Raw genomic sequence first — 288358 nt, 5'->3', positions numbered from 1 at the left:
TATGGAATACAACTAAAATACAAACAGGAAAGGATAACAATAACTTATTAGCTTCCACTAGATGGAGCCTATGCCTTAATTGTTTCCTTCCCAATCCAGACAATAATACTGTATGGGGAAAATGCTTAAACTTCCCCAAAACTGGAGACTAAAAGTGTCAAGCGGAGACTACAGCACATATTTCAGCATGCGTTCTTCCATTGGCATCCCCAAACACTTCACATTCCCAGCCAGTGGCAGGGCACAGTACTTACCACACAGGCGGCAGATGACATGTGGAGACACTTACAGGGGGGGTTAAGGGCAGGCAGCACTGCAGTTTTTAAAAGGTTTGGTCATTTTCTGCACCAAAATCTGACTTCAGGTTTATCACTGCTCTGGCTGCATTTTCAGAACCCCCTTCTCTGGGCAAAACCATTTTGCTGCACCATCTTAGAAGTGCAAGCTACGTTAGACCCTCTCCCAATAAATGGAAGAGTCTGTGTTGCCTTGCCTGCCCATGACAGAAGCACAAACTGCTTTCCCTTTCTGCGGCAGCTGGAGCAGCAGCACCGTCTCTGGAGCAGCCTCCTCTCACATAATCATCTTTACTCGCCCGGCTCCTATCTCTGGAAATCTCAGCACCGGCAGTCTGCACATCCAGGGACGGGAGGGGGGTTTCACAAGCGAAGAGGACGAAAGGCTAAAGGGTGGGCGCGAGGGGAAACGAGGAATCTTGAGTGCAGCGAAGGGTGAAGCTCTAAATGTGATGGGATGTGGGCGGAGCGCAGCAGACAGCTCACTTTCTGCCAGATTTCTGCAGGGTCCTAGTGATACTGCTCAGGAATGGATGTGGGCATTTGGGAGGGAAATCAATGAACTGGTTTCAATTACTGTTTCTGGTGCTTGTTACAGCTGAACCTGGGACGTGTCAGACAAAGAAGCCTTATTTTTATCATGACCTTCAAGGAGGCACATCTGTCTTATAATTTATTATATTCAGCGAATTGCTTTTCTATGTATGTGTGTGTAAGGATATTTTAAAGTCAGCAAGGAGTTCGGCCTCGTGCTTTTATACAGGTCATGGAACTCCGAGGTTATGTCTAATATCATCTCATTACCAACAAGGGGTACTTTTATTTATTATAATACACATGTTTTAGTGAGTCATGTGACAATAATGACATCACTACTCACCGTTTATAAACTGATGACATCACTAGTCACCGTTTATAAGGATATCATTTACAAGATATTCATCGTTTTTGTGTATTGTGTATAGGGATGCACCAAATCCAGCATTCGGTTTGGATTCGGCCTTTTTCAGCAGGATTCAGCAAATCCTTCTGCCGGCTGAACCGAACCCGGCGGGGAGGGAAATCACATGACTTTTTGTCACAAAACAAAGTAAAAAATGTTTCCCCTTCCCAGACATAATTTGCATATGCAAATTAGGATTCAGATTCAGTTCAGTATTCGGCCAAATCTTTTGTGAAGGATTCAGCCGAATCCGAAATAGTGGATTCGGTGCATCCCTAATTATATAGTGAATAAAGTACCCCCTAAAATATAAGGATATTATAAGTTACTGAGGAGTTCCATGACCATATAAAAACATGAGGCCGAAGCGCGAGTGTTTTTATACTGGTCATGGAACTCCGAGGTAACTTCTAATATCCTTATATTTTGCAACTGGGGGTACTTTATTTATTATAATACACACATTTCAGTGAGTCATGTGACAGAAATTACATCAGAACTAACCGTTTATAACTGATGACATCAGAACTTACCATTTATAAAGATATATAATTTACAAGATATTCATGGCTTTTGTGTATTATATATATATATATATATATATATATATATATATATATATATATATATATATATATATATATATATATATATAGATAGATATATATATATATATATATATATATATATATATATATATATATAGATATATATATATATATATATTATACAAAAGCCATGAATATCCTGTACATGATATGTTTATAAACGGCTCTTAGTGATCAGTTATAAACGTGATGTCATTTTTGTCACACAACTCACTAAAACTTGTGTATTATAATAAATAAAGTACCCCTTGTTGAAAATTAGAGGATATTAGAAGTAACCTCGGAGTTCCATGACCAGTATAAAAACATAAAAACACTCGGTCTTTGGCCTTGTGCTGTCACTGCTTTTATATGGTCATGGAACTTCTCGGTGACATATAATATCTTTGTATTTTACGATAGGGGTACTTCATTCAATAGATATATATATATATATAATTTTAACCCATTGCTGACAAAATTAAAAGTATCAATATTTGCAGATAACCCAATGCAGAGTCAGTTGTACCGGTACATGACAAATTATGTGGTTGTAATTAATCTGACTTAGTTCCTTAAGCATGCTGCTTATGTATCACCTATAATAGGCCTGGTGAGTGACAACTCCCAGTATAACAAGAATTCCAAAAGACTCTTACTCAGGTGGGGCATAGCCAAAGTGGTGAGAGAACAGTATTGTATCTGAACTGTAAATGTGCTGTGCAAGATGCAAAACAGAATTTACTAGGCACTGTTGGTTTCATTGTGAACAATATATTCAATGAACATCCAAATAAAGAGCATGAGATACTTCCTTTGTATGAATATTGAAGTAACCACGGTTTCACTGCAGGGAAGAGGAGAGTATATGAATCTCTATCCCTTTGGGCCCTGAACTAGGTGTATATCGCTGGGGGGATTGTTAACACTACACTATTTCTCTTGGTGGAGGACAAGGCTGCTCTTCCAAGCTACACACTCCTTCAGTGAGCTAGCCTATCCGTAATTAATTCTCATTCACTGATTCATTATGGTTACACCTAACCTTAGGGATCTGAATTTCTTCAATACTGATTTTTCTCTTTCGTTCAGGCTCTCTGGCACTTCCACCTGGTAACCAGGCGGTTTCCAAAAAGGAAGAACTGTGGGGTTTGTGCTTATCTGTGTCAAAACTGCCTGCCAGGTTTTCCACATTAAGAAATCCGGACAAGACTTTCCTTGATAAATGCTGCAATTGGTCAATTGCCACATCATTCACTCCTCTCTGTGACGTCAAGTGGAAAAAGGATCCATGCTGATCTGAAACATGTTGTGATCAATAAAAAAAACTTTTGCAGCAGAGTCTGTGGATTGTGTGCTCCATCCTATACCTTACCATTGAAGTATTTCACTCAAGTTCTAAGGCGTTCAGTGGATCCAAACCTGTTCTTGTCACAAAAGCACTTAGTATAGGAAAAAGTAAGCCCCCAATGCATTGCTCTATCTTTAAGACCAAGACCGCAATTCATGTGCAATGCATACTGTTTTGTATTGGCACATGCGCAGAACATTCCTTGTGAGCGCACCACTGGGGGATGCCAAGGAGACACCCATGTGCCATCCACAGCCTGCAAAAGCACTGCAGAATTCAGGCAACACTGTATTCATGATTAAAGTCCTCTGTACTCTATTTAGCAGCCAGATAACTAAGTGCTAAGTGAAGGGCAGGGTACAAACTGCTCTGCACTTCATAAATAAAGGTGGCCATAGATGAAAAGATCTGCTCGTTTGGCGACATTGCCAAACGACGTGATCTTTCCCCGATATGCCACTAACGGGCATGGCTATATCGTGGGTAATCTGAACGTTTGGCCCTATGGCCGAACGATCAGATTACAATGAGAGCGCAATGGGCTCCGGCGGGATCGGAAGGGGCAAAACCAAACCTGTCCGATCGACCAAACGACTGATCTCCGCTGGCCGAAAAATGCGGGGACTCTCCACACACAGGTCCGAAAATCATACGAATCCTCGAATCGTACGATAGGATCTTTGCGTCTATGGCCACCTTAAGGCTTCTGTTATCCTCTTTGATGGGGTAAGATGGGAGGGTTTCATTAAAAGTAAGCAACTCCTTGATAAACATCTTGATAAACTTGATAAACATTGTATTTGCTTTTTGGTTCCCAAGAGGATTAAACTATTGTGGTTCCATGCATATAGAATATATTTTGTTCAGTACAAGCAAATTATTACCTGTAATAAGTGATGGGCGAAAAATTTGCGAAAGGCATTGAAGTCAATGGCCGTAAATGTATGAAGTCAATGGCCGTAAATGTATATTTGTGCGACTATTCTGACGTGCACCCAAGTTTTTTTCTTTGGTGGAATTTTTGCTAGCGAAATTTTTGCAAATTTATTCGCCGGCAGCGAAATGTGGAATTTGTGTCTGGCAAATCACTACCTATAATAATTCTAATGTAGTCCATGTGTAATCTTCAGTATCTAGGTAAAAGTAAATGTAAACTACATCAATGGGTAGAGGTGCATATACAAAATGTCTGCATGTGGAAAATGGACCCCAGTCTCTCAAAACACTATAGCACAATTGTGGGTGTAGAGCAATTCACAAAAAAACTTTAGGGGTGATGATAGGTTAAAATAATACTATGTGGATACATGAGTTAGCTACTTTATTGACCTATAGACTTAACATAGGTATTGTTTTGGCAAAAATGTTTGGGATAAAATAGCGTTGGCTATACATTCATTTTTACAAATTGTCTGTCTAGGTCTGTATTTTAATTATCATCTGGGTATATAATTTATGTTACTATTTTGGATATCTTTTCTCTTATTTTCTAAGTAATTAAATGCGTAAAAGTGCCATTGACAAGAAAGTATTTTATACTAAAACTCCATTATTTTTAAAAGGTTAGATGAAAAGGTTAAGACAAAATGATTTTTCTGTTTTGCCCTTTTTTGTTGGTTGAAGCATAAGTGATGACTTCAATTAGTAAATAATTCCACCAGTATCCAAGTGACCTTTTAAGTTATCAGGTGAAAACTATTCATTTGTTTATTGGTATTCCCCTGATTGATTGCCAACTTGTGTCTGAAACAATTCTTGGAATATTCATTGGTCCTACAAAAGAACAGGTTCATTTAAGAATACTTGTTTTAATTATTTCAGTACATTTTGACAATATTTTTAAACTTGTTCTTGGGAACAATCACAAAGCTCGAGTCATGTGGATATCCACTTAGGTAGCACAGGGATAGCACAGGGGGATCAATCAGCAAAACAACCCAATTTGTCACATTTGCTTGTCCTCTTTTATGAACAGTATGAAAAATGCCCTGCTGCTAGGTCTTCAGGATGGGTTTGACAACCATGTAAACAAATGAACAAAACTACTAATGATCTGCAGTTTTCCCAACACAGGTCTGTAGCAAGAAATAGACAATTGGTTATATTATAGCCATAATGTATATTTGTTATATAGATCATATCCATAATACATTTTGTCAGTACACTGGAAATGCTTGAGAAAGGACACGATGTTGGAGTCAATATGATGCAAATTATTTATTTATTGTTTCCTAGCTTTTTATAAAGCACACTTGCTTCCAACAGACAAAGCAAGTGGTTACAATAGATCTTCAACATATACTGTATCATACATATATAAACGTAATGCTGTATTGGGCAACAAAAATAAATCATTGCTGCTAATAAACCGCTAAGCAATACTTTTTCAATCTGAAATTGTAGCAGGTAGGCAATTCACTAATGAGCCTATATCTCTCTGCCTGTGCACACTCTACATTTGCTTTTGACTTACTAGTACACTGCAGCAGCAGGAATCTGTATGACTCGCTTGTTTACAAGGAATTCAGAAGTGTGATAGAGACAGGAGATTGTATTGGTCTTTGTGTAAATATAATTTTGCTCCTCCTCTAGGGAATTTGCACATTTATAAAAACACAAACAACTGCAAATTATTCCCTGGGGTGTATGGCCTTATGTCTCACAGTTAGAATTAAGATATTAAAGGGATTCATGATTTTTATGATGTAGTTTTTATTTCTAAATTACACTATTTACACTGCAATTAATTCACTCTACAATATCAAATTTAATTCCTGAACCAGCAAGTGTAATTTTTTTAGTTGTAATATTGGTGTGGAGGCAGCCATTTCAGGTGATTTTGCCTGGTCATGTGCTTTCAGAAAGAGTCAGCACTTTAGGATGGAACTGCTTTCTGGCAGGCTGTGGTTTCTCCTATTCAATGTAACTGAAGCTCCCGCAGTGGGACCTGGATTTTACTATTGAGTGTTGTTCTTAGATTTACCAGGCAGCTGTTATCTTGTGTTAGGGAGCTGCTATCTCGTTACCTTCCCATTGGTCTGTTGTTAGGCTGCTGGGGGGGAAGGAAGGGGGTGATATCACTCCAACTTGCAGTACAGCAGTAAAGAATGACTGAAGTTTATCAGAGCATAAGACACATGACTGGGGGCAGTTGGGACACTGACACTATGTCTAGCCCCATGTCAGATTTTAAAATTAAATATAAAACAGATTTCAGTGCAGAATTCTGCTGAAGCACACTATTAACTGTTTTTTTTTTTAAAAAAAAACATTTTTCCTATGACAGTATCCCTTTAAAGGAACAGTAACACCAACAAATTTAAGTGTTTTAAAGTACTGAAAATATAATGTGGTGTTGCCCTGCATGGCACAAGTGGCGTGTTTGCTTCAGAGCCTCTACTATAGTTTATATAAACAAACTGCTTTGTAGCCATGGGGGCAACTGAAAAAGGAGAAAAGGCACAGGATACACAGCTGATATTGGATAAGCTGTGTAGGATACAATTAGAATCTTCAGAACTTATCTACCATGTATCCTGTGCTTGAATGGCTAGCCCCATGGCTACACAGTAACTTGTTTATATACTGTAAACTTTAGTAGTGCTTCTGAAGCAAACACTCCAGTGTAAAGGTGGCCATACACGGATAGATCCGCTCGTTTGGCGATGTCGCCAAACGAGCGGATCTCCCTCCGATATGCCCACCTTGAGGTGGGCAATATCGGACTGATCCGATCGTGGGCCCTAGGGCCCAACGATCGGATCCTTCACGTTCGCAAATGGGCGGTCGGATCGCGGGACCGCATCAACGAACAGATGCGGCCGCGATCCGACGGGATTTTTAACCCCATCCAATCGAGATCTGGCCGACTTTCGGGCCAGATCTCGATCGGGGAAGCCCGTCGGGGGCCCCCATACACGGGCCAATAAGCTGCCGACTCGGTCTGTCGGCAGCTTTTATCGGCCCGTGTATGGCCACCTTAACACTGCATTATATTGACTATGAAGATTTTCATTCATCCAGGTCAAGGTATATCTAGTATAGGTAAATCTAAAACAACTGGACTTGCTGAGTAATCAATGAAGATGTTTCACTACTCATCTGAGCAGCTTCTTCAGTTGAACTGACTGATATCCTATCCTAATCCTATCACAGTAATTACACAGCACCTCTGTAAATTTCAGATGTCACCTCTTTGAAGAGTTACAATGTGCCATTGTGATTGGATTAGTGGAAGAGTTTATATGCCGAGAACTTCCCATACCAGTCAGTTGAACTGAATAAGGTGCTCGGATGAGTAGTGAAACGTCTTCAATGATTACTCAACAAATCCAGTTGTATTAGATTTACCTATACTAAATATACTGCATTATATTGTCATTCCTTTAAAGCGTTACATTTTCACTTGGGGAGAACAGTCAAATGTCTCACCTTATTGACCATGGTATGGATCAGGGGTTCCTTAGGGCATCAGTACATTAATTAGCTACTCCCTCATCCAGAAGTTGGTGCACATATGGTAAGAATAGAGTTAAGTAAGCCTACAAATATATTCATTTATGCAAGCCTCACTGGACTCTGAAGTCTGCAGGAATGAGTAATCCTGGATAGAAATGAGCAAACTGTTTCCTGGTACAGTTTTGCTACAAAATGTGCAGTTTCAACAGGGGCAATTTGTTTAGCAAATCCGTACTAGGATTTCACCATGTGGTCTGTTTCGCACAGTTTGTTTGCACTGGGAGAAACACAGACATCATTATTATCTGTTTAATATCATGCCTTCCAGACAAAAAGAATGGAGCCCTCCATATCTAAGTAGCTGTCCTGGCACTATATTTGGAAGAAGTTCACAACACAGGAGCATTTTTTTCTATGAAGAACAGCTGTAGCATATGTTAAAATTGCATCTCTTAAAAGGTAAGGCACTATATATACTGTATATGCTATTGCAGAGTTACAACATTAAGTGCAATGTAATTTCAAATTCCCATTAACTCCAGTGTATTTTTAGTGAAATTTTGCAGTTTTGCAAATTTTACCGGCAAAACATGCCAGTTTGGCTCATTACTAGTCCAGGGTATTAGCCCTCTTGGTTAAGCTGATTTGCAACCTGCTGCTTTGTTTATTTACTGTATATAGATGTTTATGCTATCAGATCACCTTTAATGAAAGAAAGACAAGGAATGCAGTTACCAGTAGCAATTTCTTTTAAATGGTCTATTGTAAATTAAAAGATGAAAGCAATGAGCGGATTGGTAGCTTCACTTGGGCAATTTAAGACCTTTGTTTTTATAAAGCATCCCTTTAGTTTAACTGGGGCAGATCTTTGCATGCCCTATACCTCAGGGGAATTATGAGATGGTTTGCAGCAGGCACAGTTATGTTGGAATTCTGAAAAAGAATTGTGGTTAAAAAAACATAATGGACTGCATGATTTAATATTTTGCACTTGTTTAGTAAGTGAGTCCTGATCATTTTGAAATTCTTAAAGTAGGTAACCCTGCCTTCTGCTTTTATCAGGGATCCTGTTGGAACTGGGAGGGGGGCCAACGGAGGGGGGCCAATAGGGACTTAACAGCATGGGGGTTTAGTTCTCCTTTAAGTGCCACCTGAGCAAAGTAACTTTCAGTCCATATTGTCCATAGGGAGCAATTCTCTTCATATTTTTATGATGTGTCAATGCTGAAAGTTTTTCCTTGGTGGATATCCACCAAATTTTATTTGGATTCATAAAATAAAATATACGGATTTAGAAGATTTAAATATTTTGAAGTTTTGGAATGGGAGTACTTAAAACGTTTTATCTTGTTTGCAATAAAATAGCCCAATCAGTTTGTGGAATTATTGAAAAAATACCACTTTTACCCAATTATTCATTTCCTGTAACAAGAAATATGTTGTCAACTGGCAAACAAACCTTGCTGTAGTCCTTGAAGTTAAGAAACATGCATTACATCAATGAAAGTAATGGGATTTTAAGCAAGGTCACCTTTGCAAAACAAACTATTCAATGTGTAAATACAAACACAAAGCAATGATTTTCTCAAACCAAATTAACTGTAATAAAAATATTTTTATAGAACTTTACTGATATTTTTGATTAAAGCCTTCTAGATCCATGATAATTAGCCTGAAAAGATCATCATAGCATAAATTTCATTCAAGATTCTCTACTTAGCCAAGGTATGTTAAAAAACACAAGCTCAAGGTCAGTGAATGCATTCTATTTTTGCTATAAGGACACATATAGCATAAGAGAACCCCCCCATCCCAATCTTGTAGGCAATAATGAACAATATATGCGTCAGCTTTCACTCTGGGCTAAAAAATATAAACATTAAAAATTGCACTGTAATTGAAAGTCTCCATATTTGCTACTGACCCGGTCTATGTTTCCTGTCCTAGTTGTCCCTGCAAAGGTGGGGGTAGCCAATCACAGCCATGCAGTCACACAAGCAAAGACAGGTTACATGTTTATATCTGGTATGCCTAGCTGCTGATTGATTCCTATCTTACAATGCAGTGTGCTGAGTGCCACCAGCTTCACTGCACAGCCTGGGAAATGGAGGCAGCAAGACGTTTAACAGATGAGAGGAACTAGTAGGATATGTGGAGAAAATTTCAATAAATTTGGATCATGTAAACATTAAATTAACCCAATAGGATTGTTTTGCCATCAAAATGAATTCATGCAGTTTAGTTGCCGTTTTAGCACTACAGAGATACATTAATGAACTAATAAAAAAACTTTTAAATGTATTATAAGGGAGAAGTCCTTCCCTAATTTCAGAGTTTATGGACTATGGGTTTTTGTATCATGGATCACAAAACAACGTTGCCCAAATCTATTCTACAAATGTCAGAAATAATAACAACCTGATCTTAATTAATCTGACTTAATTAACGTAAATAATAATGTATAGTAGTATAAATAAAGTCCAGAAGATGTTTACACATTAGGGGTACATAACAGCAATAACAGTTAAGATTAATCCCTACTAATTCCTCAGTCACTGACAAGGTGAGCTCCACATCTTGACAGATATTAAAGCCATAAACACAGTTGCCAAACCCCCAGAATTTTTAAATAGGAGTTTAACATGAAATTAATTTTAATTATGCTGTAGACAGTACTGGTCTTTATTTTGTATTATTTAAACCTTTTGATGCAGTTTGTGAGAGTGTCTGAACAGAAAGATAATCATCCAGGATCCTCTTGCTTTTTTTAAATGTATTTTTGGTGTAGTGCACCTGTCATCCTTCTAATCTTATAAATGTTGAAAAAATGGAATGTGTGAAAGTTAAGAGTTGAGCACCAGATGTCTTGCGGATTTGTATAAGTTTGTATGCTTATGTATGGTGCTACTGTTCTCGGAGTGTTGTGCCCATGCCCAACTAATTTTCCATTTCATCTTGATAATTGGTTCAGAGCACTAACATAGGAATCATTTTACCACATGGTTTCTTAAATGATATTACACTGCTTGCAGCTGCTTGTGGTTTGCTGAAGGGTGCTCCAGGGACAACACCTCTTAAATTGTATGTTAATAAACAGAGAAGGGAAATTAGTGAATCTGTCCCATTTCGCTTCACCGAGAAACTCCGGAAAAAATTCACCAAATGACGAAAAATTCAAGAAACGCATTCAAGTCAAATGGCGACCGAATCATTTTGACGAGCTACAATTTTTTTGTTGTAGCGAATTTTCCCCGCATTGAATTTCCGCTGCAGTTTCACAAAAAAATTAGCCATCTTCGAAATCTGGAAATTCGCCACAAATCCATGCCTGGCGAATAAATTCGCCCATCACTAAAAAGTGAGGTCATTTACAAGTGTTGGAGAATCAGACCATAAATACCAAAAGTGATCAGGCACTTCCTTGTGGTAAAATAAATTTGCCCGACCACAGCTATACATATAATTGCTCAATTCCAGTTCCTCCACAAAAAGATTAAAAACTGGAACTACAGTATCTGGAATAAATGCACATTTAGACACAAGTGTGACCTCTTTATACTAACAAGTTGCTGTGAAATCCGTTCATAATACCCTGAAATTAATAGCAATGATTTCTTGAAAGTTTCTTTACTCTGTATGAAAATAAGTTACTGTGCTGTACTTACTTTACATATGACAATTAGAGACTGTAATGATTGATAGCTCAGTCTTACTTAGAAGATTAATCTTTATTCAGATTAAGGAAAGCAAAAAAGAAAAACAGCATTCAAACTGTAAATTTTGTACCTGATCTACAATAAATTACCTGTCAAAAAGTAATTTGCCAATTTATATGCGCAGAGAGATTTATCCTGTTTAAAATGATTACCATAAAGCGCGGCCTTTAAACAGCACTGTCAGCTTATAGCAAAAAAATGAATCAGCATACTAAGGTTTTGGTTTTCATAAAGTACTACATTAAATGGTATACCAATGCTTTGTACAGTGGAGAATAGTTTGCCATCCAAATGATGCATAGCATAATGATAGTGTATATTGTCGTTTGCTTCAACTAATTAGATACTCTGGATATCCGCGTTCTATATCTATAAAATTAGCTATTTTCAAGAAACACAACAAATATATTATTAAAATATATATTAATAAATTATCAAGTATAAAATGTATAAAGTGACTGAAGTTTATAGTTGTTGGGGTCAGGGTTCAGTCTATCTGCTAAGGTCTCATAACAATAGTTCTATAGTCTTCTGTCGCAAGAATTGCAAGTGCTATTCTGAAGTCTTAACAAAATACCCATCGTTTCATATAAATAAATCCTTTTCACGGAAAATATACTTTATTCAAAATATGAGCCATCGGCCATCCCACAATGCATGGTGCTCATACACAGACCAGTGGCAGATATACATGCTAGGTTATATTAGTGTAATGCTATTTTGGGTTATATTAGGCCAAAAGAAGTACCGTCCAGCTATAGCAATAGATTATAGTTTACATTGGACTCTAACACTACAGACGGGGCCTTGACTAAGTGGAAGTCATGGAGGAATGGTTTAGTTGAACTACAACTCATATGGGCTACTGTGCATAAAAGAAAAAGAAATGATGCCAGGATGTTCTTGCAGCAAACTGTCCAAGACAAAAGATCCACAGGTTTAATACTCACCATACACAGAGGCAAAGTAATAGAGATGTTAAATCAATATGCCAGGACAGTTCAGGCAGAGACAGCACAAAGTGGCACTATGTGCATGGAGTCAGGGTAGTTTAAGGTACACCTCTATGATGGAATGCGCAGGAGTGGTCTGGATCCCATTCAGTGGAATAATCAGGGAGAATAAATCTAAAGCCTGATTCTCAATCCAACTGGGGTTCCTTCACTATAGGCAAAACTCAGAGCCTAGGGGAGAGCTACTCCCTACTACAATCCTTGTAGTAGCAGAAGACTCCTCGTGCTATTTAATCTCTCTATCTTTTAGTGATGTGCGGGTCAGGTTTTTCCCGACCCGTCCAAAGCCTGCCCTCCCTTCACCCGCCCGCACCCGCCTACAGGCTTCCTTTTATAGACCTGCGCCGACCCGCCGATGACATCACAAAAGGGTCGGGTGAGCAGGCGCAGCATCTATAAAAGAAGAAGCCAGCAGTGCAAGGTCCACCCGCGAAAAGGAGTGCAAGTTCAGCCCAAACCCGCCCGACCCTTCGGTCCCACGGGTATCTTTGTCTGTACTTTGTTATTTCACCAAGGTAGATGCTTATATGTAGAAGCAAGTTTACATCTGTTGTTCATATGTGTATTTTGATTTGCTGTTATCTGTTTCAGTTTCACAAAATAAGAAAGTTAGACTCTTACAAGTAAATATTAGAAGAAAGCAACTTAGTTTATTGAAGATTCTAGCTATTTCTCGGCTGTCTGTCTAGTGGCACACACAGTACAGTGCCATGAGTTCAGTACAGTATAACTGAATATGAGCAAGGAGTATAAATGATTATGAATATTAGCAAGGATTTTTGGAAAGCACTGCTTACATTAATTGCACATCTCTCAGTTGTACCCAGACAAGCAATGTCATCACCTTAACACTGAGAAGCCCCTTCTTAAATGACAGCACCATACTGTACTGTATTTCTTTAGCTGAAGCAAATTGCCCAGCCAGGACAAGAGAATGTGTAGAGTGATAATCATACCTCCCAACTGTCCCGTTTTTTGCAGGACAGTCCCGACTTTGACAGCTCAGTACAGATTGTTATTGAAATGTCCAGACTTTCTTATTGATTTCCTGTACTGAACAGCCAGAAAAAGAAGTTTCTGAAACTGCATTGACTTTGTGCAGAGAGCCCAGAATATGCGGCAGGTACACTTCGATACATTTCTAACAATTTAAGATAAGCAAAGAAACAATTTAAGATAAGCAGGTATCTTGGGGAAACTGTGACTTGCAGCTTAAAGGGCAATTCACCTTCATTAGCAAAACTGTAATACATTAAAAACCACAGAAATGTGTTCAAACTTTGATAACCTGCCAACTTTTGTAAAATGAACATGATAATTAGGGGATGTGGCCACAAAAATGTGTGTGGTCATAAAATGCTTACCACATCTTGTTCCAGTTGTCTAGGTACAACTCTGAAAACTTTAGCTTCAACAAATGAGTATCATTATATTAGATTACCACAAGTATCCCAGTCACTGGATTTTTGAATCAGCAGAATCAAACACAACAAAAGACTTTTAACTGTAGAAACTGATGTGAATTTACTTGATACTGCACATTCAACATTATTGTCTTTATATCATATGTGTATATACAGTATAATATATTTCAAGGCAATATAATACCTCTAGGAATCCAAGATATGTCTGAATTAATATTTTAGATGTTTCATCATAAAAAGGTTATTTTTAAAAGGATTACAGATAACTGCATAACCTTTCACAATATGGTAGTGTTTTATGACAGTCCTTAAACCCTACTTTCAGTATGCCATTAAATTATAAAATGAAAAAATATTTTCCTTTTAGTTGCCTGCTTTACAATCATGGCAGTATCAATGGTGAACACCTGAGCCCTGAAATGAAATATGTCATTATTATGAAACGCTTCTCAACTTTATAGAAGTGTTCACGGAAAATGATTATTCAGGAACTGACCTTTAACGATATACCATAATGCATTAGGAAGGTGAAAGCTGTGACTTGTACAAGGTTATTTACTCAGCTGGTTAATGCATAGATCAGTCAGCCCTTGCCTACTGTTTATCTCTCTTGCATTCAAGTTATAGAAAAATATACGCTATTTATAATTAATGTTAAGCTTGCATTTCTTTTACTATAAATAGATAGTAACAGTAATGCAAGAGGGAATATCTTTTGGTAAGCCTTGAGCATTTCATCTCTTGTATCTAAATTCATACAAACAGCTTAGCGATGTGATATTGCTTGCCTCATCCACAGCACAGTTTGCCTGAGAACACTAGAGGGCAAATTTACTAAAGGACGAAATGACTAACGCTGGAGAAAATTCGCCAGCATGACGTCATTTTGGTAGTTCGCCTATTTACTAATGGGCGTTGGCGTAACTTTGCTAGCGAAATACACTGACGCTGGCGCTCATTCACATTCAATCGCCAGGCAAAGTTGCGCTCTGGCAAAGGGATGTAACCATGTAAATTCACTAAGATGCGGATTTTACAGAACGTTACCTCTTGCGCCAGACTTGCCTTCTCCACCACAGACCAGGCGAAGTGCAATAGAGTGGATAGGACTTTCTCAAAATGTAGTTGAAAATTTTTCTAAGTCCCAAAAAACGTCTTTTCCTTTTTTCAGGGTGATAGGCTGCAAAAGAGCATAATTTTTTTTTGGGGTAACCGGCTTCCCCCCTACATTTCCTAACATATGGCAAATAAAATATACAGTACACTGGACTCATGTGTAGGGCATTATAACAACTCTATTTTCTTTTATTAAGGTTCCCTGGGCTTGTGTAGTGTAATGTATTTGCTGTAACATATACGTCTATTCAACTTTAACTTCCCGCCATATGCAAATTAGCCAACGGTAGCGCAACTTTGCTCTGCTTGCCAAATTAACGCTAGTGCAACTTCGCCAGCGTTCGGTGCCCTGGACACAACTTCGCATGTTAGTGAATTAGTGTTGTCTGAGCGAATTTTCGCCTGGCGAAGTGTTGCACTGCCTGTGAAGCCGTCGCTGTCGAATTTTCACTGCTTAGTAAATTTGCCCCTAGGGATGCAGTTGCTTTGAAGGTTAGATAAACAATAATGATCTTTGGTAGCTCTCTGATGCAGAATAAAGTAAAATTCATCAAAATAATGTGCGGTTGTGGGATGTCCAGAAACCTGAAACATGGTACCATTTCCCAGGATGTCCTGTTTAAACCAATATTTCTGTGTATTTTAAATGGACTGATTTTCCTTTGTACAGTTATGTCGTCTAAAAGCCAGAAACAACACTTGCAAAAGGTCCAGAAATGCTGCCATGCCATTTTCAAGTGCCCCATGCTAACAATATTTTTGATTGAAAAAAATATGCTTTGACTTTGTAGTAATACAAATGTACAACGTGTACTTCATGCTACAGTAAATGAGCAATGTTTCTAGTTATGTCCAAGGGGAAATATTGTAATTTAAATATGGATTAGGCTGGCACTTTGAATAACATGTAATAGGGTTCATAGCCCAAAGCATGGAAAACAACCCAGATCATTATTCCTCCTCCACCAAACTTTACCGTTGCATAATGCATTCACTCATGCATTGTCCTTATGGTATCTGCCAAACTCCAGATTCATTAGACAGACTGCCAGGTGGTGAAATGTAATTTATCAACCCAAATAATGCATTTCTGCTGCTCCAAAATCCAAAGGACTTTTACATAACTCCAGAAGCAAAACATTTTGAAAACAATAGTAGATATATTTTAGTTATCAGGAATAAATAGTTTTTCTGTTACAGACTGAAATTGTTACAGTCAACAATTTTCTTACAATTATTTCAGCACATTGTTTTGTTTTGACTAAAACATTTGTCTAAATGTAACTAAATCTAGTTAAACCCGGGAATGGGAATATCATCATTTGCATGGAAATTAGGAGTGTACTGAATTCAAGATTCAGTTTCAGTTTCAGATTCAGATTTGGTTCTGCAAAAATTACTAAAAAAAAAAAATGTTTTGTTCACAATTGATGATAATACATTTCTCTCAATAGCAATAAAAATCAAGAATTACTTTTTAGTTTTTATAAACCTCACCCTAAATCTTATATTTACCAACAATATATGGTTTTTAGCATTTTACACATTACATATTGTATTGTAATTGTAATACCTGCGAGGAGGCTGGGATGGCCATCTCCTTCCTGCGACGCAGCCCCGCATCTTCTTCTGTACGCTTCTTCCTTTGAAGACACACATGTGGCTCCTGCCCGTCCTTGTATATTCATAGTGCTGCCTCTGATGTCATGGTTGGTGGGAAATGCAAACATTTACAGGGTCTGCGACCAATTACTCACTGGCCCAACGTAAGTCTATTCCTGATAGTTCCTGGGTGGGCTTCTTGTCTGTTCCACTGTTCCTTGACCCTTGCCTGTCCTTGACCATGACTGCCTGAACTGATCATTGATTGTTATTGACCACTCATCCAGGTCCTGGCACTGTACTATGCTAACCAATTGGTTTTGACCCCAGTCTGTTTCTCCTGATTACGCTCCTGGTTCCTGATCCTGTACTGATTGTTTGGTTTTGACCCGTCCTGTTTCACGATTACAATTGCTCTTTCTACGTTCCTCCAGAACTCTCTACCTTGGTCCTCTAATTTATAGTCCTGGCAGCATCTGAGTAATGAAGGGCTCCTCCTGACGTGAAAGGTGGCTGTTATAAGCATGAACCATTGGTTCTGGGTTTTGGGATCCTGGTCGTAACACATGTGACACATTTCTTTTTGTGTTATGTTAAATTATCCTTTTTTGTTGGACTTTATGCTAAAATTTTTTTTTTTTTTATACTTATAGTTGCACTACTTTTTAATCTATGTATTTAAAGCTCTAACACCCCAAATTACAATGTTTGAATGTTTACTACTTTGTTATTAAAACATTGCTGTTAATAATTTCAAATCTTCACCTTTAGTATGTATTTTTTTTTTAATTCAAGCTGCAAAAGAAGTATAGTTAGGACCCACTCCTGCCTTCACTTAATTAATTCACTTCATTTCTAAAAAAGATGATAACATAACTGCTCTGAATTCCATTTTGAGACAGAATAATTGAAGAAATGATAACCTATTACTTGGAAGTAAAAAGTCAGGATGATTCACCATAAATTCATTGAGATTTCCATTTGAGCCAATCATATAAAAGGGCATGAAAACAATTCTCAGTGAAGATGATCCTTGGCTATAACAGGTATTAATTTTGAAGGTTAGAAAAATGCATTAAAATAACCCAAAAAAATACTAATTGTAATGAACAATATTACTTATGGTGGTGATATAAATTTATAGATGTATGTGTTGAACAAAAATAAATATATATTATTATATATAATTTATTTTTGTTCAACATTCTTTTCATTTTGAATTTTTGTAACTTTCTTTATTGTCATGATGATACAATGTATACATATAGTGACACAACTTTTTGTAGCACATGAGTACTAATCTTTTCACCCTATTCTGTGTAACTTGAACCAATTCACTTGTGTGAGTTAGGTATACGTAGAGGTAGTGATTTCACAGATTGGGCAGGGCTTCACAGTCTTTAAATTCTACTGCTCATTTTAAATTATACATTGATTAAGTAACACATCTTGATAAAGGTTGTAGAACACAACCGAAACGTCGGTGTATAACCGATTTAAATGCTTTTTGTATTCTAAATAAATCCTTTGGAGTAAAGAAGATACGGTGTGCGTGCTACTCTCTGGTCCTGTACAATGTTCAACTACAGCACAGCACCCGACATTTACTTAACAACAGATAGCGTGTGCGGATTTTGGAGTCTTTTATATATATATATATATATAATATATATAAAGTAACATAGTACCGCACTCAACAGGAATACAGAAAAAAATTAAGATTTATTGAAAAAAAACTGACGTTTTGAAACACCAACTGTGCTCTTTCTCAAGGATATCTATGTTCAAACTCATTGCCTGTTGTTAGGTCTAACTTATGTTAGTATCTGGGTGTGCGTATTATCTGATTGATTCTGGTTTTGAACCTGCCTGCCTATCTGACTATCCTGAAACCCTTGCCTGCCTGACCATTCTGAAGTCCGCTGATCCTGACCTAAGCCTGACAATTCTGATCTCTCCTGGTTTTTGACCCTTGCCTGCCCGACTACTCTTTTGAACTCAGGCTGTACTCGGCCTGATTGGCTTTGCTTGAATCCCAGCAGTACCCACCACTGCCTGTCTGACCCTAATTGAACTCTGCCCGCACCGACCCCAGCCTGCCTGACTATGCTTTGTCAACTCCTTGAATTGTACCTTCCATCTAAAACCTTGCTAACGACCTTGCCCCTTTGCTCGTCCAGAACCTTTGCTTGGCTCCTCTCTTTTTAAGACCTGATCTTAAAAAGGTCTTCCGGTCAGCCAAAATAGAACGTTAACTTCTGGTCTCTCCCTTATATTACTCTCCCCTTGAGGAATTCCTCTTACCGAAACGTGCCACCTGGTGACCAATTAGAACAAACAATATTCACATAACCAATGATATTGCTCATTAACTACATGCTAACTAAAGTACATAACAAGCCTCATTTTCAAAGCCAAATGCAACATGCAAAGTGCAAAAAAACTGCAATTGGCAGTGATCTTACTGGCAAGTCTGAGGCTAATGTAGTGCTCATTGGCAGTTTTTACAGTAATCTTACTGGCAGTCTCGGGTTAATGGTATTCTCATTAATAATTTCAGCAGTGATCTAACTGGCAAGTCTGAAGTTAATAGAGTGCTTATTGACCACTTCTGCAATAATCTTACTGGCATGATATGCAGGTGTCACAGTGGGGCTCATTTATTAACGCAGCGCAGCACTAAAAAGAGCGCAGTGGCCTGACATTTGCCCAGCGCATGCGAGTATTTAATAATGTAGCGCACGATACCTTAACAGTGCGATTTGTGCGCTAATGTAGACACAGACAGGTGCGACGTGTGAAACTGCGTATCAGCTGTCGCAGTGCTTATAATAAATTGTGCGCACAGGAAGATACCGCAAAGGTAAGGATTAGTTGTGCTCATGTATGAATGCGCTGCTTTAATTAGTTGCGTCACATATTGCGCATATTGCGTTCACTTAGACGCATCTGCATTTGTTTCTGTGCTAATATTTGTTTGGTTGCAAAGGTGTTTAGCCTACCTGATACCCTTAAAGGAACCTTGGTCAATATAAACATGTTGGGTGGAAGGCGTGGTTAATATGCACTTTACAGGGGTTGTTCATCTTTGAGTAAACTAACATCCCCACCAACAGCAGCACCATTGTATTTGCCAGAACCCGGTTTAGCAGTGTGGCTCTGCACACATATATAAAATTCTCTTTTAAGCAACATGAAATGCAAAAATGTGAATATACTAGTGCAGCTGGGCAGGAATGCGCATTTTGAAGAGCGTTACTATTACGCCACGAAGAGGCAGTCGTAAAAATTGTGGTGCTGTTGCCTGGTTGCAGTTTTGCACATATACAGACGCAAATCTGCGACGGCCGCAGTTCAAGCGCATTGTAGCCACGCCCACAGCCACGCCCCTAACAACCACGGCATCGTTTGCGACATAAATGCCCAAATCTTTTGCGCAATGCGCATAAACAAAACCATCGCAAAAGCTCTGTGTTATGCGCAATATCACGCAAATATATTAGCGATCACGCTCGTGATGGCGCAGACAATCTTTTGCGTCCACTTATGCGCTGCTTTAATAAATGAGCCCCAGTGTGTTCTGGAATACTTAGGGCCACAATGTGTCATAAAATTGGTTCTGTTACAGAAAGAAAGGATCTGGGAGGTAGGAGGGTTGTTAACAGCAGGCTCTGTAGCAATCCCATGAGAATCAGCAGGGAAATCAGCTGTGATGGCCATTTCCCCACATTGTAAAGATAATTTCAATACAACTGTGATGGAGATTTATTGTGCATTCTACTGTCAGGGTAAAGCAGTTATTCAACCAGCAATGCAAAACGCAAAAACTGCATTATATGTTAGCAGAGGCGTGCAATTATTTTAATGCTACTTTATATCTAAGGAACAAATTGAAAATATATTCATATGAAGAGTTGAGTGAAGTTGACTACACTCTAGTCTATAGTACACTTCCATAATGGGTGTATTACATTCTATATTCCACATATGTATGTCTCCAAAAGCTTCATTCTTAGTTTTCCTGTCATCAAAGAGTCAAACCATGTCTGACATCTAAAAGTTGGATCTGTATCATCCTAGTTACAAATGGAATACAGAACTCCACCTGGGAATGTATGGTAATTTACGATTTTAGCAAAAGGATTGACAGTACTCAGGGCCTGTGTGGATTTGAGAATTAAATAAGTATAAAATAGGATAACAAAACTAAGTTTAAATTCAGACTTAGTTTTGTTATCCGATTTCATTCTTATTTAATTCTCAAATCCACACAGGGAGTACTGTCAATCCTTCAGTTAGAGACCTAATGGAATACAGTCAATCATATTACAATATCTTTTGTTTGAGTGGGCAACCATTTAAGTGTAGGCAAAGAATTAAAAATAACACTGTCAGTCTGTTTTTTTTGTTCTTCTTTTTAAGTATTTGACTTCTTATGCTGCCTCTTTTCAGCTTGAAATTGAAAATGGTACTGGGTTGTTGAGAGCCACTGACCCCAGTAGCTAAAAAAAGATTGCTCTTTGAGGCCAGGGTCACCAGCCAGGCCCCTGATTGGCTGCCCATGTTAAAGGGGTTGTTCACCTTCCAAACACTTTTTACAATTCAGTTGTTTTTTCCCCATAAATAAAGACTTTTTTCAATTACTCTCCATTATTTTATTTTTTTACTGTTTTGCCAAAATCTAAGTTTAAAAGTTGAATGTCTCTGTCTCTGTCTGACAGCTCAATAATTTTAATGCAGACTCTTAACTGTTACAATTTTGCAACATTTAGTTGATACATTTCTCAGCAGCATCTCTGGGGTATTCGCAACTATTGTATCAATTCTAACGGCTGCCTGTAATGAAACGTATCAACTAAATGTTTCAATTCAGAACCATTTACAGGGTCGGCGACCCCCCCACACCTACCAGAGCTGCTTCAAAAGGTGAAAAATTACACTTTACACTTTAATATTAGAATAACGGTCACAAATAGAAAATTGAAAGTCATTGGAAAAAGACGTTATTTCTGGTGATCTACTGTATCTGAAAACAACTAGTTGTTTGAAGGTGAACAAGGAGAAGGATAGTGGTATGGGAGGCAATGCCAACATGACACGGCATGCAGGGGGCTTGTGAATGTCAAATGGGTTTTCTTTATAGAGGGCCCTTGGTGTTTCCGCCCTGGTGGCCCCCCAATGCCCCAGTCCAGTGCTGTGTGAGGATACAATGCAATAGGTATTGATACTGTGCATTATGTATCCATTGGTTTATACCCTCTCCTGTTCATCGTCTTTCAAACCATTACCTGTAAACTGCATCCTAGAAACCAGATGTTGCTGAAACATTTGAACAAAAAGCTATACCAATTGTACTATATGTTGTCTCAGAGTATCTCTGTGTGCATCATATTAAATGTTATTTTAAAGGGGAACTGCCCCTTTAGTACATGTTTATGTACTTATTCTAAGGACTCCTTTTCTGAAAACATTAACACAACCCTTTCTAAAAGACACTTGGCTTCATGTCATTTTATTATCTGTATGATGATTTATTACATAGTACCAGCAAGTTACTCAGTACGTTGCAACAACATTATTAAAAGCAGAATACTTACAATAGACTTAATGGTGACTATTGGGGGAGTGTAATATGTTTCATAAGCGAAAAAAATAAAATCAGAAACACCTTTGTGAATGTCAGCGACCATGTTTGCACTATTTTTGACTGATTAAAGACCTCAATGACTTCCTCGCAAAGTGTGCCACCAAATTGCTTTTGCGAACGTTGGCAGTGTATGTAATAAAATTTTTCAATCGCAAGCGTTTTTTGCGACAAAATATTTAACAAAACTCCAGAGCAGGTGTTAAAGATTTGCAACGCACAATTAAGATTTGCAATGCAATAAAAGTCTAACGAAGAATATTACATTGCAAAACAGGTAAAATCTTTTTTGCTCTTTGCGAATTTTATTACATTTCCCCCTATGTCTTCAATCTTTCCTGCTGCATTTGGCTTAGTACGGAGGAATCAAGGTTTGGGCGGTATTCCAACTTCGCTTAAAAACCTTTATTGAAGTGAGAGGCAAAAGCAACTTTTCATGCCACACAGCGTTCTTTATCAAGCTATAATCTTCAGTATCAACAACTTCCTTTTAGGGAATGAATTTACTGTGATTATAAGTAGGATCACTTGCAGCAAATGTAATAGCTACTATGCCTTAAATTGTTCCTATATGGTTAATGCGAGGTGATTGATGCATATTTGGGCAGCACTCCAACTTTGCTGTTAGAGACTTTATTGAAAAAAGGGGCAACTGCAACATTTCAATTCACACAGGGCTCTTTATCAAGCTATATTATATATTATTTCAAAGCATGCTTGATAATAATAATAAGCAACACACTTACAGCAAATGAAATGGACACTCTGTCTTAAATTTTAATATATGGTTTAATACAGGGTACTGATGTAGATTTGGGCAGCAACCAAACTTTATAAACAAGCTTCTGTTTAAATCAGGGCAAACAAAGTTATCAAACTGAATTCCTCCATTACAAAAACTCCCTTGTAAGGATTTGATAAAGAGTCTGACCCCCCCCCTTCCACAAATTGCTTGAAAGGTAGCTGTTATTTCAATAAAGGCTTTTATACTCAATGCTGCTAAATATATATGTATGCATAGTGCAGGGGAATACCTTTGCTTCCATACACTTATAATATCTGTCTATACAGGCTTAAAGGAACAGTAACACCAAAAAATGAAAGTGTTTTAAAGTAATGAAAATATCATGTAGTGTTGCCCTGCAATGGTAAAGCTGATCTGTTTGCTTCAGAAACACTACTATAGTTCATACAAACAAGCTGCTGTTTAGCAATGGTGGAAATTGAATAAAGGCTATATGGCACAGGATAAATAATGGATAATAGATAACACCATTATGTTCTACAGAGCTTATCTGCTATCTGCTGTGTAACCTGAGACTTTTCCTTTGAATGGCTGCCCCCATTGCTACACAGCAGTTTATTATATAAATAATAGTAGTAGTTTTACCAGTGCAGGGCAACACTGCATTATATTTTTACTACTTTAAAAACACTTTAATTTTTGATGTTACTGTTCCTTTCACGGCTCATAATGGCTCTTATCAGACAGTCACTCCAACAGTAGTTGTAGGGCTATAGGAGAAGGTAAAGAAGTTATGGCAGTCATCTGAGAGGCAATGGCAGAGAGAAGAGGTATTAACAACTTCATAGAACCTAAGGTGGAAAAGAACCGCTTTCACCACTTGAGGGGGAATGTATTTAAAAATCAAGTGTCATTTATAATGGCACTTTTGTGAATATTTAGCGCTGCTTGCAATGTAAAATATTAAATCACTCATTAAACATTTGGTCTTAAAAAACTGCTGTGCAATTGCAAAATGTTATTGCATACACTGTGCATGTTAAGAAATGCCATTTGTTAGCAAACATTGCAAGGTAGTCCTTCACACCTGTTAAAAGGACGCAAACATGGTCGCTAACATTCGCAAATGTTTTTAGCACTAACAAAACTAGCATATTACATTCCTCCATTATTATTCACTTATATACAAGGTCTTAAACAAGGTCTTAGAAAGAGACAAAAAAAAATGTTCCTGGTGTGCACCTATTTACCCTGGATTATAGATATACTGTATATATATTGTGGACACTAGATTTGCGATACACTGTACTGCTCAACTTATTGACCCCATACCATGCTTTCAAGAAATTCCACTTCAGCTGCGTCGGCTCCACAACTTAAATACATTGGGTGGAGCAGGATCAAAAATTAAATATGCTGGAATTAACACATGCATAGACTTACCCAAACATTACTGATGACTCCACTTCAACAAGGTTTCTTGGGAGAACCCATATTGAAGAAGTACTATGAGGCAGCTGCCTGCCCCACTCTACCGGATCTTCTTCATCTATCAGACGATTCAGGTTTTTACTCAATTTTATTGAGTTTGTCCCCAATCCAATTACATTGTGATTTTTAATAATAAATAAGGTCACATTGTGCATTCTAGTTTGGTCTGAGTTTTTTATTTTAAAATATCAGAAAAAAAACGGATTTTGATAAATAACCTCCATAATCATTGATCGTGTGCTGCCACTAAGAAGGGGTGGTGACAACTTTTTGACTTAGCTATGCTTGGAAGTGAATTGGATTTACATAATCAATGCTGTTCCCCCAAGGGGAAAAAATTAATATCAGTAGTTTTTTTTAATATTAATACAAACTCAAAATCAGCAACATTATTCTAGTCTGGACACTCGGAATACACAGAAAAGATAAAAACAGCTGCAGTAATGCATGCATATATTTAATATATTTACAATGGCATGTGTGGTTTGATTAACAATATCTCATAGCTTTTTTTTATAACAGATAGTGCTTTATATTTACTACAAAGAGATTTATTGCAAAAAGTTGGCTTTAAACAATACAAAGAAAATAAAAATGAACAAAGATAAATTAAGCAATGTATTTGGGTCATTGTTTCACAGTGTGAAATATTTAAAGTGTTATGCAAACTGAACTCATGTTTGCCACTGCTAAATTGCTCTGTCAATGGATGTTTTCTTTATATTTCTGTCCAAGTGAAACGTGGCTTATTTTGGACAGATTCAGCACCAGTGTGTTTAGGTAATATTAAAAGTCTGCTACAGTTCTTGTCACCTATAGCAAGTACCATTCACTTGTCATCACTTTAAAAGGCAATGTCTCTGGTTTGCTAACTGAGTAAAATATATCCAATTTTTTTTTTTAAAGCAGACAGCGAAAAAATAAGCAATAAGAGGAGGACTCTCTTGTATACAGTAATCTTCTTAATATTTGATAATGTATCACACAGAATGTTACTGATTAAATTAAGGGATATTGGCCTAGCCCTAGAACATAGTATTTGTACCTGTATAGAGAACTGGCTGAAGGATAGATTAGAAAGAGTGGTGGTGAATGGAACACTTTACAAGTGGAGTACTGCATGGGTATATCCTTAGTCCTTTACTTTTTAATTTGTATATTAATGACCTTGGGGTTGGCATTATTAGAACTGTCTCAGTTTTCTGCTGAAAAAGCATGTGTTTCTCGCTAGATGCTACCACTTTGCAGAGTGAGTTGATTAAATTGGAGAAATGGGCAGCAAACTGGAAAATGAGGTTCAGTGTTGATAAATGCAAGGTTATGCACTTGATTAAAAATATAGACAGATATTATAAGTGTGACACCACTCAGTCCTTCCTGCTTTATTTTCCAAATCAGGAATTGCTGCACCTATTAACACAGGGAAATCCGCCAGGTGGTACACCATAGCTCCCTCTGCGGCCTTCATAAGGGTAGGACTATACGGACGATTTTGGAGCGATCCGACGCGCTGCGCAAAAAATGCAAGCATCAAATCTGATGCGATAGAAATAAGGTAAGTGAATGCATTGTCGGATGAAGTTGCAGCGTTGATCCGATGCGACACGTCTGTCGGATGCAGACACAACGCACAGCATCTGCATCCGACAGTTGTGTCGCGTCGGATCAACAATGTGCCACCATCCAACATTTGTATATGTTACCTTATTTCAGTCGCATCCGACTTGCCGCCTGCGTTTTTGCGCAGCACGTTGGATCGTGCCGAAAACGCACACGTGTCACTCATATGATGAACACCAGAAATTATGTCAGGCAGACAAATACAACAGTATTTGGCACATTCGTCCATTTTTTAAAATCAGACACAGAGTTGAGTTGAATGTGGTGCAGTTACATCCAATTCAATGCCTGCATTGTGCTGAAATTGCTTTTTTCACTGTAGCAGGTTAAGTGAATGCACCCTAATATTTTGAGGGCCTCATTGATTGAGAAGGATTGGTAACGTTCGACTCTAGACAGTTTTGCTAAAAGGAATTGAAGATTTACACTATAAAGAAATACTGTCAAAGCTGGGCATGTCTTCTCTGGAAAATAGGTGCTTGAGAGGGGACATGATTAGGGTACATTAGAGGATATTATAGACAGATAACGGGATTTTTTTTCACATAAAAACAAACAAAAAGACCATCCTTTAGAATTGAGGAACTGAACTTTTACTTGAGACAACGAAAATGGTTCTTCATGGTAAGATGAAGGGGCACGCCCCCGAAACGTTACATTTGACGTAATAAACGTGCAGGGGTCATCCCCGCTACACTTGCTATCGTGTGTCTGGTATCTTTTACGGATCTTCATGGTAAAGGCAGAGAGGCTATGGAATACCCTGCTGGTCAAGGTCTGACTGGGCTGGCGGAACACCGGGAAAAAACGCGGTGGAGCCTGGCTCTTTTGGTCCCCGACCGGCCAGACCCACTCCCTGCATTTTCTTCTTACCTCCCAAACCCCGACAAAAGGTATGCACGCATGGGGGGGAGGTGGTTTCCCGACAGATTGAACTTTGCAGGTGGGGGGCCTGGGGAGACAGTGTGGGGGGCACCTGAGGCTGTAGCCTGGTGATGTTTTGATGACTGATTGTTTGTAGAAGTAGAACTTGATGGATCTTGTTTTTCAACCAAAATTAACTATGTAACTGTGTTTGAACAAAATTAGGATTGTTAAGGAGTAGTGATGGGCGAATTTGCGCCATTTCGCTTCGCCGAAAAAATCGCGAATTTCGTGCCAGCGTCTTGTTTTTGATGCCGGCGCCCGTTTTTTTGCCGCCGGCGTCCGTTTTTTCGAAAAAAATAAATTTTGACGCCGGTGAATTTTTGCCGCGAATTTTCGCTATTAAGGAGTGATGTGATAAGGCTGCTCATTGTGAGAGATAACCGTTTGCAACATGATTGGTAGCAACTAAGAGTTTACTGTGTTGACATTAAGGGATGTATTTACTATGCTGTGTAAAATGAAATTCGATGGAAAAACAGTGTAAAAAGCTGTGTAAATAAATGGTGAATGGGTGAAGGTGTGGGTTATTTTACTCCATACAAATGCCAGATTTGCCTCCTTTACTTTACACTGATTCAGACCTTTCTAAGTAAGTTCCACTGGAAGTTGCTCATAAAAAAAATTGCTACATTTTTATCCATTTTTTTACATGGCAAAATGTGGTGAATTATTCCCCCATTTATTTACACCATACAATAAATCTGTCCCTAGAATCAACAGGAAGGTCAAGTCGCTAAGGCTAATGAAAGAAGAATCATGGGGGTGTTCAAAAGCTTACTTGGTTGGAGATGGAATTTGATGAATAATTTAGTGAGAATGTTTACTGTAGTGATTTTTTGGACTTTTTATGGAGATAGGATATCAACTAAAAGGTAAGCCAGTAAGGAAGACGACGAAGTAGCCTGTGTGGCAAATAATTAAGGTATAGACTAATTTGGTAATAATTCTGAGTAAAGATGGCCCTAGATGCACCAATAATACTGAACAAAACAAATTTTTATATGAAATTTGGGGGTGTATGGAAATCAGCACAAGACTTGGATATCGGTCGGCTCGTGAATCAGACTGGTTGAAAAAGTTTGATCAGGTGCCTTTGAAGGCACCCAAACATCGGCCATTGTTAGTGCTGAATCGCCAGATACAATTAGAATTCTATTGTTCTTCTATTCAGCTCTACATATGTGTATTGAAATGAACAATCTTTCCTGAAAATATCTTTTCCAGGAAAGATCATCATTGTAACTTCTATGGCCACCTTCAAGGAGAAGTAAAAAAAACAAATAAAGTTGTATATATATTGGCCACAAAGTGTAGAGCTACTTACAAGAATCATGCCTCTATTTGTCTTTCCTTTCAGCTGTATTCAAAGATCGAAGTAAAAAATGTAATTCAGAACAAAACCGACTCTATCAGGACTCGCACATGTGCAGAAGAAATTCTGCAAGCCCTGCGCATGAGAACAAGATCGCACGAGGATCTTGTGGCTTCCCTGTGAAGCGATGACATGGCGGTAACGTGATGCAGCCGGTTCGTCATTGCTGACCTATCTGCATTCCTGTTTCCCCATTGCATGGTAACAAAGGGAAGCTTTGAAGCTCCTGAGGAGCAGAGCTCACGTAAATCAAGCCAGCATTTGGGTCTGTCTGACTGAGATCTGTAGTAATACATTATTAATAATGGAAAAGACGCAATTTATTTTAACTAGATACTACGTCCTGTATTTCTTTTTGCAACATCAGTCAGACAATGCACGCATGTACGTTTACATCAACGGACCACGAAGGAGGCGTATGCGCAGTAGCGAGGAAGCGCAGGGCGGAAGCGACACAGCAACTTGAAAATGGCTGTGCCAAACTTTAAACTACGGCGAAACTTTGGAACGCTGGTGCACAAAACCAGTATTGATATTGCAGTTTTTAATGCAGTGTTTCAGGAGGGGGCCTGATGGCAAACACGAAGTAGGTTTCATTTTTTAAGTTTCCTTCGCCTTTAAGATAGGGAGAAGGGAAAGATGTGAAGAATGGATGTGAGTTTATGTTTTTAACACAGTCTGATGGGTTTAGGGTGGGATAAATGGGAGTAGGGCATGAGTAAGAAAGGATCAGGAAAATAAATGTGCAAATCAGTTATTTAAACAATTAGCAAATTATCAAAATATGTATATTAAGCACCAGAAGTTGGAATGTATGTATGATGTCATCATAAAGATATTGGGTGCAGCCTTTTAGACAGAGTTTAGAGTCAAGTAATAGCTAATTAAAAGTTCATTATGCATCATGTTAGTCCTGTCCAGATTTTAAAGTTTTGTCCAAATAGATGATTTACTATACTTTACATGACTGATGTCAAATTATTGATGTGACTGTCATACAAGGAAGTCTGTTATTTTGTTGTTCAACAGAAAATACCCTGGTTAAATAAAGTACTGCAGCATGATGAGATTCACTGAATCAAAGTCAATTTGACACAGACATTTGCTCAAGCATCAATCTGCAAATCATCTCAAATCGGATTTTAAAAAATTAGCTTATCTCTATGAAAATTCTGTTCGCTGGAAGCCATTCTTTTACATTCATAGAGAAATACTTGCTTATTTATGCAACTGTTATTTGTACATTAATTCTTAGTTTTTTTGTAACTAATAATGAAATACAGATTGATTTAGGGGCCAATTCATTAACTTAGAGTGAAGGATTCGAAGTAAAAAAACTTCGAATTTCGAAGTGTTTTTTTGGCTACTTCGACCATCGAATGGGCTACTTCGACCTTCGACTACGACTTCGACTTCGAATCGAATGATTCGAACTAAAAATTGTTTGACTATTCGACCATTCGATAGTCGAAGTACTGTCTCTTTAAGAAAAAACTTCGACCCCCTAGTTCGCCACCTAAAAGCTACCGAACCCAATGTTAGCCTATGGAGAAGGTCCCCATAGGCTTGGCTAAGTTTTTTTGGTCGAAGGATAATCCTTCGTTGGTACGATCGCAGTATTTGCGCAAAATCCTTCGACTTCGATATTCTAAGTCAAAGGATTTTCCTTCCCAGTCGAATATCGAGGGTTAATCAACCCTCGATATTCGACCCTTGAGGAATTGCCCCTTAAACTTGATAAATATTGCTTTTTACACTTTAGCATTATGTTTTTGAAAACAACTTCAGAGCAATAAGAAATAAGAATCACACATCATTAATGGTGTTTCCTGCCTCTTACATTTTTTAAGGACTATTTAAAACTATTTGATAGTTTATCATGTGCTTGAAAGTCATTAATCTAATCACCACAAAGAGGCAAACACTCTGCCCTCCTATATTCTAAAATCAATAAATGTCATTTGGGAGGTATTCGGTCATTATTCATATTAACATATTGTGATATGTGTTATTGATTTTTTAAGTTCTCAGGTTGGCTAATTTGCTAGGGATAGTGATCATCTTTGCTGACATTTGCACTAAAAACTCCACTACAAAATATAAACAGATGACCTATTACTTATTTTTGTGTAAATAAACTCACTTTAGTGGACACAACTGAATAAAAAAACAGTACCTACATTTTATCATAGGCATTAAAAAATCAGTCTTTGGTCGCAAATCAATCTGAAAGGCTGTACGCAAATGATAGACCGGCTGTGTTTGTAAATAAACTCCATGAGGGCTCATGTATGCCTACAAGTGCTGCTGCAGTACCTGCAATTCCCTGCCATCAGTTGCACCTAATACTACTTTCATTAAAGTTACTTGTGTCAAAATGTACTCCTTGCATTTCTGTATAGTTGCACTCACCACCGCTCAATCCTTTCTGCTTCCAGCTCCGAATTATTTCATTGCTGCTCCTTTTTAACAGGCAGTAGCTCCAGGGTTCTCTTCACACCCGGTATCAATAGGTGCAGCACACTTGCATCTAAAGAACTGGGCACAGATGTCACACACAAAGTGAAATGACCCCTTCTTTCAGACTTCCGCGTACGATTTGCAATGAAATTGGTGCTCAGGGGTGGTCATTTTAGTGAATCAGGGGCAGTTGTGGTAGTTGCAGTGAGTTTGTGCCAATCGCTCCCTTGCAGCAACAATCATGCTGGAATTCTAGGGGGGAAAGCTGCAGTGTGGTAAAAAAAAAGTGGTGTTACTGTGGGCTCATGCCTCCCCAGGAAACAAATCTACTGGGGGGCCCGGCGCAAATATTCTCTCCTTCACAGGCTACCGCCAGGCCCTCCACACTTTTACAGTGCTGCTATTTAAAGGCACGGAGGGGGTGCTGGCAGCAGCAACAACAACTGGCCAGGCCCCCAACAAAAAATCTTTGAAGGGGCCGGGCACAAACTTGCAACTTCCCTGGCTCTGCCCGGCTCTCCCTGCTCTCGTCACCCACTTAAGTGCACATACGCCTACGCAGGGAGCAGCTTCCGCAGCTCTCCCCATCCACTTAAGCATGTTCCCTCCTTCCATCGCAGGCAACGGGTGCATGAATTCGCAGAAAGTAGCTATAGAGGAAGCTGACTCCCCCTGTTGTCCAAAATGGCAATTGTACTTGAAATTACACTTGCTTATTGCACTAAAGCCGGCCATAAATGCAAAGATCCAATCGTTCGAATCCTCGAACGATCGGACTTCCCCATCTCCCGACCTGCCACTAACGATTCAGATCAAATAAAGTAGTCAAAGAACAGATCAGCCGATGTTCTGCCCCTGACAGCAATCATACGAAAGTTATGTCTGACAAAGCTGGGGACAGTCTCCCACTGAAAATCGTACTATCGGCAATACATGTAGAGATATTATCGGTAGCCGACAGAAATCTTTTAACCTGTCCAATCGACCAACCGACCGATCTCCGTGGGACGAAAAATGGCGGGACTCTCCACACACGGTCCGAAAATCATACGAATCCTTGATTCGTATGATCAGATCTTTGCGTCTATGGCCAGCTTTAGCGATGCAGGGCCGGGACTAGGGGTAGGCAGAGTAGGCGCCTACCCAGGGAGCAATCATGAGGGGGGCATTTTTAATGGGATTTTGTTTTTTGTTTTTTTAAACCCTGGTTTGCTTGGCCCTTAATAGTTTTTCAATGTTATAAACTGCCTGTTCCAACTCCCTCTTGCCCGTGCTTCATACTGCGGGCAGAAGCACTCCCCCTCTTGGCTGCTGCCTGCAAAGGTACATATTTGTGGCCAATATCTTGGCTGCTGCTTGCACAGGTAAACAGATGATTAGGGGCAATATGATGGAGTTTAGCTGCTGCTGGCACAGGTACATATTTGGGGGATATATAATGGATTTTTGGCTGCTGCTGGCACAAGTACATATTTGGGGGAAATATGACGGATTGGCTGCTGCTTGCTCAGGTATATGAGGCAATATGGTGGCTGCTGGCACAGTTACACAGATGTTTGGGGCAATTTGATAGATGTTTGGCTCCTGTTGGCACAGGTACAAATTGTGGGCAATATGATGGATTTTGGCTGCCGCTGGGATAGGTACAGATTGGGGGTAAAAATATGATGGATGTTTTGGCATATGCTGGCACAGGTACAAATTGGGAGCTTGGGGGCAATCTGAGAGATTGACTGCCGTTGGTATAGGTACAAATGGGGGCAAAATGATATGTGCTGGCACAGGTACAGGGGACAATATGAATGGTAAGGTGGGAAATGCTAATGCAGGACTGGGGGGGGTGGATACTGATTGCAGGCATAGGGTGCCAAAATACCTTGGCCCAGTTCTGTACTGAGGTACATGATCCATATTGTTTTTGCTTGGATAAGCAAAGTAATTAAATATTCTCTGAATAAAGATGATAGTTCTGAACCTCCTTTACTAACAATGCAAGTTGCTAAATGTAAAAAAATCTATAAAATTCTCTAAACTGAATAGTACATAAACAAAACTTGGTCCTGCTTGTAAAAGTTGAGCAAACTCCATCCATGGGGCAAATTCACTAAAGTGCGAAGCGCCTAACGCTAGCGCAAATTCACCAGCGTGACGTCATTTCGTTACTTCGCGATTTACTAACGGATGCTGGCGTAAATTCGCTAGCGAAGTGGACCTACTCTAGCGCTACTTCACACCCTTACGCCAGGCGAAGTTGCACTATGATGAAGGGACGTAACTACGTTAATTCACTAACTTGCGCATTTTACTGAACGTTACCTCTTGCACCAGACTTGCCTTCGCCACCTTAGACCAGGCGAAGTGCAATAGAGTAGATAGGAATTGCTTCAAAAAAAGTTGACATTTTTTCAAAGTCCCAAAAAACGCTGTTGTCTTTTCCTTTTTTAAGGGTGATAGGCTGAAAAAGATCGTACATTTTTTTGGAGTACCCTCTTTCCCCCCCTACATTTCCTAACATATGGCACCTAAACTATACAGTGGGCACATGTATAGGGCAAAATAACAACTCTATTTTATTTTATGAAGCTTTCGCAGGCTTGTGTAGTGTAATGTATTTGCTGCTACATATACGTCCATTGTACTTTAACTTGGTGCCGTATGCAGATTAGGCATCACTAGCGTAACTGCGCTTTCCTTGACGAATTAACGATAGCGCAACTTCGCTACCTTTCGCCTCCCTGAGCGAAACTTCGGATTTTAGTGAATTAGCGGCGCCCTGGCGAAGTGTGGCGAAGTCTGCACTAGCACAACTCCGCAGGTTAGTGAATTTGCCCCCATATCTTTATGTGGGCATTTTAGATGTGGGCCATTGATATTTTTTCTTACAAGCTCTCTATTTGCACACAAAGAAATCGGGTCTCAGTGGGAAACTCTGACATTATGCCTGGTCAATGGCAAGTGTGAAAGTACAATGTCCCTTTGCACTTTATAGTGCTGTACACTTATGCAGTCAGGAGCATGCCTAACATCACACAAAGCATGCGGGTTTTTATTTTTTTCTTGAGATTTCAGTGTCCAAAAAGATGTTAAATCATCCCTACTAAAAATTTAGAAAAAGAAATCTATGTTTTTGCTTTGTAATTGGTCATTATCAAACACTGCATAATTGCAATAATAATATAACAAATAAACAAGTGTAAGGGTAGGACTACATGGACACTTTCAGCGTGATCCGACGTGCTGCGACAAAAACAAGGTAGGAGATAGAAATGTCGGATGAATTTGCAGCGGATCACGCTGAAAACGTCCATGTAGTCCTACCCTTACAGTATGAAACAGTGGAAATAGATAACTTGGGTGCACCAAATAAACATGAGGGATTTTAAGAAGCTTTCTATAAGAAATTCTTAGTAAATCACTATACAGGATAAAAAAAAATTCTATAATTATAAAAAAAAATGCTATAATTCTGACAGATCCCTGTTAACATCCCTTCATAAAATTTCACACAATTTGAGCCATAGCAAATTAACCATTAATAATTGCTGCTCTCTAGAATCATGTTTGCTGTTTTTAATGAGGCATCTAGAAAGTCTTAATAATCTTATGTTTAATATTTGTGTCATGCAATTTTTTCAATTATAAATCATTGGCAAAAATGTTACAGTGAATGACCCCCAAATCTCTGTAGGTTCCTGGAAAATATGGCAACAAAAACAGTTTGGCTACATGTGATGCAGGATACTCTGAAAATAAATTCTTTATGCCCAGTGCGAGAATGCTGCAAGATAATTAAAATGATTGTGGAACCTTGGAGAGAAATGGAAAGGAGGGTTACACTGGGTCAGGGATTCCTTTTTTAAATGTTAATGTTTTCCTCTCAAAGCTATTCCCTGGTTACACCATTCACTGCTTGGTGGATTCTTTGTCCCATTGTTTTGCCAAGGTTTTTCCATCCAAGACTGTTTAATATTTTACATAGTGATATAGTTTGTAAAACTTCACATTTTATGTAAATTCCTATTTATATCTGACAAATGAATAAAATGACAGATTCGATTCCATAAGGCTAATGTTGGTGTTCTCTCTAGAAAAAAGATGCTTTTGAGGGGACATGATTACTCTTTATAAGTACATTAGAGAGCATTATAGACAGTTGCACAAGATCTTTTTCCCATAAAATGGATCACAGCACCAAAGGCCTTTAGACTAGAGCAGTGCTGTTCAATTTCTGTGATAACAAGGGCCAGAATTTTTCTGGTCTACATGGTGAAGAGCTGGTAATGGAAGCCAGTGTTGACCACTCCCCATTTTTAAACCACACCCACTTTAAACCACACCCATGTTACCACAAAACCATGTCCACTTTAATGGTGGTGCTCACTGCAGGGATATCAGTCATCACTTTAAATCCATATGTGTCTCCCTCCCCTGTGGATAACACCGTACACCTCCCCAAGCACATGATTAAACATCTTAGGAGCCCCTAACATTAATTTTCAAATTCTAACAAACCCCCAGAACAAACTCTATCAGGTTATCGTCCCACAGGTGGGGGCACATTTACTATGGGTCGAATATCGAAAGTCAAATCCTTCGGCTTTGAATATCGAAGTCGAAGGATTTATGGCAATTCGTTCGATCGAACGATCGAAGGAAAAATTGTTCGATCGAACGATTAAATCCTCAGAATCAAATGATTCGAAGGATTTTAATCCATCGATTGAACGATTTTTCTTCGATCAGAAATTGCTAGGAAAGCCTATGGGGACCTTCCCCATAGGCTAACATTGGTGCTCGGTAGGTTTTAGGTGGTGAAGTAGGTGGTCGAAGTTTTTTTTAAAGAGACAGTACTTCGACTATCAAATGGTCGAATAGTCAATCGATTTTTAGTTTGAATAGTTCGACGTTTAATACTTCGAAGGTCGAAGTAGCCAATTCGATGGTCGAAGTAGCCAAAAAAATACTTCGAAATTTGAAGTATTTTTTATTCTAATCATTCACTCGAGCTTAGTAAATGTGCCCCATAGTGTAGGGCAGGCAGAGTATGGCACACACAGGGAGCATAGGGCAGGCAGAGTATGGCACATACAGGGGCATAGTAAAAAGGCAGAATACAGCAGGAGACAGGGAAACCTATCACGACCACTCTAAGATGAAAAGTTCATACTGTGCTACATACAGCAGTTTGTATGAGATGTGAACAGGGGAGTGTGTGCATGAGGTGTGAACAGTCCAGGGCTTTACAGGTGTGAACAATGCAGAGGGTATTACAGGTGTAAAGAATGCAAAATCTTACCGTCTGAAGGTGTGAACAATGCTGGAGCCTATTAATTAGCCTGTTTACTACAGCGCATGGATGCACATCTCTCTCCTCTCTTACTCTAACTGGAGCAAGCAACCGAGCAGGAGAGTGGGCAGGCTAAGGCGCAATGTTTTCCGAAGGTTAGGCAACCCCTGTGAAAGGGTCGTTCGACCCCCAAAGGAGTCGCGACCCACAGGTTGAGAACCGCTGATGTAAAACAAAAGATTCTTGCATGCCTCATGCTACACCTATACGGGGGAATGTAATAAAAGTTGCAAAGAGAAAACCAATTCGCACTAATAAGAATAAAAATCCACATCTCGCAATGTAATATTGTTCCTTAAATTGTTATTGAATTGCGAATATTAATTACGCATTGCGAATTTTAATTGCGCACTGCTTGAAGGTGTCATAATCTTTTGGAGCAAACATAACGACTTTTTCAGTAAGAAGTTTTATTACATTTACTGCGCATTGATGCAAACTATAAGATTCGCAAACAGTCTTCCACTTGGAAGTGGTCGCTAAACAGTTTCTGGGTTTGCAAAACCTATATTAAATTCACACAAAGCAAAATTTGTTCGCTCAAGGGCATAACTTTTTGCATTGTGAATAGTTTTTCCCTTGCCGACATTTATTACATTCCCCTAATAGTTCTGCCTTAAGATAAAAAAGACTAGATTTGAGCTATAACATAAGGAATTTTGGGCAGAGAGTGACTATCCAAATTCTTCAGCAAAGATCACTGCAATATATTGGAAAATGGTTTGTAAAGAGCAGCCAAGATAGCTTAAGGTATGTTGAGATAAACTGAAGCAAAAATAATGCCCCCGTTTGGTTTTAAGGCAAAGCTGTGTACACTAGGGGCCTATTTATCATGTTGTGTAAAACAATTAATACATACATCCCAACGGTCCTGTTTTCCTGCAGGACAGTCCCGATTTTGACAGCTCAGCCTGCAGTCCTGGGTTTCTTACTGAAATGTCCCGAGTTTGTCTTTGATACAAAGATACAATGTTTCTGAAACTTTATTTAAAAAAGAGGCTTTTAAGCAGAGAGCCCAGAACAATGTGCAGCTGTTATTCGATAAATTTAAGATAAGCAAAGAAACAATTGTAATAATTTAATTTAAGCAAGTCTTACTTACAGCTTAAAGGGCAATTACAGCAAAACTGTTATAACACATAAAACATTGCCCTAAAACTTTTAGAAATGTGTTCATGTGTGTTCGTAACCTGCCAAATTTTCTAAAATGATAATTAGGGTGTGTGGTCATAAAATTGGCATGACCAAAAATGTAATCTTTTTGTTCCTCTTTGTCGGGAGGTATGTAAATGCCAAAAAAAGTGGAAAAGCTGTGTAAAATAAATGGTTGTATGAGCAGTGATGCTGTGCAGACCTGGCTCACATTTGGTTTTACAATGTGTCTCACAGGTGTTCAGTTGGGTTGATTACAGGGTTCTATGCAGGACACCAAGTTCTTCTGCTGCATTTCCATTGCCTTTAACCACTCCTGACATTGCACATTGTTACATTTGTTATCATCCATTAAAAAACTCTCTCTATGAATAGTTTTTCCAGATACAGTTCGGTATTCTAAACCGAGTACATGTTAGTTTAAACGGAGTATTTGGATAGTTGTAATGAAGATGTAAATGTAGGTTATAATAATTATGACACACACGGTACTTGTGGCATTGACTGCACATACAGCCCCACTTCTGCCAACATGCCAAGTGCAGAGAATGGTTATTAGGGAGATGTGTCATAGATCTGGTATCCCCTACATTCCAAGATCACTACCACATATTCTTGCAACAGAGAATAAAGAAGACTTAATGCATATAGCCACCCTGAGGATTCTTTTTTTTAACAAAAGACAGTAGCACTTAGATTTAAGCATTAATAATACAACATATCAGTATCATGTGTACAAAAGTACAACATGTCTCAAGAACTGGAAATATAAAGTGATATTCTGGGTTACTATTTCATGTTGTTGGAGTGGTTCCCATTCTATGCAATATTCTTAATGCATTTTAGCTACCAGCAGTCTCAACTCATTCTCTTCTGAGAATGAGATAAAGGTGCCCCTTTAGAAGTAGGTGACACAGAGTAATTTGTCCATGTGAATCCTCCTTGGTTGCATCATGTAGGAATTGGATTTAGTATGTAATGAAGGGATTGCTCACAGCAAAAATACCTGCTACACTGCTCTTGCAATGCTGCTCATTATATCTTCTCTCCCCAACTTCCGAAAGCACCCCTAACATCTATCTATCTATCTATCTATCTATCTATCTATCTATCTATCTATCTATCTATCTATCTATCTATAAATCTATAATCTATCATCTATCTAGATATTTATCTATCTATCTATCTATCTATCTATCTATCTATCTATAATCTATCTATCTATCTATCTATAATCTATCTATCTATAATCTATCTAACTATAATCTATCTATCTATCTATCTATCTATCTATCTATCTATCATCTATCTATCAATCTATCAACTAATATAACCAATGTCTATAAAACCCAAGGAGGAAATTCTCATTATATAACAATCACTTTCTTCTGAAAAGCCTTGTATCTGAAGGCCAGCTCTCAACATGACTGTAATTACTGGTTTGGGATTTTTTTTGTAACTTTGGCTTTCTACTGTACAATCATTCGGAGAATAATGTATTGATTCAAATACTCAGGAGTGAGATCAAAGTGTACCGACATTTTTCACTTTTAATAAATACCATAACCTTTCCGTAAGGCATGCAAAATTATAGTAATTGGTACCTGACCTTTCTGGATGATTGTTATGTATTGTTGCATCGGAGAGCTTTGCATTTATTGTTGGAGCCAATTTTACTTCTTCTGTGCCAAGTACTGAGCTTTTTTGGACACACACAGATTATATTGCCATTAACTCTGCATCTAAATGAACATCAACAACGCTGTTATACTGATTTGACAGTGTGATTACAAGAGGCGGCATTGAATAGTGGTTTGAGGTGTCAAATACTAATTGCAGAGACAGCCTTGGCAATATCTGCAAGATATTTGCTATTCCCTATAGGGATCTTTCCACGGAATCCAAACACAGATATAACTGAAATCATGTATACTATCACTAATACTGTATTTCCTTTACACATTCATGTGACTAGAGTTTTATGTACTTGGGTAAAGTTTGATGCAAACAGAAATGTTTGCAGTTCACATTGGGTGCATGCCTCCTCCTGTCTAATATACATATATTTTTACTGTATGAAGTGTGGTGAATATTGCAATGTAAACAGGTGTGTCTGGCTGTATTGCTGCTCTAGTTCCACAATTATCAGCCTACAAAGTGTGGGTAAAAGACCTTGATACCATATGAGCAAGAACCTTCCATTCCAACAAACTGCTTTTTATGGATTGCAACCAACGATCTCTGCACTAGATAACTGCAAGATGGTGTTATTTTCCCCTCTGGAGCATCATCAGCACTGACAAGATTGATTTGGGGAAATAAAAAAAAAATTGTAAATTAGCCTCTTACTTTGCAAATGCTTGCATAATATTTAGGATAATAACATCCAATGACCCAATGATGCGATTGTCAGGAGATTTGAGTATAAGAGAGGTAAAAACCTTAAGTAAAAGCTGACAAATCAAGTAATTATCAAATCCCTCATTTTTAAAGAGATACTGTCACAGGACAGTATCAGTTAATAGGGCCGCTACAGCAGAATTCTGCACTGAAAGTTTTTCAAAAGAGCGAACAGATTTTTTTATATTTAAATTTGGAAATGTTGGCATGGGGCTAGACATATTGCTAGTTTCCCAGGTGCCCTCAGGTAATGTGACTTGTGCTTTGATAAACTTCAGTCATTCTTTACTGCTGCACTGCAAGTTGGAGTGATATCACCCTCTCCATTCCCTCCCCATTCCCTCCCCAGCAGCAAAAAATTAGAAGTTAACCAGATAGCATCTACCTGACACCTCTGCTGTTCGATTTATTTGCATGGCTAAAGGTGCAAGTGGCAGTGGTAGACATGAGAATAGCACAACCTAGGTTGTGGTTAAATGCAATGAGAAGGGGAGAAACAATTGCTTTCTGAAGTGCTGACTCCATCTCAAATCTCATAATCAGGCACAATGCACTGAGATGGCTTCCTCCACACTGATATAGCTAAAAAAAAAAAAAAAAAATTGTTGGTTCAAGAATAACATTTTAAATGGTAAAGTGAATTATTTGCAATGTAAACAGTGTAATTTAGAAATAAAAAGTAAACCATAAAAATAATGACAGAATCCCTTTAAGTAAACTGAAACCAGAAATTTTAAATGTTTTGTATGTAATAGTTTGATAGAGGGAACATCATTTTCACATGCACAGACATTAAAGAGTTTTAATACAGTACATGCCAAATAATTGATTCCCAGTCCACATACTGTATGTTTTGTTTATATTCCAGATACTCCTGCAAGCTCGACTCGAAAATTGTTTTGCTCCTGATCCATAGCTGGAAATGTAAGTGATATCACATGCATTGCAACTGAGTGCTATCTTTAATTTCCCTTGTAAGCTTACTTTCAATTACAGGCTTAATCAGTTATTCTACGCAAGTCAAACTTCTGTGAGTCTGAGCTGGCTCATGCAGTGTGTCCGTCATTTGGACTCTTCATGTGCCTCTAGGCCAGTGGTAGGTGCCTAGGAGATACAGAGCAACTGGACATCCATCCATCTTGCAGGTCATTTAGAGTTTGATTTGGGGTGAACCCTTTTTTAATGTCCTAGAAATTCTTAAACTATGATTCAATGACTGATACAGTAATGTTTGATGGGCCTCAAAGTGGGGCTTGAATTAAATAATCCCAATAACCATTGTTTTAAACACTAACACAGTTGGGTATGGGACGTGCTATCCAGAATGCTTAGGACATTTTCTAGATAAGGGATCTTTTCATAACTCGAGTCATACTTTAAGGGGGTTATTTATCAAAATCCAAATTTATCTCACTATTTTTGGAAACCCACTCTGACCAAATCGGCACAGACTTTCCCCCCCTATTATCATTACATTTTCCTGAAAAATTCTTGTGCGGGCAAAACTTGACTTTTTCACATCTGACGCCCAAATTCGGCAACTTTTTCCGAAGTTGATGCCCAAATACCGCAACTCTTTCAGATTTGATGCCCGAATACAGCAACTTTTTCAGAAACCCAGCGCAAATCAGAATAACTTTGGGACATCTGCCATCGACTTCTACATGAACTTGGTAGTTCTGAATTGAAGTACTTTTTTATTCAGACTTTTAACACCATCAAGGTTTAATAAATCACAAAATATTTGAGAGTTCTTTTTACAATAAAATGGTGGTTTTCCCTTTTAAAAGTCCAACCAGAAAAAAAATCGGACTTTGATAAATAACCCCCTTAGTCTACTAAAAAATTATTATAAAGAAACCCCCAAGCTTTCTGGATAACGCTTGAGATAAGGGATGCCATAGCTTTACTGTGAATCCCAACCATATTGTATTATACACCCATATGTAAATAAAAAGGCACTCAGATTTTAAATTAAAAAAATATTTTTATTAAAAATGTATATATAAATGTTGATTTAGTAAAGACATGACACACAATCTGATCCCTTTTAAGCATACAAGGTTGCCTTCTATGCCAAGAAAGAGCAAAATGAAATAAAACTCATAAATTATTAACAATAAACCTCAAGCAGATTTGTGTAGTAATTATTATGAAAGAATATCCCGAGCACCGAGAAAATGGAAGAGAGTGGGCACCACTCACATAAATCCCTTGGGAGATGGATGTTTTGACCATCTGCATGGGCTTTTCATTTTAACAGGGTGGAGCGCACTATACTGAGCAAAAGGAAGGGAACAGGAGTTAGTTGCAGCAATAACTTTTCTGTGCAGATGTTATTCACACATATTTGTATGAAACCTAATTTAGTTTTGATTTTGTGATTTTAATATATGATTCAAGGTTACATTTTATTTCACTTCTCCCATCTTCTGCCTACAGTGTATATAATATTATACAATCTCCCAAGAGATTCATGTGAGAGGGGTGATGCAGCACATGTTCTCCATCAGCCTTGATTTCTTTTCAACTGGTTGGGTAGTTTTTACAGATTTTTGTGTTGTACTTATATATACTGTATGCTTATCAAACATTTGAAAATTATTGTTTATGGCTCATTGCAGTACAATTAAAGGAAAACTATACCCCCAAAATGAACACTTAAGCAACAGATAGTTCATATCATATTAAGTGGCATATATCAAGATTAAGAATCTTACCAAACTGGAATATATATTAAGTAAATATTGCCCTTTTACATCTCTTGCCTTGAGCCACCATTTTGTGATGGTCTGTGTGCTGTCTCAGAGATCACCTGACCAGAAATACTACAACTCTAACTGTAACAGGAAGAAGTGTGGAAGCAAAAGACACAACTCTGTCTGTTAATTGGCTCATGTGACCTAACATGTATGGTTTGTTGGTATGTTTGTGAGTACAGTGAATCCTACGATCCCAGGGGGCGGCCCTTATTTTTTAAAATGGCAATTTTCTATTTATGATTACCCAATGGCACATACTACTAGAAAAGTATATTATTATGAAAATGGTTTATTTACATGAAGCAGGATTTTACATATGAGCTGTTTTATGCAATATCTTTTTATAGAGAAATACATTGTTTGGGGGGTATAGTTTTCATTCATGCTTATATGCATATTAACACGCTTTCAAGGATTTTTTTTATAATGATTCTTTTTAAAAACAGTATTCTAAAAAAAAATCCTGATGTTATCCAAATACATGTAAAGTTATGAATTAATGAAACATTTAATAATAATTTAGAAATACAAATGATGGCAGAAACCATATATAAAAAGAAGCCCTTATTGTAATTCTGCATTATTTTTACTCATCGTATGTGGATTTAAAAATCTCTCTGCAGAAATATCGTTATTAGCAATAATCACAAGAATTCAAGAACCCGTCATCCTATTCAATCAGCTGTTAGGACATGCACGCCAGCTGAAAATTCATAACAAAGCTTCCTAAAAAAGGCCAAACAAGGTTTTATTATTACTAAATAAATTATTAAAAGTACTTTCAAACATGGCCTTTTTTTTAACAGATTCTGTATATACTGCATATTAACATTAATATTTTATATATACTACATATAGTACAAGGTTTCATAGGTGCAGGTCTGTATCTAATTTACAGGAAAAGGCTAATGCAACACAGAGAGCAGATTTTGGGGCAAAAAAAAAATACACTTCAGAATTTCTCCAAAATTTGTTCTGTGAGTCAAGAAAAACACCTGCATGCCATTGGCCTTAGAAGGAATTCAAGACTACATCTGCAAGGTCTCAAATTATGATGCAATCAGATTCAATGGGCATGGTACCATTTTACTAACTTTTCACCAAAGTTCAATGAGTTCAATGCCCAAATATACAGTAGGTTCTACTCCTGAGTGTTCCTGGGTGTGCTATAATTCTTTGTCGACTGATTCCTAGTTCATGACTTTCTTTCTTTGACTCCAGACTTCACTACTCGCTGCTTGCCCTGATCATTTCCTGGATATGATTACAAACTTGCTTAACCCTTCAGATACTGTGAATTGGACTTTATGTTGACAGCTTCCTCCTTGCTCCTGACTCCAACCTTACTAAAGCCGTTAGGCCCTGACATACAGTATGTAAAAAAATAAAAAGTGTCTTTGTAACAAGTCAATGATTAGTAATAAAATATAGTGCATGCAGGCCAAAAATCTAACATTCATAACATTGTATATCCTTGGGGAAACAAGCTATTGACAAATGAGAAGGAATTTTACAGTGATATACAGAAACAATAAAACAACTTATGTGTTTTGCCTTAAAATGTTGTGGCAAAAAGAAGCTTGCTGGAGTTATGATTTGAAGACACTAAAGCCATTACAAGTACATTGTTTATTAATGGAGGTTTTTTGTTATCTAAAATGGTTTCTCTCACACCATTCTTTTTATTCAAGTAGTATGTTCTATGGTGTTGTGCATACATAGTTACATAGTTAAATTGGGTTGAAAAAAGACAAAGCCAATCAAGTTCAACCCCTCCAAATGAAAACCCAGCATCCATACACACACCCCTCCCTACCTTCACATAAATTCTATATACCCATATCTTAACTAACTATAGAATTTAGTATCACAATAGCCTTTGATATTATGTCTGTCCAAAAAATCATCCAAATCATTCTTAAAGGCATTAACAGAATCAGCCATCACAACATCACCCGGCAGTGCATTCCACAACCTCACTGTCCTGACTGTGAAGAACCCTCTACGTTGCTTCAAATGAAAGTTCTTTTCTTCTAGTCTAAAGGGGTGGCCTCTGGTACGGTGATCCACTTTATGGGTAAAAAGATCCCCTGCCATTTGTCTATAATGTCCTCTAATGTACTTGTAAAGTGTAATCATGTCCCCTCGCAAGCGCCTTTTTTCCAGAGAAAACAACCCCAACCTTGACAGTCTCCCCTCATAATTTAAGTCTTCCGTCCCTCTAACCAGTTTAGTTGCACATCTCTGCACTCTCTCCAGCTCATTTATATCCCTCTTAAGGACTGGAGTCCAAAACTGCACTGCATACTCCAGATGAGGCCTCACCAGCTACCTACAGTATAAAGAGGCATAATTATCATAGTCATTCCTTGAGTATATGTCCTTTTTTATGCAAGACAGAACTTTATTTGCTTTAGTGGACACTGCCCGGAATTAGACAACTTGTTATCTATAAAAACCCCTAGATCCTTCTCGGTTAAGGAAACTTCCAAAACATTGCCATTAAGGGACAGATTTATCAAAGGTCGAGGTGAATTTTTGAATGAAAAAAATTCGAATTTTGAGCTATTTTTTGTGTACTTCAACTAGGGAATAGTCCAAATTTGATTTGAATTTGAAAAAAATGCAAAAATTCGAATATCCAAATTTATCATATACTGTCTCTTTAAAAATTATACTTCGACCATTCGCCATTTAAAACCTGCCTAATTGCTGTTTTAGTCTATGCTGGACCCCCATAGAACCTTTTTGGAGTCAATTGGTGGACTTTGAAAATTCATAGTTTTTTTTTGGAAAAACTTCAAATCAAATTCAAACTAATGCGCTATTCCTTTGATTCGTGCAATTCGAATTTGGCCGAATATGGACCTATTCAATCGAAAATTGACCCATTCGACCCAAAAAATACTTAATTTCGGTTGGTCTTTTTGAATTCGAATTTCAACGTTTTTTCAATTTGAAATTCGACCCTTGATAAATATGCCTCTAAGACTATAACCTTGCATTTATCAACATTGAACCTCGTTTTCCAGTTTGCTGCCCAGTTTTTCAATTTAGACAAATCACTCTGCAAAGTGGCAACATCCTGCATGGAACCTATAGTTCTGCACAATTTAGTATCATCTGCAAAAATAGAAACAGTACTTTCGATGCCCACCTCCAGGTCATTAATAAACAAGTTGAAAAGCAAGGGACCTAGTACAGAGCCCTGCGGTACTCCACTAACAACACTGGTCCAATTAGAAAATGTTCCATTTACCACCACTCTTTGTAGTCTATCTTTTAGCCAGTTCTCTATCCAGGTACAAATACTATGTTCCAGGCCAACATTCCTTGTTTTAACCAGTAACCTTCGTTTATTATGTTTATTTTGTATCTGCTTTATGACCAAATAATGTGTTCTAGTTTGTATTTATGGTGATCTGGTTAATATCTTAGTAGAGTAAGGAAGTACTTAAATAATGTTTGCAGGTACAATTTCCACTAGAAACAGCAGATGGGCCATGGGGTCAGGCCACGGGGTCTGCTGTATGGTAGTCCCCCTCACAAGCAAGTTAAATTTGCCACCCCCGTCAGCCACACATAAGCAAGTAGCGGCCAGGCGAGTGGCCAATGCGGAAGGAGGGTTTCTGCATTCGGTGATGGTGCACAACCCCCCCCCCGGAGATTCTTTTTGCAGGGAGGTCTGAACAGTCATAAAAAGGAAAGATTTATTTGTTTTTTAATAGTAATGTAACTCAGACCTGCTTTTCCAAGACCACACCGTCTATCCATGTGTACTCACACCTTGCTGATGTGCAGCAGAAAGATTTTAAGTGCAAAGTCTGTTTATATTGATAAACAGTATTTGTGAATAAAAGAATATAACAGTGTAAAAAAAAACAAAAGAAGAGTGCTGTAATTCTCAATAGCCAGTGTTGGTCGCTTTAATTTTAAATGTATGCTGCCCCTGTACAAGCTTGGGACCAAGATTTGTAGACTAAACAATATATATGTACAAATAAGTGCCATATACAAGATATAGAGGCAGAATTATTATAAATCGAACTGGGGCTGTCCAGAAGGATTTCAGGCAGTATAATCTATTTCACAGTTAATCAAAACTTTCCTGACCATTGGGAACAGAAAAGTTTCTACTGAATTGACACATTTATCAATGCTGATGCCAGTCAGAATAAGTGTGACTGCTTTAGGCTGTTAAACATCCCTCTGCTCTATGGGGGGATAGCAGCAGTAAGCACTATCATTTATGTCGATTCTTGCTCAGAAATGCAAATCGCATGCAGGGAGAATGGATTCAGAAAATTATTTTCACTCCAGTGTGTAAAAGAAATCGTTAAATTGTACAATGTCAGTAATTTTCCAAGAAGATAAATCAGCCCACAGTTTGTGATATATAAATAGATATCAACCAGTCAGGTATAACATTTATAAAACAGCTGGCAAGGATTAACAGTGATGAAACAACCCAGGTAAATACAAGATTGTGGAAGACAAATACAAGTAAATACAAGACTGTGGAAAGACAGTATCAAAATCCAAACTTTTCTCACTATTTTCTGTTAAGGGACACCATTAAAGCTAGTCGGCTGCCACTTCATACTGTCCTTTATGTCAGCCCTGGTCTTTCACAATCTGGAACCCAAAGACCCTACGAAAAAAAAAAGTCTGCTACTTCAAGTGATTTTTTTTTCATTGGGCACTGTTTTGTTCACAAGACTAATTGCAAATGCCAAAAGAAGGTATTAGCATAGATGGTAAGTATTTTCATGTGCAAGCAAAACAATAAGATCACTACCTTGACCATTAACTTAAATAATAACAAATGTGTTATAATCATGCGACTTATCTATTATTATGCCTCATTATTTTTACATCCCTGTCTTCAAGTGATTTCAGTTATCCCTTTGTAATGGTGGACAAAACCCCTCCACCACTCCAACGAGAGACATACTGTTAATGAGTTATGTCTTTTGACCAAAACAGCCTCCTTCACCACCTGTACATTAAGGGGCCGATTCACAAAGGGTCGAATATCGAAGGTTAATTAACCCTCGATATTCGACTGGGAATTAAAATCCTTCGACTTCGAATATCGAAGTCGAAGGATTTTAGCGCAAATAATGCGATCGAACGATCGAAGGATTATTCCTTTGATCAAACGATAAAATCCTTCGAATTGAACGATTCGAAGGATTTTAATCCAACGATCGAAGGAATATCCTTCGATCAAAAAAATTTAGGAAAGCCTATGGGGACCTTCCCCATAGGCTAACATTGAGTTCGGTAGCTTTTAGATGGCGAACTAGGGGGTCGAAGTTTTTTCTTAAAGAGACAGTACTTCGACTATCGAATGGTCGAATAGTCGAATGATTTTTTGTTCGAATAGTTCGTTTCGAAGTCGTAGTCGACGGTCGTAGTAGCCCATTCGATGGTTGAAGTAGCCCAAAAAACACTTCGAAATTCAAAGTTTTTTTACTTCGAATCCTTCACTCGAAGTTAGTGAATCGGCCCCTAAATATTATGCAATATGGTATCCACGCAAAGATCCATGGAAAGAATATATAGACAACAAGAGCAAAATTAAAAACATGGCCTATTCTCTTTTAGCTCCAAAGACACTTTCAGGTATAAATATCTCTATATCCATATAACTATCCTGAACGTAAATGTGCCAGCAATGAATTTGTTAATGAACAATACTAATTTGTAGTAGTTAGTTTATGTTTTGTGTTAAACAGTGTACATCAAGTCTTAGACAATAGATATTATTGGTAAATACACACAGACCTAATTTGAATCGTGGGTGTCTAATATGAAAGTACATGCTTTATGATAATGGTATACATGACTTTTGTTGTTTATGTACATACCCGATCGAAAATAAAACTGGAATAAACAAAAAAAAAGAGGACATTATTAAAAGGGAAAAATTAAAAGACCTTTAAATAAAGTTTTACTTCAAAACAAAAGAAGTAGCAGATAATGACACATGCCATGCTCTGATCATGGACAAACTGGCAATCTAATTTTATAATATTTTCAGAAGAGGTTTATTCAGCTTTCCTTTCCATCTTATCTTGCACATATTAGTATTTTCTGTAACAACACGTTTTCCTTTAATATTTATATGTAAAGAAGACTGAGCATATCAAACTTTGAAATGGGCTTTGATTAATAAAATAGCAGTAAAGATCTGACCATTTTCAGTCCACAATAAAGTCATCAAAGACACAACATATCCAGTTGGAATTGGATACTTCATAGTCTTCTGATATTTGATCTGCTCTTTCGATGCAAAACATCTGAAGGTATATGTATTCCATTGTATTTCTTTTCTGGCTAAAGTATATGTTTACACAAAGGTAATGTCAGGTATAACCATAGAAGAGTGATGGACAGGTAGAAGCCTATGACTGGAATAACATGGGAAATACATAAAGCCTCTTGATAAAATTTGAAAGCCTTGTTAGCATGAATATAGGTGATTTAATGATGAAAAGAAAAGGTTCAAACAGCACATACCATGCAAAGTACAATCAAGGGGCAAGTTTTTATACAAGCCAGAAGTCTATGGGGCCGGCAGGAGGCAATGGAGAATGAATCCAAATAGCAGGCCAAGGGTCAAACTAGGAATTCTGAAAACAAATAACACAGGAAACCAGGAACACAAGAAGGGGAAAGATCACAAACATGATACAGAATTCAGCAGGATTTGGAGGCAGGCTTATATAGCCTAGCAATTGGACAACTGCCTGCAGCTGCAACTAATTCAGTTGCTGCTGAGTAAAGGCAGACACAACACAGCAGGCAGAGGGGAGGGAACATAAAAGAAGTTATAACAAAGCACCCCAAAGCCTCATGTAGCTCAGGCTGCCAATGAATAGACATGTCAGTAGAAAGTCCCTGTTAATAGTCCTGACAGGTAAACTCTTCAAACTGTTCATCATAACCAGCTGTCTGATGAAATATCATGTGAAGTGATAACAGATGCTGGGGACATTCATTACATGGCTGCAAAAGAAGTTTAAACTGAACTCCATTCCTTACTGTGTACTGTGATGCTGTGCCATGAAAATCCTAAGCATAGCCAAAAATAAAGTCAAACTGCATTTTTTATATCACTGTGCAGGAAATATGTCATTTCTGATTGTTGAAATCTCTTTGTCTATTAACAGCAAACTTTCATTAAAACACAAAAAATAGTTGGAAGAAGTCCTTCATCAAAGACTAATATTTTTCGAAGAATGGAAGGTAGACTTTAAAATCTAAAAACTACTAAACACTAAAAAAAACTACTTTTCAAAATATTAATGTAAATTAAAAGTTGACTATAGGTCATGTTAATCATTTTTCACTGATAGGTCTGCTTTTGTAAATAATTGTTACTTGAAGTTCCTAAACCTGACAGTTTTATCAACCTGACTGTCAGTTAGAGTTTTTAATGCTAACGGATTACTGCTGCACAAATATGGCAGCTTTTTCTAGCGGAACATAGGAGATTAAATGGGTAATGTAAAATCATCAGTCAAATACTTTTATGGCATGATTATAAATAGCATGCAAAAGCAATCTTATGATAGATGTTAAAAAAATGTAAATTCTGGTGTCAGTATTTTTTTAGAGGACACAATTATGCCTAGCAGAATGCCTAAAAGCCCAAAACGTTGCTTAAGGGCACTAGGCCCAAATGCTTCACAAATTAACAATCTTGCTGATTGAAGCTTGTGTTGTGATCTTGTCATTTAGATTTGGTGTAATTAAAGCAGCAGGGCCAGTGGCTGACAGTTTTATCCCTGATGCAGGAGACTCCTGGTCAAGTGGTTAGAATTCATAATTCAGTAGATCTGAGCTGGAGAAATAAAACTCAAAATAGTGATTTCAAGGTTAGGGAAAATCAAAAATCACCACATTTCTTGTAAAATCAAGAGGAAAGGCAATTAGCTGGCAGTCACTAGTTTTATAAGGTCTTTTGCTATCGTTGGGGCCTTTTTTTTTTTACAGTGTTAGATGCTGAATTAATATTTGTTCCACCCAACCTGAAATGGTTTGTTATGAATTTATAATTATAATGACATAAAGATCTCATGTAATATTGTATTTAGATTTTATTACCGGACAGTGGATGTCACAAAGGGACAAAATGCTCTGCAATGGCCGTTGCTTAAAGGAAAACTATACCCCCCAAACAATGTAGGTCTCTATTAAAAGATACTGAGTAAAACAGCTCATGTGTAAAACCCTGCTTCATGTAAATGAACCATTATCATAATAATATACTTTTTTAGTAGTATGTGCCATTGGGTAATCATAAATAGAAAATTGCCATTTTAAAAAATAAGGGCCGCCCCCTGAGATTGTAAGATTCACTGTGGACACATACAAACCACATGTAAGGTCACATGAGCCAATTAACAGACAGAGTTCTGCCTTTTGCTTCCTCACTTCTTCCTGTTTCAGTTAGAGTTGTAGTATTTCTGGTCAGGTGATCTCTGAGGCAGCACAGATAGAGTCACGAAATGGTGGTTCAAGGCAAGAGATGTAAAAGGGCAATATTTATGTAAATATATATTCCAGTTTGGTAAGATTCTTTAATATGTCATTCAATTTGATATAAACTATCTGTTGCTTAAGTTTTCCTTTAAACCCAAAACAGTGACAGTGAGGGAAGAAACATCCTGACCCTCCCCCCCAAAATGTTCAGAATCTACCATTCCCACAGGAACGCAGATAAAGAAGGTTAACATCTAACAGTAAACAAATCATAAGGCAGGAAAATACATTATCTTGGTGTTTATGAACAGACAGAATAATTCTTATTATAATAAGTGAATATAGCCATGCAGAATCTTTAGATTATTATGAACAAAACTGAGTACTTTACAACAGCTTAAAATGCCCGGGAGAACAAATATGCATTTTACAATGGCATTTGGTACACTGTAAAAACTCGGTGAGCTGTTGGATATGCTGTTAATTATCAGCAACCAATTTATTTGTAATATAAATTATCTGGCAGATGGCGGTGCTTTTTAATATGCATGTTTTAATTTTCATATTTTAAATATATTTTCCATGACAGCAGTGTTATACTATGCCGTGAGACTGAATTACATATCAGCAGGAACGGTTAAAGAATTATAATATAATAAGAATGGACATTTTTAGTTCAGTACAATTTATCTGTCATTGAAATATTAATGTTTCTTGTCCAATAGGGTTTCATATTTCCATGTTAATTGACATGGGCTGAAGCTTAACGTTATGTAAGTGATATGATGTTATTATAAAGGTTCAATAATATCACATGGGTAGAATTCTGTAATATGTAATGGCTTTCGCTGATCCATTCAGAATAGCAAAATGGATAAATGATACCACTCGGTCATTAGAATGAAAATGGTTGTCCAGAAACCTAATACAGGAAATAGAAAGTGCTACACATCAAGCGCAAAATCCCTGCAATAATTAATGGTGCTGCATAAATACAAATCTCCATACATGCATGAGTAGCCCAAGCAATCAGAGATATGAGAATGTTCATTTTATCTATTATTACTCTCTGAACTGATAAGCCTTCATGTGAATCATAGCATGGGAAAGTAGGCAGCCTCTGCATTTTTCATACTTTCCACAAGTATGTTTGTCAGATGAAGAGGATATTGAAAAAAGAGACAATAAGTCCAAGTTGTGCCTGGATTTGTACAGTTCTAGTACTATACACACTTTTAATTAACCCTGTTACCCGCTGGTATACTGCTACACCCTTTTTCCCATTCATTTGAACGGAAAGGAAACACACACTACAATATTATCCCTCTTTAACTTCATTACAAGGATCGGGACTACTTTGTTTGTAAGATTCTTGTTTCTCATCTATAGACAATAATACAAGAGCGGTTTGGGTACCGTTCAGTAACATTGGAACAACTCATCTCCCTCATTTCAAGGAGCAAGATATGCTATGAACAAATGGTTCTAACATGGTTTTTAAATTGGTGTCCTCCTAGATTTGTAGACTTCATAGCTAGAAGATTGTATGTCAACGTGTTTTACAAAAATAACACTGGTAAAACTGGTGTGTTTGATTCAGAAACATGAATATAATTTATATAAACAAGCTGATGTATAGCCACAGGCCAGCCATTCAAATCTGTAAAAGGAAAAAAAGGATACAGAGCAGATAACAGATAAGATCAGTAGTATACAATGGAATTCTCCAGAATGTAGCTGTTATATACTGTGCATCCTGTGCTTGAATGGCTGCCCCCCGTGGCTACACAGCAGCTTGTTTATTTAAAGTGTAGTTGTTTTTCTGCAGCAAAAACATTAGTTTTACCAATGGAGGGCAACAGTACATTATATTGTCATTCCTTTAAAACACTTTACATTTTTGGTGTTACTGTTCCTCTAAGTTTGTCAACCATGTCAGTGAATAAATATAATATCAACTATACTATGTTAATATGTCTGCCAACATAGTGAGAGAGAATACATTTGCTATTACTCTGCCCTAATCAATATTGTATTTGAAAGGTTTCACTTCATGTAACAGTAAATGAAAATACATCATTAAATATAAACAAACAGCTTCTACAATGGATCTAACTGACTTAACTTTTAAGTGGAATTGTATTTTGATAATTCAGTTACCAGTTATTTACACTCACTTTCTACTGACCACTCACTTTGATTCACTCTGCCAGCTGCGGCTGGAGGGAAACGTTATCTAAAGGTAATTTATGAAGGCAGTGTAATATTAAACACATATTTGATCACACATAAAAATTTTGCCTGTTTGGACGTGGCATTAATATGATACCCAATGGGAAGATTGTTCTCAGTTCCTCCATGAACTGAAAGATCACTTACAAAATTAACTTAAAGAGATATTGACACCAGAAATTAAACCTGTCGTAACATTGCCTTTGAATGTTCATATTTTTGCCATAAAAGTATTTTCCTAAAGTTGTTACATTATTTATTGGATCCTCCATGTTCCTTTATGAGGGGGCTTCCATATTTGTGCAGCAGTAATACTGAAGAACTCAAATCCGAAAAACTCGCAGTTTTCTGTGACAAATCCGAAAAATTTGTGTGATTCAATTTTTTTGCAGTTTTATCTAGTTTTGTTCCCGCACAAGAAATTTTCGGGAAAATGTATTGATAAATAAGGGGAAAAAAATCTGTGTGGATTTGGTCGGAGTAGTTTTCAGAAAATTCTTTATTTTCGGATTTTGGTAAATAATCCCCTAAATGTACACCTGATAAATTCCCCTACATTAGGGAGAACACACTTTATTTTAATATAAATAAATAGGACTTTTAGTAGATTTTCATCATTTCAAATAGTTCATATATTTCCAGCTGTAGATTTCTACATTTCCAACGGGAAACAATACTTGTAAATTTCTGAGATTCAATCAATTCTGTTTAATGGCATCGACTGTAAAGAAAGGCCTCTGCTAAATGAGAATCAAGGTTTCTTAGGGGCAAATCAAATGTCGAATTGTCTTTACTGGAAACATTTTACACTTTTTCTGATGGTCAGATATTTCCCTGCTCCCCCTGCTTCCTACAGTTTTGCTGTCAAAACCCATACTGTGTATCAAAAACGCTAAAGTCTGCTCCCATTTCTATCAGTTTGGAAATGTTTTTCACACTCTGGATAATTTATTATAATACAAAAAAATTATAAATGCAGGAACAGCTCCTGCCAACTCAAATTTGTTTCATTGGTGTGAAAAGGATTAATAATTTTAAATCTCTTGAGATGGAACATAATATAGGCCATGAATTAGTGGCAAATTGCCTACATTAGGAATTATCAAGAATCATCTGAGAAAAACAAATATCTTTGGTGACACTACATTACCCCAGTCCACGTCAGTTGTTTAGCAATCTGCTTCCCACCTTAGCTCTAGTTTATGCTCAACCACTATCTGCTTTACTCCTTAGCTCTAGTTTATTTTGAGCATCTTAATTAAATTATACCATGTCAGTGTCTTTCTGAATGGCCCCTTCCCCATATTTCTGTCTCAGTTTATGCATATTTATATTTCACCACAGCTTAATTGTAATCAGCTTGAAAAATTAACTGAAATGTTCTAAAGATTTTCTGTGATTACGGTCTTCATTAGACAATTACTCAACTTAAGAAAATGCTAAAATTAAGTAAGCTTTATCAGAAAGGTCTATAAAAATACACCAATCATTTATTTCCTTCTACTGTGCATACATGGGCTTCTGTATTAGATTTCCTGTTTTCAGCTTAAACCTCCAGGGCTAGGGCTTGAACATGCTCAGTTTGCTCCTCTCTCCCTCCCTCCCTCCCTCCCTCCCCCTCCCTTCTCCTTCCTCCCTGCTGTAATCTGAACCCAGAGCTATGAGTGAGCAGGGAAAGACTCAGGCAGGATGTGATGTCACACCAAGATAATATGGCATTGGCTATCACAAACAAACAGAGAGAGCTTCTAGAGCTGTTTTCTCAGGTATGGTAAAGCATTCTGCAGAATAAATATAGTCTTATAGCTTGCACTATTGTAACTGATCTATTGGCAATAAACTGCTTAGGTAGTTGTCTTTCTTCTTTAAGACAATTATCCGCAAGCCTTTTCCCTATCAAAATTATTACCCTGTAACTTTTGGACTTTTCAACAACTTTACTATTGTGGTTTTTGTAAAAGACTTCTGATTAGATATATCACGGCATTCATCAATCAGGTGTTATTATTTAAACAAATATAATATGTTCTGGGTTGTTAGATAAGATTTGTCACTTAGAGTTCTAAAAACTTGCTTAAATGTGTGTCGCAATACCTGTACTGCAGTCAACACTCCAGTCGATATGAGGGTGATAATGACCTACCCCAGATTTCCAGCTGCTCACCCTGGATCACTTGCCATGCTCTTGAATGGTAAACATCTTGGCTCAGCTGGCACCCATGACTCCTGCTTATTAGTGATGGGCGAATTTCTCCCGTCTCGCTTCGCAGAAAATTTTGCGAATTTCCCACAAAATTCGCGAAACAGCGAAAAATTCACGTTAAATCTCAAAGTTCACAAAACAATCATGAAATTCAAAGTTTTCACAAAAAATCGTGAAATTCAAAGTTTTCACAAAAAAATCGTGAAATTTGAACGGTTTCACCAAAAAAAACCTAAAATTCAAAGGTTTTCATAAAAAAATTGTAAAATTCGAAGATTTTCACGAAAAAATCGTGAAAATCGGAAATTGACACAGGCAAATTTTCACTGGTGAACTTTCGCAGGAGAATCGCAAATTTATTCGCCAGGGGCGAAATGCGGAAATTTGCAACAAATTCGTGCCAGGCGAATTAATACGCCAATCACTACTGCTTATGTTTTCCTATCCCTAGTTCTGGCTTAAATAAACTCATTTCCTTTACTATGTTATTCATATCCTTCAAATTTAAGCCTTGTTATAATATAAACACTACCCTGAAAACGCAAAGGTTTAAGCATCATTGCAAAATTTGTAGCCATGCTTTGCAGTGAAGAAGATTCCTACATAATGTGCAAATACAGTATGTATGGTATGAAAATAAATGTATGGTATGAACATAAACTTGTTGTTCATTTCTTGATGTGTTTTTCCCAGTTTAATAAACAGCACCTGTCCTACAGATAAAAAAATACCTCTAGTGCTGTGTGGCTAATTGCTTATCTCACATGGAAACTGTCTGGTTTCTATTTAGACATTCAAGGCACATCTGAACTAATCACTATTCAGCCCCACAGCATGTGGATTTTATAGGTGTTTGGATTTAAAGGAATTAGGTAAGAGGCTTACTCCTTTAAAAGTCAACCTGTCAAAGCAATTTGCAACATGTACGTATTTGGCATTGATTATCAATAAGCGATCCAGCATGTGTAATTTATCGTAAGCTGACCTCTCCTCCTTTTAATTGCTAACATATTAAAATATTAACCTTTTTTTTGCATCCTGCCATAATTACATCTATCTCTACTTTAAAAAGAGCTTCTCCTTAAGCCAAAGTCTTTAAGTACTCTTTAAAGTGAAACAAATTAAATATCAAATCCCCTGAATACTGTATCTGTGCCTGGCTTTATTCTGTTCCTTATCCTTTTGTTAATGTACACCTCCTACAAACTACAATGGCACTTGCTTTTAAGTAACTTCCAATTTACTGCAGCTTCTATTCTTTTGTTAGAGAGAAAACTGCAACCATTTTACCATATTAAAGCTTCCTTGGGATGAATATGCCTAGTATTCAAATGCTGGGCTAGGGTAAAGCTCTGCATGAGTTGCTAGTTTTTTTTTATATGAAAACTGTGAATCATCAACAAAATGCCTTTTTTAATGTAATTCAGACTTTCTGTATGTTTACCTACTGATGGACAAAGCAGGGCCTGGAATTGCAGATAACAAACAAATAGACGCTTTCAATTACAACACTATTGCACAGGCACATAATATGCAGCATGGAATACAGTATATACTGTACAGTTACATACATATTTGTTAATTATAAAAGATACTTTTTTACTAATGGATCAAAGGGTATACCCTACATATGACTTTTTACAATACCCAAAATCTTCTAGTTTCAGCATGCACGTTCATAGCTGTAATGTATACTTAGAATGTTCTTGTATTGCAGCCTTTGCAATTTACAATGATTCTATAATATCATTGTATTAGTCTTGCACATCATATACAGTATACTTGTGATGAACCAAGATGCAAGTTGTGATTGCATAGGAGGATTGAGAACAAGGCACCCATTGTGTGCATTTTATTTATATAGCATCAAAGATGTACATGGTGCTTTAAAAACACAACCAGGGTTATAGTGGTTATCAATAAGAAAGTGTAAATAAATATGCACTAGTAGATTTGGGATGGGGTCCCTGCCCTGAAGAGCTTACAATCTATTAGGAAGAGGAGACAGACAATATGGGGAGGGGAACAAATACATTGATTAAGGGTTTTTGCTGCAGAGGAAAACTAGTGAAGTGCTTGCTGTACACATTCAACTGTAAAAAGAGATGAAAAAGCAACACAAGCATGAAAAAAAAAAAGTTCCTGGGTTATTAAAAGTTCTTGTTATTGGTGATTTGGTAGCCCCTATTTGGACTGTTAGTCTACAGGAAGCTTTGTTTGGCAGTTAATCTGATTTTATGCACCTAAAACTTGCCTCCAAGGCTGGAATTCAAAAATAAGCTCCTGCTTTGAGGCCCCTGTGAGCAACATCCAAGGGGTTTGTGAGTACACTTGTAAGGTTTTTTTTTAGGAGTCTTGAAGTGTGACATGTTCTTTGTCCCTAATTACAATGTCCATGTCAATATTAACAATATATGCAGGCTACGTAAAGGTGTTGAATTTATTTGAATTAGTAATATTGGTGACTATTCCCCCCTGCCTTTGAAAAAACTTTAAAAATTATTTTTGCATGACCAATATTTCCTATGGATGATCATTCTAATGAATCATAATCAACATTTTCTTTGACTTATCAGCTCAATGTGGTAATTGATTTTTAACCATAAGTTATTGGTATTTGTCATCTCAGCACTAATGAATGCTTTCCTATGAAAAAGCCCACAGTAAAAGAGGAAAAATGCCTTTGTAAATAGTAGGGAAAATGTCCCAAAAAACTTGCCAATATAAACTTCAACAGGATTGTTCCTGTGAGTACTGTTGGTCTCTGTATTCCTAACACTTTCAATCAGCTCCACACCAAGAATAGAAAATGAACATAACACATGGCTGGCATTACTCCACTTGTGTTTCCTTTATCTTAATTTATGCAGCATATAGACAATAAAAACCATCTTTAAATTAATTATTTTACATTAACAAAGAGATTAACAATTCATTTCAAATGCTGGTCTCCTGAGAAATTAGACATAGTATTAAAAAATATTCAGTTTCTTTTGTCTGTAACCTCTTATTAAGATTTCTGATTTGCTACATAAATACTAATAACAAAAGAAGTTTATTAAGGTTCCATTCCATATTAAGCCAAAGTGAATAAACTTTTTTGTGGATTTGCGTGCTTAGGTGGTGCGGATGTAATCTTTTATTTGCTGAAGAGAAATCTCAAGAAAGAATTCACATGTATATGTCCAGGGCCCTATTTTTGAGATTTTGCTCCCAGTGGCGTAACTACTAAGCTTCGGGCCTGCCAGCAGAAAAAACTTCCGAGGGGCCCAACACTCTCCACAACCCCTTACCCTGTCCCGGCCTGCTTTCCAGCCCGCTCACTAGTAAGCAAGCCTACCTTGCACCCTCACTGCCTGCCAGGAAAGAACAGGTAAAGAGGAAGCAGACATATAGTTAAAATGTAAACAGTCCATCTAGTTAAAAAAATACACCCAGTGCAAATACAGTATACAGTATACACATTTCCACCTACCTAAACAGATCTATCAATACACATAATATCTGTACACATACCTGTACATACTATCTGTAGATCCCTAAACCATCTAATTTTGTCACTAGTAACAATATGTACCAAGACAACTGGGTCATGCCCAGTCCCACCCAATCATTTGTCTACCTGGTCAACCACATGCCTCACCCTTGCACCAAGGAGATAAGAAACAGTTTGGTTGTATAATCCAAATGCCAGATTAGTCCATCTGCTTTCCTAATGATTAAATCCCTTATGACCTCAATCTGTCTAGGCCTAGGTAGTATGTTGAACAAAATGAATGGCCCTATGAAGAGTCAAGCTTGTGAACCTTTTTTGAGCAGTAGCTTACATTTTCAAGCATTAGTTGATATTTGGCTACCCAATTAATTTAAGATTGGACAAAGTTGCCAATTAAAATATCTACAAATCAATTTTTTCTGTATAACCCTTATATTATTGTATATCTCTGTTGTATATTCAGAGCTCTGCAGATCATCACCAGCTTTCAGATGCTCGATTTTTACATTCTAATATTTTGTTTTTTGTACTTAATAAATACCAGACATTCAAGTTTTTGAAAATGTAATTACAATTTGTGAGTTTTTGTGCCTAAAAATTTTGAATCATAGCAAACATTTGAATTTAAACCTTGATAAATCACCCCCTTAATCTTTACATGGAGTTAAGCCTTTAAGGTCAAGTTCAGTTGCACACCTAGAAGAAAATAATTACTAAAAACTGAAGTTTATCTGTGAATTATGAGTATGTATTATGTATATATAAGGTGTCTTATGGTAATGGAAAAATATTCACAATGCGAAAAGTTATGCCTTTGTGCCAACAAAGTGAATTTAATATAGCTTTTGCGAACCTGAAAACTGTCTAGCGATCTCTTCAGTGGAAGAAAGAATTTTATAGTTTGTGCTAGTGAGCAGTGAATGCAATAAAAGTTCTTACTGAAGAAGTTGTTATGTTTGCTCCAATAGATTACGATACCTTCAAGCACTTCTTAAAAGTGGGCAATGCGCAATTAAAAGTTTAAGGAATATTATATTGTGAAATGCGGATTATTTGTGCAAATTGTTTTTTGCGACTTTCATTACATTTTCCCATTAGTGTCTATAAGGCTACATATATTCATAAGCAGACTATAAAGCTCTAATAAATTTGTAATGCCTAGGCAGAAGAATAAATGGTTGCAAGTACACAACAACCTAGGTAATATTAAATTCATACCCAGGATTGTTATGTAATTTAAAAGCTAAATCAGTGTCAAGCAGTTGTCTAAGTAACTTGCATTTTTAATAATGCTTTTCTATAAATACTTCACATCTTTCCTCATATGAACTCTCTATTGTTATTGTATTGTCAAATTTTAATGTCTTAATAACCAAGCTCTCAAATCTAAAAGGATTATCACCATAGAAACTGCCTTATTCAAGCTCTGCATACACTTCTACTATAAAGTCTTTCTTAAGTTGCCTACCATATTTTCCATACTACATTTCATTTTTTTTAACTATAGTTGGGTGAAAGTTGGGGAAAGAATAGGCAATATGAATTGCTGCATGTCTGCTAACTGCAAACTTTATGATTAGTCCACAATTCTGTAAAGAAAGTCTTTGCCTAATGATTCAATGTCCGTTTAAAGTGCCACATGTTGTATTGTCTACACCCACTGGCTACCATGGTCTTCAAGGTTTGGGCCTTGTATAAACACGAGAAGAAAATATATCTTCACCTACAGCTCACAACAAATTGAAATTGCTTGTTTTGTCCTTCAGTTCATACACAAAACAATTGCACGTTTTGTGTATGAATTGAAGGACTTGTCTTTACTATAAAAATACACAATGCAAATAAAGAATTAATAGATGTGCAGGGCCTATTAACCTTGATGCATAGCTTCAATAGTGGTTTGCATAGTAAGTTTATTTTATTAGTATGAACAGAGAGAAAGCCAGATTGAGAAATCACACGTGGTTCAACAGGAACACGTGCTTAGAGAATTACAGGTAAGTAATTTCCAGACTTTCTTGGTTATAAACCTTTTCATTATGTCTATAATAGTAATCATCATCAGGATATGATAACTATGTATAAATATATAAAGGGATCATATAATAATCTCTCTAATGCTTTATTTACCAGTAGGTCTTTAAAAGCTGACACAAGGTCACCCATTCCGATAAAAAGAAAGGAGGTTCCGTCTATGTATGACTGCTTCCTGAAACAGAGGTTGATCCAGGGACTAGTCCGATTGCCATTTTTAGAGTCAGGAAGGAATTTCCCCCTCTGAAGCAATTGGCGGGGCTTCAAATAGTTTTTTTTTTTTTGCCTCCCTGTGAGAAAAGTGTTTAGCAATAAACTCCTTATGCCAAATAACACAGGGGCATGCAGTCAAACTGAACATGTTTCCAATCCATCTTAAAGGTCCAGCTTAAAGAAAAAATATTATGCATTATTCACATCACATAGTCCTGGGTCCATGCAGGTAGTTTTCTGATTCTCTCAGTACGCCTTATAGGTTCACTTTCTTAAGGCCCATTGCATATTTCAGGTATTACAGTGGGACAAAAAACACCCACTTGCAACTATGTGACATCATAGCCATCTACTGAGGACAGTTCATGTCTAATCCTGTCGTAATGTTGAAGATCAGGACTGATCTTTATAGCAGTAAGAGCAGTCTCATAAGTCTCATCAGCTATTGGTAATGTATAAAATATATGCTGTCCCTCTGCTCCCAGGCAGTGAATAAGTAAAGCACACTTTCTAGCAGCAGAAATCTCCCCTTGGTCAGCAGCAATAATGTTATTTTCAAAAATACGGAGTATAACAGTGCTTTATTAGCAGATGCATGCATACATTACACAACAGTAACTTCCAACTCTATCACTCTTAAGCAGTATTGATAGTACTATACATACACAGTATAACTCATGTGCACAGTGACACCTGCAGGCCATTGGTATAAATACCACAGTGGCTTTTCTTCTCTCTCTCTCACAGAACAGGGCAGAGAGCAGCCTTAATTGAGTCATACCTTTTAACTCCAGGTGAGGCTAATCACCCCTCACTGCTGATCACACCCTTATTTTCACAGCCCTCTGTGCTGCCTCATTCTGGGAGGGATATATTTTCCATATATGATGTTTCCAACCATGCTACACTATGTATAATAATAATAATATTATTGTCATTTATCTTAGTGACCAATACTGAAATCATAGGCACATGGGTATTCCAGTTGTAGCATGCACATTGCAAGCCATACAGTAGAAGTAATGGACCTTACAATGTACAAAGTCAGCATTTCCAATATCAAAGCAGACAGTTTGGTGACTGTGGAACTTTTGTAGAACCCTAAGCTTTATTAAACACCACCAATCACCCTAAGAAGAAAAACATACCCAATCCATAAGTAGGTTCTATCCATATATTTATTTATTTTATTTTCCAGTATATGCTTTCCAAAGGCTTTTGCTTCAGAGGGAGTCATATTAATCTGTGTATTTGCTTTTATACATATTAGTGGAAAGAGCCATGAATATTTTCATACGGTAACCTCATCAACAGATGCTATTTAAAAGTGTCCTCCGATGGCCAGATTAGCATAACAATAGTTATGGTCTACATGCATTTATCAGGTTATATTTTCCGAATAAGGAATCTTTTAAGTCAACGCTAAAATCAAATTGTGCCTAATAAAAGAATGCATAAATTCAAGCAACTTTCAAATATTTTTAATATTTAGTAAACATTTTCAGTGCTTTTAAAGATATTTGTTAAAACACATTGCTATTGAAAGCAGCATTTGCTTAACTCCTAGTTGTGGTTGCAAAAGTCTTAGTTGCAGAGAAAAGAGAAGATGGCTGCCGTGAACTCCACTGGAGAGGACCTAGAAGGAGGGGTAAGTAACAGGTTAGGGCCATTTGCCGGCGGTGGGGGAGGTTAGGCCTGGGGGAGGAGGGACAGGTGCCTAAGCAGGGGAGGGATCTTTGCGCCTAGGGGTTGAATTCTCCTTTAAAGTACTAAGGGGCAGATTTATTAAAGTTCAAATTGAGAATTGTGAATTATCCAAACTCAATTCGAGTTTTAATTCGAATTTCGAGATTTATCATACGCCGGCCCTTTAAGAACTTAAATTCGACTATTCGCCGCCTAAAACCTGCTGAGTTCATGTATAAGTCAATGGGAGACATCCAGGGACCAATATGGACATGTTAGTAGCCTCCCTGACATTAAAGTTTTTTGCAGAGAAAAAACTTGAATTGAGTTTAGAAGAATTCAAATTAAATTTTTAGAGATCCAATTTTTTTTATAAATAACCCCCCAGTGGAATTTCGAGTATATTCAAATGTAATAAAATTTTTTAAAAAACTCACATGAATTTGAAATTCAACCTTTAAGAAATGTGCCTCCCCATGTCGGCTCTAAAAAGCTTTTATAATTGTTGTCCCACTAGCTACCTGTAGCCTGTGTAAAAAATTTTAAATGGACAATGCAATGAAAGTTACACTTGCAATGAAGCATGCTGGGTATGCAGCAGGTATTGATTCAGTACATGGAACAGGCAAATTTCCAGGACTGGCTCATGTTTCAGGTTTGAGGGCAAGTCAGAATGTTGAAGGAATTTCATGACTGGGGGGGGGGTAATTCAAATAATAAACTTGAAACATTGGGACAGATTTATTAAAGAGTGAACTGGGAGAATTCGAAAGCATTCCCACAAATTCAATCTATTCTTTAACTTAAGAACACTTTCTGTCAGCAAAATTATCCTGAAGTCAGGCAAGTATTAACAAATTGATATATCTATCAAAGCTGATAGATGTGCCAATTTGTCCGAATGTGCTTGCCTGCTTTGAAAAGTCAAACACATTCATTCTGTATGGATGTCAATATAGAGCTGCACTCAGCATCAGCTCATTCTAACATCCACCAAAATCATTAATAGCTGATGCAACTCAGGGATTAATAGTTAAAGGGGAACTATTGCGAAAATGAATATACATATATATATATATATATATATATATATATATATATATATATATATATATATATATATATATATAATATATATATTGTACGATTCGACATACTGAAATAAGAAACTTTCTAAATACAATCAACTAAAATTTCTGTAGCGTTTCTAAAATAATCAAGTTTATGTTCACTATGCTCTCAACATCTGTTTCTCTAGACTCTGTCTTCATGCAGGAGTTGGGTGTCAGATATTCATTTACAGTTAGATCCAATATATCTTATAGGGGGACTCCTTTTGCCTAGAAGATGTAGAGCTAATGTAGAGAGAATACAGCTCACTCACATTCCACATTGAAAGGGGGGTTGACAGGGAACTAGTTGGAATACCATGGGCCAAGGCAAACTAAATTTAAAATCTGCCAGGGAATCTGGGAGTTCCACACGGGCCAATTCATCCTTAATATTTTCATTAATGCCTCTCTGGAAATGAAATCTTTGTGCTGACTCATTCCAGTTAGTACCTGTAATGATTCTGCGGAATTCTGCTGCATATTCTGCTACAGATTTCTTGCCCTGATGCAGATGCAGGAGGGCTGCCTCTGCAGTAGCGCTCCTACTGGGGTCGTCAATACTAGCCCCATGGCCTGCAGAAAATCAGATTTGCTAGAATGGGATCTTGACGTTCTAAATAAGGAGAGGCCAAAGCCTCCTCTCCCAGAAGAGACACAATAAAGCCAACCTTGCTCTTGTCGATATCGAGACTGGAACTGAAAGTGCATGTGACATTGGTTTAGAAACCCTCGATATTTGCGCCTGTCCCCCAAAAATCTTTCTGGAAGGGGATATCATGTAGGTGAATGAACTGGATCTGGCGGCTGCCCTTGAAACTGAAGTAATTGGTTCTGCAGGGTAATAACTTGGTTTTGCAGGTCCTGTACACGACCTTGCAAGGTATGAATTACCTGGGCCTGATTCTGAATTGTCTGTGACATTGTTGCTATCTGTGCTGTAGCAGCAGCCTCTACACTGGAGGCATCCATCTTGGGAGGTGTAGTTGCGCAGTTATTCTGTAATGCTGGAGAAGTTTAACAGAGGACCCCGTTGACCAGTGTAGAATGAATAACAGTTATATAGACGAACACAAACAACTACAGTATATAGAGAGGATAAGGTTATTGAGGCTTACATATAGATCAGGTTCCAAACCAGAAGTCACCGGGGTTAACAGGAACGGGAGCTGTAGATTTATAATCCAGTGGAACAGGCAAGAAGATAAAGCCAGTACTCAAGGGGTTAACAGGAGTCAGATATGCAGAACTGTAATCCAAGGAAACAGGCAAGGAGATCCAGCCAGGCAGGAGTCAAGGAGTTAACAGGAGCCAGAGATGCAGAGTTGTAATCCAAGGGAACAGGCAAGGAAATCCAGCCAGGAGTCAAGGAGTTAACAGGAGCCAGAGGTGCAGAAACAGCGATCAGTGCGATCTGAGGGGAGGGGGCCTTAAGAAAGGAAACCTGAGCCAGCAGTGGGAAGGAGAAACCAAGGCAGAAGAGGGAGGAACTGCAGGAAGACAGTCTGGAGCACAGGAGGCAGGACCGGAACAGAAGAGGATCTTCAATTACTGCGCAACTTCCCCGGTGCACAAGGTAAATTTATACCCTGCTGGGGGAGGGGGCATGGCCAAAAAGCAGACCCTGTGGATGTGGCCAAAATGGACCCTGGGCCCCAGGTCATTACACCCAATTTATGCTCTGAAGGGCAGCCCTCAAGGTACTAAAATTAGCTTTTCTGAAATTCATGGTTTTTCTTACCCCAAGTGTATTTTTGTTTTTTGCACCAGACATTAAATGATGTAACATTATGGTCACTATTACCCAGGGGTTCAATGACTTGCACATTTGCTATAAGTTCTGGGTCATTTGAGATCACTAGATCCAGAATATAATTTCTTCTGGTTGGCTCCTCAACAACCTGTGCCATAAAATTGTCATGCAACAAGTTTATAAACTTGTTCATATTAACTGATCTGGCAGTATTGTTGCTCCAGTCTAGTTGCTCCAGTCAATATCTGGGTAATTAAAATCCCCCATTATCATTACTTTACCCAAACTAGCAGCCTTTTCTATTTGCTTCAGGAGCTTAACCTCCTCCTCCTCACTTACATTAGGGGGTCTATAGCATACACCTACAATTAATTTGCTGGACTCTTTACAATTGGTGAAGAACTCCACCCATAAGACTTGTGCACCCTCATTTTCTAACATAACCACATCCTTTATAATGTCCAAAGTAGAAATAATATGATGCCACAAACCATGTATAAGGTTGTTAATAGCTCAATCAGACAGTGATATGGATGTGTAGTATATTCCCCCTTTATTATTGAGTTACATTTACTGCAATTCAGGCATGGAAAGGTCTAATTTTTTTGGTTTAGCTAGGACCTAGGACCTGGTGTTGCTGTTATGTTTAGATCTGTTTATTCTCATACAAAAGAGGGAAAAAATATTGCAAACTCTCTGGTAAGGGCTGAACAAAACAGATCTGAACATAACAGCAACACCAGGTTTCTAGCTACACCAAAAAATGGGACCTTCCCATGCCTGAATTGCAGTAAATGTAACTCAACAATAAAGGGGGAATATATCACACATCCATACCAAGGACATAAGATTCCTATTACACAGTATAATACCTGCCATTCTGATCACGTAATATATGGTCTAAATTGCCCTTGTGGCAAATTGTATGTGGGACAAACGACACGAGCAGTCAAAGTTAGGATTGGAGAGCATAAGAGGTCTATTGGTTCTTTTGATCCTAACAATAAAAAGACACACACATCTGTTGGCAGACATTTTTCTAATGATAAACACAGTGCAATAAGCCTAAAATGGATGGCCTTACATAAGGTGAACATGCCTACCAGAGGGGGTGATAAAAAAAAACTTTCTTTTACAGCAAGAAGCCAAATGGATAGAATTACTAAACACAATAGAACCAAAAGGAATGAATGAAGATTTGAGCTGGAAATGCTTTTTATAATTTATGTTATGCATCTTGAGATTATTTTATACTAATTGTAACATTTTCTTACAGACAGATACTACCATCTGGTTACTTTGTTACAAATAAATGAACAATTACGTTTGGACTGCAAACAACCAGATGGTAGGATACATTTTCCTAACATTGATACATTGTTTAAAAAGTATATGTTCAAGTATGGTCAGCTGTGGGATAGACTGAAATATAGTATCCAGTTTCTAACTGTAATGTAATACACATACCTGGCCTGAAGATGGAGTTGGTATATAATTGTTTGATCAAATGATTGGTGTGGGAAGGGATTGTTGGCCTTAAAAAGCCTAGGACACTCAGTATGTTGTTAACTGCACCAGAGGAAGGACCCAAGTGGTCAACATGTAGTGCAATGCAGCTTGAATAAATTAATTAACTATTTCAGCACATCAGCTCTCCAGTGAATACTAATTTTCTACATGATATCAATTCCTTTATATAAGTTTTTAAACCCTGCCTAACAAACAGACATCCTTTTCTATTGCCTCTGTCCCTCCGTATAAACGCTGATATTCACTGACCAGTCATGCTACTCATTCAGCCACACCAATCACATCATATTTTCCCTCCAGCTCTCCCATTTTACCAGTCAAAAAAATCTCCTCCATCCTTCTAGTCATCTTCTCCCCAAAAACAGCTGCACCATCATCATTGAGGTGCGGCCCATCCTTAGCAAAGAGCCTGTAGTCCATTGAGAAATCAGCCAAGTTCTCCAAAAACCCAAAACCCTCCTCCCTACACCTCTCTCTCTCTCTCTCTCTCTCTCTCTCTCTCTCTCTCTCTCTCTCTCTCTCTCTCTCTCTCTCTCTCTCTCTCTCTCAGCCACCCATTAATCTCCCTAATCTCTTGCTGTCTCCTTAGTGTTGCTCATGGCACAGATAATTTACCTTGGAAGTCCTCGCCCTCAACTTTACACCTAGTTTTTTAAAATTGTTCTTGAGGACTTCACCACCTCCTCTAACTTTGTCATTGGTACCTTTGTGTACAAAGACTGCAGGATCTTCCCCAGCCCCTCCCAATAATCTGTCCACTTGTTCCACCACATGCCGAACCCTGCATTTGTTTTTGCATGGGTTCAATATTCTGTTTTGAAAGAATCTGTTCCTGTTAGATGGAGTTGACCATGCTGATGTATCTAGCATAAAAAGCATGAGGAAAAATGTAATAGCTTTGTGTGACATGTTTAAATAAAGACAGAAATGGAAAGGGAAAAAATGTGATATATTTGAAAGATTGCACGCAATTACCTTAACCCAATGATTTGCCTGTATCATCCTTCAAAAGATAAAAGAAAAAAATAACATGACAACATTGTCAGTATTATATCCTCGTACATCTCTCTGAATATTAATAACAGTTCCATACACATAAGCTCAGAGGAATCCTATTCATCAATAAAGAAAGACAAGGCCATCGATTGAACTGAAAATAATTGTGGTTTCATCCTTACGTGCACAAACAACTTTTACTTTGAGAACAGTGAATATGTGAAATTCTCTCTATCTAATGAGGTTGGACACTAGGTTTTCATGAAAGAACTGTATACATTTGTCAAAAATTACAAAACACAAGGACAGTGGCATTACTGCCTATACGGCATTGTTCATCCATGGATTATGTTTATCTCTCATGAGCAGGGCCCCATTTACTTTCTGTTCTGGCGAGTAGTCGTGTGTGTAGCCTGGTAGGTTTCATAAATATCCCCTTCTATTGTACAGTTTTGCAGACTATGTTGGCATTTCATATAAATAACAATAATAAGAAAAAAAGCAGCACTATTATCTATGCATTTTTTTCCTGTCATGAGATTCTGGCTTAGTCTTACCCAAGACCCCTTGTGGTCTTATATCATAGGCCTGAGGATTTCTTCTTCATACAAGAGAATGTTAGGGGGAAAATAAATACAGCATAATCATGTTGACGTAACCTCAAAAAATTTGACTTTGTTTGTGTTTGGAAAGGGAGATGAACATCAGGTTCTGGAGGGGATTTAATATGATATATGACAGCAGCTGGTCTGAACTGTTGGTACTTGTGGTTCTTATAGGAGAAACAAACCCTTAAAAAAAACCCTACCCTACATAGACAACCCCTCCCCCCCAGCCTAGCTGCCCCCCGGGCAAATGCCCCTAACTCTTTACTTACCCGTCAGTGCAGATTCTGTCCAGTGGACTTCACAGGCGCCATCTTCAGCCGCTTCGGAGTGAGACCGGTGAAGCAGCAATTTTCGTGAGTTTTGACACATGGTGTCACGGCCGGCACCCAATACCAGAACAAATGCCAAGGACCCTGGTCTCGGCTCGGCTTCACCAGTAGTGTGACCACCTCTGGGCTTTGGGAGGAGCCTTCAGCTTAATTGGCTGCCACCTGGACTTAACAAGGGGTACAAGGCGAGGTGTTCTGGCTGGCAAAGGAGCATGACCGGATAGCAAGAGTCTTTGGGCAGAAGGTCAAGGACAAGGCGTCTGGTGGAAACGGAAAAGACCGGATCAGGACAGGCAGATAACAGAATCGTCAGGCAGGCAAGGGTCAAACCGGGTAGTCAATCAACGGGTTAACCAGGAAGAGTTGTCGTAGGCAGGCAAGGGTCAGGATACAGAATGCAGAGTAGTCAAGAACAGGCAGGGTCAAACACGGATAATCAGTCAGGATAGCAAATTCAGGAACAGGTAGCACAAAGCTCAGGAAACCACAGGATATGATCCTATAACGGGCACTGGCTACAGGTCTGAATGGGCCTTAAATAGGGTCCCAATTTGCGCCAAAATGTGGGCAATTTCACGCCATTGCGCGCTGGCGCAATCACGCCCTAGGGATCCAAGATGGTGCCGGCAAGGGGAGAACAGGAGCGGCGCAGCGGGCGTCCATGCCGAGGATGCGGCGTGGACCCTTCTGCCCACTAGACCACCACGTTAGGTTTCTTACATATGGTCAGTTGTCGCGAAACAGAAGTTTGCTTCAACTGCGCATGCGCCAATTCGCCAGTCTCATTTAGAAGATTACCGAAGGGAAGAAGATGGCGCAGATGAACTCCACTGGACAAAATCTGCATGGAGGGAGTAAGTAAAGAGTTAGGGGCATTTGCCTGGGGGGGTAGGGTTTTTTTAATTAAGGATTTGTTTCTCCTTTATGGGCATAAAGTATATGGAATGAAACCCGTGGCTTTGTTGATGCTATAAATGTGTTGTGCACTAAGAATGTTGAGGTATGTAAAATTAAATTATGGCATAAATGTATAGAATTGTAGAAAAATAATAGATTAAAATTAAAATATCCTAAAATGAAATAGTGAATTGGGTTCCAGTGTGATACAGTATCTACTGTACATTTGTACCAACCTAATTTAGCAAGTATGCATACATATACAGTATATATGTTATAAGCTTAACTAGCGTATTTGTTGCAACATTACCTAAATATTACTAAATATTTTTGTTCATCTAAGCCTGTGTGTTAAGCACCTACAGTATATGGAGTGAGTATATTTCTCATATGTAACTAGAATTTGTGTGGTTGTACTGTACAATACAGCTATGACTACATTATAATTATGAATCTGGTATCTTCTATCACTTCATTCTGTTGGTTATTGTACAAAAGATCAAATAAGGCAGAAGCAAAAAAAACAGATGCATCAAAAACCATGTGTGACACAGATGTTGGCATGGATTATCCGGTAGTCTGAACTGAACTGACATTTACAGAGTTGAAGGTCGGTTTGAGCCTGTGTCTGTTTTTTCCCTCATATCCAACATCACTGAAATCTGATTGGTAAGGCTTTAATATTTATATTTATAAGAACTATTTTATTTGATAGTATGTGCAGCTATTATTAAAGAGTGATTAGTAGAAGAATGTTCCTCTGATGTAAGAAGGACATGTCCCAGTATATCTACTTATATTTTAATAATATGCAAATGATACCCATCTGTCTGTTGATTTATCTTCTAACTGATAATAAGTATTTAACTAGTGTACATTTTGGATACAACCTGGAGGACCCAAATACCTTTTTTCCTTAAAGAAATGTTCAGTGCAAATAGAAGAAAACTTGAGGGTCTCAGTTCTAAACTGTGCCTTAGGGTAACGAAAGCAACGAAAACATCTTGAAATTGCCGAAACCCCCGACACAACCAAATATCAATGGGACTGTTCCCATTGACTTTTAGCAACCTCGACAGGTTTGAGATGCCGTGTTTTTATATTCAGGCTTTTTAGCCCTCTGGGTTTAATAAATTCCAGAAAATTCATTTAAAAGCCTATTATAACACAAAAAAGGGAATTTCGGGTATTCGGAGCTTAGTAAATAACCCCCTAGGTGGTGTGATGGTTACCAGCTCCTGATTAGCACTTTATTCCAGGCTAAACTAAGGACTGTAGGCTAAGGTGATCTTGTAGAAATTCATTACATACATCAATTAAGGTTTATTAGGTAGTTGAAACAGACCAGGAAATAGGCAGTACTTTAGTCTGCAATCACCCTTTATTGGTGTTATATCACAACATGTTTTGGGAGCTAGTCCCTTTTTCAAGTGATACCGAAAAAACACTTAGAAACACTTTAAATAACCTGAAGACCACAGCCCCCCTTCCCCTGATTTAGAGTTTTTCTTAAAAACGTTTCACCACTCATCCGAGTGGCTTCTTCAGTTCAACTAGAGTGGTAGGGAATTCCCTGACATTTAAACCCTTGAGGGTAGTAAAGTCACAGACATCCAATCACAATGGTTCCATTGAACGTCTGTAAGGTGTTGGCTGAAACTCACAGATATGTGAAAGTGTGATACATATTTTCATTGAGGCAGATGTTAATCTTTCAATGTACATGACTGGAAGTGTGAATTGTTGTTGAAGGATGTCAAATTTGTATTGTATATTGATGACACACAGTGTTGCAAGCCCCCTCCTCTGTTCAGGGATGGTTTTGCCACTTTGGCCTAAATGGCCTCTTTCACACTTTTTTCAAACCATTTGTCCTCTCTTTCCAAAATGTGTACATTGTTGTCCTTTGGCCCTTTTCCTTGAGATGTAAATAGACTGCTAAGTCTAGTTCTGAGGAGAAAACCCTTCTATGTTGGGAAATTCTCTTACAGAGTGGTTGCTTTGTCTCCCCAATGTATAGATTGGAGCACTCCTCACTAAACTGGACAGCATAGACCACATTGCTCTTCATGTGCTTTGATGTTTGGTCTTTAGGGTGCACCAACTTCTGTCTTAGGGTGTTGCTGGGTTTGAAATACACAGGAATGTGATGTTTCTTGAACATTCTCCTAAGTTTTTCCGATATTCCAGCCACATATAGGATGACTATGTTGCTACGCCTGCTAGGCTCTTCTCCTCTGTTACTTGGTTTGGTCTTTTTGCTTGGCTTAGATTTTGTTTTGATAAAGGCCCAATCTGGGCAACCACAAATTTTCAGAGCTCCTTTCAGATTTTGGTATTCTTTCTTTTTTGCTTCTGCACTGATTGCCACAGTTTCAGCCGATGGTGTAAAGTTCTTATAACCCACAGTTTATTTTCCAGAGGGTGATGAGAATCAAACAACAAATGGTGATCAGCGTGAGTGGGTTTCCTGTATACTTTAATAACTAGGTTTCATCCCTCCTTAATAACTATTTCACAGTCCAAAAATGCCAGTTTGCCATCTTTAATCTTCCCTAGTGAACCTGATGTTTTTGTCCATCGAGTTTATATGTTGAGTGAAAGCTGGAACCTCATGTGCTTTAATTTTGACCCAGATGTCGTCCACATATCTGAACCAATGACTCGGTGCTGTTTCCTTGAAGGTATTCAGGGCTTTCTTTTCTACTTCTTCCATGTTCACAGCCATGTTTTTGTCTATGCTTGAAATAAGTGGTATTAAGGCATAGGTCCAGTAAGGAGCAAACTTGTTCTTGGCTCAGGGAATCCTGCATATGGACCTTTGATTCATTAGCTTCAAAGACTAAGTAGACTGGATTAACTTTAATTCACACTTCCTAATGCTGGTCTCCATTCTTTACATTGCCTGCTTCTAACTACACGCAGCAGTGAAACAGCCTTAAGTAAACCCACAAAGTCTGACTCCAAGATATCTGTGTGGAATAAATTACTATATTCACACTTAAGTACATAGAAAAATGCAATGTTACCACCAACACCAACAATAGGACTTTCAATATCAGTAAGGATATAGTTTATGTCCACTGAGGAATCTAATTTCTGCTACCCCAAGGTTTATATAGTTTATAGTTATTGCAATATTAAACAAAAACAAACAAAACTTAGCTAAAAGTAGATCCCTTGGGCCTCGTGCAAAGTTGTGCACCAGATGCATCTGCATTTGTGAACACCATTGAATTATAATTGCAAAACGTCTCTTGACAAATGATTAATACACTGTAAAGTAAAAAAAAAAAAACGGTACCACAAGAAGTGAAGTCAATGTATGCAAACTGACTTGACTCAAGAATAAAACCCTTGCCTTACCAGTGTATGTGGTAGTGAAGACATTAAGATGGAGTCTGAGCTTGTTTCTGTGATTGATGTTGCATCTGATCAGTATACAGCATGCATTCTTCTCAGGAGGCTTTCTATGATGGCTTTGATATCGATGATACCCTTGTTTATTACATGGAAACTATACATTGCAGTGGATTTAGTGGTCCATCTGGGGCTATAACATTGAGAGATGCAATATTTGTATTCTGCTGCTGGAAGCGTGCCCAGGTAGAATAGATAGATTTAAATATCTCCCTATTTTTTTGGGGTCTTACATTATAAATACTTCTATTAAATTAATTTGTTCAGCAGTGTTGGTTTTGTCATGTTAGACTTTACCAATTTAAGTTATTATAAATAAAATGAATTAAATAAAGGGGACTTATAGTAGTTTTTAAACTCCAATCTTCATGTAGGCAATTATAAATAATATATGGCGACTGGTTAAAGGAGAACTAAATACTAAGGGGGTTATTTATCAAAGGCTGAATTTCGAAGTTATGTGATTTTTTTTAACTCTAACAAATTCGAATGTACTAAAAACTGGAATGGGAGGTTATTTATGAAAAAATGTCTAACATTCAATCGAATAGGAACGACCTGAAAATATAAACTTTATATGGAACTGTTATAAGAAAATGGGCAGTCTAATATATAATGCACTCCTGCACTGGGGACACGTGAGGATCTATATAACTCACTAGTAGATATTACTCTGACTGTCTTTCTAACACAGTCCTTTAAGTATCACAGACCCAATCACTCCGGAAGTGCTTAATGAACACACAGTTCAGTTCAATATCCCTTTCTCAAGAGCTCTTATACCCCATGTAGCGCTACCTTTTACCAAAAGCACCTCTCCCTTTGGACACAGCAACTTCCACATGCCAGGTGCACAAACAAGACCTGTCCTCACACAGGGGCCCCACACTTGTAGCCCTGCCATTGCTCTCCCTTGGGTGGCTCAATCACCTGGGTGCTCTCAGAGGCAGTCACACTGGAGATTACAGGCAGTTCTGCATCAGGCTCCACAGTAGCACCTTTCACCTCCTGAGTTTCTAGCAGTTTGGCAGGGAACTCACTGTACTTCTAGAGTGGCAGAACTTTTATCTAGATCTGCACAGCACGAAACAACAGCCAGTTTGTCTTCTCGACAGCCTCACACACACTGATTCTGGCTGAATGCTGCAGCAGGGGTACTTTAATAGCCTGTTAGGACTCAACCTGGTGGTCTTATGGGCTGGCGGGGACACCTGTCACAGTGATCCTCTTCCTCTGGTGATGTGTTCTCCTATGGCATGCGTAGCATGCACTTTTGGATTTTACTCGCTGTGCATATGATATCATCACGTTTTGGTGTGAAAGTTTAAATATTTAAAGGGACCCCGAGCCAAAAATCATTACCGTTGTTAGGTCTATTCTGATTCTGAGTTCCTGGGTGCACTTATCTGTCTGTTATACTCTGGTTTTTGATCCCTGCCTGCTTGACTATTCTTGAACTCTGCCTGTACCGACCTGGCCTGGCTGATCTTGCTTGAACTGTACCTGTACCAACCCCAGGCCGTCTGACCTTGCTTCAACTCTGCCTGATCTGACCCTTGCCTTCCTGACCTCGCTATCTGCTTGGTGTTGGTGTCATCTTCCTTCCTAGATACTTGGTATGTTCAGAACACTTGCTTTGCTCCTCTCATTTGAAGACCTGGCGGCATCTGTGTAGCCGAGGGCTCCTCCCAAAGCCAAAGGCGGTTGCTAAAGACAGAAGATTGAGCTGTGACCAGTAGCCTAGCACTTGTTCTGAATTTAGGGAGCCGTTCGTGACATAATTTCTCTCTGGCAACCCCTTGCATTTGGCTCAAAATCCAGGCTCAATCCAGGATCATTGAGCCTCCTCTTTTTCCCCAGACATCCTCTGGGGCTTCTAGCAAATAGGTCACTTTCCTGCCTGTAATGGGGCTCAGTGATGTCACAGGAAAAAAAAGGGGGGAAGCATGTCTAGTCCACTGCAGTTATATTGTGACATTTATATACTTTGTGTATATTTTGAGTCAGTCACTAAACTCAGAAAGTGACAGCAGTACAGAGCTTGTGCAGTAAATCAGCAGAAAAAAGATGGGGAGCTACTGGGGCATCTTTGGAGACACAGATCTTTACTGCTAAAGGGCTATGGTTGCCTTGGGCTGGTACAGAAGCCCAAAACATAATGTACAACATTTTAAGCCTACTTATTTAGTTAAGCTTTAGTTCTCCTTTAAATTTGGTATAAAAAACCATTGTTATATTAACTGTTGTCTGCTTGCCTACCAGATGAAGATTGGCTGTCACCCTAGAGTGCAAAGTTGTTTTTTTTCAGTTGGAGTTTGAACTGCAGTGTGTTCACAAAGCATATATTAACTCAGCACAGAGGAAAACATTTTTACAGTTTACATGCTTTCCTCCATCAAAGCCATTTACTATACACATAGGAGAGTGTCTGGGGCTGGGGCATTTAATAAAATTGCTGATTAGCACTAGATCGGCAGTTAGATTTGATCATTTAGTAGAAACTAGTGATGGGCGAAATCATTGAAAATTCGTCGAAATGCATTGAAGTCTATAGGTGACAAATTTTGTTTGACACGCAACAATATTTCAAGTCCAAAAATATATTCCAAAACATTCTTTCAAAGTTAAAAAAATTATTTTTTATTTAGCATAAACATTAAAAAGTAGACATACAGACCAATTGATGTTTCGATTGTTGTTTGCCACGCAACAATATTTGTCAGTCATGGTTTTACGGCAAAAAAACAAATGAGAAGAAGAGCAGCAGAGGGAAAAAATGCTATTGACTTGCAAATTTTCACCATTTCTGGTATTTTTTCACAATTTCACAGAGCGCAGTGGGACCGATTTGCTCATCACTAGTTGCTTTTAGTTACTAGACTAGAAAAAAGTCATTATTTCTAAATAAACCTACTGTATATAATAAACAATAAACAGTAATTGAAATAACAGAGAAACTATAATTTAAAAATGAATCTGCTTTTGTGCCTGTTAACATCACCATTCATTAAGAGCATCTCCCTTTAAGCATTCACATCTTTACTAAGACTTTTGCTTGCTTGCTACAGGTTAAATTATTGCAGAGGTTGAAAAGTCACCAGAAATTTCATTTGACAACTGATTTTAGAAATTTATAGTGCATTAAAACAGTGTTAATAAAATAATTATGTCAGATCCTAAAAAGAATAAATCAGAGGAAAATAGCCTTTATCGTGTGAATAATTAAATGCTTTGATATTTACAGTCCACTCACGCATGTTGGATGCTTTAAATCTTTAATGCAAGAATTGAACATTAGCATAGTTTTGCATTTTAACAGCCATCAACGATAGAACAAAAAGGAAGAACAGAAGCCTAAATAATTTGATGACTTTTTCCAAGGCAATAGAAATGTTTTTCAAGGTTTATTGGGCAACATTCCTCCTTTTGCATCTTATGGTGTAAAGTAAGGTATTGCAAATATAATGTCCCTTTTACGAACATTTGTATTTTTTTCTTCTCCATGAATCACATTTTTTAGCTTAATTCTGCACTTTGCCACATGCAAATTTTTTCGCGAAACTGAGTCAGAAAAATTTGCAGCAAAAAATTTTGCTGCTACAAAAAAGTCACCATAAAAAAGCGCATTGACTTGCATTTGGACAAAAAAGCCCCCGAGACAAAAAATTCTCACCATAAGAAAAAACGCCCATGTTGACTTTAATGTATTTGGAATGAGAAAAAATTGTTGCACACTTAGAAAATTGTTGAACGCATAAACATTTTTTGAGTGCCCATTGACGTCAATGCATTTTGCAAATTTTTTTGCTGGGACAGATTTGCTCATCACTAAAGCCCACTGCACAATATGCTCTGGCAGACCCTGAACAACAATATATCTCTGTGAGACAATATACAAGCTAATTGATCTTGAAAAAATGTATGCCACTGCTACCTTAGATAATTGATTTCCTGTTAAGCGTACATAAAAAAGAATGTTATTGTTCAGAGAGTCTATTTACAAAAGAACCCATCACTAAAAATGCAAAACAGCAAGCAGCTTTCATACTACAATACAGTTTGTTTTGTGTAGCATATTATTTTGGGAAACAAACATTAAAGGGCTTCATGCACACAGTTTGTTATGTCATTATTCAGAGTGCCTCTGGTTTTTCCTGCCTGCAAGAAAATAACATCGATACAGGCCTTAGCGTAGAATTGTAATTGTATTTAGATGAGCCTGCAGACAAAGTATATTTTAGGAATATTCTGTGATCTCATATTTCGGAATAATAAAAACAGTTAGAAGGATAATCTAAAGGAGCTGTTTGTGGTCAGTGTTCTGCTTTATTTTATTTTATTTTATGGAGAGCCTGCTTCTTCAACGGCCCTTCTTACATATTCTGCTGGCCACAGACTGCAAACATGCAGTCGTTCGAGATTAATATTCCTATTATTTTTGGATTATGTGTTGATTGTCCTGACATTTTTGTACCATGCCAGTCGTTTCGATTTATATCAGCTACTAATAAGATCTCTGCATGTATTGCCTATCTGACAATATCAATAGGTGACTGTCACTACTATGACTTTTGTACGATTGCTGTCTGTAGATTAATGGCCAGAACATTGTCTGATTTGTTATTTTTTCTACTTATTTTAATCTGAATGGTTAATGGTAGATTGTCAGACTGATATGAACCAGCTTTTGTCGCACAAAGAATAAAATCTACACGTGCATATTGCTAGCTTTACTTGAACACTAAACAACGGTGTCTATTATTCCATTCTGCATGTTGCATCACCATCCTAAGCCTACAACACAGAATTAGAACCATAATTTGTATATGCAAATGAGCTAAATCACAGTAGGGAAAGAAAAGGCACCTTCCATTATTCAGTGGTCTAAAGTCACGTGATTGTAAGGATTCACTTTAGTCAGACACTTGGAATTAGGCAAAATTTGAAAAAAAAATTATTGAATTTGGCTGAATCCTACACTTCTTCTGGAATACAATGCATCCCTACTGAAGGAAATACTTGTCAATATACAAATATCAAACATTGGATAGAAAGTAATGAGACGCCCTTTGGTAAAACTTTAGATGTTTTTGGAACACTGTCATAAATGTCCCGACCATTCATTAAGAAAGAAAAGAAGAAAAAGGGAGAATTGTTTTCATACTTCCCATAATTCTCCTTTCCTGGTCACTCTCCATATCAGCATTACACCCAGGGTAGGCCCCTCCCATCCCTGCCCCTAGACCAGAAAGTCCCTCCCTCTCCAAAACTCTTAAAGGTACTCCCCAGACTCACATCCATTGTCTAATACCAAGTTAGTCTACAAGGGTGGAGAATGCTGATATGGAGAGTGACCAGGAAAGGAGAATTACACCTGGATTTACCAAGCCATCAAAACTTTGGGTGCGAAAAAACACCAAAAACTATGTGTCCGCTCCTCAAGTAATGCAAAAAAGTTTTAATTTAATTTAAGATACAAAAGCAAGGTGAGCCCCTGCTGCAAATGCATGATTGCTGGAAACCGAGAATCTAGAGAATAATGTCTAATGAAGGTTCTAACTGAAGACCAGGAAGCTACATCGCAAATCTGTGAAGTTGGAACCTCCGCTAATGCTGCCCAGGATGCAGCAATTACCCTCGACGAGTGAGAGCTCAAGCCTTCTGGAGCTAGCTTGCCCTGAGACTGGTATGCTTTGGAAATACATAGACAAATCCATCTACTGATGGTCGAAGATGAAGCCGCCTGTAACTTGTGACAGCCTGCGGGGACTATGAACAGTCTATCTGATTTCCTGAAGGAACTTGTAACTTCCAAATAATGGACTAGACACCATACTGGATCAATTTTGCGCATCTCTTCTTCTTCTGCATTATCTGATTTGAATAAAGGGAGTGTGACTTTCTTTTTGAGATGAAAAGAGGATACCCACCTTGGGTAAAAAAGATTTATCTGGTCTCAATACGACTTTATCATGCGCCTGTAATTCTCCTACTCTTGAGGCGGAAGCTATAGCCACCAGGAAAAGAGTCCTGAGAGTTAGCAACCAAAAGGAAATAACCTCCAACGGTTCAAACGGATCCAAGGTCAAAGCTTTCAGCACTAAAGGAAGACTCCAAACCACTGATGCCCTTCTTTCTGGCGGACGCAATTTGAGGGCAGCCATGAAAAATCTTTTAATCATTGGATCCTCGGCCCAAGATCTATTAGTCAATGCCGAGATGGCAGATACATGGACCTTAAGAGTCCTGTACTGAAGGCCTTTCTCCAAACCCTCCTGCAGGAAGCCCAAAATCTGAGATAACGAAATCTCTTCTGACTCTTCTTTTTGTTGCTTCTATCTCAGAAATCTTTCCCAAATTCTGTAATAAGTCAAAGAAGTAGAGGGTTTTCTGGACCTTAAAAGAGTCTAAACTACCGCTTCTGAAAAACCTAAAGCCTCCAATCTCTTGCGCTCAATCTCTATGCCTGAAGAGACAAAGCCCCTGGGTTTGGATGTAGGACCAGCCTCTGATTTAACAGATCCTTCCTCCTGGGGAGAGGCCATGGTGGCACGATTGCCAGTCTTAGTAGGAGTGGATACCATGGTCTGCGCGGCCATTTTGGGGCAATCAAGAGCAATTCGGCCTTGTCCTGAATAACATTCTGAAGTGTCTGAAAAATGAGTGGAAATAGAGGAAATGCATACATCAGATGAAAAGTCCAATCCTGCAGGAGTGCATCCACTGCCTGTGCTCTTGGACAAAACCTCCTGGAAAAGAAGATCGGACATTGGGTGTTGCTGCTCGAAGCCATCAGATCAATGTCTGGTAGTGCCCATCTTTCCACCAGCATCTGAAACACCTCCTGATGCAAAGACCACCCGTGAATCGACAGTATGTTTCGACTGAGGAAATCAACCTTCTGGTTCTCTATTCCCGGAAGATAGGCTGCTATCAAAAGAACTACATTTTTCTCTGCCCAAGAAATAATCGACTGAACCTCCTGAAGCAAGGATCTGCTCCTGGTTCCCCCCTGCTTCTTGACATATGCCATTGCCGAAGTGTTGTCTATTAGCATTCTGACCGAGGAGCCCTGAAGAACTTGGGCAAACGAAAATAGGGCATTCTTTGCTGCTCTGATCTCCAGTATGTTGGAAGGAACACTCCTCTGCTGGAAGGCCCACTTCGTGACTGGAATGGTTGCTGCCATGGAACCTAAAAGAGACATAAGCCCCTGAGCCGAGACTTGAGACTTTTCCAATATGAAGGTTGTCTGGGAAATTAAGGCTTGAGCCTTTTGATAAGGAAGCAACACTGTCCCCCCTAGGGTGTTGAAAATCCCTCCCAGGTACAGTAGTGATTGAGAGGGGGTAAGTTGGCTCTTCTTCCAGTTTATCAACCAGCCGTGAGCCTGCAAACACTTCAATACTCGCTTCCGATGCATTATGAGAGTCTCCCTGCATCTTGCTGACAACAGGATGTCGTCCAAGTAATGCCATATGGATATCCCCTCTAATCTTAGAGCTGCTACCAAGGTTACCCGTACCTTGGAAAACACCCTTGGGGTAGTTGACAGACCAAATGGCAGGCAATGGAACTGGAAAGAGAAAATGAAATCAACGCTGATGAGCCTCTATGACTGAAATGTGGAGGTATGCATCCTGAAGGTCTATCGAGAGGAGCCAATTTTCTGGCAGTACTGCTGCAATTATGGAAAAGATGGATTCCATTTTGAATTTTTGTGACTTCAGAAATTTGTTGACCTCCCGAGGTCTCTACTAGGAACAGGACTGAATAAATTCCTTTGTTTAACTCTCTCGGCAGAACTGGTACTACTGCTCTTACATCTACCAGCCACTGTACATATTGATCCAAGACTCTTCTCTATTCTCTTGAAGAAAAGTATGGTGACACTACAAAAATGTCTTCTGCTGGAACTGAAGTAAACTCCAAACAATAACCTCTTGTCAGAATGTTCAAAACCCATTGGTCTGAAATGGGTTTTGAACCCATTGGTGCTATTTTTCTTATGTATATAAATACTTTTTACTTATTCTACACATTTTTTTATTTTATTTATTTAAGTATTTATTTATTTATTTATTTATTTGTTGTCAAATTGATAGGAATTTGCTCCAAAAGGAATTAAGGTGGATGTATGAATTGAATACACTCTGGCCTAATGGTTTGAACGATGACAGTAAATTTGGAGTTTTTTTATAGACTGCTAAATGATTAATAGATCAAAATTGGCAAGTATAACGACATAAGAACTGATAAGAATTAACCACTCGTGTTGTAACAAATAAATAAATAAATACTTAAATAAATAAAATAAAAAAATGTATAGAATAAGTAAAAAGTCTGTATATACATAAGAAAAATAGCACCAATTTAAAGTATTATACGAAAAAGCAGCATCAGTGGGGTTAAAGAATTGGTTTAACCCTTTTGTGTTAAATTTCACCACAAGATGGGCTATAAGAGGCGAGCAAAGATGACATCACTAAGCCCTGACGAAGCCGCTCAAGGTGAAACGCGCGTTGGCCATGTGGAGGAAAAGAACGCTCTCACAAATGTGCATTCCTATCATTATTAACATACATGAGGAATGAGAGTCGGGATCCTTTGATTCTACAATCAGCTCTTTAAGTGCCAGCCAGGATGGATCTGCTAGCGATGAAGCCGCCAAAGAAACTACACTGATACGGTGGTAAAGTATATCTGACTCGCGGCTGAATGGCAGGCAACTTGATATTATCTGCAATTATATGAGCCGGTTGCGCTATTAAATGTCCAGAACTTTAGCGATTTTGCAATACGAAGGTTCAGCTCTTCATGACTTACAATTTGAAGCAGCCTTAATACCTTCCTATACTTTGCAACATTGCATCGTACCAGTGGCAACTAAGTGGAAACGAGTTGCATACATTGTTACAGAGGGATCTTTGTGCAACAAATTAAGCGGTGCACTGTGACTTTGCTAAAGAATCGTTCAGAAATTGGATAATAATCATTTACAAATATGGAATGCCTAACAGGATGATGTGCTCACTTTTCCTCCTTAATGCCTCATCAATTTTATTCTAATCAATGAGAAAGCTGCTATAATTAATTTTTAAAAAAATTGGTGCTCCACGTCCAGACTCCCTCCCAATTGTACCATTATAGATACCCCAACGCCTTATGACTATGTTATTCTTTACATTGTATGCTAACAGTATGTCCTTCCCCCCGTATCTCTGATCTTCCACCCCCCCCTTTTTTTTTTTTCTCCCCCTTTATTTTTTCTGCACTGTATAATGTTTGTTATCAGTTGTATTGTTTATGACAATTACTAACAGGATACCGTGTGCCACGGATAGCCTAATTTATGCGTAATTGAACTCAATAAAACTTGTCAGTTTAAAAAAAAAAAAAAAATTGGTGCTAACTTGAAATGGACTACAGTATATACACATGAATTTTGGTGAATTAATTATATATTGAGGAATTAATATTGTATAGTATTTATCACTTTTTTGTATGATGTAATTAAAAAACCTCAATTAATTGAATTTATTGTACTCCAATGATTAATTAATTATTAAATTGATTACACGAAGTGATCTACTGTGTGCGAAAAATAAGATCTTTAAATCGTTATCCCTATTTAATTGCATACATCTTATGCACCGCCATACAAGGCTTTATTAAACTTCAAATTTCAAAATTAATAGTGTGCGCTGCCAATATACATGTAACATACAGTTATTTGTTTACCTGCCTTTGTGATTTAGATGCCTCAAATGTTTTGTGCATTTTTTATGTTGTTTTTCCACCCCTGTGTTTGTAATTTGGTTTAAAAAAAAAAACAGGCAAATCGGCAGTTAAGATACCTGCAGAGCAACATGCTACATATTTTTGTCTGGATTTAATGCTGGGTTTAATCTGGATCTTATGTTTACACAGTTGAGCAAGCCCTATGACTGTTTAAAATGAAAACAGCTACATCTTCTATTCTCTAATGCACTTGAGCAACCAGTATTACCATATTTTATTTATAGACCCCAGGATATTTGTGCAGAAAAAGGCAACATTCTAAAGTAAGCATGTAAGAGAAATGTTAGTTTTAAGCAATGCAATTCAAACAAATCAGACTCAAAAATTCAATTTTGGTGTGAAAGAAGACATATAAAAGTCTACATATTACATTCCTGTTGTTGGTTTGTGATGGATTTTCTTGTAATAAAAAGCTGATTAAAGGACATTAATTGGGAACAAATAATTGTATTGCTAATCCATAGTACACAAAAAAAACTCTGGAGTTAATGAACTTTTATATTAGAGGAATCAATCGATAGAAATCACTTGTCGGATATTTTACTTATATGCAAACATCAGACTACTTGACTCACTAGGAAAACATAAAACTCCTTAGGTAGTTCATATAAATGTATAAGTAAAATAAAATACAGTGATAATATAAAATATTGTGCTACCTTCATTAACCATGGTGAAATTTCAGCCAATTCTTACAGTATATTGTTATAATGGGATCACAGATTGTGGGTATGTATTTTTACATGAGTAGAAGTACTATGCAGTTATCTATTCTTGTCTAAATCATCTCATTTCGATATATTTAGATATATTGCAATGTACTGCATTACCATAATCCAATTCTTTATCAGATCTGCTATCAATTTTCTTTTGAAAGTTTAGGTCACATGAAAGGAGGGTCATTGTGTCTTGCCATAAATATCAACACATGCAAATAAAATTACTTTATCTTCCTCATATTTGTGTAGAGCAAATATTGGACTTGTTTTTTTTGCAACCTATATGGAGGTGTCCACCTTATTATTTTCCTACTTCATTCTGATCTGAGCCTTGCTACTATTTTCATATTTCTGCCAGCTCTACTTTGAACTGTTTCACATGTTGTTCTTTGTATCTCTTGGCATTGATCCTCACCATTCAACATTTCCTGGATTAGATCTTTTCCTTGCACTAAGGGAGGCATTAGAGAAAAGGCTGGAGGCATCTGCATTTCATCCCCTACTTTGACTTTTTTAAGGGTAAAGATCTTTTTGTTAAAAATCTTAAATGTCTGCCATATTTTTTACATCTGTTCTCCACCATGCCCAAAGGTATGGCCAAAACTCATTTATGCTTGTTTGAGTTGCTTCAAATTGTAAGACTTTTTGTCCTGCACAACAGTATGACGTTTAACAATTCACAATCCCTGGACCCCAGGGAATGTGCACTGATCAATCTCCTTTTTTGTATGTTTGTAGTAAATTCAGCCAGATCAGTGCCACCTATAGTACCTTACTTTCTCAGAATTTGAAACAAGGATTAAGGATGGTTCTTCCCATTTTCCACCTACAAGACAAAAGAGAGGGAGAGAGAGAGAATCACCCATCAGAATTGTAGCTGGTGGAAATGATGATCTAGTGACTGTGACTATGCTATCCTGTTCTTAAACTCTTACTTTAAGCAATTCTAACCTCAACCAAAAAGGCCCTAGCAACTTCTAGACACAATGGACAGTAACTTTATGTGGGCTAATTTGTAATACCCTATGCAATATATGCATTAGTAAATACATTTAAAAATTAATAAAATAAATATATAAATAAAATATGCATGGTCATAAATACATTTAAAATACATATATTTGTAAATATTAACAAGTAATCGGTTTCTGATATATAGCTAAGACAACGTTTCTGTGCTAAATAAATTCATATTAGTAAAATCCTTATCACCGTTAAGTAGAAAATGACAACAAATTCAAATTAGCATGTGTTTTAATGTGTATTAAGATGAATTGATGTCTAATTGCCATCAATGTGCAGTAGTTACACATACAGTAGTTAATTTGAGTTGAAAGAAAACAAAAGTCCCTCCAGTTTAACCCCTCCAAATGACCACCAAAAAACAGACATTTCTATACACTAACATAAATAACTATGTACAGTATATCAATGTCTAGACTAACTGTAAATACTAAGGTCACTATATGTATGATCCACAAAAAAATGGGGATTCAGGCACTCAAATATACTACAAAGGTCACCAAAGAATAGAGTTAAAAACAAAAAGGCAGACAGTGTAGGCAATAGAGAGGTTATTTAAAAAAAATATTTTTAAACTTTATTATTTGATGACCTTTCTGGTTTTTTGAGTGCCTGAATTCCCATTTTTTGTGAATCATACATATGGTTGGTTTGAACCCTTTGCTGAGGGTTTAGGTTGGTGCATGTAGACCATTTCATATACAAGGTGAGATATAGTCTACATTGTTTATACTGTAATTGTACTTTGGTGTATCTATATTTTTTTCCTAGGTTCACTATAGCCTTAAATATTACACTTTAAGAAGTCATCCAAGCTAGAGACCTGCAAGGGTCCGCCACCCTTTTATTTCCCTATCTGGACCCACTATTGGATCCTACCCACAAGGTCTTAACTTACCTTTGGACTTGGGGGGCCTGCAAAGTTGGAAGTGATGTCACAGTGGATCGGAAGTGATGTACCCAAGCAGGGGCGGGCCTACCTCCTGTGCTCTGTTCTTCCATGTCATCCCATCAGTCATCATTATTTGGAAATATTGCTTGAACAAATTCTGTTTAATGTAAGAGAAAAACCAAACAAGCATGAAATCAGTTTTCTTAATCTTAAAACTGAAAGCATTACTGCTTGTCGCTTAATTTTCCATTTCATTTATTTTTTCCACTTTTTATTTATGTATTTTTTTCTGCAAATAGTTATTTCAAATTTTATAGCCTCTTTTGTAACTGTTCCCTGAGGTATTCTTACTGCAAATAAAAGGCAGAGCTCAGCTTTTAACCTGTTTTTATTATTTCTCATAATATCAGTATGTGCTAATACTCTGCAGCAGGTATTTGCACAATATCATGCATACACTAATGATGCCACCACTTAAGTTATATTCTATTGAAATGTTGTGCTGTCGTAATATACTAGTATATATTTATATAAAAACAGGGAAATGGATATCTAAAAGACACTGATATGAGACAGCGCTGCTATAAAATGCACTATAGGCTTCTATGTGCACAAGGTTTAGTTTAGTTAGTTAGTTAGTCCTTCTGAAGTACTAATATAAAATGTATTTAACACCATTTGGGAATACTAGGGATCAAGTATTGAGTCGAAGGATTTTTTAAAGAGACAGTACTTTGATTATTGAATGGTCGAATGATTTTTACTTTGAATCGTTCAAATCATTCGATTCGATCGAATTCGATAGAATTTGACCAATTCGATGGTCGAAGTACCCATAAAATTACTTCGAAATTCGAATATTTTTGGATTCAAACTATTCACTCGAGTAAATCTGCCCCCTAGTATTTCTGAATAGGGATGGGCAAATTTGACCTGTTTTGTTTTGCCAAAAATTCACCGCCGGCTAAATGTCGAAGACGCCCATTAAAGTATACGGGCGTCAAAAAAAATTTGTCGTGCGGCAATTTTTTTTTGACGCACGACGCCATACAAGTCTATGGGCGTCAATTTTGCGGCGAAACAAGGCGAAAAAATTTGCCCATCCCTATTTCTGAACCAATCTGAAAAGAAACATATCAAATCTATGTGTACATTTTTCACAAGTAGATTATTTGATGAAGAACTGCTAAACTGAACTAGAAGAAAGGAAGAACAGATATTAAATATAATGTATCAAGTTCTCGGGGAGAAATGATTTAAATGCCAGTAATAGCAGAAAATCTAAATGCCCTATATACAACACATATACATGTACTTGCTTGATCTGCACTTTCCCAAACTCATCATAGAAAAAAAAACCCATAGTAGTTTTAATTAAAATCCATTTGTTTTTGTGTTATCATTAACATGTTTTACAGTTCCATTGAACACAATAGACTATGCGGGGGTGTTTTTAGACAACTTAAAAAATAAATCTCTACAGACTCCAAAGCAAACAATAAAAAGCATTATGCCTCTGAAAGTTTTACACATAGAGGGTATGTCGGTTGATATGATGTATTTCCATATTTAGGTCCTTTGATTTTCTTAGGGAACAGTTCCTGAATAATATGGTGTAAAGAGAGAGGATGTGTTATGGTAAACAAAACAATCTCTTTTTTAAGATCCCAGACCCTATATGTGCATAATATAATAATAATATAATGGTGGATGATTGGACCGTCCAGTGTCAACACAAAGTAAACAGCAGATAACTCGGGAAGCAATGAAGTAGTGGGGGAGAAGCAGAGATAGTCATTGCATATTGATTTTTTAAATATTTATAAAAAACAATTATTATTTCTCTTCCAAGCCCAACAGGCTATGAATATAATCCAAGTATACTTTGTACATGTTGAGCACTACAGCTCTTGACATTATCAGTAAAAACAGTTATATAGTAAAATGCTTGGGGGCTGATTATAATCATTCAGTGTTTTTTCTACTCAGCGGTAATATTGCTTACCACTGTGTAAAATATACAGATCCTTTAAGACATGAAGGGCCAGTAATATCAGTCAATGAAAATTTGTGATTGTTTAATTAGTATCTACATGTAAACTATTTATTGCCAATGCTTGTCTTATTTTTTAAAGGAGAGGCTCCTTTCTAATGTCCTATAGAGAGAAATGAAGGACATCTGACTCATAGTGCATACCAGTATGAACTGGTATTTTTTTGCCCCTTTTCAGCTTTAATGGCCTTTTCCATGTATATTATAGTTTCAGAAGCCAACATACAATTTATTACCAGAGCAGTGTAACAGAACATTATATGTAAATGCATATAAAAGCCTTTCATTTTTTTGGCATTACAGGTCTGTTATGAGCTATGGCAGATTGGACTTTCCCATCTCCCGACCTGCCACTAACCATTCCGATCAAATAAAGCACAAAAGAACAGATCAGCCGATGTTCTGCCCCTGACAGCAATCGTATGAAAGTTATGTCTGACAAAGCTGGTGAAAGTCTCCCTCTGAAAATCATATGATCGGCAATACATGCAGAGATATTACACGCAGCCGACAGAAATCTTTTAACCTGTCCGATCAACCAAACAACCGATCTCCGCCGGACAAAAAATGACGGGACTCCACACACAAAAAATGACGGGACTCCACACACACGTTCCGAAAATCGTACGAATCCTCAATTCGTACGATCAGATCTTTGCATCTATGGCCAGCTTTAGCTGTTAACCTCTTAGGGTAGGGGCACACTGGGCGTTTCAGGGAGTTTTAGTCGCCTGCCGACTAATCTCTTCCTTTTTGCGGGGAAGTTTCCGCGTGAGGCAACTTCGGGCGACTTCGGAAAATGAAGTGCCTCGTGTGGTTTAGAGCAGGTGATTTTTAATTATAGCCAGCACAAGACAGAGGGAAGGCGTACGGGGAGATTGGTCGCCGCAAAGACGAGGCAATTAGTCGCCAGGCGACTAAATCTCCCCATATCGCCCAGTGTGCCCCTACCCTTAGTTGGTAGCAAATTGCATTGGGGGGGCACATGTTATGTCCCATATGGCCCCTCTTTAAGTTACTGATTGGTTACTGACTGTAATCCAGCAAAATAGGAAGTAGTTTTCTGGATTTTACATTGGACCTCCAGTCACTCCAGCCTTTATAGAACCGAGAACTGCAGAAGAAATGTGGAATGTAACAGGTGCCAGAAGTTGCTCAACTCTATGCAACACAGATGTGCAGCAGTTCTCAGAAAAACTGCTTATATAACTAAATATTAGTTCAGTGTTTCAAAGGTGAAAATACAGTGAATCTATGGGGCAAATTCACTAACTGGCGAAAATTCGCCAGCGATGGCTTCGCGCACATCACAACACTTTGCCAAGCGTAAATTAGCCTGGACAACGCTAATTCATGAAGATCCAAAGTTGTGCACAGGGTACCAAACGCTGGCGAAATTACGCCAGCAAAATTACGCTCAGCAGTTCGACGTTACGCTAGCATTGACTAATTAGCATACGGCGTGCAGTTAAAGGACAATGGCCGTATATGCTGCAGCAAATACATTACACTACACAAGGCCAGGGAAACTTAATAAAATGATATAAATTTGTTATAATGCCCTACAAATGTGCCCACAGTATAGTTTAGGTGTCAAATGTTATGAAATGTAGGGGGGAAGGAGGGTACCCCAAAAAAAAAATTACGATATTTTTCAGTCTATCACTGAAATAGGAGAAAACGCCAGTGTTAGAAAAATTAGAAAATATTTCAACTTTTTTTGAGGAACTCCTATCTACTCTATTGGACTTCGCCTGGTCTGAGGTGGTGAAGGCAAGTCTGGCGATAGAGGTAACAGTCAGTAAAATGAAAAACGTAGTGAATTTGCGTATTAACGCCTGGTGTTAGAGTGCAAAGTTGCGCCACAGTCTATCTCCTTGGTGAAATTACGCCAGCGAATTTACCATTTACCATTCGTGAATGACGTCATGCTGGCGAATTTTCCCCCTTTGAGTTTGTAAAAAAGAATGCAGAGATTAAGCCTAATATTCCCTTTTCGTCACGTTCTGTAAAGGAATAACATAAATTTGATACATTTTTCATCATGTTTTGATTTGGAATAGAATGTGCAGTGTTCCCATTGCATTTGCATGTATGGAAACAAAAGCTATTATATGGATTTTAAGATTTATTCACTTCACACACTGCTAGTGTTCTGAAAACAATGGTACAGTATGTGATAGTTTGTTAAAAGGCTTTCCTGGCTCTCAAAAAAGTGTTAATAAACATGATAAAATTGCATCTGCTGGTAATCCATTAGGATTTCTTCTTTTTTTTTTTGTTTTGATTTAACCTTAATTTAATTAAAGATTAGTAAGGAGAGAAACATAAAAGAGCACTAAAAGTAAATGAAAAGGGCAAGAGAGAATTTATGATCATTAAACAATATTAATGATAACTCTAGAAGAAATAACAACAAGGTCAGTGCAGGATATTAATGTTTTTCCTGCCAGCCAAGTTTCGGATTTGCATAAATCTCTGCCCCTAAGAATGTAAATATTTCCGATGTGCATTAATGCATTTAATTTGCTGCTGTGTGATCTCATTTCTGGTCTTTGTTCTCTGGGTAGTTTCTAGAACAGCGCAGGGCAAGATACCTTGAACTAAATAAAGGATTAACTCACAGCTAAGCAAAATCTTATTATAGCCATTCCTGCCCATCTCTTCTTAACGCTTATGCCAAGGAAAAAGGAATCTGCATTCCATAGTTTGCTCCCCTGACCCTGTTGTAATACAATTGATTTTATAGAAGCTTATCTAACATTAGTTCTACAACTTCTAAATGAGGTTAGAGCACCGCTGCAGCATAACACATTTACAGTTGAATCTGTTTCATTAGCCACATTTACAGTATGTCACTTTATCACCATAACTATCGTCTAAAGGTCAAGATGCCCTGGTGCTACTCATGCCTATACAGTAAATCTTTTTATAATGCCATCATTAGACTCTTCTAAAATATAAATCCATGGAAGCATTTGCCTCGTGTGTACATTATATCGGATCTAGTACTTTATGCAGCCTTTTCCGATTGCAGGTTCTTAAAGGAGAACTAAACCCTAAAAATAAATATGGCCAAAAATGCTTCACTTATTACACCAGCCTAAAGTTCCAGCTTGTCAATAGCAGCAATGATCCAGGACTTTAAACCTGTCACAAGGGGTCACCATCTTGGAAAGTGTCTGTGACACTCACATGCTCAGTGGGCTCTGAGCAGCTGTTGAGAAGATAAGATTAGGGGTCGTCACAAATTATCAAGCAGAAAATGAGGTTGGCCTGTAATATAAGATGATACTACAAGGCTGATTATTAAATTCTGATGCTAATTGCACTGGTTTCTGTGCTGCCGTGTTGTAATTATCTGTATTAATTACTAATCAGCCATTTATTTTCTATGTGTACTGTGCATTGTGAGTGGGTCCCTAAGCTCAGTAAGTGACAGCAGCACAGAGCATGTGCAGTGAATCAGCAGAAAAGAAGATGGGGAGCTACTGGGGCATCTTTGAAGACACAGATCTTTACTGCTAAAGGGCTGTGGTTGCCTTAGGCTGGTACAGAAGTCCAAAACATAATGTACAACATTTCTAGCCTACTTCTTTAGTTAGGCTTTACTTCTCCTTTAAGAGAAGAATGCACAGGGACCAGTTTATCATCAGTTTGTAATTTACACCCAGTAATAACAAAAAGTATGACCCCCTTTTATATTTAACCATTTTCTTTGTGCGGTGGACAGAAAATAATTGTTTAAAGGAGAAGGAAAGTTAAAAAAAATAACCTCCCTCTTTCTCTTTGCCATAATCCCCCCCCCCTCCTGAAATGTCATATTGAAAATTGCAATGGCATTATCGTTTTTGTGCACTTTCCTGCTGAAATTTTCCTATAGTGGAATCTTTCAGCCATTTTCAAAATGATTAGGGATGGGCGAATTTGAGCCGTTTCGCCAAAAATTTGCCGCCAGCGAATTGTCGCTGGCGGCCATTAAAGTCTATTGGCGTCAAAAAATTTGTCGCACAGTGAATTTATTTTGACGCGCATCTTTTTTTTTTGAGGCACACTGCCATACAAGTCAATGGGCGTCATTTCCACGACTAAACAAGGCGAAAAAATTCGCACATCCCTAAAAACGATGCGTCACTTCCTCCCTGAGCTTTGTCTCTAGTGCGCATGCACCTCTTCCATGACCCTGTGTTGTAGCCAAACAAGCGTGCATATGTCTCTGCAAAGTGAGCATTGGTGTCGCATCTGACAAAAGTGCACATACTTTGAATACGCTGTAATTCAACAGACCGACCCAAGCGCTTGCTGCTAATGGTAAATTAAAACCCCAGCGAGCGGAGGAGCTTTAAAACTTCTCTTTGTTACTCTGCAATTAGGAAAATCAATCTGATTGGTGGGGGAGTAGATGCAGGCGGGGACAGAGAGGTCAGGGATGACGAATGGGTAGATCACGTGTCCCGAACGTCATCTCTTCTCGGGGAAGACTGGAAATCATAGTGCTCATGCGCAGGGCTCTCTCAGACGAATTGCGCATACATGTGCCCTGAGTAGAAAGATTTATAGACTGCAGCATGGACATCCGTTTCTGTGCAGCTTGCCACTTATTTCAAAAATGATTAAAGCGTAAGAATGAATAAAAAACGGATTGAAGAAATGCCTTCTGGTATGTATATATACATTTTATGGCCAACAATTGAAGCTTTATTTTATTTTTGACTTTCCTTCTCTGTACTTTCTCCCCACAAACCATTTGCTCTGCCACTGGGAAGTAAGGGTTTAGTAGGCGATAAGTGCTGCTACCACCCCATTACAAAAAAATTCATGGTTGCTAAATAGCAAAAACATCAAAGTATCAGGAATCCTTTATGATCTCCTAGTTCAGTGTTTGATGAATCTGCCCCACTGTCTCAGCACCTCGACATTATACTTAAAGAGATACGGACACCAGAAGTTACAATTTTTACATCCATCCTAACATTGTCTCTGCGTGCCATTCATAATTTTGTCATAAAAATATTTTCACAAAGCTTTTACATTACCTTTCTTACCCCCATGTTCCTCTATGAGGAGGCTGCCATATTTGTGCAGCAGGAGTCCGTTAGCATTAGAAACTCAAGGTTGGCAAATCAGTCAGGTTTAGGAACTTCAAGTAACAATTACTTACAGTGAAAATGATCAACACGACCTACAAGAAGCAGTTAATGTGCATTAATATTTTGAATAGCAGTTTTTTGTGTCAGTGTCACTTTAATGTAAATGTGGGTGCTATAGTGCAATAAACACTAAGGGGGCCATTTACTTCGAGTGAAGGAATAGAGGAAAAATAGTTCGAATTTCGAATAGTTGATATGGCTACTTCGACCTTTGACTACGACCTTCGAATCGAACGATTCGATCTACAAATCGTTCGACTATTCAACCATTCGATAATCGAAGTACTGTCTCTTTAAAAATTTCTTCGACCCCCTAGTTCGCCACCTAAAACCCACCGAGGCCAATGTTAGCCTATGGGGAAGGTCCCCATAGGCTTCCTAACAATTTCCTGATCGAAGGAATATCCTTCGATCGATGGATTAAAATCCTTCGAATCGTTCGATCGAACTATTATTCCTTCAATCGTTCGATCGTAGGAATAGTGCAAAATCTTCGACGGTTGAATATCGAGGGTTAGTTAACCCTCGATATTCGACCCTAGGTAAATGTACCCCTAAGGGCCTTATTTATCAAAGTCCGAATTTATCGGACTATTTGAACCAAAAAAGATTTTTTCCAGAAAAGCCAACATTTTCAGATTTTTGCCCAAAAAGCCCAAAATAGTCGCATTTCCAGGCTAATTCCATAGCAGACCACAGACCATATATATATATATATATATATATATATATATATATATATATATATATATATATATATATACACACACACACACACACACACACACACACTTTCTATATATATTATTCATTCTGTGTTGAAAAACTTCATGACATGTATTTATGTATTTCACGTTGCATGTTATTCCACTGTAACAAAACCATAAAGTTTCATCCAAGGTTTGATTGTTGAAACACAAATGGCAAAAAAAATAAATAAATGGCACTTATGAATAAAATATCGCCTCAATGCTTTCATTTCCTGCACAAACAAAAAGATGCTTGTTGTCGCCGCAATCTTCTTATGCTTGTAAGCCTTTAAACTATAATGAAAATCTATTGCTGTTCCAGTGTTTCATGCTGGGTTTTCAGGCAGAAGTCCATATATATCTATTGTATATTTAATATAACATTAACAGTTCTTAATTATACAAAAAAGCCATGATTCAAGAGGTATAATTTTGTAACCGTTTACAAAAATGGCATTTTCATTTTTTGATTTCTAAATAAATAATTTTTGTAATGCACAAAAAAAACCCCCAGCACTCAGAACGATTTGTATAATGTGCTTCAACTCAACATGCGATGCTGTTAGCCACTTCACTAATAAAGCAGTTTTCTTGCAGCATTATGCAGAGTAATTAAATGCTTTAAAGTGTACAGAGCTGGTTAGGTTATGTGAGAAATTGTACAGAAATGTCAGCTTGCTCATTTATTGTAACAAGCTCTCTGTGCTCTAATTGCAAGCTTGACATATTTCCCTTTAAAAAGAAAGGGAAGAAATCCATTTTCAGTAGCACTTGAGCTTGGTTGCCTACTATCCGCATAATATGTTAAACATTTCTCTTTCTTAAAGTAAAGTTAAGATTATATGAAGTAGCACTGGAGCAGAGACAACATGTGTACTGAGATAGATAGAAATAAGAATAGATCAATAGCTAAAGAGATGATCGACAGAGAGAAGGATAGATAATAGAGATAGATCAATAGATAGATGATAGGTTAATAAATGAGAGATAAATAGACAATAGAGTGATAGATGATAGAGATCAATGGGTAGAGATAGATATAAATCATATAGAGACAGATGATAGTGATAGATAGATAAATGAGAAATATTTCATAGTTAGATAGATAGATTGATAGAGAAAGTTTAATATACCAAACCTACAGCAATAACCAGAGTCAGAATCGGAAACATCCCATAGAATTGAGCTTATTACATGGTATATATAGATACATAATGAATTCACTCATAATTAGTAGCTGGAACATCCAGAGCCTGAATGCTTCAGCTTTTGGATCACAAGTAAATGATCCATGTCATTGACATACAGTTACTCCTGGAAACATGGGCCTGGGTAGAGTATGAATCTTTGGTACCCATTGGCTACATGGGGTGTGTGGTCCCTGTCCAGAAGAATAAAAGCACCAAACAGTGCAGCTGTTTAGGAGGTGTATTAGTCTAGTACAAGGAAGAGCTGCAAGAGCATATTACAGCAATAAAGACAGTCATATCTGGATAAAAATAAGCAGCACATTACTAACTTGGGCAGATTTCCCCTACTGTTCGCCATAGAGAAGAGGACACTCTCATACTGGGCACACTTACAGAACAGCAGCCCCATGACCTACCACCATAAAGCCTGACTGAATGAAACCCAGGGCACCCTGAAATGATTCATCAGTACCCTGCCCACCAACTGACAAAAGTAACACAAACAATACACAAATCTAAAGAGTGAAATGTCTGTTATTGGAGAAAAGAAATATCAAACTCCCAGAAAATTTCCATCTACCAAATCATTGGGGAGGGAATAGTCTGGCCCCATATCTGGAAAGGCTACAGAACCCCAAAGACAGAGAGATCCTAAATATTTGCAGACAGAGTGCCCACAACTTTGAGATTGAACTGGGAAGGAACAGACAGACCTACAATACCAGGGAGAGCAGACTGGCAGCAATGTGATCAGGAGGCAGTGGAGGACGAGGCTCACTTTCTGCTACAGTGCTCCAAATACTCAGCACTAACAGACACCTACTTCCAGAGATTCTCCTGTCACATCACAGACACTTGTGGGAACTCCGCAACCTACTGTGAGAAGAGCCACTGACTAGCAATATTTGCACAATATGTAAGAGACTGTCATAGACTGAGAGAAACAGGACTTTCACCTACTCTCATAAACTGCCCCCCCCAACCCCACCCATTTCATTCCTCGACCTGCTTTGGCAATGCTAATCATATAGTATTTGGTCCTGCTAATAATGCTTATTTTATTTGACAGAAAGATAAATAGATGATAGAGATATATAGGTAGTGATAGATTATATCAATCGAGATAGATGGATGATAGATACATATTGTAGAGATAGATAAGCGTGACAGATATATAGATGATAGCGATCAATAGAAGAATAAAAGATGACAGGTAGATAAATAATGAGAGAGAGGTAGATGCTAGAGATACGGTAGATAGAGATTGATAGATAGCTGCTAGAGACAGATGATACATATATTAAGAGAGATAGATCAATAGAGAGAAAAATAGATGATAGATTGATAAACATAGAGATACATAGACAGATAGATACAGATAGATACAGAGTATTATGAAACATATGTATGTAAAAAGGTTAAAGGGATACTGTCATGGGAAAAAAAATTTTTCCAAAATGAATCAGTTAATAGTGCTGCTCCAGCAGAATTCTGCACTGAAATCCATTTCTCAAAAGAGCAAACATATTTTGTTATATTCAATTTTGAAATCGGACATGGGGCTAGACATTTTGTCAATTTCCCAGCTGCCCCTGGTCATGTGACTTGTGCCTGCACTTTAGGAGAGAAATGCTTTCTGACAGGCTGCTGTTTTTCCTTCTCAATGTAACTGAATGTGTCTCAGTGGGACATGGGTTTTTACTATTGAGTGTTGTTCTTAGATCTACCAGACAGCTGTTATCTTGTGTTAGGGAGCTGCTATCTGGTTACCTTCCCATTGTTCTTTTGTTTGGCTGCTGGGGGGGGGGAGGGAGGGGGATGATATCACTCCAACTTGCAGTACAGCAGTAAAGAGTAATTGAAGTTTATCAGAGCACAAGTCACATGACTTGGGGCAGCTGGGAAATTGACAATATGTCTAGCCCCATGTCAAAAATCTGTTTGCTCTTTTGAGAAATGGATTTTAGTGCAGAATTCTGCTGGAGCAGCACTATTAACGGATTCATTTTGGAAATTTTTTTTTTCCCATGACAGTATCCCTTTAATAAGAGGGATAGATACTGTATATTACAGAGGATATAAACAAGCAATGTTTATTGTCCAAATCACCTAGGAGGAATGGTGTGTATATCTGCTTCAAAAACTAACAGTAAATACTAAAGTGCAGAAAATAATATCATATGGTCTCACTATAGACCCCAGCCCAAGAGTTCCAAAAACTGGAATAATACTAAAGTAGGGAGACCAGCTAACAATAAGTGCAGTAGCAAAAGTCGTTATAAAATGTAAAAATAGTTTATTGGGATGTGCAGCCTAACAAATTTTGTGCCAACTGGGCACTTACTCGCTCACTGTTAATGTTTATTTTATGTAAGTACTGTAAAATAACTAAATATTTATAATGCAAATATTTCCATTGCAGAAATGTATACAAGTGCTTATGTATTGGAATTTTACCCAATTATATGACAACTCTCTGGACTTGGCAATACCCTTTAAAATAAGAACAAAGCCATTGTTACTGTCAAATTATTGCAATCAACAAAATTGCACATGGAGCTGCTATATAAAATGTAATTCTGCACCAACACTATATTTATTGTACTGCTTTACAAATGCCCAAATACTGGAGATATATAAGTATTTAACTGAATAGGTTTGATTTATTAAACAGGAGTTAAATAAAATTATAAGGGCACATGGACGTTCAAAACTCCCCCTACAACTGCTCCATAGTCACAAGGTTATTAAACCTTAAAAGAAAATTAGGTAAAATTGATCAGGCTGCTTTTCTCAGCATTTTTTTTTTTTTTTTTTTTTTAACTCTTTATTTAACATAAAGTTTACATTCACGACGTTACAAAATCTGCACAATGTTAGCACAAACCTCAGATCAACACACATTATGCATTGTACAAAAAAAATGAAAGAAGGGGAAGAGCATGGCATCCACAATAGAAAAGAGAAGTCATACGCTTCCCAGGTATACCTAAACCCAATGAAGGGAAAGCCCTTCCGAATTATTGCTTACAATATCAGCGTTCCATAAATGTAAACAGAAAGAAAAAAGGGAACAAAAAGAGCAGACAGAAGAAGGGGAAGGGTAGGGAGAGAAAAAGAAAAAAAAAAAAAAAAAAAAAAAAAGGGGAAAAAAAGGAAACAACACTAAAGCGTCAAAACTGTAGCATTTTTGCATTTTATACTTTTTGACAGTTAAAATCTAAGTTTTATTAGCTGCTGTTACAATTTTGTAACTGCACTACCTGCTGATCAATTCCTGTAACAGTTTGGTTCCCAAATCTGACTGACAGGTAAACTTGCAAGTCCCATGGGTTTTGGGCCAACCTTTACATCATTAACACAAACATGCAGATCCTTTACTTGGTCATGGTATTGTCTGTTTACATCAATAGAGGTTTATACAATACATTATAGAAGAAATACCCATAATAATGCAAACAGTAGTTTAGAAGGGCAGGTCTAGTTTGGAAGAGCTGTGCTTGTCCAAGCCCACACTTTTTGCCTGCACAGAAACCCTTACCTGACCCACTTCTGTTTTTCGTACACACCTACACAACCCACATCACATATCCAGGAAGAGCTAGAACTCCACGGAGGTCCGATAGGCAACCAGTATGATATTGCTGGGGGTTCTGCCACCCCCCTTTATTTAATTTTAATAGGTGAAACCATTGCATACAGCTAAGAGAAAGGCATAATATTCCTTTCCCCAATGTATTCCAGTTGGAAATGTCCCATGGAGACACTTTGAGACCTGCACATGAGTTGTGTTGACCGCTTGCTCTATGTACAGGATAAAGGAACATGAAGCCTTCTTTATTATTATTATTATTAATTTTAATGCAATACAAAAGCCTTTTACATTTTGTCTAACACCATAAGAACGAAACAATAACAAAAGAAAAACAGAAGTATGAGAGCGTCTAAAACAACATTTTAAATAATACTGCAATAAAACAAAACACTAGAGCAAAATGAGAAATGCTAGAGCAAGTGCTATGGTTTTTGTGTTTGGGAAAAATATAAGCAAATGACAGTTATGGATAAATGGGGGAATGGAAAGCATAAGCAAATGCACTTCTTGCTTAGTTCACGTAACCTTCCCAATACAGACTAGGATAAGATTTCTAAAACCTAGACACCATAAAAAAAAAACTAAAATAAATAAAAGCTATATTTGAAAAAAAAAAACCCAGCTGGAAAATGCAAAAACAAACCAGAAAGTTCAAATACAAAGAATATTAGTAACCTAAAATAGCAGATGCTTTACAAAAAGCACAGAGAAGAATTATTTTACCTAGGTTTTTCTTTTCACAAGCAAACCCATTTCATTTAGGAGCGATTTCAGATTTTAAGTAAAAAAACCCAATGCCAAAGCAACTACTAATATCCCCTAACTAGAGCCTGGCAAGGTATGACAGTGATCCACATGCATGTTGTTTAGAACATGACACCAACTCCATTACTCTTCCCATGTTGTCAATGTGTGTCAGGTAATAGCGGCTTGTGCCATTGCCCTAACGGTAGAAGTTGCTCTGCAAGTCTTGACACTCTGAACTTAGAAACCCTTTATAAATATATATTTTGTAAATGTGTTAACAACAATTATCCGCCTGCAAATGCAAAATGTGGTGACACAAAGATTGAATTATGGTATTTTCTTAAAATATATTTAGTATGTTTGACTATTTGAAGTAGAGACTGCATCCATGACATAGTTATATAAAAATATATATATTAAACTTTAAGTGGTATTCAAGTCAAGGGAATGTCTCAATCTTCTGAAAAAAGCGACTATGCAATGAATAAAGTTATAGTGAACCTTATTGCTGTGTTTTGCCATCTCCATGACCCAGTCCAATGAACTTCTAGGAGTCAGAATGCAGCAGTGAAATTCACATTGCTGGCTATCATACAGCTTCTTAAAGAGCTCCTTAATGAGTTGCTTGGGATTTTATATTGTAGAGAGGATCTTAATGTGAAGACAATTTAATGACTTACAGAAGAAGCAGGAATATTGTTTTGTAGATTGAGGTTTAGCATCAGATATCCTATATATAAAGATGGTACTATTGGCTTTTGTGCCACACGTCAAGTTGGCTAAAGTGAGAAGCAAATGGCTCATGCCATACCAAATGCAACATTAGGATAGGAGAGCATGAAAGAACCAATAATAAATATTATGATGCACTTATAGCTTATCAGACACTGACAAATATTCCTTCTGTTGACTCAGGGATTGCTGCATTTAACATAGGACAGAATATCTTAAATGGGTTATTTTAAACTAACTTTTAGTATGATGTAGACATTGTTTTTGTTCAGCAGCTCTACAGTTCAGTATTTCTGCAGCTGGATGCTAGTGTCTTATTTACCCTAGCCAACAGTCAGTGGTTTGAACGAGAGATGGAACTATGAATAGAAGGGCTGCATAAAGGGATAAGGAATAAAAGTAACAATAGCAATGATATTGTAGCTTCATGGAGCAATAGATTTTGGCTATTGGGCTCAGGAGGTCCCCATTTGAAAGCCGGAAAGAGGCAGAAACATTTAAAAAAACACCAAATACCAATTTCATAGTTGCTCGGAATAGGGCATTCTGTAACTTACTTGCATATGCAAAGTTGCTCGGAATAGAGCATTCTGTTAAATCCTAAAAGTTAACATGAAGGTGAGCCACTCCTTCAACTAATAGCTTGTATGGCGGCAAGAACAGAGGTCCTTCTGACGCCTAAGATCTGCAACGTGGTATTCATCTACTCAGTGTACACACAACAGTAGTGATAATGGTGCGTATACATGTGTGTAATAGTCCGTACAGCCAAAAAAAAAAAGTAAAACCACTGCTTCAAAAAAAAAAAAAAAAACCTGCATACATTGTTGCCATGGTAATCACTATGGTTTCAGTGAAGCTTGCACCGACTTCTCTCATGATTTACCCCAGAGACCTGCTGCCCGTGTCCACTGTATTGCTGCTGTTTAACAACTGTACATGTACGTAAAGAACAGCTGCAAAACAGAAAGATTTCAATGACACAGGGGGTACTATCAACCAGATTCCATCTATTTCAATGATATTACAGAATTTTTCCCTTCATACTGGTCAAGAAGCAGTTATGTAGGCACTGTGAAATATGCTTTATAAATGTTATATATCATTAATCATAGGCTATTTTACAATCCCAGTGAAATATTTCCCCATTGGTAAAATGGTGCCATGTACCAACTGGTATAGCGCACATGACTAACATATACCTACAGTGAAACCTCAATTTTACATCCCCTGATTTTAAGTTTTCCCTCATTTTACATTGTTATTTTATGGTCCCACCTATACATTATGCATAATAGATTTCCCTGATTTTACATTCTTTCTGGATTTTACACCGTTTTTTTCTGGTCCCCTTAAAAAACATAAAATTGGGGTTCTACTGTACATAGTAGAGAGGCCCATGATGCCGAGATACCACGGAAGAAGGGAAGATAGTTCTACTAACACAGGCCTTATAGGTTAAGGTATCAACATATGAAGGACAAATAGGATAGGACAGAGAATTGCACAATGCAGTCTAACAAAAAGTTTTACTAAAGCAAAGAAAAGCAAATTAAGTCTGTGGAAACTAAAAAAATAACTTTGTAAAAATGTTGGCAATACTACTATTTACAAAATGCTATTTTTTTTTTCTTTTGATTAAAAAATACATTATTTGTGCCACATCAAAAAAGCATTGTAATTTAGGCATATACATTTTTCACGTTTATGACATGACCCTAAACATCCTGGCAATGACTTGGCCTTATTTATTAGCTGGCAATTACTTCATGGCATATAAACAGCATGGTGTTCTGCATAGTACTTAGTAGCAGTGGTAGTAAAAGAAATCCACCGATAAGCCTGTATAAACTATGTATTTTGTTATGGCAACAACTTGTAGGTCAGCGAACCAAAGGCGAAACCTGATTCTGCAAAACAAAAGCGGCTTCTTGACCTTAATGTTTCAAAACAGTTTATTAGACTTTATTTCCCGACCTGCAGACAATTGCCCCTTGACTTTAAATGAAAATCAGATGCATGCTATAAAAATCAATGTATCAGAGTCAGCAAGTGTTTTCCCAATAAAGCTACTGTACGCTGGCGTTGTTCTGTTAAATAAATAAGTCTGTTGTGAATTTCCTAGAGTAATTTCATGTTTTTAGAAAAAAAAATTAATCTATTTTCTTTTCCATAAAATCCTTTTCTTGTTGGTCTTCATCCGACACATCTGTAATCTCTCTGCCCTTCTCTTCCTCTTCGTCGCTGCCCTCGTCAGATGCATTCTGATCTATTACATCCTTTCTGGTCATCTCTTCTGAACCATCTTCAGTGTCGGCCGTACAGATTCCATAGCACATTATACTGATGACACCCAGTGGCAGACCAAAGAGAAAGCAGCCAAGCAGGGGTGAACTCTTGAAGACAGACTGTTAAAAAAAGACCACATTTTTTTTGTTCTTTCTATACAATGTAATCATTAATGCAAGTTAAACTGTGATGGATGAACCCTCAATTTTAAAGGGCAGATTTATTAAGGCTCTAAAGGTAAACTTAAATTTTCAGATTTTTTTTGGTGTCAAAACTCACAAATTCGAATTTAAAAGCACCAATTGGAATGTAAATTCAAATGTGATTCATCACACCTTGACCATTGAAAAAGTTTGAATTTTCGCGCCACCTAAAACCTGCCAAGTTTATTTTCAAGTAAATGGCAGAGGTCAGTTGAACTATTTGAATATGTTAATTGTCTTCCTGACATTTGAGGGTTTTTTTGGAAGGAAAACTCGATTTGAATTTACAGGTTGGGATTGTTCGATCGAATAGTAGAAGTTCAAGATTTTTCATTAATAACCTCCTCTTTGAGTTGGGAGTACATTTGAATTCACATAAATTTGAAATTTTACCTTTGATAAATAACCCCCTAAGTGTACCCTCACTTTACCCAAAAACCTCTAAAAGAAAGATTTTTCAATGTGATAATGACAGATTTGATTGAAACCAGTCAGTTGCTCCTTTTAGCAAAAAACTGGCACTCAGAAGAGTGAGTACCACAGACCGATCCACTTGAGTGAAAAGCTGGCTTTTTTTTTTTTAACAGCAGCTTGCCGGTTAACCATTTGAAAAAATTGAGCTGGCACAGAAACGGATAACATCAGATGACTCCTGCTGAAATTATTTATTTATAACATATGCAAAAAGTCTTACGCATTTTGCGCCTTTCCAGGGCACTAATAATAAGTTGATTAAGCCAATGATTAAATGCCCCAGAAAGGCAACACTGCCCCAGGGTCTCAGGTAAGCAATTATTATTACTAATTATCTCTTAGCAGTTCGGTCAGTAACCCTAAGTATCAAAATAAAACATGATAAAATGATAATTAGCCTGCTTTCTGAGTTTTGCTGCTCCCAGGAGAAACTATTAAAATCTCAGGTTGGAGAAAGACATCAATAGAATGAAAACAACAAACATTTAGAACAAAAAAAATAAGGATTTTTTTGAATCTGGTACAGGATAACCTCCAATTGACTTTCATGCATTTTGCACGTTTTTTTGCAGTTAGCAGCTTTCTGGCAAAGTGAAATGGGACAGATTTGGTCATGACTAGTCACAACTGTACAAGGGTCCATGGATCAACCTTCAGTTTTTTTCACTTTCTTAAGCCAGCATAAACATTCTAATTTGTGATATGCATGACATTCCTACATACATCTTCAAAAAGAGTAATATTGTACAAATCTCTATGCAAGATGAAATGGGGACTAACTCACTTAAAGTATACACAGCATTAGATGGAATCAACTTTATAGTAAGAGAAAATTTGATTGCTAAATGATAATGGATGATGGCTTGCTGTGTTACAATACATATTTTACTTACAACCACTGTGGATTTGGCATCATAAAAAACCCTCTTGATCCTCTGCAATATCCCGTCACCGCCTTGAGCCTACATTTAAAGATTAGGGTTGAAAAATGGAAAAAGATAAGGGAAATATAAAGATATTAATTGGCTTATTGATTTTGCTTACTGCTTATATGTCATAGTACACCTGGTGAACTACAAGATGGCATAATAGCTACAATAATTTAAAAAATTAAATACAATTTATTTAAAACCTATTGCAAAAGAAATAGGTCAATCTGATTTTTATAAACGGGTTTCAAATATGCATCTTTGTGTTCAATGTGCATGTTCGGAAACCATAAGCACAATTGTAGGCGCAGATGGAGAAATAGGTTTTTTCTTAAAAAATAATATAAAAATGCATCTATGCCATTAAACCTAGGTTTAGTCCTAAAGTTGTACAGTACTGGTTTGGGGAGGGAGGGATAACAGGTACAGTACAAGTTGTATTGCATTAGCCTATAGAAACTAACCAGCAGGTAACATGTTCTGTTTAAAGCAAAAAATACAATATGGTTATTATGAGTTACTAGACTTGGAGCAACTTTTTACTACACTGATCCCATTGTCGCCCAAGGGCTGAGCTAATGTTACGACATAGGGAGGAATTATGTGGGTAATAAACCATAACTATTATGTTGTAAAAAGCTTGACTCCAGCTCACTCGGTTGCTTGGTAGAGGAGATGGGTGCTCCTCAGTGAAACTGGTTTGGATCAGATCAGAAAGCCACAGTTTACTAAAAAGGTGAATACATGTATGGGATCCATTATCCAGAAAGCTCAAAATTAATCAAATTATTCCCTTTTCCTCTGTAATAAGACAGTACCTTGTACTTATTCCAAACTAAGATACAATTAATCATTAATGGAGGCAAAACAGTCCTGTTGGGCTTAATTAATTTTTAAATATTTTAGTAGACTTAATGCGTGGGAATCCAAATTAAGGAAAGACCCATTTATCTGAAAAACCCCAGGTTCTGAGCAATCTGGATAATAGGTCCCATATCTGTAGGCTCTTTGTATGTGTTAGAGAGGGAAAACCGTGTATTTAGTTAGCCTCCAGACAGGAGCAGGATTTTATTTTGTGGTTTAATATCCATTTCACAGAATATTTAACCTTTGGAGTTTTTCTACATGAAACAATAGGCTACCCCTTTAAGGCTCACATAAAATAATATCCTTATTATTATTTTAATACATTTAAAATATATTGCCTCACTAATACAGGTGGATGCATAATAAAATGAAACTATTTGACAAGAATTTACATTACTCATCCCACAAAACTTAGTGCTGTTATGTTCAAAGTCATAGTCATTTTTTTTTCAAGTTCAACCAAATATGGACCTTGTTAATGACATGCAATGGGCTCCCAACCCCCCCAATCACCATGCATAAACTCTAGAATGATACAGATGATGACTATTCTTTATGGTGCATGGAAATATCATCTTGCTCCTAAACAATGGACACACAAAATTCAAAACAAAACAAAGCCCTTAATGACAAAAAGGTAGAACCAATGCTGCTTGATATTTGGTACAGTAGGAGAGGGAAAAAAGAAGACATGATAACTCACCTCAGCTGTACCATCCAGAATACTGTTAATAAACTGAATCATTTCTTCAGGGTTTTCAATGTGTTTGCTTGGTAGAAAATATTGTTGATTTGATGTGTTGAGAACAACAAATGTGGGAATACTGAGTTCACTGCAGAAACAAATATATATCACTTGCAGTTAGGTCGGTATTATTTATATACCCTAGAACAGTGATCCCCAAGCAGTAGCTCGTGAGCAACACATTGCTCTCCAACCCACCTATTGGATGTTGCTCTCCGTGTCCTCAAAACAGGGGCTTATTTTTAAATTCCAGGCTTGGAGACGAGTTTTAATTGCATAAAAAGTAAGTATAGTGCCAAGCAGAGCTTCCTGTAGGCTGCCAGTCCACATAGGGGCTACCAAAGGCAACCACAGCCCTTATTTGGTTGTGTTGCTCCCCAAATCTTTTACATTTGAATGTGGCTCACGGGTAAAAAAAGGTTGGGGACCACTGCCCTAGAATTATCCTCCATCCAAGACTCTAGTTCATACAATGACTTGCACTTCCCATGTCTGTTGATGGCAGAACATGCAAGGCAGTCTGAAAAGAGTGCGTCTTGGCTGAAGGTGCCCTAATTACTTTTACAAATATATAGGGCTTACAAAAATAAAAATTTTTTTATTCAAAATAGCACAATATATATATTCATATTTATTTATGTATTAATATAACTGTAAATAATTTCCATTTTGTAAGAAAAACAAATAATTAGGCTTGGGTGAATTTGACCCGTTTCGATTCGCCAGATATTTGCCGCCGGCAAAAGGTCACTGACACCCATTAAAGTCTATGGGCGTCAAAACATTTTTGACGTGCAGCAAAATGTTTTTTTGTCATTTTTTTTTGACGCACAACGCCATACAAGTCTATGGGCGCCATTTCCACGGCGAAACAAGGTGAAAAGTTCGTCCATGCCTACAAATAATCACTTTATTGAACTTTTATATCCTGCATAAAGTTTTTATCTGTGGTGATTATATGAAAGCTAAAACAGGCATTGCGGGTGTGCAGTACTTACTCCATTAATAAACTGTTGATGTAGTCATTGCCATCCATGTGCCCAAACTGGAAGTCTCTGCCAACAAGATAAGAACACAGTTAAATAGACACTCACTTTATATGTAATAATGTACTGTAGATTCTGAGATCCATGAAAATCAAGGCATTCTCACATCCAAATGATATTATTTTACCTTATTTTTGACATGGTGGTTACTTGAAAACAAACTATGCATAAAAATATACAAACATTTCCATAAAATACACTAGTCAACTGGTGTCATATAGTTGTATTTAATATGCTACGTAAAGTCATATTTTGGATAGGACAATGACATCCATTTTGCAAGGCATTCTCCCTTTAAATTACAATACCACTTGTTAGCATGCATAGGTAACTGATATGAAATAAATTCGACTGTGATTACTACCCCTTGAATATGAAAGGTAGACATTTAATTAGATACAGGCAATGAAGCTTAAGCTCTGCCATAGGAAAAACAATATCTGGAATTCTCTATGACCTTAGTGAATATCCAGAAATAACTTGAAGCAGCTGTTTCTATCCCTAGCCTTAAAGGTTGTTAAAAAGCAAGTCAAGCCCAAAATAAAAATTTGCCTAATAAAAGAAAAATATTTCTAAGCATCTTTCCAAAGTACATTTATTACATTTTTTGCTACCTTGGCTAATTGCAATTGAAAGCAGCATTTGCTTAATTTTTAAATAATGTTACAAAAGTCTTAGTTCCCCATCAAAGACAGGTCTGTTAATCAGTTGTCTTGTCTTACACTGTATCAACAGTCTGAGCCATCAGGGCAGAGAATAGAACAAGACAAATGCTGCTTCCAGTAGAATGGCATATACAAATAACTTGAAAACCATAGACAATTTGTAATCAATGAATGTAGTAAAGTTGATTAGAATTTGAATTCTGTTTTCTTTTATTAGGCTGAAAAATATTTTTTGGGTTGACATTCCTTTAAGGGTTAGCCCAATTCTTAGGAGGTTCATTTATGAAGAACATTGGTGCTAAAATTGATGCATAACTGTGCATTTACAGTATTCAAAAATGCACTTGTGTCCATTCATGTTCCTTGTATGTTTTGACCACCTGAGTGCAGCACCATTTTACCCATCAAGCGCATGCTGGTAAATTGCACACAGCTGTAAACAAGCAATTATTGCAACCCTAAAAACGGCAGTAATTTAAGGGTTCCATTAGTGGATTGCATTAATGGATGCTAACAGCATTAATAACAGAGTATGCTAGACATGATGTGGCCCCTACTGTTTCAATGGTCACACTGTGTTTTATTTTTGTCAGGGTTTTGCTGACCATAGGGCAGTCTGGGGCTCATTAGTGTTTCCTCTGCCATTGGAGAAAGTGCCCTGTATGATTTTTGTGCAATTCTTTTATCTTGTGTGACCCCTTTGTATTTTACTCTCATTATCAAATTAGTCCCAGGCTTTCAATCACATCCAATTTCTTTCCAAAATACCATTTTTGTTATTCTTGTGGTTCAACGTTTCCAGCTGAATTTGCTGTCATGAAGCCCCACACCAAGGAAAATAGACTATGCTTCAAAGGTTTCCTGACTACTGATGACATGCTCTTTGGACCCTATCTGTACAATTATAATTAGCTGTCACTCCCAATTAAGCCAAATTGGATACACACTGCCAAAATGCCAGAGATATGGAAAGACAGCCTTGGTTTTCATTTTTATGGATTTAAACAATGCTCCTGGAAATTACATATGGATTTGTCTGATGGCTCAGTGTAAATTCATATTTTCAAGACCAGAAGTCTGGTTTAAGTTTACCATGAAATACTGGGCATGACATTTCTATAAAAATATCAAACAATCACCTCCAAACATAAATACGTACCGATGAAAATTATTCCTGTTGTTTTTCGCTACATCTTGAGCGATTGATTTTATCCTATAAAACACAAACATTTTTTAAAAACACTAGTCACATTAATTTTAATGCACAGCAGCTACTGTAGCATGTTTTAATACAACCCATGCATTAAATATACAGATATCTGCAGTCAATGAGGAATGACTGATTAAAAGCACAAAACTGTAGATCAAAAAGCTACAAGATGACTTATAAAATGCATTACTTTCTGTAGGAGGGCAGTTGTGTGGTGCCCTCAGAAATGTATATAAAGTCACCTGCATATCAAGGAAAAAAACAGTTTCCATTATTACTTTGTTTAGTAACTATCCAGCAGTTAATTGTCATCGGCCTTTACAATTCTTTAGTCAAAATGCGGCTTTTTTCCTGTATGAATTTGAGGGAGTTGGAGGGCCTAACTTGTATAGTGGTACACTGGTCTAGAAGAAAGTTGGGTAGTTAGAGTAGCCTCATATCGTAATGTCAAACCCTGTGAATAAGGGTTAGAGCCCCATGTTGTGCAGTCAAGGTAAGATGCTCCCGCTGAATGTAGTTCAGCCCAGTGGAACTCCCTAATTGAGAAGAGTGTTATGTTGAAACCAAGGAGAAGGTGTAACGCAGACCTCACATAGGAGATTCTAATTAGTAATGAGACCTTTAATTCAAGGTAATGGCAAGAGCAGGCCAGAGCCAAAGTTAAAGCATTGTACCAGTACAAGACATAAAGGGCTAGTGGGAAAGGCAGCCAAAGCTTCAACAATGGGGACAGCATCCCTGTCATTATTACAACATAAGGACACAAAGGGCATTGGTAGAAGTTAAGCCTAATAGCTCACAGGACAAATTCACAGCAGATGAATATATGTCACTAGAGAAATTCCATCTGCTTCCTTCTGCTAGCTGAATGTGTATCTGCTGACAGGCATGGGATTGTCCCATAAACGGCTTATCTTGCGCCTGTCAATGTACACAGGTAATGGAAAGCAGCACATCAGCTTTTCTCCACTAGTGTATATATGTCAGCGAAGAAACAGTCAACAGGTCCATGTAAACCAGAAGGGGATTCTTCATCTCTAATTATCTTTTCATAGCCTAATTCTCAGTATTGCAATTACCTATGTTAACTTGTATAGGCTGATTTAAGTGCCAACTCACTAACAAAATGACAACTTTCTGTTCTCCAGATGCAAGTTGCGATTTCTACGGGATCAGAACTAAACAAATTACTACATTAATCGGTCAATAAGCACAACAGGCCAAAACCTAAAGGCATTATGAATATATGTGGCTATCCTTTTCAATCATATTTGAGCATGTATGTAGATTTTCAGATAAAAAATGCATGCAGGTATTATTTGGAGAAAGCATGTGCTTACTTACCTTGTATGTTCAATGGAATTGTTCTTTTCATCTATAACTGCAACAGCCACCAATTTTCCTATAATAATCAAAACAGAGCATTACTTTTGCATGTAATGTATTTTACTGATATATCAACGATGACAGAGAACACACATTGTAGTCAACCTGAGGGTTTGTATCATGAAGAATGGGTAACGTGCAGCTTTTGACCCAACGTCAAGGCCTTAGGAACAGTTTTGGTTTTCTAGACAGGCAGACATTGACTAGTAGATCAATAATAGTATAGATAATTCTTTCAGACAAATCTGTGCTGCTGTATGGGTATCAAGAAGGATACTAAGGACAGAAGTGCAAACCTATGCTCATAATTCAATTACATTTATAACAGGAGTTTTTAACAAACCATGTGTCCCAAATGGATACTGTTAATGGATAACTTTTTTTGTAATGTGGTGTAAAGGTGTGTTTTTAATTAATTTCACAACTACCATTCTTAAGGTGGTCTTTAGACAGATTCGGCAGCTTATCTGCCCATGCGTGGGAGCTCCCGATCGATATCAGGCCAAAAATCGGCCAGATATCGATCTGTCAAGTTAGATTTTTTTGTACGTTCCAGGACCGCTAGTTGATGCGGACCAGTGACCCGTCAGAGCCCGTTCATAGTATTGTAATCCGAACGTTCGGCCCCAGGGCTGAACGTTCGGATTCGTCTGATATTGCCCAGCCGTTAAGATCCGCTCGTTTGGCCAAACTAGCAGATCTGATACTGTATGGCCACCTTTAGAGTGCAAAAAGTGAAAATCTTGATAGGATAATGCAAGCCTAGATATTGAGCAAAGAATATAATTTGTCAAGCTCTCAGCAGAGGAAACAGTAAAAATTTCCAAAAGCAAAAAAATTATTGAATATATATGTTGCATCCTGGGAGTAGGCTGTAATATTAGGCCTGGCAACTAGTCAAGTCAGAAGAGTATTACCAGGCAAAAGTTTGCTCAAGATTTAGTAGTTCACGGCAGTTACATGTTTCATATTTGAAACAGCAGAACAGGAAATTTAAGGATTGTTTAAATTTAAGGATGGGTTCCTAGGACTGGATACATTTACTGTACTGGTTGTCACATAATATTTTTTGTTTGTTCTATTGTAATTGCCTCGACATGAACAGCAGCTATTGGAAACTCTCAAAACGTCCCCATTTAAATCCGCATCCTTTTCCACAATGAATACCGTGGGCAAAAAGATATTTGAAACTAGAACAAAAAAAGCTCTTGCAAGTGAATGGCTGCCATATTGATATCCTAGTAGGAAAACAATCATGTTCTTAAGAAGAGTTTTGGTTCTCCACATAACTATGTGATATAAACTATATTTATATCACATACTCTATAGATTATAAAAGGCATATCCAATAAAGGCAATAAATTGATTTTGAATGGAAACGGCAGGCAGTAGAGATAAAACAGATATGTACAAACCTGTATCTCCTAGTTCATACAATGTAAATCCGTCTATATGAAGATATCCTTCAAATCTCTCCTTATTCACCCAACTTGATAAGTCTCCATCTTCATATTCTTTGGGAAATACAGAGACATTAATTCTTAACAGTTTTCATTTCTAAATGCTGATATTATGTTAGTGTTTCCTTACACAGCCAATAATACATTTAGCATTCAACATAATAGAGAAATGTGCACATATAAGCTCATTAATGTGTTTTTTTATTTTATTTTTGAAGCTAGTATCTGCAGGAACAAGTTTAAGGAATACTTCAGACTTAATTTTAAGACAGCAACAAACCCAGCTCAAGATAATAAAACAGAAACATTTTTGTTTCCATTATACCACAATAAATTTAAGCTTAATGGATGCACAACCATTACTATTTGTGAGATTTGTAAGTAGGGAGAAGTTATATTCAGTGGGTGCAATTTTTGCAAATAATACATCAGGGATTAAGAGAGGTTAGGGTGCAATATACAGTCAAAGGTGCCCAAAGATTAGTAGAAATGTTATTAGGAGGTAATAGAAATGGAATAAGGCAGGATAGTTGGGTATAGCTTTACAATAGAGAAAAGCTGCTTACTTTAAATATTAGCAAGACTGTGGGAGGAAAACAGTTAAATGACACCAAAAGTTTAAAAATAAATATGGCAAGAAAAGCTGTATTTTATATACTGAACTTAATGTAACAGCAGAGAGATTTCCCAGCCTTATAACATTAATGATTCAGGCCTTCAAAGTTATTTATCATCTTGAATCTTGTTAGACCATCTTTTGAGTGTAAGTGACACATTATCAATGTGCTTTGGGCTGCTGTTCGGAAGCTAAGTTTAGGAGGTTGTCAAAAATGATCAAGCAAAAGATGAGAGCTGATTATTAAACGCTTATGAAAAATTGCCCGGTTTTCAAAGCTGCAATGTAAAGAGACTCTGAATTGGCATTGTATTGTGACATTTGTTTCACAATGCTTTTTTATATGATGTTAAGCGTGAAATGGATTACACCATCCAAATTCTTTATATATGGGCCATAAGGATAAGTATCGGCCAGTTTTCCTGTGACACAGTAATAAATGACATTACTAGATATAGTATTACTAGTATACATACTAGATTATAATAGTGAAATGTGCCACCCAAATTAATTTACAGACACCAAGGGGCACATTTACTTAGGGTCGAAGTTAAATCCTTCGACTTCGAATATCAATTTTAATCGATCAAACGAAATTCCTTCGATCAAAAAAAGCTTAGAAAGCCTATGGGGACCTTGAGGTTGGTTTTAGGTGGTGAAGTAGGGGGTCGAAGTTTTTTTTTAAAGAGACAGTACTTTGACTATCGAATGGTCGAGCGATTTTTAGTTCGAAACGTTCGATTCTAAGTCGTAGTCGAAGTAGCCAATTTGATGGTCGAGCTAAGTAAATGTGCTCCTGCAGGACCAAAAAAAAAAAAGTATGTATTTCTGACTAAAACCAATGTGTTATGTTACTTTATTGTTCATAAAATAACGTTTTTTGCTGCTTCTTCCTATCTCTCAAAAGGCCCCAGTTGTGTCAAGCTTCATAGCGGAAAGTTTGCTATCGTTATAACAAAGCCACCTTGTAAGAGTGGTTACATATCATACCACATGGTTTAGACTGAACGTACATGGGGTGTTTTCTCTTTAAAATGGATTTTAAAAGAAAGCCAACAACATACAGGTTATGTGTTAATCCAAATTATAATCAGGCAGATTCAATGTAGCCCTTTTCTTCCTTTAGCAACAACCATTATTAATGCTTGTCCTTTGAAAATACAGGTATGGGTCCCGTTATCTGGAAACCTGTAATTTAAAGTTGCGACTGTGTCTAAATACAAAGGTAGAGGAAGCTTTTTATATAAGTTTTAATTATACAACATATTTACTTGATACTAAAGGTATTTAGGAGCAATCATATAAATATCACCGTTTAGGCTGCAAAATGACAGTTTATTAACATTTTGTATTGTAAAACATCAAACAGCATAAACAGGTGCACAATGTATCAGTTTCTTGTAAGAGAGCTATAGTTTCAGTTTCAATTATTATTGCATTGTTTTCTAAAGGGAATTTCCTGGAATTTTTGGCCACTCCTACATGTCAATTCAATAGGTCATGAGATACAGTACTGTATATATCGCACACAGTTTTCATTTATGAAACAACTTGAATGAGAAAGTCTAACTACAGAGATGGCACAGAGACTTGTACTAGTTGCCACTGTTCTGCTGCTCATTGCACTGTGGATCTGGTGAGTTTTCTTCCACCACAATTTGAGTGTTTAAGTATAAACTAGTATATGATATCATTGTATGTATGTATGTATGTATGTATGTATGTATGTATGTATGTATGTATGTATGTATGTATGTATGTATGTATGTATATTTTCATTTGTATAACCCTCCTTTGTATAGCACTGTACAGCAAAACAAACAAGGGGTCACTGCAATAATAAGTATCAATAAGTGCATTATTAGAAATACAATTCACATAAATATAAAATATAATTACAATACAGATTAAAGGAATAGTTCAGTGTGAAAATAAAAACTGGGTAAATAGATAGGCTGTGCAAAATAAAAAATGTTTCTAACATAGTTAGTTAGCCAAAAATGTAATATATAAAGGCTGGAGTGAACAGATGTCTAATAAAACAGCCAGAATCCAACTTCCTGCTTTTCAGCTCTATAACTCTGAGTTAGTCAGCGACTTGAAGGGGAGCCACATGGTACATTTCTGTTCAGTGATTTTGTAATTGATCCTCAGCATTCAGCTCAGATTCAAAAGCAACAGAAATGACCCATGTGGCCCCCCCTCAAGTCTCTGATTGGTTACTGTCTGGTAGCCAGGGCAACCAGTCAATGTAAACCAAGAGAGCTGAAAAGCAGGAAGTAGTGTTCTGACTGACATGTTATACATCAAATCACTCCAGCCTTTATACATTACATTTTTGGCTAACTAACTATATTAGAAACATTTTTTATATTGCACAGCCTATCTATTTACCCAGTTTTTATTTTTACACTGAACAATTCCTTTAAGTGCAATACAGATTGTTAGCAGAAACTCCTCCACAAGTATTAAAGGAGACTTTTATTGTGTTACTGATAAAACAAAAATCACTATAATTGGTTTTCTGTAGATAGAAGCATTTTTTTATGCCTTTAACTGAATCCATCCTAGTGGTCTTGTTGACATCTCATCAGGGTTGTGGGGTTGGTACATAAATCTATCGAATCCTCATTTTATTCTACCTCCAACTCTGACTCCTCTAATTTTAAAAGAACAGTAATAGCAAAAACTGAAAGCGTATCAAAGTAATGAAAATATAACGTACTGTTGCTCTGCAGTGGTAAAACTGGTGTGTTTGCTTCAGAAAGACTAATATAGCTGGAGAAAAGGCACAGGTTACATAGCAGATAACAGATAAAACACCATTGTATTGGACAGGGCTTATCTGTTATATGCTATGTAATTTTTGCCTTTTTCTGTTTTTTTCCCCAGCTTTAATTGCTGCCCCCATGGCTACACAGCAGCTTATTTATATAAACTATAGTAGTCTTTCTGAAGCAAACACACAGCTTTTACCAGTGTATGTATGTTACTGATTCTTTAATATACTAATATATTTTCCATGTTGATTGAAAGAAGTTAAGTACCGTATATACTCGTGTATAAGCCGAGGTACCTAATTTTACCTACAAAAACTGGGAAAACTTATTGACTCGCGTATAAGCCTAGACACAACTACAGCCCTGTCTCCCAGCAGCGCACATTCTGCCAAAGCGACCCCCCCAGCGATCAACTGGACTTCTTTGCAAAGCTGATGGTGACAGAGAATTGCCAAACGGATTACTGTGTGCATTGTCCCACTGTCCCACTACCATGTGCAGAGGGTGCTGTTTGATATTGCCATCACTGTTAATCTTTTGTATAACCAACAGAGGGTGCTGTGTGATATTGCAGTCACTGTTATTCTTTCATACAACCAACAGAGGGTGCTGTGTGATATTGCAGTCACTGTTATTCTTTCATACAACCAACAGAGGGCGCTGTGTGATATTGCAGTCACTGTTAATCTTTCATATAACCAACAGAGGGCGCTGTGTGATATTGCAGTCCCGGTTATTCTTTTATACAACCAACAGATGGCACTGTGTGATATTGCAGTCCCTGTTATTCTTTCATACAACCAACAGATGGCGCTGTGTGATATTGCAGTCTCTGTTATTCTTTCATACAACCAACAGATGGCGCTGTGTGATATTGCAGTCTCTGTTATTCTTTCATACAACCAACAGATGGCACTGTGTGATATTGCAGTCCCTGTTATTCTTTCATACAACCAACAGATGGCGCTGTGTGATATTGCAGTCACTGTTAATCTTTCATATAACCAACAGAGGGCGCACTGTTATTCTTTCATATAACCAACAGAGGGCATTGTGGGATATTGCAGTCTCTCCCCAAGTGAACTGTTGGTATAGGAATGATTAAAAGTGACTGCAATCTCAGCTACTCGGGTCGGGTACCGCTGACCCGCGTATAAGCCGAGGTAGACTTTTTCAGCACATTTTGGATGCTGAAAAACTCGGCTTATACGCGGGTATATACGGTACAAATTCTAAACCAACATCAAAGTTAAACTAGATAAACCAAAAACAATTGGAAAACCTAAAACAACTTAAATATTAATTGAACCTGGCATATAGCTGTAGAATAGCTGTTAAATGCAATCCAAAATTAACCGAAGTGTTGGCCTTAGAAAAAGAATTGCTTCTGCCAGATCCTCCTTCATAGAAGCTCTAAAATCTTTTGACTCTGCATTTGCTTCTGACTTTGCACAGCTCTGTATTTCATAATAATTTGGCCAATTTGGTCTCCAAATCTGTTATTATAGGTACAGGTATTATACAGACTGCACATATAATCTGTCAGTAAGTACTTTCTACAACTCCTCTAAGAAAATGATAAAGCTTCAATTAAGCAGCAATCAAACGGAGATAATTCAGCATTTAAAGAGCCTTCAATTTACTCTTCCCAGAGACTGCACTCAAGAAGAAACCACCATATATAATAGAAGTCAGCTAGTGTTTATCATTAAGATATGGTCTAACTTGATCCAGGAGGAGTTCGCTTTACACATTATGGAATTAGCCCTTAAGCAGGTGAAATCTCAAATGGAAAAACAACTTGGCTTATCTGGTGATTTTCCAGAACTCTCAAGAGAACATCTGGCAAAAACTTTCCTCTTATGTATAACCAAAATGTGATCGACATATAATGTTTATGTTTAAGGGGGCTTTTGGTTTATATTCAACAATAAATGGAATTCAATACTCACAGTAAAGGGAACATTAATTGCAATTTTAAACTTATGTTTAAAAGTACTGGAACATATTGCAACTTCATCTTCAACTGAACATACAATAATGATTTAAACAACATACTCACATATGTAAAACAAGGCACAAAGTTTACCCAGGAGCAAAAACCCATGGCAATCAATAAGAAGCTTGCATCTAAACAGTTGACTAGTAAAATCTACCTGCTGATGGGCATTCTTCATCACACTACTAGTGGTGAAGGAATCTGACAAGTGATCATAATGATTAAAGGAGAAGGAAACCCCCTGGGTGCAAAAATCCCTCCCCCCTACACTGTGTTGCCCCCCCTCCCCCCTGGCCTACCTGTCCTGGCCTAACGGATCTACTGCGCATGCGCCAAAAGACACAAAGTTTTCCAATTTCACTTTGTGTCTTTTGGTGCGTGCGCAGTAGATCCATACCGGTGAAATGCTCCTACTGTGGATGCGCCAAAAACGCCGGTCAAAGCAGGAAGAAGACAGCTTGGGAGAAGATGGCGCCTGTGAACTCCGTGGACTGGACCTGCGCAGAGGGGGTGAGTAACAAGTTAGGGGCAGGTAGGCCAGGGGGAAGGGTTTTTGCGCCCAGGGAATTTCCTTCTCCTTTAATAGTGATCTAAAGTGTACAGTTACCAAAAGGAGACTTCAGTGCTGCCAATACCACCAATATAGCTGCCCATCGCAGGAATGTTATGGAACAATCAGAGTCATCTTTTAGGCACAGACTTTTACTCCAACAGAACTGCTGCACTCTTGGACTGGTACAGTAAACTCCATGAATTTAGAAGATTGTGTCTTGCCTTGGCCTTTCAAAGTTTGTACAGGAGAACCCCCATTTTACATTTTTTGTGGAACCAATAGAAAATGGTGTAAAATGCAGATAAAAGTAAAATCAGAGAAATGTGTTCTATACTAGTGGGGCCATAAAAAAACTGTGTAAATGTGGGTATACTTAAAATCAATGGATGGAAAATTGAGGGTTCACCGTATTTATTTTTCAAAATGTTTATGGCAAGTAGAGCTGTTCACAGGCTGTACATCGACATTTTCAAACACAGGAAGACAGTTATATAGTCTAATTTATGCTGCATTAGCAACTATGACCATTGATTACTTGACTAAGGTGGCAAAAAGCTAAAGCTCGTCTGACATGCTAAGGCTTCATCTTTTAGTTGAAATCACATTGCTTTAGCAACCCAGGTGGTAAGTTATGCCTAAAAACCCTGTGGGGGGGGATGTTAACTTTTAAGAGAGGACTTGCAATCATGACCCCAAGTGGTCCTCATCAGACAAGATTGCCAGTCATCCCAGCTAATATCTGGTTGAGCCTCTGAATTTTTGAAGCTATTATTTTGGCCCCATACACAAGCCAATTATCACTCTAGGGTTGGACACTTAAAATAATGGAATATTATTCCAAAAACTTGTGCTGGATTGTGCATGTGAATTTGATGTTTATTACATGGGTCATTGCTAGGGATGGGCGAATTTGACCTTTTTCGTTTCGCCAAAAATTTGCCGCCGGCGAAATGTCGCCGACGCCCATTAAAGTCTGTGGGCATCAAAATAATTGACGCACAGTGAAATTTTTTTGCCACGCGTCTTTTTTATTTGACGCACAACGCCATACAAGTCAATGGGCATCATTTTTGCGGTGAAACAAGGCGAAAAAAATTTGCCCATCCCTAGTCATTGCTTAGACATGTTAAAGTAACCTGTTAAATTAGATGTGTGTAGAATTTCATTGAATTATATGGAAATTACACTTCTCGGTATGGGATTCGTTATACAGAAAGTTCTGAATTACATAGACTATTTTATCCAAATGATCCAAATTTTTTAAAAGTTATTTCCTTTTTCTCTGCAATAATAAAACAGTACTCTGTACTTTATCCAAACCAAGAAGATATCATTAATTCTTATTGGAAGCAAAACCAGCCTATTGGGTTTATTTAATGTTTACATGACTTTCTAGTAGACAATGTATGAAGACCCAAACTAGGAACGATCCCTTGTCCGTAAGACCCGAGGTCCGGAGAATTCTGGATAACAGATCCCATACGTGTATTACCTAAATTGGAATTTCATAAACTATTAAATTTTTCTATGCTTTCAGATTTGTCAGCTTTTAAAAGCAGTCTTTTCCAGAATACTGTCATGGAATGGTAAGAATTGTCGCCAGCTACTTCCCACTTTAAACAACTAAAATTGCCACAAGATACACAGTCCTACATAAGTACTTTAACATTACAATAACAACATAATTTATTGATTAGAAAAACTACATAGAAATTCATAATGTTATCCATACCACAATAGAGTATAATCAACATGTACCGTATATACTTGAGTATAAGCCGAGTTTTCCAGCATCCAAAATGTGCTGAAGAAGTCTACCTCGGCTTATACTCGAGTCAGTGGGCAGTAGCTGAGATTGCAGTCACTTTTAATCATTCCTATACCAACAGTTCCCTTGGGGAGAGACTGCAATATCATACAGCGCCCTCTGTTGGTTAAACAAAAGATTAACAGTGATGGTAATATCACACAGCACCCTCTGCACATGGTTGTGGGACAGTGGGACAATGCACACAGTAATCCGTTTGGCAATTCTCTGTCACCATCAACTTTGCAAAGAAGTCTGGTTGATCGCTGGGGGGGGTCGCTTTGGCGGAATGTGCGCTGCTGGGAGACAGGGCTGTAGTTGTGTCTAGGTTTATACTCGAGTCAATAAGTTTTCCCAGTTTTATTAGGTAAAATTAGGTACCTCGGCTTATACTTGGGTCGGCTTATACTCGAGTATAAACGGTACTTTATACAATAAGTTGGATACGTACACAGACAAAAATTCAATTTTACACTTACCATCATAAACAAAATATGTGGAGTCTTTAAAAACAAGAACTGCTGGGACCTCATTTAGTGTAACATACTGAAAACAAAACACACAGTATTTAGACATTCGTTACTGATAATTTTAGTTATGGTGACATTTATATTCCAGAATAGAACATGATATTTTGCAAGCACAGCATTAGAGGGAGTTGAATTCCCCTTTCTTAAAATTACAACTTAATAAAGAAAAGTATGTAAAATTGATTCTTCACTCTGCATTCCATCTAGTCACACATTCAGCTTTTTGTTAAAAAAGGAGCATAAAATCACGGTTTATATACCACAGAAGAGCAATAAATATCCTGCAGATTATTTGCTTAGCAACGGCATCAGTTAAAACTGGTGCCCAGTGATGTTAATATGTAAAATGACACAAGGAACCTTGTGTATTATAAAAAAAATAATGTACCCTCTGTTATAAAATATAAGGATATTAGAACCCATTTGTAACTTATAATATACCTATATTTTGCAGCAGGGGTATCTTATTCCCTATATAAATAGATGTATGGTCAGTTCAGAAAAATAAATAGCACACATTCACACACCCAGGTACTGTAAATTAATGTTATATAATGACATGGCAAAAAGAGAACTGTGCATTATAGCCCATATAAAATAATATATAATTGCATACATTTTGATATGAAACAAAACAAAAGGTGATACACGTTCTGAAAGCTTCAGAAATCCAACTCCTTGCTCAAATCTAATTACAAAGAATCTGTGTTGGCACAGATATGTATAAATATTAATATATCAAATTCTGTATACAGATCAGGTAAACAAAAAGGAAAATACATATGTATAAACTGGGAAGAAAAACTCTGTAGAAAAGAGAGGGGTTTGGCGCAAACTAATTTGTATCAAGTCGACTAAGCAAAATTTAGAGCGGTTTTCAAGTTGTGAATCGTATATACTAAATTATATCAAAGGTTTTATGCTAAAACTTTTTTTTAACTAACATGTTTCTCTGTTTGCTGCGGTCAATTTTTCTCAGCACTAATCTTTCCATAGTTAAGAGATTACAGTATAAACCAATATGACTGCATTTTAAAAAATGGCACCGCTGGGCACCCTGTGTAGCAACAAGCAAATCAAGTATGAATTAAGCAAAGGGAACAGAAAGAAACTACATCAACAAAAAAGAATTAACCAAATGAACTTGGTTCTGTTCTGTGTACGGACAGGCTATTTTAGAACATTTTGTGCTGCTGCATTTTAGGAGCAGTTCTTGGGAGGGGTCCACATCCATCTCACTTATGCAGCCCTCTAGCAATACTGCCTATCATTGAGGTCCCTTTTGAAAGAATAGCAAGTAGGGCTTCCAGTAATGTCAGCCCAGGAGAAGAGCATATTCTTTTAGTCCTAGATTATACTACCCAGTACCCTGAAGTGGTCCCTTTAATACCGCCTCCAAAGATATCGCTTGGGAGATGTTCTATATGTTTACCAGTACTCGAATTCCTAAGAAGATCCTCACAGATGAGGGTATACCCTTTATGTCTAGGGTTTGAAGGAATTGTGTAAGCAGTTAGGAACTTCTGTGCATCACCCCAGACCGATGCCTTACAAAACTTTGAAAAACAAGTTAAAGAAGGTTACAGATATGAATGGGAGGGATTGGGACTGTCTTTTACCATACTTTATGTTTGCAATTAGGGGGTCTCTTGGATGTCGCAAAGGAGACCTGGGAGCAAGAGCTAACCCCCCACAAGTGTAGTGGAGCATATTATGCTTATGCAGGACAGGATTGCTACAATCATGCCCATAGTTAAGGAACACATGGACAAGTTCACAGTATTAATTTCCAAGCTAAGTGACAGGGCCAGTATGAAATAGTCGAAAAAAATAGGTTAACTGTAAAGTTTATCAACCAGATAAAAGTTAAAAAAAACAAACAAATCTACCACGTAAATCTAATAAAGCACTGGAAGGACAGAGAAGTCATCACTGCTATATTTCAGCTATAGTTCAACACCTGTGGCATATCCAGGAGAGTATTCAAAAGGTTAAAATAGCAGAAACCTTGTCAGATCCTCAAAAGCAGGAAATCAGGGAGTTTCTGCAAAGAAACAATGAGGTGATTTCTGAGGTACCAGGTTATACTGATGAGATGTCATTACTGATACTCGGGTTTGGGTCCTATTTAAGCCCCATCAGATACCAGAAGCCCATAGACAGGCAGTGGAAGTGCAAGGGATGCTGGATGTGGGGGTAATTGGAAAATCTATGAATGGAATAGTCCTATTGTGCTTGTTTCCAAACCAGATGGGTCTTTGTAGTTTTGCAAAGACTTCTGGAAGGTTAACGAAGTATCACATTTTTTTGCTTACCCCAGGTAAGGATTCGGCCAAATCCCGCTGAAAAAGGCAGAATCCTGGATTCGGTGCATCCCTAGTAAGAACCTACCTCTGACACTGGGATTCCGTATAAAGATTGCCTTGTGAAGGCAGAGTGAACTTTTGCTTTGTGTTCTTTGAAAACTACAATCTGGTGAGACTTTCATTTATTGTTTACTGCTTCAGCACAGAACCTTGTTTAGTTTTGTCTAAGGTGAAAATAAACCACGGGCAGGAGCCTGCTAAGTTTTGTAGTTTTGTTACCAACCTGAGCCTCCTGTTTCATCTGATCATCAAAAAACAGTTCATGACTAAAGGGCCCCTTTAAGCATAGTCACCATTTTCCTGCTGTATATAAAACACAGATTGGCTTTCCACTGTATTTATAGTGGTCATGTTTTCTGGAAAAAATATTCTGCTTGCTACTGTTTTTTAAGCTTTCTTCCTCATTAATGACTTTAGGATTAAACAAATTTGTCAGGCAGCAATCTTAAGTGCATCATTTATAGTTGCCCTTTCAAAAGGATCGATAAATCGTGCAGAAAAAAATAAGCAATCACAGGCATTAATCTGCAACAATGAATTACCTTAGGCAAAACATCCTCTGATGCTGAGAAGAAGTACGTGTACACAATGAGTTCTGAAGCAACCTCAATGAATTTTTCCTGTTGAAATAAAATTACGCACATCAAGAAAAACATTTTTAATGCAAAATAGGTTTTACTTCTGTTCTTCTGCAAAGTAAAACTAAATTTTATAAAACAGCACTGTTGTTCTGCCACCCTCAGGCCAACAATGAATTCTCATCTTCAGTTTATTAAATTTCCACATCTTAACAGATCCAAAAAGCTATAGAGCAGGATCAAACATGAAATACATTGCGGTCTACTTTCTTAAAACTGGTGGAATTGCTGGCAGCAATCCATAACTAACAAGAGATTTGCTTTAAAGGAGAAGGAAAGCTACGGAGGCATTTTATTGCCAATAGATTAGCTGCAATAGTGCAAGCTAGAATGCTATATTTTTTCTGTAGAATATTTTACCATACCTGAGTAAACGGCTCTAAAAACTCTCTGTTTGTTTAGTATAGGAGCTGCAGTATTAATGTGGTGTGACATCACTTCCTGCCTGAGTCTCTCCCTGCTCTGGGCTCAGATTACAGAAGAGAAGGGAGGGGTGGGGGGAGAGGAGCAAACTGAGCATGCTCTTGCCCAGGGCAATGAGGTTTAAGCTGAAGGCAGGAAGTCTGATACAGAAGCCCATGTGTACACAATAGAAGGAAAGAAATGCTGTGTTTCTTTTGACAGGGGACTCAGATCAACATTACTTTGGGGGTTTACTGGTATATTTAGATGGACCTTTCTGATAAGGCTTACTTAGTTTTAACCTTTCCTTCTCCTTTAATCGCTTTACACAGTAGACTTGTTTGTTGGAATTTTCTGTTCATGTCCCCTGTAGATTATCATCAGGAATGCAAACATCAGACCCCCAAAACAATGAGGGGGTCTGAGATGTCAAATACCATGCAATAGACTATGTTGTCTTTTTTCAGGTGCAACTACAAAATAGTTAGAAATCAAAAAAAATGCTTGAGCATCTTCTTAAAAATAAAAAAATATGGATGGTGCAAAACTCAGGCAAAGATACTGCCAAGTTAACACTGGTGTGGCTCAAACAAAAAAGGCAAAGTACTACTAAAATGGTTACTCCTATAGTAGGTTTCCTGTAGCATTAACAGATTATGTTTTTTGCTCATAAACACCAAGTATTTTTTTGTTTTACCTATTCCTAATTTGCATCCCGTCTGCAGTAACGCTGCCGCCAACTTTCTAACATAAGTGCTGCTTCCTTTGCCTACAAAATCAGTAAGGCGAATGTGCAAAAAATTCCTTCCCCTTAACCTGAGCATGTGTCATCTTAAGCACTGCCAACTACAATCACCAGAGAGGCATGTTAATGATGAGGTGCATGCAAGTATAACAACGGGCAAGTCATCTTTGCTGGAAGGAAACCCTCCTTTACAAGCATGCCCCATCGACAATCTAATGCAACTCAAGACTGCCCAGGGCAGCAGGGAGGAAACAGAAAGCTATTTTGGTGACGTCAGCCAACTCCTGGACTTGCTATGTTCACATCCGAGTTATGGAAAGGCCTTCTACTATAGTTCCATTTTATCTAAATAATCCAACATTTTTAAAATTATAAAGATAAAAATGAAACAATGTGATAGTACCTTGTACTTGATCTAAAATTAATATAATTAATAAATAATTATTGCCCATTTCAAATCCCCAATTATACACTAGCAGGGGTTAAAAAAAAAACCAGTGTTACAAGGTTTGACCAATTATGCATGCAACTTAAAATGAATTTCATACCTTTAGCGTTGATTCTACACCAACATACACAAAAAGCACTGGATGACGTTTTTTAACATGATCAAACATCTGTTGACTGGGAAGTGGACGGATTAATGGCCTACAATTACAAAGATTAATTATATCAATATGTTATATTATTATCAACATGTATGTTTGGAACAAGGAATACCAGAAATTAAAGCTTTAATATCATCTTTTTAGGTATCAGAGCTAACTTTGGTGCCTCATATTAAGGGGGCCGATATAAATAATGGATAAATAGTAAAATTGAGAAGACAGAGAAAGAAAAGTAGCTGTTGTTTTGATGGCAGGATTACCACCCGAAAAGAAATGAATCACCTTCCCATAAAAAAACAGAAATGCATCAGGTCTCTGCTGGAGTAAGAGTTTTCATATTTTCTTAAAGTCGATGTTGACGATTTTATTTACAGAGATGCTTGAATGTTTATGAACCCTTTAAAAGGACATTTTAAAAAACCTCATCTCATTTTCAAACAAGTCCTAATGAGTAGATGAAAAAAACCTAGTTAAACAAATTAAACAAAAATTACAATATTTGGTCATGTATTCCAACTTCAATTGCAAGGTGTCTAATAGCCAAGAGGTTACAAAGGAACCCAGGGTAATTTCTAAGTCCTGTCTCACATTGGTGAATGTTCACGTTCATCAGTCCATCTTCAGGAGAACACTGAACAGCAATGGTATCTATGACAGGATTGCAAAAAGAAAGCCACTGGTCTTCCCCAAAAATACTGCTGATCATCTACAGTTTACTAAAGATCATGTGGACAAACCAGAAGGATACATGTCAGATGAAGCCAAAATAGAACTTTTTGGCTTAAATGAGGAGTGTTACATTTGGAGAAAGAAAAACAACATTCGAGCATAAGAACCTTATCTCATCTGTGGTGGTGGGAGTGTTTGTTGCATATGGGCCTGGACAGCTTGCCATCATTGGTGGAACAATGAATTCTGAACTATACCAGAGAATTCTAAAGAAAAATGTCAAGACATCTGTCCATGAACTGCATCTCAAGAGACAGTGGGTCATGCAGCTAGACAATGATCATAAAGACAAGTCATTCTACTAAAGAATTGTTAAAGAATAAAGTGAATTTTCTGGAATGGCCAAGTCAAAGGCCTAAAGCGAATGGTTCATGTGAGGAAACCCACAAAAATCCCAGCTGTCCTGTACGGAGGAACGGGCTAAGATTTTTCAGAGTCGACGTGCAGGACTGATCAACAGTTACTGCAACATATAGTTGCAGTTATTGCTGCACAAGGGGGTCACACCAAATAATGAACAAAAGTAAGTAAATACCGATTCACTTACATTTGCCATATGCAGATATGTTATTGGATCTTTTTTTTCAATAAATACATGACATAGTATAATAATTGTTGTTTCATTTGTTTAACTAGGTTTTATTAATCTACTTTTAGGATCCAATCCGATGATGTTTTAGGTCACATTCATATAAAAATATAGAATATGTTAAAAAACATTTTAAAAAAATGTTTTACCATCATTACCAAATTTGCCCAAAAGCTCTAAGGCTACCTTGCAGGCATCACTTAGCATACCACCGAAAAAAAAAGTATGGGACGAAGAGGGATAAAAACTTTGAGAAAACTGAAGAAGCAAAAATGCTGAGGCAGCAGGCCTACACTACAGTAGCTTCTAATTGCGTATTTGTTTTGCCACTGCAGTCTTTAAACAGCTAGGTCTGGTGCATTGGCCTTTTTGCCCCTTCAATTTTTGTTTTACTGATAAACATATCAAAGGCAGAGGTTATTTTTGCAAAGAAAGCGGACACTAGCTTTTGACATGGTCATCTATCATTGAAAATCAGTGGAAAAGATAACAGGAATATTAAATAAGAAAGTGAAAGACAAGTGAATAAGAACTATGGTACAAATTGCAGGGGGCACTATTTACAATGGGTGTATGTGAACTATGGTTTTGCAGAACCATCAGAAGGACTGAATGTGAAGCTAGTGTTTAAACACTATGTATAACTACATGCTTCTCACTAACTTTAGTAGATTGTGGTGGTATTTCCAACAGCTTCTAGAAGGGTGTTGTTGAACGTGTTTATAGTTGTAGTCTTGTGTAAGCTTCTAGTTTATTGCCTCTGCTGCCACCACCTCCCCTTATCATATCCCAGAGCCCTGCAGTGCTAAAATCAGAGAACAGGGTTGTGACCTGTATATAAACACTATTGATAGTTCCTGCAGGAACAAATGGTTCCTGCCCATTAGTCTCCACAGGTAAATACCCTAAAAACTATGAATACACATAGGTGATTGTCTGTGCCAATCACTTTGACAGAACAGTGTGAAGTAATTATCTATTTATTGGTTCAGAAATTATAATTCAAGTAAAATGACAAGAATTATTTTACAACTAATACTGATATAACTATCAATGCAACTGTGCAAGTACTTACCCTGCAACTCTGTTTGCAAACTCAACTATATCCTCCTTTGTTCTTGGACCTCTGTAGTTATAAGCCATATCCCCTTTCAACCTGTAAGACCAAGATAATGTTTTTTAAGAAAAAAAAAGGCTTAATGCTCAAGTTATTAATAACAGATACATTTTACCAAGGAGTAAATTACCCCTCAGTAAAAAAGTTGCAGATCTTTTCGAATTTAGCAGTTTATTTACCATCAGGAAAGTGGTGATGTTAACGCTGACCTATTTTTGTTTTCCTAATTTTCCATTCATTAAACATTCATCAGAATGTTTATAGCTGCTTATTCTTTACTGATTTAAGTTCACACATAACAGCACTTTAAAAATACACAACAGTTGTGAATGGGCTTTACCAATTCTTTAAGATCTCCAGAAAAAAAACTTATACAGAAATCTTCATCAAAAATATTGCACCAAAACAGAAGTTTAGAAATGTGTGTATACAATTTGTGGTGTTAAAAATATGACACAAAGAAGCAATTAAATGCAAGGAGCTTTCCCCAGAATTTATGGTGTCAAAAACATGTATTTATCGATGTCAAAGAGGAACTATGCTTTTAGAAGAACAGGGGATGTTGTGCTGAATTGCATTTCATGCATAAAATATGTGCCACTTACGCCTTTATGGTTGGAAATCCTCTCACCCCAAATTCTGAAGCAATACCTGTAAAACAGAGCAGGTAAAATATAATAATAGCTCTTTAATTGTTTCATGATTTGTCCTATGGTGGGAAAGCCATTTATTAAAATGATACAGTGATGACATAACTACATTTTATTCTTCTAATGACATCCTGCACATAATAGTTATATTATGTACCTAAAAATGGATAATTATTTAAATCAGCACCAATATGACACACACTCAAAGGACTTCCAAGCAGTGGTAATATTTAAGTAGCTTTATTTCACAAATATATTTCCTAAGGAAATATAGGTTTGTGAAATAAAGCTGCTTCAATTTTAGCTCAGCTTGGAAGTCCGTGGAGTGCACATTGATTGATTGTCTCAAGCAAAGGGTTCGGGGCGTGGGTACCCGAACCTGCCTATTATTTGAATAAGTGCTTTACAGTAACAAAGGTGGTGTAGTTTAAATTTGTGTCATCATTAACTTGAATGATAGAGTAACCGTTTAGTAATTAGCATTTGGGCTTGAGCACATTCATATTCGTTTTGTATTTGCAATTATTTTGTTACCCTTAAAGGAGAAAGAAGGAAAGGTCTATTCACTGGGGGTGCCAAAAGGTTAGGCATAATGAACATGAAAAGAATAATGACGAAAACATGAATCCCCAAACTTCTAACTTGTGATATTTAGAAAACAAAATCATGTTGGCCTTGCAAAATAATACTCAGATAAGATGCCAACTCTTCGCTTCCTGCAGAGGAAGTGGTTAAATAATAAACTGAAACAGATTATTGGCAGGAAGCAGAGAGTTTATTTGGGTAAGAGGGGAAAACCTACCACACATTTTATGTGACATGCTCTTTATATGACAGTCAAAAGGACCACAGCATAAAGAAGAGCAAAGAAAGCAAGAACATTCTCAACGCACATGAATAATTATCTGGGTAGGGAAAGGTTGACTCATCTCAGACATAGAAAAATGTTAAAAAAAAAGTACAGGAAACTAAAGATATACATCAATTATGACATAAACCAGCTCTACCAATATTGATGAAGCGACTGTTTGGAATAACATAGTACATATCCTTTTTCTGAGCATACATTTAGATCAAGACCATACTCCCTTTACTACAGAAAATGTGTTCATTTTAGATCTGTTAAAGGAAAAGGAAAGGCCTATTTACTTGGGGGTGCCTAAAGTTAGGCATCCGCGCAAAGAAAGAAGATGAACGCTCCGTGGTGCTCGCTGGAAGAACCCCCTAACCGGTGCAGTTTTCTGCCGATAGGAAACCACCAGCCCGGGTAAGTGCCCCCAAGTAAATACAGCCATTTCTTCTCCTTTAAATAAAGTAAGTAGCCAGATAAACTAGGTGGCTGAAAAGCCAGACAGCAGAATACTAAAATACTCTCAGCAATTCAAATTTTACCTCATTTATTAACACTTTTGTCACAGTCAGTAAAATTGTCATAACAGTCTGGATAGTTTTCATCTTATGGACACAAATAACAATGCATGTGTCCAAATATTTTGTCAGAATTGAGCTCTTAAAACCACTCAGAAACATTAATGGTAATCCAAATTGCAAATGGGGATTTAAGATCTAGAAAAAGACCTAGCATCTGTATCTATTAGCTATCTTTAAAATAAGAATTTGGGAGCAACTGGTAAAATAAACTAAGTTGTGTCTTTGAAACAGATAAAATATAAAATAGAGCTTCTTCATAGTTTCAGCAGTTTCAATGTTGTATAATTGTATAGATGTCAGGCACTAACTTGAGTAAACTGTAGCATCAATTTTCCCAACTCTAATGGGCGAGCCGCTAGTCCTTATCTCAATACCAACTTCATTCCAGACGGGTTCTAGCTTCTTACAATGACCACACCAAGGTGCATAAAACTGAAAGCAAATGAAACATATTGTTTATTAAAGAAGCACATAAATCCAGTGTACAGCAGAACATATTTTAACAGTACCCCACTATGATAAAACACACATTATTAAAAACCTCAACATGATGAAGCAATACAAACCTAAGCTCAACATCTATAAAATAGATACAAGCTCTTTATTACAGTGGAACATTCTTATTTCTGCATCCAAGGAGACTATACAATAAAATCAAACTTTAGAAAATATGAAGTTTCCCATACATGTACGTTATTACAGTATTTTACCGAGTGGGTGCATGAAGCCCCTTAGGCTTATTTAATATGGGGTTGCATTATTTTATATTATTTTTTTTATATATTTAAGAATCAACAGAAATTGGATACAGGTCTTGGAGATTTAATCATTACTGTATTCATTGCAGGTCATCCATTTTGTTTGAAGTAAGAAGATTAAAATGCAAGAAAAATGCACAGTAATTAATTGTGAGCAAATTGTAGTGCTTGTAAAGAAAAATATGGTCATCTAAAAACATTTAAGAAAAGCATTAATACATTTTATTTGTTTTCCCACTTGACATTTTTCCTGGTAGCAATTCTGAAAGCCAAGAACTGGGAACCCTGTTTGTTGGGGCTATGATCCTGTAACAGCCATATGGACAGTTCCACAGCTTGCTTACTTAACCCGTACTTCTAAACTAAATTCAGTCAAACTGATCTACTGGATATGGGTGAAACATATCCATAAAGTGTTGCTTGGTCACTGAAGATACCCATGTCCAGGTTTGCTAAATATTTGCTAACTTTCATTTCATGGTAGTTCCATGCAATAATTTAAACGTTAACAAGCAAGTTAAAGATGTGCCAGCAATTGAGCAAACTGCCAATTATATTGTTTCTGGTATATGACCTCAATCCTACAAGTTTAAGCACAATTTATTTTAATGTTTAAAGTTTTTTTCTGCATATGTCACTCTTGATTTCCCATTGGCAATCTCAGAGGCAATACATCTGAAGTGTGATAATGAGCATTAAAATACAGTAAATCTGAGAGGGTATATATATTTTTTTAGCTTAAAGGAGCACCATATTCTAAGTAGCAGGTTCTGCATCTGTGCATCCACATATGTGATACATGGAATTAGGTAATTCCATATATGAAGAAAAATGATATACGTTATGAGAGAGCGAGGAGGGAGAGCGAGATGTTTCTAAACATAAACAAGCTTTTTGGAACAAATTGAACCAACTAAATTTTAATGAGTCTGACTGCATTGTAAGTCGATTGTGATTTCAGATCCTGATCCTTTACTCGTACCTAAATTGAGACATGGGGGAAGTTGATTCGGAAGGAGGAATCATTTATATGCAGAGAAGGAACCTTATCCGACCATGGTCGCGATAAAGAGTATGATCGGAAACAGTTTTATTCATTTAGAAAATTGAGGTTTCAAAGTTTTCAATTTTACCGTACTTTTTTTGTATGGACTTTGGATTGCCAGATAAGTTTAATTTTAACATTGCTGAACACAGTGGCATAACTAGATATTACGGGGCCCTACAGCAAATTATTTTCCAGGCCCCCAAAATGTCTACATGGGGGGAGAAAGTGGAAGCACTCCAGGCTAAAAAAATATGTTTAAATACAATGGAAGTGCAAATGATTTATCCTATTATCAATGCACATTCCCTGGTACACTGTCCCACAAATAATTCAATATATATATGCTAGTACACGTGTGTGTATAAAGACAAGGGTTTTTAGTTACAAAGTTATGATCATAAAATTGGTAAGCCACCATACCACGTCAATGTAAACCCCATACGGTGGTCCCCAACGGTTTACCTCAGTTCAATAATATAAAAGCAGTAGTCCTTGGGATCAGTGTCTCCTGACCTTGGGTTTGGTTTTAATCAGAGGGCTAGATCCTCCCACTAGCAGCTAGAGATGTCTAGAGGTTGACCTATTTCTACCAATATTTCTTGAAATTGTATATTAATTAGGGCCTCATGGGGCCCCTATACTTCCTGCCCCCCCCCCCCCTGCAGCCACAGGGTTTGCTTCCTCTATAGTTATGCCCCTGGCTGAACAGTTATGTTAATTCTAATATGTTCTATGTATGGAAATAAGGTGGCACATTTAAAGGTAGGCCTTTAAGTTATACAGTGTTTTATGCTACAATGAGAGGAGCGCCACTCTATACATTGTATAAGGCTAAAATAAATTATAATAAGTGCACATTAAATCGATACTTACATCAACAAGCCAGATATCATCCTTTCTGTTTTCTTTGAATCTAATTTAAATAAAAAAAAAAAACAAAACATTGGAATAAGACTTTTATAGAAATGAGATACAAACACACACTCAAACTAGTTTGTACAGAATAATAAATGTTTTCATTACATGCATAAACAATCCATAAATAGTAGAACATCAGTGTGTTTTTCACAAATAAAAAACAGACCTCCAAAATACTGTATACGTTCCCTAAACATGGGTAACATTTGTTAGACCAGTAGTGCCTGTGATAACAGCATGAACCTTGGGTTATGATACCATAAGAATGATATGGCTTTAAATATGAATGTCTCATGGCTGTCCTCAGGAAAAAATTCTGGAAAGCAAAATGCAGAACACTTTTGTGGATTGCTACCAATATGGAATATGTTATGTGCAAAAGGCTTACAATTGTGATCTTTATGTTGCTAGAGATCACACATGTACATTAACAAGTTAAGAAATCTCTATTGCTAGTTATATATACATATGGCATGGGTTGCAATACAATCCAACTATAATGCCATGAAGGGATAGTTTAAAACTATACTATTCTCCATGTAACCTGATGCTCATATAACACAATGCACAATCATTACCCTCTCCACCACCAATGAAACCATACATGGCTGAACCCCAAGAGCTTCTACACAAAGTAACTGGCCATGTGCAGGTGTTTTAGAAAATGATGGTTTCTAGATGGAGTTTGCAAGAAATGAATATAGTAAACTTTATTTACAAGCCCTACAAAATAATCAAAAGAGAAGGAAAGCTACAGAGGCAGTTTTTTGGCCAACAGATTAGCCACAATAATGTAAGCTACAATGCTTTACCATACCCAAGTAAACGTAGATATCAGGGTTTTAGATTTAAGCCATAAATGTTTATTATCAAATAACAAAGATTATAGAACATGACACTAATACAAAATTGCTGTGTTGTAGAAGAAGCTCAAGGTTAAAGGCCATTCTGTTATTAGAATGTTTGCACAGAACAAGGAATACATATGTTGTCTCATGTCACAAGTATTGCTAGTGCAAGGCCAAGAAAGACACATAGTTTCAGAAACTACAGCATAGATACCATTTTGGACACTGTGCTGACACAGTAGTTGCACCTTATTTGGCTTTTGTACTGAGACTGTGAGTCTGTCCCTAAGATGGAAATAGTGACACAGAATGATGATTGGATGCCACTGGATCAGCCCCATGGAAGAAGAAATGGTTAAATGGTCATCTGTTGTATTGCTAATTGTTCCCTCAACGTCCTCACGAGCTTTCATGACGTATGAGCTATTATTTAATACTCTGTATTATATTACTCTGTATTAATGTATACCTCAAATAAAGCTGTCTGGTTAATATCCTGAGTGAATCTGAATGGTTCAAGGCACAGGGGGAACTTTGGGGCCAGGCTCGATTTGAGTAAGTATTTATTTTAATCCAAGAGAGACTTACTCATTGTGGGTGAGAATCATATATCCCTAGTGGAGAATCATATCGATAGACGAGCGACAATATATACAAGAATATATTATACATCTATCCGACAAACCTCACTAGAAACTCTCTGTTTGTTTGGGATAGCAGCTGCCATATTAGCTTGGTGTGACATCACTTCCTGTCTGAGTCTCTCCTTGCTCACTCATAGCTCTGGGCTCAGTTTACAGCATGGGGGAGGAGGGAGGGGAAGAGGAGCAACTGAGCATGCTCAAGCCTGTGCCCTGTAGGTTTAAGCTGAAAGAAGGAAGTCTGATACATAAGTCCATTTGTACCCAATAGAAGGAAATAAATGTGGTGTTTCTTTGGACAGAGGACTCAGAGCAGCATTACTTTGAGGGATTTTTACTGGTGTATTTATATAGACCTTTCTGCTAAAGCTTACTTTATTGTAACCTTTCCTTCTCCTTTAATACAGTATACATTTCAGAAGCAGAAGAACATCTATAGGCTTTTCTGTCCTGTGACATAGACAGATTCATAATATACCATTTTTGCTTTATTTTTATTCCTTAAAGGGGCAACTTTTTTTTTTTTAACTTTTAGTAGGATGTAAGCAGCAAGACTCTGAAGTAACTTGCTAAAAAAAAATAAAAAATTACCCTATCAGCCAATATTCCCTAGGCCTAAATGAGTAAAAAGTAACGATGACAATAAAATTGTTGCCTCACAATTCAATAGTTATAAAGTTTAAAAAAAAAAAAAAGTATTACAAAAAAAAAAAAAAAAAAAAGAAGACCACCCAATGCTAAAAACAGGACATTATACAACATATTAGAAAATCATTAGTGATGAACTACTTCTTTACTATTTGCACTTTTAGAGCATTTTGGTATATCAGTACCTTTCTATAAATGGCTCAAGCTTCCCAAATCTATAGGGAGATTGAACCCAAAATATCTAAAACCCTCTTCTCTTAACAGCATGTCACGTATCCCTGGGGCTACATACAGCCTAGCTTTTTCCCCACAACATTGCAACACTTGCAAGACTCTACCACCTGAGCCAAATGCTGATGTAAGAACACAGCAATTTACAATATATTCAGTCATTAGACAGCAAATAGGTAAACAGGGGAGCAATAGCCAAACACCTGTTTTACCCTGAAAAACGTGCATGGTTAGTGAATGAGAATAGCAAAAAGAGTAAAATAGTTTCTGGCACACAAGGGCCCCTCTATGATTACAATGTTGTATTTTATACATATATTGTTAAATAAATATTACGCACAGTCTTTGAGTGTGAATTCTTTTTTTCTATTATAAACCACAGGGAAAACAATCTGTGTGATGGCAGTGGAACTGTTAGTATAGAGTTGCTTGGATATTTTACTCAGGTGTAAACATGCACAAAAAAAAAAAACATATACTGTAGCATTTTGCAGAGGCAAGCTCAGTATCTGCAGAAACATGCTTAGGCTCCCGCTGCCCACTGCTTCCAACTGATGCTCTATATGAGGGGGGTAAAGAACACTGGCAACTGAAGTTTCATTTACCAGATTCACCGCCTTACATTTTAGACTACAAGGGCTATAAATCAGTTTTTCTCCATCAATGTGCTCCCATAGACTCCCTCCTGTAACTACAGATATGGGATCCTTCATCTGGAAACCTGTTATCCAGAAAGCTCTAAATTACAGAAAGGCCATCTTCCATAGACTTTATTTTATCAAAATAATCCAAATTTTTAAAAGTGATTTCCTTTTTCTCTGTAGTAATAAAACAGTACCTTGTATTTTATCCAAACTGACATATAATTAATTTGTATTGGACACAAAAACAACCTATTGGGTTTACATGATTTTCTAGTAGACTAGGGTATGAAGATGCAAATTACCAAAAGATTGTTTATCTGCCAAACCCCAGGTCCTGAGAATTCTGGATAAGAGATCCCACACCTTTACACTGACAGGAGCTGTGTCAACCTGTGCGTAGACACACAGAGCAGCATTGAAACAAGAGTCACACAGAAATTTGCTCCGTGTGTCTGCACACAGGTCAACACAACACCTATCAGTGCCTAAACCTCCAGGGCTTGGGCTTGAGCATGCTCAGTTTGCTCCTCTCCCCCTCCCTGCTATGATCTGAGCCCAGGAAGTAATGTCACACCAAGCTAATGTGGCAGCTGCTATCCTAAACAGAGAGAGATTCTAAAGTGGTTTTCTCAGGTATGGTAAAGCATTTTTTAGATTGAACTATTGTGGCTAATCTATTGGCAGTAAACTTACTTGGTAGCTTTCCTTCTCCTTCAACAGTGATTCCTGGAAGTGACCTCTAAATATTATAGAGAATATTCTCACAAGAAAGGCACCTGGGTTATGGGAAAAGTACACTTTGCAGCTCATACTAAAGTTATACAACATTTTTTGCTTGATTAAAAGCAGTATGCCAAGTAGCACAAGCATATGCTTGGCCAAGAATATGCCCAGCTGAAAGATTCTCATTAACAGAGGGCAGCTTCAAAGTTCATCAGTAAGCAATGCCAGTTTTATTTCACCATAAAAAGTAGTAATTTCAATAGTCATTATATTATTTAATGCATATTACATAATGATTTGGCTAAAAAAAACCTTCAGACAAAACAAAGCAACATAACGCTTCATTGCACTAATTATGCAGACAATGAACCATACAACCCTAAATCCCCTCTCTGAAAAGATGCTCTTACTTTGATATGGACAGTAATAAGCTTACTCAGCTTCTCAACATTTTAACCTAAATAAGCAGCTACAGAGAAACACTAAGTTATTTCACCCTGATAAAACTGTAATGTTTTTAGCTGAACAAAATTGTATATATAAAAATAGCCTTTTTTGTATGTCTAATTTTGTTTTCATATTATTCTATTGATGTCTGTGTTTAAACAAATTGATGGGACATGCTTCTTGCCTCAGTATATTTCCCTATAACAAAAGTAAATCGCTAACATTACCCAGAAATTATTTTCTAGTAAATTTAAGGTACAAATTACAGAGAGATATGTTAACCGGAAAACTCCAAGTCCAGAGCATTCTGGATAACAGGTCCCATACCTGTTTTATAAATAATTACAAAAAAAAAATAAAATTCTCTGTTCATACTAACATCACACCTCAAGGGCACATAATGCCAGTTTGCCTCCCCTTAGCTGTGCCTCAGATAGAATCGGGAGAATTAAAGGAGGCCATATGTTCAACAATATGGTCAGCTGTCTTCCTGATCAAACATGATTCCATGTAAGAGACCATTGTGAAGCAGTTTCTACAATCCATTCATCAATTCTGCTGATCTGAGATGGCAAAAATTTTACAAAGATGATTCATGATTTACATTGGTCACCACAAACACAGTGTAGTCTATCTTCTCAGTGAGTGCACACAAACAACAATTAGTCTCTTTAGGAAGCAATATGAAGGAATTCACAATCTGAACACAAACAAAAATACTTTTTTTTAATACATAATTTTAACACTAGGGCATTTGAGAAACCTTTACACTTTACTATAAATTTGAGCGGTCTACATTTTCAGTACACTGCCTTCCCATAGGTACGTGCGTGGCAAACTTCCTGTCCCATTCTCATTCTGTAAGGATTATACTACCCTAGTAAAACATCCCTAAAATAACAGTCTGAGCTGCCCAGACCTTACTAATGTGTTTAGATGGAGCCATTGTCTATTTGTAGTTAGAGCTAACATGTACTACATAAGCTTCACATTCACTATCTGACATACCTCGATCATGTATGAATTAGGGAGACAAGTCTGACAGCAACAAATATCAGTCTGTAATTTCAGTTTAATGCTTATGTCTTAGAGGAAGATTACGAGCTGCCTATAAACATCATTAATTGTTAACCTATTATACACCCATAAGTAATCCTGGAGCTTATGTCACAAGCAGAATTTTGGGTGGGTTTGAAATGCCTTTCTTATCTGCAGCCACTTCACATATGGTAAATGCCAGAACTGTCAAATGGGGATCTCTCTGTATAGAGAAATGCAATGGTCAAAACTCATGTGCCATAAGTTTCACTACTACATTGGAAAGGAAGAAGTGTATTTATAGCTAAATGCAAGTATCAGATACTAGTTTGCCCATTGTTAAGTGGTATGTGGTGAAAGGATGTGATCTGCTGTATTCTGCAATGTACAGACAGCATTTTCCAATGACACTGGTCAGTTGGTTTGTAATGTACACTGCTGGACAAGGGCAACAGACAGAGAGGAGCTGAAAGCACTACAATGATGTTCAGTGCAACCAGTTGCTATGTGCATTTCACATGAATCATGTTATTGGGTTTCCTTAATCTGCACATCTAGAAAAAAATGGTAAATGCTGATGTTAAAGGAGAACTAAAGCTTAACTAAAGAAGTAGCCAGAAATGTTGTACATTATGTTTTGGACTTCTGTACTAGCCCATGGTAACCACAGTCATTTTGCAGGAAGATGCATCTCTAAAGATACCCCAGTAGTTCCTCATCTTTTTTCTGCTGATTTGCTGCACATGCTCTGTGCTGCTGTCTGAGCTTAGGGACAACTCACAATATGCAGTATATATATATATATATATATATATATATAAAATGTCATAATATAAGTCTGATTAGTAATTGATACAGATAAGTGCTACATGACAGCACAGAAACTAGTAAAAAGGTAACTAGCATCAGAATTTAATAATCAGCCCTGTAGCACCAGCTTATATTAAAGGCCAACCTCTTTTTCTGCTTGATAATTTGTGACAACCGATAAACTTAGCTTCTCAACAGTTGCTCAGAGCCCACTGAGCATTTGAGTGTCACAGACACTTTCCAAGATGGTGACCCCTGTGACCAGTTTGAAATTGCTGCTATTGAGAAGCTGAAATTTTAGGCTCATGCAAAAAGGTCATTTTATAAAATATGGCATTTTTAGGGTTTAGTTCTCCTTTAAGCAGCTCCTAACCACCCACTAAAACCTCTGGCATGTTCGGTACATTTTTTGTGCTGCTCTACTGAACGCTCATAGTCATGACAGACAAACCTTGGCACTATATAACTATAACCTGTCACTACCCATCAGTGTATCATGTGCTTTCAGTCCTGTAGTATTAGGAGCTGTAACAGGGGGAGAGGGGCATATTGTCAGCTGCTCTTCTTTGTCTATATGCAGAAGCTGACAAAATGCCCATTTGCCATGGACACACGTAAAGGAATTTAAGGTAGCCTGGACTACTCTATATCAAATTATTATTACTTCTTGCCAAACTGTAAAAACTAATTTTATTGAGTATTGTAAGTATTGTAAGTTTTAACCCTGCCATGCCAGTATTGAGTGTCTAGGTCATTATACTTTCTTTTAGATTTAAGGGCTTGGAGAGTGGTGACCTGAATATTCTGTCCTAACTTACTTTAGGCTACACAAGGTGCTTTTCAGCAACATGTCACCCCTGCTTCCTCCCTCTAACTTGAATAGGTCTGAAAGCATCCCTAATGCTTTTCAGCCTTAAGTGCTGTGAAATCAGGTTGCGGTGTGCATTGATACATTCCTATACCGCAAGAGAGAAACCCATGTCTCTGTATTGCAGAATATGCAGAAAAGTCTGATCTCTTTGAGGAATATGCCAAGCTACACACAAATATATAAAATAGCTCTTATGCAAATGTACGACTGCTGCTGACATGATTTATTTTATTTATGACACTGCCTCATGCTGAACTGCAATTCCCAGCAGACTGGGGTTTAAAATCAAATAAAGGCAAATAAAATTCACAACCATAAAGGAGCAAATAAGTTTTTTTCCCCACTTACGAATCATCCAAATCTTCTACTAATGCCGAAACGGGGACTGAAGCCAATAGTGAAGTTGAAGCGACTGCAAAACAAAAGAGATGAATGAAAGCATTGCTGTCACTGTTCACTCATGGGATGGGTTGATCTCCCTTCCACTTGCTGCTCTGCATGAAATGCCTCTACTATTAACATACACAGAGTGCTCTATCAATAAACATATACATAGATACATAAGGAAACAATCAGGCCATTCACTGGAACACATATATGATGTGATTTCCAAAAGGAAACTGTTAATGACTATGACTGGAAACAGCAACCATAAAGAGAATTTAAAAAGAAGAAGCCAAGAAAAGGAGCAACCATCAGCAAGTGGCAAGGCTTATAAAGGGCACAGCAGTTACCTATTGCTAAGATGAAGCACAACCCAGCAGCTGCCATATTCGAGGGGTAGATGCTAGAATGAAGAGGCTTTGAGGAAGTAGGGATGTCACAGTCATGTGACCAAAATAAGGGCGGAAGTGCATGATGTCACACGAGGGCGTGTCTATGGCCAATTCATCCACTGGAGCCGCGTACAGCAAAGCACCGTGTTATCACGAGAACAGGAGCTGCCACTGTTGGGAGGGAGGGGGAGATTTAAATGTAGAACGGTGTGAGCGTAGGGTTTAAATAAGCGTGTGGCCAGGAAATGCTTTCATGCAATACTGAGTTTCCGGTATTATTTACAGGGTTACGGTGCACGGTTTGGGACAAATAGGATTTAATATTAGGGGATAGGATGTATTAGTGTCGTTTTAGATAACGGATTGGTATGGGCTACTGAGGAAGATCGCTGTGATTTATAGACGCACGCTGGGGGAGCGCAGTGTTATAATATGTGCCTTGTACCGTTTTCCTATCCCCCTTTATAGTCCTATTTAAAACCCGGGATCACCGCAGTGGTACAGTCCGATCTCCCATATAGTCCCGCGCATGCAGGAATAGGAAGCAGATCGTCTGTGACATCACAAATGTTTCAAAGCAGTTCCATGTCAGCTGCTTGTGTTCTATGCTGAGCGTTGAGGCTGTGGGATTTTGCTTTTTCTGTTTAAAGTGATACCCACACTAAAAAAAACGAAAAGCATTGGGCAAATACTTTATGGCAAAGTTATAAATAGCATGCAAAGTCAGTTTTATGAATGTAAAAAAGGCATCATTTCTGGTTTCGGTATCTCTTTAATGCTTGTAAAACTCTCCTTTAAAAAAATAAAACAAGTGTTGTTATACCGATTTTGTGAGACAACCCAAAATAATAAATCATTTGGCAGAAAATGATTAAAGGAATTATTCAGTATAAAAAAAAAATGGGTAAATACAGGCGTGTATTTGTGGCGAGGCCTAGACAGGCAAAATATTAGGGGTGGCATGCCACTTAGCTCACCAGTGCTCCAGGGCATGCGGGGGGGGGGGGTGCAGGCTGCGAGCGATAGGACCACACGGCCATACGCTAGGAGCGTGCGGTCTAGGGGAGCCTGTGCTGGAAATCCGGCCCTGGATAAATAGACTGTGTAACCCTTTGGTGGTACACTCACTTAATTTGGCACAGTTGCTAAGGCGATCAGGTGACCTGACCTGGCCTCTGCATGAAACATACTGGGATTTACAGTGCAGTGCTGCACCTAATGAGCACTGAGAAATAGCACCACAGGCAGGGGCGTAACTATAGAGGAAGCAAACCCTGTGGCTGCAGGATTCCCTGGAGGTATAGGGGCCCCATGAGGCCCTAATTCATATACAATTTCAATAAATATTGGCGAAACAAGTCAACCTCTAAACATTTTGGGGGCCTGAAAAATAATTTGCTGTGGGGCCCAGTAATATCTAGTTACGCCACTGACCACAGGGGAATTCCACCGGGAAAATAAATCATACCGTTTGCAATTAACCAATAGAAAAAGGTAAATGAAAGAAACCGTGCAAGTCTAATACATAGCACAGTCCTAGACTCTGGACCTACTAATCTCACTATTAGGGATAGGCCAGACGTGGCGTTTTTGCTGCGTTTTTACGTTGCGTTTTTAAAAAAGAACAGCCAGGCGTAAATACGGATAAACTGCACTACCACTGAAACTAATGGAAAACGCACTATGGCAATTCACACAGGGTGCTTGGAAGCTGAAATCCGCCACAGGATGCCAGTATTGGAGTTTTTTAGCAGAAACGCCAATAAGTCAAGAAACTACCAAATCAGTAGACTCTTATTGGATCTGCATGTTTGAAACCACACTTTACGTAAATACGCAGCGTATTTTTAATATGTCGTCCAAATTCAATGAGAAGTGCATGTCGGGAAAATAATCGTACGTGCTGAAAAACGCATGTTGACGGTCGCGTGTGGTTTCAGTAGCGTATTTACTCCTGGCTGTTTTTTTTTTTAAAAAATGCAACGTAAAAACGCCCCAAAAACGCCACATCTGGCCTTACCCTTAGGTATCACTCTGACTGTCTAACAAAGTCTTTTTATAATACAGTTCCCATCCAGGGATTAAAAAAGGTACAGTCCACTTTAAATGAAATGTACCTTCCCAAGAGCTCTTATACCCTAGGTGGTAGTGCTACCTATCCCAAAAGTACCTTTTCCTTTGGACACTTAATATCAGATCCAACGTGGCAGGTGCACAAACAAGACCTGTCCTCACACAGGCCCCACACATGTAGCCTTGCCAATATCCTCCCTTGGGTGCCTCACTCACCGATGTGCTCTCATAGTCAGTCACACTGGAGATTACAGGCAGCTCTGCTGCAGGGTCAATCTCAGCAGTGACACCTTTGACCTCCTAATACTAATTTTCAATTTGACCATTAATAAATCTGCCCCTTAATGTATGCTGATCTCAATTACAGAAGAATCTCTTATTGGAAAAATCCTCAGGTCCCAAGCATTTGGGCAATTTAAACTGCCCTGTCATGCCGGATTAATAATTTCCATTAGTGATTTCCATTAATTTTTTTGGCAGAACCCAGAGGTATGGGGCTATTGACATATATTATGTATAATCGTTTTTCGGAGGACTAGAAGAAATTGTGCAATTCCTGGAAAATGTAAAACTGGGGAAATGCATTATTCATTATATATTGGTTGGACCATAAAAAAGTGTAAAATCAGGCTATGTTAAATTTAGATTTCACTGTATTTTTATATCCTAATATCCTGCAGGTCATGTTATAATTGGGCCTTATACATACTATATGTACTTAAGTGACACCTAGTGGGCATTCCTCAATTACACACCTATCTTAAAAATTGACTTTCACCATCTTCCGTTAATATTTCTTACTGGACGTTTGGTTTGGATATATTTATAACCTTTTTCTTGAGTTAATTTTGAACACATGTATATGATATTTTACTAATAGTATGCAGTGAAGTGGGGTGCTTATTCTGAACCACAGAGCACCCAAATGCATAAATGAAACAGAAAATGTTTGTTCTGCTGACATTCCGGATTTATGTGTACCAAATAAACTGGATAAACTGATATTTTTCCTCACTGAGCAAAAATCATATTTCAGGTATTAGTAAGAGGAACATATAGAGGCATTTATTATTATGAAGACTGTAATGTCTGACTGCAGCGTTATGTATTACATGAGCAAGAGGAAATAGTATATTTCAGGTTTTCATACATCTAAAATTACAGTTATATATCCAAATGATAATTGATCCTCTAGAGGGTTTACAATGAGGGTCACAGTGATAATAAGATATATACCTGTATAATAGCTTTATATATGCTTAAGTTTTCTGATTCAGAATGTTGTTTTCTTTTTCCCCAGGCTGCATATGGCATCAAAATGCAGGTGGTGCCAATTCTTTGCTTTAGAAATTTCCAATTTTCCAAGTACATTTCCAGATTCCAGGATAGTGGCTTTACCCTGTACTTACCACCTACACCTTGCATGTGGTGCCAGTTTCAGGACTAGATGCAAAGTGCAGCCTGCAATGAAATCCCACAGACATTGGCACCCCAAGGATGGGTTTGAAGTGGAGCAATTTAGCACCCCTTGAGAATTTAGCACTTGTGTGCATGTGATGATAAAAACCCCTAATGGAAAAAACCTATAAGGGCAGGGGATTTATGTGCAGCTTGCACCTTTTGCTCAATCAGAGCTCCATGGCACAGCAATGCAAGTCCCAAAAGCAAGTAGCACTGTATTCTTTTGCGAGGCACAGTTCATTTGCTCCATACTGCAGTGCCAAAAGCTATGTCTGTATAAGCTCACTTTGGGGCAAAGTGCAAAATCCATGATGGTTTGCACTTAGTTTCTACACTTTAGAGACCTCGATTCTGGGATGGCAGTGGATGTGATTTACTTAGACTTTGCTAAAGCATTTGATACAGTGCCACACAAAAGGTTACTGGTTAAATTAAGGAATGTTGGCCTGCAACATAGTATTTGTACCTGGATAGAGAACTGGCTAAAAGATAGACTACAAAGAGTGATGGTAAATGGAACATTTTCTAATTGGACCAGTGTTGTTAGTGGAGGGGGGCTCTGTACTAGGTCCCTTGCTTTTCAACTTGTTTATTAATGACCTGGAGGTGGGCATTGAAAGTACTGTTTCTATTTTGCAGATGATACTAAATTGTGCAGAACTATAGGTTCCATGCAGGATGCTGCCACTTTGCAGAGTGATCTGTCTAAACTGGAAAACTGGGCAGCAAACTGGAAAATGAGGTTCAATGTTGATAAATGCAAGGTTATGCACTTTGGCAAAAATAATATAAATGCAAGTTATACACTAAATGGCAGTGTGTTGGGAGTTTCCTTAAATGAGAAGGATCTAGGGGTCTTTGTAGATAACACGTTGTCTAATTCTGGGCAGTGTCATTCTGTGGCTACTAAAGCAAATAAAGTTCTGTCTTGCATAAAAAAGGGCATTAACTCAAGGGATGAAAACATAATTATGCCTCTTTATAGGTCCCTGGTAAGGCCTCATCTGGAGTATGCAGTTCAGTTTTGGACTCCAGTCCTTAAAAGGGATATAAATGAGCTGGAGAGAGTGCAGAGACGTGCCACTAAATTGGTTAGAGGGACGGAAGACTTAAATTATGAGGGGAGACTGTCAAGGTTGGGGTTGTTTTCTCTGGAAAAAAGGCGCTTGCGAGGGGACATGATTACACTTTACAAGTACATTAGAGGAAATTATAGACAAATGGCAAGGGACCTTTTTACCCATAAAGAGGATCACCGTACCAGAGGCCACCCCTTTAGACTAGAAGAAAAGAACTTTCATTTGAAGCAACGTAGGGGGTTCTTCACAGTCAGGACAGTGAGGTTGTGGAATGCACTGCCGGGTGATGTTGTGATGGCTGATTCAGTTAATGCCTTTAAGAATGGCTTGGATGATTTTTTGAACTGACATAATATCAAAGGCTATTGTGATACTAAGCTCTATAGTTAGTATAGGTATGGGTAGATAGAATTTAATTAAAAGTAGGGAGGGGTGTATGTATGGATGCTGGGTTTTCATTTGAAGGGGTTGAACTTGATGGACTTTGTCTTTTTTCAACCCAATTTAACTATGTAACTTTGCACACTGCCCCTACTGATGCCATGGCTTGCATCACAGCTGGAGCTGTAGGAACAGGATATAAAGGATATACTATGCTGTTGCTCCACACTGGTTCAACGTGTGTGTTTACTTCAGAAACTCTTTTATAGTTTATATAAACAAGCTGCTGTGTAGCCATGGGGGCAGCCATTCAGAGGTGAAAAGGCATAGGATACACAGCCAATAACAAATAAGCTCTATAGTATACAGTGGAATTTTTCAGAACGTATGTGTTATGCACTGTATATCCTGTACTTGAATGGCTGCCCACAAGGCTACACAGCAGCCTGTTTATATGAACTATCGTTTTAGTGTTTTTGATGCAAACACAGCAGTTTTACCAGTACAGTATGTTATATTGTCTTTTCTTTAAAACACTTTCATTTTTGGTGTCACTGTTCCTTTATAATCACAAAATACAATGAGCCCTTACTGCCCATAACAAACTCTGTAAGCACTGTAATTGGCTTAGTTTGAATATGTGCCCCTATATTTAGATTTCTAAATTTTCTGCAACTGCAAATGTTTCCACCAGGTGGTGCATAAGAACAGGAAAATCTTCATCTCAGGGCTTTATTTTTGCAATACATTAAAGCTAAATAAATATTAGTGTACTTATGTTATGCAAACGATTTGCCAGCAGCTGTAAAGCTGTCAGCTTTTGCAAGTCATGCTCTCTGTATTTTTTACTCTGTAACCCTTGTTTTTAAACTAAAAAACGTAAAACCCCTGCTTGTTATAAATTAATGTGAAGCACTGTGGAACTTGCTGGTGCTATATAAATTAATGATAATAATTAAAATGCAAATTAATTATTTCAACATTTTAAAGGCCTATTTTCTATACATCACATAGTGTGGAAAAGTGCAAAAATGGCATGCTCCCTACCCAAGCCAAATTTTCCCATCATTCTGAGACAAAAGGTCTGGAGGGGCATGACACGTAGCCCACAATAGGACCTTGTCAATTCTGCAGTAATAAACAGTGTTTAGATGTGCGTCCTAACGCTGTGTTCTTCAATGAGCACCAGATTTTTCTTACTGCAGAGTACTTTATCCAGGGAGGTTCATGTGCTTAGGAAATAAGCACTAAGTGGGGCACTCTTGCATCCCCATGAGTCATAAATGGCCCCTATAGTGTTCTGAAAGTTTACATACTAGATTCATTGCTCTGATAGATAATATTTCTCCTAATCTAAAACGTTTTTCTTCTCCACAATGCAATATTTTCTTTTATACTCTTCAGTGAGGCTACCTGTAACAGCAATGCATCTGACCTGTAAGGTAAGGTATCCTAAACACAGAACTAACTCCAAGGACCCGGTCAAAGCTCACTCTTATGTCTATAGCAGGACTTAAAGGGATCCTGTCATCGGAAAACATGTTTTTTTCAAAACACGTCAGTTAATAGTGCTACTCCAGCAGAATTCTGCACTGAAATCCATTTCTCAAAAGAGCAAACAGATATTTTTATATTCAATTTTGAAATCTGACATGGGGCTAGACATTTTGTCAATTTCCCAGCTACCCCCAGTCATGTGACTTGTGCCTGCACTTTAGGAGAGAAATGCTTTCTGGCAGGCTGCTGTTTTTCCTTCTCAATGTAACTGAATGTGTCTCAGTGGGACATGGGTTTTTACTATTGAGTGTTGTTCTTAGATCTACCAGGCAGCTGTTATCTTGTGTTAGGGAGCTGCTATCTGGTTACCTTCCCATTGTTCTTTTGTTTGGCTGCTGGGGGGAAAAAGGGAGGGGGGTGATATCACTCCAACTTGCAATACAGCAGTAAAGAGTGATTGAAGTTTATCAGAGCACAAGTCACATGACTTGGGGCAGCTGTGAAATTGACAAAATGTCTAGCCCCATGTCAGATTTCAAAATTGAATATAAAAAAATCTGTTTGCTCTTTTGAGAAATGGATTTCAGTGCAGAATTCTGCTGGAGCATCACTATTAACTGATTCATTTTGAAAAAAAAAATTTTTTCCCATGACAGTATCCCTTTTATATAAAAGGACCAAGGAGAGAGTTCTGAGCAGGCTAAGGAGCCGAATGTATGCAGAAAGGACGGGGGAGCAGTCAGCAAGACGTGAACAGGCAGGGTCAAAACCGGACAGACAAAGCAGTACCAAAACAGAAGAGTAGTCAAAGTTACCGGACCGAGGTCAAACCAAAATCAGGATCCAGAGAATAGTCAATATACAGGCAGAGGTCGGTACAGGCGGTAGTATGGCAGTGTCAGGAACAGGTAAGGGTCAGGTATAGACTAGAGACGCACACCCAGGAACTATAGGAATAGACCTTTATGTTGGGCAATGGGAATAGGATATTTGTGCCTTTAAATATTTGAATTTTTGAACCACAATGGCATCATGCCCAACAAGGCTGAAGATCTCCTAGCGTCACGTGAACCCGGAAGCGGCGAAAATTAGGAGCGATGCACAGAAGAGGCAGGAGTCCCTGCAATGAGCGCGACCGGTGCAAGGGAACCATTGAACTGCTAGTCTGAATAACTACAACTGACATTTTGAAGTTAATAGGATGTTTGTGAGATTATTAATGCCATTCCAACCAAAATGGAAAAAAAAGGCTACTTCAGGTCATATTATTTTATGCCGGGTTATCCAGAATGCTTGGGACCTGGGGGTTTCTGGATTTGGATCTTCACACCTTAAGTCTACTAAAAAATCATGTAAACATTACTTAACCCCAATAGGCTGGTTTTGCTTTCAATAAGGATTAAATAATAACATAGTAAGGTGGGTTGAAAAAAGACACATCCATCAAGTTCGACCTTTTAACTCTATTTTAACCTGTCTAACTGCTAGTTGATCCAGAGGAATGCAAAAAAAACAGATTTGATGCCTCTTCAATTTGCCTCAGAGGGGGAAAAAATTCCTTCCTGACACCAAAATGTCAAAATCGGACTACTCCCTGGGTCAACTTAATTATATTAATATAATTGATTAATTACCGTATATACTCGAGTATAAGCCGAGTTTTTCAGCATCCAAAATGTGCTGAAAAAGTCTACCTCGGCTTATACTCGGGTCAGCGGGCAGTAGCAAAGATTGCAGTCACTTTTAATCATTCCTATACCAACAGTTCACTTGGGGAGAGACTGCAATATCACACAGCGCCCTCTGTTGGTTATATGAAAGAATAGCAGTGCGCCCTCTGTTGGTTATATGAATGAATAACAGTGACTGCAATATCACACCGCACCCTCTGTTGGTTATATGAAAGAATAACAGTGACTGCAATATCACACAGCACCCTCTGTTGGTTATATGAAAGAATAACAGTGACTGCAATATCACACAGCACCCTCTGTTGGTTATATGAAAGAATAACAGTGACTGCAATATCACACAGCACCCTCTGTTGGTTATATGAAAGAATAACAGTGACTGCAAAATCACACAGCGCCATCTGTTGGTTATATGAAAGAATAACAGTGCACCCTCTGTTGGTTATATGAAAGAATAACAGTGACTGCAATATCACACAGCGCCATCTGTTGGTTATATGAAAGAATAACAGTGACTGCAATATCACACAGCACCTTCTGTTGGTTATATGAAAGAATAACAGTGCACCCTCTGTTGGTTATATGAAAGAATAACAGTGACTGCAATATCACACAGCGCCATCTGTTGGTTATATGAAAGAATAACAGTGACTGCAATATCACACAGTGCCCTCTGTTGGTTATATGAAGGATTAACAGTGATGGCAATATCACACAGCGCCCTCTGTTGGTTATACGAAAGATTAACAGTGATGGCAATATCACACAGCACCCTTTGCACATGGTAGTGAGATAGTGGGACAATGCACAAAGTAATCCGTTTGGCAATTCTCTGTCACCATCAACTTTGCAAAGAAGTCCGGTTGATCGCTGGGGGGGTCGCTTTGGCGGAATGTGCGCTGCTGCTCGGGTCGGCTTATACTCGAGTATATACGGTATATCTTAGTTGGGATCAAGTACAAGGTACTGTTTTATTATTACAGAGAAAAAGGAAATCATTTTAAAAAATCTGAATTATTTGATTATAATGGAGTCTATGGGAGGCAGCCTTTCTGAAATTTATAACTTTCTGGATAAGGGGTTTCCGGATAACGAATACTACATCTGTACTACATTGTGAGTAAAAAATATTGATTTGCAGCTGAAAAATTGTTGTGGCATCGCTGCCTCTGGAATGGTGTAGAAATAAAGGCTGCTCCTTCTTTTTCTCAGCTGTAGCATGGTGGAGAATTGTGAAACGACAGGGTACTGTATGGCCATATTTATTAACACTGGAGGCAAACACTGGTGATGTTGCCCATAGCAATCAATCAACCAATCAGCAATTTGATTTGTACAGTCACTTACAAGTTAGAAAACAAAAGCAATTGGTTGCTATGGGCAACATCATCTTTGATGTTTGTCTCCAGTAATATGCCCCTATATGTTTGCATATATATATATATATATATATATATATGCCTTAATATTGTCTTCTCAATGTGTCCAATGCATTTAGTCAAAATGTAACTGTTTTTCATAATAATGCAAGTTTGCTCATCACTACTTATCACTACTAGATACTAATATAATCAAATATTTTACCATTCAAAAGTCCACAGTGAACAGGATCCTATTTTAATTGTTTCTCGATTTGAATAGACCACTACTATGATAGCAGCGCCACAATCCAAAAAAGCAAGCAATGGTAGAATGTTGGCAACACATATGTTTATTATATATATAAATATATACAGTGTGTATATATATAATTTTATTTTTCCAGACAGATGCCATATATCACTTATAGGTATTGAATTTATTTAGAACCATACTAAACAAGAGGATTTCACTGAAGATTAAGGCGATGGTCTGAGCCAAGTTTTGTAATGACCAATTGTGCTTTGGAGTAAAGATCATGCCTTGTATAATGAGTACTATTTTTGCTTTAGAATTTGTTTAGTAATATAGACATTGGTTGGTCATTAGTATATAACTAGGAAAAATAATTATATCACCTATTTTCTTGGTTGTAGAATACATTTTAAATATTTGAGCTTTCTTACACAAAGCTAAACACAGCTTTCAAGATTAATATCGCCCTGATTATTTAGCCTGCTCAAGAAGATGTCCAACCCTTTATTAAAGGCAATAAGGGCATGTGCCATCTCTATGCAGGGCATTTTAAAGTTGCTTTTTAGTTGTTTTGTAATACAGGTATAGGATCCCTTATCCGGAAACCCAATATCCAGAAAACTCCAAATTACAGAATGGCTCCCATAGACCCCATTTTATCCAAATATTCCAAATTGTTAAAAATGATTTCCTTTTTCTCTGTAATAATAAAACAGTACCTTGTACTTGATCCCAACTAAGATATAATTAATCCTTATTGGAAGCAAAACCAGCCTATTGGGTTTATTTAATGTTTAAATGAATTTCTAGTAGACAAAAGGCATGAAGACCCAAATTACGGAAAGATCCGTTATCCGGAAAACCCCAGGTCCTTTATATAAATTGTTTTTTTTCATGATAATTTTGTTTACTGTCACATGTTCTAGTTTCTTTTGAACCAGGCACCTCTATTTATGTAAGTAATGAAATTGTATACATTAAAAACAAAACCTTAATGAACTGGTTTCTCGGCAGTTTAAACTGAAGAAAATAAGTGGTATAAAACTTCTGCTTTCTTCCTGTTTCCGTCACCCAAAATAGCTTTAATACCTAAGGTCCTATGCTCGCTTACTTAATTGTTTTTATTACATAATTTTGGGTGTTGATTTACTCTTTTCAGCAATACCCTTTTCATTTTTCAAGTTTTGGCTGGCTGATTGCATTATTTTTGTAAAAGAAAGAAAGGTGCGCTGGAACAATTAAGCAGATATAAAGTTTCCTATAGGAAGAAAAGGCTCGATGGTGTATTAACCTTTATACAGAGATTGGTAATGTACGTCGGATCTACTCACATTTAAAAGGCGATATATGTGTCTTAATTATAGAGAGCAGATTGTTCCTTCCATCTTTTACCAGCCACACCTTTCTTCCTTTTTGAACTTTACTGACACATGGACAAGTGGGTCCACATTTTTGATGCCGGTGCAGCTTACATCTACGATATTCTGGACTGAGCGCAGTTTTAACCTATTGTCTATTTGTTCTTTATTTTTGTACATTTGAATTCTGTGTAAAGACTGGTGATACAAGGTGATACCCAATCTCTACATTGAGTCTGATATCCTTTCTAAGATAGAAGCTGAACCATTCTGCAGAAATAAATCACTTCCTTATCTAGCATGAAGCTGAGCCTTCCTTCTCCTTTGAATATAAACAAACAAATTTCTACTGTGCATGCTTGCTACCTCCTGCTCCAATGAAAATCAGGCATGCACAGTAGACTGCTCTTTGACTGGCTTCCTACTCAAAGGAGAAGGAAGGCTTAAAAGGGGAACTATTGCAAAAATGTAATATAATCTTCAGCATACTGAAATAAGAGACTTTCTAAATATAATCAATTAAAAATTCTGTACCGTTTCTGAAATAAACAAGTTTATATTCACTATTCCTCCCTCAGCATCTGTTTCTCTTCATTCTCTCTTCATGCAGCAGTTGGGTGTCAGATAATCATTGACAGTATGATCCAATATATCTTATAGGGGAGCTCCTTTTGCCTAGAAGATGTATTAGAGTTCACTTTATTAAAATCACCAGAAATCCTTTCTCTCTACATGCAGAATTTGTGCCAAAGGCAGTTATTTCGTCAGATTATGTTTGTACTGGAATCAATTATTTGAGTGAGCTCTAACACATCTGCTAGGAAAGGGAGCCCCCCCCCCTATAAGATATATTGGATCATTCATCTGACACCCAACTGCTACATGAAGACAGAATGAAGAGAATCACATGCTGTGAGAGGAATAGTGAATATAAACTTGATTATTTCAGAAACAATGCAGAATATTTAATTGATTGTAGTTAGAAAGTTGCTTACTTCAATATGAGGAAGCTTTTATTAAATTTTCATTTTGCGATAGTTCCCCTTTAATACCAAAGGGGCGGAGCTTCATACTAGATAAGGAAATGACTGATTCCCACTGCAGATTTCAACTTCTATCTTAAAAAAAGTACATCAGACTCAGTGTTTGGAGAGAGGTATGTCATTTTGAGGGCTGTTTACAGTTAAAGCGGACATGTCACCCAGACATAAAAAGCTGTATAATAAAAGTTATTTTCAAATTAAACATGAAATCCAAAATTCTTTATTTTATTAAATAATCTATAGCTGTTGTAAACTTGTTTAAAATTTTCAGCTGTCAATCACATATTGCCTGCCCCTCCTCTATGCCTTAGGCATAGAGGCTGGGCAGGCAATTACTTTCACTTTCCACTCAGCACTTACTAGATTTCAATGCACTCCCCACATTCCCCCTCTCTCATTACCATTTAATTGTGTAGTCAGAGCATGGGGATGGACATCAGGTCCCCCATTCTGGTGCACAAACAAGACTTTGAGCTGATGCAATGCTTGCCTTAAAAATAGTGTCCACAAAATGGCTGCTTCCTGCTTGCTATAATTATGAATTCCCAGACCGCAGGAATCAAGATTAAAATAATTTATATAGTGTAATTAAATTTTATTTTGCTTGACAAACATGATAAAATATGATTTGAAATATTGTTTTGCGGGTGACAGGTCCTCTTTAAAGTGGGTTTTTAAAATAAAAGATGTACATTAAGCAAAAGGCTTGGGAGAAAATTGCCATTTTCTAGACATTTCAATCCACAGAGGAATGTTATATAACACTGCATTAGATTGCTTTTGCTTAGTACATTTTCATACAAGAAAGAACAGGGTCAAATACTTGCGAATGTAATATATTGTATGATAGGATGAATATTTTGATGAAGTTAACTTATTTCCCTAATGTCTTGTCATTTCTCCATATGTTGTAAAAGAGGAAATGAGTCTGTTTGACAGGTCTGGAATAGGAAAAGCACTAAAACCAATAAAAGTACTATAAATACATTAAAAATAAAATGCTTTAAAATAACTTTGAAATAGAGCTCAATTACGCTGACAAATTGGTGCACATGTCTGTTTGATTCATAAGGAAGAGTTGTCATTAACACAACTAGAGTGCTAAAAGCTTGTGATATCGTTGAAATCTTTTTTTCTTGTTAGACTCAAGGGCAAGAACCTAATTAGTTGAATTAAATGAATGTAATAATTACTCAAAATTACTTGCCTACAAAAATTTTTGCCATTTCTCAGAAGACATTCTAGCAGTGCATTATTATTGCCATAATAGCATTTCTCAGTTTTACAAATGCAGTAAATGAAAGTAAGCAGCTTCTTATTTATTAAAGAAAATAAACAAAATCCACACAACCAACATTAATTGACAAAATAAGATTGCTTAGCATTACAAAAGAGTCGTTATAAACACACTCTTAATAGCATATTTAACATTTTCATGCAATGTGAGACATTGAATATATTATGACTAAGATTTTAATTTTAAGTGGAAAAAGAGTTAAATTACAAATCCCAACTTATATGAGTGGTGTATATATCAATATTCAGTTATTCTAGAAGAGCCAAGAAACTGAAATATAGGAAATCAATTAATTCATTAATTATGATTATGACTCATTGGAGACTAGCTGCATAAGTTAATAAGGATCAAATAAAATGAATATATAAGAAAGTTTATCTACTGGGCTTGGGAAAACAATATGGTATCTAGAGAAAGCAATGTATATGTGTGCTTTTATATAGGTAGATAGTCACGTGTGGAAACTGGTTGTTAATAATTGCCACAACATGGTATAATATAATAATAATATATATGTGTGCAAAAAGAAGAGCATTCCCCCAAAAATAAATCAAATGTCTGGGTGCCAGTAACGCATAGTTATTCATTTTATAAAGTACAGCACTCAGCAGGTCTTATCAAACAAAGCGTGTTTATTGGTTCAAAAACCCAATGTTTTGGGTGAACACATTTAGGGGCATATTTATCAAGGGTCGAATTTCAAATTTGAAAAACTTCGAAATTCGAATTCAAAAAGACCCACCGAAAGTAAGTCAAAGTTTTTTTTTGGCCGAATTGGTCCGTTTTCGATCGAATAGGTCCGTATTTGGCCGAATCGTACACATTGAAGATCATAGGTGTCTCTTTTCCTTCCATCATGGACATTTACACCAATCGCTGCATCCGTAAAGCCACCAGCATTGTGGCTGATCCAACACACCCCTCACACTCACTGTTCACACTCCTGCCATCTGGAAAAAGGTACAGAAGCATTAGGGCCCTCACTACCAGACTATGTAACAGTTTCTTCCCCCAAGCCATAAGGCTCCTGAATACTCAGGGACCGGACAGATCTCTCTCACACACACACTCCATCTGACCTTACTATATACCACAGCATTACATAGCCACTGTACACCATTGTATAAATAAATAGCCATTGGATACAATTGTTCTCTATCAGTACATCTGCACTTTATCATGTTCTTTATCATGTTCTTACTACTATCATATCACAATGATACACCCATCATGTCTGACTTTTAGCATTATTTACTTAACATATTACATCTGCTGAGTATGCACTGTCTTGTCCTGTCCCTGCACTGTGCTGTCCTGTCTTGCAGGAGTTGCATATTTTTGCACTTGCGCTTTTTGTCTGTTGTCCGGTACATCTATGTTGTGTGTAGAGGAACGTTGTTTTGCTTCACTGTGTACTGTACAAGCGTATATGCATGAAATGAAAATAAACTCACTCTTGACTCTCTCAATTGAAGTAATAGCGCATTTGATCAAATTCAAATCAGTTTTTCCCAAAAAAAAACGTAGATTTTTCAAAGTCCACCAGTTGATTCCAAATAAGTTCTAGGAGGTCCCCCATAGGCTAAAACAGCAATTCGGCAGGTTTTAGATGGCGAATGGTCAAATTCGAATTTTTAAAGAGACAGTACATGATACATTTCGATATTCCAATTTTCAAATTTTTTTTAAATTCGAATCGAATTTGGACTATTCCCTAGTTGAAGTGCACAAGAAATAGCTCGAAATTAAAATTTTTTGAATTCGAAAATTCACCTCGACCTTCGATAAATCTTCCCAATCTATCATCAATCACATTTCTTCAGCCCTCTAAGTACAAATGCCCATATTAACACCCCTCTTTTTTTTTTTTTTAACATGATGCTTATCTTGCTTTTATGGTTAGTATCAAAAGTCTGGCCTGTGACTATTCAAGATTGCTTTAAGATTAACTTTACTTGTTATTTTTAGTGATGCTTTCAGTCTGCATAGCATTCACGTTTGGCCATAGGGAGAGAAAAAATGAAAAGCTTGTTAATCAGGATACATGAAAGGGATTTGCAAAGCTAAGGTACCATAAACAGTAGCAGGTGATTTAAATCAGCAGCACCACTCTTCCAGTTCTAAGTGCACTTAGGAATTTAAGGTAATGCCCAAAGGTCATTACAATACACAAGCACAATGCAATGAACACATAAAGGACCTAAGGGTAACTGTGGATTATAAAACAAGAATGAGCTTTCAATGTGAAGCATCCGCAGGGAAGAAATGAAATTTGAAAGTGTCCAAAGAAAACGTTATAAAACAGAGCAATTTTCTGCTGTAATATAAAAGAATAATGTTTTTGCTGACCAGATTGTATAAATGCCCGTGTGTTTATGAAAATAAACTAAATTTATTTGATATTTGATTTTAAATATCAAAAATATGACTGGCATGAAATGAATCAGCAAAATGCGACACTGGGAGTCATTTATTGAGGCGATGCATTGAAAAGCTGTGCTCTGATTCATAAGGCCATGACCCAAACCAGCTACAGGCACACTCAGTTTAAGTAAACTGCACATTAGACACTTTAGTTAATGTGTCTTACACATGACCCTGTCAACAGCATGGTATTGGGTTATGCAACCAGGTACTAGGTGTAGCAGAGAGATTGTGGTGTGGCATTTGCACACTCCAGTAATCATTCGACATGGGTTTTCTATAGTGTGGAAAGGCCTAAGAGATTCATATAAAACATTTGTTGTTTTTCATCCACTTTAATGGATCAACTGACTTTCATCTGCCTAAATAGAATGAAAATGCACAGTGTGAATAAGGCCTTAAAAAGACAACTAAAACCAGATGAAACATCTGGCCAAATATTACAGTTATGGCATAGCTGGCATAATACTGCTTAAGTGCCTATAGCAGTCTTATGATAATGCTTATGTCTTACAGACCTGGAGCTCTGACTCTTTCAGTTTTTTTGCAAACAACCCACTCCAGTGATATCCTCACACATTGAATGTGCACTTGGCATCTGATCAAGTGCAGATGGCTCACCCTTGGATGGTGAAAAGGATTAAACTTGTTTATTATTTTTTTTGGCTGTTGTACCCTTGGGCTGATACAGCAGTTATTTGAAACTAGTACCACCATTTGGATATGTCTACGTATGGACCTTAATTTAAAAAAAAAAAATAACAGATAAAGTAGGATTACATAGGCTTTGACATCTGCATTATGAAAGTTATTTAGTGAGCTGGACTGGCTCTTTTTTCACATTTAAAAAAAATGGAGCATGAAGTGATCAGGCCCGGATTTGTGGAGAGGCCACCAAGGCCTGGGCCTAGGGCCGAAGGATTTTAGGGGGCGGCATGGTGCCCAACCACACCCACATTGGTTCAGAAACACTGGGGATGCACAGGAGATACAATAGTTTTAAATTTCTCGTACGCCAATCCCCATTGCTCCTGTCCCAACGATGCAAATAAAATGGAGTGGACGGGGCGACAAATTACATTGGGCCTAGGGGTACCCACTATGTAATTCCGGCCCTGAAAGTGATTCAGGGCAATATATCCCCTGAGTAATTTCCAGCTCAGAAGGCTAGGTTCTTTGATTGGATGTATTAATATCAATGATAATCACCTGGACCCCTGGTGCACTTGCTAATCAGGCACCAAAACATCCTGTAATTAAAATGAATGGCAGATATATCATAGTACTAAAATCAGTGGCATAACTAGATGTTACTGGGCCCCACAGCAAATTAAGTGTAGGGCCCCCAACATAACTAGAGATTGTCCCATTTTACCAATAAATGTTGAAATTGCTCATTATTTGGGCCTCATGGGGCCTCTATACTCCCTAGGCCCCCTGTAGGCGCAGGGTCTGCTTCCTCTGTAGTTACATCCCCTGACTAAAATGAACCCTTTCACCATTATATATACCTACGGCCTAATACATGTACCAGACAAAGGGCATATATGATGACTTTCAAATGGAGTGGGTGCATAATTATTACTGTATCTGTTGGGCTGTAACAGTGTTTGCATGTAATTGTTTATGAGTGTATACAGCAGTGATCCCCAACCAGTAAATTATGGCCCCTCGGATGTTGCTCCCACTGGCTTCAAAGCAGGTACTTATATTGGAATTTCAGGCTTGGAAGCAAGTTTTGGTTGCATAAAACCAGGTGTTCTGCCAAAAGAGCCTCCTGTAGGCTGCCAGTCTATACATAGATAATCACAGAACTTATTTTGCACTACCCAGGAACATTTTTCATGCTTGTGTTGCTCCCCAACTCTTTTGAGATCTGAATGTGGCTCAAGCTTAAAAAAAGTTGGTGGACTCCTGGTATACAGTATCTAGACATGAGTGGGTTTATGAAATACACCTCTACATGAATACATTTTTGATGAGCATATATAGATGGACCAAACTTAAGTGATATGTTCTGCCATGTGATCCAAATGTCTTGATAAAGTCTGTTCCATTTATATTACATGCCATGTTACTGAAAATTTGTTACCAGGGTGTGCCTTGGAATTCACAAACTGGCTTTGACATACTTTCTGTCTTCAGATGGGGACTCCCTGGATCTGGTATAAGTGGCTGTTTCATTAAACCATATGCAAGTCAAATACAACCAATTGTGTATGGACTTCTTGATGTTCTGTAAATATCTGCTTCTAATATTTAAAGGAAAAACTATAACTCCAAAATGAATGCTTAAGCAACATAATATTAAGTGGCATATTAAAAAATCTTACCAAATCAGAATATACATTTAAGTAAATAATGTCCTTTTACATCATTTATCTTAAGTCTCCATTTTATGATATTCACTGTGCTGCCTCAGAGATTATCTGACCAGAAATACTGCAGCTCTAACTGTAACAGGAAGAAGTATAGAAGCAAAAGACAGAACTTTGTCCGTTAATTGGCTCATGTGATGAACATGTAGATTTTGTTTGGTTTGTTTGTGTGTGTGCACCATGAATCGTAGAATCCCAGGGGGCAGCCCTTATTTCTTAAAATGGAAATTTTATATTTAGGATTACCCAATGGCACATACTACTAAAAAAAGACTACATACATTTAAGCTGTTTTATGCAATATATTTTTATAGATACCTAAATTTTGGGGGGTATAGTTTTCCTTTAATGATATCCAAGTCACAAGTTGTATGCTTTGTTGAAGGAACTACACAATAACAAAAATCTGCAAACTTTACTGTAACTCATAGTTAGATCCACAAAGAGTTTCTAATTTGTGATTCTGGATTTTATGTCATTTGTATAGTCATTATTAGCTGCCTGACTTACACATGATACTAATTTTTTTATAACTGTAGGTAATAAGAATGCATTGATAAGGAAGCTGTAGGGCCAAATGGTTTCCTGAATTTTCCAGCCTATTCCTTTCCACTAAAAATATTCTGGAGAGGTCTGGCCTTATGTAACAAAACCTCACCCTGGTGGTCTAGTGGTGGTGTGGCGGGGACGCCCGCCGCACCATCCTGCTCCTTCTATGCCGGCTTCCTAGTGCGCGCCGCGCGCGCACTTCCGTATTTTATTGGCGCATGCGCGCTGGCGTCAGTGCGCAATGGCACGAAATTCAAATAGTATTTAAAGGGACATTTTTTCCTATGTCATTGCCCATGATAGGTTTTGTTCCTGGTCCCTTGTACCTTGTGCTGAAAAGCTTCTAGTCTGTCTAATTTCTTTGTTTGACCCTGCCTGGCTGTTTGACTACTCTGATCTCTGGAACCTGACCCTTGCCTGAAACCGACCTTGATTCTGCTTAACTCTCCTGATTGTTGTTCTGGTTTGACCTCTGCCTGTTATTTGACTCCGATTCTGCCTCATCCCATCTGATAACCCGGTTTTGACCCTTTTCTGCCTGACGATTCTAGCTATCTGCCTGCCTCGACCTGGCCAGTCTGACCACGATTCTGTCTGTTGTACCGCGACCTTCGGCCTAACTGACTTTAACAACTGTCGTGCCCCTTTGCTTGCCAGAACTCTTCGCCTTGCTCCTCTCGAAAAGTCCAGATGGCATCTGAGTACGCTGAGGGCTCCTCCCGAAGCCAAAGGCGGTCACACTACTGGTGAAGCCGAGCCGAGACCAGGGAGCTTGGCACTAGTTCTGGTTTAGGGTGCCGACCGTGACACCTTATAGACATTGGAAAGGCAGATGGTTGTACTATGTTGCTAGGAATAGTTGCTGTTCTAGTGAACCTTTCTTCTACCTAGATATTAATTCTTATTTTGCATATATTATATTTCTTCCTGGATGACAAGTGTCATCTCCTTAATGGAAGTCCTGTTTTTAAGTAAAGTGTTGATCATTGGATTTAAGGAATTTGCGTGCTTGGATGCAAACGTTTGACTGAGAATAGCCCATCAAATTTCAGTGGTTTTCTTGTCCTTAGCTTAGCTTCTTAGTAAATCAATAAGTAAGCCCTCTAAAGTATATGGTTTACTCCATAGGACTGCTTTACAAACATAGGTGCTAAATTACACAACTAGCAACCAATTAGGTCTTTGCTTTCATTTTCCAACTTGTATTAGACTGTCCAATTACCTATTGGTTGTTAATGGCAATTGCATTTGTGATAATGCACTTAATAAAAATGGGATAAAAGGTACTTTTCTAAAGATAGCTAGAATATGGACATACATAATGACATACTTAACAAGAATGATATGGAGCGTGTGATGTACAACACTACATTATCGGGAATGCTTGGAACCATACGTTTGCTAAAAAACATTTAGGGGGTTATTTACTAGAACTATTTTTTTTCTCATATTTTACCAGAAAAAAAATCATTCTAACTCCTATCCATGAATTTGGCTTATTAACTAATATTTTAGGTCGAAAAAAATCGGATTGTAAAAAAAACCGGAGATTTGAATTGGACTACTTTATCAAATAAGCACTCTAAATACTCAAATTTATGGAGTATTCAATAGAAAACCAGCGCCAAACATCTCAAAATTTGTGAAGGTTAAAAACATCTTCAAATTGACTTTTACATGACTTCAACAGGTTTTAGCTTGAGTATTTTCAGATTCAGATTTAAGTTTTTTCACTAAAAAAAACTCCACTAGAAGAAATTGAGTTTTAAGAAATAATCTCCTTAATAAATCCAACAAGAATGTTTTGACATCAATATGGATTCATGCAGCTTAGTTACCATCAAGTACAAGCTAATGTTTTATTATTACAAAGAAATTTAAATATTTTTTTAAAAATATGAATTAGTTGCTTAAATATTACTATAATATAATAACTTCTTTTTCATCAATTCACGGTTTAACTTAAATGTAAACTTTATTTTTTGGAGTGTAGGACAGTGGAACACTGTCTGTATTCTTTGATGTTTGGGTTCAGGTGCATGCCAGGCAATTGCTGCTCAAATCAATGGTGAGCATCTTCAAGTGCTTTGTTGATTCTGCAGAGATATATATATATATTATCCTGATGCAAAATACCACACTCATCTTGTGTGCCACTGCCCTTAAGGATTGAATAGTACTGTTTTTCCTTGTAATAATCATTATAAGTATTTCCCACAGAAATAATAAGATAACCATATACTGTGCTGTATTTTATGTATTAGGTGGCTTACTCTACTATTATGACACACAATATTCACAGATGGATATACTGTATGTAAAATTGTAAAACTGCACCATACTTGAGACAGAGTCATAAGAGATTAGAAACAATGCAACATTATTTTTCAGGAACACATTGACCTCCAGGTGTGCCATAAGCCTAATAGTTACTGATGCTATTGCTGCTGTTCTGCTTTTAACAAACAGAAGAATACAGAATGGAGTTCCGCAACATCGATTTGTTGTTTAAAAACAATTCATTTTATTAATCTACATTAAAACAGCACGCAGAGTGTCACCTGACGCGTTACGGACGTTTCTGCCCTTAATCATATATGATGTGATTAAGATATTCTGTAAATAAGAACCTAGTGCAGTCAATGCGGAAATAGCCTAGTCTACATTGCCTTTAACTATATCCTGTCTATTTATTCATGCCATAGATTTGTTCTTTTTTATTATATATAAAATAATTCCGAATTCAAGTAACCGCTTTGCACAGAATTTTTTCATAGTGCATCTACCTTAAACAGCATTCAATAAAATACGGAAAGAAAATAAGTGAAAAAGAATTATTGATGGCAAAGGTATGGACAGGACCTAATTATGCATGACATAAATGTGTAAGAGACTGTGATGCAGAGGTTCGTAGCCATTCACCTATTCTACCAAGCCTTGCATTTTGCAGTTTACAGATCCTATAAAGCATGGTAAAGCATAAGGAGGGGGTGCAGAACAGTGACACTGAGTGGCTGCTTTCCCTGTTAGCTCCTGCTGTTAAACTCCTAGACACAGAGACAGCTCAGCCAGTCAGCTAGCAATGCTGTTGCTGCCGCTTTTTCAGAAACACACGCAGAAGCTCAGGGAGAGTGTATGAATCAATCCAGTAGGCTGGAAGAGAGAGCAAGAGCGAATAAGCTGGCTATGGCATCTAACTTCAATGATATTGTAAAGCAAGGCTACGTTAGAATCCGCAGCAAAAAGCTTGGGGTAAGTCTCTGTTTGCCATGCTTTCCTGGTTTTAGGGTGATATTGTAAACCAGTCCTCATTTACAACAATCTAATTTTATCTGATTGCCAGCCTCTATTTACATGGAGAACAATGTGTATGAAAAAAAGAATAGAATCCTAGTGAGTGAAGCCTTCGTCTGCATTGCTAGTGCTAGTTCTGGGAAAGTGCTGTGTGCTGTTATAAGGCAGATTCATATATTCTTGTTCCTGCTGTGAGCTTTACATTAGAGGCTTTTGTACTGGATTTACCTTCTTGCCGGGATCACATTGATATTGCTTGAAGAGGATGAATTTCAGTCAAACAGCACATTGATCCTCTGCTCTGGAATCAGATGAATAACCTTGCCATCTGACTATATGTTACTAGGCAAGAGTGGATTAAGGTTAGTCAAATGAATGGAGATCAACTATGAATGTCAATTATAATGATTTATTTTAGCTTGTGTATATATATATATATATATATATATATATATATATATATATATATATATATATATATATATATATATATATATATTTATAAACTTTACACAAAAAAGGGCATTCATTATTATGAGGCTGGATAAAAAAAAGTTTACTGTCACATTGTATTGAATTACTTTCCTCCTTTGTATTTCATTAACATACTGCGTGTAATTGTTTAGTGACACTTTACAATATATTGTCTAGAGTTTCTCATTTACATTGATAAGGTGCCTGTACTTTCTTTTCCCAGTTCATTATGGTAATTTCTCTTTAACATCTTCAATTAAATAATGTATTTCGGCTTGGCAGGTTTGAAACGGAAAGATTAGCCTTATTTTGTCATGGGTTGGCAGGACAGGCTTGGGTACTTTGTGTATTGTTATAAAATGTGCAGAATGCAAGTGACATTTATTTGTATTTTGTATGTTGTATGATGCGTTGCATTTTTTTATAATGTAGAATAGGATGATTACAGACCTTGGCAAGAATGTGTGATATTAAAAGACTGGGATAGGAATGTGCAACCTGTGGCCTGCTAGATGCTATTGAATTAAAGATGTAGCAAACTTTATATTTTTTTTTATATTGACATCACAGTACACTAAGGGGCAGATTTATTAGTGAATGAATTGAAAATTCTAATTCAAATTCAAAACTGTCAAATTCGACTAACCTTCCTGACAGTCGAGTTTTTTCCAGAGAAAAAACTCGAATTGAGTTTGAATTCGATTTTTTTAATAAATTACCCCCAATCGAATTTTGAGTAAAATCAAATTCATGTGAGTTAAAAAAAAATTGACCCTTGATAAATATGCCTCTAAATGAAGTGGCTTATTGGAGACCAATGTGAATCAGATACTGTATCTAGATAAAGCCTTGTTCAATCTGTTCAACTTCCAACACAACTCAACTAATTAGCTGACCATAGATGCAAAGATCCGATCGTTCGAGGATCTCCCGACCTGCCACTAACCATTCAGTTCAAATAAAGTAGTAAAAGAACAGATCAGCCGATGTTCTAGCCCCTGACAGCAACCGTATGAAAGTTATGAGAAATTATCGGCAGCTGACAGAAATCTTTTAACGTGTCCGATCAACCAAACGATGATCTCCACAGGACGAAAAATGTCGGGACTCTCCGCACACGGTCCGAAAATCGGACGAATCCTCGATTCGTACGATCGGATATTTGCATCTATGGCCAGCTTTAATCTAGCACCTTTATTACTAGAAGGACATGACATGTATTAACTTCAGAAATGATGCATCAACATAACTGAAATATATATATATACTGTGTATAAGTGTGTCCCATTGCTGAAAAAGTAGTTTTTTTCAGTTTGCTTCGATAAATAATACAATACATCAATACACAACTAATTTTTTAGCAAGTTTATGTATGCGTGAATATCATCCATTTCATATTGGCCTATAGACTTATCAGAAATAAAGAATACATGGTAAAAGGGTTTATAGATTTGTGGAGCCCCCAGATCATAAGGGGGCATTTGATGCAGCTTAGAGAGGAGGTAGCATTACCTGCACATCCAGGGAGGAGGTAGGTAAGGTAGCTGGGACTCTCACCCAGTATATGCATATATGGTGTCCAACATGGTCACGCAGTCTGGGAGCTCCTTTTTGGTGCACGGCCTTAATGATTGCTGAACAGAAGGTTTTTCTTAAAAAAATATTCTTGTTTCCCACATCCAACGTGCATGATCTGTTAGCTTGCACCTCTGGGGGGGGGACTTTTTTAGGTATTAAGTTCCCTTTAAATTGTGCTAGGCTGCCACACTGATGCTGCCCCTGTCAGAAGTTCTGTACTGTAATATGGACATATCTGAAGGTGCAGTAGTCTCATAACATTTCAGTTTCAGATACTTCAGTAAGTATGATCAAACTTGATCACCAGTAAGTATTGCAAATATTGTTAGGCTACATATAGATGTAGAGTAGGGTATTGCCAACTACCCTGTATAGCACTTTACTTCTCGGCATGCCATGTCTAGGTTTGCCACATTTTCTAGTAAAAATACTTACATTCAATCTTTCGATCTTGTAAATAATTCAGACACATGAGTTATGGATCTGTGGCAATAGCAGGGTCAAACAGGCTTACTGGCTGTCTTGGAGATGTGTTCTGCACCTTGAACTGGATTTTAACCCAGCACAGTGTGCAGAGTAGTGATGTATGTGTTTACCCGAAACCCCAGAGGGGTGCATGGCTTTGCTGCCAGTTGGGCGGTTAAGGGTAGAAATGTGGGTGACCATTGCAGGTTAGGGTTGGGTGCAGGTCAGACTGGGGAAGTACACTTCTCTACTGCTCCTGAAGATTCCCTGTCTTGGAACCAAAGGTATGCACAGAAGTAGCATACAGAGTGAGAAGACAAAGGTTGGGTCCTACAAGGACAACATTTTGAGGGTTAAGGTCAGGTGTGGGTTGCGTTTTTCACTAGTGCAAAGTAAAGCAAAGCCCCGAGCACAAGTACTTATTCAGTGAGCACTAACTCTAGAACTGAAGTAGTGTTAGGCACTTTATTTATCTCCCTTCTGAGTTTTTATTACCTTTTAAACATGAGTACAACATTGCATAAATGAATATTAAACTGCTTACATGTTGGTATAGTCTTCTATTCTACAAAGAAATTCTACTGACTTAATGCAAAGTTATCTATACAGAAATATTTTTTATCTTTAAAGTTATGGCTTCTGAGTTTCATGCTGTACACCCAATGCATCATTTGGGTTTTATTTTTTGCAGCACAGAAATAACTGACATAAACCTGCTGCTTTGAGATGAATTGAAAATACATATCATTCAGTGCTATAAAATCAACTGTGGAGTACACTCAAGGATGAGCTGATGACAGGCTGGAGTTCTTTATTTCATTTGCTGGGAGAAAAGTGGTTTGTTGTTACTGACTGTTACATTGATGCTAGTTTTATTTCTATCTTTCTTGAAAGATTACTAAGGTTATCAAAATGTATAGTATACAAATGATCAGGTTCCAGTTACAAGATTAACAATGCACTTATAGGGGCAAATTTACTTATGGTCAAATATCGAGGGTTAATTAACCCTCGATATTCTACTGCTGAATGGAAATCCTTTGACTTCGAATATCAAAGTCGAAGGATTTAGCGCATTCGATTCAAAGGATTTTAATCCATCTTTTTCTTCTACCTATAAAAGATTGCTAAGCCTATGGGGACCTTCCCCATAGGCTAACATTGACTTCGGTAGGTTTTAGGTGGCGAACTAGGGGGTCAAAGTTTTTTTTAAAGAGACAGTACTTCGACTATCAAATGGTCAAATAGTCAAACGATTTTTAGTTTGAATTGTTCAATTCGAAGTCTAAGTCGTAGTTGAAGGTCGAAGTAGCCAATTCGATGGTCGAAGTAGCCAACAAAAACATTCGAAATTCGAAGTTTTTTTTATTCTATTCCTTCACTCGAACTAAGTAAATGAGCCCCATAGTGTATATAGGAGTTTAAGCTATTGCATGTGTAAGTATGTCCTTTTTGTCAAATGTAATTTTGTGAATATACATGCTTGCCTTTTTATTGATATTTCAGGCAAGGTTTTCAGAAAACTCACTATCATGAAAATATCAAGTATTTGTTTTTTGAATGTAATAATAGCTACTTGATCTCCAAATATAGAATATGTTATAAGCTGCAATGCTATATTAGTCTTATACATAGATATCTGCTGTTCACTTTTGCTTACAATATAATAGATGCAATATAAGGAATAATAGGCCATAGGTGAAGAGGGTTGATTATTATTTTATAATACACAATTCAAGTTTTAATAAGTCTTATGCAACAAACATCAGCAAACACCAATTACAATTAATTACATCAATAAGTACTCTTTAGACCCAGACTTTTTTGGGGAAGAAGTGCCTATTTTATTTCCTAAATACTCCTCTAAAGCCATCTTGGAGGTCAATAAGAGCAATATTTTGAGCAAAAACGAATTTTATTTCCGAAAATAGTTATTGTTGTAACTGCAGCTGAACGGCTGATGCACCAATATTTTCACATGTTTGCAACTTTGTTATACACCAAGCAGTGCCTGGACAATTCAAAGAATTGAAAAAAAATTGAAAATTCGAATTTATTTTATGGTCAAAACTCACAAATTCAAATTGTGAATTATGCAAACCCAATTCGAGTTTTAATTCAAATTAGAATTTCGAGATTTATCACATTCTGGCCCTTTAGAAATTCAAATTCGACTATTCACCAGCTAAAACCTGCCGAGTTCATGTATAAGTCAATGGCAGAGGTCCAGGGACCAATTTGGACATGTTACTAGCCTTCCTGACATTCGGAGAAAAAACTTGTATCAATTCAAGTTTTCGAGTCTTTAAAATTTGTACAAGTTTTAGATATTCAATTTTTATATTAAATACCCCCCAGAATCGAATTTCACGTATATTCTAATTAAATAAAGTAAAAAAAAAACTTGCATGAATTGGAAATTCATCCTTTGATAAATGTGCCTCCCAATGTAGGTTGTTCCACATTTGGTTTTCTTGTTATATTGTTTTTAGTTAATCAAATCCATAGCCAGGTAGATGGTTATTAAACAATAAACAGAAAGACAAATATTAATAAGGCTGTAACTGACCAATAGATTTGATGAGTTTAAGAAAATTATACTGTACATACACATTATACATACATACACATTATAAATGTGAACTTCTGTAAATAGATATGTAAATTGATACCTTGCTTGAAACATTTGACTCCAGTCTGAACAATGGTAGTACAATAAGTAGAGTCTTGCTGACAAATTATAACTATTCCTCCGTGTTGAATAACTATTTTCTCTGGCTTCTTCTACATCTCTGCATTGTTATTTTAGTAATTATATACTTGAGTGTGCCACAAGTGTTGTCCTAATCTAGTCTGCTAACATGCATAGATAAATAGACAAACAGATGATAGATTAGATAGATTAGATTTATAGCCATACAGGCCTGGACTGGCACTCTGTGGGTTCTGGCAAATGCCAGAGGGGCTACTGTAAGATGCCATAGAAAGTGACTATTAGGTGGGCTGGTGGGGGCTGTTGGGCCTCTCTATACTAGGAATGCCAGGTCCTATTTTGAATTCCAGTTGTTGCCATATGTCATATCAAAATAAGAAGGCTTATAAAAAACAGATTTCACCATAACATAAACTTTCACAAGAAGAGAAGAGACAACCCATTATAGAGCCTTGAGTCTGACACATTTTGTGAATTCATTTATGCAATCTCCTATACACGCTATTACTTAGAATTTCCAATTTCTTTGACCAAAACAGAATAACAAGGCATTTTTGCACATGCTCCTTTAATTCAAACACTTTACAGCATTTCATTTCATGTGTATGTCAAGGAGCATATACTCTGAAGCATGTCACTCATTGACTTATCTGTATAATTGAAATTGGGTGCACTGGTAATGTTCTCCTATCTATATGTCTATCTTTCTACCTGCCAGAAAACTGCAAATTGTACTTTGGTGACATGGCGGCTTATTCGGTTTGCCATTTATCATACTGAGTGACATTTTTCTGTTGAACAAGCATGATTCAGTTGAACATAAGGTATCCTTTCTAAACATAGCAGATCCATTCATTCTTGCAGTAAAATACAAGCACTGTAAGCGCTTGGTCTAAATAAACAAGAATGATATTGGATACTTAGCATCAATAAACAAAGTTGACATACTGTACACAGTGGCTTGCACATATCTGGAGGTTCTCTGTGAAACTGAGAAAAAGACACACTGGCAAACAAGTTGTGAATGCAGGTAAAAACCTTGCTAAGATTTATTACCGGAAGTGCAACGTTTCGGGGAAAGCCCCTTTGTTAAGGTCTGATGAGGCCCCCCAGAGGCTCATTTTAGCTTACGGTTAGGCAGGCCGGCTTGGAAGGGCAATTGTAAATTTTGGATTGGGAGGGGACTCATTGTGGGTGAAGCGGTTGGAGGCTCTATCGATCCGAGGGCTCAGCTACTCTCTGTTTAGATGTGCCTGAGGCACACTGCATTCCACCGAATGTGTGTCGCATAAGTATGGTTTTAGGTCATTGTTACCAACCAGTTTAAGTGTGTTCAACCTCATATTATATGGGAGGGATTTAGAAGTGGGTGAAGGGGTTGGCACTGTGAGGGGTTTCCTCTGGGGGCCTCATCGGTGTTCACATTTACTACTGTGGCATTTTGAATGTGCTACATAATAACTACTCTGACTAGCAGTCGCTTCCTAGATACATAGGTGTAATAGCACATTACCTCTTGAACCCACCAATTGCTTGGTCAATCAGCCTCCTGCAGCTAAACTATATTTTTAATGTCGCACACTAGACTTTGTTGTAATGTTATATTAAAGGTTAAGTTTTAAATTAACCACTTCATATGAGATTCGGAGCTTATGGAAGGGAGGATGCAGTTGTATGGGTCAGCTCTTTCATTTTTTTCTTGTGTTATTTATTTACTGTGAACCTCATATAAGCTTGCTCACCAGACAACAGTACATTCGCTAAACTAAATTATATTTAGAATAGACCTTGAATAAGTAAGATACACCGTGGGGCCGATTCATCAAGAGTCGAATATCGAGGGTTAATTAACCCTCGATATTCGACTGGGAACTAAAATCGTTCGACTTTGAATATTGAAGTCGAACGATTTTGCGCAAATCCTGCGATCGATCGATCGAAGGATTTTTCGTTCGATCGAACGATTAAATACTTCGAATCGAACGATTCGAAGGATTTTAATCCAACGATCGAAGGAAAATCCTTCGATCAAAAAATCACAGGCAAGCCTATGGGGACCTTCCCCATAGGCTAACATTGACTTCGGTAGGTTTTATCTACCGAAGTAGGTGGTTGAAGTATTTTTTAAAGAGACAGTACTTCGATTATCGAATAGTCGAATAGTCGAACGATTTTTACTTCGAATCGTTCGAATTCGATCGAATTTAACCAATTCGATGGTCGAAGTACCCAAAAAATACTTCGAAATTCGAAGTTTTTTTAATTCGAATCCTTCACTCGAGCTTCATGAATCGGCCCCTGTGTGTATGCAGAAGATCAGTGGCCTTAGTTGTTTTAACATAACAAGCAGTTTGCTTCATTTTGGAAGGGTCAGTTATACCAAGGTGCGTGTATTGATAACATGCATTTAAGGTACTTGCATTGAAATAAGTTCCTTGCACTTCAGTATAGTTGGACACCAATGCTGCTGTCTAGACTGCTCTGATGAATCCTGGGCAAGCACTCTTATTGATGCTGGGGAATGCTGGAGCTACCACAACACTGAGGGTGGAATAGTAAATTCTAATTCATATTTTCAAGCATGGAATAGTAAATTCGAATTCAAAATTTCAAGTGTCAAAATTAACACATTCGAATTGTAATTCCCCCATTCAAATGTAAATTCAAATGTGAGATTTATTACACCTCGATCATGGAAACAGTCCCAATTCGAGTATTCGCCATCTAAAATCTGCCGAGTTCATGTACAAGTCAATGGCAGAGGTCCGTTGAGCCATTTGGAGATGTTAATAGACTTTCTGACATTTGAGGGTTTTTTTCAGGAGAAAAACTCGATCCCTGTGAGTCGAATACTATTCAAATTTTCGTGTCAGAACCATTCGATCAAATTCAATTCAATTTTTTTCTTAAATAACCTCCCGGTCGAAATGTGAGTATATTTGAATTAAACAAAATTCACATGAATTCGAAATTCGACCTTTGTTAAATGGGCCTTTGAATGTGGCAGTTGTAACAGGGTTCACACAACAGATTTCATTAATAGGCACATCCCATCTGATGTAATTCCCACTAGCAATTCATTTTGGGCACAATTGCATCACACACAACTTCGATTTCTCTATCTCATTTACATAAGTGCAATTAAATGTCCGTTTTATCAGGAGCCCACTAAACTGTTCTAGTATGTTTTTGCAATATAGAGAAAACCACACAAAGGTAACCACTGCAATGAAATTGTGTAGAGAAAAAGGAATACTGTTAGATGACCTGTTAAGATATTACTTGTATTTCAGTGGGCTGATAATTGTAGAAATTAGTGCTTTTCAATAATCAACTTTGTATAAGAGCAGAAAGACTAAAGTAAGAAATCTGGATTACATATGTTACTATATAACTCATATTAGAAACAAAGGTCTGTCATCCGATCCAAAACAACCTGGTAAGGTAGAATCTACAGCACGGAAACAAAAGTATCAACATGCCTGTGCCACAGAGTCTACAGTCACAGGTTTTACTTTGATGTATGTCAGAGACAACACGCAGAACAGAAAGATCAAAGGGACTTGTTCTAAAAAGGGATAATGAAACAAGAGCTAGATACACATATACAAAAATAAAAAGATATAAAACAGCTTAAACAGCAATTTTCCAAGTGCTTATAATGATCAATGTGCTTCCAGTGCTTTTTTTGTGTACCATCATGAACTTACCAGATCATTTCACCTGTGACATGGGCTTCATTAGCATTGCAGAAATCTCAGATCCCTTGTATGATGGTAAATGTAAAACCAAAAACAGAATTTTGTGTCTTGTGGGACAAAACAATCACCATTGACAAATGTTGAAAATGTAAAGAAAATATTGAGGTAGATGGCTGTGTACAAATCAGTGCATACAGTCCTAACAATTTCCGAGCTGACAGGGAACATTCATTTTCCTTTAACAAATTGACATATTTATCAAAGCAGATCAATGAAGGTGTCCATTCATTTCTATAGTGTTAAATATCAGCGGCTGTGCTGAGCTCTAACACCCCTTTGAGTAGATCTCCAGTGCAAATTAATTGAGCTTGTCTGACAGAATCAGTAAAAGAAAAAAAAACAAAATACAAGTGCACTCTGTTTTTTTGTGTCTATTATTGGTTTTCAATAGTAAAATTTTTATTCACTTATTCCACTTACTGTATGTCATGTTAATCCTCAGGCTCTGGGATTTCATTATCCTATTTGTCTTCCACTATGAGCAATGTCTTTTTTTTCCCTTTAATAGAAACAGCCTACTTCTAATCATTTTCTAAATTCCTGTAACATCATAACTCTAGAAGAAAGAACATATGTTTTCATATACATTACCCTAATTGAAAATGATAACAAGGGATCTAGTCAATTAAACTTACATGTACAAACGACATTCATTATGCCTGATATCCTGCCATGTTTAACACCAAGGCCTGATGATGATGACAGGTTTGATTATAATAGATGTAAGTTAAATGGCAAATTTGAACTCCGTTTATTGCACTTCAAATATGGGTAATTATAATCATGTGTAATTAAAGGGAAAGTTCATCTTAAAATCCACTATTCGAATGGTGTAAGCATTGATATTATGAGGCAATTTTTACAGATGTTGTATTCCTACTATAATGAACTGTGATAATGATGCAGAACAATTATATCCATCCAGTATTTGTCATTCTTGCAGGGGGTCTGGACAAGTTAGTATTCTCGGCATCTAAGTTGCAGATAGGATTCAGTGTAGGTATATGTAAAGGCATGAAACTAGGAGTACTTGGGAATTAAAAAAAAGCTTAGCAAGAGATTGCCCTGTATTAAAAGAGGTATTGATTCAGTGGAGGAGAACGTTAGTTATTCTTTACTGATAAGTGGCATCTAAATGATGCAGTGCTATTTTAGTTTCCAGTACTTGAAAGGACATTGCTGAAACAGAGAAATGGTCATACTGAGTTTCTAAAGTGCAAGGAAAAGTCTGGAGCTTAAGTAGGTTTTTACAGTATGTCCAAATAGATGCTACACAGTTTCTCAACAACACCAGTTATGGTGTACGGTGCTAGCTGCAAATCTCTCTGGTAAGGGTCGGAAACCTCTACAATAAAATCAAGTCAGCAGCACTCTGAAATCCATGCAAAAGTGATTTATTTATGCCAACAACAGGCAGGCAAGTGAGCTTCTAAAGTATGTCTAAATATACAAGGCAGGTGCCCCCATACTTTAAAACCCATGGGCCACATTTAAATGTAAAAAGAGTTAGGGAACACACATGAAGAACGTCCCTGGAGGTGCCAAATAAGGGCTGTGATTGGCTATTTGGTAGCATCAATGTGGGCTGGCAGCTACAAGAGGCTCTGTTTGGCTGTAAACCTGTTTTTTATGCAACTGAATGTTGCCTCTAAGCCTGGAATCCCCCCCAAAAAAACCTGCTTTGAGGACACCGATTGCAACATCCATGTGGCTGAAAGGGGAATATGCAATCGACTCTCTGTAACTTTATTCACCAGTAGGCCATTGTAGAGGATAAAAATAATCTCTTGGTATCATATTTTTAAAAATGTAAAAAAAAATTAATTTTTTTACAGTTAGAAAAGTTATGGGGGCAGATTTACTAAAGGACGATTCGCTAGCGCTACCGTTTTTAGGCGCTTCGCCGATTTATTAACGGGTGCAGGCATAACTTTGCTAGCGAAAGAGACAGACGCTAGCGCTCATTCGCACTCTATCGGCAGGTGAATTTATGCTCTGGCGCATAGAAGTTACTCGGATTTTACTCGGCTTGCCTTCACCAGCTCAGACCAGGCCAAGTGCACTGGAGTGGATAGATCTTCATCAATACTTACAACATATTTTAAGTGGAAAAAGTTTGTTAGTCCCATAAACGCTGGCGTCTTTTCCTTTTTTCAGAGTGATAGCCTGCAAAAGTCCAAAAGTTTGCCAGTGTTCGGCACCCTGGAAGCAACTTTGCATTTTAGTAAATTAGCGTTGTGTGAGCGAATGGGTAGCAATGGGTGTGAAGCCGTCGCTGGCAAAGTTTCACCCTTTAGTGAATCTGCCCCCTGGACTCTCATCCTGGAGCAGTTGTTCTGACAAATACAGTAGATTATTTCAAGAAGTTTTTTGTTGTCTTGTGAGAAAATACAAACTGGTATAAATGCACAAGAAATTATATTTTTCTCCCTTCAAGAAAAGGAGTAATTAAAGCAATTAAATTTGCAGGTTATGGGTCATGGCCTAAAATGTCACCTAGTTAGACTCTATCATTTTATAAGTCTTTTCTCTCATTTTGAGACATATTTCACAAAATCTAGAGGTGGAGCTGGTTCCAAAAGAGTTTTGGGGGAAAAGTATGGATTACATACATTACATCCCTCTCTCCCAACTCTACAGTTGTAAATAAGCATTGATATACAATAGTGATGGGCGAAAAATTCACGAAACGGCACCGGCGCCCGTTTTTGACGCCGACGACCGTTTTTGGCGCCGGCGTCCGCTTTTTCGAATTTTTGCCACGAATTTTCGCTGGTGATTCGCGCAAATTCGCCGTGAATTCGCGCCTGGCGAATAAATTCGCCCATCACTAATATACAATATATATATATATATATATATATATATATATATATATATATATATATATACACATACATAGGCGTGGAGGGGATATTTATGTAGTCCAAAAGGTTTTTTTTGTTTTCTAAAAAAGGCTTTGGAACTAGTTCCACTTACTATATTTTGTCAAAATTGCCTCAGTATAACAAAAAAGGCTCATCCACTGAAATTAGAAGCATTAACTATTAACTAGGTCAACCGACTACCCTTGTTTGAAGTTATAAAAATATTGGGTATTCTGCTTAGACAGCAACATCGTTTAACCTTTTAAATAGCATTAAGATGTCTGCGGTCTCAGCATCCCCTGAGAATTCCAACATTCTAATTCTATCACTTTGATACTGAACTATTTTACATTGCTGAAGACATTTACTCTAATCTTAAGGAGTTCTTTGTATTTCCCTCTGAGCAAATCTACAGTATGTTGAGCTATACTTAAGACTGAATAACAAAGTGTTGACAGTCCCTCATAGCTTAATTACATATGAACATATTTTAGCCAACTATTATTGGCAAGTAGCTATAGAACAACAGCATATTCTACAGGGCTGTACACGAGAGGGGTGCAACACAGCAGTAAATCTGCATTGAAGTGCTCTCCTCTTTCCTACCTATAATTCTGCCTATTTAAGATTTACTAAAGGTTTACAACTCCAGTGTGCCATGTGTGAAAGTCCTAGCAAGCTGCAGCAGGATGAAGGTCTGGATAGTGAGAAAAAGCAGGTTAATAGACTCCTGATAAAATTGACCATAGTGTGTGAATATGATAGGGATTTAAAGATGGAAGTGGTGTAAAGACCAGCAGAATAATTCTCCAAACATCGTCAGGCATCGCCATGTAAAAACGGCATAAAAATGGCGTAAGTTTTTTTATGCACTGTTTCCTTGAGCAACTTCCTCTGGAGTAAAATAATGACGGAAATCTGGCATTCACATAGCATAAAACGAAACACAAAACTTTAAACAGATTTTTACACTGCCTTTTTTTTGGTGAATTTCATTTTACATAGCATAATAAATAAGCCCCTTAGACGGCAAGTTCCACTGATGTGAATGATGCATAATATGTTGGCACTGTATAAATATTCTCATGCCTTTTTCAAGGGCCACTATACCTTACTTTTAAATTTCATTCTGGATTTTTTGAATGAAAACTTTTAAGAATTTGAATGTTTATTTGTTTAACTTTTCTTGACCCTTGCAACTATAAAGGCATTGACAGATGAGCTTGGTCCTCCACTATCTTCTCGTGGGCAACTAATCTGCAAATGCTTTCCCACCAGCAATAAAGTCAGTCACCGGTGGGAAACCATAAACGCCACTTTGTTTTTATGAATTTGCCCAAAGTTGCATAGCGAGGAAACTCCTCATCTGTCATTGCCCTAAAACTGTTACTGGCTCAGCTTTAAGTTTTAACCTTTCCTATGCTACAATCATCTGTTTATCTAGCACTCCCCATAACTCAAAGGTTACTGCTGGAAAAAAGAACAATCACTTTCTGACTTATGAGTCTTTTCTATCATAACACAAAAATATTTTGTTTCATATAATCACACAATGGAGTAAGCAGACTCTGTGATCGTGGGGGGGGGGGTTAACAGGGGAATTTTAACAATCCAAGTGAAAAGTCATGGACATTTTACAGAATGTCAGGACAACGATAATAAAATAATAACATTTTTAAAATGTTAGGCATCTCAATTTGACCTTTGCGAAATCTTGCCCAAAGTCTTTAAAATTTCATGTGCCCTGCTTTGTTTCCCCGTCTTAAAGAAAGAAAAATTAAAAAGATTTAACTGTAGTATTGTGTTTATATTTCTACTTATTTCATTTTTCTTGATATCATTTTTTCCTGACATATGCACTTGTCACTTGGTCCTGACATTCCACAAATGATGGCTTCGTTTATTTCCCAAATCAGCACTGGCATTACATTTAAATGACCTTCAAATATGCATCATCTTTAATACAGAATTTTCCACATGAGCTCCCACTGAAGATGGATGAATGGAGCACATTTCTAGAGTGCTGAAATATGAAAAGTCAATGGTGACCTTTAGCGATAAGAAACGAATATTTTGAAACAGAAAAATATGATTTTGCTTTAGAATACTACCACATAATAAAAATAATGGTAATCCAACATTAATACTTGTTAGCACATAATAATGATCTGGAAACATACAGTAGACCTTTTTATTTAGAGAAGTGTAATGCTATATACTACAAGATAAAGAAAAAAGGAAGGGGTAAGGCACCTCTTAATCCCATGGCCTGTAAGAAATTAAAGTCTACAGGCAAGTAGAGAGAGAGAGAGAATTTTATGCATACTAGGAACATGCATACAAGTACAAATAAATAATCTGGTGGAATAAGGAAGAGTAAATAGTACAGGTATGGGATCTGTTATCCAGAAACCTGTTATCAGAAAAGCTCCAAATTACAGAAAAGCAGTCTCCCATAGACTCCATTTTATAATTTAATTTAATAATACAAATTTTTAAAAATGATTTCCTCTTTCTCTATAAATATAAAATAGCACCTTGTACGTGATCCAAACTAAAAATAGTTAATGCTTATTGGAAGCAGAACTAACCTATTGGGTTTATTTCATGTTTACATGATTTTCTAGGTATAATTAACGGATGAAGATCCACATTATAGAAAGATCTGTTATCCAGGAAGCCATTGGCCACAAGCATTCTGGATAACAGGTCTCATACCTGTACTATCCTATCAACAGCATCTTAAAAAGGGTTCACAGGGCTTGGGTTGGGCCTTCCGAAAAAATGAGTGCTATACCATGGAGAAGAACACTGCCTTCACAGTTGAATAGATTGGAATGCGAGGTTGAGCTGCAAGATGGCGGGCATGGGGGGGCTTAGCACTGGTGGGGGGCAGTTTTTTGGAAAACAACTACAGTATTGCTTCCACTTACCATAGTGTGGGCTCTGTTAAATTGTTTTCATGATAGGTGCTCTGCAGGGCATTGATGTTTAACTTGCCAAAAACTCATCTGTTAGCCCACTCCAGAAAGGACAAGTACAGGTATTATTCTACAGTATATAGTGAGTTATATATGGTTGTATTATTCAGAAAGTACTTCTACATTGTTACTCCTGGCTGTACATTATTGGGATAATTTTAGAGGGGTCATTAACTTACTGCAGAGTAGTGTGCAAAGTGCACTTTTGGACACAATCAACATTATTTTATCCACAAACATCTTCCAAGAAAAATTCTGCTTGCATTCATAAATGACCCCCCATACATCTTTCATTTGCTAGCATATTCCAAAACATATTTCTTATAAAATACTAATATTTAGGGGGTTATTTATTGAAGTCCGAATTAAAAAAACTAGAGTTTCTTTAACTAGAATGCACAAATTTTTAGAGGAAAAAAAAGCTAACATTTTTCGAGATTTATTATAAGCTAAGGCTGCTAAAAGTCCGAATCTGAAAATAATCCATCTCCAACCTATTGAGGTCCTGTAGAAGTCAATGGCAGAGGTCCTATTGAAATTTGAAGGTATCATGGTCTACACTGAGTTTCAGCCAAAAATCTGAAAAATTAATGGGTTTCAATTGGTATCAAAAAATTGAGCGTTTTGCGATTAAAACCAAAAAAATGCAAGCATTTCAGGCATAAAACCAAACAAATTTGGGGGGTTTTAGCAAAAACTTGATTTTTGGAGTTTTTCGCCGAACCAATTTTTTTGAGTTTTTTTTAATGAAAAATAAGGTAAAATCGTAGATGGGAGTTTGATCTGGCTTTTTTTATTGAGATAATGAGAAAAACTTGGATTTTAATAAATAACCCCCTTATTGTGACATTTTGTTTTATACCTGTAGTACACATTCTGGGTGTCATTTTAAACATGCTGTGTAATCCTGCCCTGCATGTAGATGGATTGCTGCAAGTCTCTGTGTTCCAAACTGAAAGCAGAGACCTGTGTTTCCATGTGAACACATCACCTGTGCTTGATAGAGATTCCCCACCCATCTGCTACATTATTTAGAGATACAAGTTAGGGGGTGCCAGTATGCACAGGTTGCAAAGGGACCCTGTATTTAACACCTGCCCTATGGGCATGATATGCAGAATGCAGCGAGACCTAAGACAGAAGTATTCTTGAATAAGCACTAAGAGCAAGCTTTTAGACTTGTTAGCTTCTGCCCATGATTTGAATTTCACTCTGCTTTTACTCTCTGTCCATAATTGACAGGGTATGTGTCTGTCCACAGTTGTTTTTACAAAGGACATTTTCTAGTCACTACTGGCAAAAGCCCTTTTTTCTTCTCTTTCTTAATACTGGGCATCCAATCCAATACTACAAATTGTAATGATTCAAAAAGCCTGTGTGCAAAGCATAGTGCTAGTTAAAAACAGAATACTGAAAGTGACAGTATTGCACTAAACTCCACAATGAGCAACACTTTTTAATAAACACTATTACATTTCTCTAATATGTCTTAATTACAGCACAGTTTATATAGCAATTTTGACTGCCTAGACTATGGCTTTATATTTTCTAATAGTTCAGGCAATTTAAGACAATGTTGTATCTTAGGTAATTAGCTAGACTTTATTAACAGTCTGGGAAGAGAAGTCACACACACACATACACAGTTTAATATAGAAATATTTGTATCACTTGATCATATTTATAACCGTATAAGGCAGTTAAATTTAAGCTTCAATTGCTTTGTTATTGCTTAGATGATTGTATTCATAATTATTTTTAATACATTGTCTTACATTGTCTTAATATCTATATATTACAGTTAACATAAATAGTATTAATTGGTACAATTATTATTTCAATGCTGTATATCTGTTTTGTTCATTGGAGAAATAAATGTTTGGGTCTGAGATTCATGTATTCCTTAATGTTTCATTAAGTATTAATACTGTGACTTATTTATACTTTGGGGTTGATTTATTAGCTATTGTTAACTTTTTATAAGCGGTACCAATGCCTTTCTCTCGTAAAAGAGTTTTAGATATAGTCATTTGTTGTCCACACTGGGAGGACAGAGGTAGTAAAAACTCAGATAGATGTTACTACATAACACTGTTGATCAAACATATTCAGAGAAACTGCCATCTGTTAAATTCAATAAATTGATGCATTTGTTACCACTTATCACTTTCCAGGACCTAACTGACAGGAAAGTGTTATTAAATACTTCTGGATTCCCCGGTTTGATCTGTAATAAATCAGCCCAGGTGTCTTATTTATCAAAATTTGAATTTCTGAATTTTATCTGAATATAAAAAACTTTATTGTATAGAAACTTGAATGCATCAAATTTGTATCCTACCCATTTTTTTCAATGGGTCAGCCAACTTTCGAAACTATTCGAAAAAATGTGAAAAACTTGGAGGCCTATTTAATCATTTTTGAGGTTGAGAAAAAAAGGGCCCAAAAATAAAAACTGCGACACAACTCATGCAACTTTTTTCTCTTACTAGTTTAAAAATAAACTGAGATAAAATATTCCAACACTCGTTTCACGTCAGCGAGAATCACATTGTTCCATTAATTTTCATTGAGGCTAAAAACTCGAATGTTTTAATGAACTGGAAAAATAACTAAAGTTGTTAGAGACTACTGTTGACTACTATTGAACTTCGCCAAGTTTTACTTGCTGAGTTTTTTTCTGGTGACTTTTCTTGGGTTTTTTCTTTAATAAGTACTGACTTTTCGAGCTTCTGAAGAATATTTTAGAGTACGCTCCTCTACTGACCTGCTACTCAACTCTCCTCACATGCTCGCGTTCAAGACTTTGCAAGGGCTGCACCCCTCCTCTGGAACTCTCTCCCACAGTCTGTCCGACTTTCTCCCAACCTTTCTGCTTTCAAGAAATCTCTTAAAACGCACTTCTTTCGAGAAGCCTACCCTCACTCTGCTTAACTACCAAATGCAACACCACATACAGTACCACATTTCTCACCCACTTAATTCAATCTTGCCCACTACCACACCTTGTGTATTACTCCCTTCCCTTTAGAGTGTAAGCTGTTTCTGCATAGGGCCTTCCTCACCTTTTGTACCGGTATTGATTGTATGTAACTCCATATGTTCTATGTATATAATTCATGTGATTTAGTTGTATAATCACATTTACTTTACAGCGCTACGCAATATGTTGGTGCTATATAAATACATGTTAATAATAAAATAATAATAATAATTGCGTTTGTGTTTTTAGCTGCATTTTTCTAGAATCGGGAAAAAAAATAAAGTTCAACTTTTGATAAATCACCCCTTGATTATTGGCTTCAACATCTCCTATTGACTTCTAAATGAGTTCAGCTTTAAGATGCCAAATTTTTACATTTTAACTTTTTCTTAATTAAAAAACTCATCAAATTCGAATGTGTGCTTATTTATAAAAAAAACTTGAATCTTGAAAACTTGTATTGCTTTAAAACATGAAGGAAAAGCTCCTACTTGCTTTCTACTAATCATTTTCAATTAGTCTACCTGAAAAAAAAACTCAAATTGAGAAAAATCAAATGAATTTTGCTAGGTTGTGACTACAAAATTCACATAGACAAGTACAAGAGGTCCTCTCCATTATCAATATACTGTATTATGGACATTGAGACATTGTGTGCCTTAAGTTACTAAAAATGCCTTACCCTTTAAACAAAACAGGGATTGTTTGTCCATATATTGCAATATACTTAAGCTGGCCAAGGAATCCCCGGTATGGCCAGTCCTACACTCAAATTTCATTTGATTCATTAAGAATTTAATTGCTTAATTATACATTTTACAAAGGGACTAAGATTTACCCGCTACTTACCTGCTGCTAGTTGCACTCCTTGTACTTCTGTATAGTTGTACGTTACACTGGTCAGTCCTTCCTGCCTTCTATTCCAGATTGGACTCTGTATTTATGCTAGTATGGTTACCATCATGTGCAATGCCTTGGCTTATTTAAGAGAAGAAACACATTCGTTTTAAAAATTTGCCAGATTTTATTTTTCTAGGTAACATGCTTCTGAGTAATAGATCCCGAGCTTATAAACTACAGCAGTCTGGTGACTATTTAAGTAGTAGGATAGGGAAAGGACCAGTTAAAATGTTAGTGTCTGTAGTTTTATAATATTCTGAAAGGAAAAGCACTGCAAACATTTAAGCAGCACCATTAATTTTCCCACTGACTTATATTGTACTTTAATTATATTTATTTTTTTTATCTACTCTATAACTTACAGCAATGTTTATTAATAGAGTCTGCATTCTGCTTCTAAATGTAGCATGCAGTAGATAATGGCTACACGCATCAGTGAAACCAGCCGTCTCAGCATTCTCAATTCTCCAGCTAAATAAACTAATACTGTACCTTGGAGCACATTGCCCTCATAGATGGCTTAAGGCATAAGTCAGACCTGAAGGAGCCCTTTGGCAGGAAAATGCAGATAAGAGAGACCTACAATAGTTGCTGTGTTGAGAGGCTGATAGGATACTGCCTTGGTAAGTCATCAAAAGCAATACAGCTTTTTAATAAGAATATGAGGGTTCATTAAATTTACTTTGTTTATATTGATTTAGTTATATAGCAGCTCCTAATATTTTTTTTATACAAAAATGATAGGGTATATTTACATAATACTGGATAGTGCAAAAAAAATTACCACCAGTGGCGGTGGTCCACCATTGTTTTTCACATCAATGGAATTGGTCATGGTTGTCCTATTGTTGGCCTTCAGCTTGCATATTGTTCAAAAGCACAATTTAGGGATTGTCAATGGGCACAAAGTGGCAAGAGGTAAGTACAGGCTGAAATCCCCTGCAACAAATGGCCTGTTATAGAGCACATTTTTGTCCCCCTTTGTGCAATAGCAGCTAAATGACCCATATACCTGTAGTATACCTTTAATAACTTTAATGTAGTCTAGTTGTAGCAATGGAAATATACAGCATGCTGAACTGTAATACATATCCACATGTTTATGCATTATTTTCTCCATGTGATCCATGTTTTGATTTTATGTATGGTTTGGGAAAGGAATACTCCAAAATGTTAAATTTCGCACCTCCTCTACTTTCCAGTGGTACTCCTGCCTGGTGGTGCAGAGCTCCCTAGACAGTCAGCACACATCAATCATATACGGAGAGCATTCGAAGAGAGTACCACAAACACCATGTTTTTTTGCAGGTGGGGAGCTTACCCCTTTTATTTTTCACCACCCATGCATCAATTGATGCACAGGTGGTGAAAAATAAAAGGGGTAAGCTCCCCACCTGCAAAAAAAACATGGGGGCAAATTCACTAACCTCCAGAAATTCATGGTGTTTGTGCGACTTTCTTCCAATGCTTTCCGTGTTTGGGAAAGGAATACACCTGAACAATTCTGCCCAGGTTTTGGCTGCACTCTGTACCTGCCTGATGTCTGCATGATGCTTAAGTTTGAAGGTGAGATGCCTGCCTGCCTACTCTCTCCTGAACCAATGAATACAGTGCTGCTAAGTAAACAGCGTGGAAAGCAGGATGCAAAGTGCAAAAAATTTTGGATTATGTCTATGTTTTGCATTTTGTATACTGCCTTCCATTTGGCCAATGATCCTTCTTGTGTTGTGGCTAACATATCGTACGTTTGTGTGGATTACATGCATATATATTGCTTAGAAGGGCTGTTTATTATAGACAGAGAAAGAAACACACAAGCCGGAGCAGAAAGAGGTCTTTCTTTGAAAATAAAACATGAGGGCACATGTACGTACATCTGCAAGTGACATGAGATGAGCTAAGTGCAGTTTTAAGGGAAATCACCATGTTTTCATCCAGCAGTAAAGCATTTTGTCCCAGAATTATGGTGTGATTGCAGTCATAAAGAGGCAATGCTCTTGATGCAATTGTGCATCTAATAAAGTTGTGACCCATTTCACCAAAGGGGCCTGTCACCTTAAGATATAATTACCATTCATTTTCTATCATGTTATTTGAGCAACATAAACTTTACTTACACTGTATTTACTTTTTAAATTGTGTTTCTTTCAGTCTTAGACTTACACAATCACACTAAGCAGGCAGCAGCCATTTTGTGGCAATTTGTTATTAAGACAAATTGTGTATTACCCCCAAAATCTTGTGTATGTATCAGAATGGGGAACCTAATGCCCATGCACAGTGCCCGACACAATTATAGAGCGTGAGGAGGGAAGGGGGAATGTAAGGAGTGCAGGGACATCTAGAGATTGCTGAATGGAAAGTGAAAGTAATCGGGGCAGGTGTTATTTGATTGACATATTTAAACACCTTTCTAACAGGTATGGATGTTTTAATAATAAAAAAAATATTTGGGTTCCATGTTTAGTTTGCAAAGGACTTTTATTATACACCTTTTTTATTTGTAGGTAACAGATCTGCTTTAATGCAACTGCACGTCACTGCAAATCAGTTTGAGTGACGTGTGTTTCCTATATTAACTGAACTGCACCAATTAACTCGGAGGCACCACCTGGTCAAGAGGTGGCTGTAATTCCATGGTTTCCCCATTTTTGTAACACTATAATGCACCTTCCAGTATCCCATACATCAAGCTGACAATCACCATATTTTTATATGCAAAGTTTAATGTAGAAATATACATACTGAAAAGTTAAACAAACAAAAATCAAACAAATTAACCAAAGTGACAGCAAGTAGCCCCACCTTCTGTAAAATCTTGATTTACAGGAAATGTTTTATTGTTCTATGAACAGTACACGCAACAAAAAAGGAAAAATTCTGCTCTACATCCTTACCTCTAGCTCCTTCAGTAAAGCCATAGATCAGCGTGCAGTAACTATGAGGAGAACATTAGTGGATGTTTGATCTTTATTTTACGCAAGATGAGGATAAATCTCTTTAAGCCTGTAATGTTTTTACATTGACTTCCGCTGCAGAACATAATCTCTAGAAAAAGAAATGTATTTTCTGTGAATATATTAAAATGCTGAATGCCTCTTTATTGCCCATTCCCAACATATGGAAATTTGCAATAAACCTTCAGCAGCAGAAATCTGAAAATATTACATTTGTGTCTGCTTTGCATTTTAAATATTAGATGAATCTCCCAGATGAATGGAAGAGACAGGTTTTCCAGTATCGATCATAAGAAATGTCATTTCACAGTTACAAATAGCCTGGCATTCTGTAAACCTCCTTTAGTAGCATGTCAGAATTTTCTGCTTTTAGCTTCAACATTTAAAGGGCAAATTACACCCAAACTATATTCATTGATGTTGAAAAAAATGTTTCAATATAACTAAAATATTTCTTGGCGGCAACAGTCTATTTATTCCACTTAAACGCTACAACCACTGAATTCTAAATAGCGTAGTTACTTTATTCTGTGCAAATGTGGGTCCTGCAGCCCTACTTTATCTTAAATGGCAGTCTCTATGGCTACTTAGTACAGTTATGGGACCTATTATCCAGAATGCTTGGATCCTGGGGTTTTCTGGATAATGGATCTGTAATTTGGATCTTCATACCTTAAGTCTACTAGAAAATCATGTTAAAGAAACCCAATAAGGTGGTTTTGCCTCCAATAAGGATATATTTTAAATTTTTGATTATTTGGATAAAATTGGGTCTATGGGGCCTACTTACAAACAACTGAATTATGATTTTTTTCCACGAATCTCACAAAATTCATTGTTTTCCTATATTTCTTATAAGCTCTAAAAATTCAAGATTTATTAAGTGTAAAAATCCAGAAAACCTCGAAGGCGCAACTTCGCAAAGTAAAAGTTGTCGAGGTCCTATAGAAGTCAGTGGGGACTGTACTGGTCTTATTGGATCACTTTTAATCAATTCAGGCTTTTTCAGATTTATTTTCAGTAGGAATTGGGTTTTTTTCTTCATAATTTTTATATTCAGATCTTTTAATAAATGCCATGACATTTGTGGTTTTAGAGAAAGTGAGTTTAGTTGTCTAAAACCAGTAAAATGAGAATGTTGATAAATAAGCCTTTATGGGACATGGCCTTTCTGTAAGTCCGAGCTTTCTGGATAACAGGTTTCCAAATAACGGATCCCATACCTGTAGCTTATTTACACAATATAAACAAATGTAAAGATACTGTGGGCAGATTTATCAAAATGTGAGTTTAGATTTTAATAAATAAAAACTCACTTACGTTATATTCATTCCTATGGGATTTTTGGGAGCATATTAATCAAAAAGTGAGTTCTAACTTTCAATTGATAAAAATGCTTCTAAAAATCCCATAGAAATTAATACAACTTGGGTGAGTTTTTATTTATTAAAATGTAAACTCACATTTTGATGAATCTGCCCCACAGTTTTTACTAGTGCATGGTAAACATTTCTTTTAAATGCATATACTGTATAACTCTTTCATTATTTTGGTGTTATTGGCCCTTGAACCTCAGGAGTAAAAATATCAGGGCGCATTGACTTACGCACATACAGAGAGGGAAGTGCAATTTCTATTGCCATGTTTTTTTTCGTCCGATTTAATTTTTTTTAATAAATTTCAGTTTTTCTTTTTCTATTCAAATTTCAAGGTCATCACCTCGAAATTCAACACTTGATAAATCTGCCCCTAAATGTCATATTTTGCTTTTCTATGTCCATTAAGAAAACGATCCATAATTTTATGAGACAAAGGTATTTGTGTCCATAGAATATGTGTCTCTGGTTTAAATCACTTAATGCATGTGATTGACAAATACATGTTTTAAAAAAGCATTCAAAAAGTTGAATGGTATACAACCACAGATTCCTAGAGTATAGGTTAATAGAATTCTGGCTGGCACAGCATAATGTACATTCTATGGATTATTATTAACACCTTGTTAAAGCACTAGTAAACTATTTAATTGCAAATGATTTAATTAGTAGAGAAAACAGCAATTATACTGGAAATAAAATCAGGGAGGGTGGATTACAATAAAAGCAACAAAAATGGGTGTCCTTCTGGGTTATCCTATTATTACTCTATTTGCCTTCTTCAGGATTAATTTAGAAAGAAAATTATTGGCTGCCATTTTTAAACTAGTTATCTATAAGCAAGAAATTAGCTGTGAGAGAAGTTCTGCTTCATAACATTACTAAATTGGAAAAAAAGATTAGCATTATCACTTATTTCTACTCTAACGTCCAGTGTATTCATGTATTTGATTTTTTATTGAAATTTAAACATTTATATATTGTATTAGTTTCTGGTGTATATGTGTGATAAAAAACCGTTACTCTTATTTCAGGTAACTAGATTAGTAGGCATTTCAAAGAGTACCGTTGCATGCTTCCTATTTAACCAATAAATTAGATTGACTAATGGTTTTACTGGAAGTGAAAAACTTAATTTAATTTAAAAGCATGAAGATTTCTGCCAATGAGCAAATCAAATACATAACAGACAGATTGCATTACAGATCGAATTATACTCTTTAAACCAAACAACTGCAGAGGCAGCTTAGCAAAAAAACTGGCAGAAATGGAAGAGATAAGGTGAAAAGAATCATAATTATAAAAGGCAATATTGGCCTGTCAAATGCACTTTTTTCAATAAAACAAGTAAATACATTTTGGCAGCCTCTAGTGATTATTCAATTCTTCGACTTTATTTACTCACTTTGCCGGTAGCTGCCACTTTTTTTCTATTCTATTCTATACATTTGTAATAGTATGACAAATACAAATAACCAACCCTAAATTGAAATCAGGCAAGTATCAATAGGGAAAGATCAGCCTACAGCTGTTAAGGGACCAAAGAAGACTCAGGGTCAGACTGGACCAGTGGGACACTGGGAGAAACCCAGTCGGCTCTTCCATCCCAGACCCAATCCTGCTGGAAACCCTAAGTGCTCCCCTTTGTTCTTCCCCTAGATCACGACTGCATGGGAGAATACAAGGTACCTGTGGTGGGTGGAGGGGGGTTGTGGTATTGGGTGAACCCTGAAGTTGCACCTTCAGTGGGTCCCGAACCCCCAGTCTGATGTTGAAAAGACACAGTAATACCCCGAATGATAAGTAGTTTGAAATACATTTTTGTGGAACAAGCCGCCTTTTTTAAAATTTTTAGGAGAGGGGGTACTACAATTATTTAGTACTTTAACTTCTAGCTGTACCACTGTTTTAAGATGAAGCAAGTCTTTCTTCCATGGACATTCTCTTGTTTTTGTTTAGGTGTTACAATTTTTATAAGAAAAAAGGCGGTGCAATAGGGAAATAAAGATTGACATTGCTCCAAAAAGTATAGTAAAAGGTCAAATAATTTCATGGATAATTCCAGGCACAAATCTTAATAAAGAAACAGATCAGTTGCAGATACTTTGAGAGGAAAGTGAGTCTTCAATCATGTACAAATTCAAAAAGAATGGGGGGGCATAGTGTTTATTGTTCATCAATTTTTATCAAATAAGATCGCACTTGCAAAGTGTCCATTAAAAACCAGTCCGTGAAGGTCGAGAAGGTCAGTCAATTCACTCCCAGTAAAGCAGCCAACGACTTCCAGCACACAACTTGACTGGGACTTGCAGAGGAGTTCAAATGCATAGGTATATAGCTGTCTTTTTGAGGGTGTCACTATTAGATACCCTATTCTGTATATTAAACTAGACAAGGCTCTGCCATGCTTTGTGTTTTGTGAATGTAGTTTTGATAATTTGATAAATTGCTGTATTTGTTATATTTTGCTTAACATTACAAGTATAAAACAAACATTTTATTTGAGGGGTGATTTGCTTAGTCAATAGCCCAGCTGCCTGTAAACATGGCATTTAGGTTTGTCTCCCAGAAACTTCTTGCAGAGCTTAAGAAATCTTTTGAGGCAATCAAAATGGTTTTTTTTTAATCTTAAAGCAGTGATCCCAGCCAGAAACATGTTGCTCACCAACCCCTTGGATGTTACTCCCAGTGGCTTCAAATCGGGTGATTATTTTTGAATTCCAGGCTTGGAGGTTTTGGTTGCATAAAAAACAGGTACACTGTCAAACAGAGCCTCCTGTAGGCTGCCAGTCCACACAGACTTTAGACATAGACTTTAAGATTTAAAAGGAATTCTAAACATGTGAAAGGGCTACCTTGATTGATGTCTGAAGCCTTTGCAACAATTTATCCAGGCATTTTAGCAGAAATTTAAAATAACTACTTACTAATAAATATTGCCACACACTGTGCCTTGTGACACAAAGCAAAACCTATTATATAAATAATATGTCGCTATTAAACAGGTCATGGTATGCCGTATTTTATAACATTTCAGGTTAATGTGCACATTTTCAAAAGTAATGTCACTACACACAGATAATAACTGAAAACCTCACTAAAAACACATATTTTACAGGTTATTCATGATTCTTGTGTCTTCTTAAACTGTAAATGTATATTTTTGTATATATTTTTCATTTAGCGCTATATATGTATGCAGCATTGTACAGCAGAACAATAAGTAAATAGTGCAAACAGGGGTCAATTCAATAATATACACAAATAAATACAAAGTACAGTTAGTTACATTACAGATTTAAAGCTAAGTGTCAAAGGGACAAGTGGAAGAAAATCCATGCCCCATAAAAATAAAAGTAGCTGCAAATAGTTTAAAATAAAATAATGAGCTGTGCAGAGCTGGTTTGATCATTATTTTCATGTGATTGTAGTATACTGCAATAATGCTAGGGACACAGTTACAGTGAGATAGTATGCAATAGGATAATATCTCGATCTTGTCTTTCTTATATTTTTTGTCTTCCTCCAGTCTTACTGAAGTGGTGTGACTATACAGGCTTGTACCCTTTCTTGTGAAGCCTGCTGCTATTCACAGTGGGGAAATGTTCTAATTGACGACCGCAGCAATCCATTGTAGTAATGCATTATAAACCAGCAATTCCATTTCTTGTTGTTGATTCATTGTGGCTGTATAAACAATAAACTATAAACAATAGTGAATATCAGAGACCATCCCTTTAAGACATGTGCATTGCTGCATATATACCTGCACTAGGTTAAAAAAAAAAAAAAATAGATCTTTAGTTGTTCCATATTACTATAGGGAAATTAACCTCCCCAACTCTGTCTTCAGCCACATTCTACAGAAGCTAAAAGGAGTGCCTGTGGACACAAGCAGGGCTGTCACCAGGGGTCACAGTTGTCCCTGGCTCAGGGGATTGCAGGGTTTAAGGGGGCCCAGCCATGATGCAGAAGAAACTTCTCTGGAACCAATCCAAAGATGCACGGAGAAGCCACAATGGAAAAGAACAAAGAAGCAGTGATGGAAAAGAACAAAGAAGCTGTGATGGAAAATAACAAGAAGCTGCAATGGAAAAGAACAAAGTAGCCCTGAAGGAAAAGAAGAAAGAAGACTGCCCATCTAGGAGGAAGAAGGCCACCTGCTGAATTTAGGTAAGTTCCACTGAACATCAATGCTCTTCTTTTACAGTCATATGAAAAAGTTTGGGAACCCCTCTCAGCCTGCATAATAATTTCAACAAAAAAGATAAAAGTTGTATGTCTTTCATTCCCCGTAAAACATCTGAGTACTGGGGTTTTCTGAACAAAAATTTGGGTACCCTTGTAATTTTGCTAATTTGAATGCATGCAACTGCTCAATACTGATTACTGGCAACACCAAATTTGTTGGATGAGCTTGTTAAGCCTTGAACTTAATAGAAAAAGTTATTTAAGGTGGCCAATTGCAAGTTGTGCTCATGTGTGACTCTCCTCTGAAGAGTGGCAGCATGGGATCCGCAAAGCAACAAAAAATCTGAAAACATTGTGCAATATCATGGTTTAGGGAAACGCTACAAAAATTGATATCAAAGGTTTAAACTGTCAGTTTTAACTGTGAGGAATCAGGAAATGGAAGGCCACAGGCACAGTTGCTATAAAATCTAGGTCTGGCAGGCCAAGAAAAATACAGAAGCTACATATGCGGAGGATTGTGAGTGGTTACAGACAACCCAAAGATCACCTCCAAAGACCTGCAAGAACATCTTGCTGCAGATGGTGTATCTGTACATCGTTCTACAATTCAGCACAATTTGCACAAAGAACATCTGTATGGCAGGGTGATGAGAAAGAAGCACTTTCTGCACTCACGCGACAAACAGAGTTGCTTGTTGTATGCAAACGCTCGTTTAGAGAAGCCACAGTCATTTTGGTAAATCGATGGTCAGATAATTTAACCCAATATCAACAAATTCTTCAGGATAATGTTCAAGCAAAGTTGAAGTTACGCAGGGGTTGGGTATTCCAACAAGACAATGACCCTAAACACAGTTTGAAATCTACAAAGGCTTTTATGCAAAGGGAGAAATACAATATTCTAGTATGGCCGTCACAGTCCCCCCGACTTGAATATCTTTGAAAATCTATGGGAGGATTTGAAGCAGGCTGTCCATGCTCGGCAGCCATCACATTAAACTGAACTGAAGTGATTTTGTATGGTCAAAAATAACACCATCCAGAATCCAGACACTCATCAAAGGTTATAGGAGGCATCTAGGGGCTGTTACATTTGCAAAAGGAGGCTCAACTAAGTATTGATGTGTTCAATAAACGGCACAAATTTTTCAGCAACCCACTGCGTTTGATTGAAGTTCATCACCACCTTTGATTGTGTGTTCTCTGCTTCATTGGACAGAAGCGCTAGTGATTGAACTGACTTGTTGAATCCACTCACTTTCTACTGATATAATAATCTGTAGTATCTCTGTTGGGGTGCCCACATTTATGCAGCTGTCTAATTTTGTTATGATGCATATTGCATATTTTCTGTTAATCCAATAAACTTTATGTCACTGCTGAAATACGACTGTTTCCATAAGGCATGTTATATATTAAAAAGAAGTTGCTACTTTGAAAGCTCAACCAATGATAAACAAAACTCCAAACTTATAAATATGACTGTACCTTAAACCCCTGGCCACCAATGAATTCTTTAACTTCTGGGGGGCCCTGGCCACCAATGTCACTGTGAATGGGTAGTAGGGTCCTGACACGTGTTTTATTTTAACTTGTAGGTGGGCCATGATCATCAATGATTTTTTTAACTTTGGGGGGGGCTAACACCCAATGATTTTATAAACTTGGAGGGGGGAGCCCTGACCATCAATGATTTTTTAACTTGGGTGGCCCTGGCCACCAGTGATTATTTTTTTCTTGGGAGGGGCCAAGTTATTTTAACTTGTAGGTGGGCCATGATCACAAATGATTTTATAAACTTGTAGAGGGGACCCTCCCTGACCACCAATGTTTTTATTAACTTGAAGGGGGACCCTGCCCACCAATTTTTTTTTTGTGGGGGGGACTTTTGTTGTATGGGGCCCCATGATTTCTGATAGCGGCCCTGGACACAAATTGCAGTCTATTTAGTGCTTTCTCAGTGTTAAATGCACAATTACATTGGATTCATAGCAATGCAAACTGTGCCTTGTGTCAGATGAACTAACAGAAATACAGCTGGCACATATGGGTGAGTATACTTTGCACTGCACCAGGAACAAGCACTAAATCTCTTGATTTAATAGGCCTTATTGTGTGAATGGACAAGCAGTCCAATAATGATGACCAAGCTGCCAGTCTACTGTGCACACTTCAGAACACTGATGTTTTTCTTCCATAGTCTGCAGACTTTTAACAATCACTCAGAAACCTACCAATGTATTCTGCATTCAAGGTCATTCATCTTCACATATGCTTCTGGTCTGTTCCTCGGGGGTAGCACACTGATAACCCTGAGCAACTGAGGTGGCACACAGATAATTGTGCAGGTGCCAAATTGGCTGGCAATAGTTTACAGACTGCAGCAAAAAATAGTACAGTGAATTGTTGCTTTCCATATAGAACTTAATTTGATTTGCATGCAGAGTGCCACTTCTGGTCAGAAAACTAGCTTGCAGAAAAATCTAAAATTGCATCCCCATCCTACTCTGTTTAAAATGACTCTGGTTCATTTGCATCAAATTATTGTATGGCAGTTAATATTTCTTAACTGGACAACTGGGTTCCTATATCATTAATTTATGTATTTTAATTGCAGATGAAAGAAGTAAAATGAAGACATATATATAATATATGATACAGTTTGTTTAAGTACATACTGGGGATAGATAGATTGTGCTTCTTAAGAAGTAATGCTGTCTTTGTAGCACCTTTAACATCAATTAAACAGGATTTATATAGCTTTGGGATAACTAGTCTTACCTTAAAGGGGTTCTTCAACTTTAAATTCAATTTTAGTATGATTTAGATTTAGTGGTATCCTGAGAAAGTTTGCAGTTGGTTTTAATTTTTTTTATTTGCGGTTTTTGAGTTATTTAGCTTTTTAGTGGGCAGTAGTGATGGGCGAATCTGTGCCATTTCACTTCACCGAAAATTTTTAGGTACATTTTTGGCAATTTTTTTTTTTGACGTGGTGGATTTTTCGCTGGCGAATTGTCGCAGCGGTTTCACAAATTTATTTGCATGTGGCAAAACGTGGAAATTCACCGCAAATTCGTGTCTGGTGAAATAGTTTGCAATTTCAGCAATCTGGTTGCTAGAGTCCAAATTACCCTAGCAAACATGGATTGATTTGAATAAGAGACTGGAATATGAATATAAGAAAGCCTGAATAGAAAGATGGGTCAAGTAGCAATTATAAAATGTGTAGTCTTACAGATCACTTGTTTTATAGATGGGCCAGTGACCCCCATTTAAAAGCTGGAAAGAGTCAGAAGAAGAAGGCAAATAATTAAAAAAAAATATAACAGCAAAACTTAACCTTTAATATATCACTAAAACCAAAGTCTAGAATGCAATTAGAATGCAACATTAAAATTGAAGGTTAGATATAGGCGGCTGATTGACCACGCAATCAGTGGATTTAGGGGTAATGTACTGTTGCACTTATATGTCTAAAAAGTGACTGCTAGTCAATGGTGATCAAATTTTACATGCAAATTACATGTAAACGTCGTTGAAGTACGCCAAAAAATGCCCCACACAGTGCCAACCCCTTCACCCACTACAGGATCCCTCCCAAATAGTGTAAGGTTCAGGCACAACTAGCCGGGAAGTAACAGAGCCCTTGGATCATTAGAGTCTCCAACCCCTTCACCCACCATGATTCCCCTCCCGTTCCAATTTCCACAATCATCCTTCTCAGTCCCTATCAGACGCCTGCCTAACTAATAGCTAAAATGCGCCTGGTGCGCATTTCACCCACCAGTTGCGGGCTTTGTCAAAGGCAAACCTCCATAAAAAAGAAAAAACAATGGCGAATGGAACAGTTGCTTAGAATTAACCATTGTATAACATACTAAAAGTCAACTTAAAGGTGAACCACCCTTTAAACCCTTTTGTAGTCAATAAAGCTGGGTTATTCTTGAGGACCTTATTTACGATTTGAGGAGCTCCCATGTAATGCAGTATGAAATACCTCAAAAATATTTGAAATGATATTTGTTTCTGTTCAGGTCATAAGCCATGTGCAATATGCAGCTGTTATAATACCTCTTACTGTTTAAGGATCCTGTCATTTGGACCATGATTTTCCCACTGCAATACATAATTTTAGAGGGTAGCTAAAGTGTTAGCAATCTGCCTAGAGATAAACTACAGCTTACTTGAATGCCAAGTTTTTGAAAAAGAAGGAAAATATCTCTGGAATATGTATATTCTTTGCATAAACATAATTTTTAATGGAAACCCCATTTGTATTTTATCTTCTGCCGTACCAGTGCAGCTGTGAGAGGTTTGTGACCTCTTTATTTTGCTAGTGTAATTGGAAAAATCAGCATACAACTGAAAAGGGTCACCTTTACATGGTTCTTTGGTATGTAGCTTTGTGCAGCCATTTCTTTCTGGTGTCATAAAAATGTCAATGTCAAACTGCGATTTGTTTCCTTGGGGCTCTTTGTGCTCTGTTGCATCCCATCCAGCAATTTTCTGTATCCAGTAGTTACTGTTGGAAGCTTGCCTCTGTTATTTACACTGTACTGTTGTAGGATTCTGGGATTCCTCTGATATTCAGAACACATCTGGGCAATTTATTTTACAGATTCCAGAAAGAATAGGTTCTTTCGCTGTGGTTTGATATCATTTGTTCTTGTCTGTGTAACGTATACCATTTCAGCTCTGTTGTCATGTTTATTCTCCCCCGCTTGTCTTGCTTCTGGAACTCTTTCTGTATTGCCCTGTCCTGATTGTGGCTTCTTTTTCAGTATAAGTTTGACTTGTAATTCATGATTTTTTTTTTACTGTTTCGTTGAACCTTTCTGCATTTCTGTCAGTTCGTAGGTGATGGAGGTCTCTGGGTTTATAGACACTGGCTTTTGCTGCTGTATGTATCTGCCTTAACTGAGCATGCTAAAGGGCAGATTTATTAAGGTTCGAATGGTAAATTAGAATTCGAATTATCTAATTTTTGTGTCAAAACTCGATTTTAAAAGCACCAACTCTAATATAAATTTGAATGTGAGATTTATTACTCCTTGACCATGGAAACAGTTTTAATTTGCATATTTGCCACCTAAAACTTGCAGCATTCATTTACAAATCAATGGCAGAGGTCCAGTGAACCATATCAATATGTTAATTGCTTTCCTAACATTAGAGTTTTTTTCAGAGGAAAACTCGATTTGCATTTGATTAGAATTTTCGGGGTCAAGACTCTTTGATCGAATATTAGACATTCAAGTTTTTTCATAAATAACCTCCCATTCGAGTTGAGAGTACATAATTCAAATAAATTTGAAATTCAACCTTTGATAAATAACCCCCCAAGTGTCACCAATCACTGTCAGGACAAGAATAAGCAGAGTAAGATGGTGTCCACTAAACATGCTGTGCTACTTTGCTTTTTTTCTCAATAGGTAACAAAAATGGGGCAATATACAGTAGGGGGAAGATGCCTATGATTAAGGTTGGTAACTCCTGAAACGCATAAGGCGCTGGTCTGCTTTTGTCTGTTATTATTAATTAAACAGTGTTGCTGCCCCATCTTTTGTATATTGATGTCACGGCCGGCACCCAATACTAGAACAAATGCCAAGGACCCTGGTCTTGGCTTGGCTTTACCAGTAGTGTGACTACCTTTGGGCTTCGGGAGGAGCCCTCAGCTTAATTGGGTGCCACCTGGACTTAACGAGGGGTACAAGGCGAGGTGTTCTGGCTGGCAAAGGGGCACAACCGGATAGCAAGAGCCTTTGGGCAGAAGGTCAAGGACAAGGCGTCTGGTGGAAATGGAACAGACCGGATCAGGACAGGCAGATAACAGAATCGTCAGGCAGGCAAGGGGTCAAAACCAGATAATCAGACAGACTGGATAAGGCAGAAGGATGGTCAGACAGGCTGGGTCGAGGCAGGCGGATATCAGAATCGTCAGGCAGGCAAGGGTCAAACCGGATTGTCAATGAAGGGGTTAAGCAGGAATAGTTGACGTAAGCAGGCAAGAATCAGGATACAGAATGCAGAGTAGTCAGGAACAGGCAGGGTCAAACACGGATAATCAGTCAGGATAGCAAATTCAGGAACAGGTAGCACAAAGCTTAGGAAACCACAGGATATGATCCTATAACGGGCACTGGCTACAGGTCTGAATGGGCCTTAAAAAGGGATCAAATTGGCACCAAAACGTGCGCAATTTCGCGCCGTTGCACGCTGGCGCAATCACGCCAGCATGCCTGCGCCTTTAACAGATGCGCAGGCGCGCGCGCCCTAGGAATCAAAGATGGCACCGGCAAGGGCAGGACAGGAGCGGCGCAGCGGGCGTCCACACCAAGGACACGGCGTGGACCCCGCTGCCCACTAGACCACCAGTTTCTTACAATTGAACACTGGGAAGCATGTACCTGTCTTCTAGCAGTTCAGGCATATTTATAACTCAGAGCTGGGAGCAGCTGTTTTGTATCATAGTATTGGGAGAAGCAATTGTGCAGTTCAGTAGGAAAAAGGGAGGCCTCCCAGGGCTACTGACTTTTATTTATTGCTTTCCTCTGCCAGAGTGTATGTTTTTGTCCACCATAGAAAATGGCAATTTTTGTCTATGTCCTTCTTTATTTTAATATTTCGTTTTATTGTAAGTCTTCCATTTAATATGTATATTTATATTTCTTTTAAATAAGGAATACATTATCATGGCCAGACTATGTGCAGTATGAAACCCATCAATATATTCCATCTATAATGCATTTCCCACACCTACTTTGGTTCTGAGAATCAATCTAAAAAATGGAAATTGTGATTACTTTTAATTAGTAAACTGATTCACATTGATCTCTCAGAACTACAGATATTGATTAATTTTTTCAGCTATAAGAACCTGTGAGTGGAGATAGAAAATAATTTTTTATTTTATTTTATTGGGGACACATCATTATTATCCATCATAAATGGAAATTAATGGAATTTGTCCAATTATCTCTCTGAAGCTCACCTCCTTCTAATCTTGTTAAGGTGGTCATAGACACACCAATAATATTGTACAATATCTAATAATTTACTTTTTCCTATGATATTCGGTGCGTCTATGGCAAGAGATGAGCCGACCGATATTGGTAGAAGACTTGGATATCGGTTGGATCGTCGATCTGGCTAGCCAGAAAATTTTGATTGTGTTCTTTAGAAGGCACCCAAACATTGGCCACTGTTAGTTCTGAATCATCAGATACACATATAATTCTATTGTCTCTACCTGTATATCTGACAATTCAGAACTAACAGTTTGTATTGAAAACAAACGATGGTCACAAGTAAGATCGTAATTGTAACATTTATTTCCACCTTAACATTCACAGTGCTTGAACCTGCAAGAATAAGAAGCATGAGCAACTAGTGCCATGATTGTATGTGTGGATCATTAGCAGCACTAGATTGCAACATAAAAGTTAAAAGACCCAATTAACACACATGTGTCATTAAATAACATATACTAATACTATGGGGTTATTTACTAAGCCCCGAATGCAAAAATCACGAAAAATTTGTGATTTTTTTTTATTTTATAAAATTGGGCTTTTAATGGTTTTATTGATGTGCGCTGGGTCTTGTGCCAAACCCCGAAGTTTTTGGAGGTTTGCGGGCAAAAATCGGAGGTTTCGGGTGAAAACTCCAAAAAAATCATGAAAATCGGGTGAAACCTCAGAAAAATTGTGAAAATCTGAGTTGTTACAGCAAAGCAAATTTTCGGGAAAATGTAATAATAAATAAGCGTTAAAAACCCGAGCGGCTTGGATCGGAGTTTGTAGCAGACAATATTGAGATAAGTTCGGACCTTGATAAATAACCCCCTGTGTTATTTTCTTTTATAATATATACTCCACTCCATGAAATAGTAGAAAATAGTATGGACCTTCTCAATTAAATACAGGAGCTGGGATGTGGGTTCTGGAACATAAATACCCAATACTGTAATTTAAGAGACAAAAAACATTACATTAAAAAAGAAAATAGTTATTTTAGTTTTCAAAATACCTAATGATACAGCTTAATGGAGCAGAAGGATAAGCAAAGATCTTCCAAAGAAGATTAGCATCTTTAGGTTAGATATGATACTTCCTACTGTAGAGAGAGGCATATTTGGTTGGTGGTTTCTCACCTAGATTCTCTGTGCCTTTATATTTTTAAACATAAACAACAAGGAAAATTGTATTTTGTGGCTACATAATTGTAATAAGCCCAGTCAATCCCCAAAGTTTGTGTTGTGGGGGGGGGGGGTAAAGGCAAGGAAACCTTGGGGAACCTCTCTATATTTTTAAATGTATACTTAGGGGCAAATTCATCAAGGGTCGAATATCGATGGTTAATTAACCCTCGATATTCGACTGGGAATGAAAAGCAGTATTTGCGCAAAATCCTTCGACTTCGATATTCAAAGTCGAAGGATTTTGCGCAAATACTGTGATCGTACGATCGAAGGAATAATCACTCGATCGAACGATTAAATCCTTAGAATCGAATGATTTGAAGGATTTCAATCCAACGATCGAAGGATTATCCTTCGACCAAAAAAACATAGCCAAGCCTATGGGGACCTTCCCCATAGGCTAACATTGGGTTCGGTAGCTTTTAGGTGGCGAACTAGGGAGTCGAAGTTTTTTCTTAAAGAGACAGTACTTCGACTATCGAATGGTCGAATAGTGGAACGATTTTTAGTTCGAATTATTCGATTCGAAGTCGTGGTCGAAGTAGCCCATTCGATGGTCGAAGTAGCCAAAAAAACACTTCGAAATTCGAAGTTTTTTTACTTCGAATCCTTCACTCAAAGTTAATGAATTGGCCCCTTATTGTGTTCTGCTGTCCCCTTAATTTTTTGAGTTGAGCATTTTGTTCTTCAGAAAATGTTTGTTTTATTACCAAAGCTTTCTCTAGATAATCCTGCCAGAAAGCTACAACAATGTTCTACTTGAAAAACACATTACATTTTGTTATAGTTGAGAAATAAAGTGTTTTTATGTCAATGAGTGTATACCTTTCATTGCCAAAATATTCTATATTTTATAGATTTGTGCTATTTAAAATTTTGTAGACTGAATTAAAAACAATATATCTACACGTTTTCTAAGTGACGTTTTTGGATAAGCAGTACTTTAAAAAGGATTTTTTTTTTTGGATAAAATGTGAAAAATCATTGTATTTTCTACCCAACATAACATCTTGCTCCCTAGGATATTTTTGTGTTGTTAAATTGCTGTTATAAGTGAAAACAAAATACATTGCAGCAGATGGTTAACTGGGTTGAAGCTGTCAGCCTGAAAATAAACTGTGGCAGTGTATTCATAGTTGCTGATTTATGTGTTTGCAAGATTTAAGATGTGTAAGAGGAGCATATTTGCATGGCTACTGATATTAGACATCCTGGAAGAATCTCATATTTATAAATCTGTTCAAACTAATCTGTTCAAACTAATCTGTTCAGATTTTGGGAGGTTCTTTGTATCTAAATGGTCTTGTTATTGTGTTCCCCTACCGTATAGAATAAATGTAAAATAATGAAGAGGAAAAGTACAGGATATAGACATATGCACCTTGGTACTGTGCAAAGTGTAGGGATAATACAACGTTTAAAAAAACCCTCTAAAATGTATTTTATATTGTTTATATTTTGAACATGTGTTAAAAAGATAGGCAACAATTCAAAAGCAGTGAATTTGGTTCATTTTATTGGTTTTGCAAACAAAAGTTAATATCATTTTATAGTCTAATGCCTTTTGAAATTAAAAACTCCATAATTTGGAACACAAAGCTTAAACACTCTGTAATTTCTTAATTAATATGTCAGTGTGTTAATTAAAGGTTAGAAATCTGTCAGAAGGGTATTCACTGAGTACATTATTAACATTCTTTAGAATAAGGTTACTAGATCAATGGAAAAATTAGGAACATGTCTAATTAATGCATGTTACTGGACTGCACTGATTGCAAACGTAATTCAATTACTGTAAATGCCATCAGTGTGGCTCTTTTAGCTGCACCTTCAAGATGTGACTACAGTTTTAGCCTTACTTTGGATTTTGCATCTTGGTACAAATATGCATATGGATAAAGTCTTTTGGGTAATGGATTTTATAGTCTGAATAGTGATGGGCGAATAAATTTGGCAGGCATGGATTTGCGGTGTATTTCCGTGTTTTGCCAATTTGCGCCTCCGTGAGGCGCGAGCATCAATATGCACATGCGCGCAGGTGGATGTGCATCATTGTCAATTCGCTCATGCATGCTAGCGGCAATTTGCGCATGTGTGCTCCTAGTCAGCACATTGACCGGTCTGGCCTGGCTCTGTCCCATAGCATAACGAGATATGGCAAAGAAAGGACAAAAGCAAAAATTTCCTACTTGATATAAACCTGTGTTCATTACATAGGTAGCCTGTACAGGACTACACCTACACCCTTTCAACTATTGTCTTGAATTCACACAAAAAAAAGATCAACACACTAATAAAAATGAAGACTTGTGATAAATTGACCTAGGAAACATTCTGAAGTGGACCAATAATATTTTCTGATATGGATTCTATACTATAAGGATATTAGCACCATGAACAGCTGCATCCTTAGTGAAGTTAGTGTTGAATTACAGAACTTTTGTACTTGACAATTGTATGTCTCTAATTGTATAACAATGATAATTGTTGAGAACCTTGATTGCAATTCCATCTTCAGCTTTTATACTCCCAGTTGGATATTCCCATTACATGAAGCATCTCATTATCTTCTATAGGAGTTAGTCTGAATACAAACCGAAATAAGTAACCTGAAACCGAGACTGGATGAGAACCAAGAGCAAAACTAGGAACAGAAATGTAGACAAACCAAGGAGCAAGGCCGCAACAATTAAGATTATCATGGTTAGGGCTTAAGGGACAAACATCATATCGCCTAACATACAGTACAAAATGACCTACAATAGGGGGAAGATTTATCAAGGTTCGAATTTTGAAGTAATGGGAGTTTTTTTGAACTCCCATAATTTCAAAATTCTAATTTAAATCGAAATTTATCAAAAAATCTAAGATTTTTTTTTTTGCCCAAATTGGTCCGTTTTCAATCAAATTTGAATGGTACAAATCTAAGTAACAGCTTCACATAGATATATGGAATGGGTTTATTAAAAAAACTACAATTGACCTATTATTCTCATTATTATTCCAATGGATTTTCAAAATTGTTCTGTGAATGTGAATCATATGTTGGGAGAGAAAATAGTAGCCTTGTTCTAGATGGCTGGAGGGAGTACTATGGCAAGCACAGGTTATATATACAGTAGCGATACATTTCTGAAAGCTAGGTGATTCGTGCAAAATGGTTGTAATTCACAAATGTACACAAGAAAGAAGGGAAAATGTGCTGCATAGTACCAATGTCGACAAGTCACCAAATATATATAAGTATTCCAGGTGCACCAGCCCCAGACCCTCAGTTTCAGGGAACGGCAATAAGGCAAATGAAACAGATGGGGCTATCCGGCACTCAAAGGAATCCACAGGGCCAAAAAAATAAAGTAAATATAATATATTTTTGTAGAATTTAAAACTCACACATCTCCATAGGCCCTACACATTTCGAGCCCCACAGGCACTTAGTCATGGGCTCAAATCTCACCTTAAGAAATTAAAATTTAAAGAAAATTGCAGCCAATTAAAAACAGTTGAAAAAATACAAAAGTTTCTTAAAGACACAGTGCACCATATGTGTCTTAAAGGAACCATATTGTGCAGTACATAAATATAGAATCCAATTTGTACAAAAAAATTAAAAACAAACATCACAGCTAACCAATTATAACAAACTTTGTTTTTTTATTGGCTGTAATTTTCTTTAAATTCTCATTTCCTAAGGTTCTATTTGAGCCCATAACTAAGTGCCTGTAGGGCACTAAATGGATAAGGCCTATGAAATGTGTGAGTTCTAAATTCTACAAATAAATATTATTTTTACTTTATATTTTTGGCCCTGAGTGCCAGATAGTTCCATTTATTATTCAAAAATACTCAACATATAAGAGAAGCTCATTCAAGATCCTGAGATTATGAAAGTCACATTTTTAATTTTAATTAAACAACACTAGAAGGGAACTCATAAAAGCAAACAGTGTAACAAGGAACTTTCAAATGGAGAGGTGTATTCTACTACAGTCAGGCTGTGTTTCATGAACTGATACACATATAGGGGCATATTTATCAAGGGTCAAATTTCGAATTGAAAAAACTTCAAAATTCGAATTCAAAAAGACCAACCGAAATGAAGTCAAAGTTTTTTCTTGTTCGAATAGGTCCGTATTCGTCCAAATTCGAATCAGGAATAGCGCATTCAATCGAATTCAATTCAATTTTTTTCCAAAAAAAACCTTTGATTTTTCAAAGTCCACCAATTGACTCCAAATGGGTTCTAGGAGGTCCCTTATAGGCTAAAACAGCAATTCGGCAGGTTTTAGATGGCGAATGGTTGAAGTCGAATTTTTAAAGAGACAGTACATGATAAATCGAATTTGGACTACCGGTATTCCCTAGTCGAAGTACACAAAAAATAGCTCAAAATTCTAATTTCTTTTCATTCGAAAATTCACCACGACCTTTGATAAATCTGCCCCATAGTATCCAGTTTAGCTGTATATATATATATATATATATATATATATATATATATATATATATATATATATATATATATATATATATATATTAATTGACCCATTTATTATTGTCATTAGTATCAAATCTTTTACTTATGTTTCTCTTACATATTTTTGATCTAAGCAACACAAACAATCAATCTATGTGTATTCTCAATATATGGTCTGTCACATGCAAGCATAATATCCACAGGTTTTAAAGATGACACTTATTTAGCTGATGCTTCAGTCTATACGGTATTTAGGATTACAATGTCTTATCAGTCATGGGAGCTAGTTTAGTTTTAGGGTTTTAGCTTTCATTCTTTGATGTCAGGGGAATTTATTTAATGTACTAGTATATGAGCTTGTTTTATTCTATTATAAGGTGTTCACAGAGACTGCATTTTACATTTTTGCTCTAGGATATTTCTTTTAGCTTCTTTTTATACAGTCATTTGTTTTGTTGAGAGAGCATTATAGCCTTATAGAAATAAAAATGGTTAAAGGGGAACCAATTTTAATATTAAAAAAACACTAACAGTAATAATTCATGTGTTTACTGCCAGGATAGTACCGGTACTGACGTGTCCAGTGAGGTTATTAGAACACCAGCTTGGGAGCAGTGTGAATTGTTAATATGAATTGTGTGAAAATTATGTTTTTAAACTTCACCAGACGTCATTGAGTTGGGGCTCAGTCCATGATGAAAAGTGAAAGTGCAGATTTGAGTTACAAGGAATGAAGTAAATTAACAAATTGAATGACTGTAAATCAAGCAAGCTAATTACAGGTACAAGAAAGCCTTGGTCAAATCAGATAAACTTGTTTCATTCACTCCAATGCTAGAAAGCAAAATGGGACTATAAAATTATTTTCCTAGTTCTAGGACACCAGCACCTAAATATCCAACTTAGGAAAACTCGCAGTTCACTTATTCTATTTGTGCTAAATGTGTTTCTCTAATAAAAAATATTTTTTTCTTTTTATGTATAGGTCTGGGTTTATAGTTGAGGCCCTGTTATTTAGCCAAAGTATTAAAAGTCTGCAATCTTGGGTAACGTATTGCTAGAATTCCTTACACTACAAATAAATATTTACTGGAGGAAACATGGGTATTCTTTATAAGATAGGTTTTCAATCTATAGATAGAAAGGGCGTTGAATGGCATTTGACACCAGTTTATCCCACTTAGTTTTACCTTTAGTCTAAATAGTTTAGAAATATGAATACTTGTTTTCTAAATATCTTCTATCTACTACACCTACAGTGGGCCCTACAACATAATTTGATATATGTGAATCATAATTTGATGTTAAAAGTGAAATGTTGATTGACTAAAATCATGCTTCCAACAGGCCAGCCTCCACCCTCTTTAGCCTCCATGGTTTATGGCCTGTTTTAGTTGATCAACTCAAGATAAAACCCTCATTTACAAAACAAGTGCAGTGTACAGAGTGATATTTTGGGTGCAAATCACAATGTTTTCTACCCAGAATGCAGAGTTTTCACTCATAATTCTAGGGTCTGTCAGGGGGAGTTACACTTTTAAGCAAATTGTATGCAACTGTCTTTACTGCTGGGGTGTCATCATTTCTAGCATTTGCTATCAAAATGACATCTGTGTGTGATTCTTTAGGCACAAATTGGTTGCATTTATTTACCTTCCCTACCTTCTCCTGCTTTAATAGGTGCACTGACGGAATTTTATCCAAATAGACTGGTGCAGAACATTGACAAGTGCCCAAGTATTGATGAATAGCCGCAAGTCGCACAACGACTACAGTCATCTTTGTGTGACCTCAACTATATTTAAAAATTAAACCTAAAGAGTTTTAATTGCCAAAACATTGCGGAACCTCACTGGTAAGGAGACATGGGGTGTTTCTAGCTTCTTTGAGCCCAGGGAAGTTGCTGTACTCCTCTGTAGGTATCCAGTAATTACAGTTTCAGGAAACTTGGTTCAGGAATCATAACATAATTACAATGATGAGATAGATGGGACCACAAAACAGTGGAATATTCAATTTCAAATGAAGTTTGTTCTTGCTTAATATTCTGGGGCCAGGGGGACCCAGAATATGTATGGGCCCATTTACTAACAATCAAATTTGAACAAAAAAAGTGCTGTTTTTTTCTATATTTCTAAAAAAGCTCTAAAATTTTTTGAGATTTATTAAGTGAAAAAAACATGAAAGCCTTTAATGCCAAAACTTTGTCAAGTAAAAGTTGCAGAGGTGCTGTCAGTGGGAGGTGCAATGTATGTTTTATATTTAAAATTATGTGCATCTCTTGTATGTATTGCCTACAATCTCTTGTTTTATAACAGTAGGTCTTTAGTTTTCAGCACTATAGGACTCAGAGGTTGAGGGAGAGAAAAGATTTGTTGGACCATTGCTTGTAAAGTGAGACAGGGGACTTATCACTTTTATTTTTTTGGACCTCCAAATCCTAAGGAAGAGAGTACAGGTATAGGATCCATTATCCAGAAAGTTCTGAATTATTGTACAGGCTGTCTCCCATAGACTCCATTTTATTTAAATTAAAAAAAAAATCAAAAATAATTTCCTTTTTCTCTGTAATAATAAAACAGTACCTTGTACTTGATCCAAACTAAGATATAATCAATCATTATTGGATGCAAAATAAGCCTATTGGGTTTCAATAATATTCTAATAAATTTCTAGTAGACGTAAGGAATGGAGATCCAAATTATGGAAAGATCTGTAATCGAGAAAACCCCAGATCCTGATATTTCTAGATAACAGGCCCCATACCTGTATAAGCTAGTTGATTTTTACATTTATATTTTACAATTTAAAAAATAAATCTAGATAATATCCTTTAAAAAATGTCATATAACCTCCAATTTTTGTACAATAAATAAGAAGTGTCAATTGCAGTGATTATCATTTTCTACTTGAGACTTCAAAGGCCAGTTGATATATTCTATTGAATTTTTGTATTAAAATTGATGGCCCTTTTTATATTCTGTTTATTTATGAATAACCCTGACATTCAAGCACCACTGAGCTTTAGTGTATAATAATATAAGTGTGACAGACAGATATTTGATGTGGTTTATGATGCTAGAATGCTACATAGAATCCAATGGTGGTCTATTTTTACGATTTATTCTCAGAACATTTATCAAAGTATTTTTAACATAAAAATTGTTGTTGGCTTTGAAAATAGCATTTTCAGTATGGTGAAAAAAAAACTTTTATCCTTGTCAGGCATTTTACAGATCAGAAAAAAAAGTTATTCTTATGTTTTATTAATGTAGGAATTTTAATATGTTGATGAGGAAGTGTCAAAAAGTATTTGCATCATCAACATTTTGCTTTAGCCCCATTGTTAATGTTGAAATGTGACCAATGTTGCTTTTATTCTGCTGATAGTATAGGATAGGATTGGAAGCTGCTAACCTCAATTACACTTTTTGTCTAAATATGTTTGAATGATGTCCTTTTACCATAATGATGTCTTTCAGTAAAAGCTCTTCATAACATTCAAACCTGCTCCTCGGGTGCCTGGATATTATAAACAAGAACTAATAAATCCTGCCTACTGGTACAATGTCTATAAGGTAAAATAGTTCCTGGACAATGGAAAAGTGCATAGATACATAAACATAATTGTCTCTAGCTATACAGGGACACCACAGGACCAGAGAGTAGTGTATGTTGCTAAAGAAAAAAGAGGTCAGTGAAATTATCAGATAATCCCTAGCTGAATTTACTGAAGCACTGGTTCCAGACAAATGACAAATTAGGAACTCATGATACAAATCTAGTTCTAGATAGCATAGTATGTGTCAGGGGGCCTAATGGCTCCCAGCAGGAGACTAAGGAGGAAACACAGGGCCAAAAGTCCAGATCGCAGTAGCCACAGGGTTAAACAGGAGACCTGATCAGGATACAGACGAAGGTTCACAAGGCAGGCAGCAAAGGGTCAAAATCAGAATCAAAGCAGAGGTCAAAGTACAGGAATCAAATAGTAATAATATAAAGCACCCAGGTACACTCAGGAATCAGGACCTACAATCGGGCATTGAACCAGCATCCAGGGCGCCCCTTTATTTTGAGTTTGGCGCTGGCATGTGTGACATTGCACTGGCGTCCTGGCGCCGGCTTTGCTGTGCCAGCACCACTGATACCCACATGGTAGCTATGGGCACCGCCATCTTGGCTTTGGCGCCAAAGAGGAAGGATGCTCCTTCGGGCGCTCATGACAGTATGAAACCAGGCTGCTAAAGTTGAAATTACCAGGTACAGGAAAATAATTCTGCATGTTCACAAAGAAGAAGGGATACCATAATGTAACTTGATAAGAATAATGTATGGACCAAAAATATGTAGTTAGAAGTGTAGTGTAGTGTTAGAAGTGTAGGTAGAAAAAAACTATAGAATACTGTTAATTGCAGTTATACTACATTGCCATGGTAGGTATATTGAGAACATTGAGGGGCAGATTTATTAAGGTTCGATGGTAAATTCTAATTTTCTAATTTTTTTTTGGCCAAAATTCACAATTTCGATTTAAAACAACCAACTCGAACTTAAAGGTGATATTTATCACACCTCGAAGCTAGAAACAGTTCAAATTCTATAACTTGCCATCTAAAACCTGACAAGTTCATGTAGAAGTCAATGGCAGAGGCCCGTTGAACCGAGCTGTGAGTACAGTACATTTTTCAAATTTATTCGAGTTAAAAATAATTCATATAACTTCAAAATTTGACCTTTGATAAATAACCCCCTGTGTGTAGAAATTATTGTATTAAATCTTCTGATTACAACAAGTTGCTTCAGCTGTAGAAAATATCTAAGTCCTTCAGTTAGTTATGTTTTATTAAACTGATTAATCTTGAACCTACATAAACCAGTTTTGTTTTTTTAAATGTTGTCATGTGCATGTATCAGTGATAGCATTGTGTTGTAGTAAACAGTCTCACACTTGATACCATCTGGTGCTTGATTGTTGCATCATATTCAAGCTGTGTGCTGTGATTGAAGCTGTGAAGGTCTCTCTCTGAAAAGTTCTGAGGTTTGGTAAAGATAACATTTACTTCTGTCTCAGCCCAGTTTGTTGGATGAGTTTGACCTTGTTTTCGTATTCTGTTCTGTGTTGCAAGTGGTCCCTTTGCTTTCCTGTAAAAAAAATACACTTAGATCTCTGTTGCTACAATGCTGAAATATTCTGCCTTTTGCTTTTATGTATTTGGCTCTTGGTTTCTGTAAAGTCATCATTTATTTGTGTTTAAAATATTATAAATTCCAAGACATTGCTAAAAAGTCCATTTACGATTGCCAGTGCAGTTGGCAAAAAAATGTTGACCGACTTAGAAAACTGTATACCTTATCTCCCTAGATTGTACTACCTATGGCTTAAAAGGATAGTTTCAAAGGATGAGAAATGAGCCATGCTTTTGGAAGAGATGACTACAAAATGTGCACAACATGGAGACCCACCTGAAAGAAATATCTCACACATTTTACATATATCTTGTGAGACTAGAGTTTATACTTTTCTTCCAGAAATAGGAAATGTACTTCATATTCATATGTTCAGAAAAGGGAGTCGTTGTGAATAAATACATTGCAAACCCTGTACCCTATGGGATTAAATAAGGAATATCATTTTTGTGCATATATGCAATAACTTTTTGACATGCAGCTTGTGTAGTATGTGTAAATAATATTTGCAAGTGATTAGAATAGTAGTAAATATCCATTTGATAAATTTATGAATGGCCTTGGATGTTACTAGCTTCACAATTTTCGCTGTATATAGTTAAAATATTTTTGTAACTTTGGATTTGAATCACTGGAGAATTCACTGGAGAAAGAGGTGTAAACTTTGAAATGTTGCTATAGCAATAAAATATATCACTCAACTATAATCCAGATAGATAGATGATAGATAGATAGATAGATAGATAGATAGATAGATAGATAGATAGATAGATAGATAGATAGATAGATAGATAGATAGATAGATAGAATGGTGTTTGAAAGTTTGAGAACCCTTTAAAATTTTCTATATTTTGTATTATATTTATGTGACCTAAAACATCATCTGATTTTAATAAAAGTAGATTAAGAAAACATAGTTAAACAAATGAAACAAAAATTATTATATTTGGTCATGTATTTACTGAAAAAAACCATTATCCAACAACATATCTGTATGTGGCAAAAGTCAATGGGATGCTCAGACAATCAGGTGTGAGTGAGAGATCATGTTTTATTTAAAGAATGGTGATCCATCAAAGTCTGATCACACATACAACACATTCATAAATACAGTGCATGACCAAATATAATAATCATTTGTTTAACTAGGTTATCTTCATCTATACTTATGACTTCTTTGAAAATGAGATGATGTTTTAGGTCACATTCATATAAAATATAGAATGTTTCAAAGGGTTCAAAAAAATTCACCCACCATTTTAGATAGATATATAGAATGTATGGGTAATAGTATCTATTAAGTGCCATAGGGGCTTAAAAACCCAACTGATGTACCCACCAACCCTCTTTTTCTCAATAAAAATTCATGATCAGCCCCACATCATGTTCTTGGATGATATATTTCAGATAAAAATTTCTCTCTCTGGCTTTCCTCCAAAAAATACTTAAAAGTGGGCAACTTACCTTGGTGCGTCCTAATACCACATCAGAGTTGAAAATCGTATGTGTCTTAGCTGTTAATGTGGCCCCTTTTTTTGTAGGAGCTTGAAAGTACCATAGCTAGGTAATTGGATGTGAACTATTTGGAGCCAGGACATAATCAGGATTTCACATTGTTTGTGATGTCATTTTCTGTATTATCTTTTAAAAAAAGCTTTGATCATGAAATATACTGTATCTTTTGTACCACCATGGATTTGTTAAAATGCCCTGGTGCAATAGTTCTTTACAAACTGCTGTCACATTAATACACAGTAAGCAATGAACTTTTGAGTGACTGTTTTGCTCACATGCACATTTCATAGGTTGCTGGGAGTGCATTCTCTATTGTTATATATATCAACATGTTTAAGTGAACACCTGTGTGTACAGTTTTATTTACTATTATGAGATCCAATGTGTTTTTTATATAGGAAATATAAAAGCTGTTATTATGGGGAAATTATCAATCTCTCGGGAGTTTTAAAATACAGAGTAATGTACATTACAGCCAGTAAACTTGTATTTTCTGACCACCTTCTCCTGGTTGAGCCACAGGAGTCTGCGAATGCCTGCAATTCATATTATGGAATACTTTTATCTGTTTTTATTAATTCTTTTTTTGCTGACACTTGCAGACAATTTGGGTCTAGCTGCAGGCAAGCTTCCTTCCTTCCGTGGTCCTCCTTAGTCTTGATGTTTGAGAGTGATTGTGTTACTGGTGTTAATCTCTAGCCTTATGGCTGTGGTAAGTGAACATTGTGCTTGTGGTTTCTGATCCCACCATCTGCAGGCAGGAAAATTGCTGTGCAGTAGTAAATGGTCATAAATGCAATATATTGTGTAGAAAGCTACATAGTTATTTACAATAAACAACAACAAAACTTGTTTATATGCAGTATTTTAACAAGCAGTAACAATAATAAATTAGTAGCAAAGAACAAGGGAGAAGCTTCACAATTAGTATCCAGCATGTGTTATACTACCATTATAAATTCCTCCCATGATGTTTAAAATGGATTACAATCTCCCTACATTAACAACTTCCTTGAGGCTCTCTAAATTATTAATTTGGGAGGGATGTGTACTAAGCAGCGAGTGATAAATTCTTCTAGTGAGAGATAGTTAATCAATATAATGTTATTCTACAAAGCCTTTGCTTTACCTTTTGCTTTGGATAAAACTTTGCTTCAATGGAAAAAGGAAACGACTGTGCCATACAAGAGTTTCAGGGTTCGTTACTGGTGTTTGGCCCATTAAAAAGCTTTTTTAGAACACAAATAATCCATTGTAATAATATAAGTATTAGAGCTTGCAAAGGTAACACATTCCATCAGAAGCAGGCATTGTGTTGGGAATACATGGATGTATTTCCTGTTGATGTGCGAATGTACTTAGAAAACACGATTATCAACTGTGACCTAATACAAAAATTGATTCTGATCTTTTCAAAACCTAATATCAAATGTCCAGCATTTAAGCTTTCAAGCATTTAAAGGAGAAGGAATACAATTTTGTACGTTAGGCAAACGTTAGGCACTATTTTTACTTACGTGACACCGTGGGCAGGTGTTCCCATCAGCAGAAAACCACTCCGACCCGGGATTTATCGAGCGAGCACCACGGAGCAATCCTCTTCCTGCTTCTTTGGGTCTTCTTGTAGCTGCGAATGTGCAGTAAATCGAAAAGACAAATTTTAATGAAAAAGCCGGCTATTTCGCTCTACTGCACATCGTCTGCCCCGGGAAATTTAATAACCAAAGAAGCAGGAAAAGGATCGCTCTGTGATCCTTGCTAGAAGAACCCCGGGCTGATAGGTGGAGGGGCCTGGGGTGTAAGGTAAGTAAAAGTAGTCATTGGAGGTGCCTAACTTTTGGCACCCCCAAGTACAAAATTGTATTCCATCTACTTCAAGTAAAAGGGATAACAGCATGGATTTAATTTGATATGCTCCAAAAAAGAATTTGTAGGTGATCTAAAAAAAATTAGAATGTTAAATTAAGGAAAAAACAAACAAAAACGATCCTTAACCCCAACAAAAAGAAAAAATGTAGCACACCAATTACAGTTGATAGTATATTGAACGATTTCTGTTTCGGAGAGATGATATCATTGGTGGGTGACTAAAAAAAGAAAAGATCCACAAAAAAAAACAGAGGGCATTCAAATCAGAACATTTCCCAGGCATAAAAGTAGTGTTGCAGAAACATAAATTGAAAAACACCGCTCAAACTCACTGTTTTGTAGAGGATCCTACAGGCAAAGTCCAGAAGTAAATTACCAGGTGCAGGTGTCCCACGCCTTGTAGCACAGAGAGGAAAATGGGAGGACCACACACCAGATAATTTTTGTGTCTTTATTCATCGAACATTAAAATACATGCATGACATTATTAGGCCCATAATGCCATGCGTGTATTTTAATGTTTGATGAATAAAGACACAAACTTTTAAATGATCCTCCAATTTTGTCTCTTCTGTAAAAGTAGTGTTGCCACCTTTCCCCGCGTCTAACTCTGGGTGGGTGCTGGGATGTCGCAGGGCAGGGTGCTGATTTCACGGGGGCAGGTCAGTGATGTAAGAGGTGGAGCGATTTGGTATGGTGATATGCTGATCGCTACATCAGTTTTATGAAATCCTAATTTGGAAAACCGTGCAGGCAGTTTTGACCTGAATAGCCCTTCCAAAACCAGGCTGTCCTGATAGAACTAAAGTTTTGATTTCTGAGAACAACGAGAATCTAAAAACACTTTTTAAAGTGCATAAATTGTATGTGAAGAAAAAGAAGAAAACAAACCAATTATGCAAAATGATTATCTGAAGCTGGTCGTACACGTACTGTTAGGGCAGAGACACTCGAAGATTCGGGGAAATTTAGTTGCCCAGCGACAAATCGCCTCTTCTTCTGGCAACTAATCTCCCCGAAAAGCCTTTCCGCCAGCTAGAATCTCCGGGATGGCTCTCAGAGTCATTCATTTTCTGAAGTCGCTCTAAGTTTCCTCATGAGGCAACTTCGGGTGAATTGCTTAAAGTGCCATCCCGCTGGCAATTTAGAGTCTAGCTGTCGGGAATACTTTTCAGGGAGATTAGTCACCCGAAGAAGAGGCGATTTGACGCCGGGCGATTAATCGCTTTGAATCTTCACATGTGTCTCTACCCTGAATATCATACGAAGGTGCACACAGGGATTTTAGATTGTAATATCTACATGGCAGGGACCTCCGTCCTACTGTGTCTCTTAGGGGAAAATGTGATAAAAAAAAAGTCACAAAGAGAAAATCCACACAGATAAGAATAAAAGTTCACATTTTGCAATGGAATATTCTTCATTACACTGTTATTGCACTGAGAATTATAATTGCACAATTTTAAATTGTGCTTGAAGGTGGTGTAAATGTTTGGAGTAAACATACATGTTTGAGTAAAGCTCCCCATAAACGCGACGATTCTTCTTGCCGAACGACCGATTTTAGGGAAGTCCGACAATCCTTCGAAATTATCGTGCGGTTAGTGGGATTCAAACGATCGTACATCTTACGATTTTTCGGCCGACATCTGTCAGGAAATTGATCGGCCAGGTTATAAATCTTTGTCAGTCCCAGTGCAATCTATCTATGTTTGCAGGGCCAAGCAGGCAGCTCCCCTTTGTTTTCCTGGCAAATTGGTCTTTTTAGTTGATGGGCAATTCGTACGATCGTTCCGAGAAAATCGTGGTCTCACGATCAGGATCTGATCTTTTAAAAATCTCAACATCTATGGCCAGCTCAAGTGTCATTACATATACTGGTGCAATCTATAAAATTTACAATCCTTCTTCCACTGTTAGAAGTGGTCCCTTAACAGTTTCTGGGTTTACAAAAGCTACAGTGTGTTCAATTGACACAAAGGAACATTTGTTTGCAGAGAGGCATGAATTTACAAATTGCAAATATTTTTCTTTTTACATTGCCCCATAAATGTCTGTTTATGTTATATTTATTATAAGACTTGCCGTCCCTGTGTGTACTTTTGTACTCTGTAAGATTGTGCAACATATCCCTGTAAACCTTTATAAATTAAGTCATGCATACATGAAGTTATACTATTTTGGAATGCATTGCATATTGAAAATGGAAACCACAACCTTAACTTTTACCAGCTACTTACACAAGGACAACCTGAGGTCTACCTTCTATCTCTAGAACCAGTACATCCAGTGCTCCTCTCGGGCTTCACTGTGGATATTTAGATACAAAAGGTGGAATAAGTCTAATTTTTTAACATGATCATCAAAACCCATGCGCCGCTCACCATAAAGCACTTTTGGTAAGGATGCCTCCCGCCCCGGACCCTTAGTTTGAACCTTGGAGCCGGTATGTTCCACCCGATCTCCCCACACACGGGGCAAATATATGAATAGGTATAAATACAAGTCTTACCCCAATGCCACTGTGACCCGGGTGCCGCTGCCCCGAGTCCATCACAACCGTACCTTCTATCTATATTTACCCAGCCTCGAGCCCCATAGTAAACGACCCAGGAATGCAGAATTATGTATCACTATATTCTGTATCACACTGTAAAATGTAAAGTGCTATTTAAAGGGTTGTTCATCTATAAATGTACTTTCTGTATGATGCAGAGAGTGATATTCTGAGAGTGATATTCTCATGTGGTTGCTAGAGTCCAAATTACCCTAGCAACCATGCATTGATTTGAAAAAGAGACTGAAATTTGAATAGGGGTGTCCTGAATTGAAAGATGAGTAATAAAAAGCAGCGATAACTATACATGTGTAGCCTTACAGAGCATTTGTTTTTTAGATAGGATCCCCCATTTAAGAGCATGGAAGAGTCAGACGAAGAAGGCAAATAATACAAAAACAGTAAAAAAGAAAACATGAAAACAAACAATTCCATACTTAAAATTACATAGATATGTCCATCTTAATATCAGAGATAATATAATTGCGTTCTCCTAGCTCAAACTAATGGGGCCCCTTGTTATGTCTACCCACACTAATGTATAGATGCATTTTATACCTATCCAACCTTAATTGATCATTATTTCATTCCAGCGTGGTAGACAGTAGTTCATATATTCATCACACAGTATGGGGCAGAATAGGTAATGTACAGCCAGGGCGGCTCCTGCCATGATGCAAGGTGCCTCAGGCAGCAGCAATTGGCCAGTTATAAGGGCTGCAATAAGCTGCCTCTTGTAACTTTAAGAGACTAATTTCTGGGTTTTAACTCGGAAATTTGTCTCGCTAATACATAGAGCGCTATTGCACTCATTGCACTAGCAATTCTTCTCCTCTTTGACCCTCTCTGGTGCTGGAATTAGCCCAAAAAAAATTCCGCTTTTCAGCCAAAAATACAAAAAAATCATACAATTCGGTTTTTTTAAATTGTGCTTTTTGAATAATAAATAAGGTCACATCATGGATTCTATTTTTTTTTTTTTTTTTTTTGATAAACAACCCCCATACTGTATCTTTTTTTCCCAGTAAATATTTTGTTGGCAATTTTTCATTTAACAAACTACACATTTTGCTGCAATATAAATTTTCTGGTTTGTAACTTTTCCAAATAATCTGGACTTTCCAAATGAAAGACATGCATTCCAGAAATAATTGGCAGTTTTACATTCAGTAGAGCCGAAAATGATGTCTGGCAAATATATGCAATCTTAGCATAAAAGGGAATTTCAATTATTCTCTCAATACAAGCAAAAAAGGGCCATGTTGTTGGGTTATAATGGACAGATATAAATTACATTTAAATAAACTTGTGACAACAACTCCTTTGCCCGGGATAATACAAACTGCACTTTGATGAATAGTGGGATGTGTAAAGCAGGACTTGTGTTTTCAGTTGTATGCTTTAAACTTGTGCACTATAAATATATTGTTTGCACAGATACATCTCTGAATTAGATTCACTGCTGGGTCACTATTTACATCATCTGTAAATGTTGCCATGGATGCAGAATGTCAGAGTGCAGGAGTCGTGCGGAATGAAGCAGAGGAAGTATTTTTTTACCCTGTTACAAGCAAAATACATGAGAAAATAGGCTTTTTTGACAAGGAAATCAAAGATAAGATAATAATCTTAGTAGTGGTACTGTATGTAGCAGAGTCAAAATCAATTGGAACGAGAATATTTGCACTTGAAATTACATTTTTTTTAAAAGCATGTTGTCAGCAGATATTGCAGTCACAAAAAATGTACTAGATATGAAGAAGCCAGTTTCTGATATTGTTTATTTGTTGGGATCTAAACCCTAAAAAATGAATTGAGGTATACTTACTCAGGGTGTTTCACAATGTTTTATTGGTTGGACTTTAAAAGGGAAAAATAAAATTTTTTCAGAGAAAAAAACACAAAAAATGTTTGTGATTTGTTGGACAACGATGCTGCTAAAAGTCCAAATAAAAAAGTATTCCATCTTAAACTTTCCAAGGCCATGTAGAAGTCAATGGCAGATGTCCCGGTTACAGTTGAAAGATATCATGATCTGCCCTGGGTTTTGTACAATAATCCGAAGATTTTGTGGTTTCGGACGATAATCCCAAAAAAACGTATGATTCATAATTTTTATGATTTTATCGAGTCTTTTTCCGCACCAGATTTTTTTTTGTGAAATTTTATTGATAAATATGGTAAAAAAAAAGTCAGTTGCAATTTGGTCTGAGTGGTTTTAACAAAATAGTAAAACATTTTTGGGGTTTGATAAATAACCCCATAAATATTTTGAAATTATGTTTCTAAAATACTTACTAAACAGAGTCCTAAGACAATGAAGTGGCCCCATGGCAAACATTTTTGGAACAGGTATGGGATCCATTATCTGAAAACCCGTTATCCAGAAAGCCCCAAATTTCAGGTTGGCCTTCTCCCATAAACTCCATTTTATCCAAATAATCCACATTTTTAAAAATGATCTCCCTTTTCTCTGTAATAATAAAACAGTACCTTGTACTTGATCCCAGCTAAGATATAATTAATCCTTATTGGAAGCAAAACCAGCATATTGGGTTTAATGGTTAAATGGTTTTATAGTAGACTTGAGGTAAGAAGATCCAAATTACAAAAAAGATCCGGTATCTGGAAAACCCAAGTTCCTGAACATTCTGAATAACAGGTCCCATACCTGTATCAGCATGGCACATTTATGTTTGCAAGTGCAGTGAGCAAAGTACAATTCAAGCACAATAACCATGTTTTCCCCCACAATGCAGCATTTCCCCCCGCAATTCCAGTTGCGATTGCGATCACAAGAGGGAGAAGCATTTAGCGCACTTGTGCTACATCTACTGCAATTGCATACAATTTCAGTTGTGTTATTTGCATAAATTATTTGGGTGTAAGTGTGCGCTGCCTATTGATACTGGGTGCGAAGGGAGCCCTGGAGGTCTATTCTGGTCAGGAGGTGTCTGTAGCTCCAGGCTTTTCATGCATCAATAGGCTCGGCAGGGCTTTTTTCATCTAAGCCAGGGGTCCCCAACCTTTTTTACCCATGAGCCACAATCAAATGTAAAAAAAAAGATGGAGAGCAACACAAGCATGCAAAAAGTTCCTGGGGTGCCAATTATGGGCTGTTATTGGCTATTGGTAGAACCTATATGGACTTGCAGCTTACTGTTTGTACACATTCTTTTCTATGGGATTTTGAAAGGCGTATTCATTAAAGGATGAACTTTCTCTTTCACCCATTGATAGATACTTTTTTAAAAAAGCCATAGAAATGAATGGAGAGTAGCGGAATTTCACTCTAGAGGACTGTGGTGACCTCTAACTTCACTAGTTTTTATGCAACAAAGACTTGCCTCCAAGCCAGGAATTCAAAAATAAGCACCTGCTTTGAGGCCACTGGGAGCAACATTCAAGGAGTTAGTGAGCAACATGTTGCCCTTTGCCACTGGTTGGCGATCACTGATCTAAACCATAACTTTTATTTTTTATTGCAATATCTGCTTAGTTTTAAAGAGTAGAACTTGGTGAAAAATTCCATTTATTTCTGCAGTGTTAGCCCTGGCAAGAGTCAAGTCTGCTGCAAAGATTTATTCAGTCGATTCAGCCCAAAATTAATTATCCTCTTCATAATAAGCCTTTTAGTCAGGAGGTTGTCAACGCTACATGTCTTATTCAGAAAATAATTACTGAGAATCCTGTCAGATTAAAAGCAAGTTTTTGTTTTGTTTTGTTTCATTACATCCAAGTAGAGAGTTATCTGCTTTTAGCTGGACATACTGTATGCATTTAAAGAGCAGGCACTGGTGACTTGCTTAGAAGAATATGTGGACTGCATCCCAAGTAATTGGTAAACTTGAAACATTTGATGGTGGCTGAGAATAGGAATTCTTGTTAGTGATGTTGTTTTCTTTAGGGGCACAGGATACATGCTACAAGATTATTGCCATTAGCAAACAGTTTTAGCTAATGAAGGGTCATCATAGAGGAATTCTGCAGATACAACGTCTTTACAAAGTTTCTAATTTGCATCATACTTTCAGCTACAGATTTACTTTGGTTTGTTCCTTGGGTGCTTCTTTGACATGCAGTAATGACTAATAATATGTGTTTTGAGCCAGCACTTTAAGCATTATGATTTTATTCCACACAGTGAGGTACTGGTTTGAAATGTAATTTCAGATAAATTAAAGGGGGGTGACATGTTTCCATGATCACTGTCATTTTCATTTCTCCATCTCTGCTTTGGCATTATTCAACAAAAAGTGTAAAAGAATGTTCCTTTATTTGCTTGCACAGCACCTGTTACAAGCTGAAATGATAATTATTGGAATGGGTTACTAAAAAGAATTCTGGAAGGATACAGCCCAACACAGCTGCAAAATTGTTGACTCAGATCAGTGCTTTCCTAGAGGATTGCTATTTCTGTTTTTAATTTTTGGTTATAGCGAGTGTTTGAGTTTTTACACCTTACCAGTTCTAAGCTACTTTTATAAGATCATTTACAACATAGATTACCAAACAGTAGTAATCTGCCCGGCCCCCTTCCTCCAGATTTGTACTCCAGACGCATGTGCAGGTAGAAGCTTCTGTGATTGGCCACTATGAGTGGCAGGACCGGGTGTGTTCTTACTCCCCCCACACACCCCTGGTAGTTAGACCACTTTTCCAAACACATCTCCTCCGCATAACTCCCCATGATGGCAGTCAAAAGAACATAAGATGTGCTAGATGTCTTCTAATTTATTTATAGTATATTAACGGGGTTATTTATTAAAGTCCAAATGCTAAAAACTTCAAAAATTTGAGTTTTTATTTTTACTATAAAATCCGATTTTTTTTTTAGAGATTTATTATATCCTGAGGCTGAAAAAAGTCTGAATCAGAAAATCTGCCATTTTAGACCTGCCGAGATGTATACAAGTCAATGGGAGAGATCCCTATCCTATTCGGAAGTTTCTGTGGTCTGCACTGGAATTAGCCCCAAAAATCTGAGTATTTCTAGCAAAAATCCAAAAAATTCTGGCTTTTCGGGAAAAATTTAGAGATTAGGGAAAAAAATTCATAAAAAATGTATGATTTGGGTTTTCAATTTTATCAAGTTTTTCCTTGATCTGATAAAATCTAGCTTTTATAAATAAGAAATAAGGTCAAATCTTGGATTCCAGTTTCGTTTGACTTTTTTAAAATTATATAATCAGAAACATTTATGGAAAAACTATTCGCAATGTGAAAAGTTATGCCTTTGCGCGAACAAATTTTGCTTTGCGCAAATTTAATATAGCTTTTACGAGCCCGGAAACTGTTTAGCGACCACTGCCGACAGTGGAAGACCATTTGCGAATTTTATAGTTTGCGCCAATGCGCAGTCAATGTAATAAAACTTCTTAATGAAAAAATCTTTATGTTTGCTCCAAAAGATTATGAAACCTTCAAGCATTTCTTAAGAGTGTGCAATTAAAATTCTTTTAACAGTTTAAAAAACAATATAACATTGCGAGATGTGGATTTTTATTATACTTGGTGCGAATTGTTTTGCTCTTTGCAACTTCAGTTACATTCCACTGTAAGGGGCAGATTTACATAGGGTCGAATATCGAAGACTGCCAAATGTAAATACTTCGACTTCGAATATCGAAGCAAATAGTTCAATCGAAGGATCAAACGAAAAATCAAAGGATTTTAATCCATCGATCAAACAATTTTTCTTCGACCTAAAAATTTATAAAAAGCCTATGGGTACCTTCCCCATAGGCTGACATGGCACCTCGGTAGGTTTTAGGTGTGAAGTAGGGGGTCGAAGTTTTTTTTAAAGAGACAGTACTTCGACTATCGAATGGTCGAATAGTCGAACGATTTTAACTTCGAATCATTTGATTCGAAGTCGAAGGTCGAAGTAGCCAATTTGATCGTCAAAGCAGCCAAAAAAAAACATTCGAAATTCAAAGTTTTTTTTATTCAATTCCTTCACTCGAGCTAAGTAAATGGGCCCCTTAGTGTTATATAATGTATTTTGGGAATATGGATGTGCTTATGAAGTTGTAGTAAGTACAGGAGAATTTCACAGCTGTTTGTGTAAAATACTCCTGCCAATCCATGATGTGCAGTTACAGTATATGTACCTCCCCTTTGCCCAGTCATCTTGAATGTGCATTGTAGTTCCAACTGCATCCTTTGTCTTGCTGAACAGGGACAGCACATCGAAACCCACTACTATTAAAAGCCTGAAAATCATTGCTGCTCTGAATCATGAATGTATAAATAAATAAATTTCATTATCTAGGGGTTGTAGACAATCAATCTGCATTCAGTTGTAACAGCAACCTGGAATGTTCTAGTTGCAGTAAAACTAATTCTGATAAAAGAGCAGGGCTTTGCGTTACCAATTACCTTATTTATTAGTTACTGTGGTCTCATGCAGGGAAGGAAAGAAGCAGCCTGTAGATTTATGTAAAGAATAAGCAATTACAGTACAAATATCTTAAAGTGGACCTGTCACCCAGACACAAAAAGCTGTATAATAAAATTCCTTTTCAAATTAAACATGAAATCCAATTTCTATTTTTTATTAAAGCATTCATAGCTCATTTAAAAATCTCAGCTGTCAATCAAATATTGTCTGCCCCTCCTCTATGCCTGTTGTAGGTGCCAGTATAGCTTTAAATTGCTAACTTCTCGTCCCAGTCCAGCACTTAATTGGTCTATTGCCCTCCCACCATCTTACCAGTATTTCCAAGGGATCTTTTGTGTTCCAAGGGATCTTTTGTGCCTACAGTAGCTAGTCTTCTGGCAGTATAGTAAAATCAGAAAGTTTGGATAGAGTGCAAGGGATCCCTGGTGGAACAACACATGGAGGCCTATTTATTGAAGGTCAAATTTTTGTAGTTTTAGAGGTTTTTAAAACTAAAATTAAACTCTATTTCTCAAAAAAAAGTTATTAAATGATCCGAATATTAGGGGGCAGATTTACTATGGTTCGAATGGTAAATTCAAATTTGAATTTTCACCTTTTTTTGTTCAGAATGCACAGTTTTGAATTTAAACCACCAACTCAAATTGGAATTCGAATGTGAAATTTATCACATCTTGACCCAGGAAACAGTTTTAATTCAATACTACGCCACCTAAAACCTGATCGATTCATAAATAACCTCCCATTCGAGTTGTGAGTACATTTGAATTTATTAAAAAAATTCACATTACTTCGAAATTCAACCTTTGATAAATAACCCCCAAAAAGCATGAACAGAAATTGTCACCAAAAAAAAATTAATAAAAAATGTTTACGAAGAACATTCTGATGTCCGAAAACCTCTAAAATCATAAATAAAAGGTTAATCTTTGCAAGAAAAGAAAGGGAACATCCACTGACGTCTACATGAGCTTGACCATTTGCAATATATTTGTATTCGTAGATCAATAACTAAAAAGGTACTCTGTAATTAAGTAATAGTTTATGTTAAAAACTATGATGTAAAAAAAATGTATCTACGCACGTTCATAAATCCCGCCCCTTAGAAAACTTCCTGGGCCAGTGCATTTTTTCAGAGTTCAAGCCTAGAGAAAAATGTTAGTAATTTTCACTGCTGATGCCGGGTCTTTTAGCCAATGGTTTTGACAGCCCTATATAAATAAATGTTGTTGCATTGTGCATACTCTAACTTCAGAAGTGCTATATTTTCCTCTACAAATTTAAAGCAACTTTTTTTCTGGTACATAAGAGCCTCTGTTTTCTCAGGCAGCCAAACTTGTCAGTTATGGGAAAACTATAGACCTCAAAACTGGGCCTTGCTGCTTAAATATTTCACACCATAGTTTCCCAATGTTGCAGTATTGTTTTATCTGAATAGCTATTTAGCTATTATTTACTTATGTACTAATGTTCTCATGGGTTACACTGGCTGGTGTCTACCACCCCAGCCTGGTGAAACATATGTTTCATTTGAGAACAGACTATGAATATTTTGTATTTAACAATGCCTTCAATTCTTATTAATAGAAGACATGTTTCAGAGACAGCATTGATTGGCAAGAATAAAAACAATACATTTAAGACACCCAATTGGAATTCTTTGCTTTTTACATCTATTTACATTTCTATTCATTTTGTTGTCAAGTTAAACCTATTCCATTTGTTATTTGCAAAGCAAGAACTTATAATTGTGCTTAAACGGTGTCTGCAAATATAAAACAGCTTTTCAATTTATTGTGTATCTATTATATTACAAGTCATTTACATATTGCCACCTTTAACCTTATAAATAAGGTCAGGATATTTATAGCCTGCAAGAGGCTGGTAATAATTTTTTAAATATCCCAGTCTCTGTGTATGCTTACATTATGCTCAAATGTTTGCCACTTAATGATAATACTCAGGACCTGGCATTTTCCGAATAAGGGATCTTTCCCTAATTTAGATTACCATACCTTAGGTCTACTAAAATATAATTTCAGCATTAAATAAACCCAACATGGTCCCCTCTAATAAGGGTTAATTATATCTTAGCTGGGGTCAACTGGTTTTACTGTTTTATTATTTAAAAATTATATATAGTGAATAAAGTACCCCCTTTTGTAAAATATAAGGATATTATAAGTTACCGAGGAGTTTCATGACCATATAAAAACACGAGGCCGAAGGCCGAGTGTTTTTATACAGGTCATGGAACTCCGAGGTAACTTCTAATATCCTCATATTTTACAACTGGGGGTACTTTATTTATTATAATACACAAATTTCAATGAGTCATGTGACAGAAATGACATCAGAACTCACCGTTTATAACTGATGACATCAGAACTCACCGTTTATAAGGATATAATTTACAGGATATTCATGGCTTTTGTGTATTATATATATATAATGTCCCACAGTGCCCGCACTCAATCCAAATTAGAGCCAGAGGTGCACGATCAAATATGTTATAATACAGGAACAGAGGATCAGCACTCACTATAGTAAAGTGAAAAATCAATCTATTCGACACAATTTGACATCTTATCCGACATTTCGGTCCCACGTGGGGACCTTTCTCAAGGATATAGTGCGGTATGAGTGTTACAGTTAAATACCCACCCCCATCAGTGAATTTGGGCGCCAAAGTGACGTCATAAGTCCAAAGTCCATATAAGAAATGTCTTTCAAAGATCTTTCTTTTGCTCCTTCCAAGCCTCATGTGCAATATCACAGTCCGGACACTGACACCTGGTTTTGTGAAGCGATATTGCACATTAGGATCATAATAACCATGAATAACTCAAGCACATGTTAGCTCAGTAGCACACATGGGGATTTTTTAAATTAAAATTACAGTTTGAATAAGGTCTTGTAGCTCATAGAAACCAATGCAAATAACTTGTTTGCAAACAGGCAACCAGTTGCTACCTGCAAATTGGTTTCTATAACGAAAGATACCTTGACAATCTCTGCATTACATTGCCCTCCAAAATCTGTATATACCCCAGCAAATTCAAAAGCTATGTTTTAAATGGGTAAATAGCACTTCTGCATTATCTTGACAAAATGTAACAGCTTACTACTGTATGTCATGAATAGTCTAGTTCTCCTGTATCTCTATGCATTTTGAATAACACAATGAATACTTTAGCTCTACTTTTGATGCACCAGCAATTCATTAAGTCTAATCTAAAACGTATGTACAAGCTGGCCACAGGTTTGCTGTCCGTGTTCCTAAGAAAGGTCACTTATATCGGCAGTTGGAATGCAAATGTGTGAAAAAACTAATCTCATATAGTTAGTTTTTCACACATTTTCATTACAACTGCCGATATAAATATATATATATATATAGGCAAGAGAGAAAAACCGCACCAACAGGTCTTTATACAAAAATAGAAAACCTTTTATATACTTATTTAGAATCAAAGGTTTTCTATTTTTGTATAAAGACCTGTTGGTGCGGTTTTTCTCTCTTGCCTATGACTATTGACACATGTAACCAGCACACAGGCATTGCTTTTTTCGGTTATCCGTGTGCACTGTACTCAAATTTGCTGTAGATATATAGATATATATATATATATAGTGATGGGTGAATTTATTTATTCCCGTGATTCGCCACCGGCAAATAAATTCACAAAACCGAGATGCTTGAACCGGCATCGTTTCTCAAATTATTTGCCGTTTTAGCGAATTTCGTGGGAAATTTGTGAATTTTTTCGGCGAAGCGAAACACCCCAAATTCGCCCATCACTATATATATATATATATATATATATATATATATATATATATATGTATGTATATATATAAAATGTTTAAATGAAATTAATTATTCATTGCATTGTCTAACACAAATCATGCTCAAAATGTTGAAATATTTTACCTATGTTAAAAAACGAATCTTTTTGTGTTTGTTGACCCTAAAATATGCAAGAAAAATAATTTTATAATAGATTACAATGGGGCAATTCTATTAATGATCTAATGAGATTTGCTTGGGATTCCTAGATATTCAACGTTTAAAATTATTGTCAAATTATTGACTTGTATGGAAAAAATTATTTAGATCAAAACAGGTATTTAATATTGCCCAATACTTTCAAGGGTCCTTGATATTGATTCCTCAGAACCCCAAATGATCAATAGGTCTTAGGTATCGAATCTCATAGTTGGGAATTTCATTGTTATTGTTATATTTATTAATACTGATCTTGGAAGCAATTGCACTTTCAACAGGTCAATAATTGTTGCTCAAAATTTGATTGATAAAGAATCAGCGCAATTTATTGTGATTTGACAGTTACAGTTATAACTCATATATATTGTTACTGATTCATAATCAATCATTCATCAACACTCAATGATAAATATGCCTCATAGCCTACTTTTATAAAAAAAAAAAAATCAGCATTATTTCTGGGAAATATTATCTTTTTATTTACAAAATGCCTAATAATTTGTTTTTGTAGGATTGTCTGACATAAGGCATTAATATAATGCTTCATTGAATGCAATTGGTAAAAAAAATGTCTGTACATACAAGACCAGAACTGCAATGGAAAAAAATGGTATTTAAATATTTAAGCTAAACAGAAATATACTGGTGGAAAAAAGCAGAATTTGCTTGTAAGAAAATAACTGTTACATATAAAGGACTGAACTAATGAGTAGGTGAATCCCATGCATTTTTTTTAATTATTTTTTTTCTGGTGTTTCTGGCCCTTTAAATAACTGTTTGGCTGTAAAAGCTTGGCAGGTAACACACATTTCATCAGTATTATAGGTGAAAGAATTTAGGGACACTTCTGTTTCTCCTTGTGCATATAGTAACAATCTTCACACAAACAAAATGAGCTATAATTAGGCTCCGAATGATATGTATCCAAAATCAAATCTCAAGGAAAACCTGCATATAGAACTGTTAAGAATTATTGTAAAATGCCATATGTATGAATTCTGGTAGATATTATTTTGTTAATGCATAAAGCTGCATCTATTTGTATAATATCCATTGCCATAAATACTGTACATTTAGGGGCAGATTTACATATGGTTGAATATCGATGGTTAATTAACCTTCGATATTCGACTGCCGAATGTAAATCCTTTGACTTCAAATATCGAAGTTGAAGGATTTACCGCAAATAGTTCGATCGTTCGATTCGAAGGATTTTAATCCATCGATCGAATGATTTTTCTTCTACCAAAAAAACATTAGAAAGCCAACGGGGACCTTCACCATAGGCTAACATTGCACCTCGGTAGGTTTTAGGTGGCGAAGTAGGGGGTCGAAGTTTTTTTTAAAGAGACAGTACTTCGACTATTGAATGGTTGAATATTCAAACGATTTTTAGTTGAATCGTTCGCTTCAAAGTCGTAGTCGAAGGTCGAAGTAGCCAATTCGATGGTCGAAGTAGCCAAAAAAACATTCGAAATCCGATTTTTTTTTTTATTCTATTCCTTCACTCGAGCTAAGTAAATGGGCCCCTTACAGTGGGGCCCATTTTTAAACACTGGGTAAATTTGCAACTGGGCAGTAACTAATAGCATCCATCAGTAATTAGATTTTTTTCAGAAAGCTGCAAGGAAAACAATGAAATAAACACCTGATTGGTTGCCATGGGTAACTGCCTAAGTGCAAATTTGCCCAGTGTTTATAAATGAGCCCCAGTATGTATATAACAACATAACGATGAAACCATTGGGATTTCACATTTTGTTGCACCATCTCCAGACACCATTTTTTTAGTCCTACCTCTATATGGTACTAGAGTGCAATTTTTTTCAGAGCATTGCTTCTGATAGACTAAGGCCCTTTGGCAAGGAAGCTGCAAGGAAAACAATGAAACAAACACCTGATTGGTTGCCATGGGTAACTGCCTAAGTGCAAATTTGCCCAGTGTTTATAAATGAGCCCCAGTATGTATATAACAACATAACGATGAAACCATTGGGATTTCACATTTTGTTGCACCATCTCCAGACACCATTTTTTTAGTCCTACCTCTATATGGTACTAGAGTGCAATTTTTTTCAGAGCATTGCTTCTGATAGACTAAGGCCCTTTCCCTCTATCACCATGTAGAGGCAGGATTTAGCGCTAAATAAAGAATATTAAAATACTGAAAATAATTTTTTGAAATGGCAGTTTAAAATACTGCAGGTGAAGCCATCAGGATGTCACATTTTGTCAGACAGTGTCAAAATGTGACATCCTGATGGCTTCACCTGCAGTATTTTAAACTGCCATTTCAAAAAATTATTTTCAGTATTTTAATATTCTTTCATTTATTGTTAAGAACAGGAGGTGTAATGAAAGTTTTTTTCTTTTTTGCCACTTTACTTTTTGGGGGGAAGAGGATGTTATAAAATGAGGGGCTGAAGTCTAATAGGTGGAGTTCTTCATTGATTGTAATGAGTCCAGCAAATTAATTGTAGGAGTATGCTATAGACCCCCTAATGTACTGTAAGTGAGGCGGAGGAGGCTAAGCTCCTGCAAATAGAAAAGGCTGCCAGTTTGGGGAAAATAATGATAAAGGGGGATTTTAATTACCCAGATATTGACTGGAGCAACAGTACTGCTAGGACAGTTAATGGGAACAAGTTATAAACGTGTTGCATGACAATTCTATGGCACAAGTTGTTGAGGAGCAAACCAGAAACTTTTATACTGGATCTAGTGGTCTGTAATGACCCAGAACGTATACCAAATGTGTTTTAGGGAGCTGCTATCTGGTTACCTTGTGATTGTTCTTTTGTTTGGCTGCTGGGGGAAAAAAAGGGTTGATATCACTCTACCTTGCAGTACAGCATTAAAGAGTGATTGAAGTTTATCAGAGCACAAGTCACATGACTTGGGGAGCTGGGAAATTGACAATATGTCTAGCCCCATGTCAGATTTCAAAATTGAATATAAAAAATCTGTTTGCTCTTTTGAGAAATGGATTTCAATGCAGAATTCAGCTGGAGCAGCACTATTAACTGATTCATTTTGGAATTTTTTTTTTTTCCCATGACAGTATCCCTTTAAGGGCTGCTCTTCAGAGCATAGATTGGAGCATTCTGTTTTCAGCTAAAAACACAGTACAGAAATGGTTGTCATTTAAAATGATATTAAATCGCTACTGTTCTCAATTTATTCCCTTAAGGAGTAAATGCATAAGCACCAAGAAGCACCCTATGTAGCTTAATATAGAAGTAAAGAAGTTAATAGGAAATAAGAGAAAGGCATTTAAAACCTACAAGTCTGTGGGGACAGAATGAATATAGACACTATAATAAATGTTGTAAAACAGCAATCCGGAAGGCAAAGAAAGGAAATGCGGAGTGCATTGTGGCAGAGGCTAAGACTAAAATCTAGGGGGGGTGGTGGAAGCACTCTTAAGGCTAATACAAAATATATTTAAGTATAATGGAAGTGCTACTTACAATGCACTTCCCTGGGCCCCTGTCTCATAAGTAATTCAATATAAATGCAAATGCATATGTTTACAAAACAGGGGTTTTTAGTTACAAAGTTATGATCATAAAGTTGAAAAGCCACCATACCACGTCAAGGTAAACCCCAGAGGCTAAGACTAACCCCAAAAAGTTTTTAAGTATATTAAAAGTAAAAAGATGCGCATTGAGAGTGTTGCTCCTTTAAATAATGGCACCAGTATGGTTGTAACAGATACAGCAAAGGCAAATGTACTAAATCAGTTATTTTCTTCAGTGTATACAATAGAGGAGTCAAAGTTCCCAAAGTTCTTCATAGCTGCACTTTTGACTCAATCTAGTCAGTGGTTGGCTCAGAATATGGTTCAAAAAGCTTTACTAAAAATTAATGCAAACAAGGTTGATGGCATACACTACCAGATTCTAAGACAGCTTAGTTCAGTTTTAGACCAGCCAGTATTTCTGATTTTCTGTGCTCAAATTATTTGAAGACTTGTTAAGCGATCACATTTAAAATTCCTGTCCTAGTGAATGGCATTATGAGCAGCAATCAGCATGACTTTATGAAGGTCATGTCAGATGAATTTGATTTCTTTTTACGATAAGGTAAGGAAGATGCTGGACAGCAGGGAGGGGCAGTAGATTATCTATTTGCATTTTGCCAAATCATTTGATACTGTGTCCCACAAATGACTGCTTTCTAAACTAAGGTCTGTTGGACTTGAAGAAGTCGTTTGCACATGATAGGAAACTGGCTACAGGATCGGGTACAGAGGGTGGTGTAAATGGTACTTTATCTACTTGTAGTAAGGCTCTTGGTGGGGTCCCTAGGTACTCAGAATTGGGTCCACTTTTATTTAACTTGTTCATTAATGACTTAGGGGAGGGTATTGTATCAGTGTTTGTAGCTGACACAAAATGATGCAGCCCAATTAACTCCATCCAGGATGTGGCATCCTTGCAACAGGATCTTGACAAACTGGCAATCTGGGCAGCTAAGTGGCAAATCAGATGCAATGTTGATAAATGTAAAGTCATGCGCATGTAAAAATATCCAAGCCACTTATACTCTTAATAGGACTGCACTAGGCAAATCCATAATGCAATAGGACCGTGGCTGTAGCAAGTAATGCCAGTCAGCAGTATCAAGGGCAAATAAGGTCTTGAGCTGTATTAAAAGGGGCATAGATTCATGGAAAACGGGGGTTATTCTTCAAATGTACATTGAGTACTGGTAAGGGCCCCATCTAGAATATGTTCAAGAACCAGGAAGGACGGCACTCTGGTAAAAGGCAGGTTTATTGCAGTGTCCTGCAGATATCAATCGCATGAGATTCATGCAGGTGAACCATTTATGCAGGAATAATTCATGGAAAATAATAGCAATAAAATGCTGACAACTTTTCTGTTATGACATTAGCTTAATGAGATAATTTTTCTAAATAATATATTCTAAAAATCAGATATGATATAAATACTATAAATGAGCTAACTAGACAAACAAAATGTAGACAATATTATTAAATAGCCAAGAACACCAGAAATGGGTTTGGCAAGCATTTAAATATTGTTGTATGATTACCCTAAACCTCTGTGTTAGTACCTCTAAAGCAAAGATAATTTTTCATGTAATAATTGGTAATATTATATTATTTTTAAATGCAAAATTTTCAGCCAACTTACAGGCATCTTGTTGACTCATTCCTTCTGCTGCAGTACACAACTAAACACAAAACTGAAGCTGTACAATAATATTTGCAATTTTCAGGCACTTTTGAAGGTTTTAATATTGTAAAAGGACAGTGTGAATGTTAGGTATGTGCTAGTGCAATACAAAGAGAGCCTTCGCACTTACCAATTTTCCCAGCTATGCACCATTTACCCTGAAGTGCTGCATCAATACAGCTTTTTTCTTTTTCTGAGAGTTAGATGAAGTTATGTTCTGTTTCATACAGTGCTCCCTGAGTCAGACCGGTAGACTTATCTAATTTGCATTTATATTGTCTGAAAACCTGTGAAACTGTACAAACAAAGAGCTTCTAAATACAACAATGATGCAAACATCACATAAATATTACAAGGCACGAAAGCTTTACACGCATGCAGATTGAATACAGTTGCCTGTAAGATGTTGTAAGTGGGAAATAATATTGAGACTGAGAAAAAAATTCTACTACTCAAAAGTAAGGAATTTTGTCAAAGTTCCACTTTTGGTATTTTCTTTAATTTAATTGTGGTCATTAGGATCATATATTATGCAATCAGCTACCTGCATAGGGAGATACACTGAATGCAATTTGTATTATTAATGTTAGTTATGTAGGTCGTGGTTTTTGTCAATACAATCTTTTGAATGTAACTAGTAAAGAAAACTGATTACCAGACTCATTTAGCTTATCGTTGCTTTTTATACTTTCTATTTAGAACTACTTACGCCTTAGTCAACATTTCTTTTTTCTTTTACATTTCTCTAAATCTCAAAAAAATTTCAGCTTTATAAACTTTAACATTCAAATTTTTACTGTGAATTTTTTTCTCTAAAAATAACCAATTCAAATTAGAGTTTCCAAAATTTGAATATTAGATTCAGGGCCGGACCGAATCGACCGGGCGCCCTAGGCAAGCATAAAGAATTATGAAGGCAAAAAAGCATATTCCAATTGTTAAAGGGGCCATCTGCCATTGACTTCTACATGATTTCAACAAGTTTTAGCTGGAATATTTTTGGATTTGGGTTTTTAGCAGCTTCAAAGCATAACAAATCTCAAAAAAAATCTAGTTTTTTCCTACTAAAAATTCAAGGCCCCTTAATGTGTATTTATGACATGTTCTCATATACAGTACCCAGGGGAATTACAGGAAGCATTTATGGAATAGCTCTTGTTGAACCATCCACTGGGAGGCTCATTTATCAGTAGTCAAAGCACATAACTACAACATAAACACATATATTGGTGCAAGACATGTAGGCAACAGTGTCTCTGAGGTGCTAACAACTGTAAAGGTGAATTAATGTAGATTTAAGTCAATTTGATTACCAGTGATGCTACCATAAAGGTAGAATGAAAAACTGTGAGCTTGTTCAAGACCATGGAGCTGTAAAGCTGTAAAATGGAGTCTGATCTCCCACAAAGCTGAGGTGGGTCAAATGGTAGAACTATGGTAGCCAGATAAGTTCAAATGCAAAGTCTCAACAAAATTGTGTGACAATTGGAATCATACAACTTTTTCGAATTGTGGCCCAAAAACCTAGAATTTTGTGAGTTTTTGAATGAAATTCAGAGTCAAACAGCCCAAAACCCTCTAAGATCATGAAGGCAAAAAACATCTTCCAATTGTAAAAGGGACATCTGCCACTGAGTTTTACATTACTTAGACATATTTTAGCTGGAGTATTTTTGGATTCTGATTTTAGCAGCTTTGTAGCACAATAACTTCCCTGTTAAAACTCAATCAGAAAAAAAATTGAGGCTTAATAAATAGGCCCCTTAGTCTTGTATATTACTATTTAATACAGTACATGTTAAGTGTGTTTTTAGAATATTAATATGGCCCTTTAATATGGCCCTTTACTTTTACCAGGTTTGAGTAGTACACCCTCCAGGAAAATGTAACCGTAAGCAATGAATTTAAACCATTTCCTGCACATCAGGAAAAAAATGTGAGCATTCTTTCTTTCAATAAGCAATAACATCTAGTGGCAGGCACTGTATAAATATATGCTAACATTTGTGCATTTGACAACATACTGTAGCCATTTCTTTGAATTCAAATGCGTTTCATTATAGTAGTATCATGTGGAAAAAGATAGGTTTTAGTAAGCTACAAACAGTACTTCTGCAGAACTGTTATGTCAGTGAATTATTTTGTAAAAAACATTTATGTAATGTTTTGTATTCAGCCACAGTCCTATTGGATTTGATATATTTCAAGTATATTAGAATTTGTATCTAATCTAATTTCAGGGATTATCATTTTCTAAAGGTTTATTATATTGCCCACAGGGTCCTGGTCTGAACTGGATTTATTCTGCTGTGGAAAAGGTACTTAGTTCATATTTCATATGCAGAGAATGCAATTGTAACAACTCACCCTGGTGGTCTAGTCGGAGGGGGTCTGCAGTCTCGCCATGCTGTGGTTCCTCTACTAAATCTTCTTAGGGCGTGCACGGCGCGCCTCTTCCTGCTTTATGGGCATAACGCCAGCGTGAATGGCGCAAATTTGTATTGTATTTAAAGGCGCAGTTTGTATTTTCACATTGCCAGTTATAGGATCTTGTTCCTGAGTTTCCTGGTGCTTCTGTGCTATTAGAGCATCTGCTATTCTGTGATTTTGATTACCTGGTTTGACCCCTGCCTGCTTCTTCCGAAATCCTGACCCTGCCTGTTAACCAACTCCTCTATTCCGTAACCCTTCTGATTGATCTCCTGGTTTGACCCTTGCCTGTTTGACTCCGCTTGTACTCTGCCTCCCCTGACCCGGCCTGATCTGACTTCGCTTTCAGTCTACGCCTTGTACTGCGATCTTCTGCCCAAAAGACTTGTGCTTTACTGTTGTGCCCCTTTGCTCATTCAGAACCCTTCGTTTTGCATCTCTCTTTATAAGACCTGGCGGCATCTGATTAGCCGAGGGCTCCTCCCGAGGTGAAAGACGGCTGTTAAAGGCGGAAGCAAGAGCTGAGAACCGGGTGTTTGGCATCGGTTCTGAATTTAGGGTGCCAACCGTGACAGCAATACATCTAAAGCTTTTTAGGAATCTGATGTCTTGGATGTGTTATTTCCAGAAGAGATGTGGCCAAGATGCTGGCCCAAAGAAAACCGCCATTCTTGTTAAAGGGATACTGTCATGGGAAAAAAAAAAATTCAAAATGAATCAGTTAATAGTGCTGCACCAGCAGAATTCTGAATCTATTTCTCAAAAGAGCAAACATATTTTTTTATATTCAATTTTGATATCTGACATGGGGCTAGACATATTGTCAGTTTTTTCCAGCTGCCCCAAGTCATGTGACTTGTGCTCTGATAAACTCCAATCACTCTTTACTGCTGTACTGCAAGTTGGTGTGATATCACCCCCCTCCCTTTTCCCCCCAGAAGCCAAACAAAAGAACAATGGGAAGGTAACCAGTTAGCAGCTCCCTAACACAAGATAACAGCTGCCTGGTAGATCTAAGAACAACACTCAATAGTAAAAACCCATGTCTCACTGAGACACATTCAGTTACATTGAGAAGGAAAAACAGCAGCTTGCCAGAAAGCATTTCTCTCCTAAAGTGCAGGCACAAGTCACATGACTTGGGGCAGCTGGGAAATTGACAAAATGTCTAGCCCCATGTCAGATTTCAAAATTGAATATAAAAAAATCAGTTTGCTCTTTTGAGAAATGGATTTCAGTGCAGAATTCTGCTGGAGTAGCACCATTAACTGATGCGTTTTGAAAAAAACATGTTTTCCGATGACAGGATCCCTTTAAAAACTACTATTAAAATATCTGTTGTTTCTTTTCTAGGACTTTTGGGGGCAGTTCATGAATATGTATTGTCTAAGCCTCTAATTGACACAGTATAATGGGTGTGGATGTCTTTGTTTACACAGCACATATAATATGGCTGAGCATGCCAGAGCAGATACCACATAGACTGCACTAAAAATAAACACACACGCTAAACTTCTATATAGACTAAACTATTTTTATATGTACAGGATAGAAAAAAAACTGGATAAATGAAGGGTTTTTAATTATTGATAGTATAAAAGTATTTTACAAAAGCATCAGTTTTACAAATTTCAAACAAGATGGAAGCTTGAATTTAGTTGCATATATAGGTGCTTTGACAGGTTTTGTTGCTACTGATCAGTGTTGGCAGATGGCAATTGCATTTCGAATATCTGTACAGGGTGTTCTGCTTGGCTGCAGATTATATCTGTCCCCGCACACTTAAAGGTTACAGGCACAAAGAAGAAAAGGGCAGAAGAAAACGCAATGACACAGCAGAGAAAGGGAATACAAACTGCTTTAAAAGTATTTATATTTTTGGCAATCAGGAAATTTATTGTATAGTATGTGTATTAAAGTCTGTTGAATTTCCAAATGGACTGGTGTATGTTATGGAAGGAAAATACAAATTAATCAAAATGAACCATGCATTCTTTATATTTCTTCAGATTTCGAAAAGTTCTGAAATGGGTTTCTTCATCATTATCACATTTCTTCCTTTGCTGAAATGTTTACCATTGTGTTGTAAAGCTTTTATAGAACTACAGGACAAAATATTTAGGAACCGATTTAATAATATGTGAGATTAGAGCTCACCACAGAAAAACTCACCCACTATTTATTCCTATGGAATTTCTAGAAGTGTATTTATCAATGGGTCAAAATTAGAGTTAGACACAGGACACACCGGCACAACATGGGTAAGTCTAGCAGGATTAACCTTGCTCGTTTATTGCGGATGCAACGTTTCGGGGCGTGACCCCTTTCTCAAGCATGTGCGAGTGTAAGTTTTTCTGTTTTTCAAAATTAGAGTTAAACATTTTATAAATACACTTAGGAATTAAAAAAAAGTGGTTGGGTTTGGTGAGCTCTAATCTCATGTTTTGATAAATCCAAGGGCACAGTGAGGAAGGTGTTTGACAGCAATTTGATCAAATTTTAACTTCTGCAAATGAAGTTTTATAAATCTGCCGCCTGGGAAGGAAGCATTGCACCTTTAAAATATATATATATATGCGTGTGTGTGTGTGTATATATACTATATATATATATATATATATATATATATATATATATATATATATATATATATATATATATATATATATAAATATATATATATATATTTATTTTTTTAAATATTCTGTTTCAGACTAGAGTATATAAACAGTCACAGTTAATGCGGAGTATGTCAGCAACAGCCGAGTTAGCTTTTTTGGCGAAATGATAAGCAAATTTATCATGTGGAATGATAGTTCTGCGGCAATGAAACTGCGGTTGTAACAGTATAGTTATAGGCTGTGTCACAGTGCCATCATTTCAGCTCACAGACAGACTTTCCATCTTATTAGATCTCATCAGTGCAAGATATGGATGTATCTTCTGCACAGTTCGACTAGAGAGGCTTCTAAAACAGAAACATATTTATGGTTAAAGACTTCAAGATAAAAAGCTTTACTTAAAATGTACTTTACAGTAAAATCTGTTCTTTAAACGCACATGTTCATAAAAACATTTTAAGGGCAGAGACACAAGCTGCTTTTTCGGGAGATTAGTGGCCCAGCGACAAATCGCTTCTTCTGCGGGCAACTAATCTCCCCAAACTACCTTCCCACCGGCTACAATGTAAATCGCCGATGGGATGGCACTCAGATTGCTTCGGCTTTCCGAAGTCGCGGAAAGTTGCCTCGTGAGTGCCAATTTACATTCTAGCCGTCAGAAAAGCAGTTCGGGGAGATTAGTCACCCGAAGTAGAAGTGATTTGTCACTGGGCGACTAATCTCCCGAAATAGCAGCATGTGTCTCTGCCCTAAAATAAGATAAAGATAATGCATGCAAACTATTTACAAACTAGATGGAGCTGCATAGGCATCCTCCTCCATAATAAGAATTTAGTCGTGAGGAAGTGGCAATTGTAGGTCCGGCCCAGCGGCCCAGTCTGACCCTACCCTCATGCTTGTGTTTCTCCCCAATTCATTTTACATTTGAATGTGGTTCACGGGAAAAAAGTTTGGGGACCCCTGCCTTAGTGCTAAGACATTCGTTGGCACAGGACTATTTAGCTATTCCGTTTTTCTCTCAATGTGATTATATTTAATATTAGTAAAGTTCAGCTATTCAAGAGACATTTACTGTATTGAAGTTCTCTCATACGAAAATGCATTGTTTTTAGATTTTTAGACGCTGTTGGTTGGTGTTTAAGAAAGCATCTAGCAAAGGTCCAAGGAGATTAGAGAAGTTTCCTGATGAAAAAGCAGCATATTTTAGGACCTTCCATAAGGTAAGTGTTACTTACTTTTCTAATCTCGTACAGTTTAGTTTATGCTCTTTATAAATATGGAGTAGCAAGGGGAAAACGCCAATGACAACGTTTTATGTGTTTGAAGCAGAATTCTATTAATATATATCAATTTTATGCAGTGTTGAAGCTTTAGTTGGACAATTCTTTTATATATTTTTTTATTGCTACTTTGGCACTTTCTGAATGTTCTGTTCATTTTGTTTTTCTTAAAATAAACAGGATATCATCCCTTACCCTAAGTGAGCAAATTGTACTGTAATATAAATAATTTAGTAATATTAATAGACTTAAATAAAGTATTATTGTGTTTTCAGAATAAACTTGTTATATATGATAAAATAGGTTATAAGCAAAAGGGATAGCAGAGTATAAGTAATTTGTTCCATCTGCCATATTGTTTCAAGTGGTTGTTTACAAATCTCCAAAACTCACATATACTGTAGAACCAACACCATCTGTGTATTGCATACCTGCACTGCATTTCATTTGTCATTGTCTGATGCTGCCAAAATATTTCCACTTAAATAGTTTTTCTAGAGGAGATATGCATATATACAGGTAATATTTTAGCAATGAATGAAAACAGAAAGAATGCATGGCACACCAAGAGCAATATAGAGTCTTTTTCTTATAAGGGATATATATATATTGTTTCCAAAAAAGGAATTGCTAATGTTCTGTAAATGATTAAATGCACCATCTCTCTTTCTCTCTCTCTCTCTCTCTCTCTCTCTCTCTCTCTCTCTCTCTCTCTCTCTGGGGCAAATTCACTAAGATGCGAAGTTGCGCCAGGCGCAACTTCGCCGCACTTCGCCAGGCGTAGTTTCGCCAGCGCTCCGCAAATTCACTAAAATCCGAAGTTGCGCAAAAGGGGTGGCGTAAGGTTGCGAAGTTGCGCTAGCGTTGATTCGCTATGTAAAGCGAAGTTACGCTAGCGAATGCTAATTTTCATACGGCGTGAAATTCAAATTTCAATGGAGGAATACGTATCAGCACTACAAATGGCTAGAAAACCTTCAAATCAGCAAATAAAAATTTTATTTTGCCCTACACTTGTGCCCACTGTCTAGGTAAGTTGCCATGAGTCAGGAAATGTAGGGGGGAAGGAGGGGAGCCCCAAAAAAAATTTCGATCTTTTTCAGCCTATCACCCATAATGTAGAAAACACGCCAGCGTTTTTTGGGACTTAGAAAAAATTTTGACTTTTTTTGAAACAATCCCTATCTACTCTATTGCGCTTCGCCAGGTCTAAGGGGGCGAAGGAAGTCTAACATAAAAGGTAGCGTTCAGTACACTGCGCGCGTTAGTGAATTTGCGTAGTTACATCGCTAGCGAAAATTCGCCTGGCGTAAGGGTGCGAAGTAACACTAGCAAAACTACGCCAGCGTTCGTTAGTGAATTTGCGCAGTAACGAAAATGCCAAACGCTAGCGAATTAACGCTAGCGTTCGGCGCTTTGGCGCTTAGTGAATTTGCCCCTCCCTCCATAATGAATCACTGGTTTACAGGTAATATGTGCAGGTTTTCATTTTTAATATCAGATACAGGTATGGGATCCATTATCCATTATCCAGAAAGCTCCAAATCCAAAGGTCATCTCCCATAGACTCCATTTCATCCAAATAATTAAATTTTTTAAAAATGATTTCCTTTTTCTCTGTAATAATAAAACAGTACTTTGTACCTGAGCCAAACTAAGATAGAATTAATCCTTATTAAGCTCAAACACGTGAGTACAGTAAGACATAGCTAGTATTATAGTTAATATAGCTCCGCATTTTATATGTCTTTCTTGTAATGGTACTTAAAAAATCTTGAGATACATGTACTTGGGCAGAAGTTACACACCTAACAGCCCCACATCTATATCTAACGTTTATTTGTAGCCATTTACCAGTCAGGATTTAACTCTTGTCTTCACTCACTTGATGACAAGACATTGGCTAAAGTAGGACCCCGACAGGCTACAAACCGACATCTATCATGTATAATTTCCCTCAGCTTCCATCCCCAAAGCGAACTGATAAGTATTTGCTGACAATCACTTTAATCTTATTATATTGCTCACCAAAAGACATAATAAAAATGGAAGTTTCAACATCACTTTTACTCTGTAAAAGGGATCTTTTTTCTTTTTGAACTGCCAGACTGATCCCGTTACAATGCCGGGCTATCCAATCTAAATGCACCTACAAACTTGCCACACAGGACCTGGAAGGGATAGCCTCATGCTAAAAATCTATTTTTTCTTCAAAAATGTATCCTCAGTGCCACATATAGTATACATAAAAGCTGCTGAAACTCACCAAAATGAATTCCCCTGAACACATGTCTAGGGTGACAAAAGTCAGCCCTTACCCAAACGCTCTTTCCAAAAAATTGTAGTAATCACTCCATCACCTTCACCAATGAGAAATAAATCCAAAAAAAAACAATGGGATTATATGTGAATTTTAAATTGTAGTTATTCTTATTCAGCTGTAACAATGATTAAAACGATCAAAAGAATCCTTAGTCCTTGCCAGACAAAAAGCAAATTGTCCACATCTCACTTGTAAAGTTTAATGTGATTAACACCCTCTGTATAACCACCAAAGATGTGGGTCTCCTCCCACAAACCCATACAGTATATATGTTGGCGTTGGAAGTAAAACAAATCACCAAAAACAATTCCAACATGTAGAGCATTAATCTGGAGGCAGGCACTCCAACAGCAATTCAAAAACAGGGTGTCACGGCCGGCACCCGATACCAGAACAAATGCCAAGCACCCTGGTCTCGGCTCGGATTCACCAGTAGTGTGACCACCGTTGGGCTTCGGGAGGAGCCCTCAGCTTACTTGGGTGCCACCTGGACTTAACGAGGGGTGCAAGGCGAGATGTTCTGGCTGGCAAAGGGGCACGGCTGTTAGCAGAGTCTTTAGGCCGAAGGTCACGGTACAAAAGGTCAAGGCAAGCGGATGGTCAGACAGGCTGGATCGAGGCAGGCGGATAACAGAATCGTCAGGAAGGCAAAGGGTCAAAACCAGGGGATCAATCAGATGGGTTGAGGCAGAATCGGAGTCAATAACAGGCAGAGGTCAAACTGGAACGTCAAACAGGAGGATTTAGCAGAGTCAAGGTCGATTTCAGGCAAGAGTCAGGTTCCAGAGTTCAGAATAGTCAAACAGGCAGGCAAGGGTCAAAACAGATAATCAGGAACAGATTCACACAGAATAGCAACAGCTAAAGCACCAGGAACAAATCCTATCACGGGCAATGCTAACTATGGAAATGCCCCTTTAATACTTTTGAATTTGGCGCCTCTCGCGCTGACGTCATTACGTCAGCGCGCATGCGCCTTTAAATCAGAAGTGCGCATGCGCGCGCGCACAGGAGCCGGCACAGGAAGAACGGAGCGGCGCGACGGGCGTCCCCGTCGAGGGGGCGGCGGGCGTCCCCGTCGAGGGGGCGGCAGGCGTCCCTGCCGTCCCCCCACTAGACCACCAGGAGAAGGTATTTTTATTACACAGGGTAATTTGCATGCACAACGTTTCTTCCTGATGACTGAGAGGCAGCATTCCAAAACTTTCTTTATACTTCAAAATTTAATAAAGCTTGTTTTTGGGTGACTGTTAATGTGCCTGCTGCAAATTTATTGCTACTGGAGGTGTTTGCTCTATCTCTTTGTCAGCTGTATTGCACATTCATTTAATGAGCATTCATTACATCCTTGCAGTTGGGGTGGGTCTAATGTGTGACATTTCATCAGCCATTATTTTGTTATACTAGATAACATAAATCTTGAACATATATCTTCCCTAGCATGAGGCCTGGCTGTAATTATTTCAGATTGACAGGATGCATATACCAATATTATGCACCAGATTAAATTCAGTGAGAAAAAAGTTTATGCCATGAAAACTCATGGTCAAAATTCAATTTGAGATGTAATTCAATTCAGAAAAACATATCTCACTGTTGAAAACTTGATTGAAGTCTATGGGAGAAAACTGGAACTATGGGAGAAAACTGGAACTGAATCCCATCCATGAGTTTTCACGTTATAAACCATGGGATAACTTTTCGCACTGAATTGAATCGTTCTTATATGCATCCAGCACAGCACTATGGCAGTCTTATTGGGGTACATTTACTAAAGGGAGAAGTGACTAACGCTGGCGATGATTCACCAGCATTACGTCATTTCGTTACTTTGCCGATTTACTAACAGGAACATTAACTATACAGTGGGCTCATGTGTAGGGCATTATAACAACTCTATTGTCTTTATTAAGGTTCCCTGGACTTGTGTAATGTATTTGCTTCAACATATACGTCCATTAAAAGTTATAATTTCCTGCCGTATGCAAATTAGCCTTAGCGAAGACCTCTAACGAGGTTGCGCTAGGCATTATTGAACGCTAGTGCATTTTATCTTTGATTGTCAACGTAACGCTAGCGAAAATCCGCCAGCATTCGGCTCCCTGGACGCAATTTCACAATTTAGTAAATTAGCGTTGTCTGAGCGAATTTTTGCCTGCCGAAGTGGCAAATTTTCACAGGTTAGTAAATTTCCCCCATAGTCTCTATTGAACAAGGTATATCTAAATATGAGGCTTTTCGACTCCTTTAGAACACTGCTTTCATGGTATACTGTATCATCTGATGAACAGGCACTGATGTACCCACAAGTCAGGTAGAGGTTTGAGATATCTTTTAGTACACTCTCATTAGTTACAGGTCTCCGTTTCCTGGATATATATTTATATTTAGTGATGAGAGAAATTTTTCGCCAGGTTTCGCATTGAAAAAGATGCCCATAGACTCCAATGGGTGAAAAAAAATTGCTGTGTCTCAAGAAATGTGTTGCCCATAGACTTCAATCCATATGGCATTTTTTTTTTTTCGATGTTTAGCAAATTTTCAGAGAAGCAAAACGGTTCTGATTCTCCCATCACTATTTATATTCAGCTGTGGTTCACACTGAAGAAAGTTCCCCATTCTACTATTTATAATATGTGTATAAGCAATTCCTTATACACCCTTGACTTTGGACACAAATACAGTTTATTAATTTTTGGTATATATTTAGTATTATGCCAGTTTAGATGTTACCACACCTAATGATTAGTCTACTGTGAACAAATTATTACATCACATCCTCCAGAATATACCTCTTTTGTCAATAACATGAACATTATGATTACAGTATCCCTCCAACAAAATAACACATACTGGGGGTCATTTATAAAGTTCGCGCAGCGCATATTTTTCGCAAATGGTTGTATTGCGCATGTTTTTTGCTGAGCGCTAATATATTGTACTGCTCTGCCCGTCTTTCTGTTTTTTGCGAATTCGCAGTGTGAATAAATTTTCGCAAATGGCACGCAAATGAGACAGGAGTTTGCGCGAGCGCACCCAATGTGCGAGGTTGTTGTGCGCGAAAATAGCGTTGACAGTAACTTAAATTCGCAGTTTGCAAAACTGTTTTGCGAATATTTTTTCCGCCACCAAAGTTGTGGCGTAATTGAGTCGCAGAGTGTGCGCATAAAGATTCACAATTTGCGAATTGTGACATATTTATAAAGCCCCTATAGACATTCGCATTGTGAACAAAAAATTCGCAATTCTGTATGCACCCTCTTATTCAGCTTTATAAATATAACCATGCGCAGGGCAAATATATTCACTTTGCGAACCAATCTGCCCTGCGCGAAGTTTATAAATGACCCCCACAGAGTTTGCTCACTGAAACCTCTAAACTAAACTAGATACATAAAATCCCTACCCTAGAAGTTGAAATGGTGTTAGTTGTGTAGCTTTTAAGGAGAAACAAACCCCTTATTATAAAAAAAACCTACCCTTCTACCCCACATAGACCCACCTCCCTCCTCCACCCCAGCCTAGCTGTTACCCCGGGGAAATGCCCCTAATTTTTTACTTACCCTTTGGTGCAGATTCAGGGATTGGAGTTTACGGCAGCCATCTTCCCGGTAGATGGCTGCCACAAGCTCCTATCCCTGAATCTGCACCGAGGGGTGCATTTAAAAATCTTAGCTGTGAATCAACTATTGCCTGCCCCTCCTCTAAGCCTTAGGCATAGACGCGGGCAGGCAATTACTTTCACTTTCCATTCCGCACTTACTAGATGTAACTTCACTCCCCACATTCTTCCTGTCTCTTCACCATTGCATGGGGGTGGACATCAGGTCCCCCATTCTGGTGCACAAACAAGATTTTGAGATGATGCAAGGCTTGCCTTAAAGGAAAACTATACCCCCAAACAATGTAGGTCTCTATTAAAAGATACTGAGTAAAACAGCTCATGTGTAAAACCCTGCTTCATGTAAATGAACCATTATCATTATAATATACTTTTTTAGTAGTATGTGCCATTGGGTAATCATAAATAGAAAATTGCCATTTTAAAAAATAAGGGCCGCCCCCTGAGATCGTAAGATTCACTGTACTCACATACAAACCACATGTAAGGTCACATGAGCCAATTAACAGACAGAGTTCTGCCTTTTGCTTCCCCACTTCTTCCTGTTACAGTTAGAGTTGTAGTATTTCTGGTCAGGTGATCTCTGAGGCAGCACAGATAGAGTCACGAAATGGTGGTTCAAGGCAAGAGATGTAAAAGGGCAATATTTATGTAAATATATATTCCAGTTTGGTAAGATTCTTTAATATGTCATTCAATTTGATATAAACTATCTGTTGCTTAAGTATTCATTTTGGGGGTATAGTTTTCCTTTAATGACAGTGTCTACAAAATGTCTCCTGCCTGCTATAATTATGAATTCCCAGACCGAAGGAAATAAGATTCAAATAATTGATATAGTGTAATTAAAGTTCATTTTGCTTGACTAATGTGATAAAATAGGAGTTGGAATAATTTTCATACCTGTGGTCAGAAGAATTAAATATATTAACAGGGGCAATAACCCTATGTATTGTATCCCATAAGAAGTTCAGATTCCTAAACAGAAGGGTATTCATTTGCATAGTGGTTTGCCTATTCACTGGCATTATTAATGTTCTCTGAAAGTATTAGTTGGACAGCCTCAGGTAAATGCATGGGACAGGGTGAAGAATCAAAGGGGCAGGGTTGATCTGAGGGAGATTAGAGGCAATGGGGGGGCAGTGTGGTACAGGAATAGGGGACTCACTTTTACAGCATAGTCCAGGGCCCAAGGTTTTCTTAGTCCAGGTCTGACAATAGTGCATAACTGCCAAATATAAGATATAGGTCAGAAAAAAGGGCCTTAAAGGAGAAGGAGATTTTGAAACATGAATGAATGCCTTGATATCACTCAGAGGCCTGCTTGTTACACCTCTTTTATTTCTCCTTGCATGGTTTTCAGGGCTTAATTCCCAGTACTCTATAGAAAAACACAGGATTTCTTAGCTGCACTGTAAACAGGCAGAGGTGCATCTGATAGAGAGCTTGTTTGTGTCATCTTGATAAAGAAGGAATATGGTGGAATATGAATCAGGTTTTTGAATTACTTGAAAATGATAAAGTAGGATATATTTATAATGATGCACATGAGTTGTTTCTCTGCTAGTGGGCTATATTAATACAGAGAGAAAATTCAAGGAAAGTGCATTAATACAGCAGTGTAACAGTAATAATAAAGGTGGACAAGACAAAATCAAGCAGGACATGTGAGCGGAAAGCAGATAATGGGTCAATACTCTACTTATGTTGCCTAGCAACCTTCTCTCTCTGTGCAGTACATGATAACATAGTCTAACACTTAACCCTTTTCTGACTTGCTCATCGAGTAGTATTTAATAAATGTAAATTGTCCACCAAGAATTTCTAAGTAGTGAAAAATTAAAGTGTTATATTTATATTTTTACAAAGTCAAGTATTTATATAAAGTATTACTTTCATCAGATTTACAGTACAGGTATATGACCTATTTTCCAGAATTCTTGGGACCTGAGGCTTTCTTGATTATGGATCTTTCCATAATTTGGATCTTCATGCCTTAAGTCTACTAGAAAATCATGTAAACATTCAATAAATCAAATAGGCTGGTTCTGCATCCAAGAAGGATTAATTATATCTTAGTTTGGATCATATACAAGGTACTGTTCTATTGTTACAGAGATTTTTTTTTTAAAATATTAGGATTATTTGGATAAAATGGCGTCTATGGGAGACAGCCTTTCCATAATTTTGATCTTTCTGGATAATGGCTTTCGGATAATGGATCCCATACATGTACCACATATTTTTCACTGAAAACATCCAATCACCAAAGACCATGCACAATCCATTCATTTCTAAGAAGCACTTCAAAAGAAAATAATAGGGCCCGAAACACACATGGTTAATGTTCACTTCAGTCTGCTCTTTCAAACACTCAATATATCATTTGAATATTTTTCTATTTGAAAAAAACTTTATTTTTTATAGGGCTTTTTTTTACATATACTACACACAAATAATTTCTATGTAATTTCTATGTAATTTATGTTGCCGGTGTCATGGGCCCTCTAATAAAAATCCACTATGTTATGGTGTAAGTGCTTTTAATGAGCCCTATGGAATACTTGTAAAGAACAGTTATAGGGTCATAAACTGGAGAAGTAAAAGGTCTTGATTGGTCACACAGTAAAAATGTCTAATAAATAATGATACTGTACCTCTTTAGATTCTGTATGAATGTAGTTCTTTTTTTTACATTTACAGTTTATTACAGAACAATAGAGATTAAATAATATGAATTTTATAAAAGCATTTGCATGTTCTTCATCCAAACACATGCCCTATGGATGACTAAATACCCTTGTAAAATGTAATTAGACTCAGTATATGGCTAGTATGCAGAAACACAATGGTTTATTTTGAATATATATATTTATTAAATAAATACTGGTAACCGTGGAGACACCTAAAAGAACTCTTTGCTTAAGCAAACAGACACTAGTTTTCTCTTTTTTTTTAAGGTGACAGAATTGCACAACATCAAGACTATAACAAGACTGCCTCGAGAGTCTAAGAAACATGCGGTAGCAATTATCTTTCATGATGACACTTCAAAGACATTTGCCTGTGAGTCAGGTAAGCTCTTGTTAGAGTATGTTTTGCTCCGACATCAGTCAAATAGTGTTATGTTTTGTCCTGATATTGGTACAGCTCATCAAATACTGAATAATGTTTAATCCAAGGCTTTACTTTATAGTAATATAGTCAAAGGGTTTGAGCTGTTAAAATTGGATTTTGTTTGTTCATTTTTATTAAAATACTTTATTTCCTGGGCCTTTGTGAAGACTTCTGATCGTATTTGCCAACACAACACCAGATCAGTTGTTGTTAACTTTGTTGCTAGTTAGGATAATTGCAACAGCCTCATCCCCATTAATGAGAACTAGTGATGAGCAAATTTATTTGTCATGCATGGGTTCGCCGCAAAATTTCACCATCTGCAAATTTTTCCGCAAACATTCACCATGGAAAATTTTGCAGTGACAAAATTGTCGCTGAGACAAAGAAGTTGCTATAATATAAACCCCCCATTGACTTGAATGCATTTGGGGGAAAAAGTTGCCTAGACAATAAGTCATCAAGACAAAATTATCGCTGAGACACAGGTTTTTAGAGATGTTCAGTGATAGTCTGAAGCTGGCCATAGACTCAAAGATCTCATCATACAAATCGAGGGTACGTACAATTTTCGGACCATATGTGGAGAGTCCCGACATTTTTCGTCCGACGGAGATCGGTCGTTTATTCGACCGGACAGGTTAGAAATCTCTGTCAGCTGTGGTTAATATCTCTGCGTGTATTGCCGATCGTACAATTTTCAGTGGGAGACTGTCACTAGCTTTGTCTATCGTACGATTGCTGTCAGGGGCAGAACATCGGCTGATCTGTTCTTTAACTACTTTATTTGGCCGGAATGGTAAGTGGCAGGTCGGGAGATGGGAAAGTCCGATCGTACATTGATTTGTACGATCGGATCTTTGCGTCTGTGGCCAGCTTGACACACCTAGATCTACTATTCTCACAGTAGATCTAATTATGTAGCACAACGGGTTTAATTGTCTTAAAAATCTTTGCGTAGAAGAGGGATAAAACGGGGGGGACACAAAACAGATTTTTAGTTTAAATAAAGTGGAGATAGCAGAAAAGCAGAATGCTGCAAAGATTACAGGGCCCATTTACTAACAATCAAATTTTATGTTTTTGCACAGATCTCCAAAAAATGGTGGCTTCTAATAAGCTCTATAAATTCAAGATCTATTAAGTATAAAAACCATGAAAACCTCTAAGTAATGATGGGTGAATCTGACCTGTTCTGCTTAGACTAAAATTCACGAAAAATTTCACAAAACCTCTTAAACCACTAAAACCCAACCATAAATAAATAAGCCTCATAGTGTAGTGCACACAATTAATCTTTGTAACATGGTTCTACTCCTTTGATTCCTCCACTCTATCTAAATGTGCTACTATGTTTCTTTTTGTGCCTGGACAGGAGCATAGAAGGCGGTGCTAGTGCTGATTTCTCTTTTTGTTTTTACAAAACAAATTTTGATACCGCAACCATCATAGAAGCATTATATACACTTTCAGCATTTTATCTTTCATTGTGAACGCATCCTTCAATTCAGGTTGATGCAAATAAATCAACGAACACAGTGTGATTGCCTTTATTCATCTCTTAATACAGTGTATGGGACAAACAATTGAATCGGACAAATACAGTATACATTTTTTGTATATTTAACATTGCATTCTACATTGCATTACTTGACTTCAGACCAAGTTTATTTATACTACACAGCTACAAGAAGCAAGGTTTGCCCAACTCAGGAATATAACAAATATGAAATTTAATTCTGTACTTCAGAGGTTTGCTTTGATTAATATCTTGCTAGTCCATGACAGATCAGCTAAATTACTTCTTTTCGTAGACCCACTATTCTTACTTCCATAATGTTAAGACATAGAAAAAAGTTTACTGGTACTTAGCACTCAATTTCCAAGTTTAGTCTGACTTTGCTCACATTACCAGTGATTTCAGCTATAGCCAATAATGGTGCAAAGTTCAGTGGATTCTGAATGAGCAAAACAGCATTGTAAAATCTAGTTTTGTACCATTGTTCTGACAATGTAACTTCTAAAGTTTTGGGGGCCCCTTTTGATTGATACTGAAAGAGAACAAAATTCTGTGTGTGCAGATTCTCTTGTGAGCCCCCCCTAACATGGATCTATTCTCAAGCTAGTTTGGGTCACTAATACCTTGACATTGACCATGTTTGACTACAACAGCAGTTCTTTGTTTTTCTGTGCTGTGGGCCGTTATCTCTATGTTCACAAACAGGTAATTCCATTCTCTATTAAAATCATGAGAACTCTTTGTTTGGGGTTCTGGCTCTTTGTGAGTGCAGAATCCACAAATAAACTTTGCCTTTTATCTCAAGTTATCTCTAGTTCCTGAATTTCCAAAACAATATGTTCCACACAAGTCATGTTATGAACAGAGTGAAGTAAGATATGTTGCACGAATATAGTACAAGAGGGATACAAGATTAGTGAAGACATAGACAGACAGTCTCCTTGTCTTAGAACTTCAACTTCCAGGACCCCTGCAACAGGGTTACGATGAAGAATAAGTCAGAAGCAGCTAAGAGACTTTGATACAAATGATAAAAGAGATGTCTTTTATAAGCAGCAGAGCCCATGGTGCAGATAAAAAGAGAGACCATATATATCCCAAATTAAATGGGCAAACATTGTCAGGAGAGAAAGTAAGTCAATGTGATGTGAAAAGACTGAGATAGACAAGAGAAAGGTTTGCCGATGCACTCATAAAAAGAGAGACCATCGATAACTCTGATTTATTAGATAATTAAACAGACAATTGATGTGAAATCAAGGGAGAGAAACCACAGCTATTTTATGAGAGGAAGTCAGAAGAAATTTGGCTTCTAGTAACAAAAGTCTGAATTAGCTTTCAGAACAATTCTACAGGAATTTTTAGACAAGAGAAAAATCAATACACTGATATAAAACATTAAGAGAGGCTGAGCATCCCGTTGAGCGTTGTGCAGTTAATTGTTACAAACTGAAAATCACATTGCACAAACAATATATTTCCTGTATAAGGCAATTGAAGTTGAGCTTTTGGGCATAGAAGAAGAATGCTAATGGTGTTAGACTTATTCTAACAGAGCCTTTTGGAGTATTACAAATGGTGCATCTGGCACACATACACGCACCATTTTCTAACTAAAATACACTGTGTTCCCCAGAGGCATCAATGAATTCTTTCCCATCTGAACATTGGACCAAATCATAATTTCAGTTTTCATCAGTAATGACCCAAGACGCAGCATTCTTATTGCTGTCCATCATTAATGCAATGTCAGTTAAAAATAAATAAAAAAAAGTTGATAAAAGAAATAAATTGTTTTATGTATTATTGCCGACAGCCTTCTATTGGATGAACATCCCAGACTAGTAGTTCATTTGACTGGTTTGTGAAAATAAATCCTGAAGGCTTGGACTGTGAAAAATATCTGTTTTAAATCAACTAAAATTGTTATTTGATATGACTGGTCCATTTGATCATTTAAACAAATTGTCTCATTGGACCAAAGTATGAATGGCTTATTTATGAACAAGGTGCTAAATCATACAAGTGCACTTGTCCATATTAACCAATCAGCAATTGGTTTTGAACAATCTACTACAAGAAAATGAAAGCAAAAGCTTGATTGGGACTGTTCTTGTGCAAATAACTACCTATGCTAGCAATCTTTGATAACTGTTACCCTTAGTTATAGCCATCTGCAATTTAGCAGTTAATTATACTGATTGATTGATGTGGTTAACAGAACTGAAAATAAATTTGCACTTGCAATTCTCCTGTATTCTATGGGATTTTCTGCAGTCTGTCATGTTCATAACATGTGTGGTAACACTTCAATAACTTTAAGATCTGGGTTTTATGTGACAATAGCATGGACATCTTTCTTCCCTCTTCAAGCTAACAGTTAGGGGCACATTTACTTAGCTCGAGTGAAGGAATAGAATAAAAAATACTCCGAATTTCGAATGTTTATTTTTGGCTACTTCGACCTTCGAATTGGCTACTTCGACCTTCGACTACGACTTTGAATCGAAACGATTCGAGCTAAAAATCGTTCGAACTACTGTCTCTTTAAAAAAAACTTCGATCACCCACTTCGCCAAGTAAAACCTACTGAATCTCAATGTTAGCCTATGGGGAAGGTCCCCATAGGCTTTGTAGCCGATTTCTGATCAAAGGAAAATCGTTTGATCGATGGATAAAAATCCTTGGAATCGTTCGATCGAACGAATAGCGCTAAATCCTTCGACTTCGATACTCGAAGTCAAAGGATTTAACTTCGATAGTCGAATATCGAGGGTTAATTAACCCTCGATATTCGACCAATAGTAAATGTGCCCCCTATTTAACGTGTTGATCTTGGGAGAACAGACTAATTTGTTATTTGAAATTTCAATGTTTTGGAGTAGTAAAATTCTTTAACAATGTTCTTCTTGGAGGGGTCATAAAATTTCTTTGTAGTTTTAATGACATTTAGTTATTTTATTGCTGTCCATAATGTAGTTATTGACTATATTAGATAGTTAATGCCATTTTTTGTAGTAAACACCTACCCTTCCAGTGTGCCCAAAGAATTAATGTATTGCGTATACTATATTTTATTGTGTCTATTGAGTTTTTCAATCATCCAGGTCATAATATACAGTACCTAGTAGAGTTAAGTCAACACAACTGAAAAAGCCGATCGAGTGGACTCAGAAGTTCCAGTTGCTCTAGACTTAACTCACATTAAGTTGTGCCCTTTTAATATCATTTCATGGCATCTTCTTCACTTACAGTCCTGTTTTTATAACTAATGTACTATATCATTATCAGTAACTGATTGATTGGTTCAGGTTGAGAACCCAAGAGTACTTTAAGAAAAGTTGCAAAGCTTTAGGTCTAGAAACCCATACCAAATGACCAGATAGCATTTATGACTGGTCTGCAAAAAAATATCCACAGATCTTTTATTTTCATAAAAAAACTGTTGATAGAGTCTGGGTTGTCTGTCAGTACTTTGGTGGGAGTAGATGTGGATATGATAATGCAATGGAAAGTGTACTGTCACAGGAATGAGATGTTCCTTCCTATGAGGCCATATCCAGCTTGTTTATTATTTAGAACTATATGCAGATGCTAAATATGCAGCACTATTCGGTTCACTATTCACTATTCCATTAAAAATACAGTGAAACTTTTAGTAAAAATAAATAATTTACAGGATTTTTAGATCAGTGAAAAGGAAATGGAGTGCATTCAATTATGACTAAATTATAGATTTCCTTAGAAATTAAATTATTGCTGAAGTGGGTATCATTATTGTGGAAATATGCATCAATTCCTCAATGATGCATCTTCCAACAAATCTTACTTATTATCCTCCTTGATCGTAAAAGTGAAACATAGCATAGTACAGCTAGGTTATTGCTGTGTCCCAACAGAGAAAATCTATAATTAACAGAATAACAAGATAAATTATTTTAATTACTTTAAATAATTCTCAGTCACTGCTGTGTTGTTAGGTTTAATTTACATTATGAAGCATGCCCTGAACTCCTTTTAATGGTAGATATCATACTGTAGAAATGTAATTTATTTTGTTAAACAAACACAATATAAGAGAATGTAGACCTTCAATGCACTGTGATACTTTTATCAAAAATTGAACAGATTCAAGTAAGGTACAATACCAAACCAGGTTGAGAATTCCAGTACTGCTATATTGGAATGTATGGCAACAAATGCATTTTAATACCTCATATAAATATATATGGCCGTAGAATCAACTTCATAAACACCCTCATGTTGAGTACAATTAACAAGTAGTTTTTGGAAGATTGTTATGAAACCAATTTTAGGAATAAGGGGAGTAGAAAGTAGAAATCTAGATAATGCCACCTGTCGTTGTGAGAGTGGGGTGCAGTAAGGTCTAGTGAGCTGTATCTTTTATTTAGAATACTGTGTCCTGATTATAAGTTAAAATAATAAAAATAATTAATCTTGAAGTAAAATCCAGTGACTGGTGATTATATTGTATTTTTATGTAATTAAATCCAATACAACATCTGTTTTTTGTAGATCTATGGGTTTAAAGGTAAGCTTCCTTTTACATACTTTTTGATCCAACTAGAAGCATTCATCATAGCATGACCTAGTAGTGATGCATCATACTGTATATGGCTTTTAACCCACAAATATACACTGCAATGATTTTCCACAGTTTTTTCTTATGACGATTCGGTTATATTGTGACCCTTTTTAAAGGAATTTTTCAGTGTAAACATAAAAACTGGGTAAATAGATAGGCTGTGCAAAATAAAACATGTTTCTAATATAGTTAGTTAGGCAAAAATGTAATGTATAAAGGTTGGAGTGATTTGATGTATAACATGTCAGTCAGAACACTACTTGCCTGCTTTTCAGCTCTCTTGGTTTACACTGACTGGTTACCCTGGCTACCAGGCAGTAACCAATCAGAGACTTGAAGGGGTGCCACATGGGTCATATCTGTTGCTTTTGAATCTGAGCTGAATGCTGAGGATCAATTACAAACTCACTGAACAGAAATGTACCATGTGGCCCCCCTTCAAGTCGCTGACTAACTCAGAGTTATAGAGCTGAAAAGCAGGAAGTTGGATTCTGGCTGTTTTATTAGACATCTGTTCACTCCAGCCTTTATACATTACATTTTTGGCTAACTAACTATATTAGAAACATTTTTTATTTTGCACAGCCTATCTATTTACCCAGTTTATTTTTTCACACTTAACTATTCCTTTAAGATCATGTGAGGTACAAGTGCTATTTAAGGACACACCCAAGAGCTATAACCACACATGATTTGGAGTAATCTACCCATGGACTGTATCAGTTCAGTCATTGTTAGACCAAAAAGCCTATGTCTGGTTCTGGCTGGCTGGACAACCATGTGGGTGCTTCTGTTAATTGCCTGCTTTTTTCCTTTCAATATTTTTATTGTTTTTATAAACATGTGGTACAATATGATCTTGACTACTTGAGGCTGATGTAACACATGTAAATTTTACATTTTGATATGACATTGCAAAATAATAAAACCAAAGAAAAAGGAAAAATAAAAAATAAAACAAATATTACAAACAAGGCACCATTTTTTCTAGGATTCAATGACTGATTTTTTTAAAAAAATTGTAGAACAAGGTTACAGTAGGTGCACCATTCCTTCCTGAATATAAATGACATGGTACCTAATATTGTGGAACAGGTTGGTAGGAAAATATCAAAGGAGGATCCATTGTCTGTTTTTTTATAGGCCCCCGAGCTTTCTACAGCAGCAACTACAAGAATTCTACCCCATTTGGGAAAACATAAATGGTGTCAGGGCAGGCAGTCTAGGCAAAGGCAAGTGGGAGAAAACAGAGACAGGAAGGATAAATAGATTATTCCAAAAAGACTAATTTCTAACAATTGGGACACACCAATGAGCAGCTTTTACACCAGTGCACAGAACAGCACACATTACACAGGCTGACTTAAAAACAAACCCTTTGTAAATGCTGTAGTATAATAATAGACTGCCCAAGTCTGGATGAAACTTGCAATATATACATTTGTATGGTATCTGTAACCCAGTGTAGTATTTCACACCTTACAATTTATGAGAGTTTTCCTATAAATTTTCTGTTATAAAACTTACAACTTAAAAACCTTTTTTCTCTGATGGAACTGTCTTCATTCTTTGCAGAGGCTTCTGAGATATGCCGCATTAGGCAATGACTTTAAAGGGATCTAACTAAATGATTGGTTTCCAAGTCTGCAGGAAGTTTGGAGATTCAATTGAACATTTTTTTAAACGATATACTGGAGATCGAATGGCTGTCAGCTGTTTTAGTTAATGTTTGAATGAATGGAAAATCAATATGTACTTCTCCTGAGGAGAGCCAGTTGACAAACTGTTTAGCCTGGAAGAATAATATATTTTTAATGTAGTTTATTTTGCACAGCTAGCTATTATCTACAGATATTATCTGTTATATATTAACGGTCTCATTTAATTTATGTCAGATATTGCCTATTTTATGAATTGTTCCTTTTCTTCATCTTACTGGAACTTAAAGGAAAAAGGTACTTTTAACCAGCCCACTTACATTATAATAAACCATTTTGTAAGCCTGCTTTGGAGATGCAACCATCACAACCATAGTGGGGTCAATTATATAGCAGATTGCTTTACAGCAATCAAGGCCAATCAGAACCTCACCATCATCACACTCAATTTCCCCTTTTCTTCTGTCTTGTCCTTTTCCTAATAATATAGTATATAGGCTTAAATTGAACTGTGTCGTTTTGGAGAAGATTAGAGCTCTGACAATCAATCATATGATCATATAATCTCTAACTGAAATCAAATGGAGATGCAAAATATTTATTTCCATGCAAGCAGAGATGGGGGATGTAACCTACTTTTTCCCTAAACATCGTTCATTCTTTTTTACTTTATTTATAGTATCATGTCCATACCCATACCAATTCTTTTTTCAGGATTGGAAGTTAACTTAAAAATGTCCTCCCTTTTCAAAAGGTAAGGGGCTTTCAGGGGGCCAACACCCAGTAACGGAACTAGGTGGGGGCAGGCCCAGGTGTGGGCCATGCAGCCGGGCCACCCACCCTCGTCCGTGCGCATTTTCTTTTCGGCTGGAGCCGACTCCAGCCGGGCCCCCCCGTCACGTGCAATCTGCCGGGGGGGCCCTGCGGGGGTGCGGCCCCTGGCCCAGTTGCACCCCCTGCTCCCCCGGTAGTTCCACCACTGCCAACACCGTTTAGTAAATGTAGTTAACATCAACACGAGGTTGTTGCATTTGCCACCTTTTGGTATGTCCTGCTTCCTGGTCCTCTTTTCATGCAGTGACACCTATTGATGGAGGGGAGCCTTGCAGGGACCACTACCTCCAAACCAGGCAGTAGCTCCAATGTCACACTGTGGCCTGTTTCAATCATGTAAAAATGAAAGTACAGGAACCCAGGGCTTGGTTTTCTTTTGAATCTTAATGTGGACCTGTCACCCTAAGAAATAATTCCAAATTCTCTTCTATTGTGTTTATCAAACAAAATTAACTTTACTTACCGTATATAAATTATTTAAATGTAATTTCCTTTGGTCTTAGAATTCACAGTCACGGCAAGCAGGCAGGCACCACTTTGTGGGCACTGTTATTAACACAGGCTTTGTATCATTCCAAAATCATGTGTTTGCACCAAAATAGGAGAATTAGATGGTGAGGAGGGAGGGGTTATGTAAGGAGTGCTGGGACATCTGGGACATGCTAAATGGAAAGTGAAAGTAATTGTCTGCCCTGCCTCTATGCCCATGCAACAGCTACACAATTAGATGGTGAGGAGGGAGGAGTTATGTAAGGAGTGCAGGGACATCTGGGATGTGCTAAATGGAAAGTGAAAGTAATTGTCTGCCCTGCCTCTATGCCTAAGGCATAGAGGAGGGGCAGGTAAAATATGATTGGCAGCTGATATTTTTAAATACTTACAGTATATAATGGGTTGTAAATAAAGAAATTAAGTAATAAAAAAAAGAATTTGGGTTCCATGTTAAGTTTTAAATGTACACATTTTTATGTCGAGGTGACAGGACCCCTTTAAACCTTTCTCCAGGTCTAAAGAAGATATGTTAATGCTTATCTGCAATAAATAGTTAAACCTTCCTCACAGAATTGTACACAAGTCACATTTGCTTTTCCCCCAAAAAAACTTCAGTTTTACTTTTCTATGTGTGATTCATAGCAATATAAACATTTGCTGTTCTTTTCAGCAAAAGTAAGAAATCACTGACTTGTAACATATAATTATGTCCCTGTGAAAGAGAACATGGCGAGGTGTGAAACCGGTCATTTTTTATCTCTTGCACAGTATGTTCTTGGTAAACATTCCAATCCCTATGTAGGACATTGCTGCCATATTTTTTTTTTCTTCCAAGCCTTTCTTTGTATGATAAATGTTATGAATGGTATTATTCATCCCTCATTTATTCATGTGCTTGCTCTAACAATAAAACAGCAATGGAAGGGCACAGTATATATTTGAGATATTGTAAATAGATATATGTACATGTCTGTAAATGGTGTGATATATCATAGATATGTCAATGTTGAAATTTCAATCACAGATTGATTATTAGCTTCATTTTCGATGATCATTTTTGATTTTTGATTAAAAAATAGAATGTCTTTCTCCAGAGATTCTCACTAGCTTGTCAGGTTAATTACCTGCTAAAGGAACTTGTCCTTTGACCCGAAACATCTACTGTTGGTAAGTTTCGGCTGAAGTCAGTCACTGGTTTTCTGCATAATAGTTCTAATACAATTTCAACTTTTGCCAGTAACTGTGCATGCTGGCCCTCCCTAATTGCCCACCAGAATAAAGGCCATCTGCCTCCCTCTACCCTCACCTTATCAAAACAGTATTGTTGAACAATCACAGAGCTTCAAGGGAAGGGGAACTAGAGAAATTCTTGACAGGGCTCAGCCTAGGTGCTAATATAGCTGTCCAGTCACTCCAGTAAGGCCTCATGAAGCAGGGATGATGTTTGGGAACTTAATTATTGAAGGGTACAACAAGATTAGACCACCCTTTCCTTGTGGCAATACATATACTATTCATTCCAAAGCATATTTGTAAATATGCTGACTTAATATATATTTTGTAATTAAGTCTTTTTCATACCTTGGTAATATCTGCTTTACCTTTTCCCTTAGTAATCAAAACCAACATGGTCAGTATTGTCCTTTTTCCATTAATCTCTATTTCTCTGACAAATATACCTCCATAAAGGAGGCTCAATATATTGTAACATAGCTGTTATGTTTTGGGTATCCGAGGATGAGTAGAGTATAACAGAGCTTTATTAGCAGAGACTCATGCAGCCATTACACAACAGTAAACTTTCACTTTTAAGCTACCAGGAAGTATGCACAGTATAAGTATGAGCACAGTGACATCTACAGGCCATTGGTATAAACACCACATATTCCCCCTATAGTAGGAAAGCATTTGGGCAAATGTAATAAACAACAACAATACATCTTAAAGCAATAATATACATTATTCACATCACATAGTCCTGGGTCCATGCAGGTAGTTTTCTGATTCTCTCAGTACGCTTTAAAGGTTCACTTTCTTCAGGCCTATTGCAGTTGACATCAGGAGTAGAAAATGTCCTTCATCAAATGGTGCTTCTCCAAAGTCATATCTAACAGGAGCAAGATGACTTGCATGCCATATGCGTCCATCAGACCATTCATATGTGTATGGTCCTCGCTGGCATCTCACTTCAAGTGGTGTAGTAAATTTAGATTGTCCTTGTTTCAGTATTCCTGGGTTCTTAATTCATACTAAAGATCCAGGCTGAAAGTGTACTTCTCGGGCATCACATTTTCTGTCAGTATAAGCCTTGCATTTGGCTTGGTGACGTTTCACAATGTCAGCAGTAGATGATTTTGTAGGCACAGTATTTTGTGGAAGTTTGATGTTTGCAACATGTAACTTAGTGCGCATCTGTCTGCCATGTAATAATTCAGCAGGAGATGATTGGGTTGTTGCATGGCGCGTTGCTCTGTAGTTATGTAGGAACTCTGTTGTAAATACTTTCCAAGATTTCCCAGTAAGATTTGCTGTCTGTAGTGCTTCTTTTAGACTTCTGTTGAATTGCTTGATTTCTCCATTTGCTTGTGGGTAATTCTTATGCACAATATTCCTCTCTCTCAGAAAGGATTCAAACTCATATGAGACAAAGTGTGGTCCATTGTCTGATATTACCTATTTTGGATTACCTTCTCTGCTGAAGACTGTAGACAGAAATGTTATCACTGTAGCTGATGTTATATGAGAAACAAATGCAATTTCAGGCCATTTACTGTAATAGTCTATCAAGGTTATAGCAAATCTGCAGTCTATAGGAGCATCTGTAAAAGGACCGACAATATCAATAGCAAGTTTTTCCCGTGCTGAATCAGGGAATGGTACTGGTTTTACAGCTGGTCTCTTGTGTACAAGGGTCTTTGCACAGCCCAGTGAAGTGTTACTTTGTGGTGAAATTTTAGACACTGGCTGTGTGGCAGGCACTGGTGCTGTAGTAATGAGACCATCAACTAATTGTAGGTTTAATGCAGCAAAGAGATCCCTTCCAAGTATAGCAGTACCCTTATTTACGATGTAAAAGTCACATTTTGCAGTATTTGATTCAAATTGTACAGTCACTGACAAGCAAACAAGCACAGGGATTTATTTCTTTCAGCAACCACATTTACTCTTGGCATAAAAAAGTTCTTTATAGCAGTAAGAGCAGTTTCATAAGTATCATCAGGTAATGGTAATGTATAGAATATACGCTGTCCCTCTCAGGCAGTGAATAAGTAAAGCACACTTTCTAGCAGCAGAAGATAGAAGAGCCATCCTTGTCGCCATTTGTTATGTTTTGGGTAGCCGAGGATGAGTAGAGTATAACAGAGCTTTATTAGCAGAGACTCATGCAGCCATTACACAACAGTAAGCTTTCACTTTTAAACTACCAGGAAGTATGCACAGTATAAGTATGAGCACAGTGACATCTACAGGCCATTTGTATAAACACCACAATAGCTTTATAGGTTTGAAATTTTGTCTAAATGAAAGCTGCTAGTTATCTGTATTCCCTGGTTTAATTTCTACTTTTAGATGACTAGTTCTTAGTATAGCTGCACATAAAATTTTTGACTAGATTAAATAACGGCTTATTTCAAATATGACTTTGCCTTAGAAAAGGACAATCTTTTGTACAACTGACAGAGACCACACTGAATCCTTTCCCCTGGTTTCATTGCCTAATTGTATTAATAGGAACTAAGATTAATGCTGCGTGACTTAGTTGTAATTCCAATATCAATGTCCTTTGTGTCAAATGGCTGTCATCATTTTGAAGTCAATGCAAGGGCATCATGATTTCAGAGTCGGCTTTATATCAAAAAAAGAAAAAGGTATGACTATGAAATAATTAATTATTAAAACATTTAATATCTCGAAACCCGTCCCCCCTGTGCTTCAGTATTTCATATATATACACGTATATATATATATATAAAGGAAAGAGGTCTGCTTTATATCAAGCAAAGGGCATGGACTTAATATACTTAAAATAACCCTATATTTATATATATGCTTTGTATGTAACATAGGTTTATAAAAGAACAAAATATAATAATGCTGTAGAAACAGACATTTAGAAGTTTTAGTGCTGCATGGTTCATTCCATGCATATCTGACAACCAGTTTGTCACTGCATTCTAATCAAATCAAGTGAGGTTTTTAATATGAAGAACTGTTCATGCTGCTTTGTTTAAGGTGAATAAATTACACTTGACAGTATAGCTTTGGCAAATTATAAAATTTTGGCAGAAGTACCTTTGCGTGGGGTGACTGTGTTCAGATTCTTCTTGCCTGTAAAAATATGTCGATTTTTGGGATTATGACAGATTCTGATCCTGTACTTCATGATAGTATAACAGAATTATGCAAACTGATTCATCAATATTATAATAAAAAGGGCTCTTTTTAATAATCTATTGTGTTGTATCATTTACAGAGCTGGAAGCAGATGAATGGTGCAAATCCCTCTGTGTGGAATGTTTAGGAACAAGAATTAACGATATAAGTCTTGGTGAACCTGACCTCCTTGCTGCTGGAGCACAGAGGGAACAAAATGGTGAGTTGTTTATCTTAGCATTAATATGCCTAAGTTCATGCTTGAACATGTATTATATAATTGCCTTCTAAGATAAGGTGAGCAGATACCTAGATCTTGGGGTAACAGTGGATGTGATTTTTTTCAGCTAAAGCAAATAATACAGTAATGCACAGATGGTTACTGAGTAAAATGACCTGCAATAAATGATTTGTCCTTGAATTAAGAAATAACCGAAGAACACATTATAGAGAGTTGGGACGACTTGAACATTTTCTAGTTGGGCCAGTGTTACTAGTGGAGTACATTAGAGATTTGTCCTTGATTGACTCATAAATGGCTAAATGGCTGGCCAAATTAATGAATTTGTAAAAAAAACAGTACAAATCTTTTTGCTGGGCCTCCTTAACTAAGTAGGATTTAAGTGGTGCTAGCAATAATTGGCGCTTTTTTAATACAAAAAGTATACCTTCTTCAATAACAGGGTGTATATATAATTATATTTGCAATAATGTTTGATTAAGAAAAACATTTAACTGTTTTACTGTAAAAGTAAAATCTGCAAAAGCTTTGGGGGTTCTTAGTCTCTTCTGGGACAATGATGCTGGGAGATACATTGAAGATTTGAGCTCTATACACGTCTTTTTAAAACCAAAGCCAATATAGTATGTGTCTATGAAACATTCTGTAACTTTCTTGTACCAACCAGTTATCACTCCTTTTATAGCAGCTTGCCAGTACTCTATCTTAGTTTTTTTTTCAGAGAACTAACTAATGAGTTGCACTATATTACATTCAGGGTTTCAGGTTTTAAGATTGAGGGGTCTGTTTACTAAAGTGCGTTAAATTTGGCTTTAAGTTTCTGCGTGTTATCGCTGAGAATATTTTTCCGCCAGAATATTTTACTAAGTTTACTAAACAGCGATGCACTCAGAAGTCATTGCGATCACTTGCGGTAACTACGTCAGTGAACCAGCTTACGTTAGCGGTAATTTTAGCGAGTTGCAAATTTTCTGTCGACAAATTACTTTTTCGTGAATATTTATGCTATAAAATAGTCTTGTTTTATGGCGGTTATTATGGCAATTTTTATGGCCAGAAATGCATCTTCAAAACTCATAAACTTTTTTGACTAATGATAATACCATGCAACAACATTACCAGAGTAACACCAATCAAACATGTATGCATCATATAAACCTGTAACGAAGTTACCTGTGCGGCGGGGTCGCCTGCCGCGCCATCGGCGGGCATGCCCGCCGCATGGTTCTTAGGCGCCATCTTGTTTCCTAGGGCGCGTGCGGCGCGCCTGCACGCCTCTTAAAGGTACAGGCGTGATTGTGCCAGCGCGCATTGACGCACGTTTTGGCAAGAAATCTGACTGTATTTAAGGCCCATTCTGACCCCCAGCCAGTGCCCGTGATAGAACTCTGTTTCTAGTGGTTTCTGAGCCTAGTGCGTCTGATCCTGTTATTCTGTTTATCTTGATTATCCGTGTTTGACCCTGCCTGTATCCTGACTACTCTGAACTCTGTATCCTGACCCAGCCTGAACTTTGACCACTCTCTTGCCTGATCCCATCTGTTTGATTACCCGGTTTTGACCCTTGCCTGCCTGACGATTCTTGATATCTGCCTGCCTCGACCCAGCCTACCTGATGATTCTCTTGCCTGTACCATGACCTTCAAATCTGTCTCCTGTCAGCAAAAAATGATGGGTAAAAAAAAAGTATTATGGGATATTTTCTGCCCCTTGAGAATTTTCTGGCGAAAAAATACTTTTATGCCACTACATAGGTGGCAGTAAAATTATTCTTGTGTAAATTTTGTCTTTTGCACATTTCGCTGTTTAGTAAACCAGGCGTTAATGTATACGTAGCGTTATTTTCAGCGAATGCGGTAACTGGCGAAAACATATATTGCGCAAGTAAAATTCGCAAATTTATATTTACCGCAGGTTAGTAAACTGCAGAAAACATATTTGGCGACAAATTTGTCTATATTTTGTGCGCATATTTTTACTGCACTTTAGTAAACGGACCCCTGAGTAACAAAAGCACCATAAATTTTTTAATGCACTGAATTAAATTTTGTAGATACATTTGTATATTCTACTGATTTCTAACTGAATAGTTATGTGTAATGTAATTACAGCAAAGGTTACCAGTCAAAATAAACACTAAACTGTAGGCTTTATTATATGCATTACCTGCCATGACCTAGTTCATGCCATGCTGGTTCCTTTATACTATAAAGAAATCTGTACTAAGATATTATCCTTATCTAAAGGAGACTAAGGAGAAAGCCTCAAGGGCTAGTTTTACTGTTGTTTAGAACCTTTGCACCAATGCAATTATCCAAGGATTTTAGGAGACGGTTGGGATGTCTCTGCAGTGTGAAGTGGTCAAACCTCCCTGTTAGGTAATGGCTGATTAGGCAAGGCTAAGACTGCAGGCTGAACCAATAATACTTTTACAGAAATCTAGGGAAAATAAAGCATATAAAACACTTTTCTTAACATATCTACAGTATACATCTATATTTGTATAAAAAGATTAAAGTATTATAACCCTATTTTAACACCACGTGTATTATAGGATGTATGTATTACCATACACAAGTCCTGAATCCTCTTTGCTAAATAAAAGGGTACTGGTAGTGCCTTCACCTAGTAGGATCCGAGGATATACATACAGGTGGCCCCACTAGGAAACAATAAGTAAACACACACATGCAGTAACCAATATAACTTTATATAAATGGGAAAATGCAAAGTGCAATTACATATAAACATAAAACCTGCTCTGGGGTACACATGTGGTCTTCCAACTCCTGGCACACTCCACTCCTAGTGGACACACAGTCCTAGTCCAGGAGCTCTTTACTCCAGGCAGCAGTACCTGCCCCCTATACCTCTCCTTTGGATAGAGGCAGTAGCTCCCATGTAACAGTCTATCGAGCACAACTTATCCTTACACAGGGGACACATGCTGGGACCATACAATACCTGACATGATCTTTGTGTAAATAAAGTTATGTCTTCTTGAAGCAAGAGAAGCATGGTGTCTGTGTGCAGTTTCTCCTCTGTCTAAAAGAAAGCTGCAGGCTCACGTGAGATTGCGCTACCGGTTATCCCATCTCTTAAGCAAAATGGCAACAAAACTAGTGATGGGGGAATTTATTCGCCAGGCGCGAATTCGTGGTGAATTTGCGCGATTCACCGCCAGCGAATAAATTCGTGGCAAAAATTCGTCTGAGTCAAAAAATAAATTTTTCACCAGCGTCGGAAAAACGGACGCCGGCGTCAAAAACGGACGCAAATTTTCCGGCGAAGCGAAACGGCGCAAATTCGCCCATCACTAAACAAAACCCTTTCCTCAGACCCAGACTCACAAAGAACTGGTACAGGCATCCACGGCATCTCTGAGGATCTAAATCTTCAAGAGAGCTCCAACTGTCATCCAGAGTGTGAGCACTACCAAGCCTCTTTGACAGTTATCATGGTCCAGGTATCCCCCAGCCCACCAAGGGCTTCACCACCCATGTGGCTTCTCTTTGTTGCATCCATCCTGGGGTGGAAGGAAAAGGACTAAGCACATGGCAGCTCGGCTTTTCATACTTCTTGCACAACAGTGGGGGTTATTTATCAACACTGGGCAAATTTGCCCATGGGCAGTAACCCATGACAACCAATCAGATTGCTGCATTCATTGTTCTACTTACAGCTAGTTTAAAAAAGCTAACCACTGATTGGTTGCTATAGGTAACTGCACATGGGCAAATTTGACCATTGTTGATAAATGAGCCCCAGTGACACCTTCTGGCCAAGGATGGGACTAAAAATCCCATTGGATCACGGCCGCATCTGTTCATTGATGCGGTCCCATGATCCGACCGCCCGTTACTATTCGTTAGGATCCGATCATTGGGCCCAAGGGCCCACGATCGGATCAGCCCGATATTGCCACCTCAAGGTGGGCATATCGGGGAGAGATCCGCTCGTTTGGCGACATTGCCAAATGAGCGGATCTTTCCGTCTATGGTCACCTTAAGTTTGATCAGTTTGATCAAAAGTGAGGTTATCTGTCAGTAAATAAATATGTTGAAATCATATAAGAAATGCCATAAACATTGTTAGCTACTTTACTAGTTGATGTTTTAAGTAGAGCAATCACAATTACTAATCTACCTTGCTACATAGTGCAGACTTTAATGGTAGTCAACCATAGGAAAGGCTATTTCCATCTAAGAAACAGAAACTGGTAATGTATGGGCAACCATACCAGGAATCTTAAAGGACATGTAAACCCTCTACAAAAAAAATGGAATCAGTGAACAACCTCTTTGAAATCTTTCAAAACTGGACACTCCAGTTGTTAAAATATTAATAGTAAAGATGCAGCATCCACTTGCCCCCTCCTGCAGGAATGTACTTTGGCTGTTGGCTATTGCACATGCTCAGTTGTTCTCAGCTCAGATTAAGAAACATGCAGTCTAGCAGTGAATGAATTGATGGCATTACTGGTTCCCAACTCCTCTTGTGGTCATAAATGACCCCTATTTCTTTCCTGAATAGACCTGAATCAAAGCAGGGTGAGTGTTACAATTATGCATTGATATAGGTGTATTATTTTTACAGCAAGATAAGGGGGCTCAACAAATTCTGATCTTCCAAGAGTCAGTCACAAATGGTTTGGCTATGGGAGCAATTCAAGTGAAACCATATGGCAAAGAAAAACAGAACAGCTTTATACGTATGGATACTGCACTCTACTGAAGCTTAATTAACATTTTATTGCTACTTTAAAGGGGACCCGTTACCCAAAAATAATTAATCAAAATCCTATTTTATCACCTTAGTCAAGCAAAATTAACTTTAATTACACAATATAAATTATTTGAATCTTGTTTCCTTCAGTCTGGGAATTCATAATTATAACAAGCAGGCAGGAGCCATTTTGTGGACACTGTTATTAAGAGAAGCCTTGTATCACCTCAGAATCTTGTTTGTGCACCAGAATGGGGAACCCATGTCCATCCCCATGCCCTGGCCACACAAAATGGTGAAGAGAACGGGGTAATGTGTGGAGAGCAGTGACATCTAGTGCTGAATGGAAAGTGAAAGTAATTGTCTGCCCCGCCTCTATGCCTAAGGCATAGAGGAGGGGCAGACAATATTTGATTGACAGCTGAGATTTTTAATTGTGCTTACAACAGTTATGAATGGTTTAATAAAAAATAGAAATTGGATTTCATGTTTAATTTGAGAAGGACTTTCATTATACAGATTTTTGTGACTGGGTTACAGATCCACTTGAAGCCAAAAGATGTAAGCACCAATAATACCTGACATTTTATAGTCAGGTTTCTCCTGCTTTATCTTGCTTATAATGAAAAGTGAAATGTACTGAACATTAATTATTGCTGCCAGACTGTTACACAACAATGTATTAACTATACTCTGAGAACTGTTTCATTTCTTCTTCATCTATTCTGTGTTAACACAGCTTTGATAGAAGTACTACCCAGATAGAAATAAACGTGAAATAGTATGAAATGCAGAAGCTAGATACAATAAAGGGAGTGGAAGAATGTTCATTGTGAGATACAAAACAATAAAATATATGGCTCATGAAATAACCTTTCTCTCTGAAAATGTAGCTGCCTCTTCCTCTCCCAGGCTTTTATTTCTACATCAAGGAGCACTTCAGTAATCTGTAAAATTATTTCTTATGAGTTCATATTATTTATGTTTTGGACTCACTACAACAGTATCAAATTCAGTTTTAGCACTTAAAAAAATCCTCCAACCATTATGAATAGCAGAACCTTTGCTTTTGTGCTACTTGCATATTTAAGACTCAAAGTTGTACCTTTTCTTTGACAACAAGGGTTGCTTAAAATTAACTTTTGGTACTGATTTACTTGAGGTTCTATGAGTCTCTCGGCAATAATTCACAAACCATACACTGAGCGTGCTTTATTACCAATGAGATTAGTAAAACTATTACAACAAGTAAGACAAGACAAAGACAAAACAATCAGGAGTGCATCAATCGGCAATATAACAGCGATTGCCTCAATCAGCAATTAATCAGGGAATAACAATCAACATAAAAGAATGCCTCAATTCAGCAATATAACAGCAATTGCATCAATCACTGTTTGAATCAGCACTGACATCTAGGGGCATATTTATCAAGGGTCAAAGTTCAAAGTTAAAAAAACTGAGAACTTTATATTCAAAAAGACCAACCGAATAGAGGTTGAAGGTTTCTGGGAGTCGAAGAGGTCTGTATTAGAATCATCCGATCGAAGGAATAGCGTCTTTGATCTACTTCAATTCGAAGGGTTTTTTTTATTCGATTTTCGATCTCCCAAACGCCCCCCATTGCCTCCATACAGGTTCTAGGAGGTCCCCCATAGGCTAAAACAGCACTTTGACAGCTTTTAGGTGGTGAATGGTCGATGTAGAAGTTTTAAAGAGACAATACATGATAAATTTTGATATTCGAATTTCGAAGTTTTTTCCAACTTCAAATCGAAGTTGGACTATTCGATGGACGTACCCAAAAAGTACTTTGAAATTCGAAGTTTTTTACTTTGAAAATTCACTTCGACCTTTGATAAATCTGCCCCCTAGTGTATAAATAGGTTTGTATAATATATATAAATATATATGTTCTGGGAGTCATTTGGGGGGCTGAACTTAATGAATCTTTGACGTTTTTCAACCAGGATTATGATTATCTATGTAACTATTCTGTAGCTTTGTCATCCATAAGATTAAGCCTGCATATAACTAGGTGCCAAGTTTGGAGGAAACCAATTTATTGGCAAAGCCCATAAAGCTGCTCACAACTTAAATAATTATATAACTAGGGGGGCTGTTTAAGTAGAGGATATAAACGATGAAAATCAGTTGTGTGTGTTATATGTTTTTGCCTATGTGCAGTACCCAAATACAACTCACAAGGTGTATTTAATGATAGGCACCTGAGGACCTCAGCCTAGGTGTAGGATTGCCACCTTTGTCAGTGGCTAAACTCAAGCAAAGGGGGCAGGGCAGATAGTATTGGGGGTGGGGCGTTGATGTTGGGGTGGGCATAATGACATCAGAGGCAGGCACAATGATGTCAGTGGAGTTATTGTGTCACTTAGATGCAACTGGCTGTATTTCTTTCCAGTTTTCTCAATATTTTAAACCAGACAGAAAGTTTTGAATGGACAGGCCTTTGAAAAATGTAAATGTCCAGTTTAAAACTACATGGGTGGAAATTTTATCTCTATCTATACCTTGCCTGATGAGTAAGCCCAATCCTTTAATTACATTTATGGGATCTATTATACAGAAATATACCCGGAAAGCTCTGAAAGACTGCAATTCTTATTTAGAAATACTATTTCTTATTTTTGCCTTTCTGTAATAATAAGAAATTAACTGCATTTTATAATAAGTAAGCCATGTTGGGGTGAGTTTATAAATGTTATTCATTTATTGGACAGATTATTGTTGAGGTTTCACAAGTCTGAAAACTGAACCAAACAGGCCTTTCAAAAACCAAATTATTCGGATCAAAGCCAAACAGGTGGCAACCCTACTAGGGCGGTGGCTCTTAGGGGGCAGCCCTTGGGAGTCATATGGGGATGAGTATAGAGCCTTCTGTGCTGAGTAGTGGGTATGATGTATGCCAAAGTGATGTCGCTCACAGCCACAGCTTCTATTTGAAAGGGGGTACCACCCTAGACACTGAGCCTAAATATAAAATAGACAGAAGATAGACAGAAAACTGCATTACGTAAGATTTAGAGACAGCTTACCTTTATTGTCAATGCAGCACATTAATGGAAAGACCACAGCTATTACCACATTTAAATGTAAACATCAAAACATTGTAAAACCCACCCACCATCCTTATGTATTTCCATTTTCAAGCTTTTCCCTTTTTTTAGCAATGTGAAATAGCAGCTCTCTATTGAAGTCCTGAGGTTAGATAAAAAGATACACAAGACAAACGATAGTGTAACACCATAATAACAATGTTGAAATCCTGTGTCTCAATTTGATTGAGTTCATCTGTAGTCAGTTGTTTCTAAGCACAGCATATAATCTCCTTTCTCTGCCGTTCAATAGCTCTATAGATCTTTTATAGAGGAATAGATCTCCCTTTGATTGCTTGGAACTCACTAATACCTCTATGCTCCGCACCAAAGCCGTGGGGAGAGTGAGACACAATGAAGGGTTGAGGTCTGGGAAAAAGAAGGGAGCAGTTTGGAGTGCTGCTGAGTATTACCCAAAGGAAAAGGACTCTGTAAAGAAGTGAGAGGTAGATAGACCTTTTGGTCCATGACTGTGATGCAGAAGAAAGAGGGATTAGTGAGTTCTAAGAGTTTGAAGGAGGATCAACGAACAGCAGGGGATATATACTTCATTACAAGGTCTCAGTCCAGCGGAGTGTAAGTATATTGGGATCAGGGACTGCGGTCAATCGCACAACAGTACACACTATTCTGTGCTTAGAAACAACTGACTAAAGGTAAGCACAATTGAATTGAGACAATGGATTGCAACATTGTTATAATGGTGTTACAGTATCGTTTGTCTTTTTATCTCCCCCGTGGACTTCATTTGAGAGCTACTGGACCTAAATACGTTGCTGACTGCACCTGCTGCACCAAAATATACCCCAGACGTGCTGCGATATTTACTACGTAAAATTAATAACGAGCCTTTTAACAGCAGACCAGCCAGTATAATGATCATATAAATGGCCAAAGAGCACTCCATTAACATAAAAAAGTAAAATGAATGCAGAAATAGAGGAATTGAAAGCTTTCCCTTACCTACACTTGCACAAGCAAAATACCAACACCAAAGCTCTTCTTTCTTTCTGCTCCCATGCTTCTCATCTCTGTCTCTCTGCCTGCCTCATGTAAAAAATCCAAGATGGCCATGGATTTCACAGTCCCTTAAACTGGCAACACAAGAGTTAATAACTTACAGAACCCTGCATCTCCTAGCTACAGTGCTTCTGTGGTTCTGTAAGTTATTAACTCTTTTGCCTATCAAGATGGCTGACAGACAGCATACCTGGATCACACAAACTTCCTTCCAGGACAGCAGGAAACAACTCCAAGCAGGCGGCACACTGCAATGTGTTACAGATTAACAGCAGTCTCTTGCTGGTCACTCAACAAGCTGGAACACAAACTGCCAGTCTCTAAATCTCCCTGCACATCATTCCTCTCCTGGCTGGTTTCTCCTCCAGTTCCTGGCTGATTCTCCTTCCTCTTCCTGGCTGAATCCCTTTCTTTATGAAGGTTGAAACAATAACTAATTCCTCTGTACTGTAGTGGAAGGCACAGGGAACTACATTAACCAGCAGTCGTACAGGTACAGAACCCCAAGTGCTACACATAGAAGCTGAAGTAGATGGCCCTTAAAAATAAATAATAATCAATTAAAAATTAGAAGAACAATAAAATATTTGCTTAGTAACCTCAACAACCAGAAAACATTATTAGTTGTATTTGAAAAGTTAATCCATCTATAACATACTAAGGGGCAATTTACTAATACTCGACTTTTTCTCATATAATAAAAAAAAAAATTCGACCAAACTTCCAAACCCAAATATCCATAAAAGTCAGTGCAGGAAAAAGTTGCAACAAAATTTACGTCAAACTGTATCGTGCAATTTTTTTGATTTGACGCACAAATCTTGTGATTTGTTGCTGAAAAACAACTTTTATGGATTATCAAACAAAAACCAGCCTAAAAACCATCTAGATCATTAAGGCAAGAAACATATTCAGATTGGTAAAGGGACATCTGCCGTTGACTTTTACGTGATTTTGATGGGTTTAGCTGCTTTGGAGCATATTGAATATTGAAAAAAAAAAAAAAAATTCCCTCTAAAAATTTGAGTTTTCCCCTTAAAAAACTCAACCAGAAAAATGTGAGGTTTAATAAATAGGCTGAGCCTAGGGAGTAGTTCATTATGTTCAGTCCAACTGAATGTTATTGAAAATCTGAGCTATATGCTTTCTATTTAACATTAACAGTCTTCCACACTCCCCATTTTGTTATTGAACTGAAATGGACCCAGTACCAGCCTTGACCAAAGCACTAAGCAATGTTACTACAGGGTTTTAATTGTCCTTTAATTCACTCATCCATATCCTAGTATAAATTAATTTCCACGGGTGCTCTGGTAATGTAATTTTAATTTTTTTTTTTTTTCAGGTTGTTTCCTCTACTACAGATATAACTTTCTCCTTCCCCAAGTGAACAACCTCATACTCGTTTCGTTTAATACTAAGTTTCTTTTTTATTTGAATTTATTCAGCAGTCCTGTCTTTGCCGTGAATGATATAACCAATGACAACCCTAAAGCAATTTCACTTTCATATTCATCCCCCGCTAGTATTGATTATTCTGTCTACCATTGCAAAATGTTTCCCTGGAGTCTGCTTTATAATCATCATTTTGCAGATTTGGAATGTAATTACGTTTAATACCAGCAAATATTTCATTCTCCTGTAGCATCAGTCCTCGCAATCACATTTCAATTAATTTAGAATGAAATGCTTTATGAAAGCATGCATTCTTGATAAGTTACAAACATCTTCCCATCAGCTAACTTGTGTTTTTATCATTAACTGGTTTTGATAAGTAACATTTTGCATACTTTCTTATGAAATCCGGCTACTTTGTGGGGCACTATGTGCATTTAAAATTAATCAAGTGACATGATATAAAAAATATTTTTTATATAAATCAGTATTTATTATATGAATTGGTATGATGCAGATTACAAGGTGCGTTTATATTGTATCACCATATATTTTTCTCAGAATTCCATTGTGGCCACACACACAGAGGCACCGATTATATTGGTTTTAGATGTTTAAATGTTTTTGAAACCCCAAATAAACAAATTTTCTCTAAAATCTCGAATGGCATGAAATGTATTAAAAGATCTGAATTTAAAAAATACGAATGAAAAAATGCGGAATGATGTGCTAAAAAATACAAATACCTCAAAACAATGTGCTAAAAAATATGCTAGCCTTTAATAGTCTAAACAACCACCAGAGGGACAGGGAAAGTAGAGGACTTTTTAAACCCTGTACACTCCAAACGTTTCACCGTAATACACGGCTTCCTCAGGGGCACTTCACTTATGCCCCTGAGGAAGCCGTGTATTACGGTGAAACGCGGTGGGCAGGTGGCATAGGTGGACGGTGGGCGACTAGCTCCCACTTGTTCCCCACGTAGCTAGGTAGAATTTTCGCTGGGGAATGACTGGAAGGGAGGTTTTGGTGAATGGCCATAGCAACATGGCGGATACTTTAATACTTTAGTGGTCAGGCTGCTAGGAGAACGCTGACTACACGGTTTGTCCACCAATCTATCCTATGCCTGGTTTGTAAAATGTGTGTATTTTTAGGGACACGGTCCCGGACTTCCATATACACTTAATGGAGTCAGTCTTGGCATTGTCTGTATGGGTGCGGGTGTGCTTTTAACTTATTTGGATTAAAAGTTACGTTTTATGTTATTTTTCACGAACTTTTTTTAATAATTTCATCTGAACTGGTTAACTTGGGGTGTACAGGGTTTAAAAAGTCCTCTACTTTCCCTGTCCCTCTGGTGGTTGTTTAGATTATATCGTTTCTTCAATGAACACTAACCTGCAGATAATTTAGGTCTACAATTTGATTACACTCACTTGTGTGAAGTGAGCCTTTAATAGTCCAAATGGATTAAAAATGGTCCAATAGGATCAGCACAGCTCCCATTGACTTCAACAACTTTTACATGGTGAATTAGAGTTTTTGTGTTTTTACACTTAATAAATCTCACATTTTTAGAAATATAGAAAAACAATGATTTTTTAGAGATTCATAAAACAAGATGTTTGAATGTTAGTAATTAAGCCCCTTAGTGTTGCATCTACTTTAAATTGCATGTGATGCATCAAAATGAAGGTTATTTAGCATGCTCTTTTTTTTTAAAACTAAAATTGGTGCTGGAATTTCCAGAGTATTGATTGCACCAATTCTGGAGTGTGTGTCAAAAACAGTAGAGGCAGTACATATGCATTGACACCCATAAATCTACAAATGTAAGGAGCGACTTTTACCCTAATATCTTTAATGAATAGTGTCAATACATGTACAACCTTGTGTTCATATAAGCACAACCACACTAGCGGTGGCACTGGTAAATCAGTCTTTAGTTTAAGCTTGTTCTCTACTCTACACATTCTAGAAGCTACTAAAAGTTGCCAATTTATGAGTTCAATTTATGTAAGGTGTCCTTCAACCAGTGTTTTGTTTAAAGACAAAATGTGCATTGTCTCTGCTATTTAATTTACAGTTCCTTTTTTCCTATGTTTTCTTTTTGCAGTCATTTTGTAACCGCTGTTCCCTCTAAGCTATGCACATATGTGCACACATACGAATTTTGAGGGCAGTACACACAATAAATTGTAATGCACACAAAGAATTTTGTGTGAAAATATAGAATTTTCATGTACACACACATACACAAAAGAGATTTGGACAAACATCCAAGGAGAAATTAGACGGAACATTGCTTGTAACCCATTATCCACTTTTTACCTCATTCTCATCTCAATTCGTTTCACATTATTTATCATTGCAGTCCTTCTGCTTCATTACTCAGGGAAATCTTATTTTGATTGTTGTTTGTGAGGAGCAGGTGTCCAAAGACAGAGATGAACTATTGGAAAATAAGCATCCAAACCAAATTCTAGGTTCCAGATTGAATTTAAATGTATTGGCACACCAGAGTGTTTTGCTGATCTTCTACTTTACAGCAAACACCAAAATGCTCTGTCCCTCTATTCAAGTAAATGGAGGGGCATTCAATTATCATGTGAAACGTGTCAGTGTGTATTCCAGTGTAACAATTATCCATCTTGAAAGTGCCTTGAGTCAATGTAATTGCTATCCAAGTGAATGGAGGGGTGATTCAGAGTGTTTTGCTGCCCACCAAGCTGGAAACTATGCCCATGTTTTCTCTTATTTACTGCAAGTTTGAAATCTGTGGTCTGATAGTCAAGAGGGCATGACATGATATTGTTGAGGTGTTGCTAGCCAGATAAATTGGACTGGTGTTGCTAGCCAGATAAATTGGACTTTCCAAGTCTAGGGAAAATCCATGAGGCAGATTCACTAAAGGCACTAACGCTAACGACAACTCGCCAGAAATCTCATCCGCAGGGACATTCCCAATTCACTAACAGGCATAGAGGACAATTCATGGTGAACTAGACCATGGCTAGCGTTCGTTTGTACCCTATCGCTCTTTTCGCTCTGACGAACGGTCGTTACTCCACAAATTCACTAAGATGCGAGTTTTACTGAATGTTACCTTTTTCAACAGAGTTTACTTTCCCACCTCAGACCAGGCAAACGAAGCTAAAAGAAGCTACATCTTCCTCAATCTTATGTCAGTGACATCATATCCTGTATGCCGGAAATGCAATGAAGTTGTAAAAAAAACGCCGGCGACTTTACTTGTTTTAAAGACTTAAAGACTTCAAAAGTCCAAACTATTAAAGATTTATGTGTGATGAATTTTTTAAAACTAATTTGAGGGGCATGCCACATTTTTTTAAAGGGGTTGTTCACCTTTAAATGAACTTCTAGTATGATGTAGAGAGTCATATTCTGAGACAATTTGCAATTGGGTTTCACTTTTTATTATCTGTGGTTTTTGAGTTATTTAGCTTTTTATTCAGGAGCTCTCCCGATTTTCGGCAATCTGGTTGCTAGGGTCCAAATTATCATAGCAACCATGAATTGATTTGAATAAGAGACTGGAATGTGAATAGGAGAGGCCTGAAAAGCAGAGTCAGAAGAAGAAGGCAAATAATTAAAAAAAATGATTAATAAATATTGAAGACTAATTGAAAAGCTTCTTAGAATTGATCATTCTATAACATACTAAACGTTAATATGAAGGTGCACCTCCCCTTTAAGGGTGGGCTCATGTCTAGGGCATTACAGGATCTCTTCTACCATTATTATGGCTCATTGGACATGTTTGAAAAAGTGGCCAATTCAAGCATTTGCACCAACATTACTATTAAAGATGTCCATACAACTTTTATGTACCCACTCTATTCAAATTAACCTAAGCTCAAGAGTGCTAGTGAAGTTTTGCTAAGCAGAAATGAACGCTAGCGAAAATTCGCTATGAAATGCTTGCCCAGCCGAAGTAGGCTAGTGAAAATTTGCCAGTGTTCGGATGCTGAGACTCAACTTCACATATTGGTGAATTAGCGTAGTGGTAATGAATTTGCACCTGCTGAAGTGGCGCAGAATATAGCGAAGCAGGCGCTGGTGAAAATTTGTCCTTTAGTGAATTTGCCCCAATGAGTTTTTCTTGCAGCATGTACAGAATGATGCCATAAGTCTTTGCTAGCCCAATAGTAATGAAAATGTAAAGTTTATAGATGCCCTTGAAGTATAGCATCCATGTTGGGTAGTATTATGCAACAATGTATGGTAATTCCTCTGAGGTTCCGCTGCTCCACTGGTAGATTAGATACCAATTTAAAAATAAGTAAACATATCCCTTGAAACATTTTGTCTGTAAATCTTACATAATATGGATTTTTATTTTTAAAACTGTTTTGCTTTGATTTATACTTTTATCCTGCTTACTTAAATCAGAACTAAATCTTAACTGAAGAAGTAGCTAGAAATGTTGTACATTATGTTTTGGGCTTCTGTACCAGCCCAAGGCAACCACAGCCCTTTAACAGGGAAGATCTGTGCCTCCAAAGATTCCCCAATAGCTCTCATCTTCTTTTCTATTGATTCAATTCACATGCTCTGTGCTGCTGCCAGTTAATGAGCTCTAGCCAGCTCACAATAACAAAGACTATAAATACTATATTAATATATTAATACTATATTACTACTATAAAGATGATGAACCTTTAGGCTGGTTCTACAAGTTTAATATATAAAATATGGCATTTCTAGCCATATTAATTTTTGGGGTTTAGTTCTCCTTTAAGGTTGGTTACATGACCTTTGTCTAGATCCTTATTGATTAACACAGGTGTTTGCATAAGTTTGAACTAAATCAAAATTCATAATAGTATAAACCTAACTGAATCCCCAATAGTAAAATATTTTATTTTGAAGACCTTTTTTTCTACATATGCATAATACTGTCATGGGAAAAAAAATTTTTTTTCAAAATGAATCAGTTAATAGTGTTGCTCCAGCAGAATTTTGCACTGAAATCCATTTCTCAAAAGAGCAAACAGATTTTTTTATATTCAAATTTTGAAATCTGACATGGGGCTAGACATATTGTCAATTTCCCAGCTGCTCCTGGTCAGGTGACTTGTGCTCTGATAAACTTCAATCACTCTTTACTGCTGTACTGCAAGTTGGAGTGATACCCCCCCCAGCAGCCAAACAAAAGAACAATGGGAAGGTAACCAGATAACAGCTCCCTAACACAAGATAACAGCTGTCTGGTAGATCACTCAATAGTAAAAACCCATGTCCCACTGAGACTCCTTCAGTTACATTGAGAAGGAAAAACAGCAGCCTGCCAGAAAGCATTTCTCTCCTAAAGTGCAGGCAGAAGTCACATGACCAGGGGCAGCTGGGAAATTGACAAAATGTCTAGCCCCATGTCAGATTTCAAAATTGAATATAAAAAAACTGTTTGCTCTTTTGAGAAATGGATTTCAGTGCAGAATTCTGCTGGAGTAGCACTATTAACTGATGTGTTTTGAAAAAAAACATGTTTTCCAGTGACAGAATCCCTTTAACATCATAACATAAAAGCTTCTTTAACCTGTCTTCTCTTTTCCTCTCTTAGAACGGTTCAATGTCTATATCATGCCAACACCAAATTTAGACATCTATGGGGAATGCACAATGCAGATCACACATGAGAATATCTATTTGTGGGACATTCACAATGCAAAAGTCAAGCTAGTTATGTGGCCTCTAAGCTCTTTAAGGAGATACGGCAGGGATTCTACATGGTTTACATTTGAATCTGGCAGGTAAGTGCTGCTCAGAATTATTAATTGATTGTATATAGAAAGTTTCTTATTTCAGTATGAGGAAGCTTTTATTAAATTTTCATTTTTAAAATAGTTCCCCTTTAAGCAAAAAATGTTAGGTGCAGCGTCAGACTGGGCCACGCTAAACAGCCCCTGCTCCTGACCTTCCCTTCCCGCCGATCACATAAAGAATTTGGGTGGGGCGGGGTTTGCAGGAGGGGGGCCCTTGGGTGGTGCGTGGGGCCTGATGTAGCGCAGCCCCGGTGGGCCAAGAACCGCCCAGTCTGACCCTGGTTAGGTGTATTGACTTCTTAGATTCTTTCTATTTGCTAGGGTAATTAAGTGTCAGATTTAATTTAAATTTCCAAGTCTCAAAATAACAACAACAAAAAAAAAAAAATAATAATAACAAACAAAAGATGAAGAATGAATCCATATGCAATCTCTCTTAAACTATTGCTGTATAGATCACACTTAGGGGGTGACTTACCAATATTTGAATTAACAATTGAATTTTGTATTCGCTAAAACTCACTCATATGTACAAAATGTATTCAGCAAAAAAAAAAAATTGTAAACCTTGAATGTAAAACATTGACATCTAAAAGCTGCCAAGTTAATGTCAATATTAATTATTAAATATTAATGTTAATAATCAATGGGATCCATCGATAGCAAATATAAAGTGTTTTTTCAATGCAAGTTTTTACATTTTTTGACCCATTGAAAACCATAAAAAAATTCTCACTTTTTATTTTAATTTTATTCCAATAATTTTTTTTATATTTCAACTTTTTAATAAATACGCAAACATTTGAGTTTGATAAAAATCATTACACAAATTTTAATAAATAAGCCTTCCAGGGTGGATTTTTGTGTGATATTAGAGCTCTCCACTGACACATTGTGCCACTTTGTATTCATTCCTATGGGTTTCTTAGAGGCATATCTGTGGATGGAAGTCTATTAATTTATAAATATGCCTCTAAAAATATATGAATAGAGAGTGACTGAATTTTACTGTGGTGATAAATCTTCCATTTAAAGTTCATTTAGGAAGCATAGGCTGACGTCCTAGAAATGGTTTGCATATGCAGTCCTGTAGGTACTGCTAACAGGAGAGGGATTTACTGAATACAGTACAGTAAGTACAGTTTCTAAAAACAATTTTAGCCAATAATCCCATTATCAGAGTACAAATGGTGCCAAAAATTGTGCATTCACAAGAAACCACCATATCTTGTTCTGCACCATGCAGTGATTAATCCCACCACGGAAATGCAATGTTCCTAGTGTGTCCTACTGCCTTCCCGCCAGCTAGACTGAAAAAAATCACTGGCGGGATGGCACTCGGAGCGCTGCGTTTTCCAATATTGCTCGAAGTTTTCGTGTGAGGCAACTTCGGGCGACCGGAAAATGAAGCAATCCGATTTCCATCCTGCCGGCAATTTTCATTCTACCCGGAGGGAAGGCAGTTCGGGGAGATTAGTCACCACAAAGTCGCTGGGCGACTAATCTCCATAATCTCCCTGTGTGTCTCTACCTTTAGGAAAATGTAGTTGAAGGAAAAAACATTTTCTTCCCATGGGAACTGCATTTTAACAGGCCGGCGGTCATGTGCCCAATTTCTTCCACATATATCAAAGCTAAGCAGTGACAGATGTTGATCTTTATAAGATGTTCACATAATATCAAAGTATAATTATTCAACAAAGACACCCGGGTCATTAACACAAACAAATATGAGATTAGCTGTTAGTTTTTCTTTTCATCTGCAGAAAAACTATAATTAAACTTGTCACCGTAAAATGTTCCTTCTGCTTAAAATCCATTTCTGTGGATGAGACCATATTAACAAGGGAAGTTATTGAACCATGAAACTTGCTGACTTTGGAGTAAGTGCTGAGACACAATTCTTTGAAATTCATCTCCTTTTCTGTGACCCAAGGTTGATATATTAATTTTCTCAAAAGAAGATACACAGATGCTAGGGTTATTTGAAGCTGAAAGTATAGCCATGGCTGCAGGCAGTACATCTGACAAATATCTTTCATTTGTCTGCCATTCTCTTGTTATCGGTAAGAAGTGTCATAGTCAATTAACCTATATTGTGTTGTTTCCATGCGTTCAACTGATGTATCTTATAATGATGGCTGTATGAATGTCATTGAAACAGTCCTTTTAAACATACTCATTCCTTTAATCTATTGTATTAATTTTTCATCATGTTTTATTTCCCACGCTGTTGGGTCAATTTATTGCCCGTGAAAATGCTTTCACTGGGTTTTAGCTCGCAAATTCCTTTTTAACAACCACAGATAAATCTAGTAATAACCTGGGATATGGGAATTGATGATATATGTATTTCAGTTGCTATTGAATGCAAAGCTGCATGAATCAATATTGGTGGCAAAGATACAGTGATTCCAATTAGTGGTCCGTTATGCAAAAACCCCAGGTCTCAAGCATTCCAGATGATGAGTCTATACCTGTACCTATTACTGCCACATCAAAGGTGAAGGTTCAATTTAATCAATATTGATAATTGTTTTGTTTTTATGGCAATACACCAATCCAATGAAAATAAAACATGTTTTATTATTGTAGCCTTCATTGGAATTACAATTCCCAGACCAATCATTCACTCCTGAAGGTTTGGAGAATACATTTTGATAAATACTTATCAAAACAATCAATCTGATCCATTTATAGGCTAGGTGGATTGGTTCTCTAAACAATCAAATGTTTAAGAACCCTGCCTGTAACCTGTGGCAATACAGTATCTACCCATAAATGTATGTGAAAGATAATATCAACTTGTCCACCAACTTTTATTTCCCTATTCTTAATATAACCTTTAAAATAGCAATATTTACAGAGATTTTCCAACTGTCTCATGTCTACATGTTAGGTAATAAATAAAGTCCTGTTAATCTCAGCATCTGGCCAATACATAGTCCAATTTCCAGGCTGGTGCTGGCACTCGTGGAGATTCTACCCAATAAGGAGTTTCTTTGCTCAAAAATTTAATGGCTACATAACTTTCTAAAAGCCACTGGGTAAAGTATTGTTTTATGTGGAACTAAAGACAGAAAAAGACTTGTAATGAGATCTATTCTTTTTCCAGCTGCAGCAGATACTGTTGCTATAATCACATCCCTGAGATCATATTAGGCCAGAAAATAGAAATGACTGATCTTAACAGTTTAAATGAAGAAAGCTGTTTCTCTTTGGAAATAAAGGAATGTCATGTAGAACTTTTCATAGTGACAGCAGTGCAAAAAAAAAGTAGGACGAAAGCCTATGCTAATCTTCTTAGGTCAAAAGATTGTTCTCCTGTGTGTCTGATTCTTCTCGGCTAGAAGAACCTGCCTAATAGGTGGATTTTACAAAATGAAACAATTGCAGTGATGACATGCCGAGTGAGGAGTCAATATACTGTATAAAGATTATGAAGGCCAATTGAAAAGTTGCTTAGAATTAGCCATTCTATAACAAACTAAACGTGAACTTAATGGTAAACCACCCCTTTAGAAAGAACAGATGTAATAGCAAAGCTTCTCTTAAAAAATAAGAGGAATGAAGATGACACCCATTTGGTAAATTCTCGACATTTAGCAAATTTTCGGCAAAACTAAAAATTGCCCATCACTAGGTAATACATTAAAAGGCAATTCAAGTTCCAAGGGCTCCAAGGTCTCCTGGGGTCTTTTATTCGAGTATCAATACACTTATTTTCACCAGTGATATTTTTTTACAGAATGTGTGACACTGGTGAGGGACTGTTTACATTCCAAACAAGAGAAGGAGAGAAGATCTACCAGAAAGTCCATTCCGCTACTCTGGCAATAGCTGAACAACATGAAAGGCTTATGCTAGAACTGGAGAAAAAATCAAGAGTAAGACCATTTTTTTTCTTTTTTCCTAAACAATATTCAAAATAAAAGGTAATATTGTGTTGCCAATATAAAGTGGTTCTGCATTAGGTATTAATATATTGTGTGCAGAGGTATTTCAAATAACCAGATTGCTGTTTCTATAACAACAATGCCACTGTGTAAGTAAATATGTTTCTCTGTCCAAAATATACGGACGATCTGCTAAACAGAGAGACTTTTATGCATGTGTGTGCAAATATATATACATGCTTATATAGTTTATGCAATACTGTATTATGTATCCCCAAGATATGTGTTATGACCAGAGAGTGCAGAGTGCAGGGTTGAAGGTGATTACATTCACATTAGAATTTCTGAAATAGAAACACAATTTCATATTTATATTTAGATCACCTTTACTTGGGGCATGCAAATGATTGCATTTCCAAGGCCCTTTCTTCAGATAGATTATAAACAGTTTATTGCTATGATGTTAAATGAGCAAATTGAGCATATAGAATCCTCTATACCGCATGAGTATACTTTAGAATGTTAAGCTCACTATCTTTTACTTCTGGACCAACTAACCATATGATATAGCCTACCACAAGCTAGCTTTCAACCACAAGATGGATCTTCCCTTATGCCACTGAGGTCCTCTCAGGTCATAAGTCTTCCCTAATGAGGTCCTAAGGACTTCTCTGGGGCCTTTACAACCCCAGAAGGCACCATCCACACTTCTCCATAAGAGAAGAACCTCCGCACCAGGCAAAGGTAAGAGGTTCTATGCACTCAACCCATCATCAATATATTAAGGACAGTGGGGGTTATTTAAAAACACTGGGCAAATTTGCACCTGGGCAGTAACCCATGGCAGCCAATCAGATGATTGCTTTCAGTGTTAAACCTACAGCTGGCTGAAAAAAGCTAATCACTGATTGGTTGCTATGAGTAACTGCCCAGGTGCAAATTTGCCCAGTGTTTATAAATAACCCCCAGTGAGTCATTTTGTACAGTAAGCTACTAAAAATTGCCTTACCATTTAAACAAAACAGGGATTTTTGTCCATATATTGCAATATATTCAAGCCGCCCAACTACGGCAAAATCATTCATTAAAAATTCTACTGCATCATTATATACATTATTCATTAAAAATTCTACTGCTTCATTATATATTTTTCACAGGGACTAATTTTTACCTGCAACTTACTATACATGGTTAAAACTCCCAAATGGTTGCCCTTTTTATTGCCCACCATTAGGATCACCTGTCTGTAGCTAGGGATTATGGGATTTACATCATGGAGCTGGCCACTGCTCCTGTATAAACTATAGCAAAAAGGAAAAGTTATGCTCACCACTAATCAATTATAAAGTTTTAGGCAGTGGTGCAATGAGGTTGTGACCACAAAATTCAAACAGATAAATAGAAGAGGTCCTCTGCAATCAACGCATTATCAATATATTAGGGACATTAAAACATTTTGTGAAATAAACTTACTAAAAATGCCCTCCCATTTAAACATAAGAGGATTTGCTTGGTAATACAGTCAAGCTGGCCAACTACATTAAAGTCAACCCTAGTCTGGCAAGTCCTACACTCACTTTCATTTGATTCATTAGGGATACTGTCATGGTAAAATATTTTTTTTCTCAAAATGCATCAGTTAATAGTTCTGTTCTAGCAGATGTCTGCACTGTAATCAATTTTCAGAAAAGCAAATTGATTTTTTTATATTTAATTTTGAAATCTGATGGGGCTAGACATATTGGCAGTTTCCTAGGTGCCCCCAGTCTGATAAACTTCAGTCACTTTTTACTGCTGCACTGCAGGTTGGAGTGATATCAACCCCTCTTCTCCCCCCAGCAGAACAATGGTAAGGTAATCAGATAACAGCTCCCTGGTAGATATAAGAACAGCACCCAGTAGTAAAAACCCAGGTCCCACTGAGACACTTTCAGTTGCATAGGAGAAATAATAGCCTGCCTGAAAGCAGTTCCATCCTAAAGTACTGGTTCTTTCTGAAAGTACACTTGTTGGGTTAGGAATGACATTTTACATGGCGAGAATTATTAGCAATGTAAGCAGTGTAATTTAAAAATAAAAACTACACCATAAAAATCATGATAGAATCCCTTTAGGAATTCTACTGCTTCATTATAGAGTCTAGTAATTAGTCACAGGGTCGTTAGACGTTAAAATAATAGGCAGAAAACATTTAATGCAAAGCCGGATTATCTAAATCTAAATAGTTCATGTTTAGGAAGGTGAATACAGCTCCTTATCTACCATAAAAATTAAATTTTCTTGTATTCAGTCTTTTCCTAGCATAATAGTTAGAAAACTAAAATGACACTCTAAATAATGCCAATGGCTTGTTAGACTTTTATGTCTCTACAGAGAAGTTAGAGTTTCCAATTTGATAAAATTACCAGCAGAATGTAAAAGAAAAGAGAGATTAAAGGAACAATAACACCAAAATATGTTGTTAGTGTTTTGAAGGAATGAAAATATAATGTACTGTTACAGCTGGTGTTTTTGCTTCAAATACTCTCCTATAATTTATATAAACAAGTGCTGTGTAACCATGGGGGCAGCCATTCATAGCTGAAAAGGATAAAAGGCACAGAATAAGCTCTGTAATGTTCAATGGGATTCTTCAGAACTTATCTGTTATCGTTTGTGTATCCTGTGCTTGAATGACTGACTCCATGGCTACACAGCAGCTTCTTTATATAAACTACAGTTGTGTTTCTAACACAAACATACCCGTTTTACCAATGCAGGACAACAGTATAGTATAGTATCATTCCATTAAAACACTAACTTTTTGGTGTTAATGTTCCTTTAATAACTGTACATTTTCTTTCAGCTCCAGACTACTCTGACGGAACCTATGACATTGTCGAAATCAATATCACTTCCTCGGAGCGCATACTGGCATCACATCACCAGACAAAACAGTGTTGGTGAGATCTACAGCTTGCAAGGCAAGTGGATTATTAAAGAATTATCCTTGCTCCCTTCCTTCTCTCTCTGCACAATACATTCAAATTGCTTTTATTTCGTTTGGATCGATTGTTTTGTACTTTTTTCCATTTCAATTTACTACACCTCGTAAATTTTAAGTGAAACCCAAATTTCTAAGTAGTTTATTTTGTTTTCATTTTTAGCATCCAGTTGCAAATAAATTGTGCTTTTGCAGTGGCAAATAAAATCAAGCACAATCAGCCCCACAGGGCAATTTGAATTAGAATTAGGAGTTACTGGTCAGTGATACTGAACCCTGTCAAAGGAGAGAATTTTAGCACGGCTTATAGAAGCACAGAACAGGAGCCAACAAGCAGGTGTAGGTAATAATCCACATCCTTTAAATGAATCAAGAAGAATATTTTCTGTTAAAAAGCAACTTATACATATAGTAGGTATAATTAATGTGTCAGTTTATTTTTTTTTTTAAAAATGGGTTAAAATGTGTGATAACTGGGGATGATATTTAACTGGTGGGAATCCACCAGGATATCCCTGGTAATAAATAATTTGTCCTTGTACTTAGAAATAATTTATTTCTAATTAAGAACTGCATTCCCCAGATCTCCATAGCTTATTTATATACACTGTTAAGGGAGAGATGAAGAGGTTTTGCTTAATGCTGGGGACGTTTTATAGATCATGGTTATTTTTGTAACTTATCAACTGGAACTGATTGACATAAATTGTTGTATGAGAGCCACACCATGTCATACAGGATATACAGTATTTGTTCTTAATGACCATGATAACACTGTGGGGCAGATTTATTAAAGGGCGAAGTGGATAACGGTGGCGACGATTCGCCAGCGTTACCGCTCACAGGAACTTCGCCGATTTACTTATGGGTGCAGACACCGATTCGCTAGTGAAAAAGATAGATGCTAGAGGTGATTCGCACTTTATCGCCAGGCAACTTTCGCTCTGGCGAATGGACGTTACTCCACAAATTCACTAAAATGCTGATTTTACTGAAGGTTGCCTCTATCGCCAGTTCAGACCAGGTGAAGTGCAATGGAGTGCATAGATTTTCCTCAATCTTCAGTTACTTACATCATATTCTGTCAGTGGAAAAACTCTTTTTAGGGTGACAGGCTGCAAACGTCCTAAAAAAATATTTTTGTGTAACCGGTTTCCCCCATACATTTTCTAACATATCGAACATTATTTTACAGTGGACTCATATGAAGGGCATTATTACAACTCTATTATTAAGTTTCCCTGGACATGTTTACTTATCAGTGTAAATGTAATGTATTTGATGCAAGACCTCTAATGAATTTGGGTTAGGCAGAACTGAACGCTAGCGCATCTTCGCTTTGATTTGCTCGCATTGCCATAGTAACACCAAAACACCTTCGGCCAGGATGAAACTTCACATTTTAGTAAAGTCCCAGCGAATTTTCATCTGGCGAAGTGTTGCGATGGGTGCAAAGCGGTCGCTATTGAATTTTCACCAGTTAGTAAATCTGCGCCTGTGAATTTAGCAGTTGGCAATAGTAATGTGCGGCCTGACCCAATACCTATGCGTCAGACGGGTTTGAGCTGAATTTTTAATGGCCGGAGGACACAATGGGCTGTTACAATATCTTGTGATTTTATTGTTTGTGGGGCCTTTCCTTGTGATCTATGGGTGTGGGTCCTACAATGAAAACATTTTGCTGGTAAGGGTCAGGTGTGGGTTGAGTTTTCACTGATCACTAGTTGGCAACCACTGCAGTTTACGTTTTTTTGATCAAATATGGCCATATTCAGTCGAAGTAAAATCGTTCGATCGATCATAGAAATCGTTCGAATCTAACGATTTAATCAATCAAATGATTTTCCCCAAAAAAAAACTTTGACTTTTTAAAACTTAGCCAAATTTTGGCTATAGCTTCTAGGAGGTTTTTAAAGAGACAGTACTTCGAAAATTCAAAACTCGAATTTCAAAGTTTTTTCAATTCAAATCAAATTTAGGCCTATTCGATGGTTGAAGTACCAAAAATTACTTTGAAGTAAATGTGCCCTTACTGTATGTAGAATATCTATCCATGGTTCAGGTGTATCTAACCTAGCTATTAGGAGCCATTCTACAGTCAACAATCTGTTTTTAATAAATTGTTTACAAATATATTTTATTGAGTTGAATAAAAGAACATAAAGATAATTCCATTCCATCTTTGATAGAAGAGCTTATTTGAGTGGTAGAGTGGGCTTGACTGTAACAGAATTGATTGAGGGATTTTTTTATTAATGATGGAATAGTTTTAAAAAATGGACTGAGAACAAAGAGCTCACAGATTCCAAGGCATCATTGATCAACAGACAGAAGATACTTTAAGATCTGGTGATATCTCATGGCTGGGTAACTAAAGTAGAAGGCTATAGTAGGCTGGTTTATATTTCTAGATTGATTTATAAACTGCAAGATTTATAGCTGGACATAAATAGCAAAATTTATACAAGTTTGACATAAACGGTGTTATTGTGTTAAATACATTCATTAGTGATCATCGCTCATCCTATCCAATTATAGCAACATATATATTTTTGACATGAAGATCTGCAATAGAGTTGTTACTATTACCGGAGAAGCTGACAAAGTGGTTGGGATCCTAATTTGAACAAGACACTGTGTAAAATAAAATATGGCACTGAAATCCTAAACCAGAATACAGACTGAATGATCATTTACTGTCAATGACAGCAGGGGAAGGAATGAAGGAATTATGATTTCCAGTTTCAAATATAAGGCAATTATACAATAAAAAATGGGAAAGAGAAAGCAAATACAGGTAAAAGGACGTACTGGAAAATATATTAGTAGCAAACAGAGGGAGGCTATGTTATCACTTTATAGGACATACAATAGGTAAGAACTTAATTATCTTTTTAGAGAAAAGCAGATCAGGTGGTGCATATCAACAGATTTTAATATATATAATGTGCTGTTTGCAGGAAAGAGTTGAAAGAGGTCATACGAGATGTATATATATATATATATATATATATATATATATATATATATATTGTATATTCATTCATTTCGTCAGTATATATTGAAGAAGAATGCAGAATCAGTGGGAGGGGGGTGCAAAATTGTTAGGAACAATATGGCAGGAGAACAAGCTCTGCTACATTTTTTGAAGAAGAGGAGCACTGGTATGGGACAGAAAGTAAGCCAATAGAACCAGTGGTGGTGCCTGACAACTTGCACCCCCTAGTGGTTGTAGGGGATCAGACAAGCCCCCACCCCTGCTTTTTTGTCTGTGACTTCATCCAGACCTGCTACAGGCTGGAGAGCAATCTGATTGGCTGGGAGCCCCATTGCATCTCTGGGAGAGGTGTAGGATCCAGGAGAGTGCTTAACTTTGTTGCCAAATGCACAGAATTGAAGACAGATCTGATAAAAGGGGTCCCTACTGCAGCCACCAGCCAGAGCCAGAGAGAGGCTGCGAGAGACAGAAGGGATCGTGCAAGTGCTGCCTGGTAAGAGTGCCCAAGGAAAGCTGGAAAGCTGAAAGAGGGCTGCATCATGCTATGCTTCAATAAGCATTTGAGCTTCAAACATAAAGAAAGCCTGGTTTCTGTCGCCTGCATGTGGATACTTTGGCCACGTGTGATTCCCCAGGGTGAGGACAGGTCATGCTCGTATACCTGCCACGTGGGAGCAGCTACTAAGTCCAAAGCAAGATATACTTTGAGGGCAGGTAGCACTACCTGGGGACATATGAGCTCTTGGGGCAAGGGACATATTGCCAAGGACTGAACTGTCTAAATTGGCATTATCCAATGGAGCCTGGGACTGTGACATTAAAAGACTGTGCCGGGGGTTGGGTACTACACATAGGTTCCTCAGGGCAGTTTTTATATTGTTGCTGCTTGCACTATATAAAGTTATAGTTGTTTTTACTGCAAACTGTGTTTTATTTTCCTAGTGGAATCCTCCTGAGGTGTGGAGGCACTGCACTGTAAATCCCTCTTCTCAGTATCTTTCATACACAAAGAGAGAAGTCAGGGCCCTGGATTGCAAAGGGTTAATCACTATTTGTGAGTGTAAACAAATGATGGTTTTAAGATCTTACCATTAGTTCTTATATACAGTAAATGCTGCTTATAGACCTCTCTTGCAGTTGTTAATTGGAATTGACAGAGTTCAAAAGAGAAGCTTAAACGAATACTAGCTAAGGGAACAAGGCATAAAAATGATGTGGAAAAACTCAATAAAACAACATACAGTAAGGCCTTGTTACACTGTAGAATGAGCATAAATACAGTCTGTAGAATATAAAGGCTCTTTTACTAAACTAGGAAAGTGCTAACAATAATAATAACAGCAATCTGGCACTATCTGCCATGTTATTTTTTTACCCACAATACAGTGTTATTTATCCGAATCCCAGAATAATTTTGGGCTCATGGAGACATTTCAAGGCTGCAGGTCACCATGTTTTTACTCACATGACATTGAAGTGTAATAGTGGGTGCATGGTGGTGATGCACTGAGAAATAGTGATGCATTTTTCACCAGGCGTGAGTTTGCTAATTTTCCATGGGTTCATTTTTTCATGAAATTTTGCAGTGGAAATCAATTAAGAAACAATGCAAAAAAGCCAAGAAAAAACAGGCATTGACTTGAATATATTTTGCATGAAAATAAACACTGCAAAAAAAAAGCCCATAACAGCAATGTACTTTATGCAAAAACTGCCAAGAAAACATGTATGCTGACTTCAATGCATTATGTGTGGGAAAAAAAACCTCTAGAAATAGGCCTGTAAAAACGCAGCACAAACTTCTCAATAATTTCAATGAATTTGCAGTAAAAAAAAAAAACCCTGCAAAAAATTCAAATTGGTGAAACCAAACAAATTCTCTCACCAATAATGAAGAAATATATACATTTATTTACATGTACTCTACTTTCAGGGGCATGGGGGCAGTACCAGTCCATCTCAAAGATATTTCCATGAAACATGGAATTTTCATGGAGTCAAAAATTTAAATATCTGATTAATGCCTAACTAGAAGTGAGTGGTTGGGTTCTGTGTGCAGAGAAATGTTATGAGTTGAGAGCAGTGCAACATTTGAAACCCAAATCTTTCCATTACAATTACTTATTTGCGAATTACAGTAGATTCGAGTTTTTTCACCAAAAACAAAATTTTAAAAAAAATTTTGTTTTTTTTCAAAAGTCCACTAAACTACTCCAAATTGATTGTAGGCGGTCCCCCATAGGCTAAAACACCAATTCGGCAGGTTTTAGATGGCGAATAGTTGAATTTGAATTCTTAAAGAGATGATACATTTCAAAATTCAAATTTAGAATATTGTTTTTTTAAAACTCGTTTTTATTTAAAGGTTTTACATAATAGTTATACAGACTTCAATAAACAGCAAGATTTCTATATTGCTCCTTTAACATTGTGTATCTTCATTCTTATGTCATGATAAAAACAATAATAACAATTTAAACTTTTAGCTCAAGTGACAAATAACAATAGGACCTTATATAGCGTTCTGTGGGTAGGAGGCTAGTAACCTGTTGGCTATGTGGCTCCTGGGGGTGCATGGTTTGTTGTATTTGATCTTGTAACTGGTTTCTGAGGTACTGAGACGATTCCACGACCAGCGGTTGTTCCGTCAACAATACTGTATCATACCATGGAATTTAGAATATTTTTTAAACTCAAATCGAATTTGGACTATTCCCTAGTCAAATTACACTAAAATAAACTCGAAATTTGAATTTATCAAGGGTCGAAATTTTCAATTCTATAAATTCGATAAATCTGCCTCCAAGTGTCAAAAAAACTTAACAACTATTCTTAAGTGACTGGTGTGTACAGTTTTTAATGGCTCATTCACAAGCACTAGCACAGCTCTGGTTGTTCAAATTTCCCCACAGTCTCTTAATTTCATTAGATTAAGGGGGAACTATCAAGAAAATATAAATGTAATAAGCTTCCGCTTACTGAAATAAGAAACATTCTATATAAAATCAATTAAAATTCTGTACTGTTTCTGAAATATTCAAGTTTATCTTCACTATCCCTCTCTCAGCATCTGTTTCTCTTTATTCTGTCTTCATGTAGGCCTTGGGTGTCAGATATTCATTAATAATAATTGATGCATTTTTGTAATGAATAAATAATAAATGTTTTTTTACATATTATTTTTATGTGCTTTAGGATGTCTGATGGGTGACTCTTCAGATTTCTTGGTCTCTTGGTCACGGACTGATGACATCAAACCAGGAATGCAGGTACAATATAATACAATACATAACTATGATAATTATGGATATAATAAGAAATCTGGTGTAGAACTTCTATGTCACAAAAATTTTATATGTACACTGACCGGTACAATAAAAGTCTATAGGGTAATTTACAGAGATGCAGCGAAGAAGTTCAGGAGTACTTAGGGAAGCAAGAACATGCTCCTTCAGGCAGCACTTCTTCCCTAGGTTTTCCCCAGTGGCCCCCACCTGATACCCTCCATTTTACCCATGCCCCCATAAAAAATATCTCTTCCGGAGATGGGGTAAACGGCAGGATTTTTTTGGGTATTTTATTCTATATAAATACATCCAAGGGCCATCCCCATAATGCTACTGCTCTAGACATGGGCCCTTGAGTGCCTATATATACACACACACACACACACACACACACATATATATATATATATATATATATATATATATATATATATATATATATATATATATATATATACATACATACAAATATTGCCCTGCTGACTATAATAAGTAACTTAGAAAGGAAAACTATCGTTCTCACATACTGTAGTAATGTTTACTTGATTTTTTTATTCTTTTGTGTGCATTTAAAAACTGTGGAGTATATGGTAGCTGGGTCCAACAACTATAGAATTATGTGTGTAATCGATTGGCTAGCAGGCCAACACAAATGTTGTAGTGTTAATTCCAAATAAAATCATAGACTTAACTTCAGTAGCTCATGGGGAAACAATTTGGAGTACTTGACAATTTTGTTATGTCTTCTAGGGAGAATAAAGCATTACTATATACAGGAATCATGATTTGATTTTATTAACAGAAGCTCGTACAGAAGGCTAAATGTACAATATTTCTGTTAAGCTTCATTCTCATTTAATGCAGAGTGAAACACTAAAGCTATATTGAACCAGCTGTAGAATACTGGATTTTAAAGTGCATAAAAAAATGAAACCACATATAGGACCAGATTATGGTGAAAACTTATGGGCGAGATTCATTATGAGGAGAAGAAACTTTTCTCTTAATTCAGTTTGTGTTTTTCCCACAGACTTCAATAGAGCTTTCATGTGATAAACAATGAGTTACTGGTACCATATTGTTTAGCATATTTATTTGTACTGATGCTGCACCTCCTCAGAAATCTGTATGGCACCAGATGCAGTTGTTGCCCTCTAGAAACAGTTGCCTGTGGTTGCCTGTCCTTCCTTTCTAAATGACTCTGCAGGGCCCCAGATTTAATCCACAGATTCTAGACATTGGAGAAACAATGAGGCCAATAACTAATGAGTTCCTTTGTGAGAGCAATGCTTTGTAGCACCAGCCTTGCAACAGTTGCAGAACAGAATCCAGAATATCTTTCTTCACAAGGCTGGGTCTATGCTATTTCCTTTCAAAATAAAGGGGTCTATTTGTTAAAGGTTGAGTTTGTCTGGTAGAGATTTTTTAGTGAAATATATTACATTATTAGAGAAAAAACTTGAATTTTCAGAGATTTATTATGCCCCAAAGCAGCAAAAAACCTGAAAAATACTCCAGCTAAAACCTGTTGAATTCATGTAAAAGTCAATAGCAAAGGACCCTTAAACCATTGTAAGATGTTTACGATTTTCAGGTGTTTTGGGGTGTTAGATGCTGGTTTTCGCTCTAAAACTAGAATAATTCAAGTTTTTCTGCAACAAACTCAACAAATTCAAGTTTGTCGCACAGCAATTAAAAAAAAGCTGCATGATTTCAACAATTTTGATGTGACTTTTTCTCTCACCGATTTTTCCCAAGAAAACTATTGGTAAATTCAGGGGATTCAGGTTTGGGGGTTTGGTCAATTTCTTTTTTTTTTTTTTTTTACAATAAAGTGAGAAAAAGTAGAGTTTTAGTAAAAGCCCCACAAATACTGTAGTTATCAGCTCTTGGGGTAATAATAAATTGGTTA

At 37.1% G+C, this 288358-nt stretch overlaps 3 protein-coding genes across 3 annotated transcripts in view; 1 reads left to right on the top strand and 2 right to left on the bottom strand.

The window, feature by feature from the left end:
• The window catches only part of dsel.S (dermatan sulfate epimerase like S homeolog), a 10147-nt gene extending 9755 nt beyond the window's left edge, over positions 1-392 (bottom strand). The window contains exon 1 of the mRNA XM_018223616.2: positions 255-392. The gene's annotated coding sequence lies outside the window, so the exon portion shown is untranslated. The remainder of the gene's footprint in view (positions 1-254) is intronic.
• A 101621-nt stretch (positions 393-102013) lies between these two features.
• Positions 102014-139316, bottom strand: tmx3.S (thioredoxin-related transmembrane protein 3 S homeolog). Its single transcript, NM_001092457.1, is given in 16 exon segments — positions 102014-102484; positions 103936-104004; positions 105542-105671; positions 106582-106638; positions 108454-108507; positions 109849-109906; positions 111306-111404; positions 119585-119651; positions 122544-122621; positions 124335-124434; positions 126788-126868; positions 127435-127480; positions 129219-129342; positions 131590-131629; positions 138884-138947; positions 139270-139316. Coding segments are annotated over 16 exon segments (1359 nt in total). The 5' UTR covers positions 139307-139316; the 3' UTR covers positions 102014-102229.
• A 21862-nt stretch (positions 139317-161178) lies between these two features.
• dok6.S (docking protein 6 S homeolog) lies at positions 161179-280395 on the top strand. Its single transcript, XM_041567782.1, has 7 exons — positions 161179-161408; positions 234287-234394; positions 243360-243474; positions 257100-257219; positions 273081-273270; positions 277031-277169; positions 280024-280395. The coding sequence occupies exons 1-7, from the start codon at positions 161292-161294 to the stop codon at positions 280270-280272; spliced, it is 1038 nt and encodes a 345-aa protein (XP_041423716.1). The 5' UTR covers positions 161179-161291; the 3' UTR covers positions 280273-280395.
• Positions 280396-288358: the final 7963 nt, after the last annotated feature.

This window comes from Xenopus laevis, chromosome 6S (assembly GCF_017654675.1).
Source record: "Xenopus laevis strain J_2021 chromosome 6S, Xenopus_laevis_v10.1, whole genome shotgun sequence".
Classification (NCBI taxonomy): domain Eukaryota; kingdom Metazoa; phylum Chordata; class Amphibia; order Anura; family Pipidae; genus Xenopus; species Xenopus laevis.
The sequence above is the reverse complement of the archived record's forward strand: the minus strand, read 5'-3'. Positions and strand labels throughout refer to the sequence as shown.

Excerpts from the sequence above, each read along its gene's own strand:
- dok6.S (XM_041567782.1), top strand. The coding sequence starts at position 161,292 with ATGAATCAATCCAGTAGGCTGGAAGAGAGAGCAAGAGCGAATAAGCTG. Across the intron at positions 243,475-257,099 it reads GACATTTGCCTGTGAGTCAG|AGCTGGAAGCAGATGAATGG; the intron begins GTAAGCTCTTGT and ends TATCATTTACAG. Across the intron at positions 257,220-273,080 it reads AGCACAGAGGGAACAAAATG|AACGGTTCAATGTCTATATC; the intron begins GTGAGTTGTTTA and ends TTCCTCTCTTAG.